The sequence below is a fragment of the Nothobranchius furzeri genome, chromosome 11 (assembly GCF_043380555.1).
Source record: "Nothobranchius furzeri strain GRZ-AD chromosome 11, NfurGRZ-RIMD1, whole genome shotgun sequence".
NCBI lineage: Eukaryota > Metazoa > Chordata > Actinopteri > Cyprinodontiformes > Nothobranchiidae > Nothobranchius > Nothobranchius furzeri.
This window is the reverse complement of record NC_091751.1, coordinates 56,840,205-57,124,255: the sequence shown is the minus strand read 5'-3', so window position 1 is coordinate 57,124,255 and position 284,051 is coordinate 56,840,205. Positions and strand designations below refer to the sequence as shown.

The 284,051-nt window shown below is 41.8% G+C and overlaps 14 protein-coding genes and 1 long non-coding RNA gene across 32 annotated transcripts; 7 read left to right on the top strand and 8 right to left on the bottom strand.

The window, feature by feature from the left end:
- Positions 1-46,677: 46,677 nt before the first annotated feature.
- dnah9l (dynein, axonemal, heavy polypeptide 9 like) lies at positions 46,678-93,340 on the top strand. The gene is made up of 87 exons (XM_070541723.1): positions 46,678-46,750; positions 47,008-47,219; positions 47,292-47,525; positions 47,617-47,784; positions 48,322-48,438; positions 48,549-48,686; positions 49,938-50,062; positions 50,659-50,854; positions 51,995-52,099; positions 52,166-52,357; positions 53,189-53,389; positions 53,470-53,805; positions 53,902-53,979; positions 54,054-54,109; positions 54,180-54,300; positions 56,571-56,740; positions 56,821-57,043; positions 58,163-58,279; positions 58,478-58,564; positions 58,679-58,837; positions 58,929-59,012; positions 59,116-59,274; positions 59,402-59,524; positions 59,781-59,903; positions 59,990-60,214; positions 61,840-62,058; positions 62,208-62,375; positions 62,536-62,661; positions 62,739-62,846; positions 62,914-63,045; positions 63,108-63,268; positions 65,082-65,238; positions 65,315-65,460; positions 65,543-65,659; positions 66,384-66,522; positions 67,317-67,409; positions 67,739-67,933; positions 68,063-68,140; positions 70,146-70,278; positions 71,875-72,002; positions 72,135-72,283; positions 72,366-72,516; positions 72,609-72,740; positions 72,848-73,021; positions 75,109-75,313; positions 75,696-75,861; positions 75,962-76,064; positions 76,181-76,318; positions 76,426-76,527; positions 76,719-76,880; positions 77,678-77,761; positions 78,009-78,118; positions 78,254-78,416; positions 78,506-78,629; positions 78,760-78,902; positions 79,016-79,177; positions 80,816-80,875; positions 80,960-81,133; positions 81,371-81,517; positions 81,680-81,793; positions 81,987-82,130; positions 82,334-82,516; positions 82,756-82,857; positions 83,129-83,263; positions 83,346-83,519; positions 83,637-83,769; positions 83,854-83,956; positions 84,165-84,287; positions 84,363-84,567; positions 85,362-85,526; positions 85,627-85,767; positions 85,911-86,081; positions 86,147-86,269; positions 86,337-86,530; positions 86,642-86,790; positions 86,905-87,032; positions 87,115-87,252; positions 87,356-87,445; positions 87,510-87,701; positions 87,771-87,890; positions 87,960-88,019; positions 88,150-88,332; positions 89,303-89,485; positions 89,601-89,716; positions 89,927-90,039; positions 90,155-90,295; positions 93,055-93,340. The coding sequence occupies exons 1-87, from the start codon at positions 46,678-46,680 to the stop codon at positions 93,300-93,302; spliced, it is 12,642 nt and encodes a 4,213-aa protein (XP_070397824.1). The 3' UTR covers positions 93,303-93,340.
- A 6-nt stretch (positions 93,341-93,346) lies between these two features.
- LOC107384115 (uncharacterized) lies at positions 93,347-109,681 on the bottom strand. The gene is made up of 11 exons (XM_015957188.3): positions 109,118-109,681; positions 108,054-108,141; positions 107,076-107,177; positions 102,610-102,675; positions 102,477-102,505; positions 102,250-102,387; positions 102,086-102,172; positions 99,027-99,101; positions 98,835-98,941; positions 97,161-97,341; positions 93,347-97,075 (listed from the first exon to the last, which is right to left on the bottom strand). The coding sequence occupies exons 1-11, from the start codon at positions 109,274-109,276 to the stop codon at positions 96,086-96,088; spliced, it is 2,022 nt and encodes a 673-aa protein (XP_015812674.1). The 5' UTR covers positions 109,277-109,681; the 3' UTR covers positions 93,347-96,085.
- Positions 109,682-112,167: 2,486 nt separating this feature from the next.
- On the bottom strand, positions 112,168-136,154 carry LOC107384114 (rap guanine nucleotide exchange factor 4). Of its 3 annotated transcripts, none has more exons than XM_015957187.3 (30): positions 135,902-136,154; positions 132,555-132,697; positions 131,176-131,264; positions 130,316-130,462; positions 125,444-125,516; positions 125,216-125,268; positions 123,945-124,051; positions 123,739-123,860; positions 122,993-123,176; positions 122,688-122,772; positions 120,992-121,052; positions 120,811-120,887; positions 120,033-120,179; positions 119,755-119,849; positions 119,450-119,535; positions 119,009-119,087; positions 118,609-118,759; positions 118,433-118,521; positions 118,318-118,345; positions 118,144-118,219; positions 116,827-116,973; positions 116,654-116,751; positions 116,378-116,503; positions 116,040-116,218; positions 115,377-115,467; positions 115,238-115,288; positions 113,758-113,845; positions 113,597-113,661; positions 113,419-113,473; positions 112,168-113,338 (listed from the first exon to the last, which is right to left on the bottom strand). In XM_015957187.3, exons 1-30 carry the CDS (start codon positions 135,967-135,969, stop codon positions 113,211-113,213), a joined length of 2,988 nt encoding a protein of 995 aa, XP_015812673.3. In that variant the 5' UTR covers positions 135,970-136,154; the 3' UTR covers positions 112,168-113,210. The 3 variants fall into 3 exon arrangements, with proteins under 3 accessions (XP_015812673.3, XP_070397826.1, XP_054595131.2); XM_070541725.1 differs by having other exon boundaries at positions 118,144-118,216; XM_054739156.2 differs by lacking the exons at positions 130,316-130,462; positions 131,176-131,264; positions 132,555-132,697; positions 135,902-136,154 and adding an exon at positions 127,560-128,028.
- Positions 136,155-142,300: 6,146 nt separating this feature from the next.
- On the top strand, positions 142,301-153,558 carry LOC107384112 (neurabin-1). Of its 5 annotated transcripts, none has more exons than XM_054739179.2 (19): positions 142,301-143,869; positions 144,077-146,019; positions 146,423-146,555; positions 146,632-146,752; positions 146,826-146,930; positions 149,269-149,356; positions 149,437-149,577; positions 149,689-149,742; positions 150,108-150,208; positions 150,319-150,447; positions 150,545-150,641; positions 150,718-150,787; positions 150,899-151,002; positions 151,070-151,299; positions 151,910-151,975; positions 152,325-152,517; positions 152,637-152,735; positions 152,873-153,061; positions 153,136-153,558. In XM_054739179.2, the coding sequence occupies exons 2-19, from the start codon at positions 144,295-144,297 to the stop codon at positions 153,328-153,330; spliced, it is 3,840 nt and encodes a 1,279-aa protein (XP_054595154.2). In that variant the 5' UTR covers positions 142,301-143,869; positions 144,077-144,294; the 3' UTR covers positions 153,331-153,558. The 5 variants fall into 5 exon arrangements, with proteins under 5 accessions (XP_054595154.2, XP_054595144.2, XP_054595147.2 ...); XM_054739169.2 differs by having other exon boundaries at positions 150,872-151,002; XM_054739172.2 differs by having other exon boundaries at positions 150,718-150,793.
- A 49-nt stretch (positions 153,559-153,607) lies between these two features.
- On the bottom strand, positions 153,608-172,107 carry LOC107384113 (integrin alpha-6). 2 transcript variants are annotated; one of them, XM_070541724.1, is made up of 26 exons: positions 171,717-172,107; positions 163,658-163,785; positions 163,474-163,553; positions 163,124-163,385; positions 162,904-163,035; positions 162,599-162,812; positions 162,325-162,518; positions 162,134-162,231; positions 159,721-159,848; positions 159,544-159,633; positions 159,276-159,337; positions 158,953-159,119; positions 158,726-158,869; positions 158,540-158,655; positions 158,228-158,384; positions 158,061-158,144; positions 157,902-157,981; positions 157,696-157,773; positions 157,513-157,615; positions 157,222-157,392; positions 156,998-157,099; positions 156,783-156,893; positions 156,589-156,687; positions 155,074-155,199; positions 154,816-154,898; positions 153,608-154,300 (listed from the first exon to the last, which is right to left on the bottom strand). In XM_070541724.1, the coding sequence occupies exons 1-25, from the start codon at positions 171,887-171,889 to the stop codon at positions 154,830-154,832; spliced, it is 3,168 nt and encodes a 1,055-aa protein (XP_070397825.1). In that variant the 5' UTR covers positions 171,890-172,107; the 3' UTR covers positions 153,608-154,300; positions 154,816-154,829. The 2 variants fall into 2 exon arrangements, with proteins under 2 accessions (XP_070397825.1, XP_015812671.1); XM_015957185.3 differs by lacking the exon at positions 154,816-154,898.
- A 9,311-nt stretch (positions 172,108-181,418) lies between these two features.
- Positions 181,419-184,265, bottom strand: metap1d (methionyl aminopeptidase type 1D (mitochondrial)). 2 transcript variants are annotated; one of them, XM_015957178.3, is made up of 10 exons: positions 184,184-184,265; positions 183,681-183,841; positions 183,234-183,383; positions 183,000-183,148; positions 182,800-182,842; positions 182,539-182,702; positions 182,358-182,455; positions 181,991-182,038; positions 181,842-181,920; positions 181,419-181,715 (listed from the first exon to the last, which is right to left on the bottom strand). In XM_015957178.3, the coding sequence occupies exons 1-10, from the start codon at positions 184,233-184,235 to the stop codon at positions 181,631-181,633; spliced, it is 1,029 nt and encodes a 342-aa protein (XP_015812664.1). In that variant the 5' UTR covers positions 184,236-184,265; the 3' UTR covers positions 181,419-181,630. The 2 variants fall into 2 exon arrangements, with proteins under 2 accessions (XP_015812664.1, XP_054595170.1); XM_054739195.2 differs by having other exon boundaries at positions 181,842-181,911.
- Positions 184,266-188,980: 4,715 nt separating this feature from the next.
- On the top strand, positions 188,981-196,011 carry LOC107384108 (electrogenic aspartate/glutamate antiporter SLC25A12, mitochondrial). 3 transcript variants are annotated; one of them, XM_015957171.3, is made up of 18 exons: positions 188,981-189,176; positions 189,771-189,824; positions 190,825-190,970; positions 191,452-191,567; positions 191,755-191,894; positions 192,006-192,152; positions 192,289-192,427; positions 192,538-192,631; positions 192,757-192,841; positions 192,955-193,036; positions 193,120-193,278; positions 193,512-193,564; positions 193,779-193,862; positions 193,986-194,126; positions 194,202-194,340; positions 194,671-194,829; positions 194,907-194,997; positions 195,108-196,011. In XM_015957171.3, the coding sequence occupies exons 1-18, from the start codon at positions 189,165-189,167 to the stop codon at positions 195,313-195,315; spliced, it is 2,049 nt and encodes a 682-aa protein (XP_015812657.1). In that variant the 5' UTR covers positions 188,981-189,164; the 3' UTR covers positions 195,316-196,011. The 3 variants fall into 3 exon arrangements, with proteins under 3 accessions (XP_015812657.1, XP_015812658.1, XP_015812656.1); XM_015957172.3 differs by lacking the exon at positions 188,981-189,176 and adding an exon at positions 189,279-189,389; XM_015957170.3 differs by lacking the exon at positions 188,981-189,176 and adding an exon at positions 189,387-189,434.
- A 229-nt stretch (positions 196,012-196,240) lies between these two features.
- Positions 196,241-204,560, bottom strand: LOC107384110 (dynein, cytoplasmic 1, intermediate chain 2a). 4 transcript variants are annotated; one of them, XM_015957173.3, is made up of 17 exons: positions 204,438-204,560; positions 203,281-203,389; positions 203,063-203,189; positions 202,451-202,586; positions 202,041-202,103; positions 201,709-201,836; positions 201,535-201,624; positions 199,947-200,109; positions 198,748-198,847; positions 198,542-198,667; positions 198,294-198,440; positions 198,100-198,213; positions 197,884-198,017; positions 197,638-197,782; positions 197,407-197,547; positions 197,167-197,292; positions 196,241-197,089 (listed from the first exon to the last, which is right to left on the bottom strand). In XM_015957173.3, exons 2-17 carry the CDS (start codon positions 203,386-203,388, stop codon positions 196,988-196,990), a joined length of 1,950 nt encoding a protein of 649 aa, XP_015812659.3. In that variant the 5' UTR covers position 203,389; positions 204,438-204,560; the 3' UTR covers positions 196,241-196,987. The 4 variants fall into 4 exon arrangements, with proteins under 4 accessions (XP_015812659.3, XP_015812660.3, XP_015812662.3 ...); XM_015957174.3 differs by having other exon boundaries at positions 202,451-202,535; XM_015957176.3 differs by lacking the exon at positions 202,041-202,103.
- Positions 204,561-208,910: 4,350 nt separating this feature from the next.
- pcyt1aa (phosphate cytidylyltransferase 1A, choline a) lies at positions 208,911-217,636 on the top strand. 2 transcript variants are annotated; one of them, XM_054739226.2, is made up of 9 exons: positions 208,911-209,143; positions 210,566-210,679; positions 210,792-210,891; positions 211,055-211,171; positions 213,334-213,485; positions 213,703-213,781; positions 214,400-214,542; positions 214,647-214,835; positions 217,194-217,636. In XM_054739226.2, the coding sequence occupies exons 2-9, from the start codon at positions 210,566-210,568 to the stop codon at positions 217,401-217,403; spliced, it is 1,104 nt and encodes a 367-aa protein (XP_054595201.1). In that variant the 5' UTR covers positions 208,911-209,143; the 3' UTR covers positions 217,404-217,636. The 2 variants fall into 2 exon arrangements, with proteins under 2 accessions (XP_054595201.1, XP_054595204.1); XM_054739229.2 differs by having other exon boundaries at positions 209,093-209,143; positions 210,566-210,629.
- Positions 217,637-218,966: 1,330 nt separating this feature from the next.
- On the bottom strand, positions 218,967-227,409 carry LOC107384105 (adaptor related protein complex 2 subunit mu 1). Its single transcript, XM_054739230.2, has 11 exons — positions 227,270-227,409; positions 225,874-225,995; positions 222,994-223,259; positions 222,710-222,792; positions 222,153-222,288; positions 221,697-221,841; positions 221,053-221,172; positions 220,732-220,867; positions 220,549-220,646; positions 220,324-220,435; positions 218,967-219,962 (listed from the first exon to the last, which is right to left on the bottom strand). Exons 2-11 carry the CDS (start codon positions 225,945-225,947, stop codon positions 219,828-219,830), a joined length of 1,305 nt encoding a protein of 434 aa, XP_054595205.1. The 5' UTR covers positions 225,948-225,995; positions 227,270-227,409; the 3' UTR covers positions 218,967-219,827.
- A 1,081-nt stretch (positions 227,410-228,490) lies between these two features.
- sf3a2 (splicing factor 3a, subunit 2) lies at positions 228,491-231,205 on the bottom strand. The gene is made up of 8 exons (XM_015957169.3): positions 231,117-231,205; positions 230,157-230,377; positions 230,016-230,062; positions 229,785-229,894; positions 229,646-229,695; positions 229,194-229,334; positions 229,048-229,116; positions 228,491-228,969 (listed from the first exon to the last, which is right to left on the bottom strand). Exons 2-8 carry the CDS (start codon positions 230,352-230,354, stop codon positions 228,718-228,720), a joined length of 867 nt encoding a protein of 288 aa, XP_015812655.1. The 5' UTR covers positions 230,355-230,377; positions 231,117-231,205; the 3' UTR covers positions 228,491-228,717.
- Positions 231,206-233,325: 2,120 nt separating this feature from the next.
- Positions 233,326-238,231, top strand: plekhj1 (pleckstrin homology domain containing, family J member 1). The gene is made up of 6 exons (XM_015957165.3): positions 233,326-233,656; positions 233,858-233,925; positions 234,000-234,066; positions 234,154-234,244; positions 234,868-234,931; positions 237,454-238,231. Exons 1-6 carry the CDS (start codon positions 233,563-233,565, stop codon positions 237,544-237,546), a joined length of 477 nt encoding a protein of 158 aa, XP_015812651.1. The 5' UTR covers positions 233,326-233,562; the 3' UTR covers positions 237,547-238,231.
- An 885-nt stretch (positions 238,232-239,116) lies between these two features.
- fzr1a (fizzy/cell division cycle 20 related 1a) lies at positions 239,117-247,676 on the top strand. 3 transcript variants are annotated; one of them, XM_015957164.3, is made up of 14 exons: positions 239,117-239,256; positions 239,918-239,991; positions 241,295-241,423; positions 241,613-241,676; positions 244,967-245,097; positions 245,199-245,284; positions 245,372-245,555; positions 245,681-245,746; positions 245,886-245,988; positions 246,080-246,264; positions 246,338-246,571; positions 246,669-246,773; positions 247,104-247,196; positions 247,287-247,676. In XM_015957164.3, exons 2-14 carry the CDS (start codon positions 239,923-239,925, stop codon positions 247,326-247,328), a joined length of 1,491 nt encoding a protein of 496 aa, XP_015812650.1. In that variant the 5' UTR covers positions 239,117-239,256; positions 239,918-239,922; the 3' UTR covers positions 247,329-247,676. The 3 variants fall into 3 exon arrangements, with proteins under 3 accessions (XP_015812650.1, XP_015812649.1, XP_054595218.1); XM_015957163.3 differs by having other exon boundaries at positions 239,173-239,379; XM_054739243.2 differs by lacking the exon at positions 239,117-239,256 and having other exon boundaries at positions 239,691-239,991.
- A 6,819-nt stretch (positions 247,677-254,495) lies between these two features.
- LOC129162899 (uncharacterized) lies at positions 254,496-256,862 on the top strand. The gene is made up of 2 exons (XR_008562888.2): positions 254,496-254,741; positions 256,302-256,862. It is a non-coding gene; the product is annotated as an uncharacterized lncRNA (long non-coding RNA).
- A 13,558-nt stretch (positions 256,863-270,420) lies between these two features.
- Positions 270,421-280,910, bottom strand: LOC107384102 (spindlin-1). 2 transcript variants are annotated; one of them, XM_015957160.3, is made up of 5 exons: positions 280,805-280,910; positions 280,213-280,254; positions 276,396-276,655; positions 272,241-272,474; positions 270,421-271,006 (listed from the first exon to the last, which is right to left on the bottom strand). In XM_015957160.3, exons 2-5 carry the CDS (start codon positions 280,230-280,232, stop codon positions 270,801-270,803), a joined length of 720 nt encoding a protein of 239 aa, XP_015812646.1. In that variant the 5' UTR covers positions 280,233-280,254; positions 280,805-280,910; the 3' UTR covers positions 270,421-270,800. The 2 variants fall into 2 exon arrangements, with proteins under 2 accessions (XP_015812646.1, XP_015812648.1); XM_015957162.3 differs by lacking the exon at positions 280,805-280,910 and adding an exon at positions 280,359-280,464.
- Between the last annotated feature and the right edge of the window lie 3,141 nt (positions 280,911-284,051).

The following is a 284,051-nucleotide window of genomic DNA, read 5'->3' as shown; positions in this document are numbered from 1 at the left end:
TAGGCTGCCCTGGTACCAAGTGTACCGGTGGGCATCCTTATGTTCGAACATGGTGTTCGTTATGGCCAAACTGCGGCTTGCACAGAAGTCCAATAACAAAACACCGCTCGAGTTCAGATTAGGTGGGCCGTTCCTCCAAATCACACCCCTCCAGGTCAAGCTGTCATTGCCCACGTGAGCATTGAAGTCCCCCAGCAGGACAATGGAGTCCCCTGATGGAGCACTATCTAGCACTCGTCCCAGGGACTCCAAAAAGGGTGGGTACTCTGAACTGATATTTGGCCCATAAGCACAAACAACAGTCAGGACCCGTTCCCCGACCCGAAGGCGCAAGGAAGCTACCCTCTTGTCCCCCGGGGTAAACCCCAACACACAGGCAGAGAGTCTCGGGGCTAACAAAAAGCCAACCCCAGCCCTCCGCCTCTCACCCGGAGCAACTCCAGCAAAGTAGAGTGTCCAACCCCTCTCCAGGTCTCGGGTTCCAGAGCCAATGCAATGTGTCGAGGTGAGTCCGACTATATCTAGCCGGTACCGCTCAACCTCTGCCACAAGCTCCGGCTCCTTCCCCGCCAGCGAGGTGACGTTCCATGTCCCAAAAACTAGTTTTCTTGTCCGGGGATTGGACCGCCAAGGCTCCCGCCTTGGTCTGCCACCCGATTCGCATTGCACCGGACCCTTCATGTTCCTCCTGCGGGTGGTGGGTCCACAGTTGGACGAGCCCATGTATCCGGTTCGGGCTGGGCCCGGCCGGGCCCCATGGGCGAAAGCCCGGCCACCAGGCGCTCGCTCACGGGCCCCAACCCCAGGCCTGGCTCCAGGGTGGGACCCCGGTAACCCTCCGGGCCGGGTACTCCGACTCTTCGTTTTAACCGCCATGAAAGATCCTTCGAACCGTTCTTTGTCTCACCCTTCACCTAAGACCAATTTGTCATGGGAGACCCTACCAGGGGCACTAAGTGCCCCAGACAACATAGCTCCTAGGATCATTAGGGCACTCAAACTCCTCCACCACGATAAGGTGACGGTTCAAGGAGGAGAAGCCTTCACAAGCCTACATTGTAAATAAAACAAATCATCTCTGATTAATAAAATCATATTTAAGCTAATCTATTAGTCCTACTGCCTAAATGACAGTAATTGACATCTGCCTGGTGGACGATTTAAACTGATAAATGTTTACAGAATTTTATCAAAAAGCTGACATGATACCAGTTTACGACTTTATAATTGTAAGAAATTTTATGTAAAATATTCCATAAAATATTGACCATTTCAAAATTCCAACAGTTGTTTTTTTTTTGCATGTTTTCACAGCAATATTATAGGATAATTACAGCCATCAAAATTATGCTGTTGTCTATCTGTTGTGTTCACTATAGATGTAACAAAAAATTCAGACAGCTATAGATGGAATCTTAAGGAAATGGGCCAAGGAAGAACTCATCAAAGGTATTTTCCACCCCTAGGTATGTTTTATGTTGTTGGGTTTCCCAGAATTAGATAAGTGAAAAAGAATTCATCACTTTCACCTGATACAACCTGGATATTTGCCTTCAAAACAACAACATTGGAAAGACAATATATGATCGTTGTCTTGCACTTTTAGGAAAAGAAGAAATAAAAACATTTTCCAAACGCGTATCCCGAATGCGACCCATTACAGGGGAGTTGGTCAGTCTGGTGTTTTACTGCATGTTTTGGCTTTTAAACTAGCTATAGCTGTGATCTTCATGCAAATTCTGCAAAATGGTCCCTGTCCATAAATGTTTAAACACCTTATTGAAGTTACCCGAATGCTTTAAAAACTGACAAACAAGGTGATTAATTTTCAGCTGCTACCCATGCAAAGTAATGTGATGCTTAAAACCAAATTTGTTAAGATCTACAAACACTGCATAATCTATTTTTCAATTGTCAGCATGTGATTGTATTTTCGACTGATAGCCAAAGCTAGATTTAACTTAAAACATACAACATTTAATGATGTTCTTTACCTCATGGACAGTCCAAATTCTAAAATATCTGATGTTTTCTTTTTGTAAATATTCTATGTAAATAATTTATTTATTCATGTAATTGGAAAAACAGTTCTCTGTTTATCATTTTCTTGAATCACTTTTCCCTATATTTTTAGTCACTCAAGCACATCTCAGACATGAATAAGAAAACTGCGTGTGCCAAAATGTTTCTGCTACTTATTGTTTTGCTCTTGATCATTTTTTCTTTTTCTTTTTTCTTTTCAAAGGTAAAAGGATTTGCTTCACATTTTCTGTAATGGAGACTGCTATCAAAGTCAGTTTGTTTCCTTGACTTCTCTTGTGTGTGACATTTGTTTTCAATAAAGTTAGGAGCAAAAAAAAACAAAGGCTAATTTGACAGTAAGTGTTTGCAGGTGAAGGCTGCTGGCAGTGCATGCTGTGATATGCAGAACAAGTTGGAGAGGTTTAACTCTGATATTGAGGTCAAATAATTTTCCTTTTTGTGGCCAATGTGAAAGCTATACTACTTTCCATTTTTTTGAGGGGATGTTACATTTTAGGCATATTTGAGCCTTTTATGACTATTTAGCTTACTGTTAAGGTACTGTTTACTTTTCTATGCATTTTTGTTGTATTGCTTAAAATATCCCTGGAAAAGAAACTATTGAAGATATAGGGTACTTAACCCTTTGATGCATAGTGGTCACTACAGTGGACAGGTACTCAAAATTGTTATTTATTTATTTTTGCTATTAAGCACAGCTGTTGAAGACTTTATTGAATGTGAGCCCCTCCATTTGGACTTCAGTAAGTCAAGCGAACATATTTCATGCTCAGAATGCACGCTGTCCACTGAGATGGACATGTAATAAATTATTTGTAAATTAACAAAATGTCACAAAAAATATTTGTTGAAATTTGTTTCATTCACACCTAAAGATGAATGAAAAAAATTGTTTAAAAAATCATGGTTGAAGATTTCATAATTCATGCATCAAAGGGTTAAAATGTTTCTCTGTAAATATTGTGGATTCCGTGCACACAAATTTATATTGTTCAGTTCACATGTTAGAAGCCATAAACACAATGCAAACTATATGTTTTCTTGTGGAATTGAGAATTGTAAAGCCACTTTTAAAACATTCACTGCCTTTCGTTTCCATATGCACAGAAATCATAGACGAGGGGAGAACACTGAGGAGGAGATCTGAAAGTTCACTGGAAATCTTAGGCCTAGTCCACACGTAGCCGGGTTTTTTTTAAACAAATATCCGCCCCTCCAAAAACTTGCATCCACACCACCTCGTTTAAAAAAAACTGTCCACACGTACCCGGATAAATACGTTGTTAAGGACATGCCAGACCTGTAGGCGGCAGTACTTCCCCCGTTCTTAACCTCGTCCTTCGTCTGTGGTCTTCCGCAAGGAGCAGTAATTCCGCTTGCAAAACCAAACAAGCAAAAAGCGCTTGGACAATTGATAAAGCGAGCGCAGCTCTGAGGGCATCCATGCTGTCGGCTAGTGTAAACACAGGTCGCACACGTGATGTCAGCATTTTTTTGTCACGGAAAGTGACGTTGCGGACCTTAAAACTCTGGTTTTGTCTGTCCACACGCAGACACCCAAAACGGAGAAAATGCAGAACTTCACTTTGGCCGGAGTTTTTAAAAAGATCCGTTTTCGTGTGAAAAAACTCAGTTTTCGTGTGGATGACAGGCCAAAACGTAGAAAAATATCTACGTTTTGGCAGATCCCCGGCTACGTGTGGACAGGGCCTTAGCTGTCAAGTTTCTGGATGTGGGTATGTTGGACAAAATATTAAAACTCTTTGTGTCCATCTGAGGATCCATATTAAAGATGGAAAAACAGTAGTATGCCCATTTAAAGGTTGCTCTAAATATTTCAGTGTTCGAACATCATTCTCTAGTCATACTTCTCGGAAACACGTGCAGTCAAAGACTGTTCAACAGACAAGTCAACAAGAAATTGGTGACATTAACATGGTACAAGGACAAGACACAAGGACAGAACAGGACACCTTAGAAGACAGACATTTACAGAATGCTGCAAATAATGAAGAGCCATTTCTAAATCAATTGGCAATGTTTTATTTAAAAATGCAAGCTAAAATGCTTTTGCCAGCCAGCACTATACAGTGCATCATAGAGGAATTCCAAGATCTTCACAGCTCTGGAGTGCACAATGTTCTTGGAAAACTGTTTGATAAACTTTCTGCATTTGATATACCTGAAGCATCTATAAACACACAAAATGATACCAGAACAATTCTCTGTGAAAGAAATTTAAGTTGCTTAGATGAACTGAACATTTCTGCAATGAAAAGCCATCTACTGTACATCTGTTGTGGTTCATTTTTCACAATCATTCATCCATTCATCCGTTGTCTTCCGCTTATCCAGAGTCTGGTCGTGGGGAGAACAGCCCAAGGCCAGAGGCCCAGACTTCCCTCTCCCCAGCCACTTGGGCCAGCTCTTCCGGGGGATTCCCAAGGCATTTCCTGGCCAGGCATAGTCTTTCCTGTTGTGGGTCTCCTTTTAGGTCTCCTCCCGTTTGGATGTGCCCGGAAGACCTCACCAGGGAAGCTTCCAGAGGAGGCATCCTAATCAGATGCCCAGGCCGAGCCACCTCAACTGGCTCCTCTCGATGTGGAGGAGCAATGGACTCCGAGTCTAACCCAGATGACTTCTCACCCTATCTCTAAGTGAGAGAGCCCAGACACCCTGCGGAGAAAACTCATTCCGACAGCTTGTATCTGCAATCCCAGTCTTTTGGTCACTACTCAAACCTTGTGACTGCAGGTGAGGGTAGGAACGTAGATTGACCGGTAAATCGAGAGCTTCGCCTTCTGGCTCAGCTCTTTTTCACCACGACAGACCGGTACAATGCCCACATCACTGCAGACGCAGCACCAATCCACCTATCGATGTTTCCCTCACTCTTGATCAAGACCCAGAGATACTTAAACTCCTCCCAGAGGTGACCTGACCCGGAGAAGGCATTCTACCCTTTTCTGACTCAAGACCGTGGTCTTGGATTTAGAGGAGCTGATTCTCATCTCAGCTGCTTTAAAATTGGCTGTGAACCGCTCCAGCGAAAGCCAGAGATCACATTCTGATGAAGTCAATAGGACCACATCATCTACTAAAAGCAAAGACTCAGTCCTTAGGCCACCAAAACAGATCCCCTCAACACCTTGGCTGTGCCTAGAAACCCTGTCCATAAAAGTTAAGAACATAATTGTGACAAAGGGCAGCTTTGGAGGAGTCCAACTCTCGCTGGAAAAGAGATTGACTTACCGCTGGCAATGCAGACCAAGCTCTGACACCGGTCATGCAGGATCCTAACAGCCTGTTTCAGAGGGCCTGGTACCCCATACTCCCAAAGAACCCCCCACAGGTCCCCCCAAGGGACAAGGTCAAACATCTTGTCCAAATCCACAAAACATATGTAGACTGGTTGGGGGATCTTCCACACACCCTCCAGGACCCCCCAGGGGTATATAGCTGGTCCAGTGTTCCACAGCCAGGACGAAAAACACATGGTGGTTTTTCACAACCATAAACCATTAATATCTTGCAACAAAAGCACCAAGTATCTTTTCCTTCTTGCTCTTTTACTCTTTTTTTTTTTTTTTTACTTTGGCCCTTTTTCCCGATCGCTTCACTGGTTTTACTCATGACTATTAACTGTGCTCCTTCAACCCTCTCAGGTTCAAAATAAGTTTTGATTTAAGGACGAACAACTAAGTCCTTCAGGGGCACTTCTGAGTTAAAAAAAGGCTCTTGAAATACGTATGTGGAGTAAACAGGTAGGTAGGTTTTAACGTTGCAAATCTGCAACACCTGCCTCCAGAGGGTTAACCCTAAACTACTCAAAACTGGTTCTTTAAATTTTCAAAGATCCTTGACTCAGGCCTGGAAGCCTGATGCTGGTCATGATGTTCCCTAAAGTAGATCTGTTAACATGGTTGGTGTTGACTGATTTCTGGGACTTATACTGTACATCCGCCACCAGATGATAGTTAAAAACGCCATTATCCAATTGTGAGAGGGAGAGAGAATGTTTTAAACCAGTGGACGGGAGACCAGTAGTACAGTTAAAGTGGGAGTCAAGGCATGGGTATAGACTCAGACATCCTGTTAGAAAAATAACTGCGAAAAAGGTGTTGCCTGGAGGACTGAGAGAGCGGCACTGAGGCATAGATTGGCAGCACCCCCTCATTATTAATACTTTATTTAATAGTTTATTATTCCTTCAACAAGTAATGCTAATAAAGGGACCATTATTGTAAATTGTTACCTAAGATTATTTTAGAGCTGACTATTTGCATCTGATTTACCGTTAGCATTGTTAGCTCAAGGTCAGCCTCTAGCTTACTTTACCCAATATTAGAGTAAAACTAAATGATGCTGTTGCTCCTTAGGAGATAAAAGAAAAAACTTCTGAGTGACTCCTGTTACTCGCTTGGTTACGGCTAGTGTTGAAATACAAATATTGGTGTCGCAGCACCAACTTGGCAACCCCGCGGTTGCACAGACTGTAAACAAAGACTATGTCCGCTTTAGCTTTTTTGAAAGGAGAAATACTGATGACCACTAGCAGGATGTCTGTTTCAATATAACCTTCCTTCCAACATTGTTTAGACTGTTTTGTGATTATTTCACAGTAAAATTATTACATACTGTTCCTTTAATTTCTCTGCATTTAGATAATCAGTAACTTTTTGCTGTCTGTTTGCTCAGCCTCCCGTGAAATAAATGATGGGAAATGTAGTTTAAGTGATATCTGAGGTTTAGGATGTTTCTGGGTGCCACTAGAACGCTGACTCAGTAATAAAAGGCTGATTAATCTTACAGTTTTTAATCAGAACTTAACCCAGGATCAGAGATACTTTCTAAATGTAAAAATGCAATCATATTCTGACTTTTACACACTAATGTCACTGATTTTATCAACAAAAGGAGTTTGATTAAGTTCTCACTAATGGATTGTGAAATTATTTGGTATTTTATGGAGTTGTGAAGGTGGTGGACCCAAATGCAGGCTCATTTATGTAGCTGTGATTTATGAACATTTGAACAAAAGCAACTAAAATTTAGGGAAAGTCTTTTCACACAGAAAGTAAAAAGTTCCTATTGGCACCACATGTTGAATCATTTGCAGAATATTTCCTTGTCAGACTGATTTACTGAGGCTGTCTAAGCTAAACTACAAAATCTACATGAATCTCTAAGTCTCCATCCTCCCATCCAACCGAACCCTAATGGTGTTAAAAAAATCAAGTTTTCTTGACTTTTAAAAATCTGTTTTAGAAAGTAACTTGGCCTCTGAACGTGCTGCATCTTTACGCAGCTAAAAATCACAATTCATCCGAGTACAAGTGTGATTTCTAGAGGATGTGGTTGATTAGGAGTGTGTCAAAGTCAGACTCTACCTAAAATGTAAATTTGACTTCAAACAACCAAAAAAAATTATTTTATCATTTTTCTGCATGAAAATTTACAGCATTCGTCTTTTTTTTTGACAATGTGCATGTTTCACTAAATCTCAGGAGACCACAGAGTAACAAATTGTCCTTCACTGCCTCACTGATGCTTCAGCATCGCTCTGCCAAAAAACGCTGGCACTAATAATAATTTTAATTAACCGAAGTATTGATGGTTATTTATGGGACGTGTCTCACATTAAACCGTCTCATAGATTAGGTGTAAATGTATACAGTCTAAATGGTGTAATATAGCCTCTCTGCTATATCGCCTTTTCACTCACTCTCTCCTACCCACGGGGGATAATAACTCATGGACAGGGAGGGCATGGGGCTTCAGCTGCTTGCTAAGTAGTTGAGCTCTTTATAAATGTCACACGCATCCTGTTTTAATGAACAACAGAGGTTAAAGCCAGAGCACCTGTATGCAGAACAAAAGCAGAGAAATGCATGAATATGCGCCACAGTTCAGAAACATCCTGAGAAGGCACAAAGGTAGAAATGTGCAGGGAAAGAAAAGAGCAGCAAGCACTTTTATGCTGCTTTTGGTTGGACCTTTGACTTGGAAATAAAAATCAACAAGTGCTTCATTGTTTCCTTTTCTTGTTCTCCAAAAGCGTTAACAACAGAGTCTAATGCTCACGATTGTTCTCTGCAAACGCTGCACAGCATGATGGACTTCAAAGCACTTAGTTCCAGATAGTAGTGTACTACAGTGCGCACACACACACACACACACACACACACACACACACACACACACACACACACACACACACACACACACACACACACACACACGCACACACACACTCTGACTGTGCCAGAAACAGTCACAAAGAAAACAGCCTACAGTAAATGTTAAAATGTGCTGTAAACAAAAGCAGCAGACTTGGTACGCAAGGAGCCAAGTAATGAATCAATATGCTAAGTGAACACTGGTTTACCAATAAAACCCAGGAAAAGCGCTTTAACGCGACACAGCTGACGCATATCTAAATTAAGGAAAATGAGATGTTCGTCTCACAAAAGCAGATTATTGGAGAGAACAAGGCATCAGTTTAATTAGGAAGATTAAAGCTCCGAGGCCTCCGTCGCACCTTAAAAGGATCTCAGCCAACAGGAAACAAAGGAGGCAGGGAGAAATATGACAAAACGAGGTAATAAAGGACAAAATGCAAGGATGCATGATGCCAGAGAAGCTGAGAGAGGAGTCGAAGGAGACAAACGGCACATGAATGGATGCAGATGAGATGCAAAGAAGCATGACTTCAGGAGAAGGTGGTGCAATGGGGAGACAAAGGCTTTAAAGGATGAATAATGCTAAATTTATTCCTGTCCTCTGTTTAGTCCATCTAACTTCTCTCCATTCTCCCCGAGTGCAACCAGCACTCCATCAACGTGAGATGAGCTTTTTGCATTCTCCTCCAGTCACTTAAAACAGATATACTGTTATAGCTTTGTCACTGAAAAACAAAACCATGGCTCATTCACATCCGTCTCTATTAAAGAGTTAGACTATTGTTCCTCAACACATCTCTCCTTCATGAAAGCAGAACTCCTCTCTGGACTGACTGACATGGATGTGAATTATTTATCTTACAGAGGCCAAAGCTCTCCCTTCAGTTTAATCAGAACAAGCATGATGGAGATGCTGATGTCCTTCCTGATGCTTTTAAAGACACAAGCTGCAGCTTGAGAGTTGTATGGAGAAGACAGAAAGACACAGTTCATTTATAAAACTTATGGGAAGTCTCATTCCTTTCATATTCTGACATCATGTGTGGCAGAACTCATTGTGTTCAAGTCAGCTTTCTGCTTCTCTGAGCGCTTTTCTGATTCTTCTCATTAGCAGCACAATGAAGTGCCACAGTGGCATTTGTCAAAGCAGTGCATGCTTCACAAATTAAACAGTTAGACTGATGAAGGAGTTTGGCTTTTTTTCTACTGTTTCTTGTTTACTTTTTACGGTGTGCAGCTTTGTTTTCGACGTTTCAGTTTCAGCAGAATGTGTTTTTCATCCCTGTTTTTCATTCAAACACTAACATCTGCCCACTGCAGAATACTGTAGCGAGAAGAGAATGAAATGAAGACGGAGATAAAATATAAATAAGGCAAACAGAAAAGAAACAGACATTTAAGATTATGAATAACAAATGAATTGTGTGCCTTAAAAAATCAACAAAGCAAACATTATTATGGGAAAATTTTAAGTCACTCATAATTCTGCATGGGTTGGGGGGGTGCTGTCGGTGTCACTGCTGCACCGCTCTCAGACCACCAGCCAACGCCTCCTATTGGTGCAGTTTTCAAACAGGGAGTGTGTGTGGAAAAAAATGTGGTGGGGGGTGACTTGCTCTTTAAGCCAATGAATGGCTGGTGTAATAATTGTAACTTACCCTAATCTCCTCCCTAGACAACTATGGGACAATCTGTAATATTCTTTATATGGTGAATCCAACTCGCACACATGACCTTTGTGAAACTGCTCCTCACCCTGCGTTTCTGCTCCCCATCAAACCTATCACTGGTGGAGCCCACCTGCTCTCAGGTTGATCAACACGGCTCTTTGATTTGCTCCTCAGACCTCCAGGACTGGCCAACCTTCCCCAGAAAGGTTCAACATGATCTGAGCATTTGTTGAACTGACTCTCCTCTGCTCTAATCTCCAGGCCTTAACCTGTTTGCTGTAAATAATTAAGAAAATAATTTTAACATTTTACTGTGGGTTTTCGGCAATTCTGAGTCCTCCAGCTTCACATCATGACATAAAAAGGTTTGATCCAGCCTACATGCGAGGGAATTATTATTACTGCCAGTGTGCTCTAACACCAAATGCTAGCACTTAGTTTATAATAATAGACCCAACAGTTGTTCCTCTGTTCAAATCTAAATATAATTTTTTAAGACATCTTTTGTTAGATCTCACATTTTTCTCCATCTGTCCTAAACTGCTTAATTTAGGAGGAAATTAGTGTTCACGCTGTGGTTTTGTATGATGCTTTAGAATACAGTAATGGCTCAGAAGTCACATTTACGTTATATTCTTATATAGATTGATTTACATATATATATATATATATATATATATATATATATATATATATATATATATATATATATATATATATATATATATATATTCCCATCTCACCCTTCATGGGTGGTCTCATCCTTCCAAGCTCAGGTCCTCTACCAGAGGCCTGGGAGCTTGAGGGTTCTGCACAATATCTAAGCTGTTCCTAGACCTGCACTTTTCTGGACTGAGATGTGATGTTTTTCTGGGATCTGCTTCAGCCACTCCTCTAGTGTGAGATGAGAATTTCTATATATAACCAATAATAAGACTTGTGGGTGTTTTTACCCAAGTAGTACTGGTTAACCACCCATTATTCCCTAGATCATTACTCATGGCCTTGTTCAAGTTTGTGTCTCTTCTTGTAAAGAGTTACCAAAGTTATTTATTCATTTTGAAAAATCTGACTGCATAGATGTTCTTCTTAATTCTAACAAACCCAGCTTTTCTGAGTTCACTTCCTTTATTCTAAATAACAACATTGACTAATTCTCTATTTATATGATCAAAAATCCCATCCATATTTTTTCTTTAGAACCATGTGACATTCCCTTTGTGTTCTTTACTGAACATAACTAAACACAATATCTAAATACACGCCATAGAGAGCCATCTTAACAGGCAGTGAAATGGTTAGTGAGGCAGGGAGAGAAGGGAGATGCTGCAGTAAATCAGGTCTGACTGTGTGACCTTTTGACAGCCCCAGACAGGAAAGGTGGCATGAATGGGGGAGAAAGCGGGTCTGTCTGTCACTTACTAACTAGCGACAAAGCTATAATGTGTGTGTGTGTGTGTGTGTGTGTGTGTGTGTGTGTGTGTGTGTGTGTGTGTGTGTGTGTGTGTGTGTGTGTGTACAGCAGTACAGCCTGATCAAGGTTAAACACAAAACATGTCAAACAAAACAGATACAGGTAGACCATGAGAGAAGCCATTCAAGGTGCTCATTTTTACCGATTATTATTCTGCTCAATCATAGGAAGCTAAATTTTACACAAGAGAAGAAAACATTAGAATGGTTAAACTTTATAAATCATCTATTTTTTCTTTGGGTGCGGCAAAGGAACCATGAAATGTCATGTGCCGGGGTGAGTACTCCTCTCATTTTCCCATCTTTGAGTTGTGTGTTTCAGGAGAGGGAGGCTCCAGCTGCAGCTGATTTGTAATCAGCGGGTCTGGCTACAAAAGGAGGAAGGAGAACACTCCTTGACGCCGGATGATTACTACAGCTTATTAGTGTCCTGCCCTCTTGCAACGCTTTGATTTTGTGCTCTAGTGTTTCTAGGATATTTTGTGAACCTTTGGATCTTTTCCTGTGCTTACCCGTTCCCAGGTTTTGGAACGTTTTTGGACTTCTGTGACTTCTCTGGATTATGTCTTTGGATTTCTGTGACTCCTCAGGATTACTCACCTGTGCCCCATAGGATTTCCGGACGCAGCTCTCACCGTTCTCCATTCCTCCCGCCGCTCTCCTGCTCTCCTCTCGCTCCCTCTCCTGGACACCTCACTTGGATTCATCCCGGCACCCAACCTACCCTCCCTCATTCCTACGCTCCCCTACTCCCAGTAAGTCTATTCTTTGCACCCACCAAGTTTAGACTTACATTCCTGGACTCACCTGTATCTGCTCTCCCCTCCTCAGACGCTGCGCTCCCGTTCTCGATCTCCTCTGGGCTTTTCCAGTGCACCTTCAGTTCCCGTTTAAAAATAAAGATTCTTTTTTTTATTATTACCATAAGATCAGTGAGTGTGTGATTCTGCATGTGTTGGGTTAAACGCATTCCCCAAATCATGTCATGAAATCTTGCTTTACTATGAACACAGCTTTTAGTCATGTCTTTGTAAACCTTGATACATAAAGGCTCACTGGGTGAAGGCACTGTGTGGACACATGGGCAGAATGTACACCCACTAGTCGGTAGTTGAGAGTTAGAGCCAACCATCTATTCTGTTCATAACCTTAATGAAAAGAATTTTAGGGGCAGGCATGATCATTGACTTCTGCAGATGAGGTTGTTTTAGCGTCATCAAACTGAGCTTTGGCCTTTGTGATGCAACTGGGGTGAAGATCAAGATGTCCAAATCCAAAACTACAATTCTCATCAGGAAAAGGGTGGATTTACAACTCTGGGTCGGCACACACAGCTAAGACCCACATGAGCAGATAAAATGTGATAATGAACAGTTGTTTTGTGGGTTCATCTTGATTTTTAGTTGCCATTTTTTGGTTGGCTCCAGTTAGAAAAGCTTTCTGCTTTCACGTGGTCCTTATTTAATCAACACACCTGTTGCTAGTTCAAGGTTTCCCCAGTAATAACCTGCATTTCATTAATTGTCAGATCCTTTGGAAAATTGTCATGTTCTTGTTGATCTGGTCAATCATACGTTTGGGTTCGGGCAGTTGTTTTAAGGGTGGGGGTGTTACAGACTGGGTCTATTTTTTCATGTTTTCCTTGCCTCCACACCTCAGCTCATCAGCTAATTGCTTCTACCTGCTGTCTGCTTCCAAATGTTACCTGTTACACCTAATTGTTTGGCAGAAGAGGCCAAGATCAGGAGCAGACCTGGCTCCAGCCTGAGTCTGTACAGCTGCACAGACCAACTTACATCTATTTGTTTTATCTCTTTTGATTTATTTTATAATAAAAATGAACATCACATTGGTGCAGCCCATGTCCTGTCTCTTTCTGTCCATGCCTGGGAAACACCATTGCGGTGCCACCTTCTAGACCTCTGGCGTCCGTAACGTCATTAAATCCTTGTCTGGTCTGCATTTGGTTCCTCCCTTCAACCTTCCTGTAGGTCCAACAGTTGGATCCCAGTTCTTAGTCCCACTTATCTTTAGGAACTACAATAACTTGAACTGCTGATACTGTAATCAGTCACAGTGTATCAACACTTCACATCATGCTGCTGCATTCATGTTGATGCTCATGATTCTCCAGTAAATCTGGCCCATTTGGCCCCTCTAGAGCCAACTGATCCAAATGAACCTACTGTGTTTACAAACCTCAGCCAGACTAATAAAGTAGTAATGAAGGGAAACGTGGACGTCTCAATAGGTGGCTGCCAAGGGACAGATGCTCATCAAGTAACTTTCCACTGGCTGTGACTGTGTGATGTTCCACCTGGTTTTACTGAGTTTTTATAAATGGAGGGGCTAATTTTGCTGTGAAGGAAGCCTAATGAACGTGTTTGGGGAATTTCACTAAACTATTCAAGGAGGAGCGAGGAAGAAAATCTAGCCTGGAAGGCACACAGGCTTATACCTCACACATTTCTTTAGGCAAGAGAGTGGCTGTTCAAATAGAGACTTGATGACAATGAGTTGTGATTGACAGCAGAAAGAGGGGGCTGATGGGAGGATTCTGTCAGCCACTGATAACAGCTGTCGACTCCACTCACGAGAGAGGCAGAGACGCACCAAAACAGATGCGCCGTGGCGCATCCTTGCATACATTTTCAATCAGAGTTGTTGGTAGTGCCGTTCATAAGTTACATAATGCATATGGGAAAAAGTAGATTACAGAGTCCATCGTCACAAACAACCTGTCTCAGCTTGATTCTGCACTGTGGCAAAGATGACAGGCATAAATGCTAAGTCACGCAAACCACACACACACACACACACACACACACACGCACACGCACACGCACGCACACGCACACGCACACACACACACACACACACACACACACACACACACACACACATTAAACATTCACTGGAGTGAGTTTGGGCTAATGAACGGGAGTCAACAATGAATTATGGATCATATTCTAATGGTTGACTTACCCCGCTCATTACTGGCATGCAAATGTGATTGGGAAGCAAATGATTATCAACTTTAAAAAGGGGAAAAGCACCAAAGAGAAGAGCATCATGACTTCCCATGACACCCCATGATCGTCTCACAGACAGAGCATGCAGATGAAGCCAAAAATATTCATGAAAATAGAGCGAGTGACCATTTTATTAACTTGGAAATAATTGAGTTGGATTTCTCTGCAGAAAAATTGAAGAATCACAACAAAGTTTTGAATACATTTTGAAGGGTGACAGTGCAACTACAGCAGAAGCCTAAAGCTTTCTATTGGACAAATCTAAACTGCATTTTGATGCGACTGTGTTGACAACGTGCAAAGAAACAGGTAAAGCAGCTGTCAAAACCTCATTAGGATCACCATGGTAGCCACACACACACACAAACACACACACACACACACACACACACACACACACACACACACACACACACACACACACACACACACACACGACCATGAATGCAAAAACACACCAGAACACAGATTTAGTGTCATTAGAAACTGATTCAAATTAACAGCTGATCTAAACTTTAAATCATGCCAGAAAACCTATTGAACCATGAGAGGAAGATTGTTCTGGTAGCCATGCGTTCAAGCACAGTGTTTCATGTAGGACATGTCGAAAGTTCAAGACCATTTGACAAATGGCCAAAAAACGTATTTTGCATGGTTGGATCTTAATCTGGTTCAACGTAGAGCTTCAACATCATGCAATGAGAAGAAATGGGAGTGAGAAAAAAGTTCTGAACAGCAATTAATTGAAAATGACTATTAAATGGATCAGGCTGATCAAAAGTTTAAGACCACTCCTCTGAAAAATAGCAGCCATTAAAGTTCGCTCGTGTAAAGTCTGTGACCCGTTTTAACTTTGAGCCTGTTTCTACTACATGCTGAAGCATGTCAACGGAGTTGGGTTTTCTAACTGGTTTCACCTAAATCACATGTGTTTTTGAAAAATAAGGTATTTTATAGTCTTTAGACTTTGTTACATCATGTACACCTACTGAAATCAATCTCCTTGTAATAATGTAGATGTTTACTACTTTTTCTAAAGCTGTGTGGGAAGAAAACCTAAACTCATGACCGAAACAACTGATTACCCAGCAGGTATTAAAAACAATAATCTTAATTTAGTTTTAAATCCACTGAGCCATTTTGTTTTTGCGTTTGGATTTAGGTATCCCAAACCTTGTCCAAAAGTACACCAATCAATGTAGACTTACTTACATGTGATGCGAGTCGCCCTGTGACTGCTTGGGCAGGTCTGACTCTGACGCTTTTAATATAAGCGCAGTTTTCTGTTTGCAGAAGAGATCGGCCCAAATTTTCTTGAAACAAAAGGCCTCTAAAACCCATAATTTTTCATGAGTGAAGGGTCCAGAGCTTTCTATTAAACAGGAATAAATATCCCCAGCAGATTTGAGGCCCACACACCGGTGAATCGGACCAAAGTTTTTCATCATCCCAGAGCTCATACAGGTTTTAAATAACTTCAATATTGTCATCAATACAGATTTGAATCTTCTCTAAAAACCTCCTTCTGTATTCAGATGTTAAAGTGCTTATATATTGGAGATTTTTGCCTATAAACTCCCTTGAAAGTGTACAACTTGTATTGATACCAGGCCAGATGCTTCTATAGTATCTCACCATTCAGACTAAACCCAAAGCTCCCGACTGATGTAATACTTTGGAGTGCACACATCTGCACCTACAGATATTTATCAAAGAATTGGTCATGGTGGAGACACCTCCTGCAATCCATCACTCAGCTTATTGGCACCAAAATGACTTGCTTTTATGCTTTAGCCAGAGATTTATGAGCATCTAGACATGAGTGGGCGCGTGTGTATGAATGCATGCATTAGCCACCTCGCAGTCTGAAAGGCATCAGGTCCATGTGCTTATTGACACCACCTCCCTTAGTTCTTCCCGTCGCGTGTCCTGTCTGCCCTCACACCATCCATCTAGCCCACAATCCATCCTTCCTATAAAAGGCTGTTAGGAAACCCAATATGTTTCATTAGCACAAAAAGATTAGCTTTTTAGCAGAAGGTTTAGAGTATGTGTGTGTTTTCAGATGAAGCATCAAGATTATCAAAGAGTGCCTGTGCCAAAGAACCAAGGTAGGTTGAAAGGTGCAATTTGTAAAAATTACACCTTTTGGTCAAATGTGTTACTGCAGTCCATTTTTAAAGAGCAAATTGCAGGTTAGAGACTCCCATGAACCAATGTTTAGAGAAACATAATAGAAACTCGGTTTAAACATATTTTTACACAAACGTACATTATTTAGGCTTTTAGTCATTTTTGTGAGAAAGTTTTTTTTGGCCAAGCCAAGTGACATCATCTGAGGGAGTCCTGTTAGCTTAATCCAGAGAAAAACATTGATTGCAATGCCAGCACTGACACATAGAAACCTTTAAATGTTTATAATTATACTCATGATGGACCAAAACCATAAAGTTATGAGTTTGCTGCACGCCTCAGAGAGCAGAAACAAACCAGAAGGAGAAACGATCGGCCAAAGCAGAGAGATTAAGGAGGAGAAGCAGTAGCGGGGGAGCAGCAGGTGTCTGGTGAGTTAACCATGTTAGCTTAAACTCGTGTGCTAACATCACAATATTGTACAGATTACTATCATGTACCAGACAATTAAAATAGTATCGGTCAGTTAATATAATGTTAATACTAATGAGTGTCTGTCAGCTGTCTCATACTTGCTAATATCCTTTCACCTAACGTAGCTCTTAGTGAGCGGAAGAGAGACGCCTGTCATCCAGTTCTGGAGCTCATGCGGGCTTCTGTGAGCTGGATCCCACCCAGACATCAGCGAGCCAGTTGAGCTGATATTTTTAAAAGCTGCACACGATCCTTCCCTAGAGGCCCACGGTGGTTCTGATCTGGTTCCGACCAAGAAAGCTTGTTCGGCTGGTCCGCTGAGCTGAGAGAGAGACACCTGTGAGCTCCTTCGGTTCTGGAGCTCATGCAGGCTTCTGTGAACTGGATTTGACCCAAACACAAGCGAGACAGTCGAGCTGGTATTTTTAAAAGCCATCCTCTCCTGGTGGTCCAGGCATCGGTTCTGATCCGGTTCCGACCCGGAAACCAGCTGGCCCGCTGAGCCGCGCGTCTCTTCTGATGGTCGTTTCTGACTTGGTTCTGATGGTGATCTGAGCTCCAGAAATCCGCATTTAATTTTTTTAAACCACCTCGGGTCTCCAGAGCCCAGCGCGGACCTCCCTGTCCAGGTAAAGACCGATGCGGGCTACAGAAGTCCGTCTTTTCAGCTGCACAAAACGCCCTCAGGCACAGAGATAGAGGCGTTGATTCTCTTATATGGAAACCCGTGGACTCGATGTCCAGACACGCTGGAGGTTGTACAGCCTTCACACACTATAGTTTATCAAAATGAACACAGTCCAAAACCAGTAAACACACACTGACTGGATAACATAACCTCTAAAACTACCCACTCTCCACACTGAGCTGAGGCAGCACCTAGCTTCTAACTCCCTTTGGTTACGTCAGAGGTTCACATTTAGAAAAAAGCTTTGCTGAGAAAGGCCATGTTCTACTAGAAAAACTCTGCTGTTATGAATTTTAAAACCAAATATCCACAATAAGCTTTTTAAATGGTATTTTTTTGGACAGAATTTTCTATGAATTAGAAAAAAAAATGTTACCTGCAATTTGCTCTTTAAGCAAAAAAAAATGACTTTCACACTGCCGTCACAGCTGTTGCCAGTCGCGTCAGCACCAGAAGATTCTAGATGACAAGTAAAGACCAGTCATAAACAGTTTGTTGATAAGTTTATAAATACATTGTCATACCTGGTGTTAGCACTCTTAGGTGTTTTATGGTAGGGAGAACTTACTACTACACATAGTTTGGTAGTTTGTCTCTGGTGTTACAGGAAGTGTTGTTGTTTGCTGTTTCGCTGTTAGCTTGCTGTTCTGAACGACTCATTAAAAGAAGTAAAATGACAAAATATAATCGTTTTTTACTTTACACATACATTTCACTATAATATTGAGATGTTGGTAATTGAAGAAGTAGCTTTTTTACTTTACCGTCGGCATTATTAGCTCAATGTTAGCCTCTAGCCTCTTTGACTCGATATGCGTGTAAAACAAAAAGATGTCGTAACTTCTTAGGTATTCGAAAATAACTTCTGGGTTGCTGCGGTTTACTAGCTTTGGTTCTGTAAACAACTCTGGAGCTTTTTGCCGGCTGGTGTCGAATTACAAATGCTGGTGCTGTACCATTAGCTCGCTGCAGATTTGGCAACCTCACATACTCCCAGAGTGTAAAAAGTAACAAATTCCCCCTTTTGATCTTCACTAAAGGAGAACAACTGGCAACCCCCTGCCCCCTGAGAACAAATCTGTTTCAGCATAACCTTCCTTCTAACATGATTGAGACATTAGATGGTTTTGTGATTATTTCACAGTAGAATTCTTACATATTGCACCCTTAAGACGCACAATTAGACACGACTGCAGACATTACACATCTCACAACAATGACTTTGAAGATTCTGGGATAGTTTAAAGAGATTTGTTTCAAAATAGAATCCTCGCAGTAAGTGAAGAAACCCGATAGACGTAACTGATAGGATGAAAGTAAAGTCTATCAGGATTTATAATTAAAGATATGAAGCATCCTAATCTCGTTGCTGGCGTTACAGTTTTGGTTTTGATGATACAATCATTTAGGAGTTTGAAAATTTATCTGATGAATTTTATTGAATGAAATTGGGATGAACAATTCTAAAAGGAACCATGATAAAGTCACTGCCATGTAACTATTGATGATTTTGCTCATATCATCTTGGATTTTTTAAGTATGAGCGACACAAAAGAAAATGATCAGTTGCATTTTCATAAAGTTGCAGCAAAAACACTCAATGATGAGTCAAAAGGTGCTGTCCCTAACCAACCAACGCTTAGCCTTATTGCTGCAAAGAAAGTTTCAACTTTCTATGAGACTCTGATTAAGTAACAACATTAAACTTCTTTAGTTTAATTTAGTCACATTTAGCTCTAATCACCATAAGAATGTTATGTTATTCACCATAATTTAGTGAATTGCAATGTTATACCAAAATATTTAAACGTTCTTAATTATTTTATTACAATTATTATTTAGAATAAAATTTGGATATAAAAAATTACACGTGAATGTTGAAACCTACTGTAAATATAAATGTGGTAAATTTTAAACTAAATAAATAAAAACAAACCAGAATCCTAACAAGGCCTAAAGTCGGGCGTACACTGTGCGAGTTTTTCACTTTTTTGAGCCGATTTTCCACTCATGCGAGAATCCACAAGATCGGGGCGAGTTTTGCGCTGAGCGCCGTGTCGTATACAGGGTGTTACGAGAGGTGATTAACACCACGTGACCTGCTACTGATCAGCAATCGTGAGCTCGCACGGACTTCTGGAGTGTTTGATATTTTGCTCGTTCCTCGTGAGGGTCGAAGCGGCGCAGCGAGCGGCTGCGACCCAAAAAGTACCAGAACCACTCACGGCACATGCGCAATCATGCATCAACACCGCTCGCCCGCTATGTCCCTAATAGCACACGTTGTTTGTTTTTATTTCTACACGTTTTTTTACTCACAAGGATTGTCAGGAAAGCGTGTTTGTCGTGTTCATGTCAAATTAAACTGATCAAAAAACACAGATTTACTTTTTTAATTTCATTTCCTCATCCAACCCCCATAAATCCCCATGTGTCCTCCTGCAGCACTCCAGAAGGACAACAGGCAAGACAAAAAAGTCTGACGTGTTGAGTAAAAACTGCTATTTTTAGCATATTTTTTAGGACCGACGTGTTGCTACCAGACGTACAGTGTGAGCAGTCAGGTCGCATCCGAGAACTGGGTCGTACAGTGTGAGCACATGACTCGTGAGATCTGCCCTGCAAGGAAGTCGTACAGTTTGAGCTGAAGCTGAGTGCTACGAGTGAAAAAGTCGCACAGTGTACGCCCAGCTTAATCGCCCACTACTAGTGAGTGAAGATAATGGTTTCTTCAGGAAGTCTCAATTTGTTTCACATCTCGTGGTCATACGTCTTCACAAACTGATTCATTTGGAAATGAGAGCAGTAACACTCAGCTTTTCAAATGATGCATCATCGTGTTATGCTAATACGGACATCCCTAACACTAGAACGGTCTTGTGCAGTCATTTTGACTGCTACATTTAAAGGTCAATACATTTTTCTTTATAATTTCAGATAATATTTAATTTAATTTGCTAAAAAATATATTAGTTTTTCAACCAAACATAACCCAAATAGACTGCTTCAGAATGGGAACTGTCCATGGCCTTTCTAACGCCATTACTTGGACCATATTTCTTTCATGACTCCGTGTTATTTTCTCTCCTTTATATTTTAGTTATTGACCCATTGAAAGTTATTGTTTACATCCGGGTAACTGCGCACATCCACCCTGTCTCCAGCCATTATCCAGAGCTGCATAAAAACTAGGGTTTTAGATTTTACTACTTTATATTATCTAACACATATTTGTGCAGATGAACAGCAAAATAAACATCTCAAAGCTAAGTGTTTAGCATAAAGCTTCCAGATGCATTTGAAATAGCTAGCGAGCTGTGAGACGACCTCCTCAGAACCAGCCGTCTGGACCTCTCACAGCTGAGCCGGACATGTAACCTGATCTCTTCTACGCCTTGCGGGATAATGCTGAACGACTGACGTGACACCACTCGTCTTTGGAGATTAACGGTAGCTCCATTTATTCTGATGAGCAACGTAAACAGGAAGATTTGTCTGCCACGATGTGGGTGGTTTATCCACTAGAAATGGCTGCCTTCAGCTTATTTAACCTCTAAAACTGTACTTTACTGTCTTTCTGTCATCTACTTGTGCAGCCTGAAGCTCTTTGTGTGTTAACCATGCTAACAGATTTTATTTCACCGCTAGTTAGCTCTGTTTATTGACAACTAACAGTTAAACACAACTGTGGTCAACGGGGAGGTGCCGGCTTCTTGCCCTCCAGCCCAGAGCTGGGGGACGGGGATGGGCATGTGTCATCACGCTTTAATGGGTCTGTAAAAAACAAAAATAATACAATTATGGGGAAGAGAAGGACTGATCAAATGCCAGAGATGCTCTGGACTGTAACATTTTCCATTCTTGGTGTTCTACTTTTGTCTTGCCCAGAAAAACCAGCCAGAAAATCACTGGCTGTCAAAAATACCGAATTAGGTAGAAATTATCATCTTTTGTTAGTATTTTACAAAAAAACATGAAATCTATAATTACTGAAACTTTACACTGATTTTTAAAAGCCAGGGCCTAGCAAGGCTGTGTGGTTTTATTTGATGCTAATTGCAAAACAGTGAAAATGACTGCCAAAGCCGTTCTGGTGTTAATAGTGACTTGTTACTATTGTTGAAGCTAGGTTAATTTAGGGCTTCTGTTATGTTCTCACTTCATCAGGAGTCGTTTGTGTGGTAATCTAGCGTGTCATCAAAACAATTTCTTCAATCGTATTTTAATTATAGGAGAATAAACATGAACTGCAACCACAAACAGACACACATGTATTAAGCACATTCTTAATCTTTTTAAATGACTTGCCATCACTAATACCAACTCATATTTCCCACAGGACAAGATAGGATTATGGTCAATCAAATCACCAATACTAACAAACTCACGCACCATAAGGGGGAGAGAGAGAGAGAGAGAGAGAGAGAGAGAGAGAGAGAGAGAGAGAGAGAGAGAGAGAGAGAGAGAGAGAGAGAGAGTTTAACCCATGTTTCCCTGGAGAGAAGGTCTTTAACAGAAACAAAGCAGCATCCAATCACTTACATGCTTTTTACTTGCAACTTTTCATGCCGTTTAACACTAGATCAAGAGCAAAACACACACACATGCACTCACACACACATACGTGCTGCCGTCTAATACCCATCAGCTTCTGGGACAGGGGAAAATCTATATTTCATCTGTGGAGATGAAATGTTTGTGCACATGCTGAGTTTGTTTGTTATTAGGCCTAACCCCTGTGGCTCACCTAATAAGGTTGCTACGTTTCTACGGTTTAATTTTCTCAGCGCCTGAAAAAGAAAAAAGTTTTTTATAAAAGAGAATAAGACTCTGTGTTAGCTTTTGTGCACGTGCCTGACAAACAGACTGCTTGGAGAGTTGTGGCAGACAGAAACGTGCAAACATGCACCTGAGGTTAAAATAAAGTTATCGATCGGCGTGGGCGTGCTCTCACACACAGATCAAAGCTTAACCCTGATCAATGACTAATCTGTTTGTATGTTTGTTTGTTTTTAATGCATCTTCTCAATTTCAGTTTTTAGACTCATAATTCTGACTGTTATTTATTTATTTTGCTTGAAACTTTTAGCAAACTCAAACTACAGATGTGGCCGACAGACATGGTATGTTTGGAAAGAAAAGCAATGACATCCATTATTTCTAAAGATAATTTAGAAGATAGATTTAAGTGTTAGGTGATGTAAGGTTCTTCTTATTATTGTTGTTGTTGTTGTTGTTGTTGTTATGGATCAACTTGGCCTTAAGCCTTAGCCATACCATCAGAAAGTTCCGTTTTTGTTAGAGCAGTTTGTCTATTTTGCTTCATGCTAATTAGAAGGGCTGGAACTCAGAATGGGTTTTTTCCTCATGGCTGAGACCTTCACATAGCAACAAAACTGATTTACTAAGCGAGTAAGCCCCCTCGCTGAGTGGGAGGAGCTTCTCCTAAAACAGTAGATGAACGCAGATGTTTGGGGCACTTTTGACTTATCACCCTATTGGAGAACTAGAGAAATTTTTTTACCATCTCTCCGCTTTTTGAATTAACTGATAAACCATTTTTATTTGTAATTTTTTAAATAAGATTTGTCACTCTCAAAATGCAGGCTTAATGTGAAAATAGCTTTCTACCTTTGAATTATATAGGAAACATTATTTCTGATTGGCTTAATGAACTGACCTGAATTGGAATTTTTATTATGTGAAGTGCCTTGAGACGACTCTTGTTGTGATTTGGCGCTATATAAATAAACTTGAATTGAAACTTGAATTGAATTATCCACCGATAGAAAATAAACTGTCAGATTCAAAAGGCCAGTCAGATTGACATTACCCTGTAAATTAGCATTCATGAACTTGTAGGTTTTTGTTCCCTGATCCGGTTCGCAGCTGGCTGCAGCCTGGGTCAGAACCAGCTGGCACCTTTCCTGGTCCTTTCCTTCACAGGGGAGAGCCACTCGGAGAGCACTTGAGGTTACGGCGATCACTTTAATTTTACCACATCAATACGCTTATAAAGCGATGAGGCAGTAATTCAATTTTACCTTGATTTATATATAAAAAAGAGAGAATTGGTACAACAACAAACCTGGACTCCCTGAATCTCCTCCAGATAGTGACTCAGCATCTGCTGACATCATCCAATAACCATCTTCAGGTCCCACCACCCCCTGTTTTCTTGGCATTCCCCGAGTGGATGAAAACCAGGCAGCTATGTGTGAGAATTAGCTACTCCATGCTCATGCTAACTAAAAAATTAATTAAATCATTGGGTGTTCATGCCTGAATAAGTGAATGTGGAAAAAGATGAACAATTTAAATATACTTGAGATTAAACAGATTGTCAAGCAAAGGTTGCAAATAAATTTGGCGCCCTTTGAGTGCTTTCAATATTTGTGCTGCTTTCTTCTTCCTGTCAGTGCTCATGTGCTTTTGCCTTTGTTATATTTTATTTTCTATTTTCCATTTTGGTTTCCTTCCCTTTAAACATTTTCCATTGTCTTTCCTTTTTGCTTATTTTGATGCTTACATTGAAAAACGACGTCACTTTCGAAAGTGAAGATAAAAGCTTTTATGTATGGAACTCAAAAGTATTCAAAATTCAATAAATAAATAAGACATTATGAAATAAATATCTACATGAAGAAATACTAGACAATCGTGTAATCTGACATTCAGGGGTTTACACAGCTGACACGTTTTAATGAAGTAAAAATTGTTTGTGTGAAGAATATAATTTTATCTTCTCATGTGGATAAATGTAAAAATGTGTTTATTGCCTTTTTGTCACCTGTGGTCTCTTATTTTCTCTGTAGGACTGCAGCTGTCCAGGGTCAGGAGAGGCTTTACCTGGTGGTCCTCCTAGGAGAAAGGCCTTCTACTGTCATCATGTTAATGTTTTTTATTTAGTTGTTTGATATTTGAACACATTTATTAAAACAAATACTAACTGGTAACTCTTTCTGGTCATTGATTTTATCACCAGTTTTATTATTACAGATGTTTTTGAACATGTTACATGAACAGAAAATGAAAAGATGGTAAGGAGACAAGATTATTTATAATATGTTACAATTATTTACAGATCAAAACCAGTATGGACCAGTTATGTATGGTTAAAGCAGGATTAACCTGAGTGACTCTTCCTGGATCATTTATTTAAACTGAGTGAGCAGGAAGTCTTTAACAGTGCAGCTGGATGTGCTGCAGGAGGATCCAGATGTGAATGGAGGGTTGGAACAGGCCCGTGGCTGGATGTTTCTGGTCAGAAGGTGGAACATCATACAGGACGGTCTGCAGAGAGAGCTTTGGGACGCTTCCTCTTGTCATGGTCCGTGGTGAGCTGTCAGCCTGTAACCAGGTTTTCTCCTGAGTATTGTTTTCACAGGTGGGCGTGTCTGAGAGCTCCCAGCTGCAGCTGATCTCACCATCAAGGTCCAGGGGATTTAAGGAGCAGTGTGACACTTCACCACGCCGGATGATTACTCTTTGGGTAGCTCTAGCCTCCGACCCGACCTTGACTTTGTATTTTGCTCTGATTAACCTGACGTCTGAAAACCCCCCTGATGCCCTTTCCTGCTCTCCTCCAGGTTCCTCACAATCTCTCACCAGCTCCAGAACAAGACCCGGATCTCAGCCTGCCTGACACACTGCTTCATCCCCTGGCCGCCCGCTCTCAGCCGCTCACCTTCCAACATCCATTCCTGTTCCTGCACCTCTGGACAAAACAATATCCTTCCCTGTGGCTCTCCTCAGCTCACCCGGACCTAGCAACCTTCCTGTACAAATACCACTACCCAGAAACAGTAAGACCAGTCTTTCCGACAACGTTTCCATTTGTTTTCGCCTCATATTCACTCGTTCTCTCTCCTTAGAATCTCCCCCCTGGATTCCTGCTGCCAGTCCTGCGTCTCGTCTGCTCCCGTCTCTCACATCGCTCTTTATGTAGTAATAAAAACCTTTTTTACTTACTTTCTTGTTCTCCGTATGGTGATTCTGCATGTCGTGGGTCAAGAAACTTCCTCCTGCCATGACAGAATCATCCGGCCATAATATTGACTCCATTGCAGAATCCGATCCGTCCGTTAACTCTCCGTCCGCCGTTTCTGAAACACTCTCCCGTCACGAACACGCCATTCATAGCTTGCTAGAACAATCCTCTGACTCCCACCAACGGTTACTCCTTATGGACAACATGTTACGCACCCTCACTGCCAAGCTAACTTCCCCGGAACCTTCCGCCCAGCCGCCTCCTGTTTCTCCTCCGTCCGCACATCCGGTTCCGGCTCCTGCCATAAACTTCCGGATACCCGACTCACTCCCTTCGGACACATATTCCGGTGAGTTCGGCAAATGCCGTGGTTTTTTATTTAACTGTCAGTTGACTTTTGAGAGATCCCCCGAGGCTTTTGTTGTAGATTCTGTAAAGATCTCATACATAATCGGATTACTCCTAGGCAAGGCGTTAGACTGGGCCGAAGCAAGGAGCCACGACGCCAGTTTCCTGCGCGGTTCCCTCTCACAGTTTCTGACCGAATTCAAGCAGACGTTTGATCATTCTGAGTCTCCCGCTGAAATAGCTAAACAGCTGTGGAACCTCCGTCAAGGAAAACAGACTGTTGCTGACTTCGCTATAGAGTTTCGCACACTGGCTGCAGTTTCCTCTCTAGATCAAGGTTCACTCCTTGGAGCATTCACTCAGGCATTAAACCATCGCCTCCAGGATCAGTTGGCGTTATGCCATGAACCCCCCGATCTAGAATCTCTCATATCCTTAGCACTAAAAATAGAGAAACGTCTCAAGGTACATTCTACGAGTTCTCCAGTGTCCCATCCGCCGTTAACCCAGATTAAACATTTCCAGCCACAAGTTACAACACCATCTGGTGACAAGCCCATGCATATAGGCAGAACTAATTTAACCCCAGGAGAAAGGCAACGTCGTTTCACTTCTAACCTCTGTCTCTACTGCGGTCAACCTGGTCACCGACTTTCGAGCTGCGCCCTACGTTTAAAAAGGGCAAGCCCACCAGTAGTTCCGGGAATACTGGTGGGTGGCAATGGTGTTTCAGAATCCCGCTGTACTCTACCATGTACCATCACGTTTAATCAAGAGAGTTGTTTGTTGAAGGCCCTGCTTGATTCAGGCTGTGAACGTAACATGCTGGACCAAACAGTCGTTCAAAAGCTGGATATCCCCACTATTCCTCTTCCGACTCCTTTGAGAGCATCGTCCCTGGATGGTAACACACTCACTGCCATTACCCACCAGACTGTGCCAGTAAACTTACAAGTATCAGGTAACCACCAGGAGAGTATTTCGTTTTTTGTGTTTCCATCTCCGCACTCTCCTGTTGTTCTAGGACATGACTGGCTTATCACCCATAATCCCCAGATAAATTGGAAAATGTCCCAAGTTACCGTTTGGAGTTCTCATTGTTTGACAAATTGCCTTCGTTCTGCTTCACCTTCCAGTTCTGCATCTAACCCCGATCCACCGGTTCCCCCTGACCTGTCAGGAGTACCAGAAGAGTACCACGACCTCTCGCTCGTCTTCAGTAAAGACCGTGCCTCCTCTCTGCCCCCTCACCGACCCTATGATTGCGCCATCGACCTCCTGCCTGGTGCCACGCTACCATCCAGCAGGTTGTATAATCTGTCCAAACCAGAACAAATCAGTATGTCCAACTACATAAAGGAATCACTAGCTTCCGGTTTAATCAGACCATCCACCTCGCCCCTGGGCGCTGGGTTTTTCTTTGTTTCCAAAAAAGATGGTTCCCTGAGACCCTGTATTGATTACAGAGGTCTCAACCAGATCACAGTTAAAAACAAATATCCACTCCCATTACTTTCCTCTACCTTCGAACCCGTACAAGATGCAACTATCTTTACAAAACTAGATCTGCGCAACGCCTACCATCTCGTTCGCATTAGAGAAGGTGACGAATGGAAAACTGCATTCAAAACTCCCTTAGGTCACTTCGAGTATCTTGTCATGCCATTCGGTCTCACTAATGCCCCTGCCGTATTCCAGTCCCTGGTCAACTCGGTCCTCGGGGATTACCTCAACCAATTCGTTACTGTATACCTGGATGACATTCTAATCTTTTCCAAATCCCCGGCAGAACACCGTCATCACGTCAGAGCCATACTTCAACGCCTCCTGGAGAACCGTCTGTATGTTAAAGCAGAGAAATGTGAGTTCCACGTTCCATCTGTCAAGTTCCTTGGATTCATCCTCGAGAGCGGGCGGTTGAAGACTGATCCGGACAAGATTCAATCAGTTCTCTCCTGGCCTACTCCCACCACACGTAAGCAACTTCAGCGTTTCCTGGGTTTTGCAAATTTTTACCGCCGATTCATTAAGGATTACAGTCAGACTGCCGCCCCACTCACTCAACTCACTTCCATAAACAAACCCTTTCTCTGGTCTCCCGCTGCTGAGAAAGCCTTTCAAGACTTAAAGAACAAGTTCACCCAAGCACCTATTCTTACCCGTCCCGACACCTCCGCCCAGTTTACCCTGGAGGTTGACGCCTCAGACTCTGGTGTTGGTGCTGTCCTCTCACAGATCTCTCCCTCAGATCACCGTCTCCATCCATGTGCATTTTTTTCTCGACGCCTCTCACCAGCGGAGCAGAATTATGACGTTGGAGATCGGGAACTTCTGGCTATTAAATTGGCTCTGGAGGAGTGGCGGCATTGGCTGGAGGGTGCAGAACACCCCATCATCATCTGGACAGATCATAAGAACCTAGCATACTTAAAGGAAGTAAAAAGATTAAACCCTCGACAGTCCCGCTGGTCCCTATTCTTTTCCCGTTTCCGTTTCCTTATCTCTTACAGACCCGGTTCCAAGAACACCAAGCCGGATGCCCTATCCCATTTGTACTCTCCCGACAAAGACCCTGAACTCACACCAATCCTGCCGCCATCCTGCATCGTGGGCGCTGTAGCCTGGGACATCACCAGAAAGGTTCAGGAGGCCCAACAAACCGATCCAGACCCAGGTACCGGTCCACCTCAAAAACTTTATGTTCCCACCAGGGTTCGGGGAGACCTGATTCATTGGGCCCACACGGCAAAATTTTCCATCCACCCGGGGGTCGGTCGCACTCTAGCTCTTATCCGCAGGACCTTCTGGTGGCCATCCATGTACAAAGACGTCCGTGAATACATCAATGCCTGTTCCATCTGTGCCCGTAACAAATCCAGTAACCAACCTCCAGCCGGACTTCTTAACCCACTCCCCGTACCCACTCGCCCTTGGTCTCACATTGCTTTAGATTTCGTCACTGGTTTGCCTCCCTCTAACGGTTTTTCTGTCATCCTCACCATTGTTGATCGTTTTTCTAAATCCTGTCACCTGGTTCCCCTCAAAGCACTCCCATCCTCTGCCGAAACAGCCCAACTGCTTATCAAACATGTTTTCCGTCTCCATGGCATCCCCTCTGAAATATTATCCGACCGTGGCCCCCAGTTCCTGTCCCGGGTATGGAAGGAATTCGCTGATCACCTGGGGGCTCGTGTCGCCTTGAGCTCTGGATTCCACCCTCAGACGAACGGACAATGTGAAAGAATGAACCAGGAGCTCGAGGCCATGCTACGGTGCGTCTGTTCATCCAACCCCTCTGGTTGGAGTTCCCAACTTCCCTGGGTGGAGTATGCCCATAATGCTCACACCTCCACATCTACTGGTCTGTCTCCGTTTGAAACTGTACTCGGCTACCAGCCCCCTCTGTTTCCATCGAATCCAGATCCTCCTGCTACTGCACCCCAGTTCATTCGCCGTGCCAGGCGCACCTGGGCTCAGACCACGGCGGCTCTCCAGAGGACTGCTGACCGCAACCGTCGCCTGGCCGATCGACACAGGCGACCCGCCCCTGTGTATGCTCCTGGGCAGAAGGTCTGGCTCTCCACCAGGGATATCCGCCTGAAAGACACCAGCAAGAAACTGGCTCCTCGGTTCATCGGTCCTTATTCCATCGTTGATGTCATCAGTCCGTCCACTGTCCGTCTGGCTCTCCCCTCATCCATGAGGGTCCACCCGGTGTTCCACGTCTCCCTGATTAAGCCTGTCCTCTCTAGTCCCCTGTGTCCTGCTCCTGCTCCTCCTCCGCCTGCCCGGCTCGTTGGTGGTGGTCTGGTTTACCCTGTCCGTCGCCTCCTCGATGTCCGCCCCCGGGGTCGGGGCTTCCAGTACCTGGTGGACTGGGAGGGCTACGGTCCCGAGGATTGCTCCTGGGTTCCCCGCTCCTTCATCACCGACCCGGGTCTCATCAGGGACTTCGAGGCCTATCGGGCTTCCTCCTCCTCCTCTGCTCGGCCGCCGGGTGGCGTCCGTTGAGGGAGGGGGTACTGTCATGGTCCGTGGTGAGCTGTCAGCCTGTAACCAGGTTTTCTCCTGAGTATTGTTTTCACAGGTGGGCGTGTCTGAGAGCTCCCAGCTGCAGCTGATCTCACCATCAAGGTCCAGGGGATTTAAGGAGCAGTGTGACACTTCACCACGCCGGATGATTACTCTTTGGGTAGCTCTAGCCTCCGACCCGACCTTGACTTTGTATTTTGCTCTGATTAACCTGACGTCTGAAAACCCCCCTGATGCCCTTTCCTGCTCTCCTCCAGGTTCCTCACAATCTCTCACCAGCTCCAGAACAAGACCCGGATCTCAGCCTGCCTGACACACTGCTTCATCCCCTGGCCGCCCGCTCTCAGCCGCTCACCTTCCAACATCCATTCCTGTTCCTGCACCTCTGGACAAAACAATATCCTTCCCTGTGGCTCTCCTCAGCTCACCCGGACCTAGCAACCTTCCTGTACAAATACCACTACCCAGAAACAGTAAGACCAGTCTTTCCGACAACGTTTCCATTTGTTTTCGCCTCATATTCACTCGTTCTCTCTTCTTAGAATCTCCCCCCTGGATTCCTGCTGCCAGTCCTGCGTCTCGTCTGCTCCCGTCTCTCACATCGCTCTTTATGTAGTAATTAAAACCTTTTTTACTTACTTTCTTGTTCTCCGTATGGTGATTCTGCATGTCGTGGGTCAAGAAACTTCCTCCTGCCATGACACCTCTCACTGTCCACTCCATCGTCCATCTACAGGGACTGAATGGGCTGGCTCAGACGACGGCTGTTACATCTCTAAGATGTATTCAGAAATATGAAATGAGGAGATGGTTTATGGATCCACTGGTATAACAACTAGTAGTATAACTCTTCAGCAACTAAAACCACAGTGTTGTTTTTAATAGAGGTTCCTACAGAAAATGACTTGCCTGTTAACAACAAGAGTGGTGGTTTGCTGGTACCTCCTGCAGGACAGAGCACCACCGACCTCCTCCACACACATCAAATCAATCAATCAAAGCTTTATTTGTAAAGCACCTTCCCTGTCGGGAAGCTCAAGGCGCCGAACATGGTACGTGAGAAATGTGAAACATGTTGAAGAAATCGAAAATAAAAGCAATTCAAATAGTGCAAAAAAGGTAAAACATTAAAGTAGAAGTCAAATGGGTAAAACAAGGGATAAAGAGACCAATGAAAACAGGGAAATAAAATCAACGTAAAAGAGGGCCAAATTCAAACACGTTCAGGGAACGCCAAGGGGAGGAGGTGGGTTTTTAGGCAACTCTTAAAGACTGGCAGAGATGGGGGGACAGCCTAACTGAGGGTTAGGCGCATCTTCCTCAGGCTCATCCTCCAGGCCCACAACTTCACCAGCACAGATGCAGATGTGCAGAATTGTGCATGCTGACCTGTAATAGATTAAAAATGAGTTGTTTTATTGAAAAATGTTAAACAAACATATAACCTGCAGTACACTGGTTCTGTTCCGTTTAAAGAAAAGCAGCAGGGAAAACTACAGAGAATTTTACATTTTTAAGACAGATCTAATCATTATTAGGCTTATGTTGAATAAACAAATGTACACTGAAAACACTTCAATGCTATTTTTTTAAAAGCCTGTTTTTAAAACGTTTTACCCTCATTTGATGCAAAATAAGAAGTTCTAAGGTCCAATTAACATTAGAAAACATCCTGCTGCATTCAACATTTATAATGCATTTGGTTCGTGTTAATAATGTACACGATAATACTCTGTAGAAATATGTTGTGTACATTTAACCAGTTCATTCTGTAGCTTAAAACATACATGAAACAATCTAAAGTTTGCATGTAAGTACTGAAAGCTTCTAGAACAGAGGTGTCAAATATGCGGCCCGCGGGCCGGATGCGGCCCGCAAGCGGGTTAAATCCGGCCCGCGAGATGGTTGTGAAAACTTTATTTTCATACTTTACAATGTAGAGTGAAAATAAACTTATCTTTGCAAGCAAGTTTTCTCTGTAACGAGTATTAATAAAACAAAGCTGCGCCCAAGGCTCACACAAGAACTTGAATCCCATCCTGAAGTTGGCCGCCACTCAGGATGTGACTTCTGATATTGATGTGCTGGTGAAAGCTAAAAGATGTAAAGTAAAATGATACAAATATACTTTAAGTGCTGCATGGAACTGATCTCGCCATGTGATCTGTAAGGTCTTTGAATCACTAAGGAATTTTTTATTATGTTATGATAATTTATTTTTTTCAAATTTTCAAGTACACTTCAGATGTACACTGTCCTCAGGCTCCAGCCTTGTTTTATATTGATTGTATTAAAACAAAGAAAACAATCTGAAGTTGTTTTTTTTAATTTACCGGTCTGGCCCACTTGGGACTAGATTTCCCTCTATGTGGCCCCTGAGTTAAAATGAGTTTGACACCCCTGTTCTAGAATAAGCAAAATTACTTTACCCGAAAATGGTTGTGAACAAATGCTGGTGATGGACATGAAGCTGTGTTTAGCTGTGCTTTAGCATTTTTCCTTTGCGTGCAGCTGCTGCCACGGCTGTGACGGGATCTGTGGGCCACAAAACCGCTAGGTTCCGGTCTTAGCGGTCGAGCAAAGACCCGGCCTTGCTAGACCGGCGAGGACCCGTACTCATAAGCATCCTGCCCACGGATTCGGACACACGAGCACCGTGTCTATACATTCTGAGTGATTGCTTTTGTCTGACTGAATTAGCCGCCAATGACACACTGGCTCCACCCCGTTAGGCTTGACTGAGACATTCTGCTGTAAAGTCTCATTATGAAATAAATCAGCCATGGGAAAAAACACTGTTATGAAATAAAAGCTGTCTTTGTTAAAAAGATGTTATGTAATAAAAACTGAATGAATTAAATAAAAATGGCTCAATATTAATTAGGATTATTATGAAAAAATGACTTTTGAAAAGAACATTATATTAATAAAGACATTTTAAAAGAAGAATGAAAAATATTTCATAATATTGAGCTTAGATTTTACATAACATTCTGTTATTTCATTGTCAGATTAAACGATTGTCTAGTATTTCTTCATGTAGATATTTATTTCATAATGTCTTATTTATTTATAGAATTTTGAATACTTTTGAGTTCCATACTTATGTAGCATGCTGCTTCTTTTTCTTACTGGAGCCACTAGGATAACTCCATTTCATGCCTCATGTTTTGACTTTGAGTTTGTTACAAACACTTCCGCCTCTCTTCTTCTTCTTCTTCTTCTGCTTTCTCTTCTTCATTTTATTTGTGGTCTTATGGCCCTTGGCAAACAACAATTTGGTGCATTATCGCCACTAACTGGATTGGAGTGGAATGACTACCAATCGCTTCCTGTTTGTGCAGCGGCGTCTTAAAAGAACAGTCCATTTTGGCATTAACAGAGGGGTGTCGGTGGTCAGGACTAGGGGGCCCCCCAACATAAGGGGGCCCCAGGCGGCCGCCGACCTATGCCTAATGGTAACACCGCCACTGCAGATAACGGCTGGCAGTTTAAGAGTTAAGGAATTAAAGTCATTACTGAAGTACATTTATGTGCTTTGTCCAACTTGTCCCTGGGAGAAAAGCATTAGGGAGGAGAGCTGAAGATATAAACAGTTTAAATCACATGGACCCTTGCAAAACAAGAAATGTTGGGTTTTTGCAAAAGTGGTTAGGATTGCTGTCTGAGATATTTGCATCTGGATCACACAACACCTCTCCTACTGAGGCAAAGCAGGTCAGTCGGGTGCGCAGAAATGAGCATTTTCTGTTCCTAGAAGAGATTCAAACATCTTTTTGTGTGTATTTATGAGATGTTTTGTGTCTGAAAGAACTGCCTCTTTGGATGCCAAATTTATAAAATAAATAAATCAAACAATAACCAAGTATTTCCCAATCCAGCCGGCACACCATCTTGTTCTTGTGACCAGATGAACAAGCCTGTAGTATGAACTCAGAAAATAATTCCCAAAGAAAGCAAAACTGTGTAGCTGCTGTGCAAAATCATTAGCTGAACAAGTGCTCACAAAAACAGGATTGCAGGTAACCTACACTAGCTGTTGGTCACTGTAACAGTTCTAAATATAGCGCACCAAAGTCACAGACAATCAGACTCTGTGTGCCCTACAATTACACTCAAAAGAGCGAAACCTCAGCCAGTCTATTATTTTCCTGCTGTCTACCTTCATTAAAACGTCTTCATTTGAGGTGGCAGAGCACCGTGGCAGCCAATCAGGTGGTACAGTCATTTGAAAGTCAGACGGTTGTACAGTCACTGTGTCGGTGAAGCTAATGTTTATGTATTTAGCAGACGCTTTTGTCCAAAGCGACTTACAAGTGATTGCATTCTTTGTTCACAGAAACGCCCTTTCACCTCATTTGGCTAAACCACTGAGCAGGAAAAAAATACAGTAGTCTTTATCTGATCTCATGATGTCGGAGCTGACAAGTGAAGGTCTGTAAGGGGAAGCATAACAAAAGCTAAACTGTAAATTTGTTAAGAGTTAAAGGTGTGGAACACTGGTTTAATGAATATGTTTGTAGCGGTCTCTAGTCGGCGCACCATTTTCCAGGGAGTAGAAGTGAGTCACATCACAGCTGAGCTTTAAATGGCAAGAGTCCTATTTCCTGATATTTGTACATCTTGCCCAGGATTGGATAACAGCAACACGACTCTACCACTGACTGGCAACATAGATGTTTTATCTCCACCAATAATACAAGTTTGAAGGAGTTCTGCTGTGTGGTGAAGTTGCTAATGTTAACAGATAGCTTTTACCAGCCCAGATGTTCTCTGCTGCTTCCTGGACGTTAAAACAACAACCTTCCCCGTCACGAGCCAATATGGGTGAGTCCATGAATGTTATGTGACAGTGTGACATAGATCTGTGAGGATTTTCTAATCCTTGAGTTTCAGCGTCTATTTTCCATCAGAAGGTAATGGAGGAGGTAGGTGTAGGAGACTATTTTCATGTTCAGTTTGCATGAAAAACTCACAGTGACTGATTATAGTCAGAAATAAGATTTTAGAAATGGTTTTTAAGTGCTCCACACCTTTGAAACTGAGTTAATTTTGTTTTATTTTGTCCTTTTTTTTACTACTATACAGTGTAGTGAAAAGGTGTGTAATTTTGTGTCTTGGTAGGTTTTACAGAAGTGAACTGGAGGCATTCTTTTGTGTTTTATGCTCTTAAAATCTCTGAGGTGGGCAGGTTGAGTTGACTCAGTACAAACAATATGTGTGTCTCTGTCAAAAACCAACAGACAAGCCCGAGCACCAACGTGCGTAAACAACTATCCTGTGTTTGCCTGAAGGGGATTCATTTAAGTATTGACAAAAAGATGCACATCATTAATCTTTTTGTGTGATCGTTCAGAGGCAACAAGACGAGAGGTGTTCTAGTTGGAACCTGACAGAGAAAGAGCCCCATCTGCAGGATTCAGTCATGACTGGAACTTACACACACACACACACACACACACACACACACACACACACACACACACACACACACAAACCTTTAATTCAACGAGGGCTCCTAATAACTTCCCCTGCATCTCTTTGTCTCAGCAAAGCCTAATGAGTCTTCTGAGAGCATACCAGGTGAACTCGCTGTACGAGGAAACTACCGGTGTCTGCCACAGCAGAGAACAAAACTGCATGCTTCCTTTTTTTCTTGCAAAAAAAAAAACTATTGAATCTGCAGATTTTGGTGAGGACAGCCCAGTACTTTGCCAGGGAAATGACAGAGGGTGTTCTCTTTCACAGAGTTGACTGGTGAACACTATTCTGAAAGAGAATCAGCATTTCTGGGTTCTCCTTTAACTAAAACAGAAAACACATATGCTCAGGGGAGGAACAAGGTAAGAAATTAAATACACACATCCTGCAGACCGGCCGTGCACGCTGACCCCTTCCTATGGGCATGGACCTCTGTCTCAAATATCACTGAGTCCAGACAGGGAGAAAGACCTTTGCAGAACAAAGCAGAAGCCTGATGACGATGAGCTCGCCGGTGACACTTTGCCTTTTATTTCGACCGGCTACAAAGAGACCACCTGCCTTTGCCGGCCTGTTCAAATTGTCCCCCTCTCTTGATTCATTTTAGGGTTTGAGAATAACATCAAAGAAGGCAAAAACAGAGAAACAGAAGCAGGGGGCAGTTTTTGAAGTGGTTGACGTCGGAGGGATGAAAAGGAGAAGAGCAAAGTTGTGGAGTTGAGTGGGGTTGAAACGGGAATCACAAGAGAAGGTTAGACGAAGGAGCTCAAAGGGATTTAACAAAATAACCTCCACAAGGACGAAATGCATCCAAACTGACCTTTTCTTTAACGTCCATTGGCAGCTTGCCTATTTATAAATGAGAATATTTAATGTCTGAGAAAGGCTCATAATGGTTTGTTTTGCTTGCCTTGGCCAACTCAACAGATCTCAGTGGGGGTTTTGTGGTTGTGTCCAAAAGAGCTGGCAATGATGCAGAGGAATGAGACAGATGTGTGTCGGTCATTACTGTAATCGCTCCATTTACTTCATCCACCCTGGGAGGGAAGGAAGGTTGGTCAGCACCATCTGGACTCACACACTCGGCACATACATGGCAATCACAGAAATGGTGGGGTTCATGGGCCCCGACGTAAGAAGGGGTGGGATTTGAAATGATCTGAATGTGTGTATGTGACAGCGCCAGCTTTGACTGTGTCTTCAGTTCTCTCATCCCCTGCTGATGTGGTTCTACTTCCTATCCTCTGATATTCCTGCCCTATCTTCCAAATGACATGAATCTGTTTTCATCCTCTGTAGACCACAAGACAAAACGACGAAGGCCACCGTGAGTGGTTCAATAGCTTGTTTACAGCCCCTGTGCATGAGGAGATGGTGGTCATTTTCCATGTGTGCTTGTGGCTGAACGATGGAAAGACCTCCTGCTCATCAAGATGCAATTTCCTGCTTTTTCTGTGAGGATGGGAAAAGGCTGAGGCAGAGGAGTGGTCGAGGAGCGAGCTGGAGAGCGCGCCAGGCTGACGCTCAGGACTCAAGAATGGCAGCTTGATTGTCAAGCAACATGTAGCCATGGCAACCACAAATGGAGAGAGCAAAAGAGAAGAGGTACAGAAAGACAGGGAGGGTGGTAGGAGAAAATAAAGAAATGTTGGAAGATGCTTCCAGATGAAACTTTATTTCTGAGCGGTTGAAAACAGTTTAGTAAGGGCTTTTCTTTGGTACGCTGGAGAATAATATTACATCCATTTCCTGGTGAAAGTTCTGTTACAGTTGAGAGCCGGCAGATTAAATGTTGCCTGAGGATACATTTTTCCATGTGCCCTCTCTCATCCCACGTGGATTACTCAGCAATGTTCAGTAATACACTTAAATATTTATCTCCAAGCGCATATCTCCACTCTGCCGTTGTTCTGCTCTTCATCACTCCAGTCTCTCTTTCATTTGTATTCAGTGAGCCTGCTGCTCATTCTCCACACCAGCATTCAGCGTCCCCTCTTGCCTTTTTGTCTTTCTATTGGTTCTCCCCCCCCCCCCCCTCCCCTGCTGTTCTGAGATCTCTTTTCCTAGCCGCCATCCCTCCATCCCCGCAGAGCGAAGCTGACATTGGGCATGAGGTCAGAGAGATGGGCAGACATGCTCCTTCTGTCAGCCGGCTCAAATGGGCTTAGATTCAGCCTGAGGAGACACCCAAGGGACCCTCGTCCTCCCCATCCAAACCGGTCTTAGGCTCTGGACAGGCATACTAACGCACAATCAGTCAAACACATATGCATGTACTTCTTAATAAACTCACTCTTATAATAACAAATGCAAATGACACTTTACCTGATTAGATTTCACTCTAAAACATCGGTGCTGTTAAACACACACACACACACACACACACACACACACACACACACACACACACACACACACACACACACACACACACACACGTGTAAATTTTCTAACACAGCCATACATGGAATAGTGAATTTCAGAGGGGGAAACTTCATTAGGAAAACTGCCACGGATGCTTGGCTGGTATGGTCACTGCTGTGGGCAAATGAAATGTTCACTTGTAGTTGAAAATGAGCGTTCATGATGAAAACAAATGCATCCATAGACATCATTAAGATAGCATATGAACAAAAAGGACATAAAACTTGTGCTGCCATAAACAGTGAAGTTTTTCAAATCCCACTCCAGAGGACGTTTACATCACATCATCCGCTTGTGAATATTAAAGTATTTTATCGATTTCCCTAAACACTGATCAAATGTATGAATACAAGGTTAGCAGTGCACTCAAATGTCAGACATCTCAGAAAGGCTCGGGCTTCTCCAGTCACTCCGTTTTAAATTAGGATATGATTATCTCTGTGTATTAATGTTAAAGTCAGAAAAGCGCATGATCTTTGAAAGGGTAATCATTGCTGTGGTATTTCTGGTAACACAGTTAGAGAAATGTCCCATTTTTCCACGTTTTTACATAAATGGCATAACATTTGTAATAGGATGTCATGGTTAGGGTCACTTTGGATTAAAGTTGAAAGATGCTCCTGTGGATCACTGTGCCAAACTGCCCCCTTGTGGTGATGCTGCACATTACATTGACTAGTAGAAAAGGAGAAACGCTTGGAAAGATGTAGCAGTTACTTTTTTTACCATTCCTACTTCATTTTGCTGTATCTGCAGTAGAATATATTTGCAACCCAAGTGATCATTCCAGTCCAATCGTATTTATGTAGCACATTTAAAAACTGTGTGGGAGCTGACCAAAGTGCTGAAAAGGGACTGAAACAGACGACAATAAACAAGAGAAAAATACATGATAAAAATGCATTCATGTCTTCATTCCAGGCATGTAGCCAAACACAATAAAATCAGTCATACCATCTGTGACCCCAGGAAAAGTAAAATATTTGGGGTGGCACAACAAATTGGTCCCTGTGGTAACTATGAGAATTTAACCTGTGTGTGAATTGCAGTGCTCCTTCATTCTTTTTCATTAAGCAACAAAAGGCCTAATCATCCAACACATTTACCTGAAATTTGAGAAACAGTTATTTCAGAAAAAAGGTCAAATTTAAAACAGGTGTTTATGTTATTGTTTTACATTTTATTGTTGTACAATTTAACCCTCTGGTGGCAGGCATTGCAAATTTGCAACAGTTAAAACCTACCTGCCTGGTTACTCCACATACGTATTTCATGAGCATTTTTTTAACTCAGAAGTACCCCTGAAGGACTTAGTTGTTCGTCCTTTTATCAAAACTTTTTTTGAGCCTGAGAGGGTTAAAAAACTGTTTATTTTGTCTGTTGCCGTTTCAACAAAAACATTCACAAAAACTGTTGGGATGTATACTTTCTTAATGGTGAGCTTCTGTGACCTACGATTATTTCAATAGTGATTTATGATGAAAAAAGCAAATCTTACAATGTGATACAGGGCGTGTTTCATGCTATTTTACACCTTCCTGAGCACAATTATATGATAAATGATTATCTTTGGCACTACTGATATGTCATTTTTTATTAAATGTAGCAGGGGTAAGAAATTCCAGTCCTAGAGAGCCATTATCCTGCACGTTTTAGAGGTTTCCCTGCTTCAACACACCTGATTGTAATCAGCAGGTGATTAAAAGGCAACTGTTCAACATGTGATGAAGCAGGCAAACAACTAAAACATGCTAGATAGTGGCTCTCCAGGACCAGGGTTCCCCAATATAGGTTATTTTGTGGCCCAGAAACAAGACGCTGGGATTCACTGTAACCCCATCTCCCCCATACTCCACAATAATACACAGATGTAGACCTGGAGACCACAGATTCACCCCCCCCCCCCCCCCCCACACACACACACACACACACACACACTCACACACACACACACACACACACACACACACACACACACCCACACACACACACCACTTCAAAGGGGAAAAGGTGGCTGAATCATTGTCCCTGCCACTCTTCCACCAACCTTTATTACCATTCAGCTAGCTGCTAGCAGTTAGCATTTTGGTTGTATCTCTGCTCTAGCTACTCCATCAGGTGGTTGTAACTTTGGAACTGTGGCAGTTTGAAGACGTAATCCATCAGAAAACCCAGTACGGTCCTGGAGGTGGTTGAACAAGCAGTCTGTGAAATCACAGTCACATTCTGGCTCAGTGTTTTAGAGCTCCTGAATTTAAAATCCAACTACTTTTGCTAATGACACTTTTCTTCAGAAACACTGACAGGGATCTTGTAGCTCTTGCAGACAAAATTCCTGTTTGGGCTCCATGTATTATTTAACCCTCTCAGGCTCTAAATAATATTTGATAAAAGGATTAACAACTAAGTCCTTCAGGGGTACTTCTGAGTTAAAACATGCTCATGAAATACGTACGTGGAGTAACCAGGTAGGTAGGTTTTAACGTTGCAAATCTGCAACGCCTGCCTCCAGAGGGTTAAAGTGCATAAAAAGAAAGAGTTGCACATTAAGAAATAAATTATGTTTTACTGATCAGTACTACTGTCGTGACACGTCACTGGAAACCTTAGCACCTTTCGGTTGTGACATCCTTACCTGTCCTCTAGGACTCACTGCTGTTAGCTCTCCACTGAAGGTTCATGTTACCTGGATAGGGTTGCAGATTCGGCTCTGATGCAAATCATCATCTACATTGTCACTGTGACATCAGCAAGGTGTGCATACCTGCACCAGTTGATCAGAGAAAAGGAATGAAAAGAGCTTCGGACATCGAGGAAAAAATCATCCTTGTTGTTTGCAGACATTTTCCATTTTAACTCACATTAGCGTAAGTTGACACCTGTTTATCTCACTCTGCTTGAAACCTTCTCGGGTTTCACATTTCTCCAAACACTCTATCACAAATGTGAAGCCTTTATTTCCTCTACTTCCCTCCAGCTGAGTCTTCATGTCTGAGCCAACGGGCACAAGGAGCAGCAGCGGCCGTATGAGCGGCGGAGGGGCTCCCCAGGAGCCCTCTCTCAAAGCCGGGGTGGTGTTGTCAGATGAACGAGTGGACTTCCTTCGAGAGCAGGTCTTCTGTGTGCTGCGAGTGAAGACGGATAAGTGGAACCGCTTTATTGGTGCGGAGGAGAATCAAAAGATTATACTGGATTTTCTGGACCAAATCTTCACCAGCAGGCTGCTGCTCTTCACCGGGCCTGGAGGCACGCTGCACACAGGGGATGCTCAAGTAAGAAAAACACACAGGAGCAAGATAAGCATCAGGGAGGTGCATAAGAAAAATCAGATGCTTGGTTTCTTATAATGTCTTTTTCTCCTTTTTTGTCTTTAGGAGTCAAATTTGTGTGCATATCCAGATTTTATTTGTTTTAAATGAATATTTAATAAATTAGTTCATTTGCTTATATCTGTTTGCACAGTTTGTTGGACATTCTGCTGTTTAAAAGGAAAATACTATAAAATGGTCTGCAGCAAAAAAGTTAACTAGCACGGGCACATCCACACACTTACACAACATAATTTCAAAAATTTGCCGTTTCTACTAAATCTAATGCACATATTCTTTGAAATAAGTCACTACTTATTTCTAGTGCTTTCAATGCTGTTGAAAGCATTCCTACTGTTTTTGCACCTGAAAAGTCATCTCCACCATGGAAGACCAAGCTGCTGTGTGTGCTGAAGAGAGGCGTAAAGAGAATCTCCCGCCAAGACTTCAGACACGAGTTGAGACTCGGAGAAATACCCGGATATCCAATGGAGCACCTGCCCATGATCATCTCAGAGGTTGGATAGATGTGTGCGCGTTGATGGTGCTGATGATGTAAAAACTTGGGATTTATAGGTTAGAATGTGAGCACATTTTACTTTACTAGATGGAAACTCTGCAGAGGCTGGAAGAGAGGCGCAACATAATGTCTGTCAAACTGCTTCTACAGCACAAAACTGGATAAATAATGCATGCCAAACAAGATCTGTGTCTATTATTCCCTTTGGAACAGCTCATGTCTTCATGCAGGTTCTAGTGTGTGTGTTGTCCAATGGGCTGAACCATGAGGACTGGCCTCAGGTGGTTTCTGATGACATCCTTCGACACCTGGAGAGGCTGAGGAGCAGAGTGGTGACTCTGAGAGGTCAAGCTGAAGGAAGGACTCTGCTGCCGCTGCCTCTGAGTGTAGAGCGGGCACGGCACCAGGACATAGCATTCAGGTCAGTGTGTGTGTGTGTGTGTGTGTGTGTGTGTGTGTGTGTGTGTGTGTGTGTGTGTGTGTGTGTGTGTGTGTGTGTGTGTGTGTGTGTGTGTGTGTGTGTGTGTGTGTAAAGCGTTAATGGGTGCATTCTAACTTTTTAAGTTCATCACATCATTTTCTATTTCTCCTACACAACATTTTAACTTCAGCTGACTAGAATTCATTTTTTTCTTAAATCATTATAGACGATAGAAACATCATTTTATAACAGGCACTTTTGCACTGCAGCCAAAATTTTTAGCTAATTGAACAATTTTAAGCATTAATAAAACTTTTATTAAATACATGCAGAAATAAATACAAATTGTTCCTAATTACCTGCAACAGAAGACACAGCTAGAAGCAATGGGTCTAAATCTTGTAGACTTAAAAAATGCAGAAAAGCCACGGTTGCTTTTATAAAATCCAAATAATTATATATTTCTAAATAGATATACTACTTTGTTGATGTATGTCAATACTATAATTTTACTTTTAACTGTATAAATCCATAACTTTCTAATTTTATTTTTCTGAATGAGAATAGACATTCAGAACTAACCGTCTTGTGTGAGAATAGCTTTGTTTCCATTGCCGGAACTTCTGGGTAAATTCTGTGAGGGGGACATTGACTGGGAGATACAACGTCCCAGTCCCCTCAGCTGTTGTGTCTCCGTTCAAATTCAGCTCTTTCAGGACTTCTCAGCATATCAAGACTGGTTCGGCAGTGAGTGATGTCACTGATCAGCACCAAAAAGTGACCAAAGTAACTTTAATTGTATTAAAATTGAATTTTCAATTCAATTCAATTCAATTCAAGTTTATTTATATAGCGCCAAATCACGACAAGAGTCGTCTCAAGGCACTTCACATAATAAACATTCCAATTCAGGTCAGTTCATTAAGACAATCAGAAATAATGTTTCCTATATAAGGAACCCAGCAAATTGCATCAAGTCACTGACTAGTGTCAGTGACTATACAGCAATCATTTATTCTGTTGAAGCACATCATGATTTAATCCATTCAGAGGACGGGAGCTACTGTGTGATGTAAAATGGAGCGTTCAGTGACCAAAAGAAGTGTCTTTTTTTACGGCGCTCTGTGAGACAACTAAGCCCCGTTAATTAAGTCGCTGAGGGGAAATTCTGCCGTGTTTTCCAGTGTCAGGAGTTTAATTTTAGGCGCCATCAGTGCTTACTTTCATTTGCTTTCACGTTGCTTCACCAGCAACTCTTCTCATTTCACTAATGCCGATTGTTTTGGACAACATCTGCTGATTTCCTACTGAGTTACAACTAATCTGAGTGAGTTAAACAAAAGTTTCGCTCAGCTACTCCACCGGGCCGTTCCGAGTTGATCAGGTACTCCAAAAGTTCCTGAAAATGGACCGGAAAACAGCCTTTTGGCTGGTCCAGTCAAGTGGAGACGTGCATGTTGGGAAGTTCCAATAAATTTACCCTGAAGTTTCGATAATGGAAACAGGGCTAATGTGTGTATAAAGGCAAATTTGCAGATTCATCTAATTAAGATATTCTTGCCCCAAAGGGAAAAATTACATGTCGATAAAGAAATAATTTTGGAAAGGAGACAATAAAGACATTTATTCCTTTGCTGTTGATCTAAGGTGGAAAAAAATCTACTCATTTTGTAAATGTCAAGGCAAATACAAAATTTGAATAGCTTAAACAAAAATCAATTAACTAACACATATGCTGGTAAAGGTTCTCATTCATCCACGCCATGATAATCCAAAGAGTTCAAGGCAACTGGACTTCTTTGGTTTTTTGAAGATGTTTTGCTTCTCATCCGAGGAGCTTTGTTAATTCTAACTGGAAAATGGGAGAGTTGAGTTCATTCCAAAACTGTTTCAGTCTAGGTCGCACCCTCCGGCCTCTAATCAAAACAACCATTCTAACACAATAGAGCCTAACAACATCAATGACTCATTCAGGGATAATGAGGAGGGTATTCATAAATAGTTTCAGCTCATTAACCAATAGCAGACAGCTACAATTTATAAACTTGACTCTTTCACATTCCAGTCTGAATAGACAAAGCTCCTCGAATGAGATGCGAAACATTTTCAAGAAACCAAAGAAGTTCAGTTGCCTTCATTTGAACCCTTTGAATTAATACATAGTTAACTAGTAGTTAATAGTTTTACTGATTTTTGGAATTTGTTAGTCTGATTAAATACGACATCACTCAGGTGTTCGGCCAACAGTGTTTTGTGCGTCTCCACTCAGGTTTTATTTTCAGAGAGAGTTATTTCTCTGGCAGAAATCAACTATAAAGTAACATTTAGGTGACAGCCATTGAGTGAGTCAAGCTAATTAGATTTACGTCTTTAACTACGATGACATTCAACTTACTGAGAGAGCTTTCTTCCCATTTAGAGTTTGCCCAGGGTTCTTTCACATGCCAGAGCTCACATTTCTATTTTTGTCCTGACTGATTGCCTCCCTGTCTGTCCCATACAGCCCTGCTGGATGGCCACTGGACCATGGCTTGTTATACTCTATAGAAACTTTGATAGTTCAGTGGTCTGGACAGATCTGGAATGTGCTGAAGAAAGACTCGGGCATGCTGCTGCTCCAGGGAGACCACCCAGGCCCCAATGTAGAGCTCCAGTTTTGGATCACTCAGAAGGAAAACCTGCTGGGCATCCAGGAACAAGTAAGAAAGCAACTCTGTGGAAGTTGGCAGGGTGCGGCTGACGTTATTAATGTAGAGATGTGTGTTTTCTTCTGGTGCATCTGATTTAAAGTGTGTGGGTCTCCAGTTCAGTGCTGATTCTTAACGAGGTAAAAGCAAACAAGCATCGATTAACTCATATACTGCCATTAAAGACAAAAGTTGTCATTTTAAATCCAACCGTTCACTGCCAATGACGACAGAAGTCGTCATTTAAATTTTTTTACTTTGTGGGCGTCGGAACGAGCCCCCGCACCATTAGAACAAACATCCCAGCTCTAAAGCTGATCTTCATCCGTGTATGTCACATGTCACGTGATCAGGAAGCAGAAAATCCACGTTTTTGGAGATTGTTTTGGGCCACTGCTGTAAAAAAAAGGAGGCGCGAACCGAAAAAGCTTCTGCCGCTCACAATTAGACATCAGAATATAAAAGAATGGATAATGCTAGAAACATGCAGATTCTTCCTGATGTAAGAGGTGAGTCTACCCTTTTTTTTAATAGTTTTGGCATTGACATCATCATAGAGCGCAATGTTCTGTGACTCATCAAAAAACAGTGAAAACGCTGATAAACACTGGCAGTGAAGGGCTTTTCTGATCAGGAAATAGCTGTCAATGAACAAGTTAATAATAGCAATAGTCCTTTTCTGTTGTGTGTAGTTCAAGAGTAAGTCACCCCTTTACTAGCCTAACTCCACCCACATTTCCCGTTTGAAAAAATGTGCCACAAGGAGGCGTCGCTTGGCAGATCAGGAGGGCAGACTGCGGCAGTGAGTGACAGAATGCTGCTAACGTCAAATGTGCTGTACTTATCTATAAGCAATCAGCCTAACATTAAATAATTATGGCAAATTATTGGTAGAAGTTCTAACGCTCCACCTTTAGGGACAGAAGTTGGTTGATGACAGTCTACAGGGGGTTAATGTTAACTGATTGTCACCATGAGAATTTCAATGCTTTGTGTATAAGGTTTAATTATTTTACAACACATTTATTCTGATTATGTCTGCAGAAAGTCAATAGAGTCAAATGAGTAAGTATCTTGAATAAATGTGGCACTTTATAAACCTCTCTTGTATTTTGGCATCATATTATAGTTGAATTTATCTGTACATCACATGTTGCAGTAGAGTGCTATGTGTCAATCATATCTAAGATTCTAATGACCTAAAAGACATTTTTTCAAATGATAAATTTTCTAATCATTCGTCTTCATCTGCTCCTCTTCTTAATAGTAGCCTGTCTAGGAAAATTTTGTTAGGCTGCTCAGCCTTTTTGCAATGCCCCCCCCCCCCCCCCCCCCACCCACACACACACACACACACACACACCCCGCACCCGGACACGCCCCTGCAAAATCCTGACTATCTGTTTATTTTCTTCCGGTATATAGTGATTTACCAATTGTTTTCTTTTAAGGGTGTAAAAGGTTTTGATACATTTGAATAAATGGATTTGAGATTCCTAATATGTAATGAGGAGTTTAAATAATTAATATTGTTAATCTGTTAGATTTTGTTCAAAAATGCAAATGTTCTCTTTTTTCAGAAAATAAGCTAATTTGATGGCATAAATAATTAGAATCTGATATCTGCTATCGGGTTAACAGAGTTTATTTGTTGATATTCAGATTTTCTAAATTGGTTTAGATTATTAGTTATACGCTTATGTAGTAAAAAGCATCAGAATTTCTCTGACTATTATGTTCTCAGATCCAGAGCTCCAAAGTGAAGCAGATCATGGAGATCCTGAGAAGAGTGAAGAGCAGTTACTACTCTGCCTTTAAGGATGTCTGTGTCAAAGTCGATGAGGGTAGATCATCGTTTCATAACTCTGTCATCTTGTGCCATATTTCAGTTTTTTTTTATTCCTAACAGAAAAAAATGCCATTTTTGAAATATTACATTTATGTTTAAAGTTTGACAAAAAATAAAGATCTGTCCTGATTTGTCATTAATTTCATTCAGTCAGATGGCAGCAATCTGATGCATGTGTTTGCTAAAAATAAAACCAATCAAAGACCAGAGCTCAGTTATCTCTTTTACTGGATGGATGTCGTCTACCTACAGCTGTGCTGGAAGCAGAGGACATAGATCTGTATCTGCGCCCTCTGAGGAGACAGATCACCAACCTAGAAGAGAGAAGCTTTCCTCAAATGGAAACTCTCCTCTCTCCTCTTTTTCACACTCTTTGTCTCATCTGGAGTCACTCCAAATATTACTGCGCTCCGCAGCGCATGGTGGTCCTCCTGCAAGAGTTCAGCAACCTGATCATCGAAAAGGTACCTAGATAAAATATGTGAGCAGATGTGAAAGAAAAGCGACAAACCTAATGTCTGAGTGTCTGTGTACAGGCCTTTGGGTATCTCATCCCTGAAGAACTGTTTAAGATGGAGCTCGAGGAGGGGATGGAGAGAGTACAAATCAGCATCTCCATTCTACAAACCTTCAAGGGACAGTTCCGCACTTACCGTCAGCAGATACCAAGCTACTACAGAAACAGTCAGGATGTAAAGTTGTGGGACTTTCCAGAAACCCTGATCTTTAAGCGTTCAGACCGCATCTTGGAACGGCTTCTTATGATCAAGGTGAGTAGGTTTGCAAGTAGAGAGCTCCATCTTTAAATCTTTGCATCATTTGCATTGCATTAGTTGTGTTGTTCTCCAAATGGATTCACAGGAACTTTTTGCAACAGCGTTGGACTTTCTGAAACTGGAGAAGGTTGAACTGGGTGGATCCAGAGGAAAAATCCTCAACCAGATGGTTTTCAGCATGAACGATGAGTTTCTCGACCGCTGGAGGACCCTGAGAGAGAGCAAATACGACCCTTTAGACTACTCTGATGATGTGAGATCCTGTGAGACACTTGCTGCTGTCTTTGATGTCACACTGCTGTATATTTAATCAGCCTTCAAAGGGCCGTTACTCACAGTGATTCATTTGTGGCATTGATGGACACATCCCAAAAAAAATTTTTTTTAACAACAATTAGATGTTATTTTTCTGCCCAGCAGTGCAGTAATTGAAAGGTTGTAACACAAAGTAGTTGCTAAGCAACACACAAGAGCCAGTGACTGGAGTCATTATTAGTCGGTGCATCAATATTTAATTTACTAGATGTAAATTTTATTCTACAACAGCTTCCAGTGTGACTCAGAACAGAAACTCAATCTGAAATTGATTTGTGTCATAATATATTTTCCCTCAAGTGTGTGTTGTTCCAGCCAAAACTGATTAACTGAGCCAGGGAGAAGTTAAAAGGCTGCACTGAAAACTTAATGGAAGGGAAATTGCACGAAAATGCAGACAAAATCAAAGCTTTTCAATCACTCAAGCACGTAGAAAAATATCTACTATATCTCCTCCCTTGCCATTTGTTTCCAGGATTTTGTGCATCACTACAAGCTCTTCGTGGAGCAGAACACAGATTTTGACCAAAGGCTTGGAACCGTTCTCAATTTGGCCTTTCATCACACCCAAAACCTGAATTCAGCTTTTAAGGTACATGTCTGTTCCTCACTGACCATTACACTTAACCTGGAAGATGTAATCTCTGTTAGGGAAAATTAGGAATAATGTATTAAGCTAAACTATGCTCCATTTCTTTCCAGTTGTTAAAGATTTTTGGCACTCTTCTTGAGAGACCCACAATCCAACAGCTGTTTTTGCCTAATTACAACGTGTTGCTGAACATGTTCAACCAGGAAATAGACCGCTGTCAGGTCATGCTGGATCAACACAGAGCCGGGGTGAGAGAGGCCGGAAGAAAACTGGATCTTGTGTTAATGCGCACTGCAAAAACAGATTTCTGAGAAAGTTTTTTAAAGTTTCATTTTTAGACATTCTGTCTTTATTTTTTATTTTATTTTTTTTTTTGTCTAAATAGAAAAAAAATCTCTAGAAAAAGTGTATAACCTAAAATAAGTATTCTTAAATAGGATCCAAATTTTCTTGTATTGAGTAAAACAAAATCTGCCAGTGGGGTAGCAAAAGTTGCTTTTGCTAGATATTTTTTAGCAACTAAATCAAAATTTAGACTGTTTTACGAATTTGAAGAATTCTAGCCAATAAACTATTGGCAGATATTTTTACTCATAACAAAACTATTTGGATCATATTTAAAAGTGTGGCTCACTGAAAAAAAAAACATTTTAGTAAATTCAAGATTCAAAATCATTTTATTGTTATTGCACAGGTGTACAACAAAATTTACATTTTAATGGTTGTTTCTGAGCTTTTCATGCAGACTTAACATGAAAAAGGTCTCCTACACCTATCTCCAGCATTAGTTTATGATAGAAACTAGACGGTGAAAGTCTAGGATTTGTAAAGCCTGACAGATCTACGTCACACTGTCACTTAACATTCATGGACTCACCCATCTTTACTCACGTTAGGAAACACCGTTGTTGGTTTACCGTCCAGGAAACAGCAGAGAATGTCCTTGTAAAAGCTAACCATTATCATTAGCAACTCCACCACACTGAAATACTCCTCCAGGCTTGTTATTTTGGAGATTAAACAACCACATTGCAGAGCAAACTGAGTCAGTGGTAGAGTCACGCTGCTGTTAGCCAATTTGAGACGAGATGTGCAAATATCAGGAAATAGGACTCTAAATCCTGCTGTCTGCTGCCACTCTGTGTGGCAGCAGACTTGTCTGTGCTGATCCAAGCAATTCTGAACGTTTTTGCACTGAGTACGGCTTGCAAGGAATTCATTCAGTGGCCGCTGCAAATGTATTTACCTTTACTGTTTTTACTTTTATTTACTTTACTGCTTTAAGAATATTTACCTTATTTTAAGTAATGCTATTTTACAGAGAATGTTTTTAGACCAAAAAATAAAATAAAATATCTATAATGAGACTTCTTATACCTTCTGAGAAATCAGGTTTTACAGTGTACTTTCTTTAGATGTGCTTAGGTCATGCAGGGGGAAACACAAATAGCACATTGGGATACCTTTATCAGCTAAAATGATAAATCTGTGCATTTCAGCTGCAAACTGGTGATGCATTCCTGGTAAAAAATATGTCTCCAGTGGCTGGGAACCTCAAATGGTCACAGGAGCTTCGCAGTCGCATTCTCACCAACAGGAGCAACTTCTGCCAGCTGGCTTATGCGTATGAATCAACTCTACACAAACAGACATATAACAACAAAAATGTACACATTTATACCATCACAAGACTTTTCAAACCCTCAAAGGGATAGTTTAAATCGGTTTAAGTTGTGATTCATGGAAAGGTTATATTAACGTTTTAGAGTGTGGCTCACGCAGATTCGTCCCATCCAGACAGACGGGCTGAGTGCTGGTCTGAATGCCACAAAGACAAAAGTTGATATCTTCTCCAAAACTATTTTATAAACCTTTAAAGTGCTTTCAAATTTGTTGAATAGTGTTATTCTAGCAGAAATATTATAATAATCATGCAGGGAGTTTTGCAGGCTGCACCAAAAGTGCCTAAACAAGCTGAGCTGCTATTTTACAAGCAATTAATCCCATAGGTCATGCATGACAAATGAATTATCTAATTTATTCAAGACTAGTTGTGTAAATAGTTGTTGGGATGACAGTAGCCTACTTTACAACTTGTTCAAATATCTGAAGTATCTCTTTACACTGATTTCCTTAAGAATAGCTCAAGCTACTAAATACCAGATTGTGTTTTTCTGATGCAAAATTTGAATGACACGTTCTGTCATTTTGATCTCCCAGGCATCTGGGTTGTGGCAAGGCAGACGGTGTACTCAGGAAGTGTGAAAGCATTCTGGAGATTCTGGAGAAAAACGATGAAGAGATCTTCACTGAGTGGAGAGAAGGGCTGGAGGAAATCTGCCAAATGCATCTCAAAGAGCCACTGCTGATGTTGGACACTGGCACGGGTCTCTACCAGGTTAACTTCAGTCCTGCTGTAAGCACAGAGCTCCATAATTCTACAGCAGACACATTAGTCGGAGTTTGAATATCTGTTTTTTGTTGATTGCAAATCTGCTCTGAGCCACCCACAGCCTCAGATTGTTCCTAACCTTCATAACATGCTTTTATCTGGGAACACATCTCACAATGACTCATTCTTTTCTTATTAATATTTCAAAGCAAGTGACTTCAGTGAGTTTCTCCTTTATTATTTAGCTGCTGCCTCACATATGTTCACTGAGAAACGTTGTACTTGTTATTTTTTAAATATGATCGGTCACTTTGAGTTTAACATGCAAGCTAAATTTGAAAATGGTTTTCTACCCCTATTTCCTGCATAAGCCATTGATGGAAATTAAACGGGGAAACTCTTGGATTAAAAAACCAGTCAACTGTACATCACATTGCCAAAACAGCATTCATGGACTCATCCATTTTGGCTCATGACAGGCTGTTGTTGACTTGACGACCAGGAGAGAGCCGAGTTCGTCTCGGCTAATAGGAGCTAAAAACTTATCAAACGTGTTTCATTTTCTTGCGACTGGCCGATTGCTGATTGGAAGCTGGTCGTGCGATGTTTATTGCTTCTTTTAACCCCCTGTATACTACTCCCTGGAAAATATTCTCACACGAGAGAAAGATCAGCTTTAAATAGGCCAGAAATTGCACTGTGTATGCCTGGTTGCAGCCAAGCAAAATGTCCAAATAGCAGGAATTAAGACTCCATTTCCTGCCGTGTTCTGCTCACTTCTAATCTGGCTCCCTTCTTATTTTGAATGGGAGCACCAGAGGTTTTTTATCACTGAGATTGAGGCATTTATTTGTACTAGAGACCACATTTACTGTGCTCCTGTGGCTCATGTCATTAGTTTTGGCTACTTTAGCAGCTGTAACTGCTGTGAGCTAATGCCCAGTCTGTGTCACATATGCACACATCCGTTCATTTTGTGTTTTTTTTTCCCTAAACACAAGTCCCACATGTGTTTAAGTCTATTTCTCTTTTCTAAAACCAGTTGTGAGCTATTCACATCTCTGAATTCAAACCTGTAAAGTGATTAATTACTCTAATTAAACTATAGTCAGCTAACAATATTGCAAGTTATTTTTTTTTTATTATTATTATTGATTTCCTCAGCTGACATCTGTGCTGAAGGAGGTAAAATACCTGGGCATGATGAAGAACCAAAACATTCCCAAAGCAGCTCTCCAGCTCTATTCCAATCAGGACCGACTTTACATGGTGGGTAAACAGGCTCACTTATGACAAATTAAGTGATTCATGTTCATGCTGGACTCTGTCATGCAGTACACACAGTCATTGACCTTGGTGACCCAGTGGTACAACAAGCTCAACAGCACCATCCTGGCTGTAGAGCTAGGCTTAGTGAAAGGCGAGATGGACGGAGTGAGAGAACAGCTCAGTCCGGCCCTCCAGAAGCTGATCTGGGCTCAGGATGACCTTTGGGACTACATTCAGGGTACACAAGAACTGGTCAAGGTACTGGTGATCATTCAGACACTGTGTTAAGATGTGTTTTTGCAGAGAAAAATAATCATTGTTAAAATATTCAATTTCTTAAGTGGTGATTGCAGAGGGATTAGGATTACAACAAGGAAGTATGAGAGTTAAAACAAAGTCAGAAATCAAGTAAAATCAAAAACAAGAATATAAAACTACAAGAAATCAATCAAGGATTAAAGCTGTCATGACTGATCTACAGAAAAAGCTAGGTTTTGAACGCAATCATCCCTCCCCTCAGGTATTTTCCCTGAGAAGCTTCTGCTGGAACCAGAAACCCGCAATGCTGGAGCAAACGAGATAACGCTGAACACCCGTCTGTTTTCTAGATCCAAGCATCTTTTGTTGACCTTGACTTCAAATGGTGTTTTTCTTTATGGGACTCTGGTAGTTTGTCCTAAAGTTGAAATGATAGCAGCTGGCTGTTTCTCTCTCTCTGACATTATTGAGTGGAGAACCTCTCACACCAGTGGAGGACCCGGGGAAGTTCAACGAGACAACAAACATATGGTCCAATAGTTTCTTGCAGTTCGAAACGTGTCATTGGCAGAAGTCTTCAAATGCGAGAGAAACACTTTATTAATTTTTTTAATTTTTAATCTCCACAATATATTGATAGCTACACTGTGTTTGAATGTTGTTGAGAGGCATGAGAAAAGTGTTTTAAGCTCAGTTGTTTTCTAATTTTGCCATTGTGGCTTTAACAACTGAAGAATTGTTGAATAAGTCAATAGTAACTGCCTTTGGAAGACATCTATTGTGTCATTTGACGTTGTGATAAGTACTTTTATATCTTGTTTCTTTTGCCAGAGTCTCTCCACTCGAGTGAAGAGGAGTAAAGCTAACATTGAAGCCATTCAGGCCCTCCTGGGTAAATTCAGTAACCAGGCTTTCATCACCAGAAAAGGTCTCGACCATCCTCTCCTCAGCTTCTCTGACATCAATGAGAACATTTCTAGACAGCGAGCCCTCATTAGCAGCATGGGAGAGCAGATGCACAAACTACTGCAGGTTTGTTCACATTCTGTAAGAAAACCATAAATATGTGAACCGTTTGTGATTTTGTCCTTTTATCTCTCGCTCGTGTCCAGGAGAACCAGTCCCTGCTTGGTGTGACAGATCAGGACAGCAGTGAGTGGCAGGCATACACGAATTACGTGGACCAGATGATTGTAGCCGGCTTCTCCAGCGCAGTCCGTTGCTCCCTGCTGTACATCATGGACAACACAGACTCCGCACAAAGCATCACACCACTTTTTGAAATCAAGCTGGTGCTCGGCTCTAATGAGATGGCCTTCAATCCATCACTGGACCTAAGTCACAGTGGCAACTTCTACGATTTTGTGGATGAAATGGTGGATAACATCACATGCATGGCTTCCTTCATCCCCAGAGTGGCCCCCCACACACAGCTGAATGACTATCAGGTGGTACACAGACTAGATTACATCTCTGAAAAGTGCATGCACACACTAATAAACTGAAATCCCTGACATGCGCAATCTCGATTCCTTATCTTGTAGGCTGACATTAATGAAATGGAGGATTTGTCAGAGATGTGTAATATAATTCGATCACGCACCCGTGCAGCAATCGCTAAGGTATGTGTCCTTATTTTCCCATCACCCATCAAGTTTTTTTTATTCTACAAAGTAAACATTGTGTTTATTTTCAGGTCAGGGAGTATCAAGCCTCGTTTTCCAGCTTCCGCTACCTTTGGACGGATGATAGGTCAGATGAGTCCACGAACATCCCCTAAGTGCCAAAAAAACAGTTTCAAGTATTTTGTCTTCCTTCACAGGTCTGAATTCATGAGGCAGTTCCTGCTTTATGGTCACGTTTTAAGCACAGAGGAAGCTGAGCTGTATGCTGACTATGAACTCAAAAAGAACCCACCGACTCTGGACAACTTTAAAGACCAGGTGTGTTTTGTCATTCATTCCTGCTTTATCCATCCATCCAATCATTTTCTTCCGCTGATCTGGAGTCGGGTCACTGAGGAAGCAGCCCGAGGCGTTCCCTGGCCAGCCACGAAACATAGTCTCTCCAGCGTGTCCTGGGACTTCCTTTAAGTCTTCTCCCAGTTAGACGTTGTTATATCTCTCTGTCTGGAAAGGGGTGAGCTTCTACTGTCCCCCTCTCTTCCTAAGAAGAGTGGGAGGCAATCCCAGAGGTACCGACTGATCAAAGGGGATAAAATGTACCAAAGCAGCACCCAACAGAATTACACAGCCTAGGGCTTCTAATGCCGCTGTTTACAAAATGAAAGTCTTCCCGTTTCGGGGTACTAAAAAGGGAAAACTGAAAACAATCTGTCTCCGAACTGAGTACAGATGAGAAGTAGCTCATTTTGAACTTAAGTTGCACTCACGTCTCTCAAACGTCTTCTAGGACACATAGAATGACGCAAACGAAATAAATGAGACGTATAATCTCTTTTATTTACTAAAACACTTATTGAGGTAGCCACACAGTAAATGTGCACAACAAAGCAGCTACGGAGACAAGCTCAAGGTTAAATAGTCGCTCCCCGACGGAGTGTCCATGAACTGCTTAAATCCCGGTTGAAGAGGTGAGAAGAGCAATTAGTTCATTTGCTGCAGGTGTGGTTCCTGATCCGCGTCCCGGAGACTCCTCCCCTCGGTGGAGCCGCTGTCACGTCCTTGTTGTGGAGATCTCCCGCCGTTGTCCCAGCAACCCTGGAACTCCTTGCAGCAGGAGCTCATGCCAGTCCCCACACTTTCCTTCTCTGCTCCTCCATGGACCCGACGTTGTGTGAAGTCCCTGGTAACACAAAAAAACAGTTACTCCATTCACAGACGCAGCGCATAACAGACATGTCCAGGAAACCTCACCAGGGAGATGGCATCCTAATCACATGCCTGAGTCACTTCAACTGGCTCCTCTCGATGTGGGGGAGCAGCAGATCTACTCCCCCTCCCGGATGGCCGAGCTTCTCACCCTACCCAGACAGCCTGCGGAAAAACTCAATTTGTCCACGATCTCATTTTTTTTGGTCACTACCCAAAGCTCGTGACCATAGGTCAGGGTGGGAACGTAGATCAGCTGGTAAATTGAGAGCTTCACCTTCCGGCTCAGCTCTCTCCACCACGACAGATCGGTACAACGCCCACATCACTGCAGACGCAGCACCAATCCGCCAATCGATCGTGCGCTCCAGCTTTCCCGCACTCTGTAACAAGACCCTGAGATACTTAAACTCCTTCACTCAGGATAGGACCTCATCCCTGACCCGGAGAAGGCATTCTACCCTTTTTCGACTCAAGACCACGGTCTCCGATTTAGAAGAGCTGATTCTCATCCCAGCTGCTTCACACCCGGCTGTGAACTGCTCCAGCTAAAGCTGGAGGCCACTGTCTGATGATGCCAACAGGACCACATCATCTGCAAAAAGTAGAGACTCAGTCCTTTGGCCACTAAAATGGATCCCCTCAACACCTTGGCTGCGTCTACAAATGCTGCCAATAAAAGTTATGAACAGAATCGTTGACAAAGGACATCCTTGGTAGAGTCCAACTCACATGGGAAACGAGTCCAACTTACTGCTGGCAATCTGAACCAAGCTCTGACACCAGTCATATAGGGCCATAATTGCCCATATCAGAGGGCCTGGTACCTCATACTCCCGAAGTAACCCCCACAGGTCCCCCCAAGGAATGTGGTAGAACGCCTTGTCCAAATCCACAAAATCCACATATAGACTGGTTGGGTGAATTTCCACGCACTCTCCAGGACCCCCTAAGGGTATAGAGCTGGTCCAGTGTTCCACGGCCAGGACAAAAACCGCATTGTTCCTCCTGAATCTGAGGTTTGACAATCTGTCAGAACTTCCTCTCCAGAACCCCCAAATGGACTCCACCAAGGAGGCTCAGGAGTGTGATCCCCTTGTAGTTATCTTATCCTCTACAGGAACACACCCTGCGGTTCCCATTTTTAAATAGGGGGACCACCACCATCTGCAAGCTTTGCCACTAAGTAGCCTTTTGACCACCTCAGTGACCTCAGCCCCAGAGATTCGAGTTCAACCCAAAATCCCCAGATTCTGCTTCCTCACTGGAAGATGTACCAGTAGTATTAAGGATGACATTCCTGCTTTAATCTTAATTTGTTGATCTAGCTTTCAGAGATCTGGTTAGTAAAATAACAGGGACTGTTTCATTCCTTCATCTAGATCAATCTCTTTGAGTCCCTGCATGTGCGAGTGAGCAAGATGGACGACATGAAGGTGTTTTGTGGTTGGCTGCAGCTGGACAACAGACCCTTCAAGCACTCACTGATGAATGTCATCAAGAGGTGGAGCTGGATGTTCAAGGAGCACCTTCTCAATCATGTGAACCAGAGGTTAAACACAGAGGAAAAACACATAACTCAATAAGCATGTCATGAAATCTAACTCCATGTTCATTCTTCTGTTGCTGCAGCGTGAGAGATCTGTCCAGTTTTGTCGAAGACACGGCCAAAGGTCTTTCTACGAAGGTGTCAAAAGGGGATTACGCAGGGCTGGTGGGCATAATGGGACACCTTATGGCCATACGAGATCGACAGATCAGTAACGAGCAGCACTTCAGACCCCTCAAGTCCACTTCTGAGCTTCTCAAATCCTATGGACAGCAGCTTCCAGAGAGTGTCTACACACAGCTCGAAGCACGTAACCCAACACACACAATTTTGTCACGCACAGAAGCTGATTCATTAATGCATTAGGAAATTTCACAGTTAAATTCAGCTTTAATGGCCAAGTTTACTGAGAAATCGTTTCTTTACTTATAATTTTTAAATACGATTGGTGACTCTGAGTTCCATACGCAGACTGAGCGTTATAAATTAATCTACTTCCCGTATTTCCTGGATCAGCCGCCCATGGACGATGCACGAGCAAAATCCCGGATTAGGAAAGCCAGTCAGGTCTATGTCACGTTGAAAATTAGCCTTCATGGACTCACCCATCTTGGCTCACGATAGGAAAGCTGTTGTTGATTTTGCATCCATGGGCACTGAATCAGTAGAGCAGATCATGTCATGGCTAGTAGAAGCTAACTGTTAGCATTAGCGACTCCATAACACGACAGAGCTCCTTCAGGCTTATGTTAGCAGTGGAGATAAAGTATTAATGTTGCAAAGCACACAGAATGAGTGGCAAGGTTGCTTTGCTGTTAGCCAATCAGAAATAAGATGTCTGAATATCAGGACATAGTACTAAACCTGCCGTCTGAAGCTCCCAACTCCAGTTTGATAAAACAGGAGTGTCACAGCTTTTTGTCCCACAGATATCAACTGACAAGGCATTCATTTAAATACTACTCTGCAAATTTGTTGAAAACTTTTTTTTAATCCAACCTAAATGCCTACAATTAAATGGCTATCATGCATGCTTCTTCATACTACTACAAAATTATTTTATAGAAAAAGTAAAAAAAAATTCCAGCCCTTATGCTTTTGGTGACAAATAAAAACTTTTGAAAATGCTGATTTAAAATAGCTTTAGCTTAAAAGCTTAGTGTTTTTTACATATATTTAATTTCCTTATTTAATTTAAATGATCTTGTTCATTTATTTTATGATCTTTCTTTGTTTTATGATCTTTTTTTTCATGATCCTTTTGTTTGTTTTTGGTCTTTTATTTTTCATGTGATTTTCTTTGTAAAGCTTTTTTTTCCGTGAGAGGTGTGCTACATAAATAAACTTTACTTACTTGCTACATATTTCAAAATATAAATTATTCATCAATTCATTACATTTTTCGATTTTTTGTAACAAAACAAGGAGCTGCCTGAAAAGTGGAAAAGTCTCAGAAAAATTGCCTTCACGGTCAAACACGAAGTGGCACCGCTGCAGTCCAATGAAGTTGCCGTCATACGTAGGAAGTGTGTGCGGTTTGAGGTGAGGCTGAGTGTGAGCAAGGTAGGGTGTCAGTCCTGTTGCCCCTAACAAAGAGCCTGACATCTGATATATTAAACCTTCACATTATCTTTCCTGCATTATAGAAGATACCTCACCTCCTACTGCCTGAACCTTTATACATAGAACAAAGGGCGCAGGAATCCGTGATGCCTGAATTAACAGTTTTTCACATTTCAGGTGAAGCAGTACGAGTTCAGAGAAAAATTTCGAACTGAATCCATTTTTAAGATCGATTTGAAGGAGCCATATCAGCTGATTGATAAGGTGAGCTAAGGAAGGAAATTCCTTCACAAACTAAAACCAAAACAGTGATTGCTGCTAAATTAGTCCCGATTAAAGAAAATCTATCAAGCAAACAGACCAAGTTGTTTTTCTCAGTGTAATCGGTCAGTAGCTGGGATGGAGATGGAAATGAAGAAGCTGCAGGACACGGCTGATCTGTTCGAGGTCAGCTTCCCAGAGTATAAACAGCTGCGCCAGTGTCGCTCGGACATAATCCTTGTCAAAGCAGTCTGGGACATGATCGTCTTTGTCAGGGTATCGTAGTTTTGTTTCATGAGAGGTCATTTGATGTTCCACTTCCTTTCTAAATTCTGGGATTTACAATCAACCAATTTGCCACTCTAAGACATGTATAGAGGACTGGACCAAGACTCCATGGAAGGAGATCAATGTGGAGCAGATGGATATGGAGCTGCGGCGGTTTGCTAAAGTATGAGACTCCTCTGTGGACAAACTGTTATCCTGTTTGAAAATGATATTAAAATAAATTTGTCCCTAACTTGGAAATGAAGCATTTCCGTTCTGTGCTGCAGGAAATGAAGATGCTAGATAAGGAAGTGCGAGCATGGGATGTCTACGCAGGGCTGGAGTCAACTGTGAAAAACATGCTGACCTCTCTGAGAGCTGTCAACGAGCTGCAGAACTCTGCCATCAGGGAGAGACACTGGCAGCAACTCATGAACACCACTGGGGTATGAAAGAGTGTGCTTCGGCTCCCCAAAGTTCATCACTGCATGAACGCATCACAATTATTAGAGAAAAACAGTTTTGCTGATTAAAAAACTCACAATCACAGAATGCAATACTCTTGATCCTTAGGTCAGATTTGTGATGGGAGAGGGCACCACCTTGGGGGACCTACTGGAATTACAGCTTCATCGAGTGGAGGATGAAGTTAAGAACATAGTGGACAAGGCTGTGAAAGAAATGGGTATTGAGAAGGTAGGATGCAGTAGAAGTTTGTATCTGATGTGTATAAACGAAGTTCTCTTTGAGCTGAAGTTTGAAAAGTATTTTCTCATTTGAGCAAAAGGCAAAACATTTGGGAGAGGATTGTCAAAAACTCTACTTTATTATTTGTGTCAGTCTTCCTTTTTCTTTTGAAGAAGACACACAATTGACAAGATGAGTAACTGTCAATGTTGTGTATTTTATTTATTTTTTTGTCATTTTACTTATTTTTGCATTTTCCTTTCAGATTTTGGCAGAAATAAGTCAGACTTGGAGCGTTATGTCGCTCTCATATGAGACTCACACCAACACAGGAATCCCTCTGCTAAAAGCTGATGAGAACCTAATCGAAACACTGGAGGACAATCAGGTCTGTTTTTCACAGTGCAAAAGAATAACTACTTCCTAAATGCTTTCAGGTCAGGAGGGTGAAGGTTTCACATCTTCCGTTTGCAGGTGCAGCTGCAGAACATCCTGATGAGTAAATACGTGGAGTATTTCTTAGCAGAAGTGAGCGGATGGCAGAAGAAGCTGATGGTAGCAGATCTGGTCATCTCCTCCTGGATGTGCGTCCAGAGAACATGGGCTCACCTCAACAGCATCTTCACAAACAGCGACGATATCCGCATCCAGCTGGCTCATGATGCCGAACGCTTTCAGGGAATACACACTGACTTCCAGGTAACGGTGCAAACCAACATACTATACTTTTATCATCTTGGTAAATGGTAAATGGCCTGTATTTGATATAGCGCCTTCTAGAGTTCTTGAAACCCCCCAAGGCGCTTTACAACACAATCAGTCATTCACCCATTCACACACACATTCACACACTGGTGGGGATGAGCTACGATGTAGCCACAGCTGCCCTGGGGCGCACTGACAGAGGTGAGGCTGCCGAGCACTGGCGCCACCAGTCCCTCCGACCACCACCAGCAGGCAACGTGGGTTAAGTGTCTTGCCCAAGGACACAACGACAGTAACAGACTGAGCGGGGCTCGAACCTGCAACCTTCTGATTACAGGGCGAGCACTTAGCTCCTTTGCCACCGTCGCCCCGCATCTTCATCAAATAGCAAGACCCAGAGGTCTCATGTTCAGACAGGACCTCATTCATGCTCATTCATGCTTTCATCTCCAGCAGACGGGACTATTGCAATAGTCGTTTGTCTGGTCTTCCCAAAAGAGCTGTGAAGCAACTGCAGCTCATTGCTGCTGCTAGAGTCTTAACAAGAACAAAGAGAACTGAGCACATCACTCCTGTTCTTAAGTCTCTGCACTGGTTACCAGTAAATTACAAAAGTGCTACTACTAGTTTATAAATCACTCAATGGCATAGGGCCAAAAATACATGTTCCACATCCTTTCAGTATCCACGCCCAGCAGGGCTCTGAGGTCCTTAGGAAGCAGTCAGCTGGTAGAGCCAAGCAGCGTGAAGCTGCATTTAGGTATCATGCTACACAGATGGAACCAGCTTCCTCAAATGTGCCCCAACTCTGGTGCCTTTTAAATCAAAATTGAAAACTTTCATGTTTCTTATGCTTTACCCTCTGCACTGTAACTGTAGCCTTGCCTGCCAGACTCACCTTCTGTCTATTCTAGACAGAGGACGAGTTTGGATACTTAGACGCAGAGGGCACCAACGGGGCGGGACTAGTCAGCTCAAAAACAACCAATCAGAAAAAAGGCGGAAATAATGACTGTACCATGCAACGCTTTAGTTTTTGTAGTCAAAGATGGCGTTGGACGACTTTGCAAACATCTTTCTTTAAAAGAAAGGCTTTAGCGTTTTTCTTGTTGTGATTTTAAAGATATGTCCAAGTCGTTTAGAAAAGAACAACGCGCCACAGCGAACTCCACTTCAGATGCCGTGTTCGTTGTTTATGAGAAACTGAGCATCGCGATGTGTGACGTATGCTGCTCAGCAGTCATTGGCTCACTTAGAATTCTCAATGGGTGGGGTTATTTGAATAGGAGCGTTACCAGGTCCTTTGCTTCCTACACAGAAGCATTGGCATGGCTGGCCAGGCTACTGGAACTACTCAGTCTTTAAATTTGCCTTTTTATCGTGTTCTTACAAATAATGTTAATTGTGTATTTAAATTGGATCTAATTATTTTTGTGTATTTAGAATCTTTAAATTTGCTGTTTTATGTTGTCACGTTGATTTTAATGTTCATGCTGATCTTGCTCAGGGAAAGCACATTGAATTGTATGAAATAAACATTTATACAAATGATCTGTCTATACTTCCATTTCATTGCATCAGATGGATAGAAGGATCTTCTTTTTAAAAATGTTTTCTAGACATTGATGACTGAAGTGGTGCAGAACAGTAACGTCGTCAATGTGACCAACAAGCCGGGCTTCTTGGATAACCTGGAAACGTTACAGCAGAGGTTGTCTGTGTGTGAGAAGGCCCTAGCTGAGTATCTGGAGACTAAGAGACTCACATTCCCCAGATTTTATTTTGTCTCGGCCTCAGATCTGCTGGAAATCATCTCCAAGGGAACACAGCCCAGACAGGTGACATTGAACAAAAAGGATTTTTATTTTCCCCAGCAGCCTCGCATGCTGCCATTAGAGCTACATATCATTTTAATTCCTATCTCTAGGAATGAAAAACAACGTCTCTGTTTGAAATTCATTATTATCTGGATTTTCGTTGTTTTTAGGTGACCAGACATTTGCTGAAGCTGTTTGACAACATAGCAGATCTCCGCTTTAAGGATTCAGATGTAGCCAACGATGGGGGTGAAGAAGGAGTGGCGGTGGCCGTGGGCATGTACAGTCGAGAAGGAGAATATGTTTCCTTCTCAGAGCCATGCACCTGTGAAGGACAGGTAATAAGATCGGAGGCAGAAAAAATATGAATTTCCCTTTAGATTTACACATTAAAATCACTGTATTATGACTATTGAACTAAAATGAATGAGTACAGGGCTCTTGTAATCTTTCTAACTCTGTTTTGATTTGTCGAGGTATTTTTGTGGTTTTCTCCAGGCAGAGTGCTGGTTAGGTGCTTTAGAGAGCACCATGCGCTGCACAGTCCAAAAGGAGATACAGGAAGCTGTAGCTGCTTATGAGGATAAACCACGAGACCAGTGGCTCTTTGACTACCCTGCACAGGTCTGATGAGGAATCATCTTTAAAATCAGCAAAACACACTCTTTATCATTTGTGGGTTTCATCTTCCTCCGTAAAAGGTGTCGTTAACCGGTAGTCAGGTGTGGTGGGCCACAGATGTGGGGATTGCGTTTGCAAGGGTGGAGGAAGGGTTTGAGACCGCTCTCAAAGACTACAACAGGAAGCAGGTAGGACTGTAACTTCATATGTTTTTACATTAGGGATCATTTGGTAAGTGATGCTCTGGTTTCCTAGATTACACAGCTCAACTCACTGATCCATATGCTGCTTGGTGATTTAACTCCTGGAGACAGACAGAAGATCATGACCATCTGCACCATTGATGTCCACGCCCGGGACGTCGTTGCCAATCTCATTTCTCAAAAGGTAGTTTCTAACTTTTGTTAGTAATAGTTGTTTGAACCTCATGCTAATGTTACTTTTAACAGGTGGCGACTGGACAGGCGTTTGCGTGGCTGTCCCAGCTGCGCCACTGCTGGGATGAAGAAATGCAACACTGTTATGTTAATATCTGTGATGCTCAGTTTCAGTTCAGCTACGAGTACCTGGGCAACACCAACAGACTGGTCATCACCCCGCTCACTGACAGGTTAACACACACACGCAAACACACACACACACACATGTACACGCACGCACATAGACACATGCATACACACTCACGCACACACACATATGCATGCAGGCACACACAAGCACACACACACACACACACACACACACACACATGCACACACACGCACACTGTCACGGCCTTTATACTTGCAAAAAATACCATTTCCAACTAAAGGCCGTTGGTGAAAACAGGTGATTTCCTTTAAGCACACACTTTAGACTTGATTTCTTGCAAATTTTATAAATGGTTTATTCTTCCAAAAAATAGTTCAAAATTAATTCAAAATGTTCTACTTTTGATCAAATGAAAATTAACCTTAAATTAAATTATCAGGTCTAAAAAATGGTCAAAATATCATTTAACAAAATCCTCCCATTTTCCCTGACACTTGGCCAACAAACATTCCTTCATACGCCTCCCCATGTGCTACTAATAAGCTTAATGACTAAGGCGTGTCCAAAAATTCACAACTACATCAATTTGCCAAAAAACAAAAAGTTAACAAATTTAAATTGCAAACTTAACTTCTTATAAAGGGAATGAAAGTTATAACTAACAAATTTATGTTACTTTACTGAAATGGCCACCACACACACAGACACACTCACGCACACACACATATGCATGCAGGCACACACAAGCCCACATGCACGCACATGCACACACACACACATGCATAGAGACACAGACATGCACATGCACACAAGGTTCCATCCTAGGTCCATTACTGTTTTGCCCATACATCAATGACTTACCCAACAGCTGTAAAGGTGTCCATTGCCAAACGTATGCTGATGATGCCGTCATCTATGTAACCACAAAGACTCTGCAACAGGCTGCAAATTTACTGATTGAACAGATGGTGGGATTTTCTCACTGGTTCAAGAATAACCTTTTGACCCTGAACAACAGCAAAACTGTCTCCATGTGTTTTATGATCAAACACAAGATTTCTGACAACTTCACTGTCTTCACTGACCAGAAAGAAATCCAACAAGTGGATGAGTTTCAATAATTTTATAAACTTATCTGTTATAAAATTGACATTCACGTGTCTAAATGGCCTTGTCCCAGAGCCGGTGAGCAGACTGACGCTAGCAGCACAGGGGCTACAACCAGGAGTAGCCAGCGGAAGACAAAACATCATTTGGTCAGTCCTCGTTCTCGTTTAGAGGACGTCAGATTTGGAACTATCTATATTTTGCAACTAAGCAGATAAAAAATGGCTGAAACAAAAACAAACTTGTGAACACTGATGTTTCTTATCAGCTAAACTGAGTTATTTATCAATTTATCGACTGTGTGGGGGTGGGTGTGGGGGTGGGGGGGATAAATGTGTTATAAACTAGGTTGGGGTTTGCAAATTAGCCTCTGGCTAGAAAACCTTTGTTGCAAAACAGTGGTTGCACTGTCCTTACATGTCACACTGCTTTTTGTGCTGTCCTTGTAAAATAAAGCCATACTAACCCCCCCCCCCCCCACACACACACACACACACACACACACACATAATCAATGTCGATAAAAAAAGTACTTTTACTTTAGAAACAATTTACAAAATATAGAGGATTAAAAGTAAAAAGTAGGTCTAAAAATTACCGAGGGACAGATACAGAAAATTTTTACTCAAGTACAGTAACTAAGTATTTTGTGACATTCCATCACTGCTCTCACACACTAATACACAAACACACTTTTGTCCCGGGACATCACTTAAAGAGTGGACCTTTGGGATTGATCTCTTACCGGTCATTTGTTTATTTTACCCTGATCCCACCACTAACAGGTGCTACATAACTCTGACCCAGTCCCTCCATCTCACTATGAGTGGGGCTCCATCAGGCCCAGCTGGAACTGGAAAAACAGAGACAACTAAAGACCTTGGACGCTCCCTTGGCATCATGGTGTATGTGTTCAACTGTTCGGAACAAATGGACTACAAGGTGGCACAAACGGCAGACACGTTCCTCCCGATGCTCATTTATTCCACCTGTTTTCACTGTTTCCGTGCGTCTTCAGTCTATAGGTAACATCTACAAGGGCCTGGCTCAGACAGGAGTGTGGGGATGCTTCGATGAATTCAACAGGATCTCCGTGGACGTTCTGTCTGTGGTTGCTGTCCAGGTCAAGACCATCCAAGACGCTGTACGCAACAAGAAGCAAAGGTATGCGTGTACCTGTGTCTGGTCTCGTTGCTCATGTGGTCTGAGCTGTCTCCCTGCAACATTAAACACTCTCTACATGCAGGTTTCACTTTCTGGGAGAAGAAATTGATTTGAAACCAACAGTGGGAATTTTCATCACTCTGAACCCTGGATATGCTGGCAGGGCTGAGCTCCCAGAGAATCTCAAGGCTCTTTTCAGGTCAGAAATATCAAGGGGGTAATGTGTGTTAGGACAACTCTCTTCTATTTGGCAGGCTCAAACTTAATGTAACACATACCTGTTTTAATCAAAAGTTGTACTTAATGAATAAGCAGAGTTCCTGGACACAAGTGAAATTATAAGTAGGAAGGGAGTCTGGGTCATCACTGTCCTGAACCAATAAATATCAACCCCTCTGAGATATATTCAGATTAGCCTAACAGAAACCACAGATTTCCTGTACGGTCATGGACGTAATTTTCACTTTAGAAGTGGGGGGGACACGTGTGTGTGTGTGTGTGTGTGTGGGGGGGGGGGGGGGGTCTTTACAGTATGTTCTAATGGGAAACAGGCTTCAACACAAATGGTTGTTTTCTGCTTGGTCCTAGAGCTCAACCAGTGCCAATTTAATATAAAGTATTGGTAAAAAGTGCAGGGGTGAAAACTTGACTTTGGAGAAAGTGGGGGGGACATGTCCCCCCTGTCCCCCCCCAAAATTATGTCCATGTGTACGGTGAACTGTCTGTAATGTGTGACTGAGTACAAAATAAAGTATCCTGAAGCTCAAGTGATTTCCCTCCAAAGTCTTTTTCCGGAAAGGGGAGCTCCGTCTGTTGTTGAGGTGACGGGCACGTCCTAAAAGGGGAAATAAGGAGACTTTTAGAGCTGGAGTTGAAAAAATGCCCACAATTTCTCATTTGTAGTTTTTTATTTTAACATCTAGACCCTGTGCAATGGTGATCCCAGACTTTGAGCTGATCTGTGAGATTATGCTCGTGGCTGAAGGGTTCATTGATGCACGTCTACTGGCACGCAAGTTTATCAGCCTCTACACTCTGTGTAAGGAGCTGCTGTCCAAACAGGTTTGTACCTCAAACATTAAAAACACATAAAACGTGTGTGTGTGTGTGTGTGTGTGTGTGTGTGTGTGTGTGTGTGTGTGTGTGTGTGTGTGTGTGTGTGTGTGTGTGTGTGTGTGTGTGTGTGTGTGTGTGTGTGTGTGTGTGTGTGTGTGTGTGTGTGTGTGTGTGTGTGTGAAGTTTAAGGACAACCGTACGCTGGAAAGACCTAGCAGGACTGATGTTTGATGCAGAACATCCGAGTTCTAACGTTGACTGTTTTTGTGCTCTTGAATCTCTCTTTATTGGTTTGTATTTCAGCACAATTACAGCAAGATCTTTTGAATAATGTGTTCTACATTATTTAGTATAGGGATGTGAGAAAATATTGATCTGGTAATCTTTTCCAGCTTTAGTATAGCAATATTCAAAAGCTGTGTATCTAATTTTTGGAACAATTTACATACAAACGTGTGTGTATTTGTTTTTCTTCTTTTGGTGCAATTCAAACACCGACCACTAGTTGACAGCAGTGTGCAATGGGTTTTGTTTCCGCCATTGAAATGTAAATACCTGTATTATGGTTCCGATACCTCATGTTAAACATGTTAAATTGATCAGTGTGGACTGTTTTTTGAATTTTCCTACAATAAATTCAGCCTAAAAAATCGCTAATATCATCTGACTGAGCGTATCGCAATATATTGTAATACGTATCATCTCCCCGTATCGTGTTACATTTCATATCTCCAGAATTTCACCAACACACACCCCTGTTATTTAGTGTCTCAAATGGGTCATTTTCCATGATCTTCAAGGATCATTATGACTGGGGTTTGCGAGCTATAAAGTCGGTCCTGGTTGTAGCTGGATCACTGAAGCGGGAGGAACGCAACAGGCCTGAGGAGCAGGTGAGCACAAATATCTACAATGACAGCAACTTTAGTTCACATAGATTCTCAGTTGCAATTACATGTAAAATTATTATTTTTGCTTCCTAAAACTCAATTAAAGTTTGTTTATCTTTTTTAATGAAGTGTCTTTAATGATTTATTCTCTTTTCCTCCTGATTTGAATATATTTGAACCAATTTTATGCTTTTATTTATGTCTGTTTTAGCCTAATTTACCTGTTTGTTTCATGCAATTGGGTGTTGGAATGTTTAATTGTGCTGTAGAAAGTAAGTGAAGTAATTAAATTGGATTTTTCTTTGTGTCATAATGAATGTTTCACCATAAAGGTCCTGATGCGAGCTCTGAGGGACTTCAACTTGCCCAAAATAGTGACCAGCGATGTGCCCATTTTCCTGGGACTGATCAGCGACTTGTTCCCTCAGTTGGATGTTCCTAGGAAGAGAGACGCCACTCTAGAAAACGCAGTTCGCCAGTCAGTCAGTGAGCTGCGCCTGCAACCTGAGGAGAGCTTTATACTGAAGGTGCCCCATTCACTTGATGGAAAACAGTAGAGAATCTGAATTATGACCTCATTGTAGTTACTGTTTTTAACAAAACTACAAGAAGACTAAAGGTCCCTACATTAATTTTTCTTTCTTGGGTGTTGACAGGTGACTCAGCTGGAGGAGCTGCTGGCTGTCAGACACTCTGTGTTTGTCGTAGGTGGACCGGGTACAGGAAAGAGTCAGGTTACCTTCATTATACTAAAAACATCAGTAGCACTGAGCCCAAAGTTTTATTCTCACTGAAATTCCTTGTTTGAATGAACGTGGCAATACAGCTGATTCCAGTTTCACTTATTCTGTGTCTTTAAGGCTGAGATTTACTGAGAAACCTATAATTCATGTTCTTTTTTAAATATGATCAGTAACGCTGAGTTTCATATGCATGTTTTAATGTGACAACTCATCAATCAACGTTGCATAAATGAGCAGGTCATGTCTATGTTGCTTTCCTTGGTCTTTAACACCTCTGTAGGATGTGCAGAGTAGGGCTTTGTGCAGTGGGAATAGTCTCTAATAATAATCTCCATTTCCTGAATTAGCCGCAGACAAATGCTACGCTGTAAATTGGCACTCATGGACTCACCTATCTTGGCTTGCGATGGTGGAAGACTGTGTTTATTTAGCATCCAGGAGACAGTAGGGACGTTTTTTCAGTAATCAAGGACACGTTCATGTATACTGGACAAGTATGTTCTTGGCAAGGACGCCAGAGAGTCCATTCATACGGAAGGACGAGGACAGCATGTGGAACAGAACCGTACTCCGTTGCATCATGGCAACAAGCGCTGCTTGTTTCTAGCTGCGGTTAAACAACCTGACATAAAAATAAAAGTCTAGTTTGTTCCTTAACCCTCCCACTGTCCTAATGGGTGTGACCCCACGAGGAAAGTTGACCATTGAGCAGGATTGATGGTTTATCCCTTGAGGTCCACATGGCAGGGGTGAGGTGGTGCGGTGGTGCTCACTCCTAAAGAACAAAATAATAATGAAAACACAGTATTTGTATTATATTTGGCCCACTTTTGATTAAAATGACAGCATTTTCCACTGTTAATGAATTAAATTCATAACAACAGAGCTAATCTGCCTTTATTTTGATAGTGGGTTCGCATTTTGAAGGAATCATGAAAAAATACAACCCAAATACATGCAGCAAATTTTACAGGTTACACACAATTATTTACAGTAACAGATAACCTAATATTTCTTTATTAGTATTTCTGATATAACAGTCTACAGTTATTAGATTTTTCCTTTGACGTTTGGAGTATAATGGTTGTGATGCAATGCATTGTGGGATACTGTCCCAAGTCCACAGATGGATGCATTGATGCATCCTTGAAACAATGGGCAGAGCAAGAACTCATCTGTGAACTTTGAGCAAACTTGCCATTGATGATGTTGCACAAGGAAGTGAGTGCCCAAGCAACGGTCCAGAGCACATATCAGCGAATGGAGGCTAAGAGTTAGCATTAGCAACTCCACAACATGGCTGAACTCCTTCAGGCTTGTGTTAATTTTGGAGATAAAACAACAACGTTCAACTGTTTACCCAAGAAGGAAAAGCAAACGGAAGCAGCAGAAGAGTCACGGTGCTGTTAGCCGATCAGATGCGAGATGTTTGCATATGATGAAGATTGAAGAGTAAGACTCCAAATCCTGCTATTTCCTGCCCACCACTCCTCTGACTAAATTCTATTTCATGTAACAGGAGCACCACAGCTTCTTTTCCACAGAAAACCACACACGGCATTAGCTCAGGAGGTAGAGCGGGTTGTCCAGTAATCAGAGGGTTGCAGGCTCCCAGCTCCCTCCACTGATGTCTGTTGTTGTGTCCTTGGGCAAGGCACTTTACCTAATGTGCTTAGGTTGTTTATGGTCAAAGGGGTTGATGGCGCAAAATGGCAGTCTTGCCTCTGCACAAAATGGCAGTCTTGCCTCTGTCAGACTGCCCCAGGGCAGTTGTGGCTGCATAGTAGTTCACCATCACCAGCAATGTGTGAATGCATGAATAATGGAAAGCACTTTGGGTGCCTTAAAAAGTGCTAAATAAATATAATTCATTATTATTTATACTAAAGACCATAAAATATTTCTTAAAATAATGTGTGCATGCTCACTTTAATCCTGCTTTTCAGACTTATTTGTGTGCACTAGAATTGACGATGTTTGGGTGGGTGGGTTACAGATATTGAAGACGCTTCACAAGACTTATTCAAACATGAAGATGAAGCCGATATGGAACGATATTAACCCCAAAGCTCTTACCACAGATGAGCTGTTTGGATATCTGCATCCTTCTACCAGAGAGTGGAAAGATGGTGAGAGACTTACGATTTAGGAGCAATATACCAACAAAGAAATGAAATATTAAAGCCCCAGTGTGTGATATTTTTACCAGTTTACTATCGAATCCTGTGTTTCCAGTTCACAAACTTGTCCTTTTTCTCAATATTTCTCAACAACATCAATTCTAAATAGTCCTCTCAACTTGAAATTATTCATTTTTAAATACATAAACTGTGGTCGACGCTCCATGGTCATCCACCATCTTAAAATACAGTAGCTGTTTAGAGACATATGAGCTTCATGTTGCTCGTTTGGGCTATGACTGTAACCTGAAAGAACCAGCAGAGGGCAGCAGTGCGCCCTGGAAGCACGAAGTCTGCTAATTCAACTAAGAAATAGAAAAGAATAGCTACACTGTTGCTGTACTTGTTAGTTTGAATAAAAAAATTGAATCAAAAGATATTAAATTTGTCAGTTTGTCAGTGAGTCACATTTTTTTCATCGTGATTTCAAAGGATTTCACACATGGGGCCTTTAATGAGACTATCTGTTTAAAGTACTTTCTTACTGATTCAGAGTCAGATTGTTTTTTAAAGGTGCGGTTGACTACTAAACCTTTTTTTTTTTATTTCTGATTATAATCGGTCACTCTAGCCGTTTTTACAAAACAATGCCGTCAATTTGCCGCAACGCTGTGGTGGCATCAGGCAGCTTTAGGTCGTTTGTAAGTGGTCAGACCATGGCGGTAATATGGCGCAATCATGTACTTTTTATAAAAGATTAGGCAATGGCGGCATAAAGGGGGGGGGGGGGGGTATGGGAGTGGTCTCTGCGATGCCACGAACTTTCGTTTGTCTTGGACAAAACTTGCTTTTTATTGCGATTGAAGCCTCGATCACTACTTTGTTTTAACAAGCCGCTCTTAAAGGTGTCTGTCCCCATCAGTCTCTAGTTATCTGAGATCCAGCTCTAATGGAGAGAAGCCGAAATTCACACAACGCCATTCCGGCATGGCGCGTTCATAAGACACACCGTTGCGGTAATATTGCGCCGATTTGCTGGCATGGTGTGTTGTGTAAAAAGGGCTTCTGAGTTTTTCATGGAGGCTGAATATGAAAATTGTCTCCTACACCTATCTTCTGCATTAGCTTCTGATAGAAAATAGATGGTGAAAATCTAGGATTTGAAAATCCTTACGGATCAACGTCACCATTCCAGACTCACGTTAGGGAAGGCTGTTGTTGTCTTGATGTTTGGGAAACAACAGGGGGCGTCTCGGCTAGTAGAAGCTAACCGTTAGTATTAGCAACTTCTCCACACAGCAGAAGTTATCCAATCCGGGCCAAGATGTCCAAATATCAGGAAATAAGACTCCAAAACCTGCCATCTAAAGCTCAGTTGTTTTGTGTTATTTACGCACAACAAATTGAGCAGATATTTTTCCTGTGAGAACGACTTACAAGGCATTCATTTCTACTAGCGACCACTGCAAATGTTGATTATTTGAGTTAACCACTCCTTACTTGATACTTGATACAGGTTTAACTTGTTTAGTTAAACCTGTACAAAGTATTTTCCCCTCGGCGATGTTGATTGACCGGTATGTTCCGCTCTTTTCTTTATTTTAGGTCTGTTCTCCTCTCTGATGAGAGAACTGACCTCAGTGGGCCACGGTGGACCCAAATGGATCGTTCTCGATGGGGACATTGACCCAATGTGGATTGAATCTCTCAACACAGTTATGGATGATAACAAAGTGAGTGTTGTCAGATATTCCTAGTGTTGGATGCTTTAAGTTGGGGCTGAATTGGTAATTGGTTCATGAATTACAGTCACACTCACTGCATGTGTTAGAGTTTTCATCCCAACATCTGTTTGCCCTTTCCAGGTTCTGACTCTTGCCAGCAATGAAAGGATCAGTTTGTCCTCTTCCATGCGTTTACTCTTTGAGATCTCCCATTTGAGGGCAGCTACTCCAGCTACGGTCTCTAGGGCTGGGATCCTCTATGTCAACCCACAAGACCTCGGCTGGACCTTGTGAGAATAACAAAAACCGTGAGGAAAGATCGCATGTTTCTGTTGTTTAAGTTTGATGAAGCGTGTTTCGTTTTGGTTTCAGTTATGTGGCGAGTTGGATAGACACCCGACAGGCTCAATCAGAGCGGGCCAACCTCACCATTTTGTTTGATAAGTATGTGCCCTACTGCTTGGAACAGGTCCGCTGCAACTTGAAAACCATCACTCCCATCCCAGAGAACAGCATGGTGCAGGTGTGGTCTTAAACCTTAACTTGGACAAGTATTCTTTTCTGGATCAAATCTTTTATTGAGTTAAATGTAGAACATCTCTTTTGTTCTGTCAGACTTTGTGCTCCTTGCTGGACTGTTTGTTGACCGAGGACAACACTCCAGCTGATTCTCCACGGGAACTTTATGAGCTCTACTTTGTCTTTGCCTGTGTCTGGGCTTTTGGAGGGGCTCTCTTTCAGGACCATGTGTGTGCACAAGACACCAAATCCTCCACGAGACAGCATGAAAACATTGAAGTGTCACATTTTTATAAGAATTAATCATGTTGTCTTTTGCATAACTTCTGTTTCAGCTGAATGACTACCGCGCCGAATTCAGCCGCTGGTGGTCCAAGGAGATGAGAGCCGTGAAGTTTCCTTCTCAGGGTACCGTCTTTGATTACTTTATCGACCCCGAGACTAAAAAGTTTACACCTTGGAGTGAGAAGATGGTGCCATTTGAGCTGGAACCAGATGTTCCACTGCAGGTGAGTGACAGTACAAGAAAGAAGAAGAAAGAAGAAAATATCATTTCTATAGCGCCTCTCAAGATAAAAATCACGAGGCGCTTCACAAAAGCAAAAACAAAAAATATAAAAAATTGTAAAAATATAAAAAAGCATTTAGAAAATGTTTAAAAATATATGTAAAATGAGCAAGATAAGCAATTGCGATTTAAAAGAAAAAATGTTAAGAAAGAGAGAGAGTGAATAGGAAAGAGGTAAATCAGTGGATCCTGAGGAAGGTGGAATAGGTGGGGAGAGCAGAATAAAGAGAGAGTGGTGAAGAAGGTCATACAAAAGCCAGCTTGATCAAGTGAGTCTTCAGCTGCTTTTTAAAGGAGACCACTGAGTCCACTGATCTCACGCTCAGGGGGAGAGAGTTCCAGAGTCTGGGGGGCACAGCAGCAAATTATCTGTCACCTTTGGTCTTTAGCCTGGTGCTGCACAACCAGTAGGCTTTGATCACTGGACCTCAAGGACCTGCTGGGGGTGTAGGGACTAAGAAGATCACCAATGTAAGATGGTGCGTGTCCATGTAAGGCCCTATAGACCAGAACCAGGATCTTGAAATGAACCCTTAAGTTGACTGGCAGCCAGTGAAGCTGGAGGAGAAGCGGGGTGATGTGGGTGGAAGGACTGAAACACGTAGCAACAGCTTTAGTTTGATGAAAAATGAATGTGCTCTCATAAGTTTGGACTTGGGTGTTTTCAACACGTCTTAAGGCTGTGGTTGGCACTAAATGCACTGTGATTTATTATCGTGTGATTGTTCAGCAAAACAATGTTGATTTTATATTTCCTAATCAGATTGACGCAGTGATAGCTTGTTCTTGTTGCATTGTTGTGTGTCCTTTTTGTTTGTTTGTTTGTTTGTTTTTCTCTTTCTGAAGGTCTAGAAGCAGACTCTTGTTCATCAATGATTGTTGATTTCTGTGGGAACCCCCCACACACACACACACACACACACACACCCCTTTTGTCTTTTCCTTTCTTTTTTCCCTCTGTCTCTTTTTCTGGTCGGAATTATAAAGCATCCAAAAAACAATAACAATAAAGTTTTAAGTATCAAGCGTGAAATTAAAGCAGAAGCTTTGATGCTCTACCTGAGAGTAAATTTGTAAGGCTTGTCACCAGCATTCAGACATTAGTTCTGTTTGCTTCACAGCCAGACAGGACACGGGAAGAAAAATAAATAAATAAAAAGCAACAACTTTAATTTGATGAAAAATGAACGTAGAAACATCAGCAAGACAACAAACTCCCCAAAGTCTTCACACAGCAACACAAAAACATCACAGAACTGTTTGTATCATTTGGTCACATCTGGTCTAATTCTTTCTTTCTTACAGTTTAGATAAAACTTAGAATTTTCCATTTTCACTATTTCTTATGTCATTACTAAGACGCCAGATTTGTGTTTTTAATGGTGTTGAACACCCGTTTAATCAATACATTTGCAGTGGTCTCTGTAAAATGAATGGTTGCAAGTCGTACTCCTTCTAACTTTGTTTGCTCTGCGACATGAAGGTTTTGTCTCTGCAAAAACAGCCTGGAGGAGCTTCTGCTGTGTGGTGGAGTTGTTAATGCTAACAGTTCTGCTAGCTGAGACGTTCAGTGCTGTTTCCTGGACGTTAAAACAACAATAGCCTTTCCCGTTGCGAGCCTAGAAGTGTGAGTCCAAGGAACCACTTGACGTAGATCTATCAGACTTTTCAAATCCTAGCATGTAAACGTCTATTTTCTATCAGAAGCTAATGCAGGAGATAGGTGTGGGAGACTATTTTCATGTTCAGCCTGCACAAAAAACTTTGTGTGACCGATCATAATCAGAAATAATATTTCCAGTGTTCCACACATTCAAAAAGCATTTTTAGAGACAAATACAATGGAGGCTGAATTAATAGCTTTGAATCAGTTGGACCTGCTCCAAATGCCCACCCCTAACTTAAATGACGGTAGCATCATCACAATATCAAAAAGAATATTGCATGCTTTCCTGATATTGTGCAGCCTCAGTTTGCATAAATGTATCTTAAAACTGAGCTCTCTCTCTCGTGTGATTTTTGTTTTAGACTGTGTTGGTCCACACCCCAGAAACCATCTGTTTGACCTACTTTATGGACTTGCTGATCCAGAAAGGGAAACCCATCATGTTAGTGGGCCACGCAGGAGTTGGCAAAACCATTCTGGTGTCAGATAAAGTCACAAAGCTGAAGGAGGACTTTGTGGTGGCTAAAGTTCCCTTTAACTATTACACCACATCAGCCATGCTGCAGCGTAAGAACCAAATGAATAATAATGGTGTGCATAAAATGAAACCAACAGTGCAAATGCCATGAAATTAATTTTTATTTGTTGTTGTAATTGTTTGATGTTTTCTAATTATTTCCATGCCTTACTTGAAGTATTTTCAAAAAACGTCGTGTCTTTATTTTATTCTCGAACCGATTGTGTGAAGATAAAAGCAAAAAAAACCTTCATATAAATGAAGTAAAATATAATTACCCTTGAATATGTGATTGTTTAACCTCAATTCACCCCGAAATCTATGTATTTTTTACGTTGTTTTTTTGTTTGTTTTTGTGTGTGAGAAAATGTCTCTAAGCAGTTTCCAGTTTAATTTTTTTTCAAAATTTCACAAATATACCACACTCTTCAGGTGTGCTGGAGAAACCTTTGGAGAAGAAAGCCGGTCGAAAATTTGCTCCTCCCACTGCTAAGAGGCTCATCTACTTCATTGATGACCTCAACATGCCAGAGGTGGACGTTTATGGGACCGTCCAGCCACACACACTCATCCGTCAGCACCTTGACTACAGCCACTGGTAAAACTGACGAGAGGCAATAACTCTGTGAAAAAATTGATTTACAGCCAGCATGACCCAGAGTTTGGTGGAACAGTAGACTGTAAATGTAATCCTTTAGGTATGACAGACAAAAGTTGGTGTTGAAGGAAATACATAACTGCCAGTACATCACCTGTATGAACCCTACAGCTGGAAGCTTCTCCATCAACCCCCGACTACAAGTACAAGCTGGCACACTACCAAAATAACACGACACATCCAATTTTCTTGACTGTAAATGGAATTTGGGGCTAAATAGGTCCTTAATGGTTTTCATTTTTCCCGTTTCTTTTTCCAGAGGCATTTTTCTGTCTTCGCAGTACATTTTCCTGGTGCAGAGGCATTAGCTACCATCTTCTCCAGCATCTTGTCTGCCCACTTCCTTCAGGGAGGATTCAGTTATGGAGTCTCGCGCTCAGTTGGAAATCTTATTCAGGTTCAGCCACACGCCTCTGGAAAACATTTGTCCACTTTGGAGCAATTTAAATTCATGACCCACACATTTGATTTTTTGGATGAAATTCTGTGTTTCTGCTCACCCAGGCGGCTATATGTCTGCACCAAAAGATCAGCCAGAACTTCCTCCCTACAGCAATTCGCTTCCACTATATCTTCAACCTGCGAGACCTCACCAACATATTCCAGGTAATAATTACAAAAAGTAACAATGCTAAATGTGCATAAATGTAATTATTGTTGAGTTTACTTTCTTTAAGCTGAATCATGGTGAATTTTTAATAGATAAAAGCCTAACTGTGGAGCCCAAATTGTTAAATAGAGCTCAGCTTTTGTTTGTGTTCATGCCGCAGACAAATTTTTAATATTTGGTTGTGTAGGGCATCCTGTTTGCCCTGCCAGAGAGCATCCGATACCCCATGGACCTGGTTCACCTGTGGCTACACGAGAGCTCCAGAGTCTACTCCGACAAACTGATGGAGGAGAAAGACGTGGAACTCTTCAATAAAATCTTGCTGGACACTGGAAAAAGATATTTTGAGGTATAGCAACACTAAATACATTTCAAGGCAGAAGGTAAAACTCTGCGTGTCATCCACTCAGGTTAGTGCTCTACAGCTGGAGGACATACAGAATGAGAAGAGCTCCTGAGCAGCGTTCCAGCTCTCCTGCTTCTCCCTTCTACTGGTTAAAAGTGGAATTACAACTGTCGTAAACAACCCTGCTGAAGGCTGCTATGGCTAGCTCTAACAATGAGCTAACACTACATGAGCTAACTAATACTGAATAATCCACAAAGCAAAAAGATTCACAGTGCAGGACTAAAAAAATATAGGTCACCCAACAAAGCCAGGTCACCATCAGTTTGTGATTTCCTAACCTCCTTCAACTCCCTCAAAGGAGTGTAGGCTGCACTGATGTTCACTCTGATTTCAGCTCTTTGCTTCGTCACCAAAGACATTACTCTCTTACTTTTACTTCCGGGATCGACCGTGATGCCAACAAAAAAGACAAATTCTTCTTTTTCTTCTTCTTGTGATGTTTATTACTAACCGTTAGCCGTTATATGAGCTACTGACACAGTAAACAACTGTTGGCATAAAACAGATAGAGAGCTCCCACCAGTGTTCCTACCGGAACCACAAAACTGTAAAGTGCAGTTTCTGGTCTCCAGAGCACTGTCCGATGTCAAGTAGCTTAAATTTCTGCCTCAAGAAGCACTGAAACCAGTTTGAAAGCAATAGTTCAAAATGTTTAAAACTCTTTAGTGCCTCTTTAAGTGATATCCATGCATGCTTGTTTATTGTTTTCTTGTTTTTGCCAAACTTTTTATTTTCAGGGCATAGACGACTCCATCTTTATCCATCAGCCTTTGGTGTACTGTCACTTTGCCCAGGGAGCAGGAGAACCGCGCTATCACCAGGTAATCAGAGACTGACTATAAAAATCATTTTTTTACACTGAATTTATTTTTCTCACACATTCAGAGACTCAGATCACATCAGATCTCTAGATTGATGTTTGTTTGTTTTTCTACCACAAAAGTAACTTCATTTCTATGAGTATCTTGATTTAGCTGCATTTTTGTTATGTAGGTAATAATGACATAAACACAGCTGGTCTTATTCAAAAAAAGGCCACTTAATTTCTTGATTTGGCCTTCCTACCAGGCTTCAGACTGGGAGAAGCTCCAGAAGACTCTGGCAGAGGCTCTGGAGCATTATAATGAGCTGCACGCCGTCATGGACCTGGTTCTGTTTGAAGAAGCCATCCAGCATATGTAAGAGACACATTCAGACACCTGTTTATCTGCTGCGGCCAGACGCAGGCTAACATGCACAAAGAAGGATTTAAAGAGACAAGCTCAAATGTAAACCAGAGACAATGAGCATGCCACTCTGGTGTTTGGGTTCAGCTGTCGAATCAGCCGCATCCTGGAGGCCCCTTACGGTAACGCCCTGCTGGTGGGGGTCGGGGGCAGCGGGAAGCAGAGCCTGTGTCGGCTGGCAGCTTTCCTGAGCTCACTGGAGGTTTTCCAGATAACGCTGCGTAAAGGATACAGCATCAGTGATTTGAAGGTGCAATTACACACCAGCATTTGAAAACAGCTTCACTAAATCTTCTTTTGATTTAATTTCATGTTTTGATCTGCTATAATGATCTGCAGAGTGATTTAGCAGCTTTGTATATAAAAGTGGGAGTGAAGAACATTGGGACAGTCTTCCTGCACACGGATGCTCAGATCCCAGATGAACGCTTCCTGGTGCTCATTAATGACATGCTGGCCTCAGGTCCGTCCCCCCAGCTCTACTTGCGTTAAATCTGAGAAACTTACAAGGAATTAGAAAATCACACAAAATTTTAACCTGATCAACATTATGAATCAGTTATACCATGGAATGACTTTCCGTTGTGTTTTAGGGGATATTCCTGACTTATTTAGCGATGAAGAAGTGGATATGATTGTAGCATCCATCCGTTTGGAGCTGAAAGGATTAGGACTCATAGACAGCAGAGACAACTGCTGGAGTTTCTTCATTGAGCGAATAAGAAGACAGCTCAAGGTCCAAAGCAGCATCTGAGTTTTGGAAGTTGAACCCATTTTGAAGCATAATTAATGACTATCCAATATTTATTTATATGTTTTCCCCATTTTTGGTCATTATTTGTCCACCAGGTGGTTTTATGTTTCTCACCAGTTGGGTTCACGTTGCGTACACGTGCACGGAAGTTTCCCGCTCTGGTTAACTGCACGGCTATAGACTGGTTTCACCCCTGGCCACAGCTTGCTCTGCAGTCCGTCAGCTCCACTTTCATAGAGAAGATACCCGGGCTGGAGGTGAGAACAAATACGAACAATTCTCATTGGTAACCATTAGTTCCCTCTGAAATAACCCTACATAGTCTCATCACCTTTGCTGGCAGTATTCCATTTGGTTTTCTTTCTCCATCTTGAATGCAGTTGTTTTAACCTGTTTAACCTTAATGCCCCCCAAATGGGGGCATCTACAGTTTCATGTCCCAAACATCTACAACTGTCTACATTCTCCAAACACAACTAAAACCACAATGAAACAGCCCAGATGGGAAACAAGACCATTTTAAATTGTAATAAATTAAGACACAATGATATTTGAACAGTATTTTAGAAGAGCATCTGACATTCTCTGGTGTCTGCTGGAAAAAAAAACCCTTGAACAAATTTAGTTGAGGACTGGAATAAACAAAACAATTGACTACATTTCCTAAATGGAATTTTTACTCACAACCTCCATCCTGTCAGCACTCTCACACAGGGCAGCTCTTCTGAAATAAAGTTCAAGTATTATTTTGTCTTAATGTATCAAAAACCAAAAATAGCTTTGTTTACAATCTAAACTGTTTTGATTGTAGTTGTGCTCGGGGAATGCAAACAATCACTGACACTTGGGACATGAAACTCCAAAGGCCCCCAACTGGGAGTCGCCAGGGCCCAAAGAAAAAAGGTCTAGGGCCTAGTAACGCTAAACAGTTTATTTTTATTTTTTACTTTAAGCTAGAGCTTTAACATTGATCTCAGTGATTGTTGGGTTAGAAACATGACCAGTTTCATATTTGACATGACTCTGCAGCCCTTTGCTGGCCAGATACTACACTTAACAGTTTTAAGGAGGGGTGCTCTTATACCTGCATTATGGCTGCTCTCTTACTTTTGCTTCCAGACTGTGCCATAATGCCAATAGAAAAGAAAACCTCTAATTTTCTTCTTGTGCTTTTTATTAATGATTAGCAAATTGAAAAATCTAACTGCAAAGACAATAGGTAACGACCTTAATGCATGTATAAGAGCGGCCCCTAGAACACCTGCTCCACAAACTGTTAACTCATTCGCTGCCAGCCGTTTCCTGATCGGTAAAGCCCTTCGCTGCCAGCATTTCTCACCGTTTTTACTGTTTTTTTAAGAGTCACAGAACGTTTCCCGCTAGGATGATGTCAACTCCAAAACAACCAAAACAAAGTGGGAGACTTACCGCTTACATCAGGAAGAATCCGCGCGTTTCGAGCTTTATCCATTCTTTCATAATTTGTTGTTGAATTGTGATCGGCAGAAGCTTTTCCGGTTCGCGCCTCGCTTTTTTTTTTTTTTTACAGCAGCGGCCCAAAACAATCTCCTAACACATGGATTTTCTGTTTCCTGATCACGTGATGTGTGACGTATGCGGACTAAGATCGGGTTTAGAGCTGAGATGTTTGTTCTCACAGTGCGGGGTCTCGTTCTGATGCCCACACAGTAAAAAAAATGTAAACCACGACTTTAGTCGTCATGGGCAGTGAACGGTTGGATTTAAAACGACGACTTTAGTCGTCATTGGCAGTGAATGAGTTAAGTGCGTTAAAAAATATAAGTAAAAATATTAAGTGTTACTTTAACTTGAAGCCAGATCAGAGCAGAATGTATTCCTTTATCAAACCTTCATCATATCTATTTTTTGCTCAGGCCAAAGTCAGAGCATCTATCAGTGACTTCATCTCCTACGCCCACACAAGTGTCAATGAGGTTAGAGCAACTAGAGCAACGTACACAAGGACCATTTCGTCTGTTTGCTGTGATGACATCCTTTGATGGGTTGGTCTGTTAAAGGTAAGCATCAAGTACCAGCAGAACGAGAAGCACTTCAACTATACCACCCCCAAGAGTTTCCTTGAGTTCATGAAGCTGTACGACAACCTGCTGCGGAAAAAACGCACCGAGCTTGCCCAGAAAATGGATCGGTTAGAGAACGGACTGCAGAAGCTGCAGAATACGGCATCACAAGTGAGATCATTTCTGCATCAGGAAACAATACACGCCATCATTAGATATCTATCCTTTCTGTGTTTAGTGCCTTAATACTGTATAGAGATGCAAAAGGTACGATCTGATTTCTGTATCTGTCAATTCTCTGCTGTTTGTTATTTATTGCTGCTTTTGTCAAGTAATTTCAGTGACAACTGTAGTTTTCTGTTTCTTTAACAGAAGGACATCAACACTTATATTTAATCTTTTTCTCAGGTGGAGGATCTCAAAGCCAAGTTAGCGGTTCAGGAGGTGGAGCTGCTGCAAAGGAACACAGACATCGAGGCTCTTCTTGCTAAAATAGGACAACAGTCAGACAAGCTCAGCCAAGAGAGGGCCGTGGCTGATGCTGAAGAGCAAAAGGTAACCGTGTGGGACTGGAGGAGCTGTGGAGTTGCTTTGACCAGCCAAGAAGAGAAGAATGGCTTTACAATGGAACAAGAGACCTAATTATATCAAAATTCAAGATTATTTTCAAAAGCTCACAGAGTGAATGAGTGCTTTCCTATTTTTGTGTCTGTTCAGGTGGCAGCGATTCAAGCGGAGGTAACAAAACAGCAACAGGAGACAGAAAACGACTTGGCCAAGGCTGAACCCGCCCTGCAGGCAGCCAACACAGCCCTCAACACACTCAACAGGGTAAAGTGCTCCAACACACACAAACACGTATAGATCAGATACACCAAACGCTGAATTAGATTTATTTGTCACATTTTATTTCATTTACTTTATTAGATGTCTCTGTTGTCATCAGAACACGCATGTCTCCAACCTAACCTCCAAAACACAAACTCTGGAGTGTGTGTGTGTGTGTGTGTGTTTTTTGTTTCAGCTGAATCTGACAGAGCTGAGGACGTTCCCCAACCCTCCAGCGATTGTTGCCAATGTCTCAGCCGCTGTCCTGGTGCTGCTGTCTCCCCAAGGCCGGATTCCCAAAGATCGCAGCTGGAAGGCCTCCAAGATGGTTATGAGCAAGGTTAAATTTTACTGCTTATCACAACATCTCATCAATTCAGAGAAAAAAAAGCTGTGGAAATGGCCTCTTTTGGCATTTTCAATTATCATTATTCCACACTCCCAAGCTAATGTCTCTTTATTGTTTTATTAAAGTGAGTTCTAGTTAAATTTAGATTTCCTTGCTTGCCCATGAGCCTCCTTTACTTCCCGTTGCTCCACCAGGTGGATGACTTCCTGCAGGCTCTGGTGAACTTTGACAAAGAGAACATCCCGGAGGCCACGGTGAAGTGTGTGAGGGACGATTACCTCAGCGACCCTGAGTTCAATCCAGAGTTTGTGCGACAAAAATCCTCCGCTGCTGCTGGCCTCTGCTCCTGGGTGATCAACATCATACGCTTCCACGAGGTACGCACTCCAGAGGTCTTAAATATTTGACTTCACTTGAGCTAAATGTCCCAGTGACGTTTGAAAGGGCGCACCGCCATGTTGTTGTTATTGACAGCTTTCTTCCTCCCTACATTTGTGCTGCCGTGGATAGATTTTTGTGAGTAAATCTTCTATTTTCTTTTAAAACTTCAATCGGGATGTTTGGTCAGCATGACGTTAAAGAAAATGAACCGACTTGTATGCTTGAGTGCATTCAGGTGTTCTGTGAGGTGGCAGCAAAGAGGATGAGTCTATCTCAGGCTAATGCTGATTTGGCTGAAGCTGCAGAGAAACTAGAAGTCATCAGGAAAAAAATGGCTGTGAGTTTGCTAAGATGTCCTATTTATCTCATTTTGAATGTTATGTGCACACAGCAGATTCATTTACTGACCCAAAACATGATCAGAAAGAAGAAAGCAGAAGATGATCTACAGAGATGGCATGCACTTGTTGATTCATCGTTTTTTTTATTTCTTGCCACGTGAACCACAGCTGATGTCATTTTTTTAAAGATTTGCTTCATGACGTATATTTTTGTTTTCATAATTAATGTCCTATGAGCTGTTTGACTGGAGCATCTTCTCTGCTCAGGAGTTGGATGGCAATCTGGAAACTCTAACCACAGAGTTTGAGAAAGCCACAGCAGAGAAACTAGGCTTCCAGGAAGAAGTCAACCACACCAACAAGACTATCGAACTTGCAAATCGGCTGGTTAAAGGATTGGAGGTGGGCATCCATGCATGTGGCATCAGGAGATCTTTTTTCTTTGCATTACGAATCTACTTTAAAAAATTAAAATCTGTTTCAGAGTGAGAATGTGCGCTGGGCCCACTCCGTGGCTCAGTACCATGATCAGGAAGCAACCCTCTGCGGAGACGTTCTCCTGACTGCTGCGTTCATCTCCTACGCCGGCTCCTTCTCTAAGAAGTACAGGAGAGAGCTGCTGGAGAACCTCTGGATGCCATTCCTGCGCAGCCAGAAGGTCACAAAATATTCTTCCTAAAATGTTCTTTATTTGTAGAGGTCAACTTTGGACTTTATATAATGTTTTATAATGATTCGTATTCTGAACAAAGACACTTCTGTGTTTGTGCATCAGACACCAATTCCAATGATGGGCGACTTGGATCCAGTGTCGATGCTGACTGACGGTGCGACGGTGGCTCAGTGGAACAACGAAGGCTTGCCAGGAGACAAGATGTCCACTCAGAACGCCTCCATCCTCATTAACTGTGAGCAGAGATGTTCTCCATGATGGGTCAGGAGCAGGTTTGCTTTGTGTGAGCGTCTCTAGCTGATGGATCTTAATGTTCCAGGTGAGCGCTGGCCTCTTCTCATTGACCCTCAGCTCCAGGGCATCAAGTGGATCAAGAGTCGCTATGGTAACGCTCTCAAGGTTGTCAGCCAAGGACAAAGAGGGTGGGTGCATCTACCTTTGCAGCGCATACATGTTTTTTGACATTCGCACATTGCAGAAGCTATCAATGGCATTGCTTCTTCCAGGGAACAACTTTAAAATAAAGCCTTTGCAGGCAGAGTTGAATCCACTTATTCTGCAGCTGCAAAAGCACGCACACACATAGTCCTCTTTTATAGTCATACTTGTGAATGTTCTATTCTGATCCAGGTACGTTGACGTAATTGAACAAGCTGTGGTAGCAGGGGACATTGTGCTGATTGAAAACCTCGAGGAGACGATTGACCCCATCACTGACCCTCTGCTGGGGCGACACACTATCAAGAAGGGCAGGTAACAAACTCCCAAACAAATCAGCAAGCGAAACTTTTCCACTCCTCATAATTCCTCTCCTCCGTCCTGCTGCAGCTGTATTAAAGTAGGGGACAAAGAGTGCTTCTTCCATCCAAGCTTCAGACTGATTCTTCACACTAAGCTGGCCAACCCTCACTACAAACCTGAGATTCAGGCTCAGACCACCCTAATCAACTTTACAGTGACCCGAGACGGCCTGGAGGACCAGCTTCTGGCCCAGGTGGTGAATCAGGAGAGACCAGACCTCGAGCATCTGAAGGTAGGTCAGAATGTGTGTGTGTGTGTGTGTGTGTGTGTGTGTGTGTGTGTGTGTGTGTGTGTGTGTGTGTGTGTGTGTGTGTGTGTGTGTGTGTGTGTGTGCGTGTGTGTTGTGCGCGCGTGTGCGTGTGTGTGTGTGTGTGTGTGTGTGTGTGTGTGTGTGTGTGTGTGCATGTGTGTGCGTGTGCGTGTGTGTGTGTGTGTGTGTGTGTGTGTGTGTGTGTGTGTGTGTGTGTGTGTGTGTGTGTGTGTGTGTGTGTGTGTGTGTGTGTGTGTGTGTGTGTGTGTGTGTGCGTGTGTGTGTGTGTGCGTGTGTGTGTGTGTGCGTGTGTGTGTGTGTGCGTGTGTGTGTGTGTGCGTGTGTGCGTGCGCTCTGTCTTCTCGATCCCCAGTGAGTCGTGGAGGATGGCTGCTTATACTGAGCCAGGATTCTCTGGAGGTTTCTTCCTGTTAAAAGGGAGTTTTCCTCTCCACTGTCGCTTTATGCTTGCTTAGTATGAGGATTGCTGTATAGTCACTGACACTAGTCAGTGACTTGATGCAATTTGCTGGGTTCCTTATATAGGAAACATTATTTCTGATTGGCTTAATGAACTGACCTGAATTGGAATGTTTATTATGTGAAGTGCCTTGAGACGACTCTTGTCGTGATTCGGCGCTATATAAATAAAATTGAATTGAATTGAATGATTTCCTCATTTTTTGCAGCATTCTGCTCTTCCACTTTCACTCCAGCAAACATCACCATCGTTCCCGGAAGACACATTAATGCTGTTTTGCATGATTTGTCTGCAGAGCGAGCTGACAAAGCAGCAGAACATGTTTAAGATTGAGCTGAAGCTTCTGGAGGACGAGCTGCTAACTCGACTGTCCGCTGCCGAGAGCAACTTCCTCGGTGACACGGTGCTGGTCGAGAAGCTGGAGTCCACGAAGCACACTGCTGCCGAGATTGAGCTGAAGGTAAATGTGGAAAAAAGCATTCAGTTGTCATGACATTAACATCGGTCTGGCTGCGACCTGGATTCTTGTTCTTCTGCATCCTTTCGCCCTCCTCTGTTAGGTTCTGGAGGCAAAAATTAATGAGGTGAAAATAAACGAGGCCAGGGAGCACTATCGCCCTGTCGCAGTCAGAGCTTCTCTGCTCTACTTCATCATGAATGATCTCAACAAAATCAACCCAATGTACCAATTCAGCCTCAAGGTAAAAACAGGACAAGAACAAGAGCAGACTCACCAACAAACTTCATTAAAGAGAGGCAGAAGTGCACATGGTGATAAAACGATGATCTGGAACGTGACTCTACTGCCTCTGATTTCAACATTTAGTCGTTTTTCTGTTTTCAGGCCTTTAATATTGTTTTCCACAAGGCAGTGGAGATGGCAGAGGTGTGTGAGGATGTAAAGAGCAGAGTAAACACACTAATAGATTGTGTGACATACTCCACCTTCAACTACATCAGCAGGGGGCTATTCGAGAGGGACAAGCTCACCTTTACAGCTCAGCTAACCTTCCAGGTGTGCACCGGTTTCCTGCCGTTTTCAGGCTACATTTCGTTTTCTGACTCTTTGATTTCTTCCAGCTGCTCCTGATGAGTAAGGAAATAGACGTGCGAGAACTGGACTTTCTGTTGCGTTTTAACATTGACCACAACTACGTCAGTCCCCTGGACTTTCTCTCCAACTCAGCATGGAGCGCCATCAAGGTTCGCACACAGATTTGCTTTTATGTACAAAGCGACACTTCAGTCACCCCCTCCCGTTATTGTCCAGGTGATGAGTTTCACCGATGAGTTTCGCGGTCTGGACCGGGACATTGAAGGCTCACCCAAACGCTGGAAGAAACTGGTTGAGTCGGAGTGCCCGGAGAAGGAGAAGTTTCCACAGGAGTGGAAGGGGAAAAGTTCCTTACAGAAGCTGATCATAATGAGAGCTCTGAGGCCAGACCGCATGACTTATGCTCTTAGGTGAAGAACGTGTTGTGCATTTTTGTTGAAGAGTGAAAAATGGCATTTCTTCTTGTTGTGTAACACACCTGCGTTTCTTAATAAGCTGAATCCTTTCTTTGTTTATTCTAGAAACTTTGTGGAAGAGAAGCTCGGGGTGAAGTACACGGAGGGCCGCAAGTCTGAATTTGCAAAGTCCTTCAGGGAAAGTGGTCCTGCCTTTCCAGTGTTTTTCATCCTTTCTCCTGGAGTGGACCCACTAAAAGATGTGGAATCATTAGGTACTGTTCACAAAGAAGTGTCACACGATCAAAGGAGTCCTGTAAATGAAAGCAAATAGAACAACGGTTGAGTTTTAGTACACAGCTTTGAAAAGCAGTGCTGTGTATTTCCAGGAAGGAAGCTGGGCTTCACCATAGACCTTGGAAAGCTCCACAATGTCTCCTTGGGTCAGGGGCAGGAAAGTGTAGCTGAAGTCGCCATGGAAAAGGCTTCCAAGGAGGGTCACTGGGTCATATTACAGGTCTGGTTGCAAGAAAAATGCGTAAAAATGAATCATTTTTCATTTGTTGAATTTGCTTCTTGAACATGCTATTTGACTGCAGAACATCCACCTGGTTGCTCGCTGGCTGGGTGCACTTGAGAAGCTCCTAGAGCGTTGCTGTGAGAACACCCATCCAGACTACAGAGTGTTTATGAGTGCTGAACCAGCAGCTTCTCCCAAGGAACACATTATACCACAGGTGGAAATGCTGCTCATGTGCAATAGCATAATTATTGTTTCCTCTCAGGTGTCTTCTTTAGCTCTCAGTCTAATAGGAGTGATTTTTTCCCCGTGTTTTCCAGGGAATTCTGGAAAATGCCATTAAGATCACCAATGAGCCTCCCACGGGGATGCATGCTAATCTACATGCTGCTCTTGATAACTTTGACCAGGTGAGTCTTTCTCCTTCTCCAGTTCTAATCATTGTCCTAGATTTACTGATTTGCTGCTCGGCAGGACATTCTGGACCAGTGCAGCCGTGAGCAGGAGTTCAAAACCATCCTCTTCTCTCTGTGCTACTTTCACGCCTGCGTGGCCGAGAGGAGGAAGTTTGGGCCGCAGGGCTGGAACAGGAAGTACCCGTTCAACACCGGAGACCTCACCATATCGGTTAACGTCCTCTACAACTACCTGGAGGCCAACACACAGGTGTGGTGTCATTAAGGATGCATGGCGATGTTTTTCTGTTTACGGTGAAGTATTTATGTGGTGATGAAGGTTCCATGGGAGGATCTGAGGTATCTGTTTGGGGAGATCATGTATGGAGGACATATCACTGATGACTGGGACAGACGGCTCTGCAGAACTTACCTGGAAGAATACATGCAGCCGAACCAGGTTTGTGTATTTATGTGTGGAAGAAAATCAATGGAATAATGTTTTAAAAGCTTTGTTTTTGTATTTTAGTTTGACCGGAAATTTGCTTTGGGAACTGGGTTTCTTGTTCCCTCTAATCTGGATTACAAGGTAAATTGATATGAAAAACATATGAATTGGTTGAAAAACAGCTCCATCTTCAAATTCCTTATGCTGTACAGTTTTCTGGTGAATAGTCTAAAAACAGCACACCTCCTAACCATGATGAGTTTTCACTCAGGGCTACCACGACTTCATAGATGAAATGCTGCCCCACGAAAGCCCAGTGCATTATGGGTTGCACCCAAATGCTGAAATCGAGTTCCTTACAGTCACATCTGATAGTCTTTTTCACACCCTGCTGGAGCTGCAGTCTCCTGATGCTGTTATGGGGGATGGAGCATCACAGACACTAGAGGAGAAGGTATGGCAGACCTTACGCAAGAAGAATATACTTTATAATATATTTATTATCTATTGAATTTCATGTTTGAATTTAATTCTAACCATACACTGTAAAACTTAATATTATAGAATTGTCATACACTGACAATATACTGGAAAATATACCGATATATATATATATATGTATATATATATATATATATATATATATATATGTATATGAAAAAATGTATATGTGAATTGGCATTTTCTATTTATTCAAACTAAATTGCAATGTATTTTTTGCAGACATGGTTTTATAAACTGCATTAGAAATATTTTAAAATACAGTGAAATATATTTATCTACTAATACTTCATTTATACTATATATTATTATATAAGTATTTTTAGATTAATATAATTTATTATATATTTTTGATTTATAAAAGCAGCAATTTGTCACACCCTGTCCTGTCTCCCCATTCTGTTCAGTCCTGTGTCCATGTTAATTGCTCCCACCTGCCTCTCGTCTCCCAATCACCCAAGGTCCCAGCTCCTCCTGTATTTAAACCCTGTTAGTCCATTTTGTCTGGTTGGTTCATTGTTTCATTGTCCTGCATGTCCTCCATTAAATCAGTGTTTTAAATGTTCCTGTCTGCCTCCCTGCCTGTTTCTTCCCCTGCACTTGGATCCTCACCTCCGTCTCACTCACCGGCACGTTGTGACACAAGTACTTATGTTATTTCATATAAATGGCCTTGGTATTTGCCAATAGATCTCAGCATATAGCCACAAATCTAGTCTTTATTCTATGGAATCTTTCTCAATATATTTATTTTTTCCTGAGCAAATTTAACAAAAACATCAGCCAGTGGTTTAAATAATACTAGTGCATTTATGTTAATCCAGCCTCTCAACTTTTGCAGGCATACATCATTAAATCTAAAAATCATTGATTTTATTTTTTTCAGTGTGTTCTGGTGAATTTAACACTATGCACACTTGTAGGTGAAAACCATTTTAGACGAGATCTTGGAAAAGCTGCCAGAGGAGTACAACATGTCTGACATCACCTCCAAAACAGCCGAACGGTCACCGTACATCCTAGTCTGCTTCCAGGAATGTGAGCGCATGAACATGCTCATTTCTGAGATCCGCCGATCACTGAGGGAGCTCGATCTGGGTCTCAAGGTCAGATCAAACGTGTTGAGCACTCTTTGCAATCAGAGTCTGATGTACAGTATTAGCATTTCACTGATAAGACTTGTGTACTCATAGTGAAGTAACAGACTGGTGTTTTGTATAGGGTGAGCTGGCCATGTCCTCTGAGATGGAGAAGCTGCAGGCTGCCTTGTTCTTTGACAACGTCCCCGATACTTGGACCAGACTGGCTTACCCTTCTACCTACAGCCTGGCTATCTGGTGCGGGTTTAAGTTTAGTCCATCTAAAACAAATATTTGTAATTTTTATCTATAACGACTTATTTTTACTTGGCTTGATTCAAGCTACTTTAAATTTTCTAGGCAAACCTTTAGCTGCACTAGTTGCAGTTCTTCTCTTATCCAGTTGGTCATAAAGCATGCAACAATCTGCTAAGATAGTGGTGTTTGTTTCATGATACCTGACCTCAGGTACAATGATGTGATGCAGCGCTGCAAAGAGCTGGACAGCTGGACTCAAGACCTGTCTCTGCCCTGCGTCGTCTGGCTGTCTGGACTGTTCAACCCACAGTCCTTCCTCACTGGTAACACAGACATTTCACCTAGAGTCTAAAATGACTCCCCTTCAACCATCCTCTTATTTTTATCCTTTCTGTGCCCGTAAATGATTACTCTTTCCTTCATGTTCCGGCCTTCCAGCTGTGATGCAGTCTCTGGCACGTAAAAACGAATGGCCTCTGGATAAAGTGAATCTCACAGTGGATGTCACCAAAAAGTTCAAGGAAGAGTTCAACCAACCTGCCAGGGAGGGTGCTTATGTGTATGGACTGTACATGGAAGGTAGAGGATGTCCTTCCTGTTGTTTCTGTTGCAGTTTCGATGGTCTAGGTTGGATTTTTTTAACTTTTCTTTTTTTTTTCTTTGAAAGGTGACATACAATGACGTTTTTTCTTAATTAGTACCAGTTCTATAGTTGATGCAAATGTTGTTCTTTGCACAAAATCTCTCACATAAACTGAACTCAGCTATTTTATTCCTGACATTTTCAGTACCTTCCAGAATGAGCCCTCAAAGAGCAGCAAGCTGGAATTGGCCACACCCAGGCTGCTATTGACCCTTTGCACATGATGTCATGCTGCTCCCGGGACCGCCCCCTTAGACATAACAGACAGCAGAAAAGCTGTTTACGCGCATTGAAACCCTTGTGAAGCTAGAAAAAACAGACCAGTTTTTAGACTTATATCACTTTGATTTAGTTGATTTCACAGTGAAATGGTAACAGTTTGCTGGGTGTAAACTCAACTTGTCTGTTTTGAAATAACTTTAATGGAGACAAAAAAATATGAATGAACAGCAGCAGTCAATCACACGGACTAGCATTCCTCAAAGTGTGTTCAGATTAGCAGCTAACACGCATCACTGGGTAAGGTTAACATTCATATATTTCATGAAAAAGACAGGGATTGACTGTGATGGACCTGAAATGATAATTGTGATGTGTTTATATCATGTATTTAGTTTTAATCATCCTATATTTCACAATGGCGGAAGTCCATTATCGTCCACTATAGTAAAGTGCAAAATAATAATAATATTGTTCCAATGTGTTACTTAAAATTACATTGTTTGTTTAGTATGATGAGTTTTGCCATTATGAGATATCTTGTCATGCTCTAGGGCAGTGGTTCCCAAACTTATTTAGCCGCGCACCCCATTCTATGTCCCGACCAGGTCGATGCACCCCCCAGCCCCCACATCAGGCCATGGCTATATCGTGCACGTGAAAATTGTGTAATGTCCAGCAATGGTCAGTTTGTAGGTACAGTTTGACCATTCAACATCTGGTCAAAAAGGAGACACGAGACTGCATGTGTTCCCTTTATATCGGCCTGCCTTCATCCCACCAGCTGGAGCTCAGAGTCTCTGCAGCTCTGAACACAGATAACGAAATGTCAACAATAATGTTCTCTCCTCAATGTTCATCCTTATCACCCTACAGGATTCTTCATGCTTTACACTCACAGCTTGGATTAGTTGCAAAATCAAAGAATGATTTCCTAAATTAAATATGAACTTCTACAACTTATAAGCTAGATAATCATTAAATAAGCGTTTGTTTATTGCTACTTATAATAATTATACTATAATGAAATGTTTCCTTAATCTGTGCTCAATGGAAGTTTGAAATGAATGTTATGTTATGATTACAGTGATTGAAAAATGTTTCAGCATGTTTATATGACAAGGTCATAACCATTCGCACTCACACAAGGACAAAGTAAAGTTAAGTTAAACTCATGACACATAAATAGTCCTTTACCCCGGATCAGAGCATCGGGTATCGAAGAAGGCATGTTTCTGACACTCTTGGTGTGATTCCTCAAACTTGTCAACCTCTGGTTGGCTACACAAATCATAACATGAGAACATTAAAACTGGATCACTCTGGGTGATTCATCAGTTCATCTGAAGCAAAACCCTCTTTAACCATCAAAGCTTTTAACATGTCGTCAAAACCTTTTTGCACCTGCGAAGCTGATATAGCAACAGCTCCTGCAGAACAAGCTGATATTGTTTAGACTCCTTCAGAGTCCCAGACGTGTGGTTCCATCCATCTGTCGTGACCCGAGACATCTCTGGACTGAAGAGTCGGTGCCACGGTATTCTACAGCCCTCCGGTGCCAGAGGTCATCCGACCTCTCTGACCTTTGGATCCACCAAGAGGGTCTCCGAAAACGAGTGAAATAGACACACAGATAGTGTCTGATATGCTTTTGATAATAAACAACTTCATAGCTTAACGCAAACCAAATTGTTTTACATCCAGAACTCAGCTCTCCTAGATACAGAAGTTCTGATAACACCGCGTTCACACATAGGTTCTTACATCGAATTTAGTTCCATCCATCACAGCAAATGTTAGTTAACTTGTCATGTTTAATTGTTGGTAAATTATAAACCCGACTCTTTTCCGAATCAAAACGAAGTGTGTACAATCCCTAATAAATAAATAATCCTAGAATCTTCTGATAAACGCACAAAGACCAAGCAGGGTTGATATTCTATAATTAGAGTACCACAGCTTATTGGTCATAAGTAGAGATGATATATATTGAGCTCTTAAAGCACTCAATTTACCAAACCCTACAATTGTTTCTATTCTACTTTCCCCATTTGTGATGTCACAAACAGGGAAAGTAGAATAGAGCTGAGACTTTTTGTAACAGCTTGTTTTAGGCAGACATGTGTTAACACTGACCCTGGTTTCCACACTGAAAGCACCAGCGGCGTGGAACGCCAGTGGAACATCACTGCTTCAAATAGAATCCATTATAGTCAATGCAGTGGTCCTCAATAGGCGGCCCGCGGGCCCCTTCTTTGTGGCCCCCGAACCCTGCTGACACTCAGCATTAAGGGGTTCAGTTGAGGGGTTAAACCACCAAATAGTTCCCGAGCGCAGCTGTGTCTGCAGCAAAGGTGGAGAACAGATTTCACAACACACCAGTGTGTGTGACAACTAATGGGACTTCAATCTTTAGCAAAAGGATGCAAAAGCTGAGTTTTATGTAATGTGTCCCTTTTATTGTTTGGCTCCTCAGGTGCAAGGTGGGACATTCAGACAGGAGTGATCACTGAAGCTCGTCTGAAAGAGCTGACCCCATCCATGCCTGTCATCTCAGTCCGTGCCGTCCCCAATGACCGACAGGAGACCAGGAATATCTACGAATGTCCACTATACAAAACCAAGATCAGAGGACCCACATACGTTTGGACTTTTAGTCTCAAAACCAAAGAGAGGCCGGCAAAATGGGTGCTGGCTGGAGTGGCTTTGCTGCTCAGTGTGTGACGGGAAATTCTGGGTTTTAAACTCCAAAATAGGTTTGCTTTCAGTGGAATCTGAAGTTTTTTATTCAAAAATAATACAATATACAGAAAAAATGCCAAGAATTCACACACTAGGTCACAGTTAGAACTGGTAGAGTCAAAGCATCAAATCAACAAACTTAAAAAAAAGTATAAGCAGGAGGAAAAACAACAGTGCTGTCTCATTAGAGTGGCATCCAAGTGCATTATTTTGTCACACTTGTACCTTTTACAGTATGTTATGCAGCAGATTATCAAGCAAATTAAATTACCGTAAATCCTCTAATACAGGCCCGGGCCTTTATTTGACTCAAGCTCATCAAGCTCCAGGCCTTTATTGGAAGGAGGGCCAGTATTAGAGGCAGGCCTCTATTTCTAATTGAGCAAAATGAACTAATGGTTCGCTGGAGTTTTTGACAATTAAAATTGCGCCCACATTTTCAAAGTTAAACACATTTCTTTTAACAACTAGTTTCTGCTTCTGCCATCTCCCCCCTCCCCCTGCTTCAGCCCTCTCCCCCCTCCCCCTGCGCAGCGGCAGCAAACTCACTGATGCGCCTGCAGCCTCTCAGAGTTCCTGCTGCTCTAAACATTAAAATAATTATTTCATTTTCTGTTCCACTTCTGATTACCTTCAGTGGTGTCTGTTTGTTAAAACAGCAGGTACAAAAACTAACTTGTTTTTATTTGACTATTTTTCTGTCCTGTATCTGTTTATTATCTTCCTGCATCTCCTCTCAATCCTAAAGAAAAACTGCTACCTGGGTTCATATATATTCACCTTATGAGTAACCTTTGAACTGCAGTTCTAAAAGATCTACCGACCGCAAAAACAGCGGAGCGCTTGCTGTTTGGCGGCCGTATCAGTGATCAGTGCGTCGGAGGACAAGGTGATGCGCGCAGCGCCCCGCTCCACAGCAGCGAAACGCATCAGAAGCTTGTCACCTGCTGATAGCAGGCTGCTGTCTTTTCCGAGGGCTGCATCTTGCCGGTCATTATCACGTGACAGCGACTAGTCGATGACAGGCGTAAAAAGTCACAGTAATCCCTCGTTTATCGCGGTAGATGCGTTCCAGACCTGGCCGCGATAGGTGAAAATCCGCGAAGTAGGGACTCGCAGCATGCCCCTCGCGGGGATTCCCTGCACGTTGCACAAACTGTACGTCACAAACTGCGGCTATAAACGGATGTCGCCTTTCCAGCTCACCACTCAGTCATCGTTTCTTCAGATTCATGATCAGAGTTTCCAACCTACCGATCAATCCAACGAACTATCAGCTCATAGTAAGTTATCTTACTTACTTCTGGAAAGCCCGGCATTTCCGTGTCACTTCGTTGACGCTCGAACTCTCGGGGGTTTCCTAGAGCAGCCGGCGTTTCACCGACGCTATCACTTCCGCGTCTGTGAAACCACGCTCCCTATTGAATTATCGTATGATCACATTCTCTATTTGTGGGTAAAACTCAAGAAAAAACATTTTTTTACTTGTTTTTTTTTTTTTTGTTTTATTACAAAAAGTGCATTTTATGATGAAATTGATGAAAAAAACAAGAATTTCTTGATATTTCGCATAGAAAAATACCGCGAATCAGTGAAAAATACCGCGAATCTGCGAATTCCCCCTGAAAAATGCTCCAAAGAAAAAATCCGCGAAGCAGCGAATCCGCGATGAACGAACCGCGAAGTAGCGAGGGATTACTGTATAGTGAAGTTGACTAGTTCATACACCCCCTACTGCTGCTCTCCAGAGTGTTCTGCAGCATAATCAGCACGTTCTCTTTGAACTTGATAGTGTAATGACCTGGCTGGGGTTGTAAGCCAGGTGCATTCTGGGTATTGTGTTATATGTGTTTCCTATCGTTCTGCTAGTTCCTATGTGCTGATTTGCGTGTTGTGTGAGTGTTATGTAAGCCACAGGGAAGGTGATGTGTGTTCTGTGGAGGGGTTGAATTAGCATGGTTAACTGACACCGTGACTCTGTGTGGTAGGAGCGTGATAGAGGTTTGTGTCTGTAGCGTTACAAAGCATTGAAGAAAAAGTCCAATAAAGGTCCGCGTGAACCTCTACTGCCTCCTGCTGGTTGATTTGGGGACTATAACCCTGCCGCTGGGACGCTCATTCTTGCTTGTCACCACATTCCACCCGAGCTTGTCACCACATTCCACCCGGCCACAATAAGAGACCGGCCATTATTTACCTCCGCCGACACCGGCCAAAATTGGAGACCCGGCCTTTAATTGAATACCGGCCTGTATTAGAGGATTTACGGTACACAGGTGAATCAGTCAGGCAACATGGCGACGAACCCTCTTAAAGCCCCTTTCAGACCTGCATCTGTCAGCATGTCGGCTTTACTTTAGAACAGCCAGGAGCCTTTTCACAGACGACCTTCTGTTTCAACATGGTACTAATATCATCTTGTAATTTGGTGTGTGATCATGTGTTTCTGCTTTAAGGGTTGTTTTTTGTCATTCTCAGGTTTAAAAGGTTGTCTAAACACCAGAGCTGCAGCCTCTCTGAGGCCTACACAAATATAAATAATCATTTTTGCCATCTCATGGCTGAAAGGGGCTTGATTTGTTCTTTTGCTCCTTTTGAATGGGTGTAATATTTACCATTTAATAAAAAAGAAAGAAAGAAGGCTTGTAATGCACATTTTGTAGCTCAGATGCTGCATGTGCTGACAGACAAGTCAGAACCTCTCACTTTGGCCACCGTTTGTTTTCTTGTGTTTTTGTTGCTGCGTGTGTCTGATCGTGTCTTTTCTAGTCACTGTCGGACCAGTCCAGCTCCATCATGTCCATGGCCGCTGTAGCCATGTTGAGCTTGGTTCCGTGTCTCACACTGCAGCTCTTCACAGAGTTCTGATTGGAGGACGCTCGCATGCTCACCTGCATCCCAGAGCGACCGACGATGCCCACCTCACCCCTCATCTTCTGACTGACAGACTCGCCGAGGTTGCCTCTGACTCCCTGGACTACGAGTCCCACGTCACTCCTGCGACTCCTGACTCCCAGCTCACTCCTGACACCACGACCCATCATCTTCATCACTCCCAGTTCACCCATGTTCATGTCCATGTCTCCAAGTTTCTCCACCTCCCCCATGTCATCGATATCTAAAGACAGCATGTCTCCCAGTCCTCCAAAACTTCCATGGATGCTCTTGAACATAGTCGGCAGCCTCCCTCCTTCAAGTCCTCCCTCCACCCCTTTCTCCTCAATCCTGTCTCCAGGTTTTTCTATCTCCCATCCTCCCTCTTTCTCGCTGTCATCTTCTGCCTCCCCAAATCCTCCCGAGTACCCTCGGACTATGGTGGTCACTCTGCTTCTCTGCATGCCTCCCCTCTCCCTGTCCCCCTCCCCCCAGGTCCTCTCCTCCCTCTCCACTACACCTCCCGGGAAGCTCCTGAGTGTTACTTGCACCCGTCCGCCCTCTAGACTCCCACTATCATTTTGTTCCTTCTTACCCCAACCTTTCTCCTCAATAGTTCTCTCCTCTTCCCCGTCTTCCTCTTCAAACTTTCCATGCATCTCCCGGAGCATGGCATGCAGTCTCCCGCTTTCGAGCGAGCCAATCCCCCTTTCCATGGTGGCACTGCTCCCTCTCTCTGTGTCTCCATTACTGAGCGTGCGGAAGAGAGTACTGACACCTGCGCTGCTGAGGCCGGCGCTGCTGAGGCCAGCGCTGCTGGAGTCCTGGGAGTGTGAGCGGAAGAATGAACCGGAGGAGCCAATTGACATCGGTGTGAAGAACTGACAAAGAAAAAGGGAAGTAATGATGTAGATTTTTCCTGTAGTCTGATCAGAACCACATTGAATTCATTTCCTTGCTACTTACAGGTGAAATGTTCGAGCGTTCCATGAGCAGAGAGGTTGGACTGGGAGACATGTTGGACTGCTCCATCAGCCTCTCCTCCCACAGTTTCAACCTCCTCTCCCTCTCCTCCAGCTCCTTCTCTTTGGAGTAAAGCTCCCTCTCTAGTTTCCGTAGACGCTCCAGAGTCGACTCTATCTCACACCTGTCAGACGCGCCCGTAACAACGACATCTGAATTTGGTTTCACTTCATCAGACTTCGTTTAGACTCAGAACATGGAAACCTTATTTCACAGCTGCAAGAACATTCTTATGTAAACTAGAGTATATTCTGCCTCTTTGGGATAATTTTAACAAAACATTCAATAATCTGAAATAAAAATCACTAAATGGGTTCATGTACTCTTGTAAACAAGGTTCAGGAGCTGAGAGTCAGCCTGGTTGGTCTCTTGCACATCTGGAAGTTCACTACTAATAGTGAATAATGTCTAGCCCGTCATACATGCGCAGAAATACAATTCCCCTATTTTCAGTACACATACTTTCCACATTTCCATAAAAGCTTAGCATTCCCTTGAAGGAACCCACCACCTTTCATGCCTGAGTTTAACATTAAAATCATACAGTGAGAACTCAGGCTCAGGCGATCTCGAGCAATATCCCAAGATCTAAAGCAATATTTTGGCACAGTTTGTGTTATGAACGACTCTCTGAGACTCTCAATTGAAATTTTTGCTCAATATCTGTTAAACAGACTCAGTTACACTAGATTTTATGATTGCTGAGGTTGATTAGCTGTGGCAGGCATCTTTAAGGGGATTTAATCCAAATGTTAATCAGCTGTAGATGTTCTTCAAAGACTTCTGACAATTTGATTAAAATACATCAAGAGGTTCATGATATAAATATTATTTTTGCCCACATTTCATTATTCAGCAGCAGGAAATAAATATTTCATAGATTCAAAGTTATTATTTACAACTTATAGGCAAATAAATCGTAGTAGCATTGCTCGGGCATCAAGATTAGAGTTCCAACATTTCAGCTGCAGTACTGTCTGCTACCACAAACGGTCACTGTGGGAGTTGGTGAGTGTCTCTGAACATGCATTTACAAACAATCACCTCTCACAGCTGCTAGATACAGGCAGACAGCCATTCCTCCTACGTTCCTGCAGCACAATACCCATTCACCTCACCCCTTCACCTCCCCCACGTCCAAACCTCTCTACTCATAACCCAAACTTCACTCACAGTTGATTGCCTTCACTGTGCTCTTGTTAAATATGCACAGAATCTAACACCTTCTCTCCTCTAGTCCCCCCCCCCCCCCCTTCTATGCCTCCCACTCTCATTGGTCCACCCTTGCTTCCCTTCCATCCTCGTTGTTTCGCTGTCACGCAGCGTCTCAGATTTCACACTCACACAGTACATTTCTTTTCCTCCCAGTTCTTCTCCACCTCAGTTCACATTTGATTTCTCCTCTATGACCCCCCACCCCCCCACACCCTGCCCCCGTGGAGGAGTAGAGGAATCTCTTCCATGGACACTTTCCAGAGGGCTTAATATAGCCTGACGCTGAGTGCAGGGTCACACACTCAACTCCTCTCCTGAGTTTCAGAGTCACACAGAACTGAGTGCTTTGGTTAGAATATCTGTTCCTGTCATTTATGACTGCGTGTGTTTTTGTTTTTGTACCTCCACTGGTCCTTGTTATGCAGGAAGGAGTTGCATTGGTCTGGAAGCCTGCTGTCATTTGCCATGGCCTCCAAGGTTAACAGAACCTGCTTAAATTGCGGTCGTTCCTGTGGACGCAGAGTATGAAACTGAATGTAAACATGAATTGTTCTGTGGGAACTTTTTTCACATCTCCAGTCCATTTGGTCTCACCTTCGGATCTGCTTGCCAACATTTCCGCATCAACTCTGCAAAGCTTGCAGGACAACTAGTGGGGATGGTTAGCCTCTAGAGACACACAAAAACACAAACCTTTGTTCATTTTTGCAAAATTCTACTTTAACAGTTTTTTTAAACAGCATTTGTGTTTAAATAAGTGACGGTGTCAGTCAAAAGCATTAAAGTCGAACCCCATTCCTTCAAGCCTGTGAAGCTGCACTTCATCTAAATATGGCTGATAACAACATCCAGCATCATGGTGACAATCCAAGCACGCAGGTATGTTTGCTAGGGTTGTCGTCTCATTTTATCAGATTACATTGGTGTTATCTGCTGAGTGGATAAATAACAAGTAAACGATGAGTTGTTTGTAATCGGCATCATTGGGACACTGAAAGAAGGATCTGATAAGATTTAATTTACAGAGGGGAACCAATCCAAATAACTAACTGCCAAAATAAAACAACATTGCTTCAGATGTTATCATCAAAAGCTGCCCTTGTACTTCCAAAGAAACCAATTTAGATTTACTATTTCCCGTTTGTAAATAGCCTCTCTCTTTCCCTTGGCTACACTTTAGTTCTTACTTATTCTTGCTCCACTGCTCTGCCAGAACATTATCAAATTACTTCCTCTGAAGTTTTCCATCTGTTGCAGTGCTGTTGGCAGCCTTTACCCAATAACATCATGATAACTAGGGATGAAAAATGGCCTGTATTTGATTGATATAGTGCCTTCTAGAGTCCTAGAACCCCCCAAGGTGCTTTAACACAAAACCCGTCATTTGCCCTTGCACACACATTCACACCCTGGTGGTGATGAGCTACATTATAACCACAGCTGCTATGAGCTGATGGAGGAAAGGCTGCTGAGCACTGGCACCGCTGGTTTCTCCGACCACCACCAGCAGGCAGGAAAGTTAAGTGTCTTGTTCAAGGACACGACGACCGCTACAGACTGAGCGAGACTCGAACCTGCAACCTTCTAACTATGGGGCAGGTACTTAACTCTTCTTCAACTGTCGCCCACAAAGAAAAAAGTAAGAAAAAACCAATACAGTAAAAATATAGCGATATTTTGCATTATGATACCGAATCGACATTTTTACAGGAGTGCATCAAAGTTTTATTGAGAATGTACGTGCCTATATTTACTGTATTTCTTTAGTGTGGTGAAATTCTAACACTAACTGCTAGGAGAAAGGCTTCGAGCGTGTAGTAGACAGGCGCCCAAATAATTGCCAAATTGGGACAGTGACTGTTGCGTGCGGGGATGCGTCTACAACATTCAGAGCATGAATAAATATCATTAATCATCTTAAAATGAACTTCTTTCGTATTAAAATACATATTTTCAGAAAAGGCATTTGAGCTATTGTTCCACCTTCCTCTCAAAACTCCCTCGCAGCACTGGATCGTATGCGGACTTGGGCGAAGTGTGGATCAAGGGTGCAAAAGGGGCATGGTCAACTTCTGCACTTGAGGATCGGGACACCCGTACGTACTCGCTCTCCTGGACTGGAACGTGCAATTGAAAGGGCTGAAGGATGGAAGTGTGAGTGTTGGGATTGGGCCTTGGAAGCATCTGGCCTGAGTTTTTCAATTAAATGCAGTTTTAAAAATCGTAAATATCATCAGGCTTTTAAATGGTAATGGGAAATGGTCTGTATTTGTATAGCGCCTTCTTAAGATTCTACAACCCTCCAAGGCACTTCACAGCACTTTCACACGCTGGTGGGGATGAGCTACAACGTAGACACAGTTGCACTGGGGCGCACTGGAGAGGCTGCCAAACACTGGTGCCACCGGGTCCTCTGACCACCACCAGCGGGCAAGGCGGATTAAGTGTCTTGCCCAAGAACACAACAGTAGCATTCATTGGTTGGAGCCGGGATCGAACCTGCAACCTTCCGATTACTGAACATCCCGCTCTTCTGTCATGTCCTGTTTTAGTATCGTAATATATCGTATCGCCAATACACACCCCATTGATTACCAATATTGTTCTTATTTTACATTGGGGGGGGGGGGGGGGGATTACCTTACAAAAAGTGCAATCTGGGCTTAATATTTAATGACTTCCTGGCACTAAAGTACGATTATGTTTGTGAGAGTACCAAATAATTGTACAAGATACCAGTGACTCTTGATCTCATGCTATGGTTCAAGATTTCAAGAAGTTCTACGTTATCACTAAATCCTTAGACTACTCTACCCTGACAGGGTTTTTACTATAAATCTTGCATTACATCTTTTGTCTAAAGTAATATTACTTCCTCTCATATGACGGAACCCTGGTCCTCGTATCACCGTGCGTGTGTGGACATCAAAGCCATAATCTGTGTGAACTTTTTTATGTCTGTACATTTGCCTAAAGTGTGTTGATTCTCTGGCCTGAAGGTCTGAATGAGCCCCATCAGCTTCATACTACAGAGCAGCAAATGGAAACATTTCCTTCACTGGGGATTAATCCTAAAATATCAACAACTGAGTGGAGAGAGGGCAAGTTGAAGGGTCGGGAAGAGAGGTGTAGCTGTGGAGGGGGGAATCAGCGAGACTGGGAAAGAGGAAGAGTGAGACAGAGTGAGTTATTTAGGGAGAGTATTTGGAGATTAGCCAATGCAGGAATCATGTTCTCCTGGCTGTTTGTCAGCCTCCTTTGAGTGTGTGCATTTGTGTTTCTAGCGATAAGTAACTGAAACACACACCTTGATTAACCATCATTCCCCACCACTTGTAAACCTCCAGAATCAACCCTTCCATCTCTGTAGGGGTGTAAGGTTTTAGCCTGAGGAGTCTGGCCCTGCTCCATTGCTGTGTATCCAGGCCTTACATGAGCACAGAACTGACATCAGAACTAAAAATACTCCTCCAAACCAACTCACAGTGGAAACCATGAGAGCATCTCATTGTGCCTGCAGCCATCTCGAACTCTTATGGGTCAACACGCTCTCAGTGGGTTCCGAGAGGTGTGTGTGTGTGTGCGTGCGTGCGTGCGTGCGTGCATGCGTGCGTGCGTGCGTGCGTGTGTGTGTGTGTGTGCACACAGATTACCTCCTGTTTTTCTACCACCAGCCAGGCTACCTGCAGCCCCTCAAACCCTTTGAAAGGAACCTCCCGAGTCAGCATCTCCCATAACACCTGGAAATACATGATTTCAAATCTACCAGCTCCTATTCTTTCAGTGAATAATGTTTCCCAGGACGTTTCCAACTCACCACACCGTATGAGTAGGTGTCACAGGTCTCAGACACAGGTAGACTCTGGATGACTTCAGGAGCCATCCACGGAAAAGTGCCCACCACGGTCATGTGAGTGGTGTGAGACAGAAACTTTGAAGCTCCAAAGTCACAAATCTGAAATCAAAATAAATCAAATATATATTTAAACACAATATGTGTTGAGGAGTGTGTTTTTTATGAATGTGAGTCACGTTGCTACTCACCTTCAGCACTTTATCTGCTGTCATCACCACTGTAAACAGAAAAATACAGGAACCAGTCAGTGCTTTAAAAGTAGACATGACTAATGCAAGGAAGCAAGTCAGACAAACAGGTCACAATCAAGTCTGGATTTACCATTTCGTGACTTCAGGTCTCTGTGTATCACTTTGACTGGAGCTTCTGCATGGAGGTAATGTATCCCTGGAAGGAAATAGGAGTCTTTTAGGAGGTGTATTTCAGTAGTCCTTATGCATCATTTTGTCCTACCTGTTATTGATAGCTATTTGAACTAATTCAGTTTGGAGTTTTGGAAAACGCCTATTTGGCTTCAATTCAGCTCTTCAAAAACCTTCTGGTGACGGCACGGAGGTCAATGATTAGGACTCGATGAATACGCTTATCACAATAGGACCTAACCTGCTAACCCTAACCAACTACAAAGTGCTTCTGCTGTCTTCAAACAACTATAATCTCGAAAAGAAAAAAAAAGGAAAAAAAGGTCACAGAGGTTCATAAAAATCTACACTGAGCTATTCACTCTACCTCTAATGGTGAGCCCAGACACCCTGCAGAGATAATTCATTTCAGCCGCTTGTATCCACGATCTCGTTCTTTCAGTCACCACCCAAAGCTCATGACCATAGGTGAGGGATGGAATGTAGATCGACCGATAAATCGAGAGATTCTTCTTACAGCACAGCTCTCTCTTAATCACGACACAAATGCCTTCCCTGTATCCAAAAAACACATGTAGGTTGGTAGGGCGAGCTCCCACACACCCCCCTAAGGGTATAGAGCTGGTCCAGTGTTCCAGGGCCAGGACGAAAACCACATTGCTCCTCCTGAATCAGAGGTTTGACAATCTGACGGACCCTCCTCCTCGACCTTACCAGGAAGGCTCAGGAGTGTGATCCCCTCTCAACTCAATTCAACTTCATTTATAAATTGTGCCTTACAGGCAAAAATATGCCACCAAGGCGCTACACTGATCAAATAAAAACATAAAACATTAAGTCCAGAAAATAAAACATTGTATCACACGATACAGATAAAAATACAATGAGTAAAATCGCTATAAGTAAAACAATAAAACTAGTTAGAAAGGTTAAAAGACAGGTCATAAAAATATGTTTTTAGCCTTGCCTTAAAAACCGCAACAGAGGTGGAGGCCCTTATGCTCAGAGGAAGCTTATTCCAAAGCTTAGGACCTGCCACAGCAAAGGCCCTATCACCACGTGTCTTTAGACGTGTTCTTGGGACCGAGAGGAGCATGAGGTTCTCTGAACGGAGTTACGGTGAAGGGGTGTATGGTTGAAGTAGTGACAACAAGTAAGGAGGGGCCAAACCATTTAACGTTTTAAAAACTAGTAAAAGTATTTTAAAATGAATCCTAACATCAACGGGCAGCCAGTGAAGTGCATCCAGGACAGGAGTAATGTGGTCAAACTTGTGCCTGCCCTCTAAAAATCTGGCAGCAGCATTCTGGACCATTTGCAACCTGGCCATTGAGCCCTTGCTCACACCGAATAGAACAAAGTTGCAGTAGTCCAATCGCAACGTAATAAAAGCATGGACTACCGTCTCAAGATCATGACGTGACAAAAAAGGTTTGATCTTTGCCAGCCGACGAAGGTGGAAAAAGGAGGAGGAGATCACTCCATTGATGTGGGTATCAAAACTAAGGATGCTATCCAGTTTAACACCAAGATTAGTCACCGATGTAGTCAGCTGGCCATTAAATGACCCACAGTCAGTTAGGGAAGAGTCACAATGTATGCTTGGAGCAAACAATATAGCCTCTGTTTTCTGATCATTTAGGCTCAGAAAATTTTCAGTCATCCAGGTCTTGATCTCCCTCAAACAGTTCGTAAGAATAGAAATAGAGAGACCACTTGACGTGTTCAGAGGCAGGTACAGCTGACAATCGTCAGCAAAAAGGTGGAATTGAACTCCAAGCTCACGACAGATGTCACCTAAGGGCAGAATGAAAATAGAAAACAACAAAGGTCCCAATATCGAGCCCTGTGGTACCCCCCAAGGTAGATCAGAGTACTCTGAGGAATAACTTCCCATCCTAACACACATTTTTCTATTTGTCAGGTATGATCTAAACCAGGGGTGTCAAACTCATTTTAGCTCAGGGGCCACATTGAGGGAAATCTAGTCCCAAGTGGGCCAGACCGGTAAATAAAATAAAAAACTTCAGATTGTTTTCTTTGTTTTAATACAGTCAGTATAAAACAAGGCTGGAGCCTGAGGACAGTGTATCCAAAATAGTACAAGTACAACACCTGATGTGTACTTGAAAATTTGAAAAAAATAAAATAAAAAAATCAACAAATAAAAAAAACATTCCTTTGTGATTCAAAGAGCTTACAGATCACATGGCTAGATCAGTTTCATGCAGCACTTAAAGTATATTTGACTCATTTTACTTAACATCGTTTAGCTTTCACCAGCACATCAGTATCAGAAGGCACATCCTGAGTGGCGGCCAACTTCAGGATGGGATTCAAGTTCTTGTGTGAGCCTTGAGCACAGCTTTGTTTTATTTATACTCATTACAGAGAAAACTTGCTCACAAAGATAAGTTTATTTTCACTCTACATTGTAAAGTATGAAAATAAAGTTTACACAACCATCTCGCGGGCCGGATTTAACCCGCTTGCAGGCCGGATCCGGCCCGTGGGCCGCATGTTTGACACCCCTGATCTAAACCATTCCAGGGCTAACCCTGAAATCCCGACATAACGATGAAGACGGTGAAGCAGCACTTCATGATCTATCGCGTCAAATCCCCCTGTAGTTAGAACAAAGCCTGAGGTCCACCTTTTTAAATAGGGGGACCACCACCCTGGTCTGCTAGTCCAGTGAAACTGCCCCAGATGTCCATGTGATATTGCAGAGCCGCGTCAGCCAACACAGCCCCACAACATCCAGAGCCTTAAGGAACCCTAAGTAGACCTCATCCACCCCTGGGGCCTTGCCACCAAGGAGCTTTTTGACCACCTCGGTGACCTCTGCACCAGAGACTGGAGAGCCCAACCCAATGTCCCTGAACTCTGCTTCCTCTCTAAAAGATGTGCTGGTGTTTTTGACACATAACCTAAGGCTGTGGTTGGCAATAAATGCACTATGAATTATTAACATGCTTTTCACCATTGTTACTGTTATATCTTCATGTTGTTGGTGCAGCGATATTTTGGTTCTGTTGTATTTTTTGTGTGTCCTATTTTTTTCTTTGTCTCTCTTTCTGGATGTCTAGATGTGGACTCTTGTACATCCTTTATTGTTTATTTTTAATAACTTTAATAACTCTTCCTTTCTTCTCCTCTCTTTCTCTTTCATTTCCATCTCAGTGTCCATTAGGATTTAAAACAACCAAATGGGATCGAGGAGTTCTTCAAAGTACCTGTTCCATAACGTCCTGAGTCAAGATCAGCAGCACACTTTCAATCCACCATAAACAGTGTTGATGGCACACTGCTTATCCCTCCTGAGGCACCAGTGTAAATGTTATAAAATAGTATTCATTCAGACTGCTATAAAAACCTTTGAAAATGGCCCTAGAAGTAATCTCGGTTTCTCCAAACTGAAAATATTCAAAGGACTATCTACAACAGGTCAAAAACTAGTTCTTTGTAAATTTTCCATAGAAGCTAACTTGAAAAGATCGAAATTTTACCTTTAAATAAATCAACGCAACCCATTCCAATTGAGTTGCAGGATGCAGTATTATATTTTAGACTAAAAGCATTGTTAAATTGTTCTAAAAAGTAGGCTTCATTTATTAATTGTGTTTGAAACATTTCTGACCTTAAACCTCCCTAATGCAGAAAGCCATTGTGTGTGTTTGTCCATGAGCCTTCACTGGTTCTTGTGATGAAACGTTACTTAGATTTAAAATTTGTTTTATCTTCAAAGATCAAGTTCACTTGTGTTTTTTCATTACATTTGCAGTGGTCTGCAGAAAAAATGAAAGCCTTGTGAGATGATCTCTGTGAAACAAAAGCTCCTGCACTCCTGTTTCAGGAAGTAAAAGTTAGTCGGAGCAGAGAAGGGTAGAAAACAGCTGGATTTGGAGTCTTACTCATTATTATTTCCTGATATTCGGACATTTCTCCTCTTATTGGCTAACAGCAACATGACTCTACCACTGACTCTGTTTTCTCTGCAACATTGATGTTTTATGTGAATGAATAACACAATCCTGAAGGAGTTCTGCTGTGTGGTGGAGTTGCTAATGCTAATGGTTAGATGGAAATAGTCGAGACATTTTTTGCTATATCCAAACCAACCACAGACTTCCCCATTGCACGTCAAGATGGGTGAGTCTATGAATGCTAATTTGCTGTGTGACATAGATCTGTGTGGCTTTTTCAGACTCGAGAATGTCCTCATCTGTTTTCTATCAGCGGCTAACGCAGGAAATAGGAGTAGAAGACTATTTTTACATTGAGCCTGCATGTTAAACTCAGAGCAACTGATTGTATTTCAGAAAATACAATTAAAAAACAGTTTCTCTGTGAACTTTGTCTTTGATCAAAATCTAGACTTAATCCAGGTCGAGACTTTATCGAAAATCATTGCTTTAAATGTACCTTTGGCTATCTGTATGGCCCACGTCATGATCTGCTCCATGTCCATCTCTTCACTCTGCTCACTGGAAAGGTACTCATACAGAGAGCCTTCACTTGCAAATTCTGCAACACACACACACACACACACACACACACACACACACACACACACACACACACACACACACACACACACACACACACACACACACACACACACAGATTGTGCTCAGTCACACATTCAACCCAGGTGAGAAGATCAAACTGCCTTAAACAGTGACAACTTCTTTCTCAGTTGTTTTCATGAAATCATTGCCAGATAACTGAAAACTTGATTACACCAAACGTGTTGTTTTAGCAGAGGTGACTTCTGTAACTACCTGAAAAGTGGAAATTAATTTACTTTGATTTGAGTTGAATATGTTGTAAATATTCAGCGGAAAACTGGTTTATTGCTGCACAAAAAACACAATCAATTAAAAAACAAAATCCTTATTTTTTTATAAAATATTCTGTTTGCATTGAACATAGATTCAGTAGCTCAGAGTGAGCTATGTTGCTGGAAATGTTCTGAGTTACAGAGAAATACATTGGTGGTTTAACAGAACCAAGCAAACACATCCAGGATCTAAAAGTTCTGGTCTCAGGTCCAAACATCAGAGAACCAAATGCTCAGATTTCTCTAAAGCACACTCACAAATTCTGCTCAGTAATCAGAGCATGTGCTAAGGTGTGTGTGACTCTACACTGCATATCAAACACGCTCTAAAAAAAACCAATACAAGCTTGTGTACTTTTCTATGCCAGGACAGCGTGTTCTAACTTTGCGGCGCCTTTTTGTCTCCCCTTGAATTTCCAACTTTAACCTCTCTTACTATCAAAACATAAATCAGACTTTAGGGAATTATCTACAGATACAACAACCTGTTTAGGTCAAACGATCACATGAGAACATCTAAGAGGAGATCTTTTAATCACACAGACGCTGTGGGGTCTGACCTGTGACAATGGCATAGTTAGGGGATTCCAGCACGGCTCCATAAAACTTTATGACGTTCTTATGGCTCAGTACGCTGAGAATCTCAGCCTGCAAAGAAAAACAGAAAAATAAGCAGCTCAATCTGAAGATCACTTACAGAAAAAAATCTAATCTGTAGGTGAAAATATATTCCTTAATCTTTTATACTTTTTCTTGATCTCTAACTGATCTGAGAGCGGAATTACACTCCCTTTAGGTCTCTTCATAACAGCGGTAACAAATACATCATTAATCTGACGTTCAGATTATAATTTCTACCAAGCAACACAACAATAACTCATCGTTAAAGTTAAATTGCACAAAAGGTGCAAATGATAATCAAAATGCTTTCTTATTTCTGATGTCGAGTACATTTGCGAGTAGATATCTCTCATGCAGGAGCCAAGGCTGCAAGTTGCAGAAAATGATGCATAAAACACCCTCCAAAATTTAGTTCCCCTTAAATTACTCATGAGCTGCACACACACCTGCAAAGTAGGTATGAGACAAGTTAGTCATTGCTTTAAATCAGATCCCTTCCCCCTCTGATTTTAGGTGCATGACATCACTTTTTATTGGCCTGTAACATAAGAGTTCACCTCACTTACTGTAAACTTTATACTGTAACGTAGAGCTTTACACCCCCACAGACTTTTTAGGGCTTCTCTGGGTCATTTACATGAAAGGAAATCGTGTTTCAGTCACCATCTGGGTCACTCAGGTGAAGAGCTGAGCCTCAAATAGCCACACGCCTCACCCTAACATACAATGGGAGGATAACGGGGGAGCTGCGCATAAATAAAACTGCTCCATCTACTTAGAGAGAGATGGGAGGGGGAGTGAAAGAGGTATGTTTAAGATAAACACAAGTTCAATGCCAGACAACAGGGAGGGACAGGGATTTGAACCGAAAAGATACTTTTTGAACTCCAGAACTCTATTGTGCCATGGATAATAAACACTAAACTTTTACATTTTTTTTTATTTGTATGCCTCTACTCAACAAACGAGTGATTGTGTTGTGTTTCTATGTGTCCTCTGTTACCTCTTTGTCGATTTTCAAAAGCTTCTTCACAGCCACCTCCTTGTCTTGGGATATCCAAAGGGCTCTGTAGACGCTCCCAAAGCTGCCGCCTCCACAGTTCTCATAGAAAAGCAAGTCCTCATGCTTTATCTGTACAAATGACGAGCCAGGGGACGACATGGCATACTGACTCACACACACTCACACACACGCCACTCTCTTAAAAAACAAAAAGGAATAAAAAAAACAGAGCCTTAACTCCCAGCTGATGTCTACAACTGGGTAAAGTCACGGATCCGCACAAGGAGGGGGTGATGAGGAATGAAACACAACAGAGAAGTTTCCTCCACGGGGTTTGGAGAGGATGTTGTCAGTCAGCAAGGATAAACTAGAAAGTGCTGGAAAGAGAGAGAGACGTTTTCTCTCCTGAGTCAGGACCCGTTGACTGCCACCGCCAGACAAGAGTGTTACATTGCCTGATGGTGGTGATTCAGCGTAACTGCAACACACACACACACACACTCACACGCACACACACATGCACACACATGCACACACACACGCACACACGCTCACACACACACATACACACACACACAGACACACACACGCATGCACGCATGCACACACACACACACACACACACACACACACACACACACACACACACACACACAGAGAGACTCAAGGAGGAAGGAGGGATGAGCAAGTATCTGTGTCAGGCCTGCCTTCAGCAGACACTGTTCAAATATGGTCACTGGCATGCAGGGCATTCCTCCTTCCTGGATAACTGTGGCTATATTAAGTTATACACACACACACACACACACACACACACACACACACACACACACACACACGCACGCACACACACGCACGCACACACACACACACATACATACACACACACACACACACACACACACAGACACACGCACGCACACACACACACACACAGCTCTGGTCCATAGTGTGCCTGGCATACTAAGTGAGTTAGTAACTACTAGACCGACTTCCACGGATACCTCAGTCCATCACTCACACACACTCCTGCTATAAAAACACACACTCACCACAGGAGCAAGGACAGCATGTTATTTTAACAGGCAGGAACTCTGACGTCACCCAGCAGGATAGCCACAGTGACATCACTGTGTGTGGACAGGTGAGATCAGCAGTGGGAATTTACAACACTTCTCAGTTTCCCATAGAGTCAAATACCAGCTACGACTTTAGAGCAGCACTCCAGATGAAACCTGACGTCTGCTGGCAGTCATTAGGAGCTGCAACAGTCGCTGATTAGGAATGTGTTTAGAGAGGCTTGAACTTAAATAGATAATTAAATAATGTCTGGGCCACCAACCTTGTTTCTTACATAAGCAAAGGCTTTTTGTCTCTGTGATAATGTCTCTATGTAGCTGTAGTGGGAGTTCTGCTTGTTGCTTTGGTCTTCCTGGTGTTTTATCATCCGGCCACTCTTTTGTGCCTTGTAGACGTAGAATCTTGGCTTGTGCGTGATGATGCTCGTAGGATGGGAAACAAATGCCATCTACATCTAAATCTGCAAGCTGCTTGGTGAGGGTCCATATGCGCCTCAAAGGAACTTTTTATTTTCCGTTTCGTTCCGCCAAAATAAGTTTTCTCCACGGGGTGGCTGGGCTCAGCCTTAGGGATAGGATGAGGAGCTCGGACATTCAGGAGAGACTCTGAGTATAGCCGCTGATCCTCCACATCTAGAGTAGTCAGTTGAGGTGGTTTGGGCTTCTTGTCAGGATGCCTCCTGGACGCCTTCCCAGGGAGGAGTTTTAGGCATGTCCTGCCAGCAGGACACGTTGGAGAAAGTATATCTCACAACTCGCCCAGGAACACCTTGGGGTCCTACTGGAGGAGCTGGTGGAGGTGGCCAGGGAGAGGACAGTCTGGAACTCCCTAGTTGGGATGCTGCCCCCACGACCTGGACCTGGATAGGCAGAACAAGACGAGGAGTCGAGACAAGACGAGACGAGACGAGATGACGTTCAAACGCCAGTGGCTTATTGTCATTTGAATGCTGCTGTTGTGTCTTTGGGCAAGACATTTAACCCACCTTGCCTCCTGGTGGTGGTTAGAGGGACCGGTGGTGCCAGTGTTCAGCAGGCCTCGCCTCTTTCAGCGCACCCCAGGGCAGCTGTGGCTACATTGTAGCTCATCCCCACCAGCGTGTGAATGGGTGAACGACTGATTGTGACCTTGGGGGTTGTAGAACCCTAAGAAGGTGCTATACAAATACAGGCCATTTACCATTTTAAGATTTAAAGGTGCATTATGTAAGAATTAAGTCAAAATGTGGTCAAATGTTGTTACTGCAGCCCATTTTCCAAACAAAAGAGTAATTTTCTCACTCCCATTCTATTAGTTTCATGGCTGTTGCCAGCTACGACTCAACACCGGAAGATACCATGACAAGTGAAGACGAGTCATACGCAAAAATCTGATGAGTAGATAAATACATTTCAGTGTAATATTGAATTGTTGGTAATTGAACAAAGTGCTGGAGATGTTTTTAGAGCCGACTATTTGCTTATAATTTACTGTTAGCATTGTTAGCTAAACGTTAGCCTCTAGCCTCCTTCACCCGATCTTAGAGTAAAACAAAAAGATGCCGGGCCTTCTTAGGAGTACAAGAAATAACTTCCGGGTCACTCCTGTTTACTGGCTTAGGATCTTCACAAATCACTGCTGCATTTTGTCGACAGGTGTTGAATTACAAATGGTGCAGCGTTAGCCAGCAGAGACTCAGCAACCCAGAGGGCTCACTGGTTGTAAACAAAGACAACGTCCTTCTTTTTATATTTTTGAAAAGGAGGGAGACTGACAACTCCCCAACTGGCTGCAAAAGAAATCTGTTGTAGTGTAACATTCCTTCAGACACGATTATTAAACCTTTGTGATTATTTTGCTGTGAATGTTTTACATATTGTACCTTTAAACAAAGTGAGCCAATAAGCACCACGGACGCCGATCAGCCCCCTCACCCTCAAGCTCTACCCACAGGGCAAAGATCCCGACCCGAATAAACATCACTGGGGCAATATTGCTGATAAATTAGCTAATTTTATTTTATTTACAAGGCAGACTACACATAAAACAGTTTACAGGTAGCTTTGGGGAAAGCCAGCCTCACACACCATCACAACAAAAGCTCCTGAGATCAAAGGAAAAGGAATGACACGCTCTGAATCTACGTATACAAAAATAAAACCACACAGACTGAACACAACTGCTCAATATGACAAGGGTTCTCCTCAAACCTCGATTTATGCTCTAAATCTACAAATCAGTCCCCAGTTTAACCAATCAGCTGATCTCAGAACAGATCAAATCAAGCATTGCCATCATCCAAAATGATTTATATTTGTAGTTGCATCTAACAGAAAAGAGAATACTTCACTGGACGTATTGGATACTTTTGTAATACTATTAGGGTATTCAACAATCCAATACTCTGTTAATTCGATTTAAAGTGTCTGACTAGTTAAAATATTCTGATTTTACATGAAGAAATCTTTAATATTTCAATTTGGTTTCTGATTAAAAACATTTAAACTATAAAGTAAATACATACGCTGAGATTTCTGTGCATTTGACATGATAAAAAGTAGTTTGAAACACTACAAACTAGATCTTCCTGTGAAAAGGGTCGTCCAGTTTGTTCGACAGCCAGATTAGTCAGTTATTGTAAACTAGGACTCATTTGGGGTGGTACAACAGTACAGGACTCTCTGATAGAAACCCACTGTATAGAACACAAAGCATATGTAATTCAAACATGCAGGATATTGGTTCACGTTCTATACATTATAGTTCTATCTAAGAGGTCCCAAACAGTAACAACTAGAAAAATTCAAACCATCGGTCCAGGAGCTGACACACAGCGACGAGAGCAGCTGAACAGTAGGAAGAGGCTTTTAATGGCACAGTTTAAGTCCTTGATCTTTGACAGTAGAGCTAAAGTCACTACTGGGATTTGCTACTAAATGTCCCCTTGTTTTTGAGTTGTGTAAATGTGTAACTGTGTGTATTTTTGTTTATGCTAACATCACAGACAAGGCGACGATGGTGGAAGATTTGGAGCTCATGTCCGCCGAGGCTCCAGCCTGTAGGAGAGCTGTGTCAGCGCTCTCTGGTTGTCAATCACGCACAGCTTCCTAACATAGCCTCGTACCTCAGCCTGGTTCTTATTTGGCTGGCAAATGTCAGGATCTAAAGGAACATGGAGACCAGATAGAAGAATCGGTTTCGTGTCAACGCGCCAGGAATTACAGGGTGATGTGCAGACTTACTGAAGGGTTGGCTTCGACAGTTCCTCACTTGTCGAATTGTGTTCGCTATAATACGCTAACATGAAAAAATTCAAAACTGATTTATACATCACATCAACAAGAAGGAAAATCTGCAAAAAGAACATTTCACACAAAAAAAAATAAGTCTAATGGCTCCTTGGAGTCATTTAAAACTCACCATTTTCTCAAAATTGACCATGTTGTCAATGAATGTTTTGTTGCCTTCATGTGTAAAAGTCATATCTGTGAAGAAATATGATTAGTGCTCACTTTATTACATTTTACATTATGTTGAATGAAGAAAAATGGAGTTCTTCAGGTTTCTCTAGTGATGCCTACCTTTGAGAAGCAGAGGCATGAAGGGGATGATGGGTGCTTCCAGCTTGGTAACGGTAAGTCGATAAGACCAGTGGTTTCTCGATGGATCCTGACATGAAACATGTTTAAGAGGTTGATATTAAAACAAAGCTGTTTGTTTCTTAGTTTTTAGGCATTGGTACTTCAGTATATGAGCTACTCTTATCCCATCCTCTGCAGTAAAAATAACAATGACAGATAAAGTGGACAGTTTTTTATCTTTATTTTCCTACTCTGACCTTAGAATTATTTCTAATTACTTTATAAAATGTAATATTGTTTAATGCTAATTAAACTGAATGATATGACTCTTTAAAGGTGCATGAAGTAAGAATGACGTCATGTGGTCAAATCTGAAAACTGCAGTCCATGTTTAAAACCAAAATTCAGTTTTCTGGAAGGATGCCGTGCCTTCTTAAGCTGTTTTTACAAAACAACGCTGTCAATTTGCTGCAACGTCGTGGCGGCATCAAGGAGTCTTAGGTCATTTTTGAGTGATCAGACCGTGGCGGTGATGTGGCGCAATCGTGTCCTTTTTAAAAAAAAGACTACGCGAGGATGGCATAAAGGGGGTATGGGGTGGCCTCTGTGCTGCCGCGGACTTCCATTTATCTTGAACACAACTTGCTTTTTATTGTGACTGAAGCAGCAATCATTATGTTTTTTACATAAGTCGCTCCTGAAGGTGTCTGTCCTACGAACTGCCCGTGCAGTTTCTGGAGCTCTGAGCTTCAGCTCTAATAGAGAGAGGCTCCTGGGGCGCTGCATCGCTTCAGTTTGCCATCTCAGCTGGTTCTGTTTACAAAAGCCAAACTTACGGCCCGTGTTTAATTTCATTTTCAATATAATTGTCGGCCGGAGCTCGGCAGTAACTCCCCACATGTTCACACTTCCCTCTGTTGCACCAAGGCGCAATCGCCGTTTATAAGGCAGACATCTACCGCAACATTTCTACCAAGTGAGGTGGAACAAATGCTGTAAAATTTGCACATTGTCACGCCAGCATGGTGTGTTTATAAGACACACCGTTGCCGTAATATTACATTGATTTGCTGGCATGACGTGTCTTGTAAAAAAGAGCTTCAGAGTTACTAAAATTACTTCTGGGCCGCTCTGTTTACTGGCTTCCATGCTGTCCACAACGCTGCTGCTCTTTACCGGCCGGTGTTGAATTACTAATGTCTGCACACTCATTGAAGACCTGGCAACCTTGTGGGTTCACATGGGATTGGCTCTGAAACCAGGAAGTATGGAGGTGGGACAGATTGTAAAAAATGACTTCATCCCTCTTTGGTCTTTTTAAAAGGACAAAGGAAGGAAATCAGTTTCAATGTATCTTTCCTTCAAAAATTATTGAGTTATTAGAAGATTTTGTGATTATTTTGCTGTAAAATTCTTACTTATTGCAGAAAGTTAAATCCCATTTATCATGGATTTTGATAAACGTCAAAATAAAACTCACCATCATGCTCTCAAACTCAGCGTAAAACTTCTTAAACTTGGTGGGTAGTTTCTGCCAGTAAATAAAAACAAATGTTACCTCAGTGATATGAACGTAAAAACAAGACCTTCTTAATTTTACTGTTGAACATTCAGTTCACCTCCCATGTTTGGCTCAGTCTGCTGACCGCAGGGTTGCTCATCCCCATAATGATGGCAAAGAATGAATTAAGGTTCTTGAATTCTCGACAGCTGCAAACAGAAAATGAAAGGATGTATTAAATCAACAGTAATTAAACACTTTAAGCTAATGCTTTCAAACTGGTTTGAGTGGTTCTTGAGCCAGAAACTTGAGCAACTTCCCATCGGACAGATCTCTGTAGCCCTGTGCTGACCAGAAACTGCACTTAACAGTTTTGTGGTTCAGGTATGAAACTAGTGGGAAGTCTCTGTTTGTTTTATGGCAGTATCGGATCACCATGCTGGTAGTTTACATAAAGATTAGCCGTTAGCTTTTTTTGTTCACTGGCTTGAGAAGAAGAAGAAAAATGAATGAATGAATGAATATCGACTGGGCATGCACTCATTTAAGGGAGCAGAAGGAGGCTACAAAGTCATGGACTGATGGTGGCCTGGCTTTGTTGCTACTGGACTTGTAAGTAATAATGGGTATTTCCACTTTGTTAGCTCGCTGTTCGCGCTAGCTACAGCAGAATGTGGCAGGCTTGTTGAGGCCTGTCGTAATTCCACTTTCATCCAGTAGGAGGAGGAAGTGGGAAACTAAAGTAATTATTCCTGATGTATGTGGGAAGCATCCAACTCACTGTGCAGCTATCTTAATAAACTTCTTGAGGAGTTGCACTCTCTTGCTGAGCTGAGTGCAGAGGCAGACTTCGGTGACCACCCACAGCTGGACCTGGTTAAACCTTCTCAGGAACAAATCCAGATTAGCTGTGGTTCTTTTAAAGCTCTGACGGCCGAACGTGTGGTAGAGCAGCTCATGCTAGCAGACAAAAAGAAAGGAAACAAAAAGATAAATAAGTTTAAACTCAAAGCAGTCATGGTGAGGTTTGTAGAGTCTTAAAAAGTCTAAAAACGTTGGTTTGCATCATACACTTCTCTGATGATGCTGTTTTGAGTACAGATGCTGCTTAATTAGTACCTCATGCACACAACTGAACAGCTCCCAGTCATACATCGTCATTTGATAAGCCAGGTCTTTGGAGCTCATCAGCTCAAATGTAGACATGGAGCCTGCAGAGGGACCCTCCTGGTCTGGAAGAGGGGTCTGATGCACACAGATTGTATGATTGCAGGGCCGAAGCAAGAAATGAGCAAAAATGTATAATCAAGATACTGCACCCACCCGTATTAAACAAAATTATCACTGTTGTTTAGATTAAATCATATTTGCACATGGAAGACATCAGACTCTCACCACACTGCTGAGCTGGTCTCGAGGACAGGCTAAAAGCCTCCCATTGATACTTAATGTAGAAAAGACTGACACGTCATTGGGCTTCAGAATCTGTTTTTCTGTTACACAAAGGGAAATGCGTGAGCTTAATAACACGACGAGCCACCAGTTGTTTACATTTGACCTTTTCTTACCAGCAGCGGAGCTGAGGTGGATCAGCAGGAGCTCATCGGTGGTGCCAAGTTTGTCGCTCACGGCAGCGATCACCTCCCTCCCGGTTGCTGCCACTGCAATCCTGATTGTGGTGTAGGTGTGATCGCTGCAGAACACCTTCAGGAGGACTAGGAATACAAAGGCACAATTACAACTGTTACTGATTTGAAATGTTTAAAATAAAGCAGTTTCATAGTAATAATACCCACCCCTTCGTTTCACGTGTAGCTATCATGTTAGGATCCCTACGGACCTTATCCGATTAACCTCTCAAACCTTTCATGCACATGTGTATGTTGATGTGCATGTGTATACAAGTATGTATGGCTACAGTATGGGTGTCTCTATATATGCAAACAATTGTTTCTACATGTCAGTTTTTTACTTTTTATCATATTTTTCTTCCTCATACATCAGTTTTATTTAATTCTATCTATTTGTCGGCACGAGAAAGAATTATTTTCAAATCCATTCACCCCTTTTCATGGTAACTACACGTTATGTTCATATGATGCTGCATTTAAATTGAAGGCCATCGATCTGGCAGTAAAGGAAGGAAACAGTGCTGCCGCACGTAAGCTTGGCATGAATGAATCCATGGGTCGGCGCTGGAGACGGCAGCGGGAAGAACTCATTCAAGCCAGCTTCACCCGGGGATGGTAACAGCAACACGGACAGCGACACTGACATCGCCACAGAAAAGGTATGTGACAAAGCTCTTCTGAGGCTGTTCAACTCCGACACAGAAGAAGAGGACTTTAATGGCTTTAGTGCGCAAAAGGAAGAAGAGAGCGAATAACTTTCTGGCAGGCAAGTGTGTTTTATTTACTAACCAGGCATGTTTTGTGTGCAGTTTTTATTTTCTAATCATCCGGGGCTTATTAATGCTGTGTCAGCGCTGTTATTTTCTTCTAAACATGCATGCAAATAACCGGTAATAACGTGTCAGTTCTGTTTTTATTTTATAACCATCCAGAAATATGAATGCTATCAATGCTGTTTTCTTTTCTAAACTTGCAGGCACGTTCACCCGTGTTTAAAATTTGTTTTCTTGAATTAAAACAACAACGAAAAACCTCCGTGTAGCGTCTTTGTCTAATTATCTTATGTTATGGCCATACATGCGCTGTGCGCTGGAGACCTGCATGTGGCTGCTGCGCTGCGGCTTGTATTCGAGTGCGGCGCGTGTGTGTGTGTAGAAAACCTATTTTTTTTGCTAGTGCGGCTTATATTGAGGTGCGCTCTATAGTCAGGAAATTATGTATATGATTTATTTTTATTTTTCACACACAACTTACTGTCATCTTGATTCCTGATGGGCTGCTTCTTCTGCAGCCTTTCCTCTCCATTGCTGAACTGCCGTATCAGGGTCTTCTGATGAATTGTGCGATGACAAGACACACTTATTACAACCAGAATAGTCTATTTTAATAACACACATCTACTCTATAAGATCACAGGTTCACACCAACCTTTTTTGTTGATTTGATTTCCTCAGAGCTATAAAAAGTAAAAAAGCAACACGATGAATAAGGCTCGTACAAAAACTTTCCAATGAAAGCAGAAGGTGGAGAAAGTGACACATACTGTAATTTCACCACTTTTTCAAGGTCGGGAATGAGATCTTTCATGCCTCTCAGGGTCCGAGAATCATTTGATGCGCTTCCGTACAACTCCTCCAGAATCAGACAGGAAGGATCACTCAGACTGGGCAAAACATCTACGTAGTTTCTGTAACGAACTCGTATCTGTGAATTGCTCACCTCCAGGAAAGAGATTGCAGCAGGCTCCTCCTGTAGGAGGTAGGTGTGTGTGTTTGCCCAGCGCAGTGCCAGGATGAGGACCCTCCTTTTATTGTTAAGAGAGTATTCCAGCCTTTCCGGCTCAGAGCCCGGCGGAGATGCAGCATGGTAGGTGCACACACGGTCAAAGGTAAATAATTAGGAAGATGCTAGTTTCAAGCCTGGTTTTCAAACCTAAATAATCACAGGTGCTGTCTAGGATTAATCAAAGCTACAGCTGGATAAATAATTCAGTTTAAAGAATAATCCGTTTCACAGCTCATAACATGAGCACGTTCCATAGACTGACTTACAAAGACCAAAAAGACAAATCACAGCTTGGTAAAAATGTAACTAAATACATTTTAAATGTAAAGGATATTGTGCCATGAGTAAAGGACAGAGTTGGCTGTTTGGCATGAAGATGCACTGCATGAGAACAAAATCATCCACCGCTGGGTCTAACAGAAAAGAGCAGAGACAGAGAGAAAGAAAGGAGTCAGAAGAGAAACGAATTATTTAAAAAAATAAGTTGCAAAAGTTATAAGTGATGTCAGAAAGAATACTCTTTATATTTCCTAATAATAATCAGAAAGTTAAATTTTCTATTTCTAAATATGTTTCTAAAATAATGTTCTTGTTTCCACATCTTGGTTATCTTGTTTGTATTTATTTGTCTTTACTTATTCTTTTAGATTTTCAAGTGAAAATCAAAAAGTGCCTGGAATTTTTAAAACAAAAATGATCACACATAATCAGCCTGTTATCAATAACATTTCGATTTTAGCATTTTTATGGGGTTTGTTTATTATTTTTAGGCTACCTGGTTCATTGTGATGAATGTCCAGTCTCATAGTCTCTAGGAAGTGATCAAGAATCTTCTCTGGTGTCCCTGATATCACAGTGTATCTGCAAAAATGTAGGTCGAGACATTTATTTTAATGTCACAATGATTGTACACATTTTTATTTGTTTGTCTAAATATGTTAGCAAAAAAACTGTGTTAATGTTTATTGCAGAAAAGCAAAAAGACAATTTATATCCAAAATCCAACATTTATTTTAAATTCCATCTCGACACAGGACAAGCTGTAAAATACCAGGACTGGGTTTAAGTAATGTCACATACTTGATACTTCCCAGGGTGGATGCTCGAGGACTCTTCTCTAAAACCAGCACCACTTGCTCATGCTCTTTCAAACGCACCGTGTTAGCTTCCACATCCTAAAAACATGAGCAGAACATCAGCATGAATGGGACATTTGTGTTGCAGTACAGCTGATCAGTCAGCAGAGGGAGACTAACTTCACAACCAGGCTGCATCATGAAACTCCCCTTTGTAAGTAGAGGGATGTATAAACTCCTGATTACAGTATAGTTGGTTTATGTGTGCAAACATCAGCCCACCCTGAGTATCCTGTTGAAGTCCTCCTTGTCCACACGCAGGAAGTGGCAGTTGTCCTCTCTCAGGACAATGGAGGCAGCTCGAGGTGAATCTGTAACCAGGGCTAGCTTCCCAAAGTCATCACCCTCATGAAGTGTGCACACCACACCCTGGAATACACAAAAATGAATGCATGAATGCACAGGCAGATAAGCAGATATAAATTAGCTCAGACGCAAAGACAATTTGAAAGTCATCACAAGCCCCAAAGACATCCAGACAGGGATGAATCATCTGTCCTTGTCTGTTCACTTGCACAGAGCCCATTTGTGTGTGTGTGTGTGTGTGTGTGTGTGTGTGTGTGTGTGTGTGTGTGTGTGTGTGCGCGTGTGTGTGTGTGTGTGTGTGTGTGTGTGTGTGTGTGTGTGTGTGTGTGTGTGTGTGTGTGTGTGTGTGTGTGCGCGCGTGTGCGTGCGTGCGTGCGTGCGTGTGTGTGTGTGTGTGTGTGCATGTGTGCGATCAGCGAGTGTGTTGTGTTTGTCTGTCCTCTAGTTGGATGGTGTGATTTTTGTGTCTGCATGCAATCCCTTCAGCCAGTTAATCATTGTGATGAGTCATGCTGAGCTGAGGAGAGTTGGCCAAACTCCACTGCTAGTGTTTCCCATCTCCTCGGGGGACTCAGAGCTGGTCTTCTTCATGTGGACATGACGTGTTTAATCCATCGCATGCACATGTTCAAATGAAGCAAATAAAGACCCTCCAAAATCTGCCTTCATGTCAAAAACAAAACAAATCACACACCTTGCCATAAATAACCACATTAACAGAGCCCTTCTGGATGATGTACCAAGATGTGCCCTCCTCTCCTTGGTTAAACACTGGAAAATAAAGAAACAAACATATAATTTATTCCTGGCAAGAGTTAAAAGTTCAGCTTACTTTTCCCAGGCAGAAACTTTGACAGTAAAACATGAAAACTCACACACAGTTCCAGCTTTTGCATGAGATTCAAAGATCACAACGCTCGCCAGTTCCCGCTTTACCTGCAAAGTAAAACACAGATTGCAACTGCAGTGTGAAAAGACAAAACAACACAAATAATTCAGGAGTCTTTAAACACGTGTAGTTCTTCATGTTGTGCATTTTCTGTTTATTGTTTGAAAAGTCATATTGATCTGAAACTAGACTGATTTGGCCAAGTTTCAGCATGAGGGTTCAAAAGATTAATGGAGTTTAAACTAGTTCAGATGGTAGAAAAATGTTTTCAGTCTCTTGACGAAAACCTGCTTAAAGCAGCAACCACCCCCATGTAGAGTCCCATGCATTTTGAATTAAGCGCCTCTCAGTATTAGCCATTAGCGCTACTCATTCACTTACATGCAGATGTCAATCACAGAGGAGGTGCAAGCATTTGTGGGATTACCTAGACTGATGCAGAGTTGGCAATATCTCTTATGGACAAATAAGCTTTTAATATGTATGAATAAACAGCATAACATGAGAATAATAATTGTGAAACAATGTGTTTTTGCTCTGTTGGCCAGCTACGGGTGCACGTTCACAAACGAGAGGCGTTGCTTTCAGCAGTAATCATGGATGTAGGAAGTGGGGCTAAAGGTGCAATACCTTTTTCTGCCTCTAGATGGTTCCAATTGATAAAAAAAAACTCCAGATTTCTGCTTTAAAGGAGCAATATGTAAGAAATATACAGTGAAATAATCACAAACAGTCTAATGCCTTACTCATGTTGGAAGGAAGGTTGCATTGAAACAGATTTTCTTGTCAGCCAGTTGGGGGCTTGTCAGTTTTTCTCCTTTCAAAAAAGCTAAAGACGTTTACACTCTGTGATGTTGCAGAGTCCGTGTAAATCTAACTCTGCAGTGCTGGCATTTGTAATTCAACACCGGCAGGCAAAAGCTCCAGAGTTGTTTAAGGAACTGAAGCCAGTAAACAGGAGCGACGCAAAATTTCTTGTACCCTTAAGAAGTCACAACATCTTTTTGTTTTACTCTAATATCAGGGGAAGAAATCTAGAAGCTAACACTGGGCTAACATTGAGCTAGCAATGCTATCAGTGAATTAGAAGCAAATTGTCGGCTCTAAAAATATCTCAAGTAATTTTTTTCAATTACCAACAACTCAATATTACAGTGAAATGTATGTGTGAATAATGAGTGAATCATGGCGTTTCACTTCCTTTAATGAGTCATTCAGAATTATAACAGCAAGCTAACAGCAAGACAGCAAACAACCACTCTTCCTACTCTACTATAAAACAGCCAAGAGTGCTAGCACCAGATATGACGTTTTTTTCTTCTTATCAACTTACTATGTATGACTCGTCTTTGCCTATCATCTAGAATCCACTGGTGCTGATCCATAACTTGCAAATGTCATGAAACTCACAGAACGGCATGAGAGACTCACGTTTTGGTTAGAAAAATGGGCTGCGGTAACCAGATCTGGTGAAAAGACATCATTCTTCATTCTTACATAATGCACCTTTAATGTTTAAAGATAATTAGCATTGCTGTAATATTAGCTTACAGTAGTAAACAACCTGGCACAGACTTTGATACTCCTCTGTGATGAAAGCCATAGATTTTTTTTTCTCGGCTCTCAACATTGTCCCTGAAAAAAAGTTTAAAAAATAAATACACCTGGAGTTTCTGACTCACAGTGTTGGAGAGGTGAGCTAAGGCCTTGATGTGAAGCAGCTCATCATATATGATCTCCAGGTCATCACCTGTCCTCTGACCTGGCCTTCAGAAACACAATAAGGTTCATTAGAATGAAAAATCACTCTCTGCTTTGATCATTAAAATAACCAACTTTTTTTTTCATCTAAAATAAAGTTAACATTTCACATACTGGTGACGTTTATCAAGAATGCTTGTTTGGAGTGTACTTGTTTTACTGTTAGCAGACTGAATTATGTAATTATGTAAATGACGTTGATATGTTTGGATTTTCTGTTACTGACGACTTCCGGAGGATCAAGCGCAGCAGAGCGTCAGGGCCAATCTGAGCGAGGAAGAGGATGGTTTCAGGCAGCTCTTCCTCACTCTCTCTCTTCTCCTCCTCACTAGGTAAGGGTGTGTCTTCTTCCTCATCATCAAGGAACCGATAGAACAGGTACTTGTCCTGGAAGCCCAGCTCCTGGTCCACTGAAAGAGAAATGAACACCAATAATGTTATTTTAGACAGAGTTTAAAGATAGCGGAGTTCAGATCCAGATTTAATGTACTTAAAATTCATGAGAAATTCCAGCTTTAATGTTCAAATAAAAAAATGATCAGTTTTTCTATCAAAACTTGAACTTTAAATTAGACTGACTTAGCCTGAAATTGTTCATATGATTTCAGTGAGATTATTTACATTTAGAACATGTTTTTATGTCTTTGAACTTTCCACACCTAAATAAAAAATAAAACATTGAGTGTTTTCCGCTGCAACCAAATCCTCATTTCAGTTCAAATCTCATGATAAAGTATTTTACACTTCACTAAATCATCTGATTGTGTTTTTGCTTCACAAAGCTGTTTTTTTTCTAACAATAATTTTAAGAAATACTAACAATCCTAAATAATTAGAATAAAGCATTAAAACAATCATGCTGAACCACTTTGCTAATTCAAAACCGGCTGTAGCAGCTCATTATGACTAATGGATGGGATTGTACCTGACAGCATGCGGTTAGGTATTTTAGTGCATTTAAGAGATAGCTACCATGGTTGAGAACTCCTTCCTCTAGCAGAGCCTGCCACATCCCAACAGCATGTGAGCGTGTTAGCACACAAGCGCTCTGCATCACCAACCAGTCCACCAGCTCTGTGCCTACACAGCACTGCCTACACGAATGAAAACACACAGCTCAAACATTAAAGGTTTTAAAGGTTTGTAATAAGTACTTCTAATTACACTCAATCACATACTTGTACGTTTTGAGGTGATATTTCCTGTCACGGATCATGTGCGGCGCTCTCGACAGGATAGCGTTACGGAGAACTTTTCCTGCTCTCCTCAGCTTCTCTGAGGGAATCTACAAGAAACAAACCAGAACTTGACAAACTCTGTTGTAATACACATATTCCGTACCATCCATTCAATATTGTCTGCTTATCCGGAGTAGGGTCCCGGGGGCAGCAGCCTAAGCAGAGAGGCCCAAACTTCCCTCACCCCAGCCTCTTGAGCCAGCTACTCTGGGGAATACCAAGGTGTTCCCTGGCCAGCCGAGAGACAATTGGGCCATTCCCATCTGTACCGGGTCGGCCCGGCCCGGGTAGCCCCAGTCGGCCCCAGCCTGGCCCGGTTGATTCCACACATCCTTGTCTTAAGCCCATGTGGGCTGATTCTACCCACCAATCAGAGGCTTGCTCTGGGTGGGTGTGTTGGCCCTGGTCGGCCTGAAGCAGACCCCCTCGAGAAGAGGGCTGAGAATGAGCCTTGGTTGGCCCGGGAAAATACCAGGCCACCCAGATATGTAAACAACCTTCGCTACCCGGCCCGGGCCGACCCGGTACAGATGGGAATGGCCCAATAGACCCTCCAGTGTGTCCTGGGTCTTCCTGTAGGTCTCCTCCCAGTTGGATGTGCCCAGAAAACCTAACTAGGGAGGCATCCTAACCAGATGCCCAAGCCACCTCAACTGGCGCCCGTCGATGTGGAGGAGCAGTGGGTCTACTCCTAGCTCCCCCTGGATGACTGAGCTTCTCACCCTACCTCTAAGGGAGAGCCTCTTTTTGACTGCTTGTATTTGTGAAAACCCCGTGACCATAGGGGTGAGTAGGAACGTAATTTGGCTGGTGAACTGAGATTGGACATTCACCAAAACAGGCCGGTACAACATAGACAAACGTGCAAATGCACACAGAAACAGCTGCTGTTGAAAACCACAAAGTAAAGCATGTTATGTGGGCAGATGGGATCTTTCTTCAATCTGCACGCATTAACCTGCATTAGCATAACTACAGAGCGTCAGCGCTCTGAGTCATCAGTGGTCTCTGCTCAGAAAACACATCCTGGTTCATTCAGAAACACATGAAAGTACACAAGACAATCCACACAGATGTATGGGGGGGTCGGCACTTTAGATCGCATTTGCCCTAATAAAGACAACCTAACACAGCCCAGCGACTGTGTGACGAGTCCTTTGCTGTTTAAACACCTGAGGAAACCCTAACTGTGGTGCAGAAGAAGACTTTACCTTGTGAGCTTTGTTTGCAGAGTCTGAGTTCATGCTGTCTTTATCTGTGAGTCCTGAGGAGAAATGATGTCATGGGTTTGAATTTAGGGAATCTTAAAACACAAATGCTTTTATGCATCTTTACAGACAATTCCATTAAAAAGTAAGGTTGTTAATTTTCAATTATCTTTTGCACAAACTCAAAGCGCTGCTTTTGTTGGTTTCAGACACTGTTATGGATGAACTTACTGTCATTGTTGGATCCACCCTCCATGGCTCCATAAGGTGGAGCCAAAAGTCCAGCCAGGCTCTGACGATACTTCTGCAGGGCCCCACACACACACACACACACACACACACACACACGCTAAAAACCTCTGGTGAAATATTCATTTAAGCTTAGAAAAATTCATAAATGAGAAAAGTGGCTGCTTGTATCCAAGCAACAGTCGGGCTAGGAGCTTTTTAAATCTCCTAAATGCTGCAGAAAGAGCTTCCTTTATCATCTACTTCAGCATAGGCGGCACCGGATCATCCGTGATGAAAGGAAAGGAAATAATTTCGTCACCCATTTCCCAGTGGCGGCTACTTTCAAAGCGACGATTGCTTATTGTCATTATAACTGAGATGTATATGAATCGATAAAAGGATGCAGGGGTTGAGTGTGAGCCTTCTGTGAAACAGCGTTTTTCATTCTGTGCGTTTTTATGTCATTCCTACCTACCAACGTTTTTAATTTTGTCATATTTTACATGCAAACAATTATATGAAATCTATCATATAATATAGTAGTTTGAGTGCTGAGGAACAAGACTGTTGAAATTTTTGGATCTGCATCTTTGTTTTGATTTTAAAGTTCTTAAAAATGTCTCCAATCATTTAGGGAGAGCAGTAGCTCAGGTGGTAGAGCGGGTTGCCTCATGATCGGAGGGTCATGGGTTCGATTCCAGCTCTCGCCAGGGGTATCCTGCTGTTGTGTCCTTGGGCAAGACACTTCACCCAACTTGCCTGTGTTAGTGGTGGTCAGAGGGGCCGACAGCGCCAAATGGCAGCCTCGCCTCTGTCAGACCTCCCCAGGGCGGCTGTGGTTACAAGTAGCTTACCATCACTAGCAGTGTGTGAATGTGAGAGTGTGAAAGCGTCTTTGGGGGTCTAGAAAAGCGCTATGTAAGTTCAATGCATTATTATTATTATTATTATTATTATTATTATTATTATTATTATTATTATTATAGTAGGTCAGGAGGTAGAGCTGGTTGTCCAGTAATTGGAAGGTTGCAGGTTCAATTCTGGCTCCAACCAGAAAATGCTGCTGTTGTGTCCCTGAGCAAGACACTTAACCCACCTTGCCTGCTGGTGGTGGTTGGAGGAACCGGTGGCGCCAGTCAGTAAACCCCAGGGCAGCTGTGGCTACATCGTAACTCATCCCCACCATTGTGTGACTGATTGTGTTGTGAAGCGCCTTGGGGGGTTGTAGAACCCTAAGAAGGCGCTATACAAATACAAGCCATTTACAATTTTCCAAAACTCATGACATTTTTCCAAGTATGACAAGAGGGTGATTCCTTTAGCTTTAGCCATCCTCTCTCAGCAGGCTTTCTTCCCAACCCATTCTCATAATGTCTAACAAGGCATCCAATCAGATAAGCTAACAAACTCGACCTTTCAGGAAGTGTTTTAAAATTATGTAAATAACAGTTTCTTTGTTTTTTTTATTTTACTGATGAACCACCTGATCTACTCAGAAAACGGAGTGTAGCATACGCTCCAGTAAACATCAGATCCCTTTAATGTTTTGTCCCCCACCCAAAGGCACACAGTGTTACGTGAACACAGAATCTCAAGTGCTCCTTTAAAACAAAGCTTTTTGTACAAGCAAGACCATTTATATGCAGAGCATCTAAGGTTATATAATCCAAAACACACAGAGCAGCTGCACCTAACAGCGTAAAGCTGTTGAGCCTAAACAGATGCTGTTCTTACAGCTGTTACCTGGATTAGATTTAATTTTTTTTGTTACAAAGTCGTTGAAACACACAGCGTGTAGTTTTGAGTCACAATGTGCAACTGCTCCTCTGCGAGGTCATTATCAAGCAACCCATGTTTCCTGAGGACTGCCAGGAACGCACAGAGGGAAACAGAGAGAGCATCTGTTTGACCTAAAGACACAAGCACTCCCCTGTCCTCACACACACACACACACACACACACACACACACACACACACACACACACACACACACCTAAATGCTGCCTTCCAGGATTAAATATAAGCAAACAACATTTAACGATGAAAACAAGACTAATGAATTCTAGCAGATTTTCTTGTGTCATGCCCAAATGTCCATCAAAGAGTCAGGCTCACCTGATGTAACACACTCTGTCTGCTGCCTAACGCTGGAGAGACTGAAACCCTGGAGAGCTGCCCTCTGCTCCTTTACAACTCAAACACACACACACACACACACACACACACACACCCCATCAGATAGCATCCCACTCCAAAGAAGCTGCTCTCCTCCTTTTTTCTGCTTCCGTCTTCTTCTTTTCCTCTCACACAGTTGCCCCAGGGTCTGTCTGCGTCCCTCACTCGCCCTCCCTCGCTGCGATCAAGCCAAGAGCCCTTTCTCTTGCAAGTTACCACGGTGATCTGAGTAAGACTGAGCTACCCTAGAGGAGGAATAGGTAGTGGAGGGGGCGGGGGAGCGGGAGAGGAGACACAGGAGTAGAAAGGATGAGGATGGAGAGGGAGGAGGGCAGGAGGAGCAGAACAAGTAACACGGAGGAAAGAGGAAGTGGGCATAGGAGATGGTGAATAGGGACAGGGGTGAGTAAGCAAAGTGATACAGGGGGGGAAAAGAAGCCAGCTTCTTCAGCAAGGCCGTCCAATCAGCATTTATTTTCAGATGGGTGTTTGCACCTGTTTTCCATTTATCCTCCACCCCCACCCCACCCCCACCCCCCCAACACACACACACACTTTCACATGTGAGTGCCACAGTCATGGAGTGGCACTTCTTTTCTTTCATCCTTCATCAAACGCAAACCTGCATTCATCTTGTAGCTTTCTAGTCTCTAAAACACACCTGCACACGAATCAGTACACACACACACACACGTGCAGACACACTTACACAACTCAAAGCACTGTTTACCATGAGCTGGAAAAGACTCAAAGAGAACCTCGGGCTCAGTTTTCTGCTTTGTGTCCTCTCTAACAGACGGCTGGTAGGGAACTGGGGTGCATTTATTTGACAAGCAAACACACAACGATGCTAATGAAACAGCACGCATGCTTTATATCAATTATAGTCTTATCTCACTCTTATGTGTCCCTGCAGCATAAAATGAATCCCGTCATCTAGGCTGTGTTCTGCTACTGAAACACTGACCTTACAAAAGATACATGAAATTTAAATTATTCATTTAGACGTGGAGAATTTCAACAATTTATCAGGTGTAAGAAATCCTACAGAGTTTATTTATAACCAAAAACGACAATCTATTTCTCTCGGGTATCAGTTTTTTTGTTGTTGTTTTTTTGTCTGTTTTCTATCAGAAGCTAATAACGGGAAGCAAGAAATAGGGGTTGAAGACTATTTTCATGTTCGGCCTGCATGACAAACTCTAAGTGACTGATCCTTTTAAAAAATGCTTTCTCAGTGAACCTGCACTTTAAAGAAGCAGCCTTTATAGACCTTTAGTTTTTGGGATACCCTACCACTACCAGGAGAACTGCAGTAATGTATAATCACTTAATTAAAGGAAAAGTTGGCAGTTTGGGCTTGCTTTTAGCACCCTTAGTGTTTGTTTAGAAGAACCAAAAGTGAAACTTATCTCCTCACTGTGCGTTCATCTTTTTAACACCAAAATCTAACAGCTGAAATGTCTCCTCAGCCTTCATTAGCATCTACAGGAGTGATTCATCACTAAATCAAACAAATCAGCTGTGTTGAAGCCTTGAAAAATGACGCTGGGTGACCAAGTGTTTGTTTCTGATGCGTTGGGGCTCCCAACACGTTGGGAGGCGATGCGCTGTGCCAGAGCGTTGGTTCCCGACGCCCACGGAAAACGGAGATTTCACCGACAATTAACCTCTAGCATCTTGCTATTTCACCTTCCCTTCACCCCCATCCTAATCTTAACCCAGTTTCTAATTCTAAACCGTGTTAACTGTGTTTGAGAGGGACTAAACAACTACAAACACATTTTTGCAAACACTTGGTCATCCATCGTCAGTTTTCGACTCTTCGGGTGTGAGAACGTGTTGGTTCATGATCTAAAACATGCAGGAAATGTGCTGGAAGCGGTGGTAGTCTGGGTGATATTTCATTAACCCTGTAGCCTTGATGGCCGCTCTCAGGCCCTCGTGTTCTGCATGTATCTGCTTTTTGTTTTATGTCTGCTCGTTTAACCTTGGACAGGCTGTACTGCGGAGGCTGATTTCCTTGCTTCAGGATGCTGAGGCAACGACAATAAAGTTGATTCTGATTCTAAAGGGTCACTTTAGCACACGCTGGCTCAAGAAATTGAAAAAGTTATTAGTATGCCTTTAAAACGTTTCACTATTTATTGTGACATCAATTTTTGTTTGTCTCCTTTTCTCTGTCATAGCAAGTAACAACTGAAAAAAATAGGTTTTTCTAACCTGGCTGACCCTTTCTTAACCCAAACTATTCAGCAAAATACACGAGAAAAGAAAATTTGTGTGTTTTCAAAATCAAATTGTAACATCGTTTGAACCTATTTTCTTCCCTCTGATCAAAACAAACTAAAATAAATAACAAGAAAATACTTCAAGTCTCATTCAGTCTTTTACTGCCAGTATTCATGTTGCTCATAAGTGAATTGTTTGGTGAATAATTTCTTCTAGCTGCTGCACACTGTCATATGACACAACAATAACCACCAGTTATGGTTGCAGAAGCAACGCAGAGCTAATGAACCAACTAGCTGCTCTCTCCCTCTATTAAAATAGCTCACTGTTGGGTTGCCTGAGGTGTGAATCTAATGGAATAAGCAGCCCTTTTAATAGCGGACAGCCCTCTTGTGGGTAAAAGCACAACTGCACAGCAGTCTCCAAAGAAAATAGAAACAAATCTCCTTTTATTTCTCTCTCACCTCCCAGAGGCTCTTAAACTCTCTCTGCTCAATCCGGAGCAGCTCGCTGGTCTCACTGCTGACGATAGTTGCATGACGGGGTGTGTTGTCCAGGATGGACTCCCCAAAGGCTGTCCCGATCCCCAGAGTGCAGATAGTGACAGCATCCTGTAAAAAAAAAAATAATAATAATAACTGCAATGTTCATGCATGATTGATTTTACGGTGTACAATTGCAGCCTTTGTTAACGTGAGACAGAGCTGGAGAACGAAAAAGTGCTAAATATGTTCAAATATGTGAAACTTATGAACAGTGTTGGATATAACTGGACAGGCTTCATCCACATCAACACCTCTGCTGCAGACAAATGCTGTTTGAGCCATAAAACCCCGTTCTGCTGTCCAAACTGACATTTTAGATATAAACACAAATCTAGGCCACATTTTAGGGCTTTATTTACGAAAAGGGCAAATTACAGCTAAGGAGCTCTTTTGTCTTTGTCTTTCACTTGAAACAAATGTTTAATCCTCCTCCTCCCAAGGGTCATCGTTACCCTATTTTTACACCCTTGCTCTAAGGACGTAGAGTGTATCAGAAATTCTCTGAGGATTTGTTTGCTGTGCTGCAGAAGCTTTGCTCCAGCAAAGCAGGGAGACAGAAACCGTGGTACAACAACCGAGTCAGCACTGAGGATACAAGACGGGCTCCCTAACGTCAGGATTTGTAGAACTGGCTGGTTGTTGACAGAAACAGCCCAGTGGAGAAGGGAGAAAATAAACAATAGAATCAAATTTATTGTGAGTTTTACAGGTGATATTATTTGTTTACAGACTGATCAGATGGCTGCAGAGCGCCACACGGACGCGAAGCTGAATCTTGCCTGATGGTTGGCGGTTTCTGACACTTTGACGTCCAGAGAGCCAGACAGGACAGCGTACCAGCTGGTGCCGATGTCTCCCTGTCGAAACACTGCGGACAAAACGCTTACATTAAAACCCGCAAATGCACTCACGCACATATTTCATGCATTCATTAATAATATTGTGCCACCACCTTATAAATGGGAACTGCTCCTGTTAAGGAAAAATGTTTATTCAACTGACTTTTACAATTTTATTTAAAGTTGTGGGACACATGCAATCAACACGGCAGGATTCGACAGACGCGCTCTGAGCTCCTGCCCACAGCGCTTCAGCTTGCTGTCAATAGCATGAAATGTTGAGAATGGTGTCCTGGTGTGAGATATGCCACTGATTTGCAGTAGTCTCTAGGAGCAATAATGCTTTGTAAGTTGTACTCTAGAGAAAAAAAGCTCCGGTGCGCCTTAATGAGGAAGTAGAAGTCAGCCAGAGGAGAAAGTGGGAGAAGACAGCAGGATTTGAGGTCTTATTTCCTGATATTTGAACATCTCACCTCTGACGGGCTAACAGCAACCCTACCACTGACTCTGTTTACTTTGCAACATGGATGTTTTATCTCCACAAATAACACAAGCCTGGAGGAGTTCTGCTACGTGGTGAAGTTGCTAATGATAACTGGTAGCTTCTAATAACCGAGACATTCTCTGATGTGTCCTGGACGCTAAACCAACAACAGCTTTTCTCGTTGTGAGTCACGATGGGTGAGTCCATGAATGTTAAGTGACAGTTTGACATAGATGTGTCAGGATTTTCTAATCCTAGAGTTTAACCGCCTGTTTACTTCAGAAGCTAATGCAGGAGAAAGGTGTAGGAGACTAACTCAGAGTGACCGATATTATAATCAGAAATAATTATTAAAAATGATGTTTCTGTGTTCCACGCTTTTAATAATTAAACATATTTGGTGTATTTGGATTAATTTTTATTTGTACTGTATCTAATTTACACTATTTGATTATCCAGAACTATGAAAAGATTGAAATGAATCATTTCTCATGCATGTTCACAGCTGACCAAGCAACAGTCAGCTTCAGGCTGACCTTTGCAGAAAAAAGCAACGCAGCTACTCAAATGAATGTCAATCATTCCACCCCCGTGCATCTGCAGCAGTTGAAACAACACAACTGGACCACTTGCAGAATGCCTCCAGCCAGGTCAGCCCCACATGACAACTGCTCATCAAGATCAGTAAAATCACCCACCAGCATCGTAGACTGAGTGCATCTGTTGTGACTTTTTATTTCCCACTTTGTTTTGACACTGAAAATGTGTCAGACAACAAAATTACACCGTAAAAAAATCAGAGTTTAGGGTTTGATGTGAAATGTTTATTACATACACGTGATGCCTTTCTCCAGACATTCGTAGAAGGCGCAGGCACAGATCTGTAGTAAGAGTGGAGGTGGAAATCTCTGGAAGGTCTTGACCTCTCTCAGTCTGGTCAGAATGATGTCCACATCCTCGCCTGAGCGCTCTGAAGGCCTGAACAGAGAAACTGTCTTTCATGAAAGGGTATTTTATTGTGAAGGGAGGGCTAATCCAGTGTCCTCTGATTGGCTACGGTCTAAAACAATGCTGTTAGCAGTCTATGACCTAAAACAGGGAAATAAGTGTGCAGAAATTTCATTTAAGTAAAAAGGCAGATTTGAGATTATTGTGTTATTTCCCTCTGTGGTGTGTGTGTGTGTGTGTGTGTGTGTGTGTGTGTGTGTGTGTGTGTGTGTGTGTGTGTGTGTGTGTGTGTGTGTGTGAGAGAGAGAGAGAGAGAGAGAGAGAGAGAGAGAGAGAGAGAGAGAGAGAGAGAGAGAGAGAGAGAGAGCAAGCTTCATTGTTTTGCAGTGATACCAAAAGAGAGCTGCAGGCGCCATTTCTCCCTGCACGGACCCCCCACTGGGTGTTGATGTAAGATCTTGTTCTGGTGCTTTTTCTAATACGTTTCTAATCTCACTGAGCGCACCCACAATTAAGTTGTTGGAAATCTACGAGACGCAGACTCGAGAACACACACAAGTGAGATCTGACGGATTAAACCTTCTGCTCTGAGATGTGGTGGGAAAAAAAACAACGGCACCAAAATGTCTCACAGGAAAACACGCTGCAGTTAGAAGCACTCATTCACTTATTTTCCCTTCACTAGTGACTCATCTTTGCATGTGTGTGTGTTTCGTACTGAAGAGCTAATGCACTGAGAGCTCCTTCTTTCACAGATGAGAGGCTGCCTATCCCCTCTCCTCCTTCAGCTTCTCCGTCGTCTCTTGCCTGCAGCTCTCCTCCTCTTTTGTCTCCTCTACACATTTTTCTAGTCTCCCATCTTTTTGTCCTCTGCCCCTTGATACTCGTGCACTTTTCTCATTACATGATTGACATGACAGGTGAGAATAAATGTCTCTTTTGTTCCGTAAACAGGAAATTTGCATATTGCAATTACTGGTATGGAATCTGTCTATCCATTAAGCACGGCCACACAGTAATCTTACTTTCTCCTTATTAAAGGCACAATTGTCCACGTCTGCTGGTCGTGTGAATACAGAAATACACTTCAGTGTATTTTTGTTGGGGCAATGGATTGTTCTCTGTCCCTGGCAGCAAAACATCTGCTCAATTACTGATGGATGTCTCTGACTCATCCTGCCTGGATGCTGGCCTCTGGCACTCAGACAGAGCATCATATTCCCATGCAGATGGGGTTAAAGCTTCAGACATGGGAACTCCTACGTTTTATAACAAAGACAGACAAGGAGCATCACTCTTCATCTGTTTGTGTTTAATAAATCTATGATAAACTCCTGGTAACAAAATAAACTTGGGCTTTGTTCTTTTACGAGTCCTTGCTGTCTAGAAAAATCTGGGTTCCTTGTGGTGTGATATGAATGTGACCTGAGAGGTGTTCACCTTGCATCATTCTCCTTCCTCCTATCCCTCTGCCTTTCTATCTGAGCATCTTATTCCTCAGCCTTTTCCTCCCACTGCTAATGTCAGCAGAGATCTCAGCTTTCAACCACAAATTATGGCAGCACACAGACACGCGCACACGCACACACACAGAGGATTTACAAATTGAGCAGCATGGGCGCACTGAAGAAAAAACCGAGAAGCACCAGAAGGTTCTGCAGACTGTTTTTAGGGAAATTCCATCTGGTCATTTTTTTTACTGTTTCCAGATAAATAAATCAGTTTTATGACACTTCCTCTGATGGATTAACACACTGGTGCAACAGAAGTAATTTACATGAATGAAGCTACTTAAACACACATCATCACCAAACACTGAGTATTAATCAGCACCGCTCATTTAACAGGTCAACCCACTACAACACCAAGAAACATTAACTATTCAATGTGTTTGCTAAAGTGCATCACAGTCAAATGTCACTTTTAATTCACCTTCCTCCACTCATCCCTCCACTTTCTTCTTCACATCAACAGTTTACTGTAAATGAAAGCTTCTCAAACACACACACATACTCCAACACACTCCTAATGCTGGACATTGATTGGATAAGAGGGGGTTAGATGAGGAGCGCTGAGTGCTCCTCAATAAGATCCCATCCCGTTCTCCCCATCAATACCGACTCCCACCCTCCACTGCAGAACGGTGGCATTAAACTCTAGAGGAACAGCACTGCACCACCGTGCTTTAATGTTGCTGTTTTCATCCACACCATCAGCAAACACCTCTTGGACCAGATGATCTAGTCCACACTCAGAGCTGAAACAAGACAAATGCACAGAGACACTGAAAGGAAGGAAAATAAACAGGCAATAATAAATTTGAATTCATTTTCAAAGTTCGCTGATTTCAGTTTCCCAGCTTTACGCTGAATCAACGTGTGAAATTGAAATATCAAGTTTAATGAACCTAAAAGAACAATTACTTGAGCGACATGATTGCCAATAAAAGTAGTTGAAACAACAAAATACAGCTGCATATGGTGTCCGCACACTATATCCTCCATGCGGTTTCATTACAGATGTGGAGAAGACAAGATGGTAGCTTCAGGTTGCCCATGGTAACGTGATGATGTGTCAGAGAGGTATGCACAATATCTGTGGGTGTTTGCAAGACTTATAGATCACTGTTTGTCCCTCATATACAGGCATGTGCGTGTGTGTGTGTGTGGGGGGGGGGGGGGTGTTCATTCAAAAATGTTATGTATAATGATATAAGAAATTAATCACATAATTAACTGGCTGCTGGGTTGCGTCTCCAGTTTAGCCTGAAGCCTGGCATGCATGCAGCTATGTGACAGAGCCTGAAAATATGCTAAATATAATTTAACAACGTGCCTTTTACTCCATAGGTTCACAACCACACGTTTTACTACAACTGTATTTTAATTATGTATGGCTATTTGGTCTGGACAGGCAGACATGAGCCATGTGGCTCTGATCCATCCATCCCTATCCAGCAGGAACAGCCCAGTGAACCAGGCCAGCACCGCCTGCACCGAACAGACACAAACAGGATTATTTTAGGCACTGTGTTGTTTTAATTTCCGCACAATCACTGGTGACTGAATTCACCAAGGACGACAAATAAATATGTTTTGATTTAAAAAAATAAACAAGGCTGTGACTGATCAGTGGCTCTGCACATGCGGCGATCGCCGGTTCCGATTAATCACGAATGAATGAGAGGATGAAACGATGAAAGGACCAGGATGTGACAGCGTGGCCGTCACCCACCTTTTATCCAGACAACAGATCCATTCCGCCGACGGAGAAGAGCTGAGAGACGTCTGCACTGCGACCATCTTCCCCGGCTGCGTGTCGCTGTGATGTTAATAGGGGATGTTTCCCGGTTGTCGGTGGTCGTTAATAAACGTGAGCTCCGGTTGCACCCCCTCTCCTCCTCGCCCCCTCGCTCAGAGCTGCTTCTCGCTGCTACAGGCTGCAGCCTCTATCCTCACACCAGGGACGGACCAGCGGTTGCACAAAAGCTCTATGACTGCTTAATTAGGTCAGTGACAGTGCAGTAAAAATAAATGTTGTGTTATCTGCTTTTCTGTCACACTTAAACATTTTCACAGAGGCGGACCTAAGATTTCTCTGACTATAGGGGAAAGCGACTACAATATTTTTAGAGGGGCCAAGCAGGGGCGTCGGACTGGGGGGGGGAGGGGGGGGGGAAGGGTACCGTTTACCCAGGGCCCACTGCAGGGAGGGGCCCTGAGACATAAAAATGTTTTATTGTTGTTGTTTTTTCCCCCAAACTTACTTAATGTCTTAGTAAACTTCCCTTTACCTGGATAAAGAGGTTAAGAAACAGAATTTCGCCTTAAAAATAATAACTGAATAATCTCTGAGGCATCTATCACCCCTTAAAAATGTGCAAAGTGGTTTAGTCCACACCAGCGGCCAGGGGCTGCACAGCCGCATGTACAGCTATGAGACATCGCAGATGCCGACAGCCAGAGCTGGAGGCAGGAGAGTCAGTCATGTCTTTTCCCAAGAAAGGGAAATCTGGCTTCCAGAAAAGGAAAGAAAAGAAAAGAAGGAGAAAAAGTTAATTGAACAGAAGCAAGTATTGACTAGGTTTTTCAAGACGGAAGGTGAGCAGCAGCAGAACACAGTTTTAGCTGATATTAGCTAGCTCTCAGAAGCTGCATTCATGTTAGGTGTTCAGTGTTAAACGCCTTTGGTTTCACCATCAAGATCAAATATAAATTAATTAGTGTTATCAGTGAAAACACTAATTAATATATATATATATTAATCAGAATTATTATCGCGGGCGGCCGCCGCCAATTAATTCGCGGACCTCGCAGTAAAAACAGGTTCACTCTGTGTGGATATTTCAGCTCCTTCCCAGTCATGGACCAGGACAAACTTGGTATTGATGGATTCGTGGTAATCTCAGGAATGTGAAGCTGCCACTGTTTTTCGTATAGCATGATGACACTGGTGTTAGAGGATTGTTATTGACTTGGTTAGATATTTTAAACCTATTTTAAATTTCTTTATATTTGATCTTGAAAACGGACAATCTTATAATTTGGCTGATAATGCAGGGATTATAAAATTTAGAGTACATTACATTCACAGAGAGAACCTGGTTTATTTCATGTCATATGTATTTAATATATCAATATATATCAGTATCAGCAAAGCTTAACATCATGAACCATGACAGACATGACTGAAGAGCAGATGAAGATATCGTGCCAGGCACTGATGAGAAAATATTACAAGGATCTCACAGCTGAATTTGAGAATGAGATGCTACACTTGACAACAATATATGGTGCCACATTTCCACACATTCGTTCTCCCCTTGAGCTGCTTAATGCCATCTACAGGATGCAATTACAGAGCATTTTTGGAGAAGTTTGTATTGGACTGAGGATATTTTGCACACTACCTGTGACTGTTGCTGGGGGTGAACGGGCTTTTAGCAGACTGAAACTGGTGAAAATTTATTTTAGATCAACAATGTCCCAGGATAGACTGAACAGCCTAGCTCTTCTTTCTATTGAAAGCCAATTAGCCAAAGGATTGGACTTTAAAGATCTCATGAGTGATTTTGCTAACATGAAGACCCGTCAGTGGGCATTTACTGGAAAATAAATTCCAGGATTTTTGTTTGAACACATTGTTGGCAAATAAAAATAATTATATGTGAAGTCTGGGCATTTCACTTTTATTATGCTGGCATTTGTATTTGCTCAATATAGAGGTTAAACTAAGATCATATTTATTATCTTGTCTTATAGCATGACAAAAAATGTGTAAGAGAGATATTAAGTAATTGAGCATGGGGGCCCACCTAGAAGACTTGTACCTAGGGCCCAGAATTTGGTGCTACGCCCCTGGGGCCAAGTATAAAGCTTGGTTTATGCTTGACGCATTCACTTTCCGCTTGGTGATGCGGCTCGCGGATGGAACGCGCTTCACAACTTGCAGCGTTTATGGTTCATGCGGCTTGTCTCTGCGGTGAGCCAATATTCTCCCAAACTGAACGGGGCAGCATGGAGCTCTACAGCATGCATCCCACATTACACCATAAAAATTGTTGTTTACAACATGGCATTTCAGCAGTTTTTAACAGCATCCTCGTCTTTTCCGACAGTGCAAGCTATTTCTCTCCAAGAATTATTAACAACATGTTGATCACGGTGATCTCTGAGAACTGAATCATACAAATGTCTGTATTTACGAACCTCTGCCATACTAGCTCTTGCCGGTCCGCCATGTTTTTCCGCGTCCGACCATCCGCGTGGTTAGAACGTTTATTTATTTATTTATTTTTATTTAGTGCTGAATGTGTGCAATGTGTTTGAGCTGGTTGTGAAATTAGATGTGCAAAAGCTGTGTTTTAAATCCATATACATTGTTGTTGTTTTTTATGTAAATCACTTGTTGCTGATTTTATCATAAAAAAGTGCCCTACAGATACAAGTTGATTTGATTTGATTTAATTTAGTTTAGGGGCAAATGTCAGGCAATCTCTTCCATAATTTTCTGGTGTGAGAGCAGAAATCATGACTCCATCAATTGCAACAAGTCATCCAAAGCAATCCCATACCATCACACTACCATCACCATGTTTTAGTGCTGGTGGAATATTATTTTTCTGAAATGTATTTAGTTTTACACAAGATGTGACAAGAGTCAGGACACACGCCTAAATGATCTACTTTTGTATCATCAGGCCACAGGATATTTTCCCTTTGAGATCATAAAATGTTTTTTTAAGTGTAAGACGGGCTTTTGTGATGTTTTCTTCAGCAGGTTTCTTCCTTCAAACTCCTCCGTGATGCCATTTTTATCTTCAATGTCTATTTTATAATTGTTTAATCATGAACTCGGACCCCAACCTTTACCAGTGAGAGCTACTGTGTTTTAGATGTTTATGAATCTTTAGTTCTCTTTAGAAAAGAGCACAATGTGTTGCTTTTTGAGGTCTTAATAATAATTTTGTATTTACTCAGGTCATTTTTAATTCATATCAAACATTTTTTGCTGAGCTGATCATTTTAAGAGTGACAAATAAAGCAAAAAACATAAAAGTAAATTAGGAGGCCACTACGTTTTACTTTTGAAAAAAAAAAAACTCCCACATATTGTGACTTAACACAAGCAGTAAGAGGAACATTATAAACGCTGTAAATAAAAGAATTAAAACTCTACGTGGGCCGATAATATGCACGCTGTCTCACTGATTGCTGTCATTTGAAACAGTAGCACTGTAAAAAAAAAGAGTCCACTACTTTTTTGTGTGCTGCAGAGAAAATCCAGCCAGATTTGATAAAACACAACATTTTTCAGCGAATCTGTATGTCCGCCTCCAATACACGGTCATATGAAGTTGTAACCTGTGACAGAGAGAAGGATAAGGTTGGGCCCATGGGTGACGCCATTATTCTTCATGGATATCACAAGCCACTACATCACAATGAACACCCCCTCGCACCGACCTGTCAGCTCACATTTAAATCTGTAATATCAAGAGTATAAATGCTGAAGTAACATCTGAAAAAGGGATGTTTGTAAAACATAATTAAAATGTGAGTGAGTTGTCCAATCCTTAAAATATTTAAAGCAAAACCCCAAAATCTAATAAAATAATTCAGGTTATTTGAATCAGATGTGGTCCAGTTAAATCTTTAGTATTTATAAATACACATCAGCACACGACCGGACGCCATCTTGCAATTTTTCTATTTTTGACAACAATCAAGGATAAAGCAGCCAAATCAGAGCGTTGTCTGTGTTTACTAAGATATGAGATGCAAGATGCCAGAAATAATCTGCACACAAGCTCTGCTTTTTGGCTTTTATGTGTCTAAATGAGAGAACACTACTCTGCCTTAGAGGATGCCTCACAAGAAACTGGGTTGCATGAAAGTGTGGATATTCGTCTCATATATTTTCTATCAGTCAGAAAGAACATAGCATGTCCAGATTACAAAGAAAAAAGATGAGGATGAAAGACTGCAGGAGGAATTTATGGCAGACTCCATGGCAAATGTCTGCACTTCAACAACATGTGAGGTCAGACGAGCTGAAATGTTTTTAACAAGATGAATGAGACATGAGGGAGGGAGGACAGCTCCTGCTGCACCACACACTCCTCTGACATTGACCTTCTTTTATTTTCCCTCCTCATCTGGCACACCGACAACACCGAGGTCATTAGTGCAGCGCATCAAGTGAATTACAACGTGTGAATGTGCACACCTGTGACGAGTGTGTGTGTGTGTGTATGCTTGCCATCTGTTTGAAATGGCACTTCAACATGCATTACTGTAATACTGGAGGGCGATTGAGCACACTTTCATCAGGCTGCTACAATAAAGAGTGTGTTACCTGCAGATCTTTCACCAACTTTTTAAAAATGTCTTCTCTATGAATCGCCCAAAACAAAAACTATATGAATAGTAAAAAAAAAAACGTTGATGCCTTACAAAAATATGTTTATTTGTGTTCAGTTCTAATGTAAAATCAATCTGATCTAAGTCTGTTACACTTTTATCCACACACGACATCATCTTCGAGGCCGCTGATACATGTGCAGTTTACACATCTAGACACAAAGTGGCAGCATCACTGTGTGAAGATTTATCTCTGGATCTGAGCAGTAAAGTCTGCCACTCCGTACACAAATAAAATGTATTCATAGCAACATATAAACTACCTTACTGTATGTCCTCTTGTGCATTACTTGTCAACTTGTGCATTTAACCGTGCTGTGGGTCAGGAAACTGAACATAAATCCACTGCGGTTGCAGAAATCCCTGCATATGGTTGGTTGTACAGATATGTAGCATGACTGAATGAAGTCTATATGGAAAACAGTCAAATAAATATTGAAATCAGATGCAAAATTCAACTTTTTTTTTTTGTTTCTTCACTTTTTAGCTCCTAATGTTCTCTACAATGTGAGCAAAGTTCTGTAGGAAGGCAGTCTGGTTCTGTCTTACTGATAACATTCAGGTAAACATATAGGTAATTTTTAAGGCAAGAGAAAGAAGGATTGCAAACCCAATAGAGGTTTTAAGAGAAATTGCAGTTCACTGGTGTACAATGATTACATAATTTAATCATATTTAATGTACAAAATCCTTAATTTGACATTTTTGAAAGAACCCATTGAGATGTTTGCAGAATGAGATGAGTTTTGAGCTCTCCCTGGTGGTAATACTGTCAAATAGCAACACTAACAGTGTAAAACAGCATCTCTCCAGTCTAATATTGGTCCTACTCAGTAACAATAGGATCTAACAGCAGTCAGAGGCAGAATGTTTGGGATTTTTAGACATAAATAGCAAACAGTCAGTCAGAAAAGGTGAAAGGGTTTGATGCAAAGCTCCAACAGTGAGACAGGTAGTTTTGTGAACACACGTTCTCAGATTGTCGTCATGGCTTTTAAAGATGCAGCACTGAAAAACCATTGTTTAAATCTTATTTTTGATTATAATCAGTCACTCTGAGCTTTTCATGCATGAAAATAGTCTCTTAGACCTATCCCCTGCATTAGCTTCTGATAGAAAATAGGATTTGAAAATCCTGACAGATGTACGTCACACTGTCACTCAACATTCATGGGCTCACCCACCTTGACTCATGACGGGTAAGGCTGTTGTTGGTTTAATGTCCTGCAAACAGCAAAGAACGCCTCAGCAAGTACAAGTTAACCGCTAGCATTAACAACTTCACCACACAGCAGAAGCTCCTCCAGGCTTGTGTTGTTGGTGATGATAAAACATTAATGTTGCAAGTCAGCGGTACAGTCCCATTGCTGTTATACAATCTGAGGTGAGATGTCCAAATATCAGGAAATAAAACTCTAAAATCTGCCTTCAGATGCTCGGCTGTGATGTGGCTCGCCTCTAACTCCTGGAAATGGTGCATCTGTGTTTTTTTTTTTTTTTGGCCCTCGAGTATGACTTGCAAGGCATTCATTCCTACCAGAGACCGCTGCAAATGTATTGATTAAATGAGTGTTTCACACCTTAAAAAAACATTGAAAAAATGAATGATACAAAGCTGAAGAACGGAAATGTTGTTGGTCAATAGAAATTGTTTTGGCAAATGTAAACTTTTACTAATCTACTTTGTCATTAGTAAACTGAATTTTAGAACAAGAACCATGAGTCTACCTTTCACATGTGCACTTTTACTGCTTTTCATTTCATTCTCATTCTCACTTTCCAAGTTCTGCTATTTATCCTGAGCTCTGCTTCCCTTTATCAAACTCCTACAATACCTATTATGCCACCCACCCACCCCAACATTATTCCCTCAATTTTCCATCTTTACCTTAATTCACCATCTCTCCTACCCTCCCTCTCCAGGTTAGCCTCATTCAGAAAAAGGCTTTTGTGATTGGCCAGTATTTATATCAAGTAGGTCCCTGTGCCACATGGGACAATGGTCTCCAGTCAGATCCAGGTCACATCAGACAGAACCGCTCTCTGGCACTGCCTGGATCAGTCCCGTCCAGTGTAGTCCAGTCCAGCCTGGTAACACAGTTTAACACCACCTCACCCACTGTCATCTCCCACTCACACACAGGTAGGCAGAAGCACGAATCAGCAGGTGCTGCTGGACTACCGTTTGCATCACATACAGGTTGATAGAGGGAGATCTGGATGAGTGCACGTACCTGAATGATAGGGCCCTCTGACTTCTACAGGTAAAGAAACAAGGTAAGTGGATTTGAAATTACCTGCATGTTCCATAGAGGTTTAGACTCAAATGTTCTGCACAAAACTACAATTAGCAACAGTGAATTTAATAAGAAAAGTAAAGGAAGTAGTGGACGAAATGATGACCTAATTAGCATTGGGTGGGTTCACTTCACAATCAATGGTTGCATGGAAAATAAGAACGTGACAATGACCTAATAAAAGTAATTTGTGAATGTAAATCCATTAGAGATGTGATTGGCTGTTCAAAGACAAATGTAGGCTAACTTGCCTCAGTGTTGGTACCCATCAGCTCTGCTGTTTCACTGCGACTGGAGTAGTTTACACAGGATTACCAGAGGATAATCTATTTACAGTATTTAAAGACATGAGTCGCCATCTGTTTGTATTTATCTCCGTGAGGAAGCCGTGCCCACCGACTGACTGCAAGCAAACAATCCCATCACAACGGAAAAATCAAGAAAAGAGTAAGAAAATGCGCGACTTTTTAACATCCGTCAGATGTTGTTCCTGAACTTAACCGCGTCCACTCCGCTGCATTCATTATCCGTCGTTAATTCGCTTTTCGATCATTTAGTTTTATTTCTCAGAACTCGGTAGGCTTTAAAAATGGTGTGAAATATTAGTCTAACATGATGTGGACTTACAACGAAAGCGAATGAGGAACTAGGGTTTAAATTAAGGTTAAGTTAATTTTGCTAATCAATTTAGCGACTTGGATAAACAACAACTTATTGTCTAATTGCAGCGCTGGATTTACGTCTGGCACGTACAGTCTAACAACAGAATAGTAACATTAGGCTGAACGTGAAGACACAAGTGTGGTGTTAAAATGTATTCAATTAATTAGCAGACCAGGTGCATGTGCCCTCGATCATCTATTTTCCGAGTTTACGTTAAAGCAGCCAACAGGACGGAGAACAAGGTGATTGCTTATCAGAGGCTCATACCTGCTCAGTTGCTTTCACGCGGTTCAGACCTCCAGACAACTTCCGGCTCCACAGTGAGTTTTTATTTATTAGCTACATTAAGTCACTGTATTTCTTTGTCTCTCGGTTAAATTATGTAAATAGAATTGCAGTTCTAAATGTGTGAGTAGCTGATGCCAGCTTTGTCATTTGTGATTTCAGCTTTCTGACTTGGTAATGGTTGCCAGTTCATTTCATTGTTCTGATGTGGCTTCTTTCTTTTTCTTACTTTTGTGTTGCAGTAATAAAAGTAGTTGTGGTAACTAGAAGACTCCAAATCTAAGGACCTTCAACCACGAGCTTCTCTTTGCGGCCTGAGATGATCTGACAAATTTACAGCATTTCCTGCCTTAATGCAAGCACTCAACTAAACCAGCAAATCTTACCTGCTCAAGTGCTTTTTGTCAACAATAAAAAGCTCATTACTCAGCTTTTTCACATTTTTTTAAAGGCCTTCAACATGATGCGACCAGACAACAAAGGCCGAAGTGCCTCCCCTCACAGGATAACTTACAAATCTGACTTCCACGCCATCAAATGCTCATTTGACACCCGGCCTAGGCTACAGCCAAATACCAAAGCTGCTGTTTCTACCCAGACCTCCGCCATGCACCCAGTAAGGCTCCTAACCAACCTGTCAGACTCCTTCATGTCCAACACCAGCACCAGTGGCAGCCGAGGTCGGATCCAAAGCACCAGGGGAGCCAAGATCAGAGAGAACATTTTTCTTCAAATGGACAGCCAGCAGTCAAAACAAGACAGCGCTCTGACCCCAACTTCTCTCTCTACGCCTCTTCTTCTCCCCCAAAATCATAGCTTCCAGCTCAACAGTTCCCCTTTCTCTGGGTCCAGATGTTCAGTCATCAGTTCCTCGTCTGTTATGAGCAGTCTAGCCAGTGTTTCTTCAGCAGAAGACAAACCTTCCAGAGCAGAGGAAATAGCAGATATCGACAGAGTTGCTCTGGCTCAAAAGTTCTCTGTAACTCGAAAATTGTTTGAAACCAAGATGATGGAAGGTGGGAGTTTTGGGCGGGGTGTTTTAAAGCCTCTCAGGGTAGGCAAGGGGGCTGCAGGTGGGAAAAGGGACGTGGAAAAGGAGCTGGAGGCAAAAGGGATAAAAGCGTGCATAAACGAGGATGGGTTTGATAAAGAGGCATCCGTAAACCACATCATAATCGGTTCCTCGCTGATCCCTCATCCTGCAGCGTCACTGACAAGGGGTCCTAAATCACCTGCTCTCAATGGCTCTGGTAGAGCACAAGGAAGGTATGATAAAACAGAGGTCCAGAGGGGAGAACGAGAAGCTCTTAACTTCTGCTCGACTTCAGAGGAAACGCTGAGAGCAGAACTTGTCAATGTGAAGAACGATTCTTCAGAGAGTGACGAGAACGAAGAGGAGAAGGTTTGGAAGGAGAACAAGCAGTGGCTAAATGGTAAGACGGAAATGCATCAGATCAAAGATGGAAGAGAAAGTGAGACATCTTTAGCAGATGAGGTCTTTGAGGAAGCTAGAGTGGAAACGCCAAGGCATCTTTGTTTGCTGGGAAATGGCGTGGAGATCGGAACAGCAATGGCTGGTTCAGGTTTTTCATCGGAGCTCCAGGATTCATCGGAGAACTTGCAAAGGAACAGGATCGAGAGTAAAAAGGAGGAGCAGAACGGATACAGAACAGAAAGAGACAACATGGAGAAAAAGACTGATGCTGGATTAGGAGAAAGTGCTTTTGTGCTGGAGAGGGTTGTGATCAAAGAGATGAACACCAACAAGGAAGCTGAAGGAGAGGCGGAATGTGGCGATGGAGAAGATGAATCTAGACGAGATCAAAAGGAAGGAGGAGGGAGTGTGAGCAAAAAGGGAACACCAGAGCTGCTGGAGGAGTTTGTCATTGAGGAGGTGAAACATGTGGCATCCAAAGGAGGTAGTAATGGAAAGGATTATGGTGGAGGAGACAAAGAGGACCAAATGGTAATCTGTGGGATTGAGAACAAAGCTTTCATGTTTGAGCAGAACTCCCGGTCTCATCCGGAGCTTTCAGGACCACTAAGACGGGAGCAGGAAGGCTCCCTGCAGAGGGATAATCAAAAAGCAGTGGAATACGAAGAAATTTCTGGTGTGTCTGAACTGGACAGTCAGGATGAGGAGGCTGCAAAGAGGAGAGTCCGGTTCTCCACAGCACCAATCCGGGTAATTATGGAAAAATATTGCTGAAGATACTTTTTATATGGAATCTTGTGACAGCCAAATTCCAGTAGCTGTTTAATCTGTTAGCAGAGAAGAGACCAGAGCCTGAATGCCTCATTCTGTCAGCATCGTTCTCAGAGGGATCTGTACAAAATGCAGAAAAGTGTAGTGTCTGTTATTTTTCATTCAATTCTGTGTGAAGACAAACAAGATTTTTTATCACTCCTATAATTTGCTCTGCATAGGACTTCCTGCTAACCCGAATCTCCGGCATAAACGGAGTAGAGTCAATAGATGGTTCAGTTCATGCTTGAATCATTTAAGTATGAATGCATAAAATTGGCTTATCAGTGTTTATTTAAGCCAAGGCCACCACCGCGCCTTTTCATTAAACGGTTTATCTCAGGTGTACAGCATGTATTCTAACGCCGAGTACGACAGACACAATGAGGACATCGATCCAGTGTCCGCTTCAGCTGAGTTTGAACTGGAAAAGCGAGTGGAGAGGATGGACGTGCTTCCAGTGGAGATAGAAAAAGGTGTGTTTTGACAGCCGTACAGTGTGTATATGTCTTTAATCCAGACCCTGTTCATAAGCCGTTTCCTCTTTTCTAGGAGAGGATGGATTGGGCATCAGCATCATCGGAATGGGTGTCGGGGCTGATCAGGGACTGGAAAAACTGGGAATCTTTGTCAAGACGGTCACTGAGGGAGGAGCAACCCAGAGAGATGGAAGGTAAGAGTCCACGTCGGTTATAAACAAACAACATCAACATAACGTTCTGTCTTTGTGGGTGTCCCTGTGTCAGGATACGGGTGAACGATCAGATAGTGGAGGTGGATGGTGTGAGTCTGGTCGGAGTTTCCCAACTGTTTGCAGCCACGGTCCTCAAGAACACGTCGGGCCTCGTTAGGTAGGTTGGTGCTCCGCTTTTGTTTTCTTTCACTCTCTTCTCGGCCTCTTCATAGTAAAATGCTTCACGTGGTCTTTAGAGTCCGTTTAAATGAAATCTGGTAATTGACTCTAACAGCTGTCCAAAAGATAAATGGAAGCTGGTCGTCTAAGACTTCTGAAGCTGATCATGGAACAGAAGTTATTTATAGATGAAGCGATGGCGCTGAACTGGAAAACAAACACTTTCTCTCCACCTTGTTTTACAGAAGCTATTTATTCTTTAAAGGGTTGTGCTAATGCTTATTTTTCAAACACCCAGTAAGGGAATAGAGTAGAACGTACACTGAGCAGATTAGTTGTGATATGCCATGAGTCCAGTTGTCTCACTAGCTGATGGGCTCATTTTAATTTAGGACTTAAAAGGTGTTTTTATGCTTTTGTCAAAATAAAAATCGGATGACTTGAGTGAGAAATGGTTCATTTAAATGTAACCTCTTCTAAATTTGTGATTTTAAGCTTTCTTGTTTGTTTGTTTGTTTTGCAGCCTTCTGCAGCAATTTATATTAGTCAATTTCATATTGGTCAAATGTGGACACTTAATGTGATGGTTTACTTGATTAGAAATGTGTGTGAAAATAAAGTGAACTAAGGATGCTCAATATTGGCTTTTTTAACCAATATCTGGTTTACTAATATTGTCTGACCCTTAATTTTCAGTACCCATATAAACCGATATATGCGGTGTCCTCTCATAAAAAGAAAAACTAAAACATTTTATGTTACACACAATATATACACAAATTCTGTGCAAAATGACAACTACTTAAATTTAAAGGTGTGGTTGACTGAATAATCGTTTAAAACATTTTTTTTCTGCTCATCAGCCACTGTGTTTTTCATGCAGGCCGAACATAAAAATAGTCTCCTACACCTATCTCCTGCATTAGCTTCTGATAGAAAATAGATGGTGAAACTAAGATTTGAAAATCCTCAAAGATCTACGTCACACTGTGAAAAGGCATTTATAGTCTCACTGATCTTGACTTACGATGGGGAAAGCTGTTGTTTTAATGTCCCGTAATGAGCAGTGGAGATCATAGCTAATTTAAGCTAACTGTTAGCATTAGCAACTTCACCTCATGGCAGAAACTCTACCTGGCTTGTGTTATTTGTGGAGATAAGACATCAGTGTTGCAAGTCATTGGAAGAGTCTTGTTGCTGTTATCCAATCTGGGGCGAGATGTCTAAATATCAGAAAATATGACTCCAAATTCTGCCTTCTGAAGCTCAGTTGTGATGTTGCAGACTGCTGTGCCAGGGGTTTGTAGGCTTTTTGTGCCTTAAGTACTGCCTGCAAGGCATTCATTCCTACTAGAGACCACTGCAAATGTATTGATTAAACAAGTAATCTACAACTTTAAGTTATAAATAGGAAAAGTGCCATATTTATTGACTCCAACAGATAAAGCTAAGATGTGTTTATTAGTTTTTTTATGTGTTTTTTTTCTGTTAATTGCAGTTAAGGTGATAAAAAAATGTATAAATATTTTCTGATAAGAAAAGCAGTGAGTGGTTTGTTAGCCATCTAACTACATGCTGTGAGGACAGAGTACACTACATAGGGCAAATTTCTACTTGTTGTAGTTGTTCCAAATAAACTAAAATAGCTCAAAACGACACCTCAGATCTGTCCTATTTTAACATTTTGAGAGAGAAGTAGCAGCTAAAGAGTTTGATGTATAACATGTGTATGGTTTGTAAACGTCATTAAAATACTGGAAAACGATATTAAATGGCTGTCGATGAAATCCCTCATCAGCTCATCAATTGAGGCAAAATCACAAAACATCAGAAAGGTTTACTAGACTTTCTTTTTTGGAACATTAGTCTGTTTTCTCTTTTGCGTTCAATGAGCATTTTGATGTGTAAGAAAATGGCAGAATGTCAATTTCATATAGATTTTCTATTTAGCTGATGTGTGTTTACTATTCCATCCACAGTGGATATCCGAGTGAATAATAATCAGAATCAGAATAGGTTTATTGCCATTGTCAGTGAACAAACTATTCACAAACTAGGAACTTGCTTCGGTACTAATGTGCTACATATAACATGAATAATAAGATTTAAAATAGAATAAAATATAATGAAACACATCTCCTCTACTGGAACAGTGGTACTGTCTGCAGGTCGCAGCCATGATGGAAAATCTAATCATTGGTGCAATTAATATCATCTGTATCTGTATTTTGACCAATCAGAATATTGGATATGCTGGAGGTTGTCCCACAAAACGATCTGCATAACTGTGATAGTGACTGCTCACAGGTGTGAGTGACTGGTGTGTTCTGCTGCAGGTTTTTGATTGGTCGAGAGAAGGAAGGAGTGGAGAGCGAGGTGGCACGGCTAATCAACGAGAGCTTGGAGATGGAGAAAACTAAAAAGGTTTGTTTTTAGATACACCTGAGTGTTGAAACTTTCATTTGAAGAATTCATCTTTTTTATTTTGATATTTGAATGGAAAGAGAGAAAGCAGGAGCAGTGGAGATGAAAGTGACGACGACAGCGCGTCGGAGAGGGAGTCTGGCTTGGAGGAGGAGGAGGATGAAGATGTGTCTGTTCTGTCCAGTATGGAAAACTACCAGCTCTGTCTCAAATACCAGCAGGTAGTTACACCAAATAGTTTTTAAAAAATTACAAAATCATTCAGCCTGACACTGACAACTCGAGTCTTTTTTAATGGCCGTGTGTTTGTTTCTTCTTACCTGTGGTCGCAGCTTTTGTCAAAGTTGCGTAGCAGAACAGCTCAGCTTCATCGTGCAAGAGAAAAGGTAGGTTTGGACTGATATCTCTCACTCTCACTCACTCACTCACACACACACACACACACACACACACACACACACACACACACACACACACACACACACACACACACACACACACATCAATAACTAAATAACTACTATTTGCATTGCACTGCCTCTGTGTCCAAATTTGGAAACGGTCTGACCCATTTATCCTCTGTGAGGCGGATCGGTATGGAGTTATTAGGACAGGCCTTATTTCAACTTTCCTCTTTGTCACCATTGGCTTTTTTTTTTGTCTGTGCCTTCATCATCTCTGAGACTTAACTGGGTTTGCAAAGGCCTTTCAAGAAACCTACAGATGTACAAATATGGATTTCATCTTCCAGTTAAAGGTGTGGGAGGAGCAGCAGGCCTGTTGGCAGAGCCAGAAGGCCGAATTGGAGCAGAGGGCACAGGATGGAGAGGAGAAGTCCGACAAACTAGAGAAGTAGGATGGAGTTTGTTGTAAATGTATTTTGCAGAAATTGGAGAATTCAAAGCCATCAAGATGGCCCCTATTTCTACTGAGGTGTTAATGAATTTGATTTAATTATTCAGTTACTGGCAGGAGGCACAAATACTGTGCAGAGTTGTGAGCCAGCGACTAGCTGATGCCCAGACCCAGGCGGAAAACCTGGAGATCAAATACAGCAAGGCCAAGAGGCTGGTCAGAGATTATCAGAGCAGGTATTTTCATCAAGTCCTTTCTCTGTTGGGAGTAATCTGAAAAACTGGAAGAATTTGTCCACATTTAAATTTTCAACTTGTTTTTTTTTTTCCACAGGGAAGAGGAGAGGGAGAAAAGATTACTAGATCTGAGGCGTGAAATGGAAGAGAAAGAGAAGCGGTATCAAGAGATCATTGAAAGGCTACAAATTCAGGTGAGGAGCTGCTCATTGTGTCTGTGTGGATTCATTTCCTGTTTCATTGATGTCATTGTTTTACCGTTTGTCCCAGACAGCACAGTTAGTGAGAAAAGAGGCTGACCCTGAGAGGAACAACCACTTTGTGGACTCTTCAGTCACCGGTTTGGGTCTGGATTTATTAAAAATGAATTGTTATTTTCCCTTGCTGAGTTTGCTTTTTGAACAATTGGAGGTATTTGTTTCAGACTGGTATTTTCCGGTTCCTGATACAGAACGTCTCGACTCGAGCGCTCAGCTCGCCAGAGCTCAGCTAGCTCAAAAATCCAAACGCCACCCACCCTCACGAGACAAACTCAGAGAGAGCTTCAAAGAGCAGGCAAGTGACTGCAAAGAGGTGGTGACGGCAGTGAGACTAAACCTGATCTTCCTGTCATCTGTCACAGCAGGAGGAAGTAGTCCTCAAGCCACATGATAGTCAGTCACTTCCTGCTTTTACACTGGTCCAAGCCAAAAGGAGTGACCTGTCCAGCGCCTCTTCGTTCCCAGCATTCAGTCCTCACTCTACCCCGAGCTCCCTCCTCACCCCTCCTGTCTTCATCGATGACATGGTCACACCCTCACCATGCAAATCCTCAGCTTCCAGAAAGTCCAGAAGGAAATTTCCAAACTTCAGGTGCAGAATATTTTCTTACATTCGATCTTGTTTAACCCTCCCACTGTCTTCATGGGTGACCCCGCCAGGAAAGTTGAGCATTGAGCAGGATTGATGGTTTATCCCTTGAGGTCCACGTGGCAGGGGTGAGGTGGTGGCGGGGTCACCCATGGAGACAGTGGGAGGGTTAAATAATTTTCTTGTGCCAGTATGTGCTAAAATGACCTTTTACAGGATTAATGAAATGTCATTCAAACCCCCACCGACCTCTGTGGCCAGAATACTGTACTTAGACTTGCACAGACATACCTGGCGCTGCTGTCTGCTTCCTGAATGTTTACTGCATGTTTTAGATCATCAACACAGCAGGTTTGTTTAATCTAGTGATGAACCACTCCTGCAGACACTAGTGAAGGATGAGGAGACATTTCAGTTGTTTAAGGTGTTTAAAAAAAACAAATGCACGAGGAGATAAGTTTCACTTTAGGTTTAACTAAACAGACACTAGGGGGTGCTAAAAGCAAGCCAAAACTGCCAAATGTGCTGGTGGTCATTTACATTAGAGAACTAAGAGGGCGTTTTATCTAGGATGTATTTACCTTCTGTTAACTTTTAGTTTATTTCCCTTTAGTGGCCTTCGCAAGTCTCTCGGCAAAAAGAGAAATGAAAAGTGCAGCAGAGGAGCTACAAACAGCAGGTGTGTAAATGTTCCAACTAAAGACTCACACACACACACACACACAGGTTTAGTGGTTTGATGGACACATAGTGTCATTCTAAAGAGTGAGCCAAACTTGCATTTTTCAGTAATCCCAGCTCCAGGCTGTTTCTTCATTTTGTGAAATTCTCTTTAGACAAAAAATATTTTCTCTATACACGTGAAGCAAAAGTAAACAATCCTAAAAACGAGACTTTACTTGAATGAACTCAACAAAGAATGAAAATGAGGTTTGGAAGTACTGATTTTACACATTTTGACACCAAAAACCATCATCTTTATTCAACATCCTTGATGGTCTGAGACCCTAACCTCCTGCTGTCACCAGGAGATCTTGTGATGATCTGGTAGATGAGCCTAGTGAGGTTTCGCCATCAGGCTCAGTCACCTCCATGCCTTCATGTCTGCCCATCCCCTGGTTTGGAGACCAAGGGAAGGAAAAGGAGAGAAGCAGGGAGAGGCTGCGGTGCGTGTCCAGCAGCAGTTTGCCTTATCTCACCACCACAGGCAGAAGAGATCGGGTAAGTAGGCTGGTGAACATGATTTATATTTCCAGGACTCTGGCCCTTTAAAATGAGCTCACATGTATGAGTGAGCATGTGATGTATGTAAGTAGTCCAGGACTTTCTGTTGGTTTCAGAGCGTTGGCTCTCCTGTGGGCTGCTCCAGCATGGTGGGTCAAATCTCTGATCACTCCCTCTCAGGGCACTCTCACACTTGCACTTTTTCCTCCTCTGAGGTGAGTCTGTCCTTCTCTTCCTACTTTTCCCCACGGAGCTTCCTGTCTGGCCTGAGTTCCCAAGCATACGGTCTTCTTTAATTACGGCTTCCAACTCTTTATTTCTTTTTCCTCTCACACATCTGGTGTCTTGTCAGACTTTGGATGATTTTCCGTTTCCCAACAACAACAACGATCCGTGGCAAAGCCGACCCGTGTCGGAGTGGAACCACCAGCAGGTGTGTCTGTGGTTGATCGACATGAACATGGATCAGTACGCGTCCGAGTTCGCTGCCAGAGGGGTGGACGGAGTTCAGCTAGTGAATATGGATAGTCAGAAACTCAAGGTGACTTTTTAAGAAAAATTTAAATTGACTTCATATTTTGAGTATTGATTCGTTGGTTTGCATGTCTCCTTCAGGCACTTGGTGTGTCGAGTCAAAACGATCGCTCTGTCCTCAAGAAGAAACTAAAGGAAATGAGACGAGATGAAAGGGAACAAAGGAAGGAAGACAGGAGGATGAAGGAAGCTGAAAGCAAAGAGAAAGTGAAGATGTTGAGTGAGAAATCGGTGAAAGACGTTGGAAGTTTAAAAAGAACCGAGTCACTCTTGTAGAGGCTGGGCCAGACGAACCTCCAGCGGGAGTGTATTTGGTTTTATGTACACACACGAGACTGAATTTTTTTATGTAGTGCTTTTAGATCAACTTTATATATAACTTTGTTTTCTGCTGTTTTTATTGATTTACCATAATTTATTCTACACTTGACATGATGTGCTGACTTTTCACACTCAGGTATTTGCTGTAAATGTTTTTACGTGTTAATAAATGTTAAAACCTTATGTTGCCTCACGAGTCGAATGTGACTAATCACAGTGAAATGTGAAGAAATCTGTTAAAACTTTTATTCATGAAGGCATTGATGGTGTCATACTTAAAATCTATAGCAAGTTTTCATAAACTTGCAGGATGGGTCAGTTAATTATCATCTTTTAGGAATTCACATTTAAAAAGCTAAAACTGTTCTAGTTATGCCTTGTGGGCATTCATTACTCTTTGGTCTTGTAAAGCAACAAAATACTCCTTGCAAGAATAAATACAAACAACTTAAAACATTCAAATGTACAAAACACACATTTCTACCCACTTAGCCCCCAGTCAGCGCTGCGTGTACCAAAAAGCTTCAGAAACTCAGATGTGCAGAACCGTCTCCTACACACAGCTTAAGAATGATTCAGCCCTTGCCCGAGAAAGTTTGTTTGATCCAGTTTTTCATCTTAAAACAGAAAAAACAATAAAATCCAGATGATTTAGTTATCTACAGTCCTCGATGTGCAAAAGCAGGGCAGCAAAAATTAGGGAAACTTTTAGTTCATCTATAAGCGACAGTGATGCTGTGCAGCCAGATCTCTTTGGCTGTTACGAATAATGCTCCTTGTCGTGCCAAGTTGTCATCCACGGCTTCCTTTCCACCTTGTCCCAGTTGTCGTTCGGAGCATTTACCGCTCTCGCTTCCCGCCTGATCCGAACCGCACTGTAACTGGGAACCCTGTCTTCATGTTTGGCGCGCTTAAAAAAGCCACACTGTGGAGAAGAGAGAGAGTAAATGCATTATTTGAAGAAAGGGGCTATTTAAAACCTTCAGAGAAAGCAGAGCAGATGGAGATTTCTGCCATTAGTCTCCTTCATGTGTGCCAAAAATTTGAAAAAAAAAAAAACAGCTAATCCATTAAGAGGTGCAGATAAACCATCTGTGCACCCCTGATGGAGAAAGGAAACATTTTAATATCCGTTTTAAAATGTAAACCCCTTCAGACCAAGCGATTGAATGTGCAATAGCAACAGAAGAGATGAATAAAAGCAGATTAACCCCAACAAAGTACTCCAAAGCAACCCAGTGATCCCTCATCAGCCATCACCTCCATTGGCCATGCAATAAAAATGTAATGATACAACTGTATGAAAATCTTCATTCAGCTTCTGAACTAGTATTTGTGTCTGTGAGAATTGCCCACTTCTAGCCAAATACCAAAAAGCAGTGCTTTTTCACAGCAGGAAGGAACAAGAGCAAAAAGTTTCATTCCTGGCAGCCGTTTTACCCGCTCGTTAATTTTTACGCGTTTGAAGCCAGCTTCTCTTTTTCTGATGGATCCTCTTTGTCCTTTTTCCCAAAGACTCCACACTGAGGAGAGCACACTTATTAGAAAACGTGTTCGTGTGGTGCAAACCTGCTGCTGTTCTGTAAATGTTTATAGATAATGTTCAGATTTAAAAACATCCAAAAATATCCTATAAATACAGGAGTGCTGTCAGTATTTTTTTAATTGAAGGACAAGTTATAAATCACTCAGTCCTACCTTCCAAAGAAGGTAAGCAAGCAGGCCCAGTAGCAGCAGGCCAAACAGGATGGACAGCAAGATGATCCACCATGGCACTCCTCCGTAGTGAGCAGAACGTCTCTCAGGAAACACAGTCAGCTTTACCTGGAAAACAGAGCATGAAGATTGGATTGTTTCCTAAAAATCCTAGATGTTAACATTAAATCCATTTTTAGTCCTTAACTCATTGCATTTTTTTACTGTGTGGGCGTCGGAACGAGCCCCCGCACCGTGAGAACCAACTTCTCACAGGGGCGTGTCCAGGGAGTGGCCTGGGGTAGCACATGACACCCATGGAATCTGATTGGCCACCCCAGGTGTCAGCACACTAATTTACCTTCAAAAAGGCTTTTCACTGTCCACAAAAGGCTTGGGGTGAAACAAAAAAAGCATAACCATTGGTGCCACCCATGCACAAAGTTGTGCCTCACCTGGGCCACCCCAGTTTAAAAGATCTGGACACGCCACTGACATCTCAGCTCTAAAAGGCCGACCTTCATCCGCGTACATCACGTGATCCGCTGCTGTAAAAAAAGTGAGGCGCGAACTGGAAAAGTTTCTGCCGATCACAATTCAACAACGGATTATGAAAGAACGGATAACGCTCGAAACGCGCGGATTCTTCCTGATGTGAGAGGTGAGTCTCCGCTTTGTTTTGGTTGTTTGGGCGTCGACATCATCCTAGCGCACAACGTTCTGTGACTCTTAAAAAGCAGTAAAAACGTTGCGAAACGCTGGCAGCGAATGGTTTTACCGATCAGGAAACGGCTGGCAGCGAATGAGTTAAAGACATTTCAGTTCAATTTTGTTTACTCATATAGTGCCAAATCACAACAAGCGTTGTCTCAAGGCACTTTACAAAGTAAAGATTGAACAGCTCAGTTACTTATGATAATTTGTTAAACATTTCCTACATAAGGAAACCAGCAGATTGCATCAAGTCACTGACTTGTGTCAGAGACTTTACAGCAATCCGCCTACTAAGCCACAGTGGCGCGGAAAACTCCCTTTTAACAGGAAGTATGAGCAGTCATCCACCATGGCTGACTGGTAGTTGGAGAAGACGGAGCAGACACACACACACACGCATGCATTTATGCTCGCACGCAGACAGTAATGTTGTGCATTCATTTGAGTACAAATATTGTTCTTACCTGCAAAAAACTGCACTAATATTCTAAAATATGATCCCAATTTTCTTGTTCTGAGTAAAAACTAAATTTGTCAACGAAGTCCATGTTGCTTGGTTAGAATTCTTAAAAAAAAAAAAAAAAAAATTCTTAAAAATAGCTGAATTATCTGACGTTCGATCTATTTTCTACTCTTAAGAATTCTAAGAAGCAACTTTTATTTACCCCATTGGCATATTTATATACAAGAAAATTGATTCAAGGATATACCTTTTTTAAAGTAGTGCTGTTTGTGCAGATAAGACCATTTTTCCCTCGTTGCCATTGTTGCAGTCTAATGAAAGTTTTTCACTTGTCTAATTACCTCTGTCTCTGCATTCTGCAGCATTGTATTCTTTGCTGAGCTGTCAACGCGCAGAGAGGCCTTCACTATCACCTCCACGTGGTGTAACTTTGAATAGTCCTGTTAAAAATAAAGGTTGTGCACCATTAAAGAAAAATATTATCTAAAAAATTAAAACACTGATCAATAAAAATAAGTTTTTTTTTTCTGTTTACCTCTAGAAATGTGCTATTCCAGAGACGAGAGTAAAGAATAATGTCTGCATTACTGTCCAGGTCCCCCAGGGGGCACTTTATCGTCACACACTGTGCCCCGTTGCCACAAGACTGTCACAAGAAGATCACAACCTTACTATGGTGATCCACTTTTACTGATAAAATGTGCTTTAAAAACCAAGACAGCAGCAGAGAATGGATTTATTTGGGGTTACCAAAATTTTAGAGTCTTTGCCCTCAGTTAAACGAGAAAGAGTGGCCTTGATTCCTTCCTCCTTGTTTCTTGCTTCTCTCCTTGTTCTGGTGTTACCTTGTTCCTAAAAGCAGAACAGAAAATTATTGTTCATTTTTTTCCACTTCAGTCTCTTGTCCAGCAACAGTATTATTTGCCATTTAAAAAGAAAAAGAAGAAGTAGGCAGAGAAACAAATTTTACTTACTAATTTTAGTGGGTTGAGCTCTTCTCCTGTTGTGCATTTTATTGTATCCATGCCTGGGGTGTTAATCTTCATCAGGTAGAGCAGCCACTTTCCATTGCTCACCTGCTTTGGCCACTCGATTTGAAGGGTGGCAGTTCCAACATCTGTCAGTCGCTTTCCCAGGTTAATAATCTGTGTCGACAGGATTGTTATCCCATATTAGTAATTAGAGTGCTGTTCATTTTTGCAGCAACTAAAGACAATTAGCTCAATGGTGGATTTATCAGATGAGAAACTGATTTGTGCACTCACTCTGAACTTGTATGAGATTGCACTGCCGATGTCGCTTTCGGTCTTCATGGCCGACTCACCTTTAATATCTCCAGTAAAGTAGACCTGAGATGGTTGGGCTTGTCTAGCAGGACAGCATTGGACAGTCAGCTACCTGAATCAGTGTGTGCATGTGTGTTTTCTGCATGTGTGTGTTTTTCTTACCCTGAAAAGGACAGCTGCAACACGATAGCCACCTTTAACTTTGCTTTAATTGGAGCTAGAGTCTGCTGGTTACTCGTCCTGAGAAAATAAGATGCTTCCTTTAACTACTAAGTCATCAAAAGTCAGAACATAAAAGAAAAAGGACAGTTGCACCCATAAAAGGACTGTGCTGCTCGACGGTTTGTGATATTGGATCAGATACATACGTGTTTAACTGAAGTTCAGTCTCCAGTTCAGTGGTGTCGAGAGAAATGCCAGATGTGCTCAAAATAATGTAGAAGGTGGTCTACAAAACACACGTGTTTATTTTAACTATTAATAATTACAAAACCATTACAAGGTGTCAAAAAGTTCATTTGTCTCACCTTTGAGCCACGCTTGAAGGGGTTTCCTAAATCACAGTCAACCTTTGTACCATCTTTGTTTGCATTGCAGGTGACTGGCGGCCCCTGGGGTCAATAGCACATCCCAGTCAGAACCAGAACTTCATAAGTGTGAGAAAAAGACTGTTATGGGAAGATAAGAGACTCACATCTGATAAATCCTCGTAATTAGAGTAGGACAAGGAGCGGGGTAAGTTTGCTATCACCAGTGCTTCGTATGCATCCTCTCCATTTTCATTGGTCACCGTGACCTCCAAGGCGATCTCCTTTTGGTTGCTGAGGGAGAGTGTCGGCAGACCATCCTCCCTGCAAAGAGACAACATTTTGAGCATGCATTTTGTAAAGCACATACACGGTTACTTAATTCAATGTAAAAATTGTTGTATTGATTTTCTTCAGGATTTTGAAGGTGAAATTTGTAACAAGAAGATGCAGCTGCATGAAAAAGCATGTGCACTCACAGTTCTAATGGAGTGAATGCATTTTGGTTGGGTGTCTTGTAGCCGTACTGATATTTCACTCGCAGGTTGCTTTGACACACATCGTCGCTGCCACATCCCACTTTTAAAAACGCCACCTACGAAGGAACACATTTAAAAGAGCACAAATACTGACACACACACTCCTTGGATGAGACTAGCTCACACCTCTTGTCGAGTTGTGTTTTGATCTTTGGCATCTAGGACAGGTGAGGGTTGGGATGTTGCACTCTGTCTGCGTTTACGTTTTGTATTCTGGATATTCACAGACACGTCGATGGGGATGGCACGCAGCTTGTCTCGGATATTTTCCTGTTGGAAAACAAAACGATTTTACAACCTAGAGTACCTTTTCTTTTCTTTTTTTACTAAATTAATAATAAAAATATGGTTACCTGCATGGCTAGTTTTCGTGTAACACACTGTTGCTTTCCTTTTGTGTCCATGGAAAGGATACCAGTGGACTTATAGAGATCAGAACCGGAGGAGTCCATGAAAGTTGCCCTGGGTATGAGACCGTTCTTCCTGCGGTCAGCGTCCACTTCAAGGGTATATTTCACCGCTAGATGGGACAGAAGAATGGATGCAGTTTGAGAACAAGCTCTTAAACAACAGGACGATTGTTAAAATCCAATGTTTAATTCTGATTTTTATATTTTAAAAAAATAGACATTTGCTTTATTAGAGACACTAAATGTATAAATGAGGTTCAGCTTACTCAGACTGGGAGAATAACTCTTTGGGACAGCATCGTAGTTGAAGCATGCTTTCACTTCCAAGCTGGAGATAGAAAAGTTTAATTAATACAGGCAGAGTGGAGGATAGACAGGTTTCTTAAAGAGTGAGTCAACCCCCTTCCACAGTCCTACTCCACCCACACATCACATTTAAAAACTGTGCTTCGTGACACCAAAGCTATTTCTCACTTACAGACAGATATTGCATAAAAGGACCTCTACAAACTACATTATAAACAATACTCATACCAGAAAGTGTTTCCACAGTTCTTGTTCGTAAGGTCGATTTTGTTTGGACTGAAAGTGATTTCCTTCTGAATGCTGACAACTGGCCGGGCTCTAAGAATATAAAACTTTTAGTGAGCATTTCAGCAACCATAATGAGCAACAGTGAACTGAGTATTGGACTGGTTGGTACTTTCTCACTTGTAAAGAAAAACGGCATCTGAGAGTGATCCAACAGCCAGGTCTGGATAGGAGTTACCATCCAGGTCCATATTGCCTGCCAAAGAGTAGCCAAACAGCTTCACTCCCAAAGGCTTACCAGACAGCACCTGTAGCAGAAACAGCTCAAACATTATTAAGGGGTGGGAGATCTTGGTCATCAATGATCTTTGGTTTCTGCTTATCAAAGATATCATGGACATCAGCAGAATGCTCACACACACACACACACCAACCCCCAAGGACATTCATTTAAAAGAGCTAGTCTTTTGAACGACTCTTTCAGATAAACGACTCTCAAATGAATGGCTCCCTTTAAAGAGTCATAAGTGCCATCACTAATAAAACTCTTAAGCTGGGCGGACACTGTGCGACTTTTTCACTCGTAGCGCTCAGCTTCAGCTCAAACTGTACGACTTCCTCGCAGGGCAGATCTCACGAGTCATGTGCTCACACTGTACGACCCAGTTCTCGGATGCGACCTGACTGCTCACACTGTACGTCTGGTAGCAACACGTCGGACCTAAAAATATGCTAAAAATAGCAGTTTTTACTCAACACGTCAGACTTTTTTGTCTTGCCTGTTGTCCTTCAGGAGTGCTGCAGGAGGACACACAGGGATTTACGGGGGTTGGATGAGGAAAACGAAATAAAGAAAGTAAATCTGTGTTTTGTGATCAGTTTAATTTGACATGAACACGACAAACACGCTTTCTTGACAATCTTTGTGAGTAAAAATAACGTGTAGAAATAAAAACGAACAGCGTGTGTTATTAGGGAAATGGCGGACGAGCGGTGTTGATGCATGATTGGCATTGCGCCGTGAGAAGTTCTGATACTTTTTGGGTCGCAGCTGCTCGCAGCGCCGCTTCAACAGTGCGATACCCTCATGAGGGACGAGCAAAATATCAAACACACCTGAAGTCCATGCGAGCTCACGATTGCTGATCGGTAGCAGGTCACGTGGTGTTAATCGCCTCTCGTAACCCCCTGTACACTACACGACGCTCAGCGCAAAACTCGCCCAGATCTCGTGGATTCTCGCACGAAAGGAAAATCGGCTCAAAAAAGTGAAAAAGTCGCACAGTGTACGCCCGGCTTAAGCAGGCCCCAATTAGATCCAGTATCCCTGGAAAAACTCTGCTGAGGGAAGGAACTCACAATCTCAACTGAGCCCAGTGCTAGATGTTCCAAAAACACCTTTGCTGGTTTCCTTACTGAACATCAACTGACATCTTCCCCCACTAGGTGGTGCTGCTTAGCTCATCTCTTCACTAGAATATAAAAGACATGAATGCAGGTCTGATGGCAACACTACAAACTAGGGAGCCTAAGTCACGCCCATCTACTTCTGGACCATGGCTCCTTGGAAGAACAAAACATTGAATGCAAGTCAATAGGGACCAAAAACGCTATTTTCTAATCCCATTAGTTATGTGCCGTGGATTTAACATATGATGTCCGTAAATTTTAAAGACGCATTTTGATACTAAGAAAGCGCTTTTTTTCGAACAGGGGTAAACGTTATTTTAGATTTTGTGTGAAAATGAGTCCAGGACTACAAATGCGCAACAAAGTGATGCCAACGAACCAGACACGGAAAAAAGCAGAGGTAAAATGGCGGTAAATTCAGCAAACTTCCAATCCTTCCCTCAGGAGGAAACACCCACCATAAATCTTGTCATGAGGTAAGTAGCAGCTATGCTGGGGCAGAGGAGATTCTGTGGTGACATCATATATGCGACAAGCCGACGTCTGATTTGTAGTCATAGGAAGTACGAACTTTTACAAACTGATAAATCTCAAAGTATGTGACTGGCGGGATCAAAACACACATCGTTACTTTTCATTTAAGTTGAAGTACGACATATGTGCGATCCAGGGCCTAAGTGGATTAGAATAAAGCTCTTTTAGCCCCGTTCATTTTTATTTGCTTTTTCGTTCTTCCGGGGAACCCATGACCTGACCGGAAAGGGAGGCTACCTAGGGTAGGGTGCTCCAACAGTCGTCAAGCTCTACAGAAACCTTTTAATTACCATTGATTCAAATTGGGTATGTTGAAACAGGGAAATAACTAAAACATGCTGGATAGGGACCAGGGTTGATGAGCCGTGTTCTAGGGTAAGTGAGTCACAGTTCCAAATGCACACATTAACACCCCTGTCATGATATTCAGTGTGAAAAAAAATCAATACCAGGGGTAAGATTAGAGGCTGATCCTCCCTTAAGACCCCTCCAGTCCCCCGGTAAGATGACATTAAACACTCAATGTTTGGGCTATTTTTATTAGTGGTTACAGCTAAAAAAAAATGTTCAACACTTTTCAAAACTTGCAGGTGAAACAAAGATACAACCTGCAGAAGGATTTTGGATGTTATTGTAGCAGTTGACATACCTGTGCAGCTTTTTTATTCGTTTGTTCTGCAGCAGATCCATGGTAAATGTAAACGCTGCCGGCACCATCATCTTCATAAGGAGCTGCCGCTGCAAAATCTATCACCAGGACAGGATGTTTATACTTGTATTTAACAGAGGAATAATCAAATATATTACCCTCATAAAGACACATTAATAAAGCATGCTCACCGTGGTAGCCATCCTGATTGATATCCCCGAGGTTTTCCACAGCTAAGCCAAACATAGAGTACATGGATCCATCCATTCTAATGGGCGTGACTTGGTTCCATTTTCCAGCCTTGTTGATGTAAAGATAGACAGCTCCCCCAATTTCTCCATCCTTCTCAAAGTACTGGGGGGCTCCCACCACTATGTCCTCCCAACTAACAAATGTTACATTACACTCATGAGTGTATAATCAAACTAAAAATAACGACAACTCAAGCTGAACTGTCATGCTCACCCATCCTTGTTGAAATCCAGAACAGCCACGTCGTAACCAAAAGACGAAGCTAGTCCCTGCCCTTCCAGGATGTACTCTTCTACCAAGATCCTGCTTGTGTCTCCGCCCTTCTTCAGTAGGATCACCGCTCCACTGTAGTTTGCCCTGGGAGCTCCTGCCACCACTGTCAACTGGCCCTTCTTGGTCAAACTTTTCCCTGAGTCCAAAGAGAAGCCTGAGAGAAAGAGGCTAGTTAGACATCATCAGAGGAAAGTCGGGTGCTAAAGTTTTCTTCTTTGGAGTCAGATGATGAGTAAATATTTTACCCATGTAGCTGCTGGCGGGAGCTGGGACCAGGTTTGGATTCTTATCAACCTCATCACCTGCCTCAAATGGCCCATCGTCAAAGATGCCCAAATCTATGAAAGTCTCATTCCTTTGATCCAAGCGTACCACACCTTGATGTAGGGAGAAGACAATAAATCTTAACACACTAAATATACGTTGTTGTAACTGCATGACATTAATTCACACACACTTAACTACCTTTCCAGTTGTAAGCTCCAGGAGCCCCAAAAATGAGGTAGTGGAAGTCTTTGTCGAATGTAGCAGAGAGGCCCTGCTGGCAGGAACCAAACATCTCATGCCCTCTATTCCGGTTGTCACAAAAATGCCAGTTGCCTCCGTCTTCACTTGATTTAGCATTAATAGTTAAGTCCTGACTCAGCACATAACAACGGCCAATGATGTCGCGGTTTTCAATGTTTGAGTTCACATTTTTCCGCCTCTGGTAGCGATGGGCACAGGTCTACCGGGGAAAGGGAAAAATCAGATGAAGAACATGAATAATGTTGTTTATGTGAGATCAAACCTTCATGATAAAAACGCCTTCTCACCAAAACCTTGCCACCTGGTCCCTGACTGCTGACCGTCACTCCCAACCACTGATTCTCTTTGCTTTCTTTGCTTAGATCCTCTATAAAAGGACAAAAACATTACAAGTTATAACTTGCAAAATTAGCAAAAGACCTAAACTGGTAAAAAAAAAAAAACTATGAAAAACATCTGAGTGTAGCTTACCATCATTGTCAAAGATGACTCTTGTGCAATCAGGAGTGGATAAGCTCATGTCACATTTGTAGAGTCCTCCTGTCACTTTAGCTTTTTGACCACTTAAGGCTTTTGCTTTTGGTGCTCCGACCAGCAACCTACAACACGCACACACACACACACACAGACACACACACACACAATGTGAATGTCTCCACTCATGTAAAACATTTTCACACATTCCAGTTCTTTTACCACACAGCAGCTATGTTTACATACATAAATAAATCTGCACATCTGCCATGACAGCTTTCATCCATGTCCTCACAGAGATCGGGTCTGTTTTTTAAAGCTTGCTTATGCACAAAACAGGGTCTGACAACTGTGTAACTTACCAGGCAAACTTTGTGATTCATAAGGAAAAGCTTGATGGAGAAACACGTGCAACTTTAAGCAAATTTTGGATAAGCACTTCTTGGAAATGGTAAAATGTTTAATTTAGGTCACATTTTCAGACTTGTAGATCCTTGCATGCACACAAAAAAAATCAACCCCCCCCCCCCAAATAATAAAAATACATTTGTAAATATATAATGTTTTTAAGATATTACTTTCATGTCTTCAAATTACTTATTGTAATTGTTGATTGTGTGACACGCAACAGCACATATGTGAATCGCACTATAAATTTAAACAGCACTGCAGTGAACCTGTCAGCATTTCCTTAAAGTGGGTGTCAAGGCATGGGTGGAGACATTTCTACCAGGCTTCCTGTTAGAAAAATACCTAAGAAAAAGGTGTTGCCTGGAGGACTGAGAGAGTGGCACTGAGGCAATGATTGGCAGCACCCCCCTCAACCCCCCACCCCCGTATGCGCTCTTTGAGTTTCTCAGTCAGAAAAAAGTCGTTAACAAGCGCGTGCACGCAAGCACACACAAACAGCAGACTCACCGCTCAGGAGAAGAGCAGACACAGAAACTGACTGCAGGAAGGAGGATTCCCTGTTCACCTCCTTCATTAGAAAAACGGGGAGGAGGACGTTTTTCTTAAGGAGGTGTGCGGCTCCGAGTGCCAACATGTCGTATCAGCAGGTGAGTGATTGAGTCAGGTGGTGGTGCGGCGGGACTCAGCAGGAGTCTAGTGCAGTGCATCCACGTAGTATTGCACAGACAACATCACCCTGCAGCTCTACAGCAATCAGCTGTGGCCGATTCTAAATCAATGTGGAGCAGAGTTTTAACCTGAAGATGGAGATTTAATTACGGTTTGGGGCTGAAATATTAAATTTAAAGTAAGTTGCACTAAACTGCCAAAATACTGCAATGATCACACGTGTACAGCACCATTAGACGCTCGTCTATACAAGTTATCAGCAAAAATAATCTTCATTCAGGTGTTACTCGCTCTTTAAAGTTAAAGTCCCATCAGTTGTCACACACACAGGTGTGTGTGCGAAATATGTTCTCCGCATTTGACCCATCCCCTGGGGGAGCGGTGAGCTGCAGACACAGCCGCGCTCAGGAACTATTTGGTGGTTTAACCCCACAATCCAGCCCCTTAATGCTGAGTGTCAAGCAGGGAGGCATTGGGTCCCATTTTTTTTCCAAAGTCTTTGGTATGACCCGACCAGGAATCGAACCTCGATCTCCCAGTCTCAGGGCGGACACTCTACCACTAGGCCACTGAGCTTTAAACATGTGTCCTAAATTGAATAATATGTAATAAATAAAATAATAATAATAAATAATAAATTGAATTCTAACAGAACAACAGCTCGTTCCAGCAGGAATTAGCCAACAGGCGGACTGATATTTGTTTCATATGAACAATATTTCCTGCCTAAAGCTATTTTGGCTTAAATTAAATGTTTTCATTAAATGTTTCCCTTTTATCTGGAAAGGACAGCGATCTCTCCCTGCACACCATAGTGCTGCTTTTAGTATCAATAATTACTGACATTTAAAGCTCCATCCAACCTCTTTTTTAACTGTTTTTATATATTTACATCCACGGATAGCCCCAAACTTTTTTTTTCATGCCTACATCACACCTCAGAGCATGGATTTCTGTCTTGGTTATCCTGTGTTCGTGTCAGTGACATGCCAATGATAAGCAGGCTTATGTATATGCACAATACTCATAATGTAGTTTTCATTGTCCATTTAGAGCAGAAAGTGGGTGTGTGGGAGGTGGGGTGTGATCCAGCAACACCTGAGCACATTTCTGGGATAGATGTAAGATTAACTTGAGCAGCGTTTTAGTAAACATTCTACACACAGTTTATAAATGAGGCTCCTGCTTATCACAGACCCTTCTGTCACCTTCTGTGGATGCCTAAACCAAGACTTTGTGGTCCAAAGAGGAGAGAGACATCCACACTCGACTGGACCAAGCCCAGTTCTGAAGATTGTCACATGTAATTTTTAACAACTTGTGTCTGTGTGTCACATGTATTCTATCACTGTATGTCCCTCACTCAATCCACAAGTTCTGCCTTGCTGTGCCTTTCTGATGACCTGCAAAGATAACAGCATGCCAACCTCTCCAGATGAAATTAGGCAAAGCCATTTATAGCAGGAAAACAAAGCGTCCTCAGATGCACGCGCCATCTGGGAGGGAATTTACTGAGTCTAACAGAGCAAAGAGCACAGGCTTAATGCGATCAGACCAAACTGTCCAGAGAAGAAAATCTCAAACTTTACAGAAAAGAGGCTGAAGACTGAGCAGCCATGAGTGGAATTAAAAAGGACAATCAATCTTTATAGGACTTGGAAAATACTGCGTTTACTAGTTCACATGTATGTGTGGAGTTTGTCACTGCAACTGTTTTTCATTTGAATGTGGGTCTTTGAGAACATTTCCAGGGAAATAAGCAATTGCTTTAGGACCCGAGTCTGTTTGCAACAAGGACAAGTGTAGAGTGTTTATCCCGGTTCTCACAAGTGGATGGGCCTGGCCTTGTCTCAGAACCACAGAACTATAATTTGTTTTTTATCCACCCATCATGTGTCCAATCAAACTTTCTTAAAATGAAAAAGGGGAGGAAGAGACACTTGAAATCTGAAACCATGAGGTGCACAGACAGATCTACAGCACAATGTGCTTTGGCACACAAACAGGAATAATCAAAGCATTTGTTATTCCAGGTGGGCTCATCTTCAATTTCTCTGTCGTGTGACTGAGATAGTCAGAGATGATAAAAGTCACAGATTTACTGACGTCTGGGAGATATTGGGTTAAAAAAAATCAACACGTCTGGAAACTCTCCCTCCTTCAGCTGTTTTATGGGGTGGATGTGACCAAGTGCAGCTCTTTCTCTGATTGCACAAATGCGATCATTTCGACAAACTGAATTTTCTAAATTCCAAAGACATTTAAAAGGCCGAAGCGGAGCCTAGTCGGCCTTTTGTATTTGTGCTGCTGTGATTTTTTTGTTTTTGCAATGGAGGATTGAAGCGCTGACATGATGTGATATGGTTCACCTACTGCTCCACTGATAGCCATTTATCGAAATAGTTACCACGAACAGAGGAAGCCCTGACCGCAGGCGTTGACCAGAGGGAGACAAACACAGAGACGGTGTGTTTTTGGGTCCGAATGGGCTCTCTGAAACACACAAACTGCAGAAGCATCCCAAAGAGAGAGAGAGACATGTTGTTTTCCTAGCAGAAAACTTGCTGCCTGCTTGGGCACAGCCCGTTGCTACGCAGTGATCTATGGCGCTCTATCAACTTCAAAATGAGTTGCAGATCCACAGGTTCATGACAAGTGTTATCCAACCCTCCCCCCACCATCCATCTGCCCTTCATCGAGCCTGCTGAATCTGACGGGTTCAATAAAATACATATTTGGTGCCCAGATGTAAAAATGATTTATGTTCCTCCCAGAATTCCTTAAGCCATCACCTCTTTCTTCTTTTCAGATCCTTCTTTGATGTTGGATAACCTTAAATAACCTAGAGGGAAGTGGACTGGGACTCGAATTCTTATTCCTTATCAAATTTGAAGCGCACACGCTACAGTCCAGAGCTAACATTAGCACAAAAAGTTGTGGTCCCTCCCTGTCTCTTCTGTCATATCTGGACTTAATACAAACCTGCTGATGAGTTTATTTCTCCTCAAAGCCTACCTCTCTGTGCTTCAGTCTTCTATTACTACTTTCTCTAGAGTCCCTACTTGTCAAGTAAACATGCACAAGCATTAAAGATCAAGTTTACTCATATTTTAATACATGTGCAGTGATCTCTAGTAGGAATGAATGCCCTGTAAGGCATTCTCTAGGTAAAAACGCTTAGATGCTCCTGTTAGAATATGTAGAGGTCAGCTGGAGGAGAAAGTAGCAGAAGGCAGGATTTGGAGTCTTGTTTCCTGATATTTGGACATGTCTCCTCTGATTGGCTAACGGCAACACAACTATATCAATGACTCTGTTTTGCATCGTTGATGTTTTATCTTCACAAATAACACAAGCCTGAAAGAGTGCTGCTGTGTTGTGTAGTTGCTAATGCTATAAGTTAGCTTCTACTAGTGTAGATGTGCTCTGCTGTTTCCTGGATGTCTATTTTCTATCAAAAGCTAATGCAGGAAATAGGGGTAGAAGACTATTTACACACACAGCCTACAGGTTAAACTTAAGAGTAACTGATCATTTTCAAAAATAAGTAAAAATTGTTTCTCAGTGAACTTGGTCTTTAACATTCTCCCACATTGAGCCCTAACTCATAAGCTCTCCTATATTCTCACATCTCCTCCTTCCTCCTCTTCCCCTTGTTAGACTTGGTGCTTTCCCTCTAGATTTTTTAAACATGCAGAAGCTCTATCTAGCAATTATAAAGATGATACACAATCGCATTTTGCCGGCGCAAACACGTACAAGCAGGTCCTTCCCCACTTTAGAGGTACAAGTAAAACAAATCCTTTCAGGACATTAAAAAGCAGCCATGATGCATCCAAGACTGACTAAAAGCTGGCATGAATGACTGGCAAAGGAAGGGTTGTGACTCACCGTACACACCCTGTTGCTAACGTTTTGGCACACACGTTGCAAAAGACCTTAGTGAACACTTAGAAATAATAATAATACAGCTAGAACAAATCAACTGTCTGGTTCTACTTCTATTGCCTTAGTTTTGGTATCAAGCAGCAGTCTTTGCTCTCTGTAACGCTTCCAAATGATTGACAAGGCAACATCTCAGTGCTCAGCCACAGCTTGCATCAGCACCATGAAAACACACCAAACAGGACATAAAACACACACACACACACACACACACACACAAACACTGTGGGAGCTTAAAAACAGCACAAAGGGAATCCTCACTTACAAACTCCTATTTACCCCCTGACCCACAAAATTACAACTTGAACTATACAAATGTTGCTAAAAGACTAAACAAAAACAGACGCAATAACTACACAAACAGCTTCAAGTAGTAAAATAATACTCATCCATTTGTAGTTTGTTGCATGTATTCTATTAGTATTTAATTTTGCAAAATGATAGATTTCTAGAGATCCTCCCGGGACCACTCGTGTGTTATGAGGCTCAGTTTTGGGTAACACTTTATAACACGGATCCAAAAATGCTGTATTCGTAGCAGCGTTTTGATAAGTGAGAGTAAATAGCCATGCATTGTGTTAAATTAATCCATAATCTGGCCTGAGATTAAATCTCAGTCTAATTAATAAGAAATTAAATCCTACATTCCCTCCTTTTTCTAATAAAATCCAAACAATAAAAGATGGACTTAAAGCAAAATTGGATTTGAGATGTTCCTCTGTTATTATTATCAAAGACAATAACTAAAACCAGCAGAAGTCCAAATGATCTAAAACAGATTTTTGGGAAACATTTTCATCATCATGTGTCTGTCATTTAGTCAAACATCCATCCATCCATTTTCGGCCGCTTATCCAGGGTTAGGTAGCAGATGCAGTAGCCAAAGCAGGGAGGCCCAGGCTTCCCTCTTCACAGCCACTTGGGCCAGCTCCTCTGGGGAAATCCTAAAGCTTTCCCTGGCCAGCCAAGAGGCATGGTCCCTCCAGCTTGACCTGGGTCTTCCTTTAGGTCTTCTCCCAGGTGGACATGCACGGAAAACCTCACCAGGGAGCCGTCCAGCCCAAGCCACTTCAGCTGGCTACTCTCGATGCGGAGGAGCAGCGGGTCTACTCCGAGCCCCTCCCGGATGACTGAGTTTCTCACCCTATCTCTAAGGGTGAGCCCAGACACCCTGTGAAGAAATCTCATTTTGGCCGCTTGTATCCGCAATCTCGTTCTTTAGGTCACTACCCAAAGCTCATGACCATAGGTGAGGATAGGAACGTAGATCGACCGTTAAATCGTGACCTTTGCCTTCCAGCTCAGCTCTCTCTTCACCACAACAGATCGGTACAACACCCGCATTACTGCATACGCAGCACCAATCCGCCTGTCGATCTCGCACTCCCATCTTTTCCGCACTCGTGAACAAATCCCAGAGATACTTAAACTCCTCCACTTGGTGATGGAACTGATCCTTGACCCGGAGAAGGCATTCTACCCTTTTCTGACTCAGGACCATTGTCTTGGATTTAGAGGAGCTGATTCGCATCCCAGCTGCTTCACACTTCGCTGCAAAACACTCCAGCGAGAGCCGGAGATCATGTTCTGATGAAGTCAACAGGACAACATCATCTGCAAAAAGCAGTGACTCAATCCTTAAGCCACCAAAACGTATCCCCTCAACACCTTGGCTGCGCCTAGAATACCTGTCCAAAAAAGTTATGAACAGAAATGGTGAAAAAAAGGGCAGCCTTGGCGGAGTCCAACTCTCACCGGAAACGAGCCCGACTTACTGCCGGCAATGAAGCCCAAGTTTTGACACCGGTCATAGGGACCTAACAGTCAAACAGCCTACAATAAAAGGAACTGGTGTTTTGAAGAAGTTATTAACTTATGATCATCAGTATTTTTTTAAACTCTGAACCTGAACAGCTTTAAGATTTTATCATTTAGTGGTATTATATCTGTGCATGGTGTATAAAGTTTTTTATAAGAAAACAATTTGTGTCATGTGAGGATTTTGATCGCCATTACAAACTATGAGTTGGTCTGCACCTATAAAAATGTACAATGCTTTGAGGACAAGTGTTGTATCAATTTTAGTTCCTTCTGTAGAGAAACATTTGCCTAAGATGGCATTATTATGTCAAGTTTTACATGGCAGGGTTAACATATTTACTATATTAGTGTTTAAATAACAACTTCTGTCATCCTGCTATTGTAAATCTTTAATAAATCAAAAAAGCTGTTCAGAATGGTTCATAATAAAACACCAAAACAGGACATTTATGGGAAAACCGCTCTGATCCCCTGATCCCCCCCCCCCCCCCCACACACACACACACACACCACCCCAAACCCACCTCCAACCTACACTCACATTAAAAGCCATTAATTGCATACTGACATACAGAGTTATAACTCTTATATAGAATTTTGATCGTTCTATTGGGTGTTATTGGAATTTATAAATCAAATTAGTACCAAAATATTCTTGGTAACCTCACTATCTCGTCACTGAGAAAATTATGGGGGGACCCAATTGGGAACCATTGTTCTAGTTGATTATGCAAACACAGCTTGTATTCTTAAACAGGCGACAAAGTCTTGTAAAGCAATAAACACGAGATGTTGACTCTACATTTGTCATTTTAAACATCAAAAGAAAGAACAAAGGAGTGAAATGAAGGTGGTCGCGCGCCGCGCGCATGTGCAGGTTAAACTCGTTCTGTATTAAAAAATACTTATCAAGTGTTAAAAAAAACCCGTGTGAAACTCGTTTAGGCGTTAGAATGGACGGTAGTATGCTTCTAGTTTCTAGTTTTGGTGCGTATAAAGACGTTTACAGGTGGAAATACTTAAACTACCTGCGACATACCTGAGCTCACGTTATTACGTAATGGCTCTGGGCAGAAAAAAGTAGAAAAAAAAAACTCCAAGAACCAGAAAACAAAGACTCTGTCGTTTCTTCTGCGCTGACAGACATTACGGTAACACGCACACTAAAGTTATAATTTAAAAGAAGAATGAGTCAAACTCTGGTTCTTACAGCCTCTTGTTCTGCGGGTTGAGCTGCCAGTGCATGGCTAGAGAGAAGCCGAACAGGCTCCCGGGGTCCCCGGCCTTCCGCTGCACATTCTCGGTGTCCAGGTTGAACGCCGATAGTCGCCCACATCCCAGCAGCAAGGTGAGCAGCCACAGTCCACAGGTAAAGCCCTCCATGACAGTGCTAACCTTCCCTGGAGTGGAGAGAGGCGCAGAGTGCTGCAGGGGCGCTGCTGGTGGGTTGAATTCTGTTCACCAGCAGCCCCGCCCTCCCACCAGGCTGTCCTGGCACTCTCACCATCCCACCACACCTAGGAATGCATATTTCCGCCGGAAACGATGGATTCTCTGTAGGTCAATAACCTAATCTTAGTGGGTCAGTTGTGCCTGAGGCTGCTTCAGACTGCACGTGCAGGCGTATAATTAGTGCTCCTGGCTACATAGCACCCTCTGACTATAAAGCTAATAAATATCACCATAAACTCCCTTGGAAAAAGGCATAAACAAAACACATTCGAGTCCCAAAGAGGAAGAATACTGGTGAAGTGTGTGGCAGTCGGCACACATATTTAGGGAGTATGTTTCCATCAAACCATTTAACAGTTGTTTACTTATATACAAGTACTTTATTTCAGAAAGAAATACCAGAATAAGAGTATGTTGAAGTTTTAACGTTTGTCCAAATCAACAGATTTACCAGCACACACCTCAAATATTTAATCCGTCTGGAATTGTCACTTTAACATCAAGGTTCTTTATCTGCTCTGATGACGCATTATGAGTCACAGACTAAAGAAGCAGAAGGCACAGGGCTGCACATCGACAGTTGCCCTTCTCTAGATGATTTTCTGGGCTTTCCGTGAGACGCTGACCCAAAGCAACTCAGAATTTTAGCAGACAACGCTGGCTTTGTCTGCACAGAGAAAGAGCGACTGAGGGAGAGAAGCTGCCCACATACAGTACTATAAAAGGCACAAATAATCATGGAAAAAAAAGGGACTGCAGAGAAAGAAAAGGTCAGGGGAGGAATGCAGTTCTTCATTATCAGGCTTAAAGATCAAATTAGTGTTAGAAAGTTTATTTGCTCTCTTGGAGTTTTGTATTAGATTCAGGAAAATTATGCATATATAAAAACTTGCACATGCTAATGAAATCAGGATTGCAAAAATGTGCTCCTTGTCCTGATGTTAGTTTATCGTTTCAAAACCTTGTTAAAGTCTAATCTCTAATGAACCTCGTGGCACACATTCTGTGTCTCCATTTCCTGTCCTATCTGTGATGCTCATTAAAGAATGCCAGGCTTGGTGATCACCACTACAACAAAACAGTAATTATTCATAACTTTTCCTCTGAACGACACTTTAAGTTGGCAAAAAAAAAAATCAATTTTAAACTAATAAATTAGCTGTGCATGTTAGGCGAGGCAAGATGTCCTCTCCCACAGCAAAACTGGAATATTTACAGTTCCGTTGTGATGCATTGTGCAACAGAAAAGGCCTAATTACCAGAGACTCCGTCCAGTAGTGGCATTTCTCACTGTTCGTTGTCTCATATTACATTTTTTTGCCATCTTCCTGAAAAATAAAGGTCACATTTCATGTCTGAGTGTAAGCAAAATGGAAGGAAAGGAACAAATCAGTGACAAGACTACAGGATAAAATCCGATTTTAGTTTGATGTCCCCGGTAACTCCATAATTGATCATTTCCAACAGATAGCCAAAAACATCACATCTTTGTGATTTTACTCAGCAAATGAGTTCAGTAATGTTCAACCAGAATGAAGAAGTGAGTCACGTGTGCTGATCTGTGTACAGCGTGTTCTATCGCGGACCAAAAACATTCCCTCAGGCCCCAAAGAACAGCAGTGACGGTGGAAGCTATCCTCCTGACACAAACACACAGGACTAGAAAAGGCAGCGCCCGGACTCGCCTGAGCCACAGCCCTTTATTTGTTCGTAAAGTTGCAGGTATGGTGAAGGAACGCACACTCACCTGAGGGTGGGGCACAGCCTGTGTTAGGCCTGTGCTGAACTCTAGACCCGAACTGTTTCACAACTACAATAAACCGCTGTGATTCAGAAAAGACTCAGGAACTTTTCCTTGTTGAAAGTTGCAAACACATTAAAGGATAGGCAGAGAATTAATGATTACTAAATCAGTCATAAACTGAGGACAGAGGTGAGCGGGCTGTTCTCATGTCTAAATAAATCATTAAGTTAAGTTGAAGGGCAGCTGTTTGTTGAGTGTTTCACGTCTAATGCAGACAGCAAGCAAATCTTTATGTGGTAATCTCCTAGAAGTCAGTTTTTGGCTCTTGCTGTTTGGATTTTGTGTGATTATGTAGCTGCAGCAATAATAAAATCAGTCATTGCAGGGACAAAGCTTTAATTTAAATATTCCCTGTTATCTTTTATTGATCCAGTACCGACGAAAACCCTCAGAGACAGTAGGCCCCCGACATGATCCTTTACTCTTCTTAATGAATGCATTGAATACAGTCACTACAGAGTAATTAAAGCCCTCTCTTGTCCAGTGGTGCCATAACGCCCCCGGGACTGCTGCTAACCTCTTTGTACATTTACTGTGTGACTAATGTGTGTCCCAGCCCTGGCTAGAGGATGTAATGTGAGATGCAGTGTTAGTGAGCCCGGGCCCCTGTGTTGATGGGTCCAGGTGTACCTGGGGTAACCTGAGTGGATCACAGGGTGAAACAAGTTCACTTTCTGTTTTCTTCTGACAGATTTGCAGTGATTGTGCTTTTAAAAAATATGCATGTTTATTTTCCCTGATTGAGTGAATTTTGACTCAAACTCCTCTAGATTAAATTATTTAAAGGCACAATATGTAATAACTGTACTTATCTGCTATCAAATCCCCCATATCTGTTCACAAATGTGTCCTACTCTAAATATTACATTTAGCTTGAAATTTTACATATTTGTATACATAAACTGTGGCCGACGCTCCGTAGTCATGTGCCATCTTGAATTACTGTTGCTGTTTAGGGACATCCAAGGTATCATGCTCCATGCTATGCATTTGCACTTTCATACAAAAGTTTATCTCCCTCTAAACGTTATGCGGGGGTGGCAATGGCTCTCTACATAGCAGCCTTGCTGGTTTGGGGAAATTCTGCTCCTTCCCCTTGGGTTGGTTGCTCTGCTCTAACTCCACATGATGCGATTGTTGAATTGAAAGCTAGAAGTCGTTAATAACTGTGGCAGTGCGTGCACAGCCGCATGGGAGAGGAAGACGAGTGACTTGATGCAATTTGCTGGGTTCCTTATACAGGAAACTTTTTTTTATTGGCTTAATGACCTGGGGTCTCATTTATCAAACATTGCGTAGAATCCTAACTAAAACCGTACGTAAGCTCAGCAAAAAAATGTACTTACGCCAAGTAGGTTTGTAATCTATCAAACATGGAGTACACACAGCTGCACGCAATCTCCGCTTCATGAATCGGAGACTAACGAGAATGTTTCTCAGCTGCTTTTTAGTCACATCCCGCCCTCACCACGCCCACTTACTGCCATAAATAGTCAATGCAAAGTGCCTTGTGGATCTCATGCATATACATAAGCCGGCTGTTGCAGCGCTCCGCCAGTGACATGGCGACTGTAGATCAAGGCAGATCAAGGAAGTGTAATTTCACAGAAGCAGAAATTGAGGTACCTGTGGGTGAGGTGGAGAAATGAAAGGAAGTACTTTTGCAAAACAAATAAGAGAAAATCCACGGAGTGGCACAACTTTGCTGAAGCCGTCAATGTTGTGAATTCTTCAGAGAGATCTGTGGCAGATATAAAAAATGGTCCAATCGGGATTTGATTCCCAGACTCCTGGGTGAAAGTCACGCACGCCAACTAGTCAGCCTGTTCAATTAGCCAGGGCGGATGATTAATCGGGTCACAGTGACAGGACACACACTGTCATGGATGCATGACATTCTGTCTCAATCTGTCCCCCTGCTGATATTCTGCATTCCGTATTCTGCGCTTCAGGCTGTGTGTGTGCACATGTGTGTGTGTGTGTGTGGGGGGGGGTGTCTTATTCTGTGTGAAAACTAAGCAGTACAAGTGATGATGCTGCAGGATTTCATAATTGTATCCTTCTCAGCAGCAGCACTGCAGGTGCTCTCCTTGTCCAAAATGTGCGTAAGCCAGGTCCTTAGTCAACTTAAAGTTGTGCACATTTTTCCGCTAAGTTTTCTTTCATAAATCCCAAAGTTTGTGTGGAAAGTTGCTTACGCAGTTTTCCGACCCCGTTTTGTGCGTAAGCAAGCTTGATAAATGAGGCCCCTGACCTGTATTGGAATGTTTACTATGTGAAGTGCCTTGAGAAGACTCTTGTTGTGATTTGGCATTATATAAATAAACTTGAATTGAACTGAATTGAATTTAATTGAATTGATGCGTTTAGGTACGGGTCGTTGCAGCAGATACTTTAGACCAGAGGTGCCCAATCCTGGTCCTGGAGAGCCGGTATCCAGCAAATGTTAGTGGTTCCTATGCTCCAACATAATTCAGTGGTAGTGCAGCTCATCAAGTTCTGCAGATGCCTTTTAATCACCTGCTAACTGAAATCAGGTGGGTTGAAACAGGGTTAAAACTAAAACACCGGCCTTTCAGGATGAGGATTGGGCACCCCTGCTTTAGACACAGCAGAAGCGGCAGTACCAGAGCAAGATGACACAGCCGCAGCAAACGACTGATCAGATCCGTTCTACAAATATTCACAGGACACTTACTTAGGACTCTCGATTCCCCGAGAGAGGTCCTGATTGTAGGAAGCAGCAGAAACAGTAAATAAAACATGCAGACAGTTGAAAGTTGGTGTGTGGTGTTTCCTGTGTGTGACCCCTGAAGTAGCTGTCAGTGCTAGAGTGTCTCCCTCTCCCCCGCAGCCGAGCAACCACTGCCACAATGACACATTGCCTTTTTGATGCATGTGGGCTACCGTAGCTGCAATGCTTACTCTGACCTCTGTGCCGCTAAGTAGTTGGATGTTTTTACACACTGGGACTTTAATGTTTTGTGTCTTCTGTCACATTCAGAAAAAACGTATAACAATTAAATCCAATTAGGATTTTTAAGTAATAAAACATATTTTAACTGCTGGAATGACCAGAACAGGACTTGGATATTTGCGGTCTGCTTTGTAATGTGAAAATAAAAATATTTTTTTCATAAGAATAGTTACTCTGAAAATGAAAAACATGCCCACAATTAAATTGGGAAATAGAAGCTTTTAATATATTCACACCACCAATAAACAATATAATTTTCACCATCAGTTACATGTTTTATTTCTCTGATTGGTGGCTTTGTTTTTACAGCCACTGCTGTTTATCTTCTACGTGTTTCTAACTAGTGCTTCACTTTCTCTGCTGTCGAAATGACAGAAGGTGAAACGCTTAGGCTGTGAGCATTGTGATGAAGGAGCAAGGACAATCTAGAGTTATCTGTACAAATAAATGGTGATATTCAACAATAATATCATAATATCAATATTGCACAGCTCTTCTGTGCAGCTGAAAACATCCAAAAAGTAAACTATTTCTTTACAGTTTATAATTTTTTTATCTTCTTACTTTTTTGTCCTTTTGTGCAAAATTGTCTCTGAAATCTACTTTCTCTTGTGTTTATTTACACCAGCTGTATTTGTGGAGGTAGTCAGTCTCCCCACACTATAATCTCATTGTACTTCATTAAGTTTATTGTAATATGGAGAACATTTATGCTCATACTGTGATTTTTGATGAGTTTTTAATTTAGTACTATCCTTTAAATTAAAATACTGTCGAGCTGAATTTTACAGTTACTAAATTACATAATAAATAAATGTTTTCTTTGCCCAAACAACAGACTGAATTTAAAGAGAACTTATGCAAAACTCGTCTTTTGCATCCTTCTGTGCTGCCATGTGGGTCACTACTGCCTTTATAACACTCCAAACGGGGGAAACGCCCATCTGTTTTCTGTCATTAGTTTTAGGAATTGTGTGACTAAAACAAGTAATTTCAAAAAGTCCTTGTTTACAACATCACAAACGGGAATTAGAATAGAACTACCTCTCACGTGTCTGCTACTGGAGGAGCAGCAGCTCTACTCTGAGACCCTCCCAAATATCAGAGTTTCTAAGCTAATAGCCACCTGAGTGAGGGATGAGGGGGCGTGGCCAGCTCCAGCTTGCTTTTTAAAGGAATAGGACCCTGAAACAGCTTATTCTGAAAATGTCAACAATAAAACAGCTAAAATATCTTCGTGTGAGTGGGACTTTATGCAAAGAACTTCATAAACATGATTTATATTGACCATAAAACTATTATAACTAAAGAAAACAGTCATAATATATCCCTTTTCTGTGAAAGCTACAATTAAAACAGAGCAAAGAAATATTATTGTGGTTTCTCAAACAAACACACACAGACACACACACACACACACATGCACGAGCACACACACACACACACACCATCCAAAGAGTAACACAGTTTATTAGGTGGAACAAATTGTTAATTCACACAAAAACAGGGACATAAGCATAAATACTGAGCTGTTTAAAAGGCATTCTCATGGTGGCGCCCTGGAGCTAGAACTTCCTCAGCAATTCCTTCTCCATCCCTTCTTTATCTTTGTTTTAATAAATACTTCCGTCCATCAATCTATGTCCACAGTGTAATACACATATGATTAAAACTTTTGTATTTTTGTTATATATATGTATATATATATTGTGGTTTAAAAAGAGAATGCTAAATACGATATTAATCTCTTATATTGTATATTACAGCATAACAATGTTGCTGTGCTGTCGTACTACTACGAGTGTTAGGCTTGATGAAAGGCTTTACTGGAATAGATCAAAGGAAAAAAATAATACAGCAGAGAAACACTACACTTGTTCTGTTTTCAGGCTTATCTGATCTGGCTCAAACACACACACACACACATATACACATAAAAAATTACACTCACTTACAGCTTAGATGGTATGGCTTTAAGTTGGTAACCAGTGTTTTCTTATGTCCACAGAAAAGGCATTGTACAAGGCGCCGTGTTTCTAGTGTGTGTTTAAGTGATGTGTGTGAATCTTAGCAGACAACAAAAGCAGACAGGAATCGTTTATCAGGAACCCTTCAGTGCCTCCTGAGGCAACACATACCAGCTACACACACACAATGCTGCACCCCAGCTCATAGTTTGGCCCTCTGCTTTGGTTGTTTAGGCTCAAGAAGATTGTTGGAGGAAGACACGAGGCTGATGAAAAGAGAAATCCAGAAATCTTAGCAACACCCTGGGAATTTAAATAGACCTGCTTGCTAGCCTAGCTTTAGATCAGCTCACAAAAAACTATGAATAGAACATTCCCTACAATTAAAGAGACTCAAGAGGTCAGAAGAGAAAGTTTCCCAACTTGTAAAAGTCAATCAAAAGAGGACTTCTTCTCACTCACTCACACACTCACACACAAACACAATTAGAAACTTTCTCTTTTACCATATATATTTAAAGTAACTGTGAATTTAGACATTTATCTAAAGTATAGACGGTGGTGTGTGGCAGCTGCTAAAGCTGTCCTACACAACATAACCAATTAAATTAGATAAACTCATTTCCCAGAACAATGATATTAGAGACATTTCCACCTTCATCTGAAGAAACCGTAGCACTGAGCAGGAGTTTGCCCACCCATCATCAGCCTGTATCCACATGTCCTGGTTCAGTTCTGTTAGAACTTACAAACTCTGCTGTTTTGTTTGGCCCTCAGGTGCTTTAGTGAATCACTCATTACGAAGTATGATTAAGTAGATATCATCTGTGCATGCGTGTGCGTGCGTGTGTGTGTGTGTGTGTGTGTGCACATGCGCGTGCATGTGCAAGACATCTCTTGCCTCCACAAGTCTGAAACTGATGTGTCACTTGATGGCCCTCGCTGACGGGTTACCAAGGGAACCAAGAATTCTGTGGTGCTTCACGGAGAAAAATCCCAGATAAGTGTGAAACAGACTCGCACAAACACAAGAGATGTAGGTGTGCACACTCAGAACATCCGAGAAACCCAACACATTACTCTGTTTAAGCAGCTGGAGAGCCGTTTAAAATCTAGAGCATATAATTATGAACTGTTGTTAGTGACAAATGTGCTCAAGTCACAACAGTTCAGCTTTAAATAACTATAAAAATAAAAATCTGCCTCTTTGGAGCAACAGATTTTACTAAACAACTTCAATTTATAAGAACATTTAGTACAAGAAAAAATATTACATCTAGTTAAGAAGACAGTGTTGCATTTTTAAAGTAAATATTTCCAACATAAAATGCAGAGCAGCATTCATGAATGAGTCCCAACACGTAGAAAAAGAACGAAGGGCAGAGGAGAACACTCCTGATACCGGAGTCACACCCTGCTCCTCCCAAAACACTCTCCTCTACCTCTGCTTTCCCTAATCACCATCTATCATTCAAACCTCGAGCATTTATTCAGATTTACTTAAGTTAATACTCTCAATCGTGTGCAATTTTTAAAAAGCTTTTAAAAAAAGGTCTCTCTCTCTCACACACACACACACACACACACACACACACACAGGTAACTCTCCTCAAGTCAGCCAAATGACATATTTTATATGAATCACTTCCTGGATGGACATGACCAACATTTAGTTTAGCTGACCCACCTTTATTTATCTAATTTGCCCACAAACAGTGAATGGCATGAACGAACACACACACACACACACACACACGCACACACACACTGACTGACAGGAAATGAAAACACACCCTCCAGTAGGGTGGAATCCTACTTTTTCCAGTTCATTTTTACCCATCCTCCCTTCTCCTATATCCAGAATAAATAATACATTAAACACTATTTGTTACTGATCATTTACATCCCCATTACAGTATATCTGTGTGAATAAGCAAATGTTTAATATACCTAAATAACTGCATGAACTTGTGCTGTTCTTATTACATCCACATGTAGTTGTGGAGATCGTTAAAATGAACACCACTATGCCTGGAATGTGTTTCCTCAGCATATTTTAACCTTTCGTTTTGATGATTTATCTGTACTCGTACTATGCATGTGCAGCAAGTGAGACTTCACATTGACTGGTGCCAAAAAGCACACGCCTCTCTGAACTGTTACGCGTACCAAGATGGTGACAGCTGGAGTAGATCAATGTCACTGTGATGGTTTCAGTCTCAGACTTGCATGCATGAGATGTAGAAATGTGCTTTTGCGTTTTAAACGGGAAAATGTGGAGCTGCCACAACCTAAAGGTGCTTAACGGTGTGCTGCCACCTGCTGGCTACATTTTATAATGTCAGTATGTACACGGTTTGGGGATTAGTTTGTTCTTGATGATTCTGGGGTATTCTTAAAAGAGCCCACTATATTTAGTCTATCATTAAAGCAAATCTCAAAGAAGCATCTGTCCCTAATAAGACAACTTTAATGAAATGAAGAAAGTATTAATATTTTATTATCTTTAGATCTGAATGGTTGGAGACAAATAAAACATCTTGGAGCAAATGGAAATAGTGAAATACTGGGCAATGTCAAATAAACTCTGAAACAAAGTTTATAATAAAAATATACAGTAAACTGATGTTTTTTTTTATTTGGATGCTGTTAATCTAATTTTATTTGTTTTAAGGGGTGATTTGTTGTTGTTGTTGTTTAAATAAACAAATGTAATTTAAAATATTTTTATTTTGCAAGACCATAAATACCATAACCCTGTTTTCCAGCTCAAACCATGTTCCTTAAAGATTAAAAACAAAATTTTAAATCTCTTTTTTAAAATCTTTCTACTTGTTCAACATATTAAATAATTGTTCCCATTCGAAGAACAATCATTTTATTTTCACTAACTATATCTTTAGCTGGTTAACACACAGTTTCTGTTAATAATCGTCCTCTCCTGGTAGTTTTGTGAGAATCTTCGCTCCGTCTGATGTAACGACCACCGTGTGCTCAAACTGAGCCGACCTGTCAGAGAAAATGTGGATTTTAGAAGGAATCAGTGAAAGTTTGAGTGAAAATAATTGGATATAAGAGCCAGTTTCTATTTAAAATCGTCAATATTCATTCTTACAAGATGTAACTGTCATGTACCTTTTATCATCGGCTGACACGGCGGTCCATTTGTCCTTTAAGATTCTGAACTCTGTCGACCCCTCCATTACTATAGGCTCTAACAGAATAGCATTAACATATCAAAAATATCCTTTAAGAACAAATAAAATCTGCAGGACAAAACGTACCTATGGTGAAAGCCATCCCCTCATCCATGGTTATGTCATTGTCGTTAGCTGCAAATAAAAATAATTTACTCTTGACAAATATGTGGCTTGTGATTCAATTTCAACTCAAATGTCATCCAGAAAACAACCTAATCTGCTTTTTAATTTATTCCAGCATATCCAACACAAACTACTAAGTCTCTTCCATAAAAATTACATTTCTTTATTGGCTGCCATGGTTGACTAGTTTGTGAGAACAAAAGCTCCGTACTGCCAGTTAACTTCATGGAACTAATCAGTGAGTTTTAGCCACACAGACAGGTTCTTGCATGTGTGTTTTGCTCTGACACAGGAATTTACTGCACCCTCTTCTCCAGATCCAGCTTACCGTGGTGCCAAATCTCAGGATGGCAGTGGAAATAGGAGCCTATCCCGTGACCAATAAAGTATGGACACACTTGAAAGCCATTGGTCTGAGCTATTTCACTGTGAATCGTACAGTGAAAAAGGGTTCAGATAACAGTCACATGATCAAGCATTAGAGTTGTGCATTGATTATGACTTAATACCTGATGGTGTTTCCAATAACACAGAGCTGTGCACCTGGTTTGCACACAGCAATGGCCTCGTCTCTGCAGCGCCTCGCCGTCTCCACCAATCGCTGCCCAACCTCATCCACCTCACCAATCAAGAAGGTTTCTGAGGTGTCACCATGGTAACCATCCAAATACACCTGTCATAATTAGACAGAAGTAATCGAAGCATTATTGGTGCTAAATTTAATTAAATACTCATGATATAAATGTTTTTAAAGAATTAAACAAACTCACGGTGACATCGATGTTGATGATGTCACCATCTTCAAGTTTGCGGCTGCAGAACACAAGTATGAAGAAGTACTACTACCTCCAACATTATTTTAATCATTTGAACTTTTTAGATATTTTAAATATTTAGAAAATGTAATTGAATTTAACAGCTGAGTCTAGACTGAAAGCTAGAGATTGATAATAACAAAGAGGTACATTACCTGTCAGGTATGCCGTGACACACCACATTGTTCACAGATGTACAGACAGACTTGGGGAAGCCTCCATATCTGAGGGGGGAGGGGTATGCATTGTGCTTTATCGTTTCCTGGTGCACAATGAAGTCTATTTCATCTGTTGTCATACCAACCTAAAAAAGAACAATTAATAGTTGATCTGTGTATTCTGACTGATGACACAGAATCTTTAAAAAGACATGTGCATGTTGTTCTTACTTTCAGACTGCGTCCAGCTAACAGCAGTACATGTCTAGCCAGCTGACACGCTCTTGCAAGGCTTTCAATCTGCTCTTGGTTTTTGATCTCGATGTAGTCTGGCCATTCTGGGACCAGTCCAGTGCCAATGTAGTCTGGCTGAACGATGTGCTTCAATCATGAAAAGGATAGGATGTTATTTAGGTTTGGAATTTGACACATAAGGCTGTTCTCCACTGAGAGGAGATAAAGGTCATCCTTTTAAATTGACACTAAGTTGTATTTAATTTTGACAAACTTTTACAATTTTGTTTTCAAGAAAATTGTCCAAGAGCATGTTCCTGTCACGGGTCCTAGATCCATTCTGATTGCATTCTTAATGAGAACATTGCTTTATTATTTCACCCAGAACATATGTTCTGTCCTGTGAGCTCCTAAAATGAATTATATTTTTATGCAAAGATATACCTTGGGTACTGGGTAGGCAGGCCGAACAGTAGCCGGACGAACTATACTGTGTGGACTTTTCCACCTTCTCCAGAAGAAGCGACGATGTTGTTCACAAAAAAGGTCCGAGGAGGGACTACAGCTTCGCAGACAAGAAATTCTCTGCAGGAAACGGCTCAGTCCTAGAGAAAACCACCACCACTCTTCATTAATAAAAGGTTTACGACCATGCTTTTCTACTTTTAAGTGTAAAAATCTGAAATTTACACTAATCTGAGCTCGTTTCACCTTCTTTTATTCTGTCTATTGAAGAGGCATGTGAAAGATTCATGAATAAATCAACAGCAAAACACAAGCTCGTGGACGCAGGTGGTAGCTTTACTAGCTAGCAAGAACGCCGACAAATTATTTTTAGATCTATTAAATATATCAGCTAAAGACATAATGCATCAGGTTGCTACAAACAAACTGGCGAGTCTTCGATGATGCTTTCTGACAGACTGACAAGAACCTGACTGCAGTACCTGTTTTGGCTGCAAACTCTCCACAGAATCGAGCCGCTACAGTAGACGCCATTAATGTTTTGTTGTGGTCACGTGAGTCAGTAGCAGTGGGTCACGTGACGCAGATTGGCCCGGTTGGAGGCTAAAGATCTCAAGCATAAATGTATATAAATGTGTATATATATACATGTATATATATATATATATATATATATATATATATATATATATATATATATATATATATATATATATATATTATACATACATATAAAACACTGCTCAGTGTTTAAGTCTGACATAATATTTTTATGAAGATGTTATTAGTGAACTTAAAAATACATTTTAATTAAATTCTGCAACAGCACCAGGCTGCCCGTGGATGTGCCTGACTTTAAATATAGGCCGATACGATATATAAAAAACTGTAAATATCAGACGACCGATATGTTGATCTGTCCCGTGATGACCTGAAAAAAATTGGAAAATGTCTTGATTTCTATTGGATCTTACAAAAAAACAGCACCTGTTACAAACAGTGAGACATAAGACTGAGTAGTACTCGCACATTGTCATTTATCTGTTACTGTTTGGCTGCAAAAAACGTGCAGTATCCAAATCATCGACATACATAGAGATCCAAATATACACACTGATTTGCAGACTAAGCTTCCAGACTGATGTGGTAAGCAGCAGCCTCTTTCAGTGGCTGGACAATCTTTTCTTACAGCTTGGCTCCTTTGGTGTATACTTTCATTTCTCTCCTGAACCTGTTCATGAATTATTTATCCTGGTCCCTATGGGGGTAAATCTATCCAACAGCCAATAACTTCTTTCCTCCTTTATCGAGAATGTTTTACAAAAACCCAGAAAGGATATTTATTACAGTCTGTTTCTTTTGTGTTCACAGAAATGTGTGGTGTGTACATTGTTTCTTTATAAAATGAGTTGCTCTAGAACCTGGTGCAGACTATTATCATGTTTCTTTCTTTTTTTAAATGCATGACAAAGTCTTTTCTGCATTTTTTTCCTCATTCGTTTATTTTATTTTATACAAGTAACTGAATGGTCTACATGAGTAAATGATAGAATAATTATTCATGTTTTCTTTATCATGCTTTATGCTTTTATTACATTTAAAGATTGTTTTCATTTTATGCTTAAGGATTTCACCATTTGATGCTTAAACAGTTGCTGTATTGCAAAGTCCCCTCATGAGACTTTAAGGGTGTTAAAATCTGACCTAATGTGACCCAAGGATGACCTGAGGAAATCTGCTGATCTGTCAATTGCTGACTCGTGCAACTGCTTGCTACTCATCGTGTGATTAGACACTGAAAGTTCTTCGTGTAATAATGAACGCTCTTTGTGTGAAACTTGTAACAATTAAAAACTGAGAGCTGTGTTTCCCCCTCCCTTCAGAATCAGCTCTCAGGCGTGTAACTAGGAAGCTCCCAGCTTGTAATAAATAGAGATGCTCGGATTCCAAAAGCCAGAATGGTTTGGAGGAACTGTCAGCTCAGTGGAGACTGAGTTGGTGTGGTCTTATTCCATTCTCCTCGAGCTTAAAACAGAATTCTGACTTTTGTGTCTCTTTCCTTGTGTTGTGTTGTTATATGGTGTCTTAGGTGCTTAAACCTGACATTATTTTGGTCCTTCGAGAGCCGGATTCCAACATATTCAACGATTCAAGGCCACCAGGTGATGTCCAGGAAAGACTGTGGCCACAGCAGGACCATTAGGTGAGAGTCCTTGAGACCCTTTTCGGGACTGGGCGTTGCCCTGTCCTCTGGAATCCGCAAATTGAAGGAACTCCGAAGGAGAGAGGCACAGAAGGTGGATGGCGGAGTCCTGCAAATCCGTAAGTTTGTCTCACTTTAACAGTGTGACTGAGTGAAAAAGCCCTGTGGGATTCTGGACCCTACACAGGCACTAAAAAGTCCTAAAGTTAGGGGACGGATCCCTGAGAATAATCCGTGTTAAAAGAGGCCTTTAAACTGTGTGACTGGATATTGAATTACCACTAGGTAATACAGTATCATATAAAAACAGTGATAATTTGAACAACCCTTGTGGATGCAGAGGTAAGAGTTCTCCTCCTGAAATACGGTGGAAGCGAGAACTACCACAACGGAACTTGGCTCAATCTCACTGAAAACCAGTGTTTAGAACCCCTATGGGTTAACCCCGCGCTGGTCCAAAACTTTAAAATGCTTATAGAGAAAATTACTAAATTTTTCATAGTAGGAGCCTTTCTAGCGATTGTAATTACAACAATCCTCATTAGCCTAAAATACGCAGGATATTTGAAAGTACAAAAAACAGACATAAATCCAGATGGTAAAAGCAGCGGTAGATATATTCCTTAATGACTGGGAACGCGACGGACGGACCACTAAAATAAGGTTAACTATCTGCGAAAATCCTGTTGATACACACGAGATATTATTGAGAGAGATCTATGAGATTTTGAACCCAAATTTAGACCCAGCAGAAGTCATAATATGGCAGCATAGACTTTATCTGTCTGATCTTCTTTCAGCTGGAACTATGATCATCCAGATGGTACAAGAATATCTGAACTAACAGATATAACCCCGGCTATTTGATTTAAAAACATAAACCCCTTTGAAGCAAACACAACAATTCCTTGCATGTTGCAAAATTATTTTCTGGCATAAAATTAAAGTGACGTTAACCTAATAAATCTGTAATTTGAAAGAAACTAAATAAATAACAGTAAAAATAGCAAGAAAATTAAGAATAAGTAACAAAAAATGGGGAAAGGTTCTAGTAAATTCAAGAACCTGAAATGCCAAGACTGGAAGTTTGTTAAACTTAAAGATCCAACCAAATTACAGCATTTGGAGAAGTGGGTCACAAAATATGGTTTTGAAGGCAGACTTAGCTCAAACAAATGTTTAAAATTAAACGAAACAATTGCAGAAAAGTGCAAACATGATAAACGGAAAACGGAAAAGCAGGGCTATTCAGATTTAGAATGGTGGGAAAAAGTGAGCAAAAGTAGAGAGGAAGGACTTCACACTCTGAATGATAAAATGAAAGAACAATCAGGCGTGGACACATCCATGTGGGATTCAATGTTCAACATGTTTGGAAAGTATCGCACGCTGGTGTCTTCAGTGTTGGTGTCCTTAGCTGTGTTCGCAGCCATTCTGACTCTGTGTGGGTGCTGCTGCATTCCATGCCTCCGAGCCCAGATAACGAGACTAATAAACGTAGCCATTGCCCCATCATCTGGACTGATGGCGCAGGAGTTTCCCCTGTTCGTCGTACCAGACCCCGAAGACCTGGGAGAAGAGGACGAAGCCCAGGAGTATCATGTTGAGATGCTGTTTGGTTCTGATCTGTGAGTGAATAAAGGCATGCCACGTGACTCTGCCTTCCAGTTGATCTAGTCATTTAGTTTGGTTTTTAATAATAAGTTGATTTAGTCTTGTAGTTAGATTTTTTAATAATAAAGTTTTAAAACATTCCTCTTGTATTAGCTATTTTCCTTCTGAGTGTAAATGATACTGTCGTTCGAAAATGACCTAGTTACCGGAAATCTGAAAAGAAGTGTTTTTCGAGTGATATGAAAATAAATGGCATCAATCATGATAAACAGGGAGGAGATGATAGAATAATTATTCATGTTTTCCTTATCAAGCTTTATGCTTTTATTACATTTAAAGATTGTTTTCATTTGTCATGTTTTATGCTTAATGATTTCACCATATGATGCTTAAACAGTATATTGTAAAGTAACAATTAAAAACTGAGAGCTGTGTTTTCCCCCTCCCTTCAGAATCAGCTCTCAGGCGTGTAACTAGGGAGCTCCCAGCTTGTAATAAATAGAGATGCTCGGATTCCAAAGGCCAGAATGGTTTGGAGGAACTGTCAGCTCAGTGGAGACTGGGTTGGTGTGGCCTTATTCCATTCTCCTCAAGCTTAAAACAGAATTCTGACTTTTGTGTCTCTTTCCTTGTGTTGTGTTGTTATATGGTGTCCTAGGTGCTTAAACCTGACAGTAAACTTAAAAATCTTAAATAAATTTGTTTATTTTTTGTATGTTTTTTCAAAATGCACATGCAGACTCACTCCACGGTATTTCCTCAATTGCTATAGTAAATCTTGACTTTGCAAAAGACCTCACCACTATTTTTAGACAAAGTTACTCAACACAGGCCATGATAGGCAGGCAGTGAAAATCCTGTAGTAGGCCAAAGTCATATCAGTGTAAACAAATAATGCAGATATCACTTAGGGCCAGTTAACCAAGGTCAGTGAGATAAGCATTCATCCACTGAGTCAACAAAAGATTAGAGAGGGAGTACTAATACAGAAATGACTAATTTGGCAAGAATAATTAGATTTAAAATGAATTACAAGTTATAAACAGTGTGAGGATGAGGTGGCACATGTATCAATGATCTGTAGAATACTTGATGTGAATTAAGGTCTCAGATTAAAACTGTAGCTTTCAGATTGAAGGAGTAGTACCATCTGAGCTACAGCTGCATTTTAAAACCAGCTGGGGAGGATGCATTTGAATAAATAGGAATAAATATAACTCAGTAAGTGAGATTTGTTGAACACCAATGTCAACAAGATCCTAGAACCAACACTCGCAGCGTTACTGGCAGTAAAACTCTGAATGTTTGCATCTATTTGGGCTTAGAATGTGGTGTATAATTAGCATCAGTGACAGTAAATCCGTATTAATCCGCAGCCTCTTGTGCGCTTCACACCTTATCTGGAGATAGTGTAATGTTTACATTAGTTCCAGATGTAAATGAGTACTGCTGTTTAAAGAATGGGTCACGGGTACCTTTAAAAGTCAGAAATCTTCCAGCTGAACTGTTTTTTCAGTTCTGTTCTGTTGTTTATTTTTGTTTGTTAGCTGAAAGGGAGGGAGCGCTGTTCGGCTTCCTTCAGACCTGGGACTGTGAGGTGCGTCCTTAGCTCTCAGCTCGCCCACTGCGCGTGACGTCAGACCAGCATGGCGGTCAAGGTGACTTGGGCATCGCTCTCGTAGCGATTTTAAGACTCTTTCTTTATCGTGTGTGCATATTTTCTCTCGGTAACCTTGTGTTGGAGTGACTGAAAGCTAGAATTTCTGCTCCTGTCCGGGTAGGGTGTCTCGGATGCGGAGCGCTCCACCGCAGTAGCATCACCGGGCTAACTGCCGCCCAGCTGGCCTTGATGAGACATCCACAACCTCGAAGTTAGCAAGAACATGCTAGGAATGTGTCAGACTGCTAACTCAGCGGTGATTCAGTCACCTTCATTGGCCGCAGAAATTTAATCATTTCGCGTCTGTTGTGATGTTTTTGCTTATATTCTCTCGTTTTGTTGTCGAAGTAAAGCGTAAACTCAGTGGGTTGTTCTGCTAGCTTGCTACCTGGTTTGAACTCGTATGTTACAGTTATTGGTTCGTTTTCTGGTTAGCTGCTTTGTTGTCACATTTCAGTTATGTGTCTATTGTTTATTTGAGGAACGTAGTACGCCTTGATCAAGTAAACCCGGATCGTGTCAGCTGCTTCGGCAAACAAGCTGTCATTGTCAGTGTCAAAGAGGTCAGCGTGTTTCTACTGTTTGTTTTTAGGTGCAATCCACCAGACGCGGGGACCCAAATGAGCTCAAAGCTATTTTCCAAAAGGTAAACGTACTCAGGTTTTACTTTCTCAAAAATTTTAGCACGAATTGAATGGTTTTGCATTGATCTATTTAGTGTACACCTCACAGTGTTGATGTAATATTGAGGTAATTCTCTTTTAATTGCTATTTTCACTTGAAGGGATTCATTACTTCGCCAGAAATGGAGGAGGGTGGGATCTTTTCACACACTGCATGACTTGGAGCTTTGATGGCCACCAAACAGATCACCAGATTCTTATTTTGAAAGTTTAGAGCTCCAGTTTCTAGCTAGAAATGGAACAGACCATTCAATGTCACACAGTTCTAGTGTCACAGTTAAAGAAAGCATCAGCTGCATACCAGAGGCCAAAGAGCTGATCTGCTGCTGATGTGATCGTTTCCACTGAGAGGCAGTAGTCGCTCTGTTTACCTATGCCTTTGTTGACATCTGCATGATGAGTATGTGACTGACTGACATATAGGTCAGCTGACATTCACAGATCAGAAAACTGACCAGCTTGAGCCCAAAACATCAGTGCGAGTGTGAGCTGGTGTCGTTTTGACTCGCTGCGGTTAAATAAAACCCTAACGAACTAACTCAGCTGTACAACAGGAAGAAACACGATTAGGCATCACAAGCAGTAACGGCTACATGGTGTCAATAGCTGCTAACAAGTTACTTTAGTCTGACCTGTAATACATGTTTTCTTTTAATACATCAAAATGGTAAAGTTTTAGTACATAGAAGCAGGAGAAATACTTAGTGGTATTTTAATTTGAAGGGATATTCTACTGCTGACATTTTAGTACCGTCATGTACCACAGATTTGCTTGTAACCAGGGGTCACACATTACTGGTTACTGCTCTTTAAAGGATTATGAAGAAAGATTGAGTTAATTCTGTGTGTGACTCATTGGGATGACTTGCAGAAACATTTAAGGAAAGAGCTGAGCTCTGCTAGGGGCACCTTTCAGTGGATTCTCCGATGGTGTTGACTTTCTTTAACGTTTCCTTCCCTCAGTACGCCAGTGTGGTGGACAAAGATGGAGAGAGGTTTATGACCCCAGGGGACTTTGTCCAACAGTACCTGGGACTACAGACGCAGATTCACCACAACCCCAAAACTGTTCAACTCCTTGCTGCCGTAGCGGACACCACGAAGGACGGGTTTGTGTCGGCACACTCGCCGAACACACACACACACACACACACACACACACACACACACACACACACACACACACACTGACTCTCCGCTTATCATTAGTAATCAAGTTAATGAGCCATTTCAGTTCAGTAGGCTTCATCATAGCTACCTAAAGATAAGATAAGGCTCTTTATGACTTTAGCGCTCATGCTTTCACACACACACACACACACACACACACACACACACACACACACGCACACACACAGTTTAAAAACCAAATTATTTTTTGTTTTTCATTAGAAGATAATTTGCTCATTTTATGCAGAAATATTTAAGGAGCTGTTTATGCAGCGAAATGTTCCCTTGGTACATAGAAAAGGCTTTCTTTGTGTGTCTGGTGATGCCATGTGACCTAGTTCTTGCCTCAAATTATTAGATGTTTTCTATGCCAAGTTAAATGATTAACGGTTCTCTTGTTTCACCTGCTCACAAATGCAGGTTGATCTCATTCCAGGAGTTTCTTGCATTTGAATCGGTTTTGTGTGCGCCCGACGCCCTCTTCATTGTGGCCTTCCAGCTGTTTGACAAGACTGGAACCGGCACCGTTTCCTTCGGTATGAGCTGATTGTAAACCATGGTGTGGAAAAATTAGTTTTTATTTTACGTGACCTGAAATGGTGTTGGGTTTGGATCATACACTTAACATCTGTCTGCTTTTCTTCATGGCACAAACTCAGTTATGAGATTTTTCTAAGTTAAGGCTTTTGCCGCTGGATCAGATATATTATTTGTTGGCTGCAGAGAATGTGCGAGACATCTTCAGCCAGACCACGGTTCACCACCACATCCCCTTTAACTGGAATTGTGAGTTCATCCATCTGCACTTTGGGAACGACGGCAAGAAACAGCTTAGCTACCTTGAGTTCACTCAGTTCCTGCAGGTGCGACGTTTCCTTTTTTTAGTATTCAGTTTGTCTCCCGTTTCCGTCTTGAGTCCTGTCGACATGTTCCAGTTGTTTTTCCGCCCAGCCTTGTGGCTCTGTGTTTGTCAGGAGCTGCAGTTGGAACATGCGCGCCAGGCGTTTGCCCAGAAGGACAAAGAGAAGAATGGGGTCATCTCTGCTCTGGACTTCAGTGACATTATGGCTACCATCAGACACCACATGCTCACACCTTTTGTGGAGGAGAATCTTGTCTCAGTGAGTGTTGATGTAATCACCGGTGAATTAATGCTCTTTGGATTTAATTAAATCTGCTTACTCATTAAAGACCAGAGCTCCTTTTCTGATTGGGTCGGTGCTGCTTTCTTTTTACTGTTATTATTTTTTCTCTCAGGCTGCAGGAGGCAGCACTGCTCACATGGTCAGCTTCTCTTACTTCAACGCCTTCAATGCTCTCCTGAACAACATGGAGATGATCCGTAAGATCTACAGCACGCTGGCCGGCACACGGAGGGACACGCTCGTGACCAAAGGTGCACACACACTGATTTTATTCTACATGTCTCCTTTACCTGGAGTGTTACTCCGCTCATTCTATGCTGCTGTTGTTTTATTGAGGTCGTATTTGTATCTCTCTTTGCAGAGGAGTTTGTTCATGCTGCCAACAAGTTTGGTCAGATCACTCCGATGGAAATCGACATCTTGTACCAGTTGTCAGGCCTGCACTCTCCCTCTGGGTAAGAACTGCTTTTGATTCAAACTCTGTGACAGGACATGATGAATTCAGATGATTAAACATCCAAACATGGAGTTTATTGAAGAACATTTTAGATGGATATTGTTGTTTTTTTTTTTTATTCAGGCGCCTGAACCTGGCTGACATTGAAAGGATAGCTCCACTAGAGGAAGGAAGTCTGCCCTATAATCTAGCTGAAACCCAGAAACACGTGAGTTCTTGTTTTTAAATTATACCTAAATTAACAGATGAAGTGGCGTTTTACTGCATCATCAGGAGGATCTTGGTAAAATCTCCATGTTCACGTTCATGTTTCTCCACCAGACCCAGGCGGACGGTTCCAGGCCCATTTGGCTCCAAGTAGCAGAATCGGCGTACAGGTTCACTCTGGGCTCCATTGCTGGAGGTCGATCATCTTTTGACACATTACAGTCCAATAGCGTTTTGTATGCACTGAAATTATTCTGACCTTTTGTACGTCTCTTGCAGCCACCGGTGCCACAGCAGTATATCCCATCGACTTAGTGAAGACTCGAATGCAGAACCAAAGGTCCACAGGATCCTTTGTTGGAGAGCTGATGTACAAGAACAGCTTTGACTGTGCAAAGAAGGTGCTTCGCTACGAAGGCTTCTTCGGTTTCTACAGAGGTCGGCGAAGCTCTAAGTTACTGTTTAAATTCACAACTGTTATTTGTTTAGTTAATAAAGGTAGCTTAATCACACTTATCGGGCCACGTTATGTGTAAACTACACATAACAGCGCTGTTGCCCCTCCTTAGCTTTCATGTTATCAGTTTATTTCTTTTATTCACTTCTTATTCTCTTGTTTGTTCAACACTAGTGGTTTTTTCACCTGTTTCTCACTTTTTCCTGTGATGCAGGTCTGGTTCCTCAGCTGATTGGTGTGGCACCTGAGAAAGCTATCAAACTCACAGTAAGTTCCTGTTTCAGTTAGCATTCCTTTAAATTTACACCGTTTAAATATGAAGCCGCAGCTGTTATGGGGATTTATTTAGAAAGGAAATCTCTTTTGATAGATCAGAATAGCCGATAAACAATGAATCTGTAAATAAACTGCATTAAAGCTTTATGTTGGGTGAGCTCCACAAGTCTGAGCTGATTGTTCATCATGTGACTGTCTCCCACAGGTGAATGACTTTGTTAGAGATAAATTCACCAACAACAACGATAACACGATTCCTCTATTTGCTGAGATTTTGGCTGGTGGTTGTGTAAGTACCAGGTCTCACGCTGCTCATAAGCAATCATAACGTGCTAGAACAGTTAGTTTCCATTCATTTGTTTATAGTTTAAACAAACATAATTAATTTATCCCACTTCGTGTTTGAACTCAGGCCGGAGGCTCCCAGGTCATTTTCACCAACCCTCTGGAAATTGTGAAGATTCGGCTGCAGGTAGCAGGTGAGATCACCACCGGACCTCGGGTCAGTGCTCTCAGCGTTGTCCGTGACCTCGGCTTCTTCGGGTTGTACAAGGTAACGCACGATGCTGTAAAACTACATTTTCACACTCCGTCTTCTCATCATCTTGTCTTTAATGTCTCCGTCCAGGGGGCCAAAGCTTGCTTCCTAAGGGACATTCCCTTCTCAGCCATCTACTTCCCCGCATACGCCCACATTAAAACTCAGCTAACTGATGAGCAAGGCAGACTAGGACCACTTCAGCTCCTCACTGCTGGAGCGATCGCAGGTAATTTTAAAGACTGACTCACAAGAAGCAGTTGGTGGATACATGTCGTTTAACTCCGCTATGTGCGTTACAAAAAATGCTACATGAGAGAAAATGTCATAAATTGTGTGAAGTGCTTCTAATCAGTCAGTCTGGAGAGGCAGGGAGGATTCATGAAAGATGAACTGAGCTGTTCAGATTGAGGCTGAATTTCTGTGATTCGAGACAAATTCACACTCGGAAACGCGTGCATCTGGGTACTCAAGGCCGTGCAGAAATTCTCTCCAAACTCAGCATTTGACACAGTCTCTTCCAAATGAAGGCAGAAAAAGTTCTGAACTTGTTTGCCAGGTATCCCCGCGGCGTCCCTTGTCACGCCTGCTGATGTCATCAAGACCCGTCTTCAAGTTGCAGCAAGAGCAGGACAGACAACCTACTCGGGAGTCGTTGACTGTTTCAGAAAGATTTTGAGAGAAGAAGGCTTCAGGGCTTTGTGGAAAGGAGCTGGAGGTGTGTTTGAATTTTTAAACATTTAGTACACACACACACACACACACTTAACAGGAATTATATTTTCTTTTTTCTAGCTCGTATGTGCCGATCCTCCCCACAGTTTGGTGTGACTCTGGTGACTTATGAACTCCTGCAGCGGTGGTTCTATGTTGATTTCGGTGGACAGTAAGTTCTTTAAATTAACTACATATATTTTATGTGTTTGGTTTATTAGGTAACACTATAAGATGCTGCTATGCTAGTGCGGTTAGTGATAACTCCTGTCCTCTCTGAAGTCGTCCAGCAGGATCTGAACCAACACCCAAGTCTCGCATCTCAGAGCTTCCTCCCATCAATGCAGACCACGTTGGAGGCTACCGCCTGGCAGCAGCTACGTTTGCCGGGGTGGAGAACAAATTTGGCCTCCATCTTCCTAAATTCAAGTCCTCTGGCGTGGTTTCCATCCATCCTTCAGAGGCAGCCAAACCAGCTCAGGCGCCTTAAACGTCAGCAACTCCATATCATTTCTCCATCACCAGGAGCCAGACACATAGATGAACACAAGCAAAGCAGAGCTGATACACAACTTGACATACACACACCAGGGACCATTAATGTAGGAACAAACACCACCAGCCTGTTACTCTTCTGAGTGAAGGTATGCTCCGGTGGTCGCTGGCCAGCTGCAGGCGTGGACGCCTCCCAGCAGCTTCAGGAACGGAGCGCTGACTGTGTTGCATCTTCAGTGGCTGTGTGCTCCTGGGAACTCCATTCTTGTTTTTCTCTTGAGCATTTGTGTAAAACTGAACCTCGGGCACTCCGTTTTCCATGAATAGATTGATTTGTTTTGTTATCTTCTCTCTGATACTCTTTGAGTAGGACTTCTCTTATTGGGCCATGGGCATAAAGTTAATCGATTGATCTGCACAGCATGTGGGGCTCTCCTCACTGCACCTCCTCGGACAGGAGGCTATATACTGTACATACTGTAAAACAGTAATGAGGAAATGTTACATCATTACAGTACCTGTAATGTTCTGGCAATGTGGGGCCTTTGGTCCTGGTCTCTGAGAATCACTCTTACTGATGTACAGAGCAAGAATCACGAGCAAAGAATTAGATATTAATAAATTAAATGTATCTCAATTTAGTCATTGTATTTTAATTAAATAAATCATTCATATTGTCTTAATTTTACAAGGATTTTTGGAGGGTTTTTATTTCAATGAAAAAGTGCAGCCTTTCATTTTTCAGCAGAGTACAGTACGATTTCAGAAAAGCAGTCCTGGTATGGAACATCAAATAAGGTCATTTTACTTTAAATATTAACAAGTTTGATGAGGCTGAAGGAAAAAACTGATCCAGCTTCAGTGAAGTTTTCATTTAAACCTACATTTACCAAGTCAGCACACAGTTTCTGCTCTCCATTAGACAAGGAAACACGGGTTGGGCTAAGGTCGCATGTAAAAATAAAACTAGTGTCAAATCTAAAGCAAAGGATTTTGGTTACATTTTTAGTGCCAATATTCAAAACAGTTTTTCAAATTATACATAAAATATTTAAATAAATGCAACAATAATAAATATTAAATATTATAGTCATTGCTAAAATGTAAGGACTTGTGCACGCATAAGATCACTCGTTCATTCAGTCCTGCTGAGGGTGTGGTCAGCTTTACAGACTTTCCTTTCTGTTACAGGAGACTAACAGCCGTGCACAAGCGTGTCTATAAAATATTAAAAAGTAGGAACACTCACAAGGTAATAAAAAGGTGTAAGTACAAAGGTTTGCATATGTAAAAAAAAAAAAAAAGGGGGGGGGGGTTGGTTGAGGCCTCAGGAGAACGGTTTCTGGAGCCCTGAGGATGTAATCAAAGCTAGAAGTTCAGAGCCGATGTTCAGCTATCTAACGCTGGTCCGTGTTCAACTACCGCTGATGGATGCTACACAAGACATTCATTCATTTATACCCACGTGCTTTAAGACATTTAAAAACAAATCTCTCGCTGTCGTTTCGGTCCGTTCTAGCTCTGCACGTCTCCTCAGGCCCAAGTTCTAGTAGAAGGAAAAGCTGCAAACCAGAAAGGGGAGCGATCTCTGGTTGTGTCGTGTTTCATGTGCTATAGGTGTGTAGTGTACTACAGAGGAATTTATTAAATGTTAGTGAGGAGTTGCATCAGACGTTGGCCAGTTCTTCAGCTTCGTCTCTGTTCTCGTTGATTTCAGCAAGCGTCCTGACGAAACGCGTCCACTCATCCGCTTTGGGTACGCAGATTTGCTGCACAGAAAAAAAAAAAACTTGCAGAGGAAACTCAGATTTCAAAGATTACAAACAAAAAGAGGCTGATATCTTACCTCCCCCACATCGTAGACCTGAACCTGCCCCTCAGAGTCTCCAGTAGCAATCTCCTTCCCAGAGTGAGACCATCTGACACGGTTCAGTGCTGGGGAGCCATCTACACACACGCTGGCTGTTGGAACCTAAAACACAGGAAGTTCAACTTTTAAAGACGCAGAAAGAAAACCAGATGCTCAGATTTTTACTTCTTTTCTTAAATCTTGTAACAGACGGTAAAAAAAGGGTTGCATGTGTACTTCAGTGTCATTGTTGAGGTTCCACAGGTCCAGGCGTCCAGATAGGTCCACGCAAGCAAACAGAGCCGGATGTGCTGGAGACCACATGGCATCATAAACATAATCACAGCTGTCCTCAAAGGAGTACAAAGGACGGGTGCTCTGCAGAAAACAGAACAAAAGAAAAATTATGACAACACACACAAGTACTGGACTATAGGAAAAGGAGTGTGTGGCGGTGTGGGGTCTAACCTTGGTGCTCCATAGTTTCACTGTCCAATCAAAAGAGGAGGAGATGAAAAGGTGAGAGAAATCCACAGGTCCTGCAGCACTGTGACAGCTCAGCCCAGTCACAGGGCCATGGTGACCTTCAAACACCTCAGTGATTCCCGCCTTACTGTAACACACACGTGACAACCGATGACCTCTGAGTGGCATTTGCTACCCAACAGCTCGCTGCAGCATTCATCCATAACCCTGATCTCAGGGGACACTCGCCTGCCGTGACGACATGCAGTGTAAACGGAGCCGTCCTCGCTCCCCACCACAAAGTTGTTGACATCCCCCAGAGGGAAGGCCATGGACGTGACGGCCACGGCCTTGCTCTGTTTGAACACCAGCTCCAGACTGTCCTGCAGGAGAAGTAAAAGCAGCGTCATGCAGCCGGACAACACAGCTGATGTCTGTTCTCATCCGTACAAATGTAGCACTTACCTGCGGCTGGGAGAGCATGTCGAGGCTCCAGGAGCACATTTTACCATCTGTGGAAATGCTAATCAGGTTGTTAGCATTTTGGGTTCCAACCACATTCACGCAGTAGACGGGGTGCTGAGCGTGACAGAGCATCGTCAGAAAAACAACCACATGAGAACGAGGTCAGGAGCCAGCGAGAAGCTCTAATGACTCACCGTGTGTGCAGCTGCAGACAGAGGTGTTCTCTGGACTGGAGTACGCTTGTTGCTCCTGTTGTCCCATAGGACTATCTGTCCAGAGTAAGTCCCACCCACCACCAGGTTAGGGTGAAACTTTGCAAATCCAGCTGACATCACCTCCGACTGCAAAAAGAGAAGAAAAATCCACAAAAAATTACATCCAAGCAGAAAACGGATCTTTTAAAGGCTTCGATCAAGAAGATGTGAAGTATTTTGGTTGTGACCTGGCAGTGGAAAATGTACTCCGGTGTTGACTTCTTGTATTTCAGGTTCCAGACCAGCGCCACGCCATCAGGCTCATGTGGCGCATCCTCATTGTTGTTGTACGACGTGACCAGCAGCTCTGGGTACTGAGACAAACACAGGAGTCTGTTTGAAACGGAGACAAAGAGCGCTCTCCGTACGCCGATCGTGTCTGAACTCCGCCCACCTGAGGTGACCAGTCCAGACAGGTGACCACTCTGTTTTTAGTCCAGCGTTCATCTGCAAACTGCCTGTTCAGAACCAGCTTTGCACCAGCCTGCAAGTCACTAAAAAGGTAAAAACCAACAAACGTTTCCCCTCAGTCCATTTGGTTTCTCTGTGAAACACTGGCCGCGTTCGAGATGAGCAGCGCCTCGCCTGGAACAGAGACGAGAGCCGACAGACGCGGCAGGGGGAGTGGCTAAAAGCCGGCGTTTAAGTTGGTCAGATTTCCCTACTTGCAGCTTGCGGGTGACGATGACTGAAGATATCGCTTTAGCGTTCATAAGAGTGTAAAATTCTGGTGCCTGTTAGCAACTGAACACATCCTCACATACTTGTGGATATCATATATTGTAGACATGTGCATATGAAAATATGACTAATAATAAGTAACGGCTATCATCTGTAGAGTTTTAGTGTGCTTATAGGAAATGTGACAAAAGATCACATTTCTCTTCATGGCCTATATAGTGGGCCATTCCCATCTGTACCGGGTCGGCCCGGGCCGGGTAGCGTAGGTTGTTTACATATCTGGGTGGCCTGATATTTTTCCGGGCCAACCAAGGCTCATTCTCAGCCCTCTTCTCGAGGGGGTCTGCTTCAGGCCGACCAGGTCCAACACACCCACTGCTGACAGCAAATTCACACCTTCCATTAGAGTAAGCCTCTAATTGGTGGGTGGAATCAGCCCACATGGGCTTAAGGCAAGGATGTGTGGAATCAACCGGGCCAGGCTGGGGCCAACTGGGGCTACCCGGCCCGGGCCGACCCGGTACAGATGGGAATGGCCTATATAGTTGTCATCATCAGCGTAACACGATTTACAGAATACATGTGACCAACTAACATTTTCCATTCTACCACAGGATGTTTGGATCAAAATGTGAACCAATCAGATCTTAGATCAGGTGAGAGCCAGGTGTTTCCCGTCATGCCCTACGTTTTGCAGCCGGTGGAGAGCAACTGCAGCGCCTTGCCCCAAAATCTGCAGCCGCCTTGATCTCACCAGGTTATCGCTGCCTACGTAGGCATGACGTCAGGGCAAGTCGGCGTTAAGTCGGACACAAATCTAACCGGCATGCACTGCACACTGATCACCGGTGATCTGCGCAGAAGTGGCTCATCTCGAACACGACCATTTGCACGTCTTGCCCTGTGCCTCACCCTTCCTTATCCTCTAGATCTCTCCCGCTGTAGTCGAAGCAGACGTCCACCTGCTCAGCCAGAGCTCTCTCCAGGACTCTGCTGCTGCGCTCAAAAAACGACAAGAACTCATCAGAATGCAGGACCTGCAGCTTCTCTTCTTCTGTCAGCTCCTTTGGAGTGTCTAGAGACAGAAAAATACTAATTAGAATGTGTTAAAACACTGGAAGGAACATTAGAAAAGGGATATTCCGCCCAAAAGTTCTATTCTGTCTGTGGACATATTTCCCAAAGTTAGATAAGTGGGAAAAAAATAAACTTTTTAACCAGCCCAGTCATTCCTTTGACCCGGCTATCCTCGTTTAGCTTTAGCTTAGCGTAAAACACAGTAAATGAATGGGACCAACTAGCATTCTGAGAAAAATAATCCGTAAAATCACTCAGTGGTGATTCTAATTCTTCTGGGTGACCTAAATAATCATAGTGACTGCATGTGAAAATAAATCTGGGACTTCTTGATGACAAAGCACAGCTGTAAGCTTCCGCCAAAAGGCGCAATACATCACGCAGCGGCCCCAAAGACACCTACATCCGTAAACACTTCCGCGTGTTGCTTGCTAACCGCTAAGACAAACACAAATAACAGAGGCGGGAGCTGCACAGAGATTATCTACAGTAGTTACAGTAAAGTCACGTTTGTAATTTGAGAAAATGTACCAGCATTTAGGGTTGACATGTCAACCCATGTCCTTGCGCCTTTCAGTGGAAGCTTACAGCTATACTTTGTCATTAACTAGTCCCAAGTCTAAAATGTGGCCTGTAATTCCTTTGGGCTACTTTTTATTTTTACATGCAGCCGATATGACTATTAAGGTCACCAAACAGAATTTGGATCACTACTGAGTAAAGGTGGAGCCAAACCTGAAAATGGTATTCTGAAAGGCACAAACAACGTGTTTTTTTTACAAATTCTTATTTCAAACAAACACTATAAAATATTTGCACTCGGGGAAAAGAAAAAAACTTCATATCAAAAAGCTGTGTTTTCTTATGGATGCCTGAATAAGTGTTGGTCACAGAGTGTGTGTGTGGTGGGGGTGGGGGTGGTGGGGGACAGAGTGCTCCACAGCTACAGAGAGGCACGGCTGAGCAAAGAGAGACTTAACTGCATCACCATTTTTGTTAAACAGATTTTGTTTTTTTACCTTAACTGGAAGCGGAGTTTGATGGGGAAATTATTCCATTAAGCTGCGTCATGGATGTCCACAAGCACTAAATGTTTTTGAGTTTTATCCGAATACATATACAAATACTCCCCCCCCACCCCACCCCAAGAAACACTGATAGAAATACTGTCTGCTTTGCACACCCCCTACTACTTAGTAGGGCTGTTTTTCCCCCCACAATGCTAGTTGGTCCCATTCACTTACTGTGTTTTATGCTAAGCTAAAGCTAAATGAGTACTACCGAGTCAGGAGAATGATGGGGCTGGTTACAAATATTCTTTTACCCTCTTATCTAACTCTGAGAAATATGTCAAAAGACAAATTTTCACTTTTCGGTGGAATATCCCTTTAAGGTCTAAAACACACTTGTTTAATGTCCTTACCGTCGTCCTGCCCTTCACCATGTTCATCTTTTTCATCCTGAGCGCCATCAGCTGGTGGAGGAGCACTTATCTCCTCATCCTCTTCTTCATCTAAAACACAAAGAGACTTGGAATCAGCTCTGATGAAGCTAGAGAGAAAAACATATTAGGAGAGGTGTGTCTGTGTTTGTTTACCTGCTTTCTGATCAGTGTGTGACAACGCCTCTGTGGGTGTCTGCGTTTCTTTGCAGTAGGACACCAGCTCCCTCGGGACAAAATCCACCTGGGTCAGTTTGGACATGCCGAGCCTCGCCGTCCCACGTCTACACAAACGGAATCGGTGCAAAATTTAGTAGGCAAATCGCATTTTCCGTGGCAAATTGGACGTACTGCAAAATCTAACATGGATGGACATAAATAATGGTGCACAGGTAGGTCTGGTGCTCGACACGGACACATCTGAACACATCTAAGATGAAACCACGAAACTTTGGAAGACAAACTAAAGGAAAGAGGAGGAGCAGTACCCCATTAGCTCAGAGTCGGAGTGGAGTTGCAGAGTAGAGGGGTCGGGATCCCAATGCAAAGTCCTTATACAGCCAAACCACCAGATGGTGTTAGTAAGAGAGATGCAGGACAGAAAGAGCGAGAAAAGAAAACCAAACCGAGAGGACAGGCATAAGATGAGCCACGTAAAAGATATTAGAGATGAAAATACAGAGAGAAGAGAGTAAAAAAAGACAGAAACAAGAATGAATTGTGTTAATTAAAAAAAACAATCAGTGTGGTTGTGAGAAGGCAAAGAGACAGATCTGAATTAGTTCAACTATAAGTTCACACACATGCATGCAGGTTCTTGACTAAACAACACAAGGAACAACTTATTTTTATTTCCTTTTTATCTCAAACACACACACACACACACACACACACAAACCTTGGTCCAGTGTTTCCATCCCCAGAATCTTGGCTTCCTGCATCGCTGCCCACTGATTTGTTGGAGGGAGACATGGGGGCGGGGACTAGGTAGTGAAACAGACACGTATCTTCTGTTACTACCCTCAGGGGCTGAGCTGTGAACACACGTGTGTGTGTGTGTGTGTGTGTGTGTGTGTGTGTGTGTGTGTGTGTGTGTGTGTGTGTGTGTGTGTGTGTGTGTGTGTGTGTGTGTGTGTGTGTGTGTGTGTGTGTGTGTGTGTGTGTGAGTGAGTGAGTGAGTGAGTGAGTGAGTGAGTGAGTGAACATGGCGAGTGAGGGAGGAAGGGAGAAACAACAAGTGTGAGTGAGTGAATGAGTGTTCATGCAGAGAGGACAAAACAGACAGACAGGGGAGGAGAGAAGAGAGAGTGAAAATAAATGGCAGGCAGGTTTTAGGCGTCATGCACACAACATGTAATAAATGCAGACATTTGGTGTGGGAGGCAATGGGTGACAAGTTAGGCCCAAAAAAAGTTAAGAGAGACTTTTGTAAACGTTGCTAATTCATCAAGCACAAGAGCAAAACACGACAGATATTTAGAAGAAAGGTCAGGAAGCTCTTCATCTTTACCATGAGGTATATCTGGGGTGATGCCAACACTCTGCAGCAAAGCCTCTGCCTCCCTCCTCTTCCTCTCCAGATCAGAGTCCTCACCGCCCACTGAGGACACGCCCTCACCTCCACGTTTTGAGTCTCCCTGCAGAACACAGAGGACCCTTTCAGCATGACAACAGCTCGAGGCAAATTATAGAAAAACGGACAAGCATTCAGAAAGCTGTTTGGCTTACATCCTTCTTTTTCTTTTCTTCTTCTTTTCTCTTCTTTTCCTCTCGAATCTGGGCAATTCGTTGTTTCTTCCTCTCCAACTCAGCCTTCAGCTCACTCTTATCAGACATGCTGCAGGGGGGTGAAGAAAAAAAGTTATTTTCAAGTTAGCAAGTAAGTTTAATGGGGTAATTGACATCATCTTTTGTTATATTAAACAATTAAAGATTGTTATTAAAATAAAAAAAGACCCTTAAAATTAAATAATATAATTTATTCTGGTTAAACAAAAAAAGATGCTCTCTATGGAATTTAGTGCAGCACAATATGACTTTTAGGGATTTTATTTCAAATAAATCAAGAAATGTGATTGTATATCTAAAACAACTGGATGAATTTTGGTTAAAATTACTTTATACGTGACTATGAGAATTTGTTATTTTTAAATACACCAAATCAGGAGCAAGTTTCAAAAATAGGACGGTTGAAAAATTACTTATTAGTTCTTTTATTTTTCTGAATAAAAATGGAGATTCCTACAGATACAACCCTTACATGAGTTTGTCCTGAAGTAAACTAGCCCTGAGCCTGTCACACTGCTATCATGTGAACAGCAGCCAGCTGTTAACAACAATAATCTCTTTATCTGTTATCATTTTATCATGACTAGATAGTCGATAAATGTATTATCGTGTCAAATAACTGTAAAAACAAATAAAAAAAAAAACAACACTTCCAGTCAAATTAACTCTAAATGCATTCCACTGTGTTAAAAAGTAGATTCATAAGTACGTCATTTCAACAAATAGCTATACAGAAATTAATTTAAAGATGCTGATGTTAAGATGCTAAATACCACTCCACCCATAAACAGCGGATATAACCAAGAAACCTAGCTACTGGGCTTCAGCTTATTGAAATACTTGTTGATTTATATTATATTTAATATTTAAACGTAATAAGATTTTTCCGACGAGTGGAGAATGATTAGATATTCTTCTACACCTTCAGACTGTTAGCTGGGTTAGCATGCTAATCTCCATAGGAGCCAGCGGGCCTGTTGTTAGCTGCTGTCATAATAAGAAACTAACGGTACCGCTGAGCCGACGACACGAACTTTACCGCTTTTTCAAATCCACATAGAGGGAAAATATACTCCTGTTGGATAACAAAATGGTACCTGACGTTAGAAGTAAGATCTGGGCTCAAATGAGACAAAAGAGTCCAGTTTTGTAAACGCTGTTTCTCCGGACAAGATGATGGAGGAGCAGAGCGATGATGCTGGAACCTGGAAGAGAAACCCAGATCTGGCTACTGCCCCCTGCTGGCGGAAGTGAAAACATTCGGAGGCAAAACCATAAAAGGCGGACATATTTTATTTTATTTTATTTTATTTTATTTTATTTTATTTTATTTTATTTTATTTTATTTTATTTTATTTTATTTTATTTCGTCCTAAGAGAATGCACAGTGTATCCTCAATAATATTTTTATGCACTGTAATAAAACTGTTTCCATCCAGAACTGTTGCTGAACAATAACAAAAGCAGCGTGGTTGGGGTTTTCCAGTTGTGCTCTTTTATTTATTTATTAATTTTTACTAAATAAAATGTTTCAAATCAGAATCATCGACACACCTTTCAGCCAGTAGTCATTTATTTGCTTTTGTCCATACACGTTTGTATTGTGCTTTAGTCACGCACACATAAAGGTGCAGACATTCTGCAGTCTAAAATTCAGAACAATGCTGTTCAAAGTCACCAACTTTGAGACCTATAATTTGCATGATTGCATCATCAGGAGGTTGTCACCTAAACTTAGAGCACATTGATGTTATTGTGGAATTGGAGCAAAACAAAAGGGGTCGTACAGGTCACGTTTAAAATCATAAGGGTCAAAATAAGGGTAGGTGGATTTCTGGGTGGCTGAAACAACAGGCTCAGATTCAGATTTCATGTCTTCCCCTGTTGTTGTTTCCTCCCCAGAAGGTTCTGCTGGTGCTGATGTTTTCTGGACAACACTGGGAGGGTGGTCTATGAGGCAGTCAGGGTCCCAGTACGGGTCACAGTCATACTCCGTACCTTTACCTGTTAGTGCAGAAGGAGCAGGTGGGTCAGACTTAGTGGATGCAGGAGTAGCTGGTGGAAATGGAGGCGGAGTAGCAGCTTTCATCTCCTCCTCTGTTTGGGGCCTGCACTTAGGGTTAAGTCTTGGGTCACAGGACGGGAATAGCTGCTGTTGGCAGGTAGACAATCCGAGGCTTGCACAGTGGGTCTTTAGGGTTACACAGAAAGATCTTTTGAGCATTTTCTAGAAGGTCTGGAGTGGGGGCAGGAGTGGTGGGAGGTGGTGGAGACTGGGTTGTTGTAGCAGGCCCTGCGGTGCTGGTCAGGAGCCCCATAGCATTTTGGTACGTAGATGTGTCCGGGCCATAGACCAGCTCCAAGTGACGCATCTGCTGATACAACATCCTGATCTGATCTATCTCAAAGAGCTGCAACCAGGTGGAACAACAGTGAGAAACAACACACTGACCAACATCCAAGACAATGTATAAAGCTGATATTGTTTATATATCATAAATGATGGGTTTTTTGAAGAATGTTTTCAGTTTTAAACTAATTAAACAGAGCATAGCCATCATTATTACACATGAAATTCTCCTGTGTGAGGAGATGGGCAAATAAATACCTCCTGGATTCTTTACTTTTACCAGTGACGTTGCTTCTAGCAAACCTACAGGGATGCAAATCATTTATTAGAACATATCTGAAAGATAATGACAATAAATAATTGTTGAGAAGCAAAATACGACAAATTTCAGCGAGGAAAAAACATAAAAGCTTAGCTAGCACCTCCGTGATCAGTACAATGCAATGGTGATAATTGTAAGTCTCCAACAAACCTGATGTTAAAAGCAGGCAGCAAAGCATCTGGAGAATCATCACTACCATCAAAAACAAGATATTATAAATGTTTATTATTCAAACCTCAATAAACAGTCTTTTTTTTCCATAAAATGCATTCACAACTACACATAAAATCTGTTAGGTCTGGATGAAATTCAATCAGGAGCATTTCCTGCAACTATTATGAACTTCCTGTTTTTTGTGCTAATCAACAGAAATTGATCAATTTTATATTTTAAAACTTAAAATAAAGGATAAACATCTTACCTACCTGCTGCATCCCTTTGGTTCTGGGTTAGTCTGCAGCTCAACACAGTCATCCTAAAATACGGTTGTGAAAAAGTACGACAGCAAGCAGCCCTAACCCCACCCAGCATGCATCCAGTTCCTTATCGAGGTGGGGAAAAACATACTAGTGCACGGAGCAAAAAGCATCATTAAAAGACGGGCTTCAAACACAACATGACACTTCATAAAACCACAAGATGGTCTGAGAAGCTACCTCTTTTGTTATTTGTTTCTAACTTATTTACACTCACCGTAAAGCTCACATTTACAAAGTAGAATTGCAGTTTTGTAAATAAATACATGCAAAAATCACAAAAATGTATGTATTTTTGAAATGTGGAATAAGAAAAATCACGTGGCGTGTGTTTATGTGGTGGAGACTAATTCCTGACAAAACATGCATGACAGGTATCAATTAACCTCTGTCTCTAAACAGCTGGATGTGTCCTTTTAACTCTGGTTTAGAGACAACCGCTGTTTATGTTTCTCAGAAATATGCAAGAATTATGGGCTGAGCACCAAGTCTTCTTGAGTCAACATTTTTAAAAACAACCAAGGAAATGTCGTCAAAAGGTCACTGAAGTTCTGGAGTTCATCAGTTGTTTAAATACTTTTTAATGCACGATGATGTTTCTTCTAAATGTCGAATCTAGAGACAGAAATTTGATCATGACATGAAAATACGCACCTGAAAGTCACTCTTATAGTTTAACGTGGAGCAGATTTCCAGCACTGGGTTGAGTCATTAAAGAGGTTTTCAGGGTCCCGACACGGTTTATTAACTTTTGTTTATTCACAAACGCCTCGCTTGTGTTTGACACATCAGCAGAGCAGCTAATTCTAACCCTGGAAGCGACAGGCGAGGCTGTGATGAAAGAGAAGGGGCCAGGTGCCCTAAGGATGAACATCATGCTGTGAATTTTCTGTCCACACAAGAAAATGGAAGGGCTCAGTCTTAAATCATATAAATTTATTTCAACTGAGTACCAAGTGTGCACAAACACTTCCTTTGGACCTTAGTAGTACATTAAACAGACGTTATTAGCAGGTATCCTCCCGGAAGTAATCGGAATGGCCCAAAATATCAGTTAGGAATGCAACGGTTTCTGTATTTATTTAGCATGTGTTGTTTTCCCACAGCTGTACCATCATTTTAAGGGTAATAATTATTAACACTATGCACAAACATATAATACCACGAACCTCTGATCTTTGAGTTAATTGCTGGCTTCTACTAGTCTATAAATCTCTCAATGGGGCCAAAATACATGTCGGATCTCCTTCCAGTATGCACACCTAGCAAAGCTCTCAGATCCTTAGGAAACAGTCAGCTGGTAGGTCCCCGGGTCTGAACCAAACAGGGTGAAGCTGCTTTTTGCTACTATGCTGCACACAGATGGAATCAGCTTCCCCATGACCTCAAATGTGCCCCAACTTTATTAACTTGTAAATCAAAATTAAAAACCTTCATGTATTCATCAGCCTTTGAATAAATGCTTCTCATGCTGCACTTTCTGCACTGTAAATGCTAACTGTAACTGAAATTAATATCTACAATTCTTTGGTTGATTTATTGTGTTTTCTGTCTTGTTTCTGTAAAGCACTTTGAATTACCTTTGTGTTTGAAATGTGCTATACAAATAAAGCTGCCTTGCCAAAGGGATTTGGTTTGTTTTCAATGGTTGGGAACTTGATGAGAGCAGTTGAACATCTCATTATCATGACTTTACTATACTCTTGTTCTGTTGAATTTGTAATAATAAAGGATGAGTAATGTTCATGTACATTTTTTATGTTAATAGTCAAATGGTTTCCTCCAGAACACTGCATTGGAACATGTTGTTCAGGCACTCTTTGCAGTTCTGTCTCATGCTGTCTACACATATTCAACCCACATAAAAACAAAAACAAAAAACAATCAGATTTCCTAAAATTCATCTTTCACAGGTCCAGAGGAATACTCCCACTTTTTGACTGCCTTTATTAAAGTCAAATTAGATTCTAGCCATATTGCCCAGCGTGATTACGAGAAGAAAAAAAAAGGCTTTTTTGTGTATTTTTTCCAATTCAACTATAGAGACCAGCACCTAAACAACTAATTGGTCAAGAAAGGCTTATAGAATGACTCGTGAAAAAAGATTTTAAATACATTTTGTTTATTGGTTTTAAAGTGTTAAATTAGCTGAAAGTTGTATTTTTATTTATTTATTTATTTACAAACAAGAATTGACCAAAGAATGTTGTAAAAGGGTCAAAGTTGCAGCCCAGAATATGATTTAAAAAAAGGATGAACACAACTGCAATATAACAACTCAGGCACTAGGTGGCAGACAAAACCATTAGCCCGGGAACGTGGGACTGTCACTTCCTGTTGGGATGTCGAAGTTTTGTAGTTCCTGTTGTGGTGACCTGTCAACGTTGTAGTACAGGCTGTGACTGATAATAGTCCGTTTTCCAGGCTGCTGCGAATTTTCACCATCGAGGAAACAGGTACCGGGGAGTCAGACGTACAGGGTTTTCTGCGCTAAGTCTCATAACGATGTCAGATAACCAGCATGCGAACGGTTTAAGCTAGCCAATAGCCTTCAAGTTGACAGCTAGCGCTTGCTAGCTAGCATACGACAAAGCTAGCAGCTTAAACTCAACCGCCCACTCCTCCAAATCGCAGTTCTGGACAGAAAAGAGAACGGTAAGTTGCTTGAAGTAGATGTTTAAATGATGTTAACATGACGGATCTAAATCAACCAGACTTTTTGTGTCTGAGCTGCTCAACCAGTGTTTTCATTTCTCTCCCCTTTCTTGTCGTAAACCGAAAAGTTGTAAAAATTTCTAATTTGTATATTTGGTCAGTTTAGAGCAAAGTGACTTATTTGGGATTCAAGAACTTAATTAAGTAGCTTTAAATAAATTGACTAGCATTATTAAAACTAATTCAAAAGCAGAGTTCATGCAACCAAAATTATTTTTCACTACTTTAACTATCGTTGCATGGTATTTTGAGAAAGTTTCTAATCAAATAATACTTGGCACTCTCCTTTTGTATTTTAATTTTATTGTAGCAGTCAGGTTCATGGCAACATCTGTTGTTCATGTAAATCTTGTCTGTCAGTGAGAGGCTACAGGGCCTCTCACTCCCTGAGAGAGCACAGCTGCTGCCAAAGGAAAGGGACACTGGGGTCGTGGGGGGGGGGGGGGGGGGGGGGCATACAAGTGCCCAGGGTGGGATCAGGTCACCCTCGCCACCAGTGACGCATACTGTCAAATCCCCCACTTCTTGTGCTGAGTCACACCTTCATGCCTAATAGAGCCTCAGAAATCCAGCTCAGGAGTTTTATCGCAAGAAATATCAGTGGTATGTGTTTCTAAAAAAGTTATAATTATGTAATTTACTAACAAGGCGGTGATGTGGATAAAAAATATCAAAGCTCCCTTTTAAAGATGAGCATTCAGTGGCATGATGGAATGTGTGGAATGTGGCCGAGCCTCAACGTATAACTCAATAAACATTGTAAATACGAAATCTGCAGTGGATCTTTGCTTCTGCGGGTTTCCACAGATGGGAAATTTATGTGTGAATAGGTGTGGGACACAGTTTAAAAGTCTCAATCACAAACTTTGGCTCTCCCATTCCTTTTTGTTAATCTTACATAAAGAATAAAACTCCGGAACACGTTCTTCTAGATACCAGGGATTTTAGAAAAGCTACCCTGCTGTTGGTTAGGCACATAAAAGAATCAGGTGAGTTTGATTAGTATAATATTTAAATACACCCTCTTGTGGTGGTCGACTAGATCAGATGAAACTGTTCTGGCTATTCCAAACCTGATGATGTAATACAATTTAAATACAATGTCATGCTGGTTCAGTAAGCCAAGACACACGCTGTGTTCTTTCTGTTACTCGATCAAAGGTGGCTCGAGCATATGTCAACATCTCACAGCTGTTTCAAGATATAGTCACTTTTGGTTGAAGTTATGTAACAGGTTGTGTGCAGAACATGATGGAGAGTAAAGTTGAGTGTCTGCATCTGTGTGTGTGCTTTTTATTATCATATAAATAGGGATTAAACCAATCTTAAGAAAGTTCCGATCCGTTTGTCTTTGGAATGCAGATGGAGCCCCAAAGCTCTGGTGAAATGGTTCTATCCAGAAAACGAAGAAGAGAAAGCTCCAACGGTGAGCCGGAGGAAGGGGAAAGGCTGGGGAAAATCCCCAGATGTACGGTGGTGAGTCAGCTGTCGCTGTGCTTAGGGATTTCTTTGTGCACCACCACAAACAGTGTTAGGCAGTGTTCTTATTAGTGCTTTCTTTATTGTAATGCATGTTTGGATCTTTTAGGGATTGAAAAATCCTGCACCTTTTGCTGATGAGCTGGAACCGGCTCGTAATAAACCGTATGAGCGGGTCAGCATGGACGAAGCAAAACGAGGAACACCCTGTGAGTCTGAAACATCCGTCTCTGATGCCTACATTATCTACTTTTACGACAATAATCTGTTTCACTGCAACCTCGATTGTGGTCACGTATATGGACAAAACCAGTAAAAAAAAAAAAACAACTAATTGTTAACTATGTGTGACTTCTCTCCTTTTATGTCCAGTTGACAGGCCAGTGCGGGTGTACGCTGATGGGATCTTTGATGTTTTCCACTCTGGTCACGCCAGGGCTCTCATGCAGGCTAAACGCCTCTTCCCTAACACACATCTAATTGTTGGAGGTGAGTTTAAGAGGAAGGATATGGGTTTGTGAAGAGTTAACCATTTATGAAATTCAAATGTCATTTGGGGCGACGGCGGCACAGGAGTTAAGTGCTCGCCCCGTAATCGGAAGGTTGCAGGTTCGAGCCCCGCTCAGTCTGTCGCTGTCGTTGTGTCCTTGGGCAAGACACTTAATCCACATTGCCTGCTGGTGGTGGTCGGAGGGACCGATGGCGCCAGTGCTCAGCAGCCTTGCTCAGTGCGCCCCAGGGCAGCTGTGGCTACATCGTAGCTCATCCCCACCAGTGTATGAATGGGTGAATGACTGATTGTGTTGTAAAGTGCCTTGGGGGGTTCCAGGACTCTAGAAGTCGCTATATCAAATACAGGCCATTTTAGTCTGCCAAAGAAACTCCCGTCCGGCCCACAATACTGTGAAGGATACACCGTACCCGTCCTTCACATCGGGGAAAAGAGGGCCGGATTCGTTGGCCGCATTTGAAGAAGTCTATGAATTTTGACAGCCTTCGGCATGGCGGTGCGACGTAATCGGCCTTCAGATCAGGCCGACGAAGGATGACCTGAACTCAATACACTGATGAGTAGGTTCAGTTTGGAATGTTTACTTTGTGAAGTGCCTTGAGACAGGTCTTGTGATTTGGTGCTATATAGATAAACTGAGTTGAATTGCTTGGGTTGCAGTGTTGACTGTACATAAAAGATGGACAAGCCCTCCGCCATCAGCCGTAGGTTTCTGAAGAGCTGAACTGAATGAAGCCCAATGGGCAGCTCCCATCACCGCCATGCGTCACGCGTCTCGTCACTCCCAGAAAATACAAAAATGAAGCGGGGCTGTGAGGGTGGGGGGCAGATGATTGACACCCAACAAACTGAACTGATGGAGCTATGAGCAAACCGAAGCTAATGGTTGGCAGGCGCCTTAAGCCAGAAAACCATGGTTGAGATAGTACCCTCTAGGCTATAACAATGTGGGGCTGAGGTCGAGACCTTCCCTGAAGCAAGCAGGGGGCAAGGCGATAGCGTTGATGGCTCATCTTCTCTCTGACAATCAAAAGGACACACCCCTAATTATTAATGTTGGGGGGGGGGGGGGGGTCAGCAACTTTTGGCCACCCCTTGGGGGCGCCATTGGCTGTAAGCTGGCATTTTTACCATGAGTGAATGGGAACTTGCACCTTTGTGGAGCCAGCCCCTAGTGGATAAGGAGGGAACTACTTCCATGCTTGATTCAGTTTTGGCAGGTGGAGTTTGCTCCTTGGTTTAAACTACCAAACACTGCCGCCTGCTGACAAATACTGGTGTCTGCAGTTGATTTAATACATCACGATAATTTAAACTCGAGTAATTCTGTGCAAATGAGGAAAAATATTTTTTTCACCATAGGCATCCCTTAGCCTACCTGGTGTGCTGCTTTCAAACATAGACGTAGTTTTGACTTTAGAAGTGGGGGGGACACAACCAGCATGATGCCCGGGGGGGGGGGGGGGTCTTTACAGTAAGTATACAAAGAATATGTATGAAACTACAGCCTACAGGCTCTTTTATGCAATGTCAGGAATGTAGAACTGTCAAGTACACAGGTTGCAGGAATGGCCAATCACACATTAGCAAGTATCTGCAGAGCCAGTTAGATGAGCTTATGGATGGTTCTAATGGGAAACAGGTTTCATTCGTTTCAACACAAGCAGTTGTTTCCCGCTTGGTCCTAGTGCTCAACCAGTGTCTATTTAACCCCTTAAGCCCTAGGCCTATTTTGAAGCCTATTCCTCAAAAAATGGGAAAAATGGTTTAGATAGCCTTGCAGTGCTGGGTTTGCTGATTAATTTGATGGGAATTATTACTATTTCTTCTGTAGTGTGAGGGTTGTTTTGGGCCTGTTAAGGACCTAACGTCACAGGGTCGCCTAGCTGGGGGACCCTAGGGCTTACAGGAGAATATTGTTTTTGGATGGTAAAAGTGCCAGGGACAAAACTGACTTTGGAAAAACTACGTCTATGCATTCGAGACATAATTAAACTCATCAAATCACACATTTTAAAACTTATTTTTTTAAACATTTGTCGACACAGCTCCATATCTCATTACCACATATCACAGAGCAGAGCCTGTGCACCAGCCTCTAAAATATTTTCCTACTCTAAATGGTTCCTGTCGTTTACAGTTTGCAGCGATGAGCTAACCCACAAGTACAAAGGCTTCACGGTGATGAATGAGGATGAGCGGTATGATGCTATCAGACATTGCCGCTATGTGGATGAAGTTGTGCGAAATGCCCCCTGGACTTTATCGCCAGAGTTTCTTGCAAGGCATCGCGTGAGTGAAAACACACACACACACATACACATGCACACACACACACATACACACATACACATGCACACACAGTTCTGTTTTGAGACAAATTAGTAAAAAAAAATTTCCTACAACGTGCATTCATCAAACCCTGATCATTTGTTTATTTTCTTTATTTTATTACTAATTGTAGATCTGTGTATGATGTGTGTTTTTTGCGTGCTCATCACCTGTCTAGATTGATTTTGTGGCTCATGACGACATCCCATATTCATCAGCAGGCAGCGATGACGTGTACAAGCACATTAAAGAAGCAGGTGAGTGAGGAAGTGAGCAGCTCATGAGAGCTTTTGTAGAATCCAAATGGACGCCACCTGAACACGCCAGCATTAAAAGATAGTAACTCCTGAATGCATCAGCTTAGTCATGAGTGAGGGCTCTATTGGCAGGTGATGCTTAGAGGAATCCCCCTTTGCTTCGAGATTCACAGTCGGCATGGTAAAAATCCCGTAGGAGATGGAAAAACTCACTCACAATAAATCTGTTCTTTACCAAAGAGTTCTGGGTTTTCTCCCACAGACCACAACATTCATTAATTGTTCATTTTTTTAATAATAGCAACCACGGAATAAATGTAAATATAAAACGTTTAGTATCTGAGCTGATCAGAGGCAGAGCAGGGTGGGAAGTGGGAGCAGAGAGCCAATCTGCTCCTTAGTGACGTGATCAATGCAGCAGTAATAGTAAGGAGAAATATTGACACAATCTACAACATTTATATTTATTATAGACTCAAAGTGAAAATCTGTTTTCAGCCTTGTTGACAAGGTAAATGATCTTTTTGCTGCTTTAAGGTCTGAAATTAGAGGGTCATTTAATACGAGGTTTCCCCTAAAAGATCTGTTACGTTTGTGATCCTCCTTTGATTTTTGTAGGAATGTTTGCTCCCACTCAGCGGACAGAGGGCATCTCCACCTCTGACATCATCACTCGCATAGTGCGTGACTACGACGTGTACGTCCGACGCAACCTGCAGAGAGGATACACGGCCAAAGAGCTCAACGTCAGCTTCATCAACGTAACGGCTCCACCGGTTTAACTTAACGAGTTTTAAAAGCAGACTGCATCAGCAGAGATGCTGCTTTGATCTGGTATTCATACCCTTCCATGTCCTCCCACCAGGAGAAGAAGTACCACCTGCAGGAGCGTGTGGATAAGGTGAAGAGGAAGGTGCGAGATGTCGAGGAAAAGAGCAAAGAGTTTGTCCAGAAAGTGGAGGAGAAGAGCATCGACCTCATCCAGAAATGGGAGGAAAAATCCAGGGAGTTCATCGGGAACTTTTTGCAGATGTTCGGCCCAGAGGGAGCTCTGGTGAGGACGCTGATGGTCTTTCTCATATCTAAAAGCATGATTTCTGTTTGAATACAATCTGACTGCAGTACTGGGAAAGGTCAGCGCATCAGCTCAAACTGGTCAGTTGTTGTCACTTTGGTGGGAGTTACTGATGCTTTGTTGCCACAGCAACACCTGCAGGTTTGTTTGGGCACAAAAATCTCACGAAGTACAATCTGAAACCAAGATCAGAGTTAGGAAAACCATTAGTGTTCACAAAGACGACTACGTCTCTGCTATGGATTCAGAACAGCTCTCACCCTTATTTCAGCCTAATCTGTAAATCCTTGTCTTTCTCTGACACGTTTGATCCATTTGTTTCAGGTTTTTTAGGTTGACTGGTAGGTTCATGTGGAAACTTGTCATAGGTGCACTATCTAGCTCTATCAGGCGGCAGAAAATGGGGAGTGTCACAGAAGTGTTGCCCTGATGTCTGATGGTGACATTTCAGGCTGCAGAAGCCAAAGCAATCTTGGGAAATTTGTGAAATTCTCCTAAAGGGATACTAAGCAACATTTTCATATTTTATATCATATTCTTGAGCCACTATTTGCTAAAATGATCCTTTACTGCCCTCTGTGGCCAGAATACCACATTTGCAACTTCAGTGTCGGTCCGGCACTTATCCAGGGTATCTGCGGGTCCTTAAAAAGTCTTAAATTTGGCTCCCTTAAACCTGCAGATACCCTGTTATCACACTTAAGCCACTTTTATAAAACAACGCCGTGGCGGCATCAGGGAGACTTGGGTCATTTATAAGTGGTCAGACCGTGGCGGTGATGTGGCGCAATCATGTAATTTTTATAAAAGATTAGGCAATGGTGACATGAAGGAGGTATTGAGGCGGTCTCTGTGATGGCTTACATTTATCTTGAACATAACTTGCTTTTTAATGTGATTGAAGACGCGATCGTTACGTTTCTTTAACAAGCCGCTGCTAAAGGTGTCTGTCCCCATCAGTCCCTGTGCAATCTCTGGTGATCTGAGGTCCAGCTCTAACGGAGAGATGCTCACGGAGCGCTGCGTCACTCCAGTTTGCCGTCTCTGCTGATTTTGTTCAAAAAGCAAAACTTATTGCCCGCGTTGACTTTCATTTTCAATATATTTTCCGGCCGGAGCTCGGAATTGACTTCTCACGTCGTCATGACACCTCCTTCTGTTGCGCCATGACGCAATAGTTGTTTATAAGACAGACAGTTACCGCAATATTACTACCAAGCAAGGCAGAACGAATGCTGAAAAATTTGCGCAACGCCATGCTGGCATGGCGCATTTATAAGACACACCGTTGCGGTAATATTACGCCAATTTGCCGGCATGGTGTGTCTTGTAAAAAGGGCTTTAGACAAAAATGAGCGGACATACCTGGCACTGCAGTCTGCTTTAGTGATGTATCACAACTATAGATGCTAGTGAAGGCTTACTAAATAGAATATCTACTAAAAAATCATAATGTAGCCATAAAAATATCTGCGGGTGTGTCTGCTCTGTCTTCTCCATCCCCAGTGAGTCGTGGTGGATGGCTGCTTATACTGAGCCAGGATCCTCTGGAGGTTTCTTCCTGTTAAAAGGGAGTTTTCCTCTCCACTGTCGCTAAATGCTTGCTGAGTAGGACGATTGCTGTAAAGACACCGACTCCTGTCTGCTTGGTTCCTTATATAGGAAACTTTTTACTGATTGACTTAATGAACTGAACTCCTGTCATGATTTGGCGCTATATAAACCGAGTTGAATTTCAGTTGTTAGATTAACCCCTTAAATTTCCAGGTTTATTGAATGCAATGGGGTTTTGTCCCATGGGTGGGACACTGGAATGCTAAAGGGTTAAGTGAACAGTGAAGAGATAAGTTTCGCTTTTGCTTTGACCACAGATAATTTAGAATGGACACTATAAGGTGGTAAAAGCAAGCAAAACTGCCAAGTGTGCCTTTAAAACACTCAAACGTACCACCTAGAGCTGGGCAATAAATCAAAAACTTATCGTTATCGAAACTTCTGACCCTTATCGAGATAATTTTCCCATGACAATAAATTTGATAAAAAAAAATTGAAAGATGTGTGTAGGTTGTTAACGGTCATGTCCGTTTAAGAAGCTGTACCACCTTGACTCATAAATGTGACTCCACATAATACATGCGACAGCCCCATCTAGTGGACAACTTTTGTTTCTGCGCGTACCTGTAGTTATCTTCCATTTATTGTTAGAGGTGAAATCCTCAATATATCATATTAATTTTAGGCCATATCGCCCAGCCCTAGGATCTGTCTCTGTCCTATACGTCATGTTTGGAGACGGTTTGGGAGCGGGCTTTGATCAAGTTGGTCTCTCCTCTACAGAAACACATGCTGAAGGAAGGGAAAGGCCGCATGCTGCAGGCCATCAGCCCCAGGCAAAGCCCCAACAGCAGCCCCACCCGTGAGGAGCGCTCGCCATCTCCTACCTTCAGACTCCCCTTCTTCTCCAAGACCTCCCCTCCTCCCTCTCCTCCTCACCACAGCGGGGCGCGGGGATACCTCATCAGTGAGGACGACGACGAAGACGACTAAACAGGGCTTTAAATCCTGTAGCGTTCTGTCACAGCACTACGAGTCGAGAAGCGGCGAAGTTGCATGGCGCTCCTGGCTGCAACATTTTATTTTATGGTTTTACATTCAGCACTTCTGTGTCTCGTTTATTTGAAGAGCCGGGTGCTCCTCGGCTCCTGATTTAACAGCCACTTCTCTTATCATTTCTAAAGAACTATTAGTTAAAGTTACCACTGAGAGTCTCACTTTTTATGTTGGTCCCTCACTGTCGCTTTGGAAGCCTCTGCAGGCGTTACACTGTTCCATTCCTGGCTGTATTTATACATCATGGCGCACGAGTTTTCCTTCAGTGAGCTTAGCTTTAGGGCTCACTGATTTCAGTTTTAATCTGAGGTCATTTGAGTTCAGTCACTGTTATCTTGAGGATCAGGTTTAAAAAAAATATATCCAGAACTCTTCAAATGATCTGCTCATTTTTCAGACTAACATGGACTCACCTTTCTCCTAAAATAACAGGAAAACTCCAGGTTTCATTGCCTAAGAGTAATCTGAGTGAAGGTGTGTGTGCGCTTGTTCCTGTGTGTCTGCCTGCCCACGTCGGAGCTGCTCGTATCCGTGGATCTGCATGTGCTAAAGTTCTTTTAGTCCGCATGTTCCAGATGTTTTATCTGACACATCTGGATTGAGTGTTTTTATTTCATGCCACATAGTAAAAAAAACTTGCTTTCAGCCCTTGTCTGCAGACAAGAATCAGTCTTTGGAAGACTAGTTTCAGAGTAGACGCCTTTCAGTGGCGTGAGAGAACATAACTTAAATCATGTAGAAATGCTTATTTTTGTAGTTTTCTTGCCTGTGATCTCATTTGAACTCTGAGCAGAGTTGACAAAAGCAAGGCTGGACTTGCATTTTTCTTTGAGCAATTCAGATCTAAGCTTATGAGGAACTTGTATCAAAACAGCAGGTATTGTTTTTATATTCATCTTGGAAATACACAAATGTTCTTCCTAAAGAGGGTTTTAAAAGTTCCTCATGACTAGCACACTTCGATGGCAATCTGAGGGTTAACCAGTACTTCCACTAACTAATGCTGTTTGATGGCGTCACCTGTAGCTTAAACATGGGCACAAACGAGGATCATAGTAACAGAATTGTCTAGTCAAATATCCTGGATTTTCCCATCTTCAGTGATCTAAGCATGTCTTTCATCCAAGCAAAAACGAGACATTGTAATGATTAGTGTAAATGTTGGCTGTCATTGCTAATCAGATTTGAGCGTTGAAGAGAAACTGCAGGGGAGAGATCCAGCCTAGCTTGTGGTGCTAAGCTACGAATCACGTCCACTTAACTCGAATGGCAGAAGGCAAAGAAATGTACACAAGTAGTTTTAATTGTTACTTTTGTCTGATATTTTGGATGTAGACCCAAGAATAAAAAAAGTTAACAGTTTTTAACAGTTTTTCTGGTCTGATTAACCAATCTAATTTTTTCTGCCCTTTCAATTTTCTTTTGACAGCAGTAATGGAGAAAAATGACTGTACTCCCCCCCCCCAGAGTATTATAAAAAACACAGCTGAAAAGGAGGGGTAAGATGTTTGGTTACATAGATTTTATTGGACAGAACGGTCACCAGGGCTACACACATGAAGCAGACAGTGGCGAAGCAAACACCAGGGGGAGACATCACCTCACTGCAAACCCTGCAGACTGATCTTTAAATCCAAAAATAGTGTGAAAGTTAATCTTAGTGCTTATAAAATGTTTGTGGGAATGAGTCAGAATAAGCCAATCAGGATGAAGGTCTAACCTGCCTGGCATAACTCTGAAAGCGGAGGGAAAAGGAACACAGGTAAAGGATCAGTAACGTCCAAGTACAAAACCAACTTGCTCAGCGTCATTTCTTTCTGAACGACAGTCGGCTGGGAATGATTTACCTTCTAGTGACGAGCATGTAGCATCAAATACCGATTCATTGAAAAGGTCAACTCTACCAGGATATTTATATATAGAAACTATCAGGACTTATTTTAAATCACAATAGTGACGAACCCCCTTCCCAGGGTTAACTGACGTGGGATTTCTATATCGGAGAAAAGAAGAACGATAACACTGGATACACAAAGCTCCCGCCCTCTCCCCCTGAGACCCGGCATCACTTGTCTTTTTCATTCGGACACCAGATGGTTTACATTTTTTACTCATCACTACTAGATATATACGATACAATGGTTCACATTTTGCATATATCTGAATTACACCATATTTACTTGTTTTTCTTTTAAACGATGTAAATTCAATCTCCGACACCTAGTTAAGAAGGGATGATGGGGAAGGAGAAAAGTGATAAGGACAGAGGGAGGAACAAAGACGGAGGAGGAGGAAAGAAGAATAAAATGACAGGAAAGATGGGAGGGAAGTGGTCAGTTTGCTGCCTGGCGGGGCTGAACTTCAGCAGCGGGTTTCGTAGATGCCGGAGCGGCCGATGTACCGCACCCATTTGATGACGTCGTGGTCACTGTAATTGAGCTTGGACTCAAACACCTTCAAGTAGCGCACCTTCAGGCCAGAGGGTGCGAAAGGAACCTGGAGAGGAGAGGGAAGTTGGAACATGTTAGGACAGGCGGGCTGCTCTGTTTACCCACCACCGAAGCTCTGAGTTTGTTTAACACTAAACGGCTTTTAAGTTTCTTAGCAAATACTGGGATCTGATTTAACCCAGAGTCCATTTGTTTGGCTGCCAACACCACATTACAGTCTCAGCCACCAGGAGAAGCTGGGAAATATCTAACTTATTATTATCTATGTCTGTGACTGTTCACAGAATAAATATAGTTTTAGAAACATCAGCTGGAAGAGAAAAGTTCACTTTGAATCCGACTGAAATTAGGAAGCTCTTAAGCTGTGACAGCTTAAAGGAGGACAGACTGGACTGTGCTGCGCTTACCTCAAAGTTCATAGAGATGGGAGGCCTGGCCCATTTCTTCTTATCGTTGGTAGGCAGCAGCTCAATCTCAGCACTGATCTGAGACTCCTTCATCCCAGCCATCCGCTTGATCCTGCAAATGCAAACTTGTAGCTTCACAAAGGAAACATTCCCACACAGGAATACTTGAGAGGTTAAACATCGAGTTCAGATTGTTAATTAAATTTAATCTAAGCTCCAACTCACTTCCAGACTATGGCGTTCTCACTGGCCTTGTATTTGGCTTTTCCCTTCATGCAAATCACCTGCACACCGCTAGTGTTGAGGGGTGTTGGAATTCGCACCTGAGGAGAGAATTAGCCCAGATATTTACCAGTGAAGTCAAAACTTAAAGAATTTCATCAAAAATGTAAAAATGTGTTTGCTGACCTCAATTTTCTGAGCCAGCAGCGAAGGTTTGAAGTTGGACTTGATGACCACTTTAACCTCCAGTTTGGTGCGACCCACCTCCCTGACCAGAGGAATAACTCGGAACGGCAGGATGATGTCCTTAGTGGTGCGATATCTGAAAAATACATACATTTAAAAAGTAAATTAATAAAAATAAATGGGGGGGGGGGGGGGAATTATCAATCCACCAAAATTTTGAATGAGTGGAAAAATAAAAAAATAAATAAAAACCCAGCAGGATCTATCAGAGCAGACATTCATGGATGCTTTAGGCTCTAATAATCTACTACCATTACTGACCTCATGAGCTCATACTCTCCATCAGGAGGGATGAAGCTGATGCTGCGCTCAGAATCAAACTTACTGAGACGCACACACTGGTGGAAAGTGCAGTCATCAATGGCTATGGACTGCTTCCCACTGAAGAGGACAGAAGATGCATCAGACACACCAACTAACTTGTTACTAGTCTGGATTTTAACTATCCTTTTCCAATCTACAGATAAAATCTACTCTCTGGATATCCACCAGTATACTTAAGTACAAAGACATGGCTGCTAGAAGACAACATTTGAACCTGGATTAAATTATTACTACAAAACTACAGTAAATGATGATGGGTAAAGAGTGAACTAGGACGGTTAGGGATGATGAAACAGTTACTGGGCAGAACACAGGAGGAGAATGAAGCGGTGGAGGGAGAGGAACCTTGTTGCTATCGTACCTTCCTCCCCCTAAATCACTGTGGTACAGCACAAAGTAAAGAAAGGATAAAAGACAGAGAGCCATCCAAAAGGAGAGCAAACAAAAGGACAAAAGAATTTCTTAGTCGGAGCTCAAGGACAGAACTATTTAGACAAGAAAAGCAAAGTCATAATTTATGTCCCTCCTTATGAAAGCACGTTTGACCAAAGCGCCTGCCTCCTCACTCACGCATCACTCACCTTTTCCCTGCATCGTCGGACGCTCCTCCCTTGCCCTGCTTGTCGATGACGATCTTGTCGTTCATGCCGAATTTGCACTCCGGCATTCCGCTCAGGTAGCTCTTCATCACAACACGGCCCGACACGTGGGCGCTCAGGACCTGGCCTGGATGGAAGGAGTGAGAGGATCAACATCTGGACACCGCTGGGACAGGTTCCACCATATTTAGACAGCGTTTCTGCACAATAGGACTTTTTAATTCAGGTCTAAAACTGTGGAAATACTAAAATTATTCTACAGTACCATCTCTGTTTAAAGCTGCAGAAGTAAACACGATCAAAAAGTCTTCAACTAGTTTTAGTCGACCTTCATGGCAAAACTTGATAGCAAGTCATTTAGACGTCTCTGAATGTCAACATTTCCTCGGATCTTTTTATGTTAGCAGTCAGGGACGTCTTTAGAGGACATAAACAGACCTTGAGGTGACATGAGCAGATTAACACTTTCCAGTACATCCAGGAAGAGCTCATTGCGGCGATACTTGATGCCCTCACGACGCCAGCCGATCTGGCCCGTCACCTGGCTGGTGATCTGAGACTGCTCCTCTTTTGTCTGAGAAACAGGAGCAGAAACTGGATCAGGAACAAAGAGCAAAACTTCCACACAAGGATGATGATGATCAGAGGATGACAGAGAGTGGAAACACATGAAAACACGACTTTTTACAAAACTTTCAACATTACCTGGTGCTGAATGGTCCAAAAACCGCAGACGAGGGAAACAATGACACACACACACACACACACACACACAAACAAACACACATTTAATATTCATACAAATTAACCACATGTAAAGTTTACTAGAATCAGATACAAAAATAAACATTTCCACCACCAGATTGTCTTTAAACTATTCATCGCTTCAGGTTAGAGTGAATTTAGTTCATCTGAACACCACTTTTCTAGGTTATCTTCTACAAAAACATCAAACTGAAAGCTCTACATCAGTCGGGGGCAAACACTGTACTTACTTGTCCCTTAATGCCTTGCTGGGTGATGAAGGTCTTCAGGGCTCCGGTCTCTGAGTTCTGGGGGTAGCCAAAGTCCAGGATCTCTGAATAAACAAACACCAGTAGATAGCGGTTAGCGATAAAAGACTAGTGTAGAGAAAACTAGAACATGAAGTACACGGAGTAGCCGGTGCTGACTGACTAACAGAACATTAGGCTTTTTTTCTACACCCAGACATGTGTAAGTCCAGCAGTCCTACAAAATGTTTATTATATGACTAATAGACTCCAGGATCGTCTCCTACCATCCAGCAGCTCGTAGATGAGCACAAAGTTGTTCTTGATGTTCTCCTCGCTGATTTTGCCAAAGTAGGCAGTCATGACGTCACACATCTTGTAAAGGAACTCAAACACCATGGCAGCGTTGACATTCTGCTTGGTCACAGCTGCCAACCATATGTTTGAGCGCTTGACATGGAAGAAGCTGGTGCGGGCGATGTTGGTCACCGGCGACCGGACCTGCTGCCGGGCGTGAATCACGTTCACGCGGAACGCGTCCACGGCATTCCGCCTGCAACGACGAGCAGGGGTGAGACAGAAAGAAACATTTAGGTTGGACTTTAAAGCCAATCATATGCTTGTCAACATTAGAGCGGATTATTTTACGATCTCTGAAATAAAAAAAGGCTGCAGAGCGGGGCTAATATAAAGTTTAACATTAAAAAGGAAATAACTCCCCCGCTCCTCACTAACATGCCCTTGTTTTTATTTCTCAAGGAGGCAAATATCAAAATCCAAGCAGCAAAAGCGGGACGTTCTGGGCTGGTGCATTTAGAGTGTTTGGTGTAAACTGTGATAGTCTTCACAGAGAGAGAAAATAAAAACTTATCATTCCCTAGATTTGGAGGAGTCATAGGAAAGAAAACATGTTTATATCATGTACTTTAATCACAAACTCTCCAAATGTCATCTTTATTTAGATTTGGAAAAAACTATTTTGTAGCAAAAATTGGGGCTCAGTGCAAGGATGGCTCTGACGAGGGTCTGAGATAAACCAACAAATGCACCACAGATTAAAACTGTTGATCGATGACCTGATTACCTCCTGTGTATGAAAACGTTTTCAAAAGGCCACCTTTACAAGTAAAACCTCAAACTATACCAAAGATTTCCGAGAGAAAATGGAATTATCAGATCCCATGCTCAGACTCCATGCTGGGATACCAGAACAGCTGATTTAGCAACAATATTTCCTGCTGACATTAACTGAAAATAAATTCTTAGATCTGAGTTAATCTGCTGCATTTCAGTACAAAGCCATTTATTTACTGCTGTAAGGACTCATGCTTACAGGAACTGCTGGGTATTTGACCAAGGCATGCGGTTTAAGGTTCATGGGGTGACTGATCTGAGGCCATGAGAAAGGGGGAGAGGGGGTCATGCTTTAAACGCTGCAGCAGCTCTTACCTATTCCTACATGGGCCAAGATGAAACAGATGGGAGAGGTGATAGAGATAGGAGAAAAGGGATGAGGTAAACAGAAAGGAGAGACAAAAATGTACAATTGACATTTTTGTGCATTATGTAGACAGAGTGAGTAACGTGGTGTTTATTATTAGGGTGCTATTTTCACAATTAGGTACAGGAGGGAAAGGGCAAACAGCTTCAGACTGATAAAAACATGCTAGTTAATTTACACACAATTACAGAGGCATGAGGAATTTAATGCAGCGGTCAAGGAGCAAACCTAAAACATCTGGTTTGTGTTACACTGCTGCTGCAGCCAGGGGGACGAATACCTACGAAAACTACTGAAGCAACATCAATAAGCTATGAAATTCATGGATTCACACAACTATGCTTTTTCCAGCATAATGCAATGAAAATAAAATGAGCGGGTGTTTTAATTTTCTTTTCTTTTTTGGGTTCAGTGGAATTTTGTACAACACACAGTGGTGAAAGCACACACACGAGCAGATGTTTATTCTGGGAAAGCAAGGTGGAAATTCTACTTAGATCATATCCATAACACGTTGCACAAGAGCAGTGCAGACCTTACATTTGCCCTAACACAGCAATGCCTTTTTGTAAAATGAATGAAATTAAAAAAAAGTGAGTGGCTACATTTTTCCATCTATTGCTGCTCAGCACTGGTTGTGATGACTCAGCTCCGTTTTTAAACCACATTTCAGAATAAGTATCCAGCATGGGTTTCATTACATGTTTTAACCTTTCATAATAAAATTTTTAATGCAGGAGTTCAAGTCTTTCCTTTGAGGACCCCATAGCCCATGTCCAAGACAAGCCAGGACCCCAACCCCAACATGCATTACACATTAATGTGATCATTTACAAACTTTTATATGGAGTTCTGATTATACTGTAGGGTGTGTTACCATGATTTTCTAAATGTAATTTTTTTTTTTTTACAAATAAAATCTTGCCAACCTCAGCTAAGAAAATGCCCAGTAATCTTATTGGGACACCTTGGGGGCCCAGACCCCCAATTTGGGAACCCCTGCTCTAATGAACTCAGACATTTAAAAGAGCAAAGGTGAACAAATTAATTAAATTTACCACAGATGCAGCAATAAGATATTCTGCTCACAGACACGCCTCTTTTCGTTTAGTGTAAATGATTACAGCAGAAATAATTATTTATATATTTTGCTAACAAAGTAAAATATTAACCATAGCATTGTATAAAATAATGCATTCAATATTAATCATCAATACAGAAAGGTCTATTTTGCATTAAACAGTTTGACTTACAAGAGTGAGAAAATCACAAGTGTAGTCAAGTGTATTTGCAAACACAAATGTATTGAGGCAAAAAAAAAAAAAAGAAGAAAAGGAACACATTTTAGCAAATAAATTACTTGGTCAGAAGAAGAAAATGATAATTCAAATACTATCCCACCATGAGGAAACTGGCAGTGAAGCCAATTTGAATTTGAGCATTCCACACAGCTGCGTCTAATCTTTTAATTTGAAGGTGTGGTTTATGATAAGCACAAGGGAAGCAAATCATTGCCTCAGACAATAAAATTGTGTTGTTTCTTTGCAGAAACATGCCAAACACTAATTTAGCTAAACAGAAACCCATAATAATCCTCTCATCCAGAATCAAACCTAAACAGTCCACCCACAAGATTATCATCGCACATAATGTCTGAGAAACATACCCTATGTCATCTCGGTAGACGCGGGAGATGAGAACCTCTCCCTTGTGGTTGTAGATGAACAATCCTCCAATCATTGTGAATGCTTCTCAATCCCAACTTGCCATGATGAAACCAAACCCCTCCTGAGGATAAAAAAAAAGATTGAAATTTGGGAAGGAAAAGGGGAGATAGGAAAGTAAAAGCAGTGTAAAGTAAAAGTCACCCACAGTACAGAGAGGCACTTGTCCCTCGCATCCGTTTTCCTGTTTCTCTCACTCACACACTCTCTTGCAGCTGCACTACACCATTAGTGACTTTATTAAATCACTCATTTGCATAGCTGCACCAGCTTTTTAGGCAGCTTCACCTCTCTCTTTCTCACACACACACACACACACACACACACACACACACACACACACACACACACACACACACACACACTTCCAAATAAGATTAACAGATTAGCAGCAGCCACCGGTTTGGGGTAGGATGCTACCAGATAAAGATATAAATCTGAGATCATCATAGTCCGCTAAACCCTACCTAGACCTGGTAGGACTAACATCCGAAATGTACCATTTTTATCCCCGTGGGGATGTAAGTTTTTTTTAATTAAGTGTATTTTACTAATAAAACTGCCAGTTTAAAAAATGCTGCTTCTAGAAAATTTAGGATGGAAAAAGGACATCCATGGCATTCCTAGAAGGCATAACTGAAACACTTTTATAGAGAGTGTTGAGAATTTTCTTAAACAAATTACTACTAGCAGTCGTGACCGATTAAACCCTGCACCAAACCTGAATCGTACATTTATCGGTTTAGTCAAGATGTCTGCTCACTCGGGCCATTTACCAATGTTCATACATTTTATATATTTTTCTACCATCGATGTATAATCTTTTCCCTGTATGGTTTGTTTAAAACGTTATTTAAATGTATTAGCTCGGTTCAAAATTTGACCTTCAGTATGATCAAAGTGATGGAGAATACCCTGAAGACAGCGATGGCTAGCTAATTTAGCAGGCTAGCTGCCGACGATCCTCAGCGAGCCGAGCGGATTTTTAACGGGCTTCCGGTGGGTAGAAAAACTGAGGTTATCGCGTGTGTTACAGCAAGTTACAGTGACTTACGTGTAAACGATATGAATTACATAACAAACCAACTAAAACAGCATCAAAATGTTATGTGATGGCACGTTTTAAGCTTTGAAGGAATCTTAAAGCATGCTTTCCGTTATCATCAAGCTAACCGCGGCTAGCTTGACGTTAACTAGCCGCGGTTAGCTGAGGAGTTGCTAATGTTAGCGTCGTCAACGAAAGAGAGCGCTCACCTGTTTTCTCTGGCGGTTTACAGATCACAGTAAATCGTTTTTACTGCAAAAATACATGACTGAATCTCCGTTTCGTTAACTTACTCTTGTTCTTTCACGAACACCACCACTCTTTGGCTTCCAGGCTAGCCTTTGGGTGTATTTTATGTCCAACAGAATCCCTGCTCACAGCCGCAAATTCCGCTTCTTCCTTCCCCCGGTCCGCTGATGCCTGTCAGCTGACCCGCCGTCTTTACGAACGACTGTTCCGTTGTGACAGGAAAAGGCGTGGCTGGTGCGATGTGTAAACCGCACCCAGGCCTTGAAATGATAAGCCACGCAGGCTAATATTCGTTAATTGTCTGGTATTTTACAATTATATAGGTCAGCCTCCTTTACAAAAAATATATCAGAACATGTCAAAATATATTGACAAAATATGAGGTACGGACGCTGTCAGAATAAAAAAAAACGTAGTCAGGTTAAACTGTGCGCATATTGTTAAATAGATGTGCCTAACTAGAAACATAATTTCATCCCCCACTTGTGATTAAATGGGGCAAATGCTGTAAACGACTCTAGAGCGCCCCCCGTTGGTTACTCGTGTAAGGCAGAAAATCTACTGCAAACATGAGCTACAAAAATCGTGATTAACGATTCTTACAAATAGATTGTATGAAACATTATACAAATTCTGCTAAATACATAAACATAAATTCAGTTTGTCACATCTCCGAGGTGAAATGCCCAAACAAAGGCTCCAAACTGGGCCAGTGGCAGCGAAGGGTAAGGCGAACACTTTTGCAATGCCATGGAGCATCTTCGAAAGTCTTCTGCCAGAGAAAGCAATGCTGATGGATATCTTCAGAGGTCTTCATTGCAGCAGACTGGAGTGTCCACAGACACAGGACAAAGAAACTCTTGAATGATATTTGGCGTGGAGCACATCAAATTTTTTTGAGAATGTTCTCTAATCCATAGTTTGTGATTACCAACAGTCCTCAAAAGGTTTCCAATTGGGGTCATGGTCACCCCTGGAAACTTGGGTCACAAAAAAATAAAACATCTGTGTGTTCAGCAGAAGTTCATAAAATTAAAACATTTTATTTTAAAAAGATTTTATGAGTACATACACTGAATACATAGTCTGAATAATTGATACCAAAATGAAAACTGCTGTTAAAATATAATTCAAACTGATTTAGGCAGTGTTGAAGATCAATTTAAATACAGAAAAATCAATTTTGTTGATTTGTTTTATTTTAACCTGATCAGAGTAAACTTCAGATAATTCTCTGTATTTTTTGTAGAACAAACACTCAGGTATTTTCAGTATTTGTGTATTTTAATTAAAAAATGGACATAAGAAATAAAAATGTGTCCAGATATTAGTTTACAAGAGGACGATAATGTTTCCATAACATTTAGCTTTAGAATTTTATTTTTAGGCAAACAAAGTTATGAAAATCTACTGAAGATATCCAACATCCTAAAAATACAAAACAGGCAGAGCAGAACAACTGACCACCAATGCAATTTCTAACAGCAAATTATCACTGCATAAGGCCCTCTGGGGGAGGTGGCCTCATTGGCATGGGGGGCATGGGCATTTGTGGGGGCATTTGGGGGGGACCTGGTGCCCCGGGTGGCAGAGGAGGAACAGACATCCCTCCTGGTGGTGGAGGTGGAAGACCGTCGTTTGATGGGTGGCCACTCATAAGTGAAGCGGGGTGCTTTAAGTTGCCAGGAGGAGCTGGACCACCAGAAATGGCTTTCTCCATTTTAAAGTGGAACTGCAGGAAAAACTGAACGAAAACAAAACATTCATACATTAGAAAATTTTTTAAATTAGTTTTTTAGTAAAAACAAAGCAGAGTCAGTACCTGTTTAGTTTCCCTGTTCCAGTGAGTCCAGAAGCGGTTTTCTGCTTTATCAATTTCCCTGCTGGGGACCTTAAAGGAGCAAACATTTTAATGTTACGGAAATGTGACACATGAGCACAATGACAAAAATTACAGTTTTCATCCACCTTAAAGGAAATAGTTTCATATGGTTCAGCAGCAAACAGCAGGTACTGCCAGCGACGGTCAGGAGGCTCGATACGCTGCTCATAAGCAGACATGAAACGGTGCCTGGGTCCAATTCCTTCAGCAACCTCTGGATAGTCGATCTGATTAATATGGGAAATAAAAACAACTTGTCAGATGTTGTAACATCTGGTTATTATTGCCCTGATAGGAACTATAGGAGTTTGTTTTGTATCTGCAACGCATCTTCAAGTGGTGTCCACAATGGGGTCATACAATGGGAGCAAAACTGTTATATTGGGCTGGAAAATAATTAAAGTGGAGCTAAACATATGATGGCATTTAACTTTGGTTTCACACGAACAATAAAGCATAAAGCCTATTATCAAGTGTCTCAGATTCCCAGAAACACAGCAGGATTTTTCCAGAATTAAAATATATTTTTTATTTTCACCTGAAAAAGTAAAGACTGCTGACCAGTCTCTGGGTCCCTCTGTTTTGTCACTGTGAAAAAAAGAGAAAGACGAGGATCAAAAGTTGTTACAAAAAGCCAAATAATGTTGATCTAATATAGAACCATGCAGCCAGTGTACCTTTGTATCCTGGTCGACCGATTTTGACAAACTTCTTGACCTCAACTTTAACCTTTGCTGGAGCTGGTTGAGCCGGCGCTTCTTTTGCCTCTTTGGCTGCTCTTCGTGCTCTAAAACACCAAATAGAAAAGATTTAACTCAGAAAGAAAAAATTATACAGGAAAATGTTTACTGACAAATATTGAACTAGTAGCAATTAATTGTGTTAGAGAATGTTTTAGGTTGACTTACAAATTGGTCTGATGCTTCTTTCCCTGTGTGTGAGCCAAGTAGCTGCCCTAAAATCAAGTAGAGGGTTTTCTTTAGAAACACAATTCCCAAATATCAAAAATTCTAACATAGCCCAATCCAATCCGTTAAGTGCCTCCTCACCTCATTGTTGTGAAGTGTCAAACAAAGTTTGCATTCATAAGAACCTAAATGATTCTTCATAAAATAGGGGTCCTTGTTGATGTCGATGGTCTCTAGAGCCAGCTGACGTAACCGTTCACGCCTGTCCCGGTTACTCTCAGAGGCAGACGCCACCCCTCCACTTCCAGTCTTCCCTCCAGCTCGATGCTGGAAATCCATTTTTTTGAAGTGATGAACTCAGTCTAAAGACAACATAAACATATAGCATCAAAGGGACAGACCAAACATAATGTATCGTGTATTTCTTCAAATAAACACAAAACAAAAAACAGAAAAAGCCAGTTCAGTTAAAACTGAACCCCTGGTGTTTTATTTTTACCATCCCTATAAAACTGAGAAACATATGCTATTTCAAATGTAGAAAACATTCACAACTATAAGTACTGTACAAAGCAGTATGCACGTAGTAACACTATCATAAATATAAATTCAACAACTTTCATATAATTGCTGATAAAATGGTAACGCTATGTGTTACAGCAGCCAGAATGAATATCTGAGCGGCACAGTTCCTTAAATGTAGTATTAATAGTGAACATTAGTCAGGACTGTATATGTATGTATGCGTGTATGTGTTAAATCTATAACTCAAATCATAAAGACTTTCTTCCCGACACCCCTTTCATCAATTTATCAATTTGTCATGATTCTAGGTTGAAACGTCTTAATTTTTAATAACATAACTAGAAAATCCCTATATTGAACTATCCTTTCGCGCACATTTTACTGTTAGCATTTAGCATCGATGGACGTCGTTCTGACAATGCTAACAGTGCTACCATATATGCAAGGATAGTTTTAAACCTACCAAAATGAACAAACTATCAGAATGAAATTAAATATAGCCTAATCAATGTTTTAGCGTTACTGCTCAGCGAACTGCACAACAAAATACTAGCTAAATATTATAAATAAACTTACGTTCTCCCAAACAAATCTAACGACAAACTGTGATGGACAGAATTGTTTTGCGCATGCGTGTTGGTTCTCAGCTTAAGCAGTTCATAAATAGTTTCAAACATTCATTGCCATCTAGTGGTCAGGAGTAAAACTGACCGACGAACAAACGTTTGCGGATAAAAGCATATAATAAAGACCTAAGAGATTAGTTTATTTAGGAGTAAAGGGCTACATTTAAAATGTGAAAAATAAATTAAAAAAACGATATGAAACATTTGCATTTTTGTTTATTTATTTAATATGTTCTCTTTAATTTTGGATCAATTGTTTGTATTATTTCTTTTGCTATGGTTTTGTTTCCCAACTTTTATTGATTTTGTTGCTTTCACTTTTAGGGTCTGGATTTAAACTAATTGTAGATTTAGACAAGGTGTTGGACCGCATCTCTCGGGGGACCCTGTGGGGGTACTTTGGGAGTATGGGGTACCAGGCCCTCTGATAGGGGCTGTAAGGTCCCTATATGACTGGTGTCAGTGCTTGGTCCGCATTGCCAGCAGTAGGCCGGGTTCGTTTCCGGTGAGAGGTTGACTCTGCCAAGGCTGCCCTTTGTCACCAATTCTATTCATAACTTTTATGGAGAATTTCGAGGCACAGCCAAAGTGTTGAAGGCATTCATTTTGGTGGCCTAAGGATGGGGTCTCTGCTTTTTGCAGATGACATGGTCCTGATGGCTTCATCAGAACGTGATCTCCGTCTCTCACTGGAGCAGTTCACAAACGAATGTGAAGCAGCTGGGATGAGCATCAGCTCCTCTAAATCCGAGACTATGGTCCTGAGTCAGAAAAGGGTAGAATGCCTTCTCTGGGTCCAGGGATGAGATCCTGCCCCAAGTGGAGGAGTTTATACATCTCAGGGTCTTGTTCACGAGTGAGGGAAAGATGGCGAGTGAGATTTACAGGTGGGATGAGATCGTGTCTGCAGTAATGCGGACGTTGTACCGATCTGTCGTAGTGAAGAGAGAGCTGAGCCAGAAGGCGAAGCTCTCGATTTACCGGCCGATCTATGTTCCTACCCTCACCTTTAGTCATGAGCTTTGGGTAGTGACCAAAAGAACGAGATTGCAGATACAAGAAGCCAAAATTAGTTTTCTCTGCAGGGTTTCTGGGCTCTCACTTAGAGATAGGGTGAGAAGTTCAGTCATCCGGAGGGGCTCGGTGTAGAGGAGCCAGTTGAGGTGGCTCAGGCATCTGATTAGGATGCCTCCTAGATGCCTCCATGGTGAGGTTTTCTGAGCATGTCCAACCTGGAGGAGACCTAAAGAAGACCCAGGACATGTTGGAGGGACTATGTCACACGAATGGCAAGGGAACGCCTTGGGATTCCCCTGGAGGAGCTGGCCCAACCTGGGGAGGGCCTCTTAGCTTAGGCTGCTGCCCCCACAAGCTGACTCCATATAAGCAGAAGAAAACAGATGGATGCTTTTGCTTTGTCAATTTTGCTAAACCCATTTTTCACTACACTTAGCTCTCATGGAGCACGAGCTTTGAATTTGATGAGCTAGTATCAGCAGTTTAAACAGGCATAAAACCAACCAGTTCAACATTTGGTGTTATTCCAGTTATTTAATTTAACAAGGAATCTTTTCAATACTCTTTTCTCCCAATCATGGATTTTTAAATCAATGTGCTTCATTTTAAGTCTTGCAATATTATTTTGCGAATCAATTTTTATACTGCAACGTTTTGTCGTGGCATAGTAGTACTTTTCAGTTAAGAAAAAGAAGAACATAACCTGAACAGAGTGATGTTTGATTTTTTTCTAAAATGTAATAATTATTTTCATTTTAAAATACTTCAGGAAATATTTTGCTATATGTGCCACGGTTTAACAAAAGAAAATAGTAAGTCCTGTAAGAAAATAAAGTAATTTATAATTCAATGTTTATAAAACAATAGGAAAAACTAGAAAAATTATTTTGTAGTTGCAGGGCACGGGACAAAAACTACCTCAAGTAATGAGTAAATGTTTATTGTTCAGTCAGAAGCACTCAAACATATATTTAATGTATTTGAGGAACATAAAGTTTTAATATTAATCAGTGAACGTTTATAAAGTTATCTATCCAGACATCATGCAACTCCTCGCTCTTACGAGCCATTTAAGCGTTAGCCCACTAGGTGGCGAAAGCGTATTTCTATTTGGTTTAACAAGCACCGTTAAACTCTCCACTAGAAGAAGAACCGATCAGCGTTTCCTGTTTGTTTAGCAGATGCCGTTCACTTGACTTTACTTCACCCTGGAAATAACCAAACACTCTCCATCACGTTTTCAGGACATCGGATAAAGAATCAGAATAAGTCGACATGATAAACAACGAAACTACTGCATTTATATTATTATTTTAACTCTATTTGAAATGTTTTGGTCGTAGAGACTAGCAAAGGTGTCCCCCCTCCCATTTTACGCGATGCGTTTCAACGAGAGGGAGCTGGTCTCTCTGAGCCGCCAGCCTTCAGAGATGGCCGCTGAAATGGGAATGCGAGGTCCGAAGAAAGGAGACGGTAAGACCTGTTACTTTCTCCGTCACTTTTCACTTCCGCTTGGTGTTATTTTGGGTCATATCGGTGAAACTGATCATCTCTCTCTCTCTCTCTCTCTCTCTCTCTCTCTCTCTCTCTCTCTCTCTCTCTCTCTCTCTCTCTCTCTCTCTCTCTCTCTCTCTCTGTGTGTGTACGTGTACGCGCGTGCGTGTGTGTTTTCAGTTGTCAAGAGGCGGCTGGTGAAACTCGTAGTTAACTTCCTTTTTTACTTCCGGACAGATGAGGAGGAGGTTAGATGAGTTTTTTTTCTCTGTCCCTGATGATGAGCTGTAACATTTTAATGAGTTCAGTGTTTATTTTTCAGCCAATTGGAGCCTTGTTGTTGGAGCAGTGCCGGGTGGAGAAAGAGGACAGTCAGACCTTCTCTATTAGTGAGCCCCAGACTCCCTTTCTGTGTTGATTTCTTACAGGCTGATTGGCGGTGACATTTTGTTAATGTTGTGTTTGTCTCTCTGTAGCATTTCTAGATGAAACTGAGAAAAAATACGTGTTTGAGTGCAACTCCGAGGAGCAATGTAAGGAGTGGATAGACTCTATTATTAAAGCAAGGTAAAACAGACTTTTTAATTTTCCTTTTTGCTGTGATCTGCTGTTTAAAGAGCAAGTCACCCCCTACCAAAGTATTACTCCACTCCCACTTCCTGTTTGGTCAAATGCAACAAATGCTGTTGCCTAGCAGACTGAGAGGGCGGGGCCACTAACAAATCCACACACACACGCACACGCACACACACACAGGCTCACAACGACATTGTGACATCATATGGTACCAGCTAACGTTTTAAGGTACCTCTTAGCCAATAGGGATGGCAGATTTAAATTCAAATGCAGTGCTGAGTTTTTACCTGACAATGGCACAACACTGACAGTTTTAGGCAGAAAATTAAAATTTTAAATAAAGTGCTAAACTATTGACTACACGTGTCTGCAGCACAATTAAACGCACATTTAGTTTATCAGAAAAAATAAGTTGATTTGGGAGTGACTTGCTCTTTAAGATCAGTCCAGACTTATCTGACCTCAAGTGTACAGAGTAAAATACAGTTAGATGTTCACACTGTTGTTTTACACGTATTTTAAGTTAGGATCAACAGTCGTCTGTGAACTTATTATATAATATTGGTTCTTAAACCAAAAAAACTGTTTAATGTATCTTGTCTATACTCTTGCAGTTATGAGTTTATGAGGAGGAATCTTATATTCTTTCGAACTGAAATCCACCGCCTCACTGGGAAGGTGAGTCCAATAACAGTGAGTCTGGCTAAAATCAGACTGCACCTTTAATTATTGGTGTCATGATGTGAAAACATCCATAATTTCAATAACTCCAAAAATGTTTTTTACAGATTTATGCAATGAACTCAAATGTATTTTATTAAATTATGAATGTAAACAGTGGTGGCTGGTCCATAAGGAGTGCCGGCCTTCCTGCGTAATTCTAAAAAGTAAATAAGACTACAATATATATAAATATTCACATATTTACTATTAATGTGTCAGATTTTCTTAATTGTGTGTGCCCACATGCAATTTGAATGATTCATAATTTTCATCAGCTGTCTCTCATTAAACAATGAATTTCCTCCATCAGGCCCACCATTTTCACTCCTCCAGTGCTCCTAAACTGCAACTAGACAGCCAATCATGTTTGGTTGCTAGAGAGAACTGGAGAATTTTGGGCTAATCAGTATCAGCAAATTTAACGCTGTGAATGCTGATAGAGAAAACAACTAGCTAGCATACCAGAAGGTGCGGAATCTCATTCTCACTCCCTGTCACTTCCTCATTCACGCAGATTCATTGTTGGTTTAATTTGAAGCTGAAATCACAGTGGTTGCTGTAACTTGTGTTTATTTCTTCCTGTTTATTTGATTATATTGTTTAAACAGCATCTCTAATTCAATTTTAAATTTTCTAATTCAAAAAAAAAAAAAGTATTTTTGAATTGAATTGAATTTCTATGCCGTATTACTTCCACCTACTGGCCAAACACAGTGTTGCGCTTTGAGGTAGAGCCCTGCACAGGCCTCAAATCTGAGCCCGTGTCCGGCCCGGCCTGAGGGGGTGGAGCCCCAGCCCGACCCGGCCCGAAAAGGTTTTCAGGATTCTCTGGCCCGAGCCCGATTTTTTTTAACCAGCTAAATGAAAGCAACGTGCGTCAATCCTGACCAATGTGTTAAAAGACGTGCAGGATTCGATCAATTTGTTTTTCCCTCGTTTACCATCACGGAGATGACGGCGCACTGGCTCTGGTGGTAATCAAGTTAAATTTGATCTCTTTCCAACAATTTTCACAAGAAAACAGAACAGTCAAAAGCAGGGCTTGAGTTGACCGGATAGTTCCAGAATAGAAAGAATTACCCCGACGCATGCAGACGAACTGACATTTTATTCGTTACACACATCGCAAATGTAGCTAAATCACCCAAGAAAAGATTCCCATCTGAACATCTGAGCTGCTCAGCGCAGCTCGCTGTCAGCGCATATGTGCACAGGGAGCTGAAGTTGTGGAGAGGGGTTTGGAGCGCATCGCAGAACCAGAGCGCATGCGGGAAGGTTCCTCCCACTGAAGCGAGTGTTTTCCAAACCCTGTCGCTCAGAGAGACTTGTCACTTAGAAAATGTTCCCTGATTATGAAACTTTGGCTGAATAGTGCTTGTTCCTGTCTCCAATGTGGCGACACATCCAGGAGGAGAATCCCAGAATCTCTTCAGCTCAGACAGCTTATATTACGCACAAGCGTGACGCGTCAACCCGGTCTCACAGTAAGACTGGGTTGGACCTGTTCAGGTTTACGCAGACAATCTTTACATAGAATTGACTTACAGATATAAAATTAATTCAGTAAAATATAAAGCATTTTATTTAAATATCCATTCATTAATTTACAAGCACAGAGAGCCGCATCAGATGGATGGAAGAGCCGCGGGTTGTGACATGTTTTCTCCAGGACCAGAGAGGACGCAAACTCAATACATCTCTTTTATTGTGAGGTAATAATTTCTCCGAGGTTTGCGGTTGCGGGCGGGAGTAGACATGCACGCTGCAGGTGCGGGCAGGAGTGTAACACACACTTTGCAGTTGCAGGCGGTAATGGTCAGAAATTCAGTGGGAGCGGGCAGGAGCGGGATGACGAAAACAGTCCCACGCAGGGCGTTTGTGTTTCAATTTTTTTTAAATGAATTCGATTAAAAATAAAGGTGCCCGGCCCGTGTCCGAGGTAATTGCACAGTCGTTGGCCCGAAGCCCGGCCGTCGGGCCGTCGGGCCGGGCCGACCCGAGGGCCTAGGACTTCAGTGCAGGACTCTACTTTGAGGTTGACTGTTAATTGACACACTGGACTGGAGGCTCACACACAGGCTTGTTTTTATTTTAGTGTTAGTTATAGTCTACTCTATCTGTACATTTTAAAATTGACTTTCTGTAGCTCTGCTTATTTGGATGAGGGAAATTGTGTGTGTGTTTTTTTTATTGTCGTCATTTTTCAACTTTTCTATTTAATACTTATTATGGACTGAATTTTTTTTTTCATAAATAGAACACCAATAATTTTTTTTCATCAGCTGCCACTGCTAGAAAAAAACTATAATACATGTCATTAAAGGAGGGTAAGTAACTTATGTCCCAAACAGCTTTTTGGCCTAAAGCTCTTAAAACTTCAGAAGTAAGACCCAGACAACTACACATCACTGAGCTGAATTGTTTTCACTGTTTTGATGCTCTATCTGATCATTCTTAGCCTTCCTCTTTTCCTACAGGACCCCTTGGAGCAGTATGGCATTTCCGACGAAACCCGTTTCCAGGTCAGCAATGGTCAACTGCTAAAGCGCAGAGATACTTCCTCCCTGTAGAGCATCTAAAGTTTCAAATATAATTTTTAGTTCACTCAGCCATTCCAATTTTAATTTCATCTCAGTGATAATCACAACAGTAAGGTCCACACTCCAGCTTTTTATATAGGGTAGTAATACGTTTGTTTGAATTTTGCTGATATCACAACAAAGGTTGCTGTGAATGTGCAAAGTTTCGTCTCATTTCCGCTTTCAAGGTCACACGTTAGACCAGAAATACCAATCAGTGCTGTTTTATAGGGGGTTTTAGGGAGCTGAATGTGCTGTTTGCTAGCTACTGTAACATCAGTCTGCTGTTTTATTTGTTTCAGTTGACTAAATGTTATTTTTGTATTTTTTTTCCATTGCTGTACATGCACAGAATGGGTTTTTGAATGTCTTGTAGGTTTTATCCTGAGTTACTGTTGACGTGAGTGTGTTCACTTTTAGACATGAAAAGATATGTGGTAAAATGAACTAAAACTGAGTAAATTCCTCTAGCCTACAATCAGAGTTAATTTTAATTGGATAACTAATTTAATTAATACTGAGATTATTTGAACCATCAGTCCAACGAAATGTAAATTACGTCAAACGTAAATTAATGTTGCCATTTCTGGATGTATCCACCTTTTGCTCATTTTAACATCTTTTTGCACACGTCACTAAGAAGTGTTTTAATTAAAACTGCAGTTATTAACTTGAACCTAAAGTCTAGCTTGTTTTTCACTGTGAATCATATTCTTCTAGCTAAGGTTGACATTAATCAATAAATATTGCATCACTTTACAGCAAATTATTTGACACAAATTTGCTAATAGCCATATTTCCTCACAGGTCTTTGCAGTATGATACAAATTGATGTGTTTTATTTTCTCTTTTTTCATGTATATCAGAAAAAAATAGAAGATATCACTGAATGTGTCTATTTTAAAATATTTTCTTCATGAATGTGTTGAAGTATTTTTTTAAATACACAAATAAAACTGAAAGACAATTTGTCTGTGTTGTGCTTGACCCAGTGGCATGCATTGTGTCTGCAGTGGTACTCACACTGATGAATGTGTGTCCTGGGGGGGCAGACGAGAAACATTCCAGTTTTGCAGAATGATGTATACAAAATTATAGATGTAATAAGCAAACCGAGTTTGATTGATCTGCCACTGCATTACAGCTACATTTTCATAGACCATCATGTTAGAAAATAGAAAAGATCTTGTGGAACAATTTGAAACAAATTTATATGTATCTTTTATCTGTTAGAAGGACAACAGGAGATGTAAATGTTTGACCCAAACATATCTGATTTTGGTGACTTACTTTATCCAGTGTAGACCATTTCCCTGATTTGAAAACATCTGCAGCCATGTATAATAAAGTTTAATTATAAATATTAGTTAATTTCTTTTTACTATTCTTAATTCATTAGTTTATTTTGATTATTTTTAGCAAAGCGAGCCTCTATCTTGCAACATTTTGGCACTTGACGGGATCCGTAGCACGATGTGTTTCCTTGGAAACGGAAAATGTGGGATTCAAAAAATGTGACGTCATGACACTCCCGTGATGCTTTGCGAACATGACTTAAATGCTCGGGGAGACGGAATACAATTCTTTAAAATCGGCATTCATGCATCAAAAAAGCTTAAAAATCGGCATCTGAGTATCGTTTGACACATCCAAACGAATATTTCCGATAGCCTGCAAAGGCGAGCGAAATCTCGGGGAACAGTAGGTGCTATCACGAGAGTATTTAGTTACCAAATAGTGTTGACAAAGCATTAGCCCGACAGCTAGCGTAGTTTACGGTAAATCAGCCAGCTGAGCTATCATTAGCTTAGCTCTGTGTTCCAGGTAATTGAATTGTGTTTTTTGTTGACATCAGAGCTAGGATGACCGATCAGGGACAGTCATTAGTTGTTTTATTTCAAAAGGATCGTACAGAATACATTTTGTTAAATATATTTTTAAGTTTTAGGTCGATCTCTTTAACTGCTGTGTTAGCGGATTACTGATCTCAGCCGCATAAAAAGGACAACTTGTTTCTCTTTTTAATTTCAGTGATATTAACCGCGATTGGGTTTTTCTTTATTAGTGTCAATTGTTTTTCTTTTTCAGTAAAGCGCTGTGTACTTAAGGACTCTCCGTGCCGCATTTTTATTATTCTACATCGTTATGCTAATTTAGTGAATGACAGATGGCTTGCAAAATGAACAAATGTTGCAGATTTTCAGCTACTGTTGTTTGATTTTTGGTAAACCTGTTAGTTATAATTTCATACAGAAAATAACTGTTGCAATCAGTGATCCTAAGCAAATGTAATCTAATAAGAATGCTTTACTTTAGTCTGTGCTGCATTAATCAACATTAGTTGGATTTTCTTGTTTTTTAGGCACCATGGATCAAGACTATGAATGCAGGCTACTTAGACAGATTAATATCCAAAATGAAAATGCCAGCCCCATTGTAAGTAAACAATACACTAATTAGTGCTTTGTTTTAATCGTTGTAGTCAGAAAAGAAAATTCTTCACAAACCAGTGATTCCTGAGGTAAAAGGTTTGTTGCTCAGAAGGCATCTGCTGGTACAGCAGCCGATTCTCTTTTATCTGATGGCACCGGCTGTGGTGGGGTTTTTTGTCATTTATCCTCCAGCATCTCTGCAGAAACCTCATCATTCTTGATGGGTTGGTTTTGTACAAGACTAATGACCTGCTTTAGCTCTTAAGTGACTTCCATACCAGCCTATAATTTTTGCTTCTCCCTGCTCCTCTGATGAATTTTCTTTCCCTCCTTAGTTAGCACAGGAATAAAGGTGAAAGTTGGTTCTGCATTTTTATTAAACTGTTTTGGAAATTTAGGACGATGGACAATAATTGCTATTTTATTCCATTTACTATTAATTCAATTAAACCAAAAATCTGAATGCTTATGTTTATGTATTTAGCAGACGCTTTTGTCCAAAGTGACTTACAAGTAATAATCGGCATGTTGCCCTTGAGGCTAACGACAACAATAACAACAACTTGACATCAATCGTGGAGAGGAGGGAACAAGGAGTGGACATTAGAGAGGGAGGACGGGTGCAGGGAGGGTGCTAGTTAAGAAGATGCTCTCTGAAGAGCAGGGTCATCAGGAGTTTCTTGAAAATTGAAAAGGAAGCCCCAATGAAAGATTGCTGTGTTTCCCCAGTGCAAATATTTACATGAGTGGTTTATTTTTGCTGCTTCAAATCACAGCAAATTCTAGCCAGAAGACATTTAATCCAATTCAGTCAAATATCAATTTGGTAAATCATAGAATTGCTAAGGAAGCTAAAGGGTCATTTCATGCTTTTACATGAATTCCAAGTCCTGTTTCTTAAAATGCTGCACAACACATAAACAGTGGCTGTCTCCCTCAGATAGCACGTTAAAATGTTTATCACAATTATCTAACTGTAATAGTCAATTCTAGAAAGACATGTTTCATGCACGACACCTTTAAGATGGAGAGAGACGCTGTTATGCTCTATGTGATGAAAAAGAAATGAGCCTAACAGACCGGTTATTTGACAGTGTCACAAGAGTTGAGCAAAAACAAGACCTCACCGGCCAAATGACTGGCTCTTGTGAAGGCTGCCTCCTATTGTTAACACCTCAAATGAATGCACCATCTGCCACATAAATTATCCTCCTGTTTTGTTAATAGGATTCCAAATCACTGTCCAAGTCCGATTTCTGTTTGGCCTCCCATCAGAAAATCTTATCTTCTTTCATCCCCTCGTGTAGAAAGCTGTGGGAGCAGTGCGATCTCTAACACCCACCAGCTCCCCCCTGTCCTCCCCCAGCAAGCACGGCGATCGCTTCATCCCCTCCCGGGCGGGAGCCAACTGGAGTGTCAACTTCCATCGCATTAATGTGAGTCAGCTGCAAGACATGGGAGGATTTAACTATCTGTCCTACCAAATGCACAGTGCTGTTCCATAGGACCAGTTAGCAAACGTGATTTAGGGTTTTGTTTGATATATTCAAATTTGTCGGTAAATGCTTTTTAGTATAATATGTGGAGGTTTTGGTTTTATTTATGGAATTCATTTTCTGACCCAGGAAATTGAAAAGTCGCACAATCAAAACCGGAAAACCAAAGATGGCACCACCGACAGCAACAAAGGTAACCCATTACCTTTTGTTCTTGTTGTTCTTCTTCCCATAAATATGATTATTATAACATTTCACTCCAGGCTAGACCACATTCTGTTGCAGGGCATCAAAGTACATCCAATACAATCTTGGTTGTTTTGATATTTGATTTACCGTAAATCCTCTAATACAGGCCCGGGCCTGTATTTGACTCAAGCTCATCAAGCTCCAGGCCTTTATTGGAAGGAGGGCCAGTATTAGAGGCAGGCCTCTATTTCTATTTGAGCAAAATGAACTAATGGTTCGCTGGAGTTTTTGACAATTAAAATTGCGCCCACATTTTCAAAGTTAAACACATTTCTTTTAACGACGGTAGTTCCTGCTTCAGTCCTCTCCCCCCTCCCCCTGTGCAGCGGCCGCAAACTCACTGATGCGCCTGCAGCCTCTCGGAGTTCCTGCTGCTCTAAACATTAAAATAATTATTTCATTTTCTGTTCCTCACTTCTGATTACCTTCAATGGTGTCTGTTTGTTGCAACAGCAGGTACAAAAACTAACTTGTTTTTATTTGACTATTTTTCTGTCCTGCCTGTTTATTATCTTCCTGCATCTCCTCTCAATCCTAAAGAGAAACTGCTACCTGGGTTCATATATATTCACCTTATGAGTTACCTTTGAACTGCAGTTCTAAAAGATCTACCGACCGCAAAAACAGCGGAGCGCTCGCTGTTTGGCGGCCGTATCAGTGATCAGTGCGTCGGAGGAAAAGGTGATGCCCAGCAGCGCCCCGCTCCACAGCATGCAGCGAAACGCATCAGGCGCAAATAAAAGACAGAAAACATTGAAGGAAATGAACCGACATGAACGATCGCGTGTCAGTACCTACGGTCTGGCACAGCACGTTGCTGATCACAGAGAATGCGATCATACGATAATTCAATAGGGAGCGTGGTTTCACAGACGCGGAAGTGATAGCGTCGGTGAAACGCCGGCTGCTCTAGGAAACCCCCGAGCGTTCGAGAGTCAACGAAGTGACACGGAAATGCCGGGCTTTCCAGAAGTAAGTAAGATAACTTACTATGAGCTGATAGTTCGTGGTTTGGATCGGTAGGTTGGAAACTCTGATCATGAATCTGAAGAAACGATGACTGAGTGGTGAGCTGGAAAGGCGACTTCCGTTTATAGCCGCGGTTTGTGACGTAGGTGCGACGTGGAGGGAATCCCCGCGAGGGGCATGCTGGGAGTCCCTACTTCGCGGATTTTCACCTATCGCGGCCAGGTCTGGAACGCATCTACCGCGATAAACGAGGGATTACTGTAGTTCATACAACCCCTACTGCTGCTCTCCAGAGTGTTCTGCAGCATAATCAGCCCGTTCTCTTTGAACTTGATAGTGTAATGACCTGGCTGGGGTTGTAAGCCAGGTGCATTATGGGTATTGTGTTATATGTGTTTCCTATCGTTCTGCTAGTTCCTATGTGCTGATTTGCGTGTTGTGTGAGTGTTATGTAAGCCACAGGGAAGGTGATGTGTGTTCTGTGGAGCGGGTTGAATTAGCATGGTTAACTGACACCATGACTCTGTGTGGTAGGAGCGTGATAGAGGATCGTGTCTGTAGCGTTACAAAGCGTTGTAGAAAAAGCCTAATAAAGGTCTGCGTGAACCTCTACTGCCTCCTGCTGGTTGTTTCCGGGACTATAACCCTGCAGCTGGGACGCTTGTACTTGCTTGTTACCACATTCCATCCGGCCACAATAAGAGACCGGCCATTATTTACCTCCGCTGACTCCGACACCGGCCAAAATTGGAGACCCGGCCTTTAATTGAATGCCGACCTTTATTAGAGGATTTAGAGGATTTACGGTAATTTAGCTTTGATAAAAAGTGTGAGGAGACTTCACAAACTGCCTCCTTTTCTTTTAAAATTTTAAGTAAAATGAAGTTCACTACTTCACTATGTAAGCTGCATTTTTTGTGTGGTAAAACCTTTAAAGCAACACTAAATATGTTTTCCTCGCCTCTCCCTCCCAGTGGTTGAAAATGAAATGAAAATCATCATAAACAACCCTGCAGCAGCCTGCTGTTGTTAGCAATGAGCTTAACACAAGCTAACCGACACTAAAAAGGCCAAATAGTAAAAAAAAATCCACACTTTTGGACAAAAATATTATTACAAGTTCTGTAGCAACAAAGCCAGGTCACTATCAGTCCTCCTCCATTAGCTCCCTCATACTAGTGTAGGCTGTGCCAGTGTTCACTTTGGTTTTAGCTCTTTGCTTCACCTCCAAAAACATTACTCTCTTACTTTTACGTCCAGGTTCTGCCATGATGCTAACAAAAGAAGCTAAATTCTATTTCTTGTGCTATTTATTGACGTTTGGCAAACTGAAAAAGCAAACTGCTAGCCTTTATATTTGCTACCTTCACTGTTAATAGCTATTGCTGTAATGCAGGCAGAGACCTCCCACCCAAACTTCCAAACTGTTAAGTGCAGTTTCTGGTCAGCAGAGGGCTGAGTGATGTCCAATAAAAGCTTGGTGTAGCTTCTGCTTCAAGAACCACTGAAACCAGTTTGAAAGCATTAGCTTAAAGTGTTTAAACTCTTTAGCGTTACACAGCACAGGTTGAAATGAATTTTTTTCCTAACAGATCTAATTTTGTGAAATCCCTGTTTTCACTGATATTTCTGATGAAATGTCGCGATTTCCTTTGTCATTTTTAGTCGTCTTCTTCTTTCGTTTCCAAACCGATGCGATACCGATACTTGGATCTGAATACTCACTGATACCGATTACAGATACCTATACTTCTACCACACAAAAAAATGCAATGATTTGGAATACAGATTTTATTTTCTTCTCTGATTTCAACAGGAAAAGACTGTGAGGTTGATAAAAAGTAAAATATATGAATAGAAATCATCGCAAAACTAAAATATTAGGTGAACAGAAATGACAAGTTACAGTGAAGCCATTTTCAACAACTGCATTGGTATCGGTTCATGGTATCGGTTAACTTTTACCGATACCAGTATCGTATCGGTATCTGCATCCGCATCCCTAATTTCTATGCAATTTTTCTTCACTTATCTTTTTGGTTGTTTACACGGGTTTGTGTGCCTTCCCAAGTCAATTAGACCTTTTATTGTTTACCGAGCATGAGATGATTTATGGAAAGGAGGAGGCAGAGACTAAACATAGCTGAGTGCAGAATTCTCCCTGATCTTTAGAGGTGTGAGAGGGACTGGTGAAATTGCAGAGGGAGATCGGCGTTTGAAGTTAATTATTTTGAGAGCTTGGTTTGATTTCCCCCTTGTCTTCAGTGGACGGTCTGGCTTACTCGGCTCTGCTGAAAAACGAGCTTCTCGGAGCGGGCATTGAGAAAGTACAGGATCCACAGTCTGAAGACCGCCGACTGCAGCCATCTACACCTGCCAAGAGGAGCCTTTTTAGTGTAAAACACACACACACACACACGCACTCGGAAAATTTGACCTGATTGATTCATGAAGGGGTTTTAACCTGATTACTAATAAATTTGTTTGTGTTTTGAAGTATTCTTTAAGTACTAAGAGGTCTCTGCCAGAAGAAGATGGAAACTCAGTTTCTCCGTATTCTTTATCACCCGTCAGCAGTAACAGGTGATCATGACGTTTTTAGTATGAAATAAATATTTGTTTATTTTTCTGCTTTTGTAAAAGTAACGTGACGTTTTTCATAAATTGCAGTCAGAAACTTCTGAGGTCACCAAGAAAGCCTACACGCAAGATTTCTAAAATTCCCTTCAAAGTTCTGGATGCCCCTGAGCTCCAAGACGACTTCTACCTCAACCTGGTGGACTGGTCCTCTCTTAACGTGCTCAGTGTTGGACTGGGTACCTGTGTTTACCTGTGGAGTGCCTGTACCAGCCAGGTGTGTGCAGCTCTTCGAGAAACAACTCAATTTTTCTTGAATCCTGTGCGGATCTGACAAAATCTTGCACATATTTTAAACGTGCGTTTATCTGTAGAACTGTTTTCTCCCTGTCGGCCTCTTAGGTGACTCGTCTCTGTGACCTCTCTGTCGAGGGAGATTCTGTGACATCAGTGGGCTGGTCTGAAAGGGTAGGTTCTCATTTCCTCCATGTTTACCATTTAGAAGTTAGAAATCCTAGAATATAAGGTTGTGGTTCTACAGTTTGGCAATAGGTATCCATCAAAAGTCTGCACAGATCTGTAACTTTATTGAGTTTACTGATTTCAGGGTAACCTAGTAGCAGTAGGCACCCATAAAGGCTACGTCCAGATCTGGGATGCAGCGGCAGGGAAGAAGCTCTCTGTACTGGAGGGACACACTGCCAGAGTAGGTGAGTATCAGAAGAGATTGAGAAGTATTGTTTGCTTTGATTCACGGTCATTGAATCATCCCTCCTTTGGCTTTTCATGCCGTTCTGCCAGGTGCTTTGGCGTGGAACGCAGACCAGTTGTCGTCTGGTAGCCGTGATCGCATAATCCTGCAGCGGGACATCAGAGCTCCGCCCCTCCAGTCAGAGCGCCGTCTCCAGGGGCACAGACAGGAAGTCTGCGGGCTGAAGTGGAGCACAGACCACCAGCTGCTGGCTTCAGGTGGAAACGACAACAAGGTGCGCAGACGAGGACACTTTGAAACCATCACAAAGTAATTTCTTCCTTCCTAATGTTTCGACCCTCTTGCAGCTGCTTGTGTGGAACCACTCAAGTGTCCTGCCGGTGCAGCAGTACACTGAGCACTTGGCTGCTGTGAAAGCCATCGCCTGGTCGCCTCACCAGCATGGCCTGTTGGCCTCCGGAGGTGGCACAGCTGATCGCTGCATCCGGTTTTGGAACACGTTGACTGGCCAGCCCCTGCAGTGCACCGACACCGGCTCTCAGGTCTGCAACCTGGCCTGGTCCAAGCACACGAACGAACTGGTGAGTCACCTTAAATGCGTGAAGGTGCTTGAGTCAATTGGCCTTTTTCAGAACTCACAAAGTAATTATATCACAAATAATTCCTACTTTTCTGCAGGTCAGCACACACGGTTATTCCCAAAATCAGATACTGGTGTGGAAGTATCCATCTTTAACTCAAGTGGCTAAACTCACAGGACATTCCTACAGAGTACTCTACCTGGTCAGTACACACACCTGCAGGTTTAGGGTCCATTTAGAAACAACTATTTTAATGGCAATTTATCCCCAAAAAAGGGAAAAAAATAATAATTTGTTTCTCTAAAAGAACTTTTATTAATTGTATTTGTTAAAATCACACCAGAAAGTAATTTGTTAGATTTCTACCATCTGTTAGAAATAGCGTCTTCTGGTCTCAGCTGGAGGCAAACAAAAACGCCCCCCTTGCCAGTTAGGTGCCAGAATGGTAAAATCTTTCTCACATATAATCCCGATTTCTGTGATCACACCGTTGCGGTTCTGTATACTTTGTGTAATCATGAGTGTCCTGCAGGCCATGTCACCTGATGGAGAGGCCATAGTAACGGGTGCGGGGGATGAAACGCTTCGATTCTGGAACGTTTTTAGTAAAATGAGATCTACTAAGGTATTGATTCACCCGACTTCTCGGTTTTATCGATTTTATTATCCATCTATTCAGTTGTTAGTGACGAGTCTTTGTCTTTTCTCCTGTCAGGAGTCCGTCTCGGTGTTGAACCTCTTCACAAGGATCCGGTAGTCTGCTTCAGGAAAACAACAAAGGGAAGGGGATTTGTCTCTGCATGCATCAGGTTTGAAACGGCCTTCTTTGAAAAGACACATCGATCAACTTCAGAGGCTCGAGTGACTGCTTTCATTTTATTTAGCCAAGTTGTAGCTGATGCTGGGGGAGGGGGAGCCGGAGAGTTGCACAATCAGCTCGGCTCACAGGAATCTGGTTCCCCCTGAATAATGGAACCACTGCCTCTTCTACCAGACCCATGATCCTCATGATGGGGGGAAACCAGGGCCATTTCACTCATTGTTTTTTGTTTACTAATGGACTTTGTGCATACCTGCCAAATATATTGAGTTTGTCCCATTTGATTGTCTATTTATTTCTGTTTTCTCTTTCACTTTTTTTTTTTGTTTAGATTTATTTTCAGGCCTTTTTGGGAAGTACAGAATTTCTGTAGCTACAGTTTTCAGTCTTATCTTTGGGCTAATCTTCTACAAGGTTATCCTTTTTCTAAGTTTTTATGAGAAACAACTAAAGGACATAGACGCTGATATCGGATCACACAAACCCACCGTAACCCATCGCAACGGATTCCTTGGCAAAGAAAAGGCCTTATTTTCATATTTTAAATTTTGCATTTAGTTCATTTTAGTCGAATGTTGTTTATAACTTGTTGAGATAAAAAAAAAACTTTGGGATCATTGTACATAAGTTACAGAAATGATACAAGCATATCGTTTTAACTTGACTTGCATTTGAGTTTTTTTTTTCCTTATTTTGAGAATTAGGAAGAAAAAAATACAAACTGATTTTCTTTGTAGTTTCTTACTACAGCACACTAAAGCGGAGATTAAACAAGAGGGTGTAATGCTGGCGTGTGCGGAACGCCTGTTTTATTCTGCCTAAAATATTCAGATCCAGAACAATTACTAATTAAGAACTTTTGTACTGAATGAATGGTGGAAATACTCATTTAATATCCCTCCCTTGTTTTGTGACCTCTTCTTTGTGTTTCTTTGTAAAATTTCTGATTTAACTTAATGTGCTGTGATAGAAAAAAAATAAATACAAACGCTATTTATTTTGTGAAAGTTTATACTGTCAAGACTGCTTGTTTGTTTGCTTAACTTTTCTGGGAGGACCGAGGGGCAAATTTACAGCAAAACTCTGAAAACTTATTTTAAAGCCACTTCGTAATTATGCTGCCAACATAACACAAAAATGTTGAAATGGAAATTATTTCTGTTCTGTAACTTGATTCAAAATTAAATGACATCCTATAACCAAACATGATCCAGTCTTCTTTTTATGCCTTCACGTCTTGATATTGACAAAATGTACGGGTGGAGTCTCTGGCCCAATCCCAATACTTTGGCAATTCAATTATACGTTCCAGTTTGGGGGTGCGAGAGCGTAGGGGGTCACGATACTCAAGTGAAGTTGACCACGCCCCTTTTGCACCTTCGATCCGTACTTTTTTTTTCCATTGCTGTGTAGGAATTTTGAGAAGGAACCGGAACAATGGCTCAAGTACCTTTTCTGGAAATATGTATTTTCATACGAAAGTTCATTTTAAGGCGATTAATTATATTTATTCATGCTCTGCGTGTTTTACTGCGTGTGGTGCCCTCATGGAGGGGGTCATCGTCTAGCACACTGCTGCTAACCACTTAAACATTCTCCCTCTCCTGATAATAACTTTTTGCTTTCCTTGACGTTGGATGTGCTACTGCTAGTTTATCCGTTTAATTATAGATCCACTAGGATAAATACAATAAAGTTTATCTCTCGCCAAATAGAATATTTACTAAGAAATCACAATGTAACTATAGACACATTACTTTGTCGTGTGTGTGTGTGTGTGTGTGTGTCTGTGTGTCTTTGTCTGCCTGCTCTGTCTTCTCGATCCCCAGTGAGTCGTGGAGGATGGCTGCTTATACTGAGCCAGGATTCTCTGGAGGTTTCTTCCTGTTAAAAGGGAGTTTTCCTCTCCACTGTCGCTTTATGCTTGCTTAGTATGAGGATTGCTGTAAGGTCACTGACACTAGTCAGTGACTTGATGCAATTTGCTGGGTTCCTTATATAGGAAACATTATTTCTGATTGGCTTAATGAACTGACCTGAATTGGAATGTTTATTATGTGAAGTGCCTTGAGACGGCTCTTGTTGTGATTTGGCGCTATATAAATAAAATTGAATTGAATTGAATTTACAATTAGACTTGTTGTGAACAGCAATGAATGCAAAATTTGTCAAGAAATTATTTGAAAGTTGTTAAAGATTTTTTAAAAAGTAGCCCAAATAGCGACCGGCATGCATGGTGGTGGATGATGCAATGCTCACTGTCCCAATTCAGCAATTATTTGCATACTTGTGTACTATGCACTTGAAGCCTTGCTGCGCACTTCCTCCAAGTGCACTTCGTTGAAGACCTTGGGGTGCAGTGCAAGTATTTTGGACAACGAACAATGTGACTGACTCACAGCTACGGATGTCAGTCAATGGGACAGTCCGCCATACATAATCGAAGAAACAAATACATCCTTTTTCTAAAGAAAGGACTACCTCTATCTGATTTTTTATCTGATTATATCGATTTCTAGGTTAACTAATTGCACCTTTAAACAGATTTTTTAGATGTCAAAAGCAGGTCCCTGTCTTCTCAGCAAAGAACTTTCCAGTCTGAACGAGCCCAGAAAGCTAACCTCTATATTTGTAAAAATTAGGAGAAATCCAAATACATCAATTTCTTTTATGCAGTCACAAGATTTGCCATATTTATGGAAATCTATTTGGCTACACAACCGACTAATAACCCCAAGAACAACAAAAATGTTTAAGAGTACTCGAAAAGATTTCAAAAAGTATGTCTCCTGAGGAGCAAAATATAAGAAAAAACAAGGAAAGATACTAGAATTCCACGTAGAAAACTGAATTTACTTTTGTTTCCACTGATGTCTCTGAACACTTTTCACTGTCTTTTGTTTGCCAAAGGTGAACACCAGGGGGAGCTCTTTAGGTGAACAAATCCAGATGCTATGATTCAGAGCTACACTGTTGCCACCACACCCATAACCTCATAACCTTAAAGGTGAGGTGGAGATGTAGGATTCTCAGAAAAAATGTCCTGCCTGTAAAGCTCTCTGCCTTTGCAAAAGGCACAGAGAAGGATAAACATCTGCACACACAGCTGTCAACTCCACAACGTGTCCTTTTGTTTTGTTATCCTGCATTGAGATTAAAACCACTCTTTGTTTGAATGGGTGCTTCTAAAAGCAGCGGAACATCTCACTTTGTTTCCTGGGAGTTTGTAAATATCCATCCTATTCCCAGGCCAGCCCACACAGGCATAGTTTTGACCCCGAGGATGAAACATAATAAATGTTCACAGCCTTAAAATGCTCCCACACCTCTGCAAGTGCCCTGCAGCTTATCCAAATTCACTCCTACCCATTTAAATCACAAATGGATGCTATCAACAGCAGCTGAAGGGTCCAAATACACGCAGAACACTGGGCGAATAATTATTCTCCTTTTGTTACTGTTTTAATTTAAAATGACTGCTGAAAGCTAAATTTGAAAAGAAAAATAAAGAAAAAAATAACAGATAATTAAGCAACTTCTAAAATTTTGGATGTTTTCATATTTTTTCTTTTTTCTTTTTTTTGAAGTGGTATTTATCAGGTACCGTAGGCCTGAGTTACTCAGCTTCTATCAACACCAAAGAGCCCGAGCCTTTTTCCCTTTTGGACTCTATTATAATGTCATCGGAATAACATGCCTGGTCCATTATAGTGATCAGATAATCCACCTGAATGGAGGACTTTCAACAGTCTTCCAGCTCATCAGTGCCTCTCGGTGTACAGATGTTAACATGAAGCCCTGAAAGCAGTGGGGAGAACAGAGGGGGGATCGCTAATATGCATAATCCTGCCTCCTGATGTTTCCATCAAGAGGCACGGAGTGAGATGTGCATTATTGGACTAAAGCCCCACAACACGGTGAACAAGATCTTCCCCCGGGCTCCACCCATGAGCCCATGAGTCTGGCTCTTGTGTTTTCTTGATAATCAGACTCCACTGATATCAAAGGAGCGACGCTTTTGTGATAGCTATTAGCTGCAGCATCCGGATTTCTCTTTGGTCATTTTGAAGGAACAGAACACAGAGAGGGTCTTGTTTACAAACAGAGGAGTAACATAGCCTGGAAGGACCACCTGAGTGACAGGAGAAAGGTGGAGCGCTTTTCCACAGTCTCTGAAGAGCGGTGGAAGTGAAAGTTAGAGGAGATTTGATTCAACGGTGTGGTTTTCTTGTTTATTCAATACATTTGCAGTGTTCTCCAGTGCCATGAGTCATTAAAAAAACTATGATGCTCTTGTTCTGAGATGCAGAAGTTTGCTGGTGCAGAGATGTTCTGAAAACAGTAGGATTACTCATTATTATTAATAATATGTACACACCTCACTTCTGATTGGCAGAATGCATTCAGCCAAGTTACTATTAATATTACCAAGACACTGTCCGCTCTCTCTCCTCGCTGCAAACATTTTTTAAAATGTGGACGGGCGTGAGCAAAGATGGGCGAGGCCATGAATGCAAATTCACAGTGTGACATAGATATGTGATGATTTTCAAATCCTAGCCTTTCACAGTCTGTTTTTTATTAGAAGCTAATGCAGGAGATAGGTGTAGGAGACTGTTTTCATGTTCAGCCTGCATGGAAAACTCAGAGTGACTGATTATAATCAGAAATATATAAAAAAAAACATTTTTTTTCTGTGAACTAAACCTTTAAAGAGCTCAGCTCCAATCAGGAAGCATCCTTCTGGTGTATTAACAAGTTCAGCCCTGCTGAAATAGTCACACGCTCATTTACAGAGGTGTGACCAAGTCACTGCTTTGCAAGTCACAAGTAAGTCACAAGTCTTTCCAGTCAAGTCTCGAGTCAAGTCCAAGTCAAAGACAATCAAGTCCAAGTTGAGTCCAAAGTCAATGATGTGTAGCAGAACAAGATCAACCCCAGATTTTTGTCCACGTCGTGCCACTTTTCTGCTAAAATATCAAATATGCTCATGTCATCATCAACTCAACAGATGCAAGTCGATTCAAGTCGCAAGTCATTGGCGTTCAAGTCCGAGTTAAGTCGTAAGTCTTTATAGATTTTATCAAGTCAAGTCAAAAGTCATTAAATAATTACTTGAGTCTGACTCGAGTCCAAGTCATGTGACTCAAGTCTACACCTCTGCTCATTTGTTTGAAAAGATAATTGTTTTGGGAATTAAAGATGAATCAATTTCAGATTCACAGATCAAAGTCATGTAAACACAGCGGGTTATGTGGCAACGTGACATTTTGGATTTTCCAAGCTTCCATCTTTGGTGTGTTTACACCAGCAAATGTAGAACCAAAGCAAAAATAAAGAAATAAAAAATAATACCACCCTAACCCTTCTTTTATATGATTGTATACATTTATGGTGAATGTTATTTTATTTATCTCTTCATTCTGAACCCGTAGGCACCACAGAACGGTTCAAATGGGGCTTTCGTGTGTCTGATAGATGGGTCTCCACACTCTGAGACTTGATAGTCATGTAATCTGGAGCTTTAAGGGACACATTCAAGGTTATTTAACAAGTCATGTGAGTAATTGTTTTTGTAAGGACAAACTAAATCTATAATAACAACAATGTTAATTTTGAGAAATTTTCTTTTCATTTGGTGTTTTTAGTTTTTTAATTTTGTCACCTTTTCCTTGTGTCCCTCGTCTGTTTTTTTTTTTCACACTACACAAAGATGATCCAAGTTTTCAGCCAGGGGTTTTGTTTAGAATCCTCTGAGGAGATACTCCAGATTTTAAAGTGCAAAAAATGGCTTTCAGCACAGTGAAGGAAATAAAAGCGCACTTTCTTTTGCTTTGTTTTTTATTCTTTTTTCCTAACGATGGCTGAAATTTTCCCTCCAGCCTTGTTAGGATGACGAGTGGCAGGTAAAGTCAAAAGGTGAAACCGGTTATCCTTTTGTTGTTTTAGTGGCTCAGTTTTTGGTAATTACTGAGACAAACCCAACAATCTTCAAGTCAAATTCATTTTAGGGTAAAATTCTAGACTTATAAAACTCTGAATGGCATATATTGAGACAAAATGAACTGAAAGGGTTAAATAAATGAAACTATTTGGACTTTGTACACATTTTACATGCAAGCTTCAGCTTGGAAAGATTAACTCTGACCAGACAGACAAGCTAACTGCTAGTCAAAGCTATTCTAAGGGTACTAAAACAGCCCCAACAACACCAAACATCTCAGTTTATACAAATGATATAACATTTATGTTACCAGTAATTAGTTATTCAGGAATCAAGCCATTTCTGCTGCAAATAATCCTAAGGTTATGTACAAGTAAATTGTGCTAAGTGATATTTGTTGAGATGTCATTAAAAAAAGATGTTTGCTTGAAATACTACGAAATCTTTGAGATTACGGTTGTTTTAGATTTAGATTTTTACCTGATGCCCAGTCATAACCTATTTTTCCAAACTGGAATTGCTCAAAGAGTTCCAGAAAATTAGTCATATCCTTTATTTGAGAGAGAGAGAAAGAAACAGCTTTTAAAGCATGCTATGCATTCTTGATTTGTTTCATGAGTGAGAGTAGTTATTTTAATTGTTTTATTTGAGCCAAAGGCAACATTTTTATTATCTGCCATTTTGTAAATTGAATAGTATAGTCATGTTGTTCGCCTGACCTGAGCAGATGATGTTGCTGTGTGGAATATTTCATACTTTTAATTATTTACGTTAAAAACCAATGATATGTCTAATCTGGATTCTGGATCTCATTATTCAAATTTATATATATGTGTGTGTGTGTGTGTGTGTGTGTGTGTGTGTGTGTGTGTGTGTGAGTGTGTAATGCATATTAATGTAGATTTAGGGGCATTCTAATAATTTAATAATTCTAATCTGCTACGTTGACATATATTCTAAGCCTCCACATGTTTTATTCATGTTTTTTAGAACCTTCATCTGATATAATTTTGCTGCTGGTTCGGGCCGCACCCTCAGCGTGGTCGAGAGAGAGAGAGAGAGAGAGAGAGAGAGAGAGAGAGAGAGAGAGAGAGAGAGAGAGAGAGAGAGAGAGAGAGAGAGAGAGAGAGAGAGAGAGAGAGAGAGAGAGAGAGAGAGAGAGAGAAATCACGTCAAGTCACGTCACTCCTCGCTAACCCACCTCCTTGTCTCTTCCAGGCAGCATATAAACACTGCGATCCATCTTCCTCCAGCCTACCCGGTAACATCACGGTGACCATTAGCGGAGCTGAGATGCGGAGGGCGCACAGACGGTAGCTGAGGGGGGACAGGTGAAGCCTTACTCACCCAGAGCCAGAACACGCTGCATGTCGGCTTCATTTCCTGTTGCTCCCGTCGACAAAACAGTAAGTACATCACTTACACCGGTCATCCTACTTCATCTGTCATGTCGTCTCTACCTTTTTTTTTTCTTGCAGGTTGACGTTGTTTTTTATTCTGACCCTTCATTTCTGCCGACCAAGAAGCTGTATATGTATATAAAATAAAAAATATAAATATAAATAAAATAAAATAAAAAATCCTGAGCGTGCCTGAAGGGAAATTAAAAAAAAAACATGTCAGCCCTTTCCTCCTCTTCCTGCCTCGCCTGGAGGAAGAACAACCGTGTTTATCGTGTCGTCATGAAGCTGTGATTTGGTAAAATAAAACCCTCAGATCTAATAAACATCTGATAACCGGGATTGTGGCTAATTAAACATCAAATATCAGAGGTCTTCCGGTTCTATAACCTCTTGAGAGAAAACTTTGGTGCAGCAACAGGTGGCATGTGTGTGTGTGTGTTTTCTTCCTGGGCCGGAACCGAAGCGAGGAGCTGAGGACGAGACGGACGTGGAAAAACAAAGTAGGGCGTCATTCAGCACCGAGACGCTGGACAGCTCCCACGTCTCGGACAAATCGTTTCCGTTTAACTGCGATCTGGGGGGAATAAATGTTTATTCAAGACTTATTTCGTGTTTCTGACCTGATTTTTAGCGCTGCCTCGGGTAAACATATTTACACACGCATTGATTATTAACAGCTCTATGTCCGCGAGTCGCTCCAGCAGCTGGTCGTGAATTACATAGATGACATCTGAGCAGCAGATGTTTTCATTGTCAGACTCCCGGAGCCGCAGCAAAGATGGTTCCCTAATTTACTTTAAATTGACACCATATTAAAACGAGTTTATGGATCATTATTGATTATCTCTTCTAGGGTTTCTGGTCAGGATGAATAGAGTCTCCCGGTGCTTCTCTTTTCTCCAGTTTGCACTCAAGGACCTCCCTCCTTTACCCTATTGCCTCACTTCCTTCCTCTCACTAAACTGTTCCCATCTTCCCATTCCTCCCATCCCCCCTCTTCCACTCACTCCCAGTCTTGTTGCATAGCTACCGGCTCAAACACACACTGGGGGTGATCAAATGGATTCTGGGGATTTTTCTCCCTTTCTTGAATCAAATTTCAGGTGTTTTTATTGACATTTTTTACATTTTCAATGTTGCTGTTTATAAGCCCATCACACTGTAAGTGCTCTCTTATTTTCTCTCCCTCTCTCCCCCTCTATGTCCACCCCCAGCAGCCCCACCAACCCTCCTGTCTCCCTCTTTTGAGAGGAGCTGAAAGGTTGGCATTAAAACAACAAAGGAAGCATGGAATGTCAACAGGCTTCAGAGAGAAATGGGTTGAGGAAAACACGGAGAAAGGGGATTGGATGTACTGTTTCCGTCCCTGACCAAAGTTCATGACCTGCTAACACACTGAAGCAGGAGTCCTGTAACACTAGAAACACACAATAGAAACACACGTCTGCAGCAATCCTGCTTCAATTCACGTTGTCACTGCTCGGTGCATCACGTCGAGCACCAGATCATTTTAAAGTGACGATTTTATTTCACAATAACACTTCTTTTTGTCTTTTCACACAGATTAAAGGAAAAGAAGATGTGGATGGAGATTAAAACTATGTCATGGTTGTGCTGAGTGGAAGACTAGTGATTTTGTTGTGCAGCTGATCAAAGAACAACAAGTCCCAGTCTACCTCTTAGCACGAGCAGCGCCCATCGGTATAGTCGCTACCTTTGACCCGTCCGCCCCAGCGACGTTGACGTTAATGCCAGGATTTCTTGTTAATCCAGCAGCAACAATAAAAAAACCCTCCCTTTAAAATCCACTTCAAATGTTCTGATTCAGCCACCGTAGGAATGGGTGTTCAGTCATCTTAATTACAGGCAAAACTGCAATCAAAAGTGTAATTTAAGCACAACTCGTGCAGAGAAAGCTGCTCGGGGAAATACTGTAATTATATCATAAAGTGCCTTGCACAAAACACACAGCCTTGAATCATTGTTTTTCATTCATTTCCAAAGATTCAGATTAGTCACACATTGCCATGTATTGTTTTGTTAAATGTTTACGGATTAATAAATGCTGTAATGTAACTCCTGCTTAGCATTTTTACTTGTGAAATTAAAGAACAATTAAAACGTTTTGTGTGCATTTCAGCATCTGTTCACATCAGCACCAATAGATTCAGGATCAGGTTGGAGCACTCAGGTCAAGGCACACTCTGTTCTCCAAGGGTTAGGCCGGCATGAACGGGTAAAGGCAAAGGTAGAAATCCATCGTGATCAAAAATAGTTGCATGATGAATCCTGCACACATTGATTTTTTTCTCAGTGTTCTCGGTCTTTGTGTGAGGTGGATTCAGACCTTTTCTAAGCTTTGATTAGTATCAGTAAACAGACCTGAACAAATACAAGACATCTACTGAAGACTGAGAGAAGTAGCTAACACCTCGGAGTCCTGCTCTCTGCTCCATTTAAAGGAAATTTCAACCAGTGAAGGAAAGGAAAATGATGTGGGTGTCACAGGAAAAAAAAAAGCTAAAAGCCATGAGCTCAACCGACTTTGCAAAAAAGTCAAAAGAAAACTGTACTGATGACAAAAAGGATAGAAAGGTGAGCACAAAAGTACATAATACGCATACCTGTAAGACTTCAGGCTACTGAGATTAATTTGAAAGCCTGCCACATACTTACCCTTGCTCCTGTTACCAGGAAACATGTATGGCTGACCTGGTCTGCCTGCTTTTGTAATTCATGATGAACATGCTGCCAGGCTCACTTCTATCAACCTAAAGTCAATTTCTTTTATTTAAACTGAAAAAAAAATTGTTGTTTTTTTGAAAACTGACATTAAACCAAATTCAAGTCACAACTGAACGATGAAAGGTCATCCTCCTCCACCAACAATGAGGGCAACGAGTCTCTTGTTAGAGCGCCGACATCGAATTCCGCTCCTGTCACTAATGAAAAGCTCGCACTGTTTCAATTAAAAAATGCATCATGGCTTCATCTCCTTCACACTGCACTCTGTAAGGCTCCAGATTGGCAGCATCCTGGTTTTTCATATATAAAAACCGGGGACCGGCTTCCGTTGCTAAGCAACACAAAAGAGTCAAGTACATTTGTTTGTTGGCCAATGAGGTAGCAGACAAAGTTTCAAGGTTTTAGAGGAAGGACCTGTAATAATACCAAGGAGAACAGAAGAGGAGAATTACGCCTTTTATATACTGTTAGTAAATGTGTACTTAGTGTTATGAAGAATGAATTTTTACCCTTTTTTTTCTTTGTCTTGTTTTATAAGCAGCCTGTCAGTAGAACAGTACTGGTTTGTTAATCCACGATTCATCACATTTCTGCAGGTTAGGCAACAATTTAGTTTTATTTTTAGGTTCTGAGGGCTGGAAAAAGCAGAAAAATTAAAAATCAGGTGGAGTTATGTGCCTCAGAACAAGCCACACACGTTTATCTTGATTCGTGTGATTTTGAACGCAGCACTGTCACTCCAAGAAGCGTCTAACTATCAAGTCTAAATTAAAACAAGGCTGTTGCTACGAGCTCTGGCAGATCATCTTATGAAGAAAGGCAGCGTTAGAAAATAGTGACGGATGTGTAAAGGGAAGTGCACAACAGGTGACAGAATCACATCAGAGACATTCTCCAGAGCGCAGACCTTGGTGAATGCGTACACTCCCCTGCATGTTGTTATTAGTATGTGGGCATCCATGCTGGCGTGATGGTGAGCCAACTGTTCCCCGATGTCTGTGCTGGCCTCCGTCACCACAGCCCTGGCACCTCGGAGACACTCCGGGGGAGGGAGAGGCAGTCAGCATGTGGCTACATGTGTGATCGGGAATCAGGCGAGAACATGTCAACATTAAAGCGGAGCTGACATTTGATCAGCAGACAGAACAACGCTGATATCAAACAGGCGCTCCACTTCATGGCAGATTGTATGCAGTATTAAATACTAATAAATATCTGAGCAAGGTCATTTTTAATGACATTTTGTCAGTGACAGGGATAACATGAATGAAGTAGTTAGGCGCAAGCATAATACTGTTTCCTTTCATTAGATGCATTAAAATCAAAAGAGAAGGTGAACAAATGTTCCTGTTTGCACTGTTTATGGGACTGAAATGTAACAGATGTATATCTGTAGCTATAAGACAAATAGACAATTAACTAGTTCTGATGAGGATTTGGGTTAAATGTGAGAGGATATCTTCTTTTTGCTGATCTTATTGGCCTTTAAAACCACAAGTTAGTCAGATATTTGACTAAAAAGGAGGATGATGAATTTCTGGTCATAACAGGGTCAACGGTGAAGGTAGCAGCGAACCCTAGCTCTCTCGGTTAGCTGCTGCTGCTGACTGAAGCATCTCAAAACCGAGGCTCATCTATGGCATAACAACGCTTGGGTGATCTGGTTGTCACAAGTTCAGCTCAGCATAGACGCAGCACAGTATCACATGACCTCATTGATGACTGCATCCACAAAAAGGAGATGTGTGCATCTGAAGGCTTCTGCCATTGTTGAACAAGGTTGTTCACTTAATCTGTGCCTAAATAAGTTGTAAACTGAAATGACACTAATGATACAGTCATATAAAAATGGGGAGGGACCCCCCCCCCCCCCCCACACACACACACACACACTTTTGTATGCCTCTGCTTGTGGTGTGATTCTGTTGATACAGACATGTGGTCTGATAGCTGTTAGTCTCAAGTTCAGGTGGATGATCATGTCTATTCTATTTCATTTACTACTATGGTAAATGTGCAGGAGGCACGTTTAACAGGTTATAGCAGCAGAACACAAATCTTTATATCGCAGAGGAAAGAAACAGGGCACATGTGATGCTTTAAAATGCCAGAGGATACAAGAATGTGCTAAACACCATCTTTGCTTCGTTCGTTCTGTGTTTTCTATCAGAATTCATGTTTTGTGGGCTTGACACATGGGAGGCAACATCGCCTCTTCTCCATTAATTTTCAATGAGACACGCGAGACAAAGCGATAATTGCGGGTCTTCCTCTTGCTAGGCGACACACAATAAAACGTGCATGTGTTGTGCACAGATGAGCCAGCAATGCAATGCCAGAAAATTGAGAAAATTCCTACTTTTCATTGCTGTCGCTCGGACAAGGACCAATCAGCGGAGGTTTCATTGACTGACCAATGAGCAGGCGGGATGCTTCTCGGTACATCTCCAGACAAACATGAAGGAAAAGTAATGCTTGCTGTGTCGGATTTCCCAGCGCTTTACAACATTTCTAAAAAAGATTAGAGATCTTCACAAAAAGGCAGCGGCATGGGATATTGTCGGTGGGTTGATCGTTGGTGTGGTCTCATATTCAGTTTCTTTATGTGTTTGTAATTAGGGATAAATACAGTCACATATTTTTCTGTTTTTATATAGTAAAATCTGAAGTAAGACTTCATTTAAGTACAGGTGCTGGCCAGTAAATTAGAATATCATCAAAAGGTTGAAAATATTTCAGTAATTCCATTCAAAACGTGAAACTTGTACATTATATTCATGCAATGCACACAGACCAATGTATTTCCGATGTTTATTACGTTTAATTTTGATATTTATAGGTGACAACCAATGAAAACATCAAATCTGGTATCTCAGAAAATTAGAATATTCTAAAGGCCAATGAAAAAATGTTTGTTTCTCTAATGTTGGCCAACTGAAAAGAATGAACATGAAAAGAATGTGCATGTATAGCACTCAATACTTAGTCGGGGCTCCTTTTGCCTCAATAACTGCAGTAATGCGGCGTGGCATGGACTCGATCAGTCTGTGGCACTGCTCAGGTGTTATGAGAGCCCAGGTTGCTCTGATAGTCGTCTTCAGCTCCTCTGCATTGTTGGGTCTAGCGTATTGCATCCTCCGCTTCACAATACCCCATAGATTTTCTATGGGGTTAAGGTCAGGCGAGTTTGCTGGCCAATCAAGGACAGGGATACCATGGTCCTTGAACCAGGTGCTGGTGGTTTTGGCACTGTGTGCAGGTGCCAAGTCCTGTTGAAAGGTGAAGTCTGCATCCCCATAAAGTTGGTCAGCAGCAGGAAGCATGAAGTGCTCTAAAACTTCCTGGTAGACGGCTGCATTGACCCTGGACCTCAGGAAACAGAGTGGGCCAACACCGGCAGATGACATGGCACCCCACACCATCACTGACGGTGGAAACTTTACACTGGACCTCATGCAACGTGGATTCTGTGCTTCTCCGCTCTTCCTCCAGACTCTGGGTCCTTGATTTCCAAAGGAAATGCAGAACTTGCTTTCATCAGAAAACATAACTTTGGACCACTCAGCATCAGTCCAGTCCTTTTTGTCCTTGGCCCAGGCGAGACGCTTCTTGCGCTGTTTCTTGTTCAAGAGTGGCTTGACACACGGAATGCGACACCTGAATCCCATGTCTTTCATGAGTCTCCTCGTGGTGGTTCTTGAAGCGCTGACTCCAGCTGCAGTCCACTCTTTGTGGATCTCCCCCACATTTTTGAATGGGTTTGTCGTCACAATTCTCTGCAGGGTGCGGTTATCCCTAGAGCTTGTACACTTTTTTCTACCACATTTTTTCCGTCCCTTCGCCTGTCTGTTAATGTGCTTGGACACAGAGCTCTGCGAACAGCCAGCTTCTTTAGCAATCACCTTTTGTGTCTTGCCCTCCTTGTGCAAGGTGTCAATGATTGTCTTTTGGACAGCTGTTAAGTCAGAAGTCTTCCCCATGATTGTGGTGCCTTCAAAACAAGACTGAGGGACCTTTTAAAGGCCTTTGCAGGTGTTTTGAGTAAATCAGCTGATTAGAGTGGCAGCAGGTGTCTTCTATATTCAGCCTTTTCAGAATATTCTAATTTTTTGAGATACCAAATTTGGAGTTTTCATTAGTTGTCACTTATGAATATCAAATTTAAATGTAATGAACATTGGAAATACATTGGTCTGTGTGCATTGCATGAATATAATGTACAAGTTTCACGTTTTGAATGGAATTACTGAAATATTTTCAACCTTTTGATGATATTCTAATTTACTGGCCAGCACCTGTATAGCAAAACTTTGTGAGACTTCTCATCTGCTGCTTTTTCAACTCTGAACAGCTTTAATAACCCAACATTTCCTCCAATCTGACGGACAATGAAAACAATGGAAGACTTGTTATTTGCCCTGGAACAGAGCGCGTCGCTGGCTGCTGCCGCATGTCGCCCATCGAGTGTCAGGTTATCAATGCGACAGTAAAAAGTTTTGCTGATCTCAGTCGTTTATTGCCTCCCATGTGCCAAGCACATAAGAGGAACATGTTTAGACATCTACTGCTGCCTTCGTCAGAGCTATCACCGAGATGAGGAATTGTGGATCCAGGATCATTAACAGGGACAAAGGAGTATACACGCTGGACCACTCATGTGTGATTAACGGAGAAGGCACTGACAGTTAAGGGGGCTATCGCCCTCTACTGTCTGAAGATAAATGGAAGTGAAGCCACCAACATCGGCGATAGCTCTGACAAAGGTGGCAGTAGATGTCGAAACATGTCAGTTGAGGTAAGAACAAGCGCCTCTTACTCTGTGCTAAACACCAGTCGCTGTTTTTCTATGTCCAAACATCTTTTGTGACTTCAAATGGTGTTGTTCTTTTTGGGACTTTGACGTGGTAGCATCCAGCTGTTTCTCCTTCTCTGATATCACTGAGTGGAGAACCTCTCACATCAGTGGTATTCTGTTGCTAAATATGCAAGTGAATGGAGTACCCAGGGAAGTGCTGCATCTCGGCCAGACCATCAACCACATGGTCCAATAGTTGCTTTCGGTCCATAACGTGTAATTGGTGGAGGTTTTTAGACAAATGCGAGAGAACCACTTCCATAATTTTTTTTTATTCTTAAATTTACACAATACATTTATAGCTATACGGTGTTAGAGCGTTGTTAAAATGCATGAAAAGATGTTTTAAGCTGATTTGTTTTCCAAAGTAAACAATGAAAGGAGAAGCATTGGTCAGATCTGCTCGACCACCTTATTCCCACCCTTCTCATCGGCTGCAGACAAGCAACAAGTTTGTCAAAATAAGACATTAAAAGTCAGGTTCACTTCAGGATACCGGCATTATAATTTTTCAAGAGCCTTAATTAATTTCACACACTGTGGTTAAGAACAAATTAGTTTTGAAACTTGGAACAATAACCTATAAGTGAAGCATTGATGTATTTAGACTCTTCATTAAAAATCATTACAGGTTCAGAGAAAACCCCATTTACAAGTTATATTGTACCTCTGAAATGCTGCTGGAGCTCTATGCCACAGTAGTGGGCAGCCTCATTCAGCATAACTTAGCGCCTGTTTTTATTTCATAGATTTATATTTACCGCCTACGCCGTGCATATTCTAAAAAATACAGTGAAGAAGAGTAAGAAGGTGGATAAACTAAAGTTTTTTCTTTACATATGGGGATTTACAGTGAGGACCATAAGTATTTGAACACCCTGCGACTTTGCAAGTCCTCCCACTTAGAAATCATGGAGGGGTCTGAAATTCACATTGCAGCATTCTTTCTGTGAGAAACAGAATTGAAAAGATTCAGGTAATCACATTGTATGATTTTTAACTAATCAGTGTTAATATTTGGTACAGAAACCTTTGTTTGCAATTACAGAGGTAAAACGTCTCCTGTAGTTCTTGACCATGTTTGTACTGCAACAGGGATTTTGACCCACTCCTCCACACAGATCTCCTCTACTTCTGTCAGGTTTTGGGGCTATTTCTGAGCAACACAGAGTTTCAGCTACCTTCAAAGATTTTATGTAGGATTTAGGTCTGGAGACTGGCTAGGCCACTCCAGAATCTTGGTATGCTTCTTACAGATCCACTCCTTGGTTATCTTGGCTGTGTGCTTTGGGTCATTGTCATGTTGGAAGACCCAGCCACGACCCATCTTCAACTTTCTGACTGAGGGAAGGAGGTTATTGGCCCCATTCATCCTCTCTTTAATACAGTGCAGTCATTTTGTCCATTTTTGTAGAAAAGCACCCCAAATCACAATGGTTCCTCGCCCATGCTTCACAGTAGGGATGGCGAATTTGGGATGGAACTCATCCTTTTTTCCTCCAAACTCGGCAAGTGGAGTTTAGACCAAAAAGTTCTATTTTGGTCTCATCTGACCACATGGTTTTTTCCCATGCCTCCTCTGGATCATCCAGATGGTCATTGGCAAACTTCAGATGGGCCTGGCCATGTGATGACTTGAGCACCGTGACTGCGTCTTACCAACAGAGACCTTTGAAACTGTGGTCCCAGCTCTCACCATATCATTGACCAACTTCTCCCGTGTAGTTCTGGGCTGATTCCTCATTTTTCTTATCGTCAGTGATTACCCAGATCTTTTAGGAAGCCCCCGTCTGAGGAGACTGAGAGTCTGTCTTTAGCTTCTTCCATTTTCTAACAATCGCTGTTGATCTATTTTCACCAAGCTGCTTGGCAATAGCCCTTTCCAGCCTTGTGGAGGTCTACAAGTGCTAATGTCAGCGTGGAGGATTTGGCTAGAGAAGAAAGTAGCTTCAGACGACAGAACTTGGAGTCTTATTTCCTGATATTTGGACATCTCGCTTCAGGTTGGATGACATGACTCTACCGCTGACTTTGTTTGCTTTGCAACGTTGATGTTTTATCTCCACAAATAACACAAGCCTGAAGGACTTCTGCCAAGTTTTGGAGTTGCTAATGTTAACGGTTAGCTTCTGCTAGTTGAGATGTTCTCTGATGTTTCCTGGACACTAAACTAACAACAGCCTTTCCTGTCGCAAGCAAGATGGGTGAGTCCAAGTGACAGCTTGACGTAGATCAGTCAGGCTTCTCAAATCCTAGTGTTTCACCATCTATCTTCTGAAGCTAATGCAGGAAATAGGTGTAGGACACAATTTTCACATTCAGCCTGCATGAAAAACTCAGAGTGACTGATCATTTTCAAAAATAAGTAAAATAGGGTTTCTCAGTGATGGGCCTCTTTAAAGTGAGTCCTGTATCAAATGACATGTAAACCTTAGCTGTAAAATCTAGTTTCTGGTATGAAGGGCTCCTTCTTTAGATGTTTCAGCTTCTTCTACAAATGTTCAACATAAATTAGATCAGGGTTCATAGAAGGCCGCTTTGTTATCCTGTTGGAGGTCTAAGTTTCCAGACAATGAGCAGCACATTTAGCTAACAGAATGCCTTGATAGTCTTAAGATCTCATTAGACTCTGAACAGATGCACCCTGTGTCGGATGCAACCAGACAGAGCCTCCTCCATGTTTCACAGTTGCTGCAGATTTCTTTTCTTTATGTGCTTCCCTCTTGCATCTATATGGGGAGGATGTGATTTGTCGAAAGGCTCCATTTGGGTCTTATCCATCTAAATCACATTCGCCCAGAAACTTTGTACCTTGTAAACATGCGTTTTGACAACTTCCAGTCTCACATTTCATTATTTACGATGGATTCTATCAAACAACCATAAAAACATCAAGGTATACATTTTCAACCCATTGTTGGAACCTTTTCAGCCATAATTGCAAACATAATGCACTTACGTAACAGCCATGGGGCCTACAGGCTTCTGGCAGATTTCTCATAGTCCGGTCAGGAATTATTTGGACTCTCGTCCCTACTGAAAGTCTGAGAGAGAAGCCACTGGACCTAGATTGTAGAACCAGTGGGGAGGACTGGGATTTTTACTGTAAACACCGTGAACGTTAAATGGCCTGTATTTGCATAGCACCTTCTTAGGGTACTACAACCGTGCTTCACAACACAATCAGTCATCCACCCATTCACACACACATTCACATCCTGGTGGGGACAAAATATGATGTAGCCACAGCTGCCCTGAGGAGCACTGACAGAGGTGAGGCCTGCCCAACACAGGCGCCACCGGTCCCTCAGACCACCACCAGCAGACAAGGTGGGTTACGTGTCTTGCCCAAGGATACAACAGCAGCATTCTCTGGTCGGAGCCAGGATAAAACCTGCAACCTTCCGATTACTGGACAACCTGCTCTACCTCCTGAGCTACTGCTATCCAATGTGTGCTTGGAAACCAGTATCGTAAATGTAGCCCTCAGAATGTCTCTCAGAAATTAAAACCTGGCTAGCTTCCAATTTCCTGAAGTTCAATGAAAATAAGACCGAGGCCATTCTTTTCAAACCAAAACATAATCTGCATACTTCTGCTGCCTTTGATCTCTCCCTCTCAACCTTAATTCCTGTGTGACCAGCCTTGGGGTTAAACTGGATGCTGATTTATCAATGAGTGCACATGTTAATGCCACTGTTCGATCCTGCTTCTTCCAGCTTCGTCGCCTTGCCCGACTAAAGCCCATTCTTAAGAGGCCGCACTTAGAATCTGTCACACCCTGTCCTGTCTCACTGTTTGGTTCAGCCTTGTGTCTCGTTAATTACTCCCACCTGCCTCTCGTTTTCCCAATCACCTTAGCTCCCGGTCCTCCTGTATTTAAACCCCTTCTGTTCTGTGTCTTGTGTCGGTTCATTGTTTCATTGTCCAACGTGTCTCAGAATAAATCATTGTAAGAATTCCTACCTGTCTGCCTGTTTCCTCCCTGGTCTGGATCCTCACCTTTCCTCGGCTTACTTCACCGGCACCCGTGACAGAATCAGTTATTCATGCATTTATCACTTCCAGACTGGACTTTTCCAACTCAGTTCTAATTGGTGTAAATGTATCTGTCCTAAATCGTCTGCAGAAAGTCCAGAATGCCGCAGCAAGATTTCTTTCCAATACAAAGAAACGCTGTCACATCACTCCCATTCTGGCTGATCTACACTGGATTCCTGTGCACTTTCGAATACAATACAAAGTACAAACTTTTGCCTACAAAGGCCTTAATGGTCTATCCCCCTTATACTTGTCAGAGCTGCTCACCCCCTACATCCACCCCCCCAGCACCCCCCCCCCCACCCCCCCACCCCCCCGGGTAACTAAGGTCTGCTGACCATCTACTGCTCAAAGTCCCTAAAATGAAATATAAAGCTCGTGGGGAGCATGTGTTTGCCTTTGCTGTTCTGGAATGCACTCCCTCTGGTGGTACGCCAGGCTTCTCCACTGGCACAGTTTAAATCCAGCCTAAAGACATATTTCTTTAATTTAGCTTTTAGCCAATGATCATTCTTTTATGCTGTGCCGCTCTTCTCTTTTTACTGACTTCTGTTTTCATTGACTTCTGTTTTTATTGGCTGTTTTAACTTTTGTTTTGATTTTAGGAGTTTCTATTTTATGACAGTTTTTAATTTGTGTTTTACGTATATGTATGTGAATTTGAATGCTTTTTAGGTTTAACTCTGTGCAGTGCTTTGGTCAGCTGACATGCTGTTTTTAAATGCGCTATATAAATAAAATTGGATTGGATAGCCCAGAGAACATGTGTGCATTAGGTGAAGTTCGTTAGTTAGCCAGCAAAATATGCAACTTTGAATGTCTAGTGAAGAGTCATAACAGTGTCACGTGATTGGACACTGATGTGACTTAACCCGATGTTCACCTCTGGTCTCCAAAAAAGCTGTTCTAGTCTATTTGGTTATGCTCGTATGATCAGTTTCTTCAGTTTTTCATTACATTTCCTTTTGTGTCCTGTGAACCTGTGAACTGCAGTCACGGGAACACCGAGCTACTTGGAGATTCTCTTCTAGCCTTTAGCTTTAACCCTCCCGCATTGTTAATGGGGTCAGATGGACCCCTGGTGTATTTGTATTTTTAATTTCAATATTTTTTTAAGCAGTGCATCACTTCAGTCCTGCCAAGGCATAAACTTTAAACCCTGTTTAACCACCCCCTGTCCTGGCGGGGTCACCTGATAGGAAAGTGGAAGGGTTAAAATTCTGGTCAATTTTTCTAATCTTACCACAGCTTCCTGTTGTCCACGTTCAGTGTGTTACACTCCCTGATGCTAAACAGCACTGTGACTACATTTCACCCTCAATATAATAAACAGAATGATTACAAGATTGACGACATGTGTAGTGCTGATAATAGGAGACACCTCATATATAACATACAACTCATATTGCTCTCACTTGATTTTATAACTTTAAACCACAAGCATGTAACAAGTCTTGGGGTAAAATTGGATTCTGACCTCTCAATGGATTCTCAGATAAACTCTGTTGTGAGGTGCTGTTTTTATTTTTATATCGTCTGGTTCATCTTCAACGTATTCTGAAGCGGAGGTATTTGGAATCACATCTTGTTTACCTCCCACTTACACTATGCAAACACGCTCCTCACTGGTATTCCTAGCTCAGTATTAAATCGGCTGCAGGTTGTCCAGAATGCTGCTGCGAGGTTCCTGATGAACACAAATCGACGTAGCCACATCACCCCAGTCCTTGCATACCTTCATTGGCTCCCTGTCGCATTCCGTGTAGTTTAAGCTTGCGCATGGGCTTTAGGAGAGGCTTTCTTCACTGACAATACCCATGCATGCCATTCCTGTGAAGTGTGCGCTGTATCAGAAGCAGGGACCTGAAAAGGCTCAACAGCCTAATAAAAAAGGCTGGTTCTGTTCTGGGGACGACTGTGGAACCACTGGAGGAGATCACGCAAAGAAGGATTCTCCAGAGAATCAAGAAAATGATGGACGACCCTGAGCATTCTCTTCACAAGACTGTCCGACAACAGAAGAGTGTCTTCAGTCAGAGGCTTCTTCAGTTTCGCTGCAACACTGACCGCTACTGGAGATCCTTCCTGCCAACAGCCATTGTAATGTACAATAACTCTTTGACGACTTGATTATTATTATTATCCTGAGCTACTACAGCAATCAATTTCCCTCTGGGATTAATAAAGTATTTTTGAATTTGAATTTGAATTGAATTTGTATGGTGTCACGGGAAATGGTCACTCCAGTTTGGCTTTCTACTGCTTTAGCTCACCGCAGTGAACTTGCATGGTGGTTTTCTTCAACCCTTCTCATCACAAGACGCTCCTGTCGAGATGCCAACTTCCGTGGACGGCTGCAGGTCTCTGTAAGATGGTTGCACTTTGCTACAGCATTCTGACTGATATGTAAAGCTTTGCTGATCTTGTAGTCCTCACCTTTTCTGTGAAAATAAATGATTTCCTTCTCAGATTTTGTGACATTTCTCTTTCATGTGGAGCCAGTACCGACAACATGACATGGGAAGGGCTTTTCTTTGTTAAGTAATGCCCTTTTATAGTCACCTGTCTGCTGGATACCTCTTAGATGAATCATTAGACTCACATATGGTTGAATGCCTGTTAGTTTGAACTTTGTTGTCTTAAGTGTGGCTTTTCTCCTAAGACTATAGTTAGGGCGTTCTCATTTTTGCAACATGGGCTTGAATGGATTTGTTAGGAAAATCACTTTTTGTGTGTGAAAATGAACAAATCTGGTTTTCAATCAATGGCCTGCATTTGTGGGAGTATGGTGTAGTACGGTATCTCAAAATGTTCATCCTGAAAGGAAACTTAAGGTTTTCTGATAAATGTAGTGGGATGTACTCATTTAAGCTGAGCACTTTATATATTCAAATTAATTTCAATATTTCATATGGCTACCATAAAGTCCAGTCAACTTTCATTAGATTTAAAATTAGATTCAAAGTCAATGTAAAATACTCAATTTTCTGTAAATTTGAATTGTTTGCCTCTGTGATGTTTCAAGGTACTTCAGGGACCATTGTAAAATATATTAACAGCCGAGTACCAACAATTTTGTCCACACCTGTGAAAATACATAGTTTCTATGAAGTTGAGGACATTTATTGAATTCATAAATGTTTTCACAAAAGACAAATAAAGCACTTCATTAAAAAGGACTCTGGAACTTTTTAGATTAAACAAGTGTGTGAGCTTTCACTATTTTTAAGTTTCACTAAATCTTAAAAGGTCAAGGAGACACGTATTTCGGCTCCTCTGTTTTTTTTTCTCCTAAAATGTTTAATTTATGTTGTTATGGACTGTCCCACTCCATCCGCCATTTAAGGACACAAACCAAGAGGCCATTTGTAAAACGCAGCACTTAACTCTTTCAACATGATCTGAAAATGAGTCCTTCCTGAATATTTGATTATATTTTTAAGAACGTGTTTATCATATGGCTAAATGTCATGTGCCACTAAACATACTGACCATCCATCCATTCAAAGCACATTTAACAATCATTAAACAAGAAAAATGATTTCCAAGAAGCTTTGCTTGATGTTCATAAAAATGTTTCATTTATATTTACAGAGCAAAACATGTCACAATGAACAATATTTTATTCATTTTTCCTTGTTTTTGGCAAATAAGATTATTTTTCAAATACTACACAATGTCGATAACCATTTTCAAATACAGAGTGTGCAGCACGAACACTGTTTAACGGCATTTCTGATACACGATGTAAAAACTTAGTTTACACGATGGCAGAAAACAAAGATATAATACATTACTTCTTATGATTATCCTTGTTTTCTTTTCACAATGCAAGAGCACTGCGATTAGAAAATGAGCAAGATAGTGAAATGAGTGTAAGTACAGTTTTCCACAAATGGAGGCTTAATCAGAAACATAAATATTTTTTAAAATTACAGCAAACAAATTCTCGATTTGTTACCAGCAGCACAGCAAGATCTACAGATGAAATAAATATGTGGAATCAGAGTAAACCACTGCAAATCTGAGTTCTCCTGGTCTGATGAGTTGAATATAAAAGTGTTTTTTTAATTTTTATAAGTTTGAGAGCAGCACAATATGAAATGATTGAACTAAAGCAAACATCTAGCTCCATTTCATCTGCTGGGCTAAACACCTGCTTTACTTACACCCAAAAAGGACTCAGAGGTCATTTATTAAGATTAGCTTCAAACTGAATATCAAAAACGATTATGATGTCTAATAATGCCAAAGTGAAAGAAGCCATTGGAGGGGTTAAAAGAGAGAAAGGAAGAAGACTCAAACCACTTGAACAAATTTCCAGCCCCAAAGGAAATTTTCAATCTTCAACACTTCAACAGGTAACGACCGGTCGGAACAAGAACAAGCCACCAGCTGAAGTTGAAACGGGACAGTCAGTGTTAGGTGGTCTTCACCAGGTCGTAGACGTGAATGTGGACATCGTCGTCATATTTTATGTAATACACAGTGGGTTTCGCAGGGACCTGGTAGATGACTAAGCCAGTCCTCTTCAGGCCGTTATCTGTGACGTACTCCACCTGTTTACCCACAAGGCTCTCTGGCTCCTCACCTGGTTTCCTGTCAGCTGGGAGAAGATGTTTGTTCTCTGCAAGATCAAAAGAGCAACATATTAGTATCAAATGTCACATTTGGGCTGCATGGTGGCACAGTGATTAGCACTGTTGCCTCGCAGCACGAAGGTTGCAGGTTCGAAACTCGGCTGCGGCCTTTCTGCGTGGAGTTGCGTGTTCTCCCCATGGATGCGTGGGTTTCCTCCGGGTACTCCGGTTTCCCCCACAGATCACAACATGCCCTATAGGTTATAAATTGTAAGTCGCTTTGGATAAAAGCGTCTGCCAAATAAATAAACATAAACATTTAAAACCAGCTGAATAGAACACGTGTGCTATGGTTGAGCGATATGTACAATTTTTCCAACTAATGTGTAGGTGGTGTTTAGACGTTTTGTGGGACTGACACACTACACGCAGCAATACACCAATCACAAATTATCTTAATTTGTTCACAGGAGCAGACCAGGAGTCCTCACGTGAGTGATCGCTGATTTTCAGAAATTTCATTTGCTATTTAATGCGTCAATCAACAACATACTGCGCCACAACTGGTCTGAGTTACGAAAGTGAGAATGGGGGTGGCACTTCTGACCTATCGGCCAATGGCTGATGATTTTACACATTTTCAGATGGGCAAAGTGTATGAAAGACCTTGGCCACTATCTCATGTAGATTAGCCTGTGTCAGAGAATTTATGTCTCTGCTCGAGGTCAGAAACGGGACATTCATGATGCTACATAGGTCTAAAGAGAAAGGTGAGTAGGGACTGGACCTTTTTGGTCTTGGTCCTTAGAGTTTGGAATATTCTGCCTTTAGACATCAGCCAAGCTCCCGCTCTAACGATTGAAAACATATTTCTACTCACTAGCCTCTCTCCAGAGTGCACAATAAAAGTCTTTTTCACCATTATTTGCTTTTTATTTATTTGTGTTTGACTTCACCTGTATCCTACCGCAAGAATCCGGTCTAATGATGGATGATATATGTACACTGAATGTTGCAAAAAAGACTGATCTGACCTGGAAGTATGTAAATTCCCATCTGCAAGACTAATTCAAAATTCCTCCAGCCACCCGACCTTAATGAGTGCCAAATAAAGTTGTTAAATTAGAATGGAAGAGCTGAAATTCTGCACAAAATGTTCACAAAAACTACCCTGAAGCACACTCAGAGGGAGACTATGTAAATGAGTGCTGTTCTTTTCCTCCCACCTCTCTGGGAATGTAAAATCATCAGACACACACAATCTCACTCTCGTTACTGCACCTGACTCTGGCAGGACACGCAGGTCTCCGTCCTTATAGTCGTCCCACAGCTGGTACATGTACAGCACCGGGTCCTTCTCGTAGGTGATGTAGTACCAGTGGGTCATGATGGGCGCTCGGGACAGCACCATACCTCGCCACTCGTTTTTCTCCCCGTCCTCCTTCTCGAACAGATGTTCCACTGCTCGACCCACAAGCTCCTCTGCCCCGGGAGGCACCTTGATCTTATTGTTTACTGTCAGAGAGAAGGGATCACTCTAATGAGAATGAATATTTCACCGACCCTAAACAGATAAAACAATGCATACATGTTTAACTGATTAAAATAAGAGCTTACTTAAATCTCATCAACAGTCAGTAGAAAGAAGCCAGACGTGTTTGCACCCTATATCCTTAAAATTCACCAGTTTTTTTTTTGTTGTCTTTTAAACATTAATTCTGGTTAACTCATTAATTGCCATTGACGACAAAAGTAGTCATTTTAAATCCAACCGTTCACTGCCAATGTCATCATTTGCATTGTTTTTACTATGTGGGCGTCGGAACGAGCCCCCGCACCGTGAGAACCAACATCCCAGCTCTAAAGCCGATCTTCATCTGCGTACGTCACGGGTCACGTGATCAGGAAGCAGAAAACCCATGTGTTAGGAGATCGTTTTGGGCCGCTGCCGTAAAAAAAAAAGTGAGGCGCGACCCGGAAAAGCTTCTGCCGATCACAATTCGACAACGGATTATGAAAGAACGGATAACGCTTGAAACGCACTGATTCTTCCTGATGTAAGAGGTGAGTCTCTGCTTTGTTTTGGTAGTTTTGGCGTTGACATCATCCTAGAGTGCAACATTCTGTGACTCTTACAAAAAAACTGTGAAAACGCTGAAAAACGCTGGCAGCGGAGGGCTTTTCTGATCAGAAAACGGCGGGCAGTGAATGAGTTAATTAAGGTTGTTTATTCCTCTGGTAAAGATATAAATGAGTTTGTTTCAATCCATAGCATCAGTGAGCTGTCTATTAAAAAGAGATGATGAAATAAATTCATTGATTCTTCAACTGAATGAAAACGCAGCGACTTATTTTACCAAAAAGTGCAGGTTAACAGACTCCAGATGTGATCAAGGTGGTCCAAAATCTAACTCTTTACAAAGCTGGTAAAGTTGGGAGCCTGGATAACTTAGCTAGTGTTACTTCTAAGGTACTGGAAAAGATATTGCTTGATCGACTTTCTCACTATATAACAACGACACACCACCAGTTTGGTTTTACACCCAAGATGGGAAAAGATCTGTGTATCTATGTCTTGAAGGAAGCAGCTCATCTTTATTTGAGACAGAACTCCTCAGTGATGATGGGGTTTATTGACGCATCTAAGGCATTTGATCGGGTCAACCACTCTAAGCTTTTTTGTAAATTAAGTGAAAGAGGTGTCCCTGATAGCATTGTGAGGATTTTGGCATACTGGTATTCTAATCAGACAACGCAACTTAAATGGAACAATACCACATCAGCCCCCTTTGGTGTTAACAACGGGGTGGGTCAGGGAGGGCTACTGTCACCTGCTCTGTTCAACCTCTACATGGATGATTTGTCAAATCAACTCAAGAAATGTAAAACTGGATGTATGATTGGTAACAATCTGATTAATCATCTCATGTATGCTGATGACTTGGCCATCATTTCGCCCAGCAGTGCTGGTTTTCAGCAGCTGCTAAACACATGCTCTCAATATGGGCTGAACTACGATGTGCAGTTTAATACAAACAAAGAGTGTTGTGCTGATTTGTCAAACCAAAGGGGATAAGGATCTTTGTTTCCCAGACTTCTACTTGGTCGACAAGAAGATAAGTGTCAGTGACAAAGCAAAATATTTGGGTCACATCATCACAGATCAGCTCTGTGACAATGACGACATTTACCGGCAAGCCAATATTTTGGTCGGGAAATTCCATGTGCTCTGATAAGATAAAAATCCACCTTTTTATGGGCCATTCCCATCTGTACCGGGTCGGCCCGGGCCGGGTAGCCCCCGTCGGCCCCAGCCTGGCCCGGTTGATTCCACACATCCTTGTCTTAAGCCCATGTGGGCTGATTCTACCCACCAATCAGAGGCTTGCTCTAATGGAAGGTGTGAATTTGCTGTCAGCAGTGGGTGTGTTGGCCCTGGTCGGCCTGAAGTAGACCCCCTCGAGAAGAGGGCTGAGAATGAGCCTTGGTTGGCCCGGAAAAATACCAGGCCACCCAGATATGTAAACAACCTAAGCTACCCGCCCGGGCCGACCCGGTACAGATGGGAATGGCCCATTAGAACCTACTGCACATATTTGTATACTGCACCGTTGTGGTGTAAGTATAGGAAAGCCAGCTTGCATAAGTTTAAAGTAGCCTACAATGATACATTTAGGACTCTGCAAGGGAAGCCTCGGTCCTGTAGTGCAAGTCTTTCATTTTGTAATGCTCATGTCAGGACCAGTGTTGGGAACGTTACTTTAAAAAAGTAATTAGTTATAGTTACTGATCACTTTGTCAAAAGAGTAACTCAGTTACTAACTGAGTTACAAGATTTAAAAAGTAACAAATTACCAAGAAAAATAACTACTTAGTTACTTTTTTCATTAAAGCATGCAAGAATTACTACAATAATGAAATATAAATGACTAATGACTGGAACATAATAAAATGTATGTCCAAATGTTTTTATAAACCTGAATAATTTAAATAAATAAGCACTTAACAGGAGGAACTACTAACAAGAGCATTACACTTATCTAGACTACTAAAAGGTCACTGTGTGATATTTAACAAGACCCCAATCAGCTAAAATTTAAAATTGCAAATAGAAACACCTGTAAAGCTTCCCGAGCCTTTAAATGGTCTCTCAGTCTAGTTAAATTACCGAAATGAATGTAATTTTGCACAGCATTTTAATTTTTCCAGCTTCACATAATTGTGTGTTTTTGGCAGCATTTCTGTTGCTGGTAATCTAGTAACGGTTAAATAAATAAATAAAATCCTTTAAAATGACACTAGAAGAGGCACAAGCCTGAAGGAGGACTCACATTTACTAACTTGGGTCAGACCCAAACACAGAAGAGCTGAAGCTGGGTGGTAAACACACACAGGTAGTTCTGATAACACCTGAGCTCCATGACGTCTGAGACTGATGCATCAGTGTTACAGCGGGACTAAAGACATGATCAGAAACAGGTTACAGCTGGATGATCTAGGAAGGTAGAAGATCAGGACGTCTGAGCGGTGAACAGGTGAGCAGACCTTCAGGATATCCCGCTGTCACGCTAAGAAGGGCACGGCTGCAGACCCGCAGATTCGCTGCTGCATCTGCACGTCTTCCTCGTTCTTCACGGGCCGTGATGCTCTTGGATGAAAACATCTGCCTCTTTAGCTCCTGATCAGCTGATGACAGCTTCAACACACCACGCTGCTTAACGCACGCATGTCCTTATCAGTAACAGAAACGATCGTTTTGTTAAAAGAAGACGGTAATTAATTAGTTTGCTCGTTACTGAAAGAATTTTTTTTTTAATTAACGTGGTTATTTTAAACAGCGTTATTCCCATCACTGCTCTGTTGTGTCTACAGAATGCAGTGACTGAGACCGTGAGGGTCTCCGCCTACCCGGCCAATCATCATCGTGTTTGTAAGTGCGTTACCGACACCTCTCTCTCCCTGGCTGCAGCTGAAGTGTGGCGGTCAGAAAGCCTCACACTGTTGCTCAACGTTCGACAAGCACATAGTAACGCACAACCTTCCGTCCCCAGTAACGGTAACGGCGTTGCAACAAAGGGAAAAGTAATTAGATTATTCCGTTACCTAAAAAAGAACGCCGTTAGTAACGCCGTTATACTTAAACGGCGTTACTCCCAACACTGGTCAGGACCTTCCAAGCCATAATGAGGAATTTGATGTACAGGTTTATCTTGCAATTGAAGAACTCTAACAACAGACTTGTGCAGATGCTGGTTGATCCCCATTTTAGTGCAGTGCGTTACCAGTCATCCATGTGGAGACAATGGTATGCATGTCTTTTATAATCTTTTGGATCGTTTTTATGTCTCTTTTTTAATGTGGACCTCGAGTCCGATAATAAAGTTGAATTGAATTGAATAACTCCTCAGGTTTATGATCTGAAAATGTAGCACTCACCAACTTTCTCTGACAGAACCTGAAGGTTAGACACCCGGTTATCTTTGAAGAGCTCGATGCCATAGATACAATCAAAGCCGTCATATTTAACCATGTAGAGAGAGCTGTTGACGGTTAGACGCTCCAGAACGGTTCCTTTCCACTTGGTTACATTCCCCTTCTCCCTCCAGGTGTGCTGGATCCTACGGCCCAGAAGATTATCAGGGTCTGGATAGAGGGTTGATGCTGAGCTTTCACTCAGCTCTCCACTGCTACGCTTCCTGTATCAATAAATAAATGAACACAAGTATACTTAAAGACATCTGTACCGATAAAAAGAGCAATTTTATGGACTTTTATTGCAGAGGATCAACAAATCCTCTGTCCTCAACAAGATGCGAAAAGGCAAACCACCACTAAACAAGAGATAAGCTCTCAGGAGATATGTGCACTTTAAAGTCAAACATAAAACATGTTTCTTTTGAGTCTCATCTTTTTCTCTTCCATGCTCCCTTTATTGCATCTAATTACAAATTTATTAACAAAGGGGAAAAATAAAACTCAGCCTATAAATATAAAATATTGCTAGCATCACAATAAAACAACAGAATGTGAGGCTGAATTCCCAACAAGCAAACCAGAATAATGATGTTGTCCCTTTAACAGCTGGGAATGTTAGAGAGAAACGTGGAGGAGTGTTTATCTGCAGCAAAAAGGAGGTTTGATCTGACGCAGAAAATATGCTGTGAGAACTGAGGCTGGTCTCCCCCGCTGATATTGAGGATGCTTTACTAAAGAGAATGCAAACATTTTCTTTTTTTCCCCAATTATGGAAACATTTATGTTTATTAATTCTTGATCATGGACTCAATCAACTGAATGTAAATGTATTGCTCTAAGAGGAGGGGAGACTGATAACAATGTCCTCACATTATTACAGTGCCTGGATGGAATTACTATAAATATTGGATGATAAGGATTTTTGCTGAAAACAATTCAAAGTCAACAGTGATCTCCCAGAATTTTCTTGTGCTTTTTCGCCACAGGTCGTGAAACCCGGAAATTGGGTTCTGATGAAGGTGCTGAAGCGTAACAGATGGGGCAGCTACAGGTCCATTCGAAGTACTCCTCATTACTCCTACTGCTGTGAAGATTGCTAAGAGGCCATCTTGGATTCATCTATCCCACTGCAAACTCATCAACGACAACTAACCGCTCTAGCGCGGCAACGAAGTCCGACTACAAAGGGGTGGACCACCACTAGGGTGCCGTCTCTCAAACCCAGTGAAGATAAGATCAAGGTAAGATAAAGATCTGCTTTGAGCTTGTTGGGTTCACCACATTGTTGATGTTGGTGGTCGCACTCATGGCCCTGCACTTGGGCCGCCTCTCAGCACCTGATGGAACAACTGAGACAGCAGCATTTGAGAGGGTGCTAGAACTGCAACTGAAACGACCAGTTGGGGCTCCTCCCTGACCGCACATCTACATGACAACATAACCCGCATCCACCTCGGCTGAAGACCTCCTGGGATGCTGGGAAAGGATAATCACTTCAAGCACCTGCACCCAAACCTCCAGACTGGTTTCACAGTCAAAGACCTGAACGACTTTTCAGGGACAAGATTAGCTCCCTGACAATTGGACAACCACCTCGACACGCCACGGAAGGGCCCTGAAGTCTTCCTATTGAGAAGTTGAACTTTGCGCTTCATGTTCCGATCTACGTTATTATGCTCCGGACCTGGACTTCAAGGTACTCATCAACGTAAGACTGAAACCATCCTGATCAACGGAAGAGGATTCTGACTTCCAAACCCTATTCTCCAATCGGGACACTCAGCCCACGGACAAGCCCTTTGATGAAGAACGCCTGGTTTGCCTCAGCTCTGCCATAGTTAGAGCTACATAAATTAATATTACACCCTCATTTTTCCTCCTTCACTGAAAGACTCGTCTGCAACTTGGAGCTTTAAACCAAATTCACCTGACGTTTCAATACACTGTATTGATGTTTTCTGTGTATTATATGGTTTTGCTGACCCTTCCCAATCTCCTTACAGGAACTCCCATAAGTCGTAGAATTGTGCATCACAGTAAATTTATTTCAATATGTATAAAATAGTTTTCTTAAGGTTATAATTGTGTTGATTTAGCTGATTCTATTCTCTATCTCTGTGAACTGCTGTAAGATATTATTGTCAGTTGCGTTTGCCTTATTTGTGTTTGTTACCTTATTTGTTATTATTTTGCTGATTTTTGTATTGAACTTTGTATGGAATGATTCTTTGGACAAGTTAACAGGATTGAGATTACAATCCGCAATATACATATGACTGCAGCACCTCATGCTGTGTTTGCCTTATCGTGTTGATTTTGACCCATTTATATCTGACTGTAGTGTTCATTACTTTACTTGTTATTTTTCTTGTTTTGATGCTTATCATTTTTTGTCTAGAATCGTGATTGATGTAGCTTTCATGGATGATGGTGGCTTGTTATGTCAGTGGATAAAATTCCTTATTACTTTACCTATTTTGCTTTCCTTATTTGGTTCTGTTTTGTTTTGTTGGTTATCCTTTTCGGATAAACAGGAGGGAAAGTTATGGAAAAATTAATGTTTATCAATTCTTGATCATGGACTCAATCAACTGAATGTAAATGTATTGCTCTATGCCTCTCTGCATGCTCACTCATTCAGACACACCCACACATGCCACACACACCCACACATGCCACACACACACACACACACACACACACACACACACACACACACACGCGCACACACACACACACACACACACACACACACACACACACACACACATTCTTGACTTCCCACACAGAGGCAATCTCTCTCTCTTTCTCTCTCTCTCTCTCCTCCCACCTCATAAATAGTCTGTGACCGGATGTTCGGTACATTTTGCCTCGAGCATCTTGCCACAGTTATAACTGTTTGACTTGTTGATCATTGTTTCCTTCTCTCTTCACTATAGGGAAATGGGTTGATACAATCCATGACATCCCCCCTTTGTTGAACATTGCCTTCAACCGCTTTCACCTTTCCTTAAGTTTTATGAACTCTGAAAACAATTGTAAGAAATTACATTCAAAACACAAGATGGGATCATTTTTTAAAATTAGTTTAGATTATTTATTTTTAATAGCCTCCCTTCGTTTAACCCTGTTAACTGTAACTCCAATTGTAGTTTAGTTTTTTTTTAACAAACTTGCAAATAAATACACAAAACATTTATATGATTAAACAGAGTTTCTCAAACTTTTGGGGATCCCTGTAGCCAGCTTCGCCATTTATTTATTTTTTTCTGGGGGAGGTAATCCTTTCGCTGGAAAAACTTTGGTTTACGTCTTGAACTAATGTTGCTTTGTAATGAGATGCCTCTTTAACCTGCTTGGCTTTATTGCTTCATTTGCTGCACATGAATACACTCAACACATTTTGGTCTTCCATTGTTATTTTCGATAAAGCCAGACTCAAGATAAATGTTGTCATACTTCTAGTTTCAGCTGGTTTGGCCTTTCACATTACTTGATCAAATTTGTCTATTGTGCTAATTAGACATGCCTCTTATGATCCCACTACGTGTGTTTCACGGACCCCCAATTTATGGCTAGTTTGAGAGTCACCGTGATAAAAGGTCTGAAACTATTTAGACCCATTTTAAATGTGCTGCCTGCTTCAAACTGAATTTATCTAACACCTGAACTACATAAATAAATATATCTGAAAGAATCATTAATAAAATAAACACAAGAAGTTATTCATAAGCATGAAAACAAACTATTAAAATTAGTATAATTAGCAAAAACCTACCTTCCCCGTTTCTTTGACATGTTTCCATAAATTCACGCAGTCCTGAGAGACACAAAACAACTCAGTCAGTGTACAGAATAAAAAAAAACATTAGACGAAACAAATGATTTAAACAACGTTCGGTCTGTAATTATAACTAGACTAACCACAGCCATGCAAAGCAGCCAACAGAACCGGATGTAAACAAGCCCGCTGTGAGAGGCGGCAGACTGCTGCTTACATATTTATACAGCTAACTATGTGGCTAATAAATGTCTAACTTCTCTCATTAGCAAAGCTGTCGGCTGTCATCCACAACAGGAAACGAAGATAAATCTCACAGCGAACAAGCAGCAGGACTAACACTTAGGCCCAACTACAGCTAATGCGTGTAACCAAATAGGAAATAGTTCTGAAAAACTGTCTGCTGCATTTTTGTACATAAGCTAGCCGAACAAAAGGAAATGCATCGCCATGTAGGCGAGGTTTGCACCACTGCGACAGCTACAAGAACAGAGGGAAAAGAAGAAATGTCCGAAATAAGTGACTTTGTATTCATTATGTTCTCGACTTCAGCGATAGTCGGGAGCTAACAGAAGAAGCTGTGTCCTACCTGATCAATAATTTCACATGTGTTTGCGTGTGCAGACCATATTCCTCCACCTAACGTAGGCTACACGGAAGCGCAAAAGATTATTTTGAAAACTACAAATACCAGCAGGGTGAGCGGCTCGCGCTGCAGGACTTCCGGTCACAAATGCGTCATACACCCAAGCACTATTTATTTACTTAATTCGTGCAGGTAATCATACTTTTCTCGATATATTGCTATACATTTAGTTTCTTTGTGTGTTTTAGCATGTTTGTCGTTTATTCACTTTTACTTAATTCAACTTGTACATCTGGACTAAACAAGACTTTGAAAATCCTATTTTTTGGTCAACAAAACTGTCGATGAACTTGATTGTATTTTTTCGCACTAGAGATTTTCTTCTATTTGAACAAAAAGTTGGCAAATGTATGTTTTTATTTATGCATTATATTTATGAATGCTGCACAGACAGGCCAGACAATAAACTTTTACTTTCACAAAGTGCCACTGCATTGTTAAACCCTAAGTAATTTTAACTGAATCCTATTTCTTCTCTATTTTGTTAAAATCATTTCCTCTATCAAACAAATAGCTCAGTAGGCCTTTTTGGTTGCTGAAGTGTATAAATCAACCACAAGATGTCATACTAAACACAAATTCTCTGCCACCAGCTCCGATAACAGCCCAATGATGAACTGAGCAGTGTGGAGAGTGAATGAACCCTGGTGCCTGACTGGTAGGATTTTCTAAGGGGGTGGGGGGGAGACTTGTTTATCTAGGGTTAAACTATTTGTCAACAGTGTGTGTGTGTGTGTGTGTGTGTGTGTGTGTGTGTGCGTGCGTGCGTGCGTGCGTGCGTGATATGGTAGAGGATGGGGAAAAGGGGAGGGGGGGAGGTCTAAATAATTAGAATAAATCAGAAACTAAGAAAAAGTCACACTCAATATTTTACTGATTGTGGCTCAGATTATTTATTTAAATAATTATGTATCACTGATTGATCAAATAGTGCTTCAGCATCATTGGCTAGTGTATTGTTATTCAGCATCCTTTCAGTTTTCTTAATAAAAAGAAGAACTGTTTATTTGCTTGCACTTTAATGCAAAATGTAAAAAAAGTTCCTCAATTAAAAAAATAATTATGTACACCCCCCACAATTCCCCCCTCGCCCCTACCAAGTCCACTATAAAAACAAGATCAAGCTCCTCATCCCCTGGTCCCCCCCAGCCATCACAGAGCTGTCTGATATGTGTCCAGATTTCAAAGAAGATGTTATTCATAAGTATTTCCAGGACAAATGTGGACCTAATGAAATGTTAGTGTTACCTATCTCCAGGGGCGGACTGGCTCATCTGGCATCCTGGCATTGTCCCGGTGGACAATGAAACAGTGACAACTCCGCAAGTGCGAGATAAGGTGAGAAGCTCAGTCATCTGGGAGGGGCCCGGAGTAGATCTGATCTGCTGCTCTTCCACATCGAGAGGAGCCAGTTGAGGTGGCTCGGGCATCTAGTTATGATGTCTCCTGGACGCCTCCCTGGTGAGGTTTTCCAGGCATGTCCAACTGGAAGAAGACCTAAAGGACATGCTGGAAGAACTATGTTTCTCAGCTGGCCAGGGAACGCCTTGAGATTCCCCTGGAGGAGCTGGCCCAAGTGGCTGGGGAGAGGCAAGTCTGGACCTCTGCTTAGGCTGCTGCCCTCGTGACCCGACCCCGGACAAGCGGACAATATTGGATGGAGAATACCTGTTCGCCAACATATTCCAAGAAACCTTACAACAGTTACTTGTCAAACCCATTCAACACAGTATTCCCCTTCATTTCTTTGAAGGTAAATGTTAGATCTCTTAGCAACAAGTCATTTTTAATAAACACTCTTATCTCTGCTTATGATCTTGCTTGGATTGGAAACTTGGTTAACCCTCTGGAGGCAGGCGTTGCAGATTTGCAACATTAAAACCTACCTACTCCACATACGTATTTCATGAGCATTTTTAAACTCAGAAGTACCCCTGAAGGACTTAGTTGCTCGTCCTTTTATCAAAACTTATTTTGAGCCTGAGAGGGCTAAATAGTAGCTGTGCACCGGTTCTCATAGAATCTACTCCACCAAATTTCACATCTCTAAACGTGGTTCAGTCTGACAGAAAAGCTGGTGTTGCTGCTATTTATAAAGATTTGTTCCTATGTAAACAGCTAGTGTTTGGGGATTTTGACTCTTTTGAGTATCTTTGTTTTAAGTTGAAAGGGACACCCAAGATCTTAGTGTTAGAAGTTTATTGGCCTCCAGGGTCATGCACTAATTTCCTAGAAAACTTTACTGAGCTTCTCTCTGTTCTCACAATGGACTTTGAACATTGTCTCATAACAGGTGACTTGTATATTCACATTGCTGATGACAAATCTACAGTGAAATTCTATGGAGTGCTTGAACTATTTGATGTGCAACAACATGCATGGTCCAACACACAGTCAAGCTCACCAACTAGACTTACAGTAATCTTAACTAAAGATATTGATGTCCAAGACATTGTCATTGAGGGTCTCTCTGACCATTTATGTGTTGTGTTTGAAATGTCAATTCCGCCTGCCACCCATCACACTTCAGTTATTCTGAAAAAAAGGTATGTGAGTGATCACACTGCTACGGTGTTTATAGATCTTATCAATATATCAACAAGTCTAACAACCAGCTGTGTTTATTCACTTCTAAATCATTTCAACTACAAAACTCTTTAAGTCCTTGACGCCATTGCACCCAAAACGGTCAGACTTATTTCTGGCAAGCGAAAAGTTCTATGGAGGCTCACTAAATCAGTTACAAATCAGAAAAGGAAATGCAGAAAAGCTGAGCGTAAATGGAGAAAAAGTAACCTAGATCATGGTCTTACAATTAGAATTAAATAAGGCGAGGCAAACCTTTTTCTCTAGTAACATTAACAGTTCCCATGTTCTGTTTGCTACTGTCGAGAGGCTGACTGTATCTCCCAACACATTTAGCTCCTGAATTCTCATCCCAAACTAAATATAAGAGTCAGGGCTGGTGCGAAGGACTGGACCCAAATGCAGAACTCCAAAAACAAGGCTTTTATTTAGGCAAAAGCTTAGTTAACTAGGGATCAAAAACAGAACTGAGTCAAAGGACCCAGAGATCAGTGGCTTACTGCCTGGCTGGAACGAGAGAATGAAAACTAACCAACTGGCAACCGAAAGAGAGCAGAAGCTGGTTGAATACACACAAGAACAGCTGGGAGAAATCAGAGTAATG

Bases quoted from the DNA above. Each gene is read 5' to 3' on its own strand.
- dnah9l (XM_070541723.1), top strand. From the start codon at position 46,678: ATGGAGATCCTGAGAAGAGTGAAGAGCAGTTACTACTCTGCCTTTAAG. The intron at 67,410-67,738 runs GTGAGCACAAAT...TTCACCATAAAG, and splicing joins GCAACAGGCCTGAGGAGCAG to GTCCTGATGCGAGCTCTGAG. The intron at 78,119-78,253 runs GTAAGAGACACA...GTTTGGGTTCAG, and splicing joins GAAGAAGCCATCCAGCATAT to CTGTCGAATCAGCCGCATCC.
- LOC107384115 (XM_015957188.3), bottom strand. From the start codon at position 109,276: ATGTCGTCCCCTGGCTCGTCATTTGTACAGATAAAGCATGAGGACTTG. The intron at 107,178-108,053 runs GTCAGACCCCAC...TGTGTGTTGCAG, and splicing joins TAACTATGCCATTGTCACAG to AATTTGCAAGTGAAGGCTCT. The intron at 98,942-99,026 runs GTGAGACCAAAT...CTGCGTCCACAG, and splicing joins GTTGGCAAGCAGATCCGAAG to GAACGACCGCAATTTAAGCA.
- LOC107384114 (XM_015957187.3), bottom strand. From the start codon at position 135,969: ATGGTCGCAGTGCAGACGTCTCTCAGCTCTTCTCCGTCGGCGGAATGG. The intron at 120,180-120,810 runs GTGTGTGATTTG...TGTGTATTCCAG, and splicing joins ATGTGGTTATTTATGGCAAG to GGTGTGGTGTGCACACTTCA. The intron at 119,088-119,449 runs GTAGCCTAAAAA...CTTTTCTGTTAG, and splicing joins CATTCATCACAATGAACCAG to ACCCAGCGGTGGATGATTTT.
- LOC107384112 (XM_015957180.3), top strand. From the start codon at position 144,295: ATGATGCGACCAGACAACAAAGGCCGAAGTGCCTCCCCTCACAGGATA. The intron at 146,556-146,631 runs GTGTGTTTTGAC...CCTCTTTTCTAG, and splicing joins TCCAGTGGAGATAGAAAAAG to GAGAGGATGGATTGGGCATC. The intron at 149,357-149,436 runs GTTTGTTTTTAG...TTGAATGGAAAG, and splicing joins AGATGGAGAAAACTAAAAAG to AGAGAAAGCAGGAGCAGTGG.
- LOC107384113 (XM_015957185.3), bottom strand. From the start codon at position 171,889: ATGGAGGGCTTTACCTGTGGACTGTGGCTGCTCACCTTGCTGCTGGGA. The intron at 156,894-156,997 runs GTAACCCCAAAT...TTCTTGTGACAG, and splicing joins GCAAAGACTCTAAAATTTTG to TCTTGTGGCAACGGGGCACA. The intron at 156,688-156,782 runs GTAAACAGAAAA...TATTTTTAACAG, and splicing joins GGAATAGCACATTTCTAGAG to GACTATTCAAAGTTACACCA.
- metap1d (XM_015957178.3), bottom strand. From the start codon at position 184,235: ATGGCGTCTACTGTAGCGGCTCGATTCTGTGGAGAGTTTGCAGCCAAA. The intron at 182,703-182,799 runs GTGAGTTTGTTT...TAATTATGACAG, and splicing joins TCATCAACATCGATGTCACC to GTGTATTTGGATGGTTACCA. The intron at 182,039-182,357 runs GTAAGCTGGATC...TTTTATTTGCAG, and splicing joins TCCTGAGATTTGGCACCACG to CTAACGACAATGACATAACC.
- LOC107384108 (XM_015957170.3), top strand. From the start codon at position 189,402: ATGCTAGGAATGTGTCAGACTGCTAACTCAGCG. The intron at 193,037-193,119 runs GTCGATCATCTT...CGTCTCTTGCAG, and splicing joins TCTGGGCTCCATTGCTGGAG to CCACCGGTGCCACAGCAGTA. The intron at 194,830-194,906 runs GTGTGTTTGAAT...TCTTTTTTCTAG, and splicing joins TTTGTGGAAAGGAGCTGGAG to CTCGTATGTGCCGATCCTCC.
- LOC107384110 (XM_015957173.3), bottom strand. From the start codon at position 203,388: ATGTCTGATAAGAGTGAGCTGAAGGCTGAGTTGGAGAGGAAGAAACAA. The intron at 201,837-202,040 runs GTACTGCTCCTC...CCGTTTGTGTAG, and splicing joins TCCGACTCTGAGCTAATGGG to ACGTGGGACGGCGAGGCTCG. The intron at 198,214-198,293 runs GTGAGTCATTAG...TGTCACGCTCAG, and splicing joins TGTCTGCAGCTGCACACACG to CACCCCGTCTACTGCGTGAA.
- pcyt1aa (XM_054739226.2), top strand. From the start codon at position 210,566: ATGGAGCCCCAAAGCTCTGGTGAAATGGTTCTATCCAGAAAACGAAGA. The intron at 211,172-213,333 runs GTGAGTTTAAGA...TGTCGTTTACAG, and splicing joins CACACATCTAATTGTTGGAG to TTTGCAGCGATGAGCTAACC. The intron at 213,486-213,702 runs GTGAGTGAAAAC...TCACCTGTCTAG, and splicing joins AGTTTCTTGCAAGGCATCGC to ATTGATTTTGTGGCTCATGA.
- LOC107384105 (XM_054739230.2), bottom strand. From the start codon at position 225,947: ATGATTGGAGGATTGTTCATCTACAACCACAAGGGAGAGGTTCTCATC. The intron at 220,868-221,052 runs GTCAGTAATGGT...TGTATTTTTCAG, and splicing joins GGAGAGTATGAGCTCATGAG to ATATCGCACCACTAAGGACA. The intron at 220,647-220,731 runs GTCAGCAAACAC...TTCTCTCCTCAG, and splicing joins TGCTGGCTCAGAAAATTGAG to GTGCGAATTCCAACACCCCT.
- sf3a2 (XM_015957169.3), bottom strand. From the start codon at position 230,354: ATGGATTTCCAGCATCGAGCTGGAGGGAAGACTGGAAGTGGAGGGGTG. The intron at 229,895-230,015 runs GTAAGTCAACCT...TTGGTGTTTTAG, and splicing joins AAGAAGCATCAGACCAATTT to AGCACGAAGAGCAGCCAAAG. The intron at 229,335-229,645 runs GTGAAAATAAAA...CATATTAATCAG, and splicing joins AGCAGTCTTTACTTTTTCAG to ATCGACTATCCAGAGGTTGC.
- plekhj1 (XM_015957165.3), top strand. From the start codon at position 233,563: ATGCGTTTCAACGAGAGGGAGCTGGTCTCTCTGAGCCGCCAGCCTTCA. The intron at 234,067-234,153 runs GTGAGCCCCAGA...GTCTCTCTGTAG, and splicing joins CAGTCAGACCTTCTCTATTA to CATTTCTAGATGAAACTGAG. The intron at 234,245-234,867 runs GTAAAACAGACT...ATACTCTTGCAG, and splicing joins GACTCTATTATTAAAGCAAG to TTATGAGTTTATGAGGAGGA.
- fzr1a (XM_015957164.3), top strand. From the start codon at position 239,923: ATGGATCAAGACTATGAATGCAGGCTACTTAGACAGATTAATATCCAA. The intron at 241,677-244,966 runs GTAACCCATTAC...CCTTGTCTTCAG, and splicing joins CACCACCGACAGCAACAAAG to TGGACGGTCTGGCTTACTCG. The intron at 245,989-246,079 runs GTGAGTATCAGA...CCGTTCTGCCAG, and splicing joins GGGACACACTGCCAGAGTAG to GTGCTTTGGCGTGGAACGCA.
- LOC107384102 (XM_015957160.3), bottom strand. From the start codon at position 280,232: ATGTCAAAGAAACGGGGAAG. The intron at 276,656-280,212 runs GTAGGTTTTTGC...TTATTGATACAG, and splicing joins ATGTCAAAGAAACGGGGAAG to GAAGCGTAGCAGTGGAGAGC. The intron at 272,475-276,395 runs GTGAGTGCTACA...TCTCTCTGACAG, and splicing joins GGTTCTGTCAGAGAAAGTTG to TAAACAATAAGATCAAGGTG.